General features: G+C 47.9%; 6 protein-coding genes across 15 annotated transcripts; 3 read left to right on the top strand and 3 right to left on the bottom strand.

Annotated features, from left to right (window-relative positions):
- Window positions 1-6,875: 6,875 nt before the first annotated feature.
- On the top strand, window positions 6,876-57,272 carry Nktr (natural killer cell triggering receptor). Of its 6 annotated transcripts, none has more exons than XM_045136545.1 (17): window positions 6,876-6,976; window positions 7,164-7,244; window positions 25,096-25,170; window positions 26,603-26,710; window positions 27,628-27,672; window positions 29,227-29,314; window positions 37,675-37,704; window positions 38,193-38,338; window positions 39,671-39,818; window positions 40,240-40,395; window positions 42,960-43,047; window positions 43,587-43,732; window positions 44,769-47,642; window positions 50,846-50,941; window positions 51,928-52,017; window positions 52,671-52,778; window positions 54,671-57,272. In XM_045136545.1, the coding sequence occupies exons 2-17, from the start codon at window positions 7,187-7,189 to the stop codon at window positions 54,756-54,758; spliced, it is 4,344 nt and encodes a 1,447-aa protein (XP_044992480.1). In that variant the 5' UTR covers window positions 6,876-6,976; window positions 7,164-7,186; the 3' UTR covers window positions 54,759-57,272. The 6 variants fall into 6 exon arrangements, with proteins under 6 accessions (XP_044992480.1, XP_044992478.1, XP_044992477.1 ...); XM_045136543.1 differs by having other exon boundaries at window positions 39,596-39,818; window positions 51,928-51,984; XM_045136542.1 differs by having other exon boundaries at window positions 39,596-39,818.
- A 3,397-nt stretch (window positions 57,273-60,669) lies between these two features.
- Window positions 60,670-70,062, top strand: Zbtb47 (zinc finger and BTB domain containing 47). 3 transcript variants are annotated; one of them, XM_004662011.3, is made up of 6 exons: window positions 60,670-60,832; window positions 64,057-65,508; window positions 66,695-66,842; window positions 67,460-67,575; window positions 68,246-68,390; window positions 68,475-70,062. In XM_004662011.3, exons 2-6 carry the CDS (start codon window positions 64,138-64,140, stop codon window positions 68,777-68,779), a joined length of 2,085 nt encoding a protein of 694 aa, XP_004662068.1. In that variant the 5' UTR covers window positions 60,670-60,832; window positions 64,057-64,137; the 3' UTR covers window positions 68,780-70,062. The 3 variants fall into 3 exon arrangements, with proteins under 3 accessions (XP_004662068.1, XP_044992485.1, XP_044992484.1); XM_045136550.1 differs by lacking the exon at window positions 60,670-60,832 and adding an exon at window positions 61,502-61,572; XM_045136549.1 differs by lacking the exon at window positions 60,670-60,832 and adding an exon at window positions 61,976-62,122.
- Window positions 70,063-87,656: 17,594 nt separating this feature from the next.
- On the top strand, window positions 87,657-95,387 carry Klhl40 (kelch like family member 40). Its single transcript, XM_004662120.2, has 6 exons — window positions 87,657-88,841; window positions 89,907-90,067; window positions 90,521-90,628; window positions 90,752-90,937; window positions 94,061-94,207; window positions 94,878-95,387. Exons 1-6 carry the CDS (start codon window positions 87,675-87,677, stop codon window positions 94,987-94,989), a joined length of 1,881 nt encoding a protein of 626 aa, XP_004662177.1. The 5' UTR covers window positions 87,657-87,674; the 3' UTR covers window positions 94,990-95,387.
- Window positions 95,388-95,791: 404 nt separating this feature from the next.
- Hhatl (hedgehog acyltransferase like) lies at window positions 95,792-108,006 on the bottom strand. Its single transcript, XM_045137084.1, has 14 exons — window positions 107,986-108,006; window positions 104,179-104,268; window positions 103,807-103,863; window positions 102,520-102,638; window positions 102,131-102,198; window positions 101,570-101,683; window positions 101,249-101,443; window positions 100,740-100,949; window positions 99,898-100,069; window positions 99,360-99,504; window positions 99,219-99,254; window positions 96,623-96,824; window positions 96,114-96,255; window positions 95,792-95,950 (listed from the first exon to the last, which is right to left on the bottom strand). Exons 4-14 carry the CDS (start codon window positions 102,623-102,625, stop codon window positions 95,826-95,828), a joined length of 1,515 nt encoding a protein of 504 aa, XP_044993019.1. The 5' UTR covers window positions 102,626-102,638; window positions 103,807-103,863; window positions 104,179-104,268; window positions 107,986-108,006; the 3' UTR covers window positions 95,792-95,825.
- Window positions 108,007-108,068: 62 nt separating this feature from the next.
- Window positions 108,069-158,817, bottom strand: Ccdc13 (coiled-coil domain containing 13). 2 transcript variants are annotated; one of them, XM_004662012.2, is made up of 16 exons: window positions 158,748-158,817; window positions 143,944-144,170; window positions 143,091-143,239; window positions 139,261-139,403; window positions 137,695-137,784; window positions 133,768-133,884; window positions 132,487-132,591; window positions 127,781-127,936; window positions 125,668-125,844; window positions 124,650-124,856; window positions 121,879-122,021; window positions 121,064-121,147; window positions 120,039-120,161; window positions 110,600-110,751; window positions 109,351-109,465; window positions 108,069-108,692 (listed from the first exon to the last, which is right to left on the bottom strand). In XM_004662012.2, the coding sequence occupies exons 2-16, from the start codon at window positions 144,162-144,164 to the stop codon at window positions 108,533-108,535; spliced, it is 2,142 nt and encodes a 713-aa protein (XP_004662069.2). In that variant the 5' UTR covers window positions 144,165-144,170; window positions 158,748-158,817; the 3' UTR covers window positions 108,069-108,532. The 2 variants fall into 2 exon arrangements, with proteins under 2 accessions (XP_004662069.2, XP_044993018.1); XM_045137083.1 differs by lacking the exon at window positions 137,695-137,784.
- Window positions 158,818-165,385: 6,568 nt separating this feature from the next.
- Window positions 165,386-181,240, bottom strand: Higd1a (HIG1 hypoxia inducible domain family member 1A). 2 transcript variants are annotated; one of them, XM_045136611.1, is made up of 4 exons: window positions 181,222-181,240; window positions 173,298-173,416; window positions 169,924-170,058; window positions 165,386-166,456 (listed from the first exon to the last, which is right to left on the bottom strand). In XM_045136611.1, exons 1-4 carry the CDS (start codon window positions 181,227-181,229, stop codon window positions 166,407-166,409), a joined length of 312 nt encoding a protein of 103 aa, XP_044992546.1. In that variant the 5' UTR covers window positions 181,230-181,240; the 3' UTR covers window positions 165,386-166,406. The 2 variants fall into 2 exon arrangements, with proteins under 2 accessions (XP_044992546.1, XP_004662179.1); XM_004662122.3 differs by lacking the exon at window positions 181,222-181,240 and adding an exon at window positions 180,144-180,224.
- Window positions 181,241-205,464: the final 24,224 nt, after the last annotated feature.

Here is a 205,464-nt window from a genome sequence, read left to right as displayed (position 1 = left end):
GGTGTCCTTTAGCTGTTATGTGATTGTTAGTCACCCTGATTGGGTGCCTAGATTAGGGGCTGCGGAGATGGCTCACTACATAAACACGAGTCTGAGTGACCAGCCTGGATCCTCAGACCTCACACAAGAAGCCAGAATCTTGTGGCTTCTGTAAAGCTAGTGCTCTTGCCGGCGATATGGGAGGCAGAGACAGGAGTGTTTCCCAGAAGTTCCCAACAAGCGCTGTGAGGACAAGAGCAGTTGAGCAAGGTCAAGAGAAGCCTCCAGCAGTGAAGGTGGAATGGGGGACAGCCGGAAACCTGCCCTCTGAGCTCCATGCACATGCAGTGCACACACACATTTACCAAAGTGATACACTAAAAAATGTAAATGCCTGTATTGAATCATACCTCTGGGTATGTTGGTGATAGCATTTCCAGAGACTTGTTGGGTCATGATGGCAGTGACAAGTCCCCCTCTTAGGTTGTTAATGTCAGGCATTTGGTCATAGCAGTGAGAAGAGCCCCTGACACATCTCTGATGTGGTTCCTGAGAGTTCTGTGCCATCATCTCAATTTGGGGAGTCTTTTCCTTTGCTGCTCCTCCCAGCCTGCCATCCTTCTGGGGTTTGCCTGTTTGTAGTCTTTCTCCTCCATTCACTGTTCACAGGGTTGGTGTCGATACTGTATACCACCTAGCACAACTGGACCAGTCACTCATGGCCCTAATCTGGTCAGCATATGGGTTGGGGTGGACATTTTTGTTTTGAAATATGTTGCTAGCATTTAAAGATAAGACTAGTGCCTGGTGTGCTAGTGCCCACTTTTAATCCCAGCACTCAGGAGGCAGAAATAAGATCACTATGGGTTTGAGGCCACCCTGAGACTACATAGTGAATTCCAAGTCAGCCTGAGCTAGAGTGAGACCCTATCTCAAAAAGCCAAAAAGAAGAAAGAAAAAAAAAACCCTAGCCCCTGAAAGCCTGGGTTTTAGCGATGCTGGGCCTGCAGATCTGTGTGGGAGCCACCAGCTGGAGTGGCATGGTAGCCTGGTTTGTTTATTCAAGACAGAGCACCGTGGGTGGGGCTGTCAGACCAGTGAGAGCACAGATTGACACTGCAACTTGAACTCTGCTCTAGGGTAAAGTCTCAAATGGCAGCAGATAGGTTACCTGGGAGGTGATCTCAGAGGTGGGAGGAAGGTCATGGGGAGAGAGGTAGGGAAGGAGCTACTAGAACATTCCTGTAAGCAACAGGGACTTGATTCTGTGGGATCCTCTTTGAATATCCCAGAACTGACTGGCTTTGGAGGTTGACTCCAGGGGTGTTAGTTCCCTTAACTAACAAGCAGCCTTCAAGTGGGTCCCTTGTGTCTAAGGAGACACAAGGACATCACAGAGGAGATGAGTCTCACCTTGTAGGATGTAGCAGGCCCTGCAGACCCACAGTAGAGGGCTGGGGGCACCTGAGGCTCCTTTGCAGGGGAGTATGGACTCTGAGCAGGCCAGTGTTGCCCACATGGTTCCTGCAACTTTTGGAATAAGGTAAAAAGCAGTCTTGGAACCAGCCCACCTCTACTGAAGGAAGGAGGCTGTGCCAGCTGTGTCTCCCTTTGTCTTCTGGATGGATGTTTTAGCCTGCAGGCCTAGGATCTTGTCTGCAAATCCAAAGTCTGAGAACACCCTAGCCCAGAACCCAGATGTCCCCTTCCTAGAGAGAGACCCAAGAAAAGCTGACACAGGCCAACTACCTGTCTTCAGTCCAGCCCATCTGTACCTGTTCAGAAACAACCTGAAATATGAGCAACTGTCTTTATCCCTTCCCCAAGGGACTTAGGATCAATGTGGTTATGAAAGGTGACCTAAACACAAAATCATGAACAGCCAAAGATAGAACCATAACCCTGTCCTGAGTGAATCAACTCTTCTCAGAAGATATTCTGCTTCAAGCCAAAGATAGAACCATAACCCTGTCCTGAGTGAATCAACTCTCTTTTCTCAGAAGATATTCTTCAAGAGTTGGGCCTCTGCTCAGCCTATCTGCACCCTTCAACTGGTGGATCAAGCTATCTTTCCACAGAGACCTGAGCTGTTCTCTTGGGTTTCCAAGTTGGCTTGTGGCTGGTAACAATGGTCACTTCTATCATCGCATTCCAGGGATGAAATGAGGATATGCCAGCTAGAACAACAGGTGATTTGAAATCAGGCTACAACCTGCAGTTTTAAGCTACTTTTCTATTTCCTGAAGTCTCTTGACACCCCATTTTAACATAAGTAGAGTCTTAGAAACCTAACTAGTGAGGAAACTGTGTTCAGGGCTGTCTTGTGAACCTTTGAACCTTTGTAATAATCCATGACTGAAAAGGATCTGAGTATATTTCTGTTGTAGACAGCTTCAGTGCTTGCTGGAATGAACATCCAAACTAGGCAGTTCAGATGAGGAAGGAATTTAATTCAAGTTTACAGATCCAGGAGAAGTTCCATAGATAGCAGAAGAAGCTGGCTCGCTCTTTCAGAGATCCAAGCAGAGAGAAGAACTGCAGGAAGAAAAACACCAACACCAGCACACACACCAAAGAGCAACAAGCAGGGACCCTGGCCAGAGCTCAGACTTCTGCAAACCTTTGTGTTAGACCTCAGGATCCACCCCTGTCAGGCAGCTGGAGACTCGTGTTCCAAGCTTTAATAAAACGCCTGAACTACAGGGGACATCCATTCAAACCACCACATTTTCTTAGGCTGGATACATGTTCTTTTCATTGTATGTTACTCTACTTGTTTATGGTTTGAATAAGAAATGTTTCCTAGGGCTGGAGGGATTGCTTAGTGGTTAAGGCACTTGCCTGCAAAGCCAAAAGATCCTGGTTCGATTCTCCAAGACCCACATAAGCCAAATGCACAAGGGGGTGCATGTGTCTGGAGTTCGTTTGCAGTGGTTGAATGCCCTGGCACGCTCTCACGCTCTAAGTAAATACTTTTTTTTTTTTTTTGCTGAGTTTTTTTGGTCTTTTTTTCCCCCCAGGCTGCTTTGGCTAAGTCTAAATACATTTAAATATATACATAAAAGAAGAAGAAAGAAAGGAATGTCTCCTGTAGGCTCATGTGTTGAGTGCTTCTTCCCCAGCAGGTGGCACTATTTTGGGAAGTTCTGGAAACTTTAGGAGATGAGACCTAATTGGATGAAGGAGGTCACTGGAGGTGTGGTTTTGGGGCTATATCTGGTACCAAGTTTCTTCCTCCCTCAACTTCCTATCATCCAAGATGTGATCATCCTCTTCCTTCACATGTCCCTGCCACCACGATGTTCTGCCTCACCAGATTCAAAGGAACCAAGGATTATAGACTGAAACTGTGGGCCCGAATGAATCCTCCCTCTCTCAGATTGTTTCTGTCAGGTATTTTGTCCCAGCAATAAGAAGCTAAACCAAGAAGTACCTCACATTGTCTTAAATGTATTCCATTTCAGTAAAAGCAATCTTCATAAGGTAATCCGTCACGTGTGTTGTCACAGACCCCTCTGGATTTAAATCATTAGAGCCTTCGTCCTTTTATCTCTGTAGTATTTAATTCAAGAAGTATTTATGGATCAGTTATATGCTGAAGACACTGCAGAGAGGAAGTCAGTGTTCCTGCACTAAGGGAGCCTGTTAGGTTTGACTGGAGACTGTCCCTCACCCCCATTCATTCATGTCTTGAGCACTTGGCTCCCAGCTTGTAGAGCTATTTTGGGAGGCCATGGAGCATTTAAGAGGTGGAGCCTCACTGGTATTAAACAGGTCACCGGCACTGAGCACTCTACTTTGTCCCTCTCACCATGGTGGATCATAAGCCTCTTAAATCATGAGACACACATTGTTCCTCCCTTAATTTGCTTCTGCCAGGTATTTTGTCCCAGTGACAAGAAAAGTAATTAACACAGAACCTCTATTTTTTTTCTTTTTGCTGTGGGACAGGCGGTCACTCATTAATACGTTCCAAGCTGGGTGTGGTGGAGCACACCTTTAATCCCAGCACTGGGGAGGCAAAGGTAGGAGGATCTCTGTGAGTTTAAGGTCACCTGGAAATTACATAATGAATTCCAGGCCAGTCTGAATTAGAGCTAGACCCTACCTTGAAAAAACAAACAAAAAAGCAAGTTGCATATGGTAATAAGTGCTGGGCAGAGGACTGCAACAAGGCTGTGTGCTTGAGAAGGGTTCTGGTAGCATGACTCAAGAAGTAGCATTGCAGCATTGTGAACAGCAAAGAACTTGACACATGACCGTCTGAGGAATAAATGCTACAGGCAGATGCAAGGGCTAACCAAGGCTAGTTCAAGCCAAGTGTTCCCCCACTTCCCAGTCCATTTAAAGTCCCATTTATAGAGCAGTATGTGCCTATGAGGTCACTGATTCAATTATAACATAAGTCATTTGACCAGGCCCTGAGCTGGGCTCTGCAGTGAGGAAAACAGGTAGAAGGACTGTGGGACTTGCCTTTCAGGAATTCCTAAGTCTGGCAAGATGGACCCACACCCTGTCATAAAACAGGACACCATGCAGGTTGAGATGTTTGAGAAATTGCCCAGATATTGAGCTGATGAGTACCCTGAAAGGGGGGCAGCAATCAATCTGGGCATTACAACTGGGTTTGTGCTTCCCAGCTCCTGAGCACTCCTTGTCTGCACATAAACCTGCCATCAGATGGAGCTTAAGCAAACAACATCCGCTCTCTTTCCTTGAACTTAACTCCACCAAGCAGTACTCCTTCACCTGTCCTCTGGCTGATTCCCTAACTGTTGTGTCTGTCTGTGTTCATGGGGACTGTTTTCCCGAACTGGAAATCTGTTTTGGCCCCAAGCACAGTAGGCCAGAAAACCTGGGGACTCTTGGGAGCAGCCCTCAGGTGAGCACTCAGGAGTGGTGTATGAAAATCCAGCTCCATCACCCTTCCTGCAAAATTCTGCAGTTTCCTCCACGCTGGTTCCCAGGCTTTCCCAGCAGGATCAAGCTCTGGCTGTAAGGTTTGAGAATGACCAAAACCACACAAACCACTCTGAGGCAAAGATGAAAGCTTTTATTGGGGAAAAACAGAGCTGCCAGGGCTGACTCATAGGAGAGGAGCACAGCCAACCTGAGTTTCCAGATAGTGGGCTTCATAGGGCTTTTCAGTTGGGAGAAGGTGAGGAAGGGAAAAGTTGAATAAAAAGGTTTATTTAGGGGAGATTTAAGATATCCAGGGTGTGAGACAAGAACAGTGACCAGGCAACTTACAAGATAAGAGGGCAGGAAACCATGACCTGGGGGCATTGTTAGGCAAGAAAGGGATAATGGCTGGGCAGTTTCTTGAGAACATGGACAACCCTCTTCCTTATGTCTGTTGCCATCTTGCTGTCCTTTGGTGACTCCATTTTGGAAGCCTGTCCCGACCTAACACTGGCCACACACAGTCCACTCTCTGCACCAGTTCCTTGATACCACATACACTACTGGTTACCACATTTGTTACTTATCCTGTTGCTATGACCAAGTATCTGACAATCACCATAAGGGAGGATTTATTGAGGGCTGGAGAGATAGCTTGGAGATTAAGGCATTTGCCTGCAAAGCCAAAGGGTCCCGGTTTGATTCTCCAGGACCCGTGTAAGCCAGATGCCCAAGGGGGCGCATGCGTCTGGAGTTCACTTGCAGTGGCTAGAGGCCCTGGTGTGCCCATTCTCTCTCTCTCTCAACTAAATAAAATATACTTTTAAACAAACTTGAAAAAAAAAAAGGATTTATTGAGTCCTTCATGGGGGTGAAGGCATGGCAGCAGCAGTATGCTGCTGCTTGCTCACATCTGGAAGCAGAAGGATGAATGCTGATGCTCAGCTGTCCTTCTTCTCCCCCAGGACCCCTCCATTCAGTCTGGAGCCCAAACCATACAATGGTGTTACATTTGGGGTTTCTCCTCCCCCACCTCAGTTTTCCTCTCTGGAAACACCTTCACAGACACACGCAAAAGTGTTCCTCATTGAGGCTGAAGCTTTTTTTTTGTTTGTTTGTTTTTTGAGGTAGGGTTTTCCTCTAATCCAGGCTGACCTGGAACTATGTAGTCTCAGGGTGGCCTCGAACTCACAATCCTCTTACCTCTGCCTCCCAAGAGCTAGGATTAAAGGCATGCGCCACCATGCCCAGTTCCCCCAGACATTTCTTAATTCATTCAAGTTCACAGGTGAAATTAAGCAACAGAGGTCCCCTTCTTGTTTACTTCCCTGTTTTGTGTCTTTTCCTAAAACCACTTCCTGTCTTGGTCCTTTAGGGCTGCTATAACAAACTACCCAAAGCCTAGAGGAAATTAGACACGAACTCCTAAGCCGATCTGACAGTGGAGTCACTGGACATGCTTACGTCCTCCAGTGATGAGTCGTGATAACACGGGGAAGTGGATTAGCGACGCAGGGCCAGTTTTACTGGGGCTTGTTTCCGAAAGAATCCCTGCGCAGCACATGGCTAAATTCCACACTATCCAGAGGGAAAGCAGGTACGAGCCACCCCGACCGGCTCCCTGACAGGTTTACAGAGTCCACATCACTCAGGCCAAAGAAAGAAAGCGGGCCAACAAGCCTCTTTGCCTTCCGGAACGACAAAGTAACCCACAGGCCTCGTCTCAAACCAGGCGACTAGGAAATATCGCGATACCTGAAACAACGCGCACTCCCCGCCTCGGAGAAAGGTGAGAGGCGACGGAGAGCCCGCACACGCCCCAGCCAATGAGATTGGAAGGCTGGCCTAACGGGCGTGGCGAACTGGATCCGCCCCCCGTTCACAGCCCTGCCACGCCCCCCGAGGTTCCCGCCCACCGGGCGACTGAACTCTCGCGGTACTCGAGTGCAACCTCGCGGGCTTTGCCGTGGCGCTGCGAGGCTGCCCCGACGGGGTGGGGGGAGGAGGCGGCGGCGGCGGCGTTCCGTTAGTGACGTTGGGCTCCGGCGGCCGTGGCAGCGCTTTCTCTTCTGCTGACCCGGAGCTGGGAGGCCAGGTGACGAGCTCGCCCACGTGTGTGCGCTCCCCGAGGCCGGCAGGGTGGGCGGGCGGCCCGCGCTCTCGCGTCACCCCGGCGGGCGGGCTAGCGGGCTAGCGGGCGGATGGACGGCGGCCGGGCCTCAGCCCCGCCCCGGCGGGCCGGCCCGGCCCCCGCCCTGACCGTTCTCCTCTCCCTCCCCCAGCTCTCGCCGCCACCTCGCTCGCGATGGGAGCGCAGGACCGGCCGCAGTGTCACTTCGACATCGAGATCAACCGCGAGCCGGGTGAGCGGCGGTCCCCGGCGTGTCTCCGCGCACCCCGCCCACAGCCTGGCGCGGGCGAGGGACTCGGTTCCATCCCGCGGGGGTCTCTTCTCCCTCCCTCTCTTGGGGCCGACGCTCCCGCCGCGCGCGGGGGAGGGGCGCGGGGAAGTTGGCACCGGCGTCGGCAGCATTTCCGAATCCCGGCGCATCCCCTAGGCTGACTCCGCTGGCCGGTGCCCCTGAAGAGTCTTGACGTGGAATTGTCTTGGTTTCCTCGGAAAATGGCTTGTAAACGTCCGTGAGAGCATTGCAGAATGCATGTGCTGAGGCAGTAGTGGTTTGAGCTTTAGGAATACATGGGGGAGAGAGAGTGTGTGTGTGTGTGTAGATTTTCTGTTTCGTACGTCTTCCTAGGCGTTTTCTTGCCCTGCGCTTTCTCAGGAGCGCCTTTTCTAGGATTTGAACGTAAAACACCGAATAAAACAAAGGCCTCCTCTTTCTGCTTATTTTATGTTCACAGAAGACAGGCAGTAAACTTACTAGGTGGAAAACCCAGTAGCTTGTCTAGAGGTGCTGTTTAATAAGGAGGTGAGAAAAGGCCATCTTGAGAGCATACATTCCAGTGGATGTAGTATTGCTGATAGAGGGAAACTCTTAACACGGGTCCTGGGGAAGAATCTGCTTGTGTTTTTTGTTTGTTTGTTTTTTTGTTTTTTCGAGGTAGGGTCTCACTTTGGTCCAGGCTGACCTGGAATTAACTATGTACTCTCAGGGTGGCCTCGAACTCTCAATGATCCTCCCACCTCTGCCTCCCAAGTGCTGGGATTAAAGGCATGCGCCACCACGCCCGGCTGCTTGTGTTTTTTTGAGAAATACCATGGAGCCAGTGTGCTGGATTAAAGGGAAGAGCCCAAGGAAGAAGAGGCCTCTGAAACTCTGAACTCAATTCTTAGGAAGATGTTAGACTTTGAACAAAGGAAGGAAGGATCTTGGAAATTGCTTCTCCTCTGCCCTTTTTCTTTTTAATATTGTGAACCTTGCTAAGTCCTTGTTCAGTAGTGAATGCATGTTTAGAATAACCGGGTTCACTTTAAAAAAAATTGTTTATTTGAAAGAGAGGGAAAAAAATGAGTGCACCAGGGCCTCCAGCCACTGCAGATGAACTCCAGACGGACGCACCACCAAGTATCTGGCTTACTTGGGTACTGGGGAATCAAACCTCAGACCTTAGGCTTCGCAGGCAGGCACCTTAACCACTAAGCCATCTCTCCAGCCCTGGGTTTACTTTTTAAAGTTAAAAATATCAAACCCCTAATAATTAGACATAAAATAAAGGTTCTATAGCCATATTAAGTACTTTTTTTTTTTCTTTTCAAGACTTACATTTGTTTTATTTTCTTTGGTGCTGGGAATCAAAGCCAGGTCCTTGTATGTTCTGGCTGAGTGCTGCACCTCTGAACTTTATCCCCCAAGTAACTGAGTATTCCTTCCTTAGAGAATGTTCATGTCCATACCTACCTACCTGTAAATCCCTGTTCATGAAAGATTTCCAGAATAAGGTTGGTAAAGGCTGAGTGAACAGTTTTGGCTCCCAGCACCCACAGTAGTTCTGATAGAAGTGATGAGCACTCCTGGAATACTGAATAATATATGTATATATATTAAACAAGCAATGCTTTTATTATTCTAAGTTGAACCAGTTGATAATCACCAGTCTTATGGTTTAAACTTGTGTCTAGCATTTTTCACTATATCGTCTTAAGTAGTAGATTCTTGAGTTTCTTTGATTTGTTTTAGTGACAGGGTCTCAAGTAAGCCAGAATGTCCTAGAACTCACAGTGAAGGCAAAAATGATCATGAACTTTTTCTTCTTTTTTTAATCTTTTATTTTATATTTATGAGAGAGAGAGAATTGGCACTACAGGGCCTCAGCCACTGAAAATGAACTTCAGATACTGTGCCACCTGTGTGCATGCATTATCTTGTGCATCTGGCTTAGGTGGGTCCTGGGGAGTCAAACTTGGGTCCTTAGGCTTCAACTGCTAAGCCATCTCTCCATCCCAATCATGAATGTGTAAAACAAACAAACAAAACCTTATTTATTTGCAAACTGAGAGAGAGAAAGCATGGGAATGCCAGGGTTTCCTGATGCTGCAAATGAACTACAGATTCATGTGACACTATGTGCATCTGGCTTTATGTGTGTACTGGGCAATAGGACCTGAGATGATAAGCTTTAATAGCAAGCCCCTTTAACCACTGAGTTGTCTCCCCAGCCCCACCCACCTCTCCCTTTTTTGAGGCTGGAACTCACTGTATAGCTCAGGCTGGCCTTTGGCTCATGTCCTACATTGGCCTCTCTCGTGTTGGGATTAAAGGCATGAGCCCAGCTTGATCATGGACTTCTGATACTGCCTCCACCACCCCCTCCTGAGTGTTAGGATTGCAGGCATACACTATCACACCTAGTTAAATGATACTGGGGATTGAACCAAGAGCTTCATGAGTGTTAGGTGGGTACTTTACCCACCGAGCTATATCCTCTGTCTTTATACTTGGATTTTCTGCAACATTTAAAGATTATCTCAGTTGTATGAAGTATCCTGTTTTGTAAGATGTAACCATTTTTCACATATGGAGGTTAGAAGAGAACTTTGGGTGTTAGTCCTTGTCTTCCACCTTGCTTGTTCACTACGTGGGCTAGCAGTCCCATGAACTCTCCAGCATATTCTCATGTCTCCACCCTCCTTCTCACAGTAGGGGCACTGGGATTATAGGCACTGGTGCTGTAGTGCTGCAGTTTTTGGCTTGGGTGAGTTAGTTCTGAGGATCTGAACTCAGGTACTCAGGCTTGCATGGAAAGTGCTTTATCATTGATCCATCTCCTCAGACCCTTGTATGGTTAGTAATCAACCTCTTGTATGTTAATAATTCACATGATCAGGCTGGAGAGAGAGCTCAGTGGTTAAAGATGCTTGCTTTTGAAAGCCTCATTGCCTGGGTTGAATTACCCAGTAGCCAGGTAAAAAGCCAGATGCAAAAGGTGGTACATGCATCTGGAGTTCATTTGCATTGCAAGACACCCTGGCACACACACACACACACACACACACACATACATAAACATAAAAATAAGTACTAGGTGGTCAGCTTGGGAGGCAGAGATAAGAGAATCAATGTGAGTTGAAGGTCACCTGGGCTAGAGCTAGAGTGAGACTCTACCTCAAAAACAACAGGCCTGGAAAGATGGCTTAGCAGTTAAGGCACTTGCCTGCAAAGCTTAAGGACCCATGTTTGACTCTAGATCCCACACGTAAGCCAGATCCAAAGGTGAGGCAAGCGTGAAGTTGCACATGCCCAGTAGGTGGAAGCATCTGGAGTTCCATTTCAGTGGCTGAGGCCCTGGTGCACTAATTCTCTCTTTTATCTCTCTCCCTTTGTCTGTCTCTATTTCTCTCTAAAATAAAAAGAAAATAGTACTGATGAAAATTGAATATAACATGGTACACATTGTTTTAAAAATATTTTTATTGTTTTAAGGAGAGAAAATGGATGTGCCAGGGCCTTCTGCTGCTGCAGATGAACTCGACACATGCAACTCTTTGTGCATCAGTGCTTTACATGGGTACTGGGGAATCAACCCAGCGCCTTAACCACTGAGCCTCCTTTTTTTTTTTTTTTTTTTGATTTTCGAGGTAGGGTCTGTAGCAGACAGCTTCAGGCACAGTTATGGAGGGAGGGATATTTATTGAAGCTTACAGATCCAGGGGAAGTTCCATTATGGCAGAAGAAGCTGGCCTGCTTTCACAGGAGCAAACACACAGAGAGAAGCACAAGCCTGAAAGTCAGAAGCCACATAGCACAGCACACTTCAGGAACTCCAGTTAGGCACACTGCATATCTTTATATTGAAATCTCAAACCCACCACCACACCTTACTGCACAGTGACATTGCCTCCAGCCAGGAGGCTGCAGATGCAAACTACAAATTAATAAAACACGGAATATATTGGGGGTCATCTATCCAAACTATCACAGGGTCTCCCTCTAGCTCAGGCTGACTTGGAATTCATTATGTAGTCTCAGGGTGCCTTTGAACTCATGGTGATCCTCCCACCTCTGCCTCCTGAGTGCTGGGATTAAAGTGCATGTGCCACCCCGCCTGGCTCACTAAGTCGTCTTTCACAGCCCAGTATGTATGATTTTTTTCTTTCCAATTTTTTTTTGATTAACAACATCCATGATTATAAACAATGTCCCATGATAATGCCTTCCCTCACCCTACTTTCCCCTTTGAAACTTCATTCTCAGTCATATCCCCTCCCCCTCTCAATCAGTCTCTTTTTTATTTTGATATTATGATCTTTTCCTCCTATTATGATGGTCTTGTGTAGGTAGTATCAGGCACTGTGAGGTCATGGATATCCGGGCCGTTTTGTGTCTGGAGGAGCACGTTGTAAGGAGTCCTACCCTTCCCTTGGCTCTTACATTCTTTCTGCTATCTCTTCTGCAATAGACCCTGAGCCTTGGAAGGTGTGATAGAGATATTGCAGTGCTGAGCACTCCTGTCACTTCTTTCCAGCACCACGATGCCTTCTGAGTCATCCCAAGATCACTGCCATCTGAAAAGAGAAGATTCTCTACCAAAAGTGATAGTAGCATTAATATAAGGGTATGAACATTAAGAGAAATGCTTACTGGGCAGTTTGATAAGCATAGTATGTACATTTAGCCAGACAGCAGCAAATGTTACACCCCTAGGGCTCATGACTACCCCTGTTGTAGGTTTTCAGTATCAAGGATATAGTCCCTCCCATGGAGTGGGCCTCCAGTCCAACTAGAGGGCAGTTGGTCTTTACCATGACGGATGTGCCACTATTGCACCCATTCGCTCATTTGGCCTGGCTGGCCAATTATAAGGCTTGCAGTGTCCACTGTGGAGTATCTTCACTGGTGATTTCTCTCTCCCATTGAACTGCATGCAGAATGGCTGCTTATAGTTTTCTGTCAGCTGGTTACATGGAGGAGGTTTTCGGTTCAGTTCCATCAGGATTTCTCAGTGGCCTTGCAGCCCAAGTATGTGGAGTCTTCAGCAATAGGGTCTTATTCTATTCCTGGTGGGAAACCAAGGGCCTTGACCATGGCCTATCCAGTATGTATTGTTTTTGAGCCCCATCAATACAAAAGTATTTATAGCAATCAGCTTTTCAATTACAAAATTACTGAATGGATGCAAGTATGTGCTAAGAGAGGAAAAGCCTTTAAATTGTATATCCGTATTTTTCTTTACCAATCTTTATTAATTGACTTTATTAATCCAATCAATAGCCTGGGGTTATAGAGTGAATTACAGGTCAGCCTGGGCTAAAATGAGACCCTTCTTTAAAAAAAAGGTGGGGGGGCTGGAAGATGGCTTAGCAGTTATGGTGCTTGCCTATGAAGCATAAGGACTCTTGTTCAGCTCTCCAGGTCCCACCTAAGCCAGACACACAAGGGTGATGAAAGTGTGTAAGATCACACGTGCACAAAATGGCGCACAGAGTTCAATTGCAGTGACTGAAAGCCGTGGTGTGCCAATTCTCTTACTCTCTTTCACTGTCTCTGATTAAAAAAAAAAAGAATATATATTTTAAAGAATAAAACCAAAAAAAACCCCCAGAAATTTATGAATTTTCCTAAGTTGTATTTATGTGCACAGAGTTGTTTGCCAGTCTATAGTCGTTTCTCATCTTTCACTCCTAATATTGATAATATGTGTATTTTATCTTTTTCCTTCTTGGTCAGTCTGTCTGAAGGTTTATTTATAGCTTTGGTCTCATTGTATTTTTTTCCTATTTTATTCTTACTTTCATCAGCTTCTGTTCTGACCACTTCTACTCTAACACTTGCTTCACTTGCTTTGGTCTTATTTTGCTCCTTTTCTACATTTTATTTATTTATTTATTTTGAAGTAGGGACTCACCCTAGCCCAGGCTGACCTGGAATTCATTATGTGGTCTCAGGCTGACCTTGACCTCACAGTTCCTATTCAGCCTCCCAAGTGCTGGAATTAATGGTGTGCATAACCAGGCCTCTGGCAGAAAAGAGAAAGAATGGGCCCGCCAGAGCCTCTAGCCACTACAAAAATAAACTCCAGACACATGTGCCACTTTGTGCATCTGGCTTTGCTTGTGTACTGGGGAATCAAACTCCAGTACTTAGGCTTTGCAGGCAAATGCCTTAGCCACTGAGTCATCTCTCCAGCCCTATCCTTCTCTAGTTTCTTAAAGTGGAAGCTTAAACCAATGATCTCATGCTTTTTCTTTCTTTTTTAATTTTATTTGTCTGAGAGAGCGAGAGTGGGAAAGAGGCAGAGAGAGAGAGAGATTAGGCTCGCCAGGGCCTCCAGCCACTGTAAACGAACTCCAGATATATGTGTCCCTTGTGCTTCTGGCTTACGTTGGTCCTGGGGAATCGAACCAAGGTCTTTAGGTTTTGCAGGCAGATGCCTTAGCCACTAACCCATCTCTCCAGCCCCTCATGCCTTTTCTAATTAAGTCATTAACTAGGTGAAGGGAGAAGGAAATTTAGATGGATGCCACAAGGTTTGATATGTTCTTTAAAATTTTCTTTCAGCTCAAAATACTTCTACTTTCTCCCAAGAGTGTCTTGAACTCATGGATTATTTTACAGTGTTTTAATTTCTTTTTCTTTTGTTTTCAAGGTAGGGTTTCACTCTGACTCCAGCTGACCTGGAATTAACTGTATAGTCTCAGGGTGGCCTCAAACTCCCAGCAATCCTCCTACCTCTGCCTCCCAAGCCTGGGATTAAAGGTGGACACCACTACATCTGGCTAAAGTGTTTTGATTTCTATTTATTTATTTATTTAAGAGAGGAAGACAGAACGGGCATGCCAGGACCTCCCTCCAGTCACTGCAAATGAACTCCAAATGCATGCCCCATCTTGAACATCTGGCTTACATGGGTTCTTGGGAATAGAACTCAGGTCCTTAGGCTTTGCAGGCAAGAGCCTTAACTGGTAATCTCCAGCCCCTCAAGTGTTTTGGACCAGAAATGTTTCAGACTTCAGATTTTACTCCTATCTGTTAAGTCCCAAGTCTAGTCATGAAATTTGTTTTTGTTTCATATACATGCTGTCTGTAATGTGGCCTGAAGGTAACTTTATGTGGTATTTTTTAGTCTTTCTGTGTTCTGACTGCTAACCTACCACAATAGTCAGGTGGGACTTTTCCACGTGCAGCATCATGGGGCAATTGAAAATCTTTAGAATGGACCTTTTTAGAGTTTTGGATAGGTATGTGGAACCTTTTCTTAAATATTTCCTAGTTTTGGGCTGGAGAGATGGCTTAGCAGTTAAGCACTTGCCTGTGAAGCCTAAGGACCCCGGTTCAAGGCTCGATTCCCCAGGACCCACATTAGCCAGATGCACAAGGGGGCACACGCATCTAGAGTTGGTTTGCAGTGGCTGGAGGCCCTGGCGCGCCCATTCTCTCTCTCTCTCTCTCTCTGTCGCTCTCAATATAATAATAAAAATAAACAAAAAATATTTCCTAGTTTTGGTGTTAATGATTTCTAGTTTAATTCCATTATGAGTAAAGGGCATACTTTAAATTGCATTACTTTAAAATTTATAATGGTTTAATATGTCGATTTTGGACTAATTCTCATTTCTACTTGAAAAGAATGTCAATTAGATCAAGTTGCCTAATAGTGTTCTTCATTTCTTTAAAAATTTATTTATTTAAGAGAGAAAGACAGATTAGAGAGAGAATGGGCATGCCAGCACCTCTAGCCACTGCAGACAAACCTCAGATGCATGCACCACCTTGTGCTTCTGGCTTATGTGGGTCCTGGGGAATTGAACCTGGGTCTTAAGGCTTTGCAGGCAAGTGCCTTAACCACTAAGCTATCTATCTCTCCAGTCCAAGCCATCTCTCCAGCCCATTCTATATCTTTTTGCTGATTTTCTACTTGTTTTATTGCTTAACAAGAAAGGAGCATTGCAGTCCTGATTATAGTTGTGGATTTCTCCTTCCAGTTATGTTAATTTTGCTTTGTGTATTTTGAGGCACTTACTCCTCTTTGGGTGTATGCACATTTAGAATTAGTGAATTGGCCCTCATCATTATGTAAAAATTTCTTATTTCAGGTAATTTTCCTTGCTGGGAAATGTATTTGTCTGCTATAAATAAACTACTCTAGCTTTCTTTTTTTTTTTTTTTAATTTTTTATTTATTTATTTGAGAGCGACAGACACAGAGAGAAAGACAGATAGAGAGGGAGAGAGAGAATGGGCGCGCCAGGGCTTCCAGCCTCTGCAAATGAACTCCAGACGCGTGCGCCCCCTTGTGCATCTGGCTAACGTGGGACCTGGGGAACCAAGCCTCGAACCGGGGTCCTTAGGCTTCACAGGCAAGTGCTTAACCACTAAGCCATCTCTCCAGTCCTACTCTAGCTTTCTATTCATGCTAACATGTATATAATATTCAGCCTACTTAAATCATTATATTTATCGCGGGTTTCTTAGAGATAATAAATCTAGTTCTGTTGTTGTTTTTGAAGTAGGGTCTCTGAAGTCCAAGGTGACTTCAAATTCACTATGTAGTCTTAGTCTGGCATCGAACTCACAGTGATCCTACTGCCTTGGCTATAGTGCTGGGATTAAAGGTTTGTACCTGATAACACTTTTTTCTTGTTTTGTTTTTGTTTGTTTTATTTGAAAGAGAGAAAGAGGCAAATAGAATGAGGGAGAATGGGCATGCCAGAGCCTTTAACCACTGTAAAATAAACTCCAGATGCATTGGCCACTTTATGTATCTGGCTTTATGTGAGTACTAGAGATTTGAACCTGGACCACCAGGCTTTGCAAGCACGTGCTGTTAACCAGTGAGCCATCTCTCCAGTCCTAAACTTAATTATTTTTTAGTTTTTATTTATTTATTTATTTTGAGAGAAAAAGAGGCAGAGAGTGGCTGTGTCACGGCCTTTAGCCACTGTGAGTGAACTCCAGATGCATGTGCCCACGTGTGGCACCTATGCAATGTTGTGCACTTGAGTCACTGTGCATCTAGCTATGTGAGACCTGGAGATTTGAACATGAGTTCTTAGGCTTCACAGGCAAGCACCTTAACCACTAAGCCATCTCTCCAGCCCCCTAAGTTTATTTTTAATTTATTTGTGTGCATTCACGAGTCATGCACACACACCCATGTATGTATGTAGGGTCATGCCAAGCTCTCTTGCCCCTCCAAATTAATGCAACATACTTGTGCTGCTTCTGTTTGTTTATTTATTTATTTATATATTTTTAGGTTTTTTTTGCTGTTGTTTTTTTGAGGTAGGGTCTCACTCTGGCCCAGGCTGACTTGGAATTAATTTTGTATTCTTAGAGTGGCCTTGAACTCATGGCAGTTCTCCTACCTCTGCCTCCATATGCTGGGATTAAAGGCGTGAGCCACCATGCCCAGCTTCCATATTAATTTATTTGCTTGTGAGGGGGACACAGATAGAATGGGTGTGCCAGGGCCTCTAGCTACTGCTAACGAACTCTAGGCACATGTGCCACCTTGTACATCTGGCTTACATTGATATTAGGGAATCAAACCTTGGTCCTTAGGTTTTGTAGGCAAGTGCCTTAACCACTGAGCCATCTCCCCAGCCCTTGTGCCACTTTTTGTGTCTGCTTTACGTGGATGGCTAGAGAATCAGACCAAGGCCATCAGGCTTTGCAGCAAGCACCTTTGACTACCTCCCTATCCCCCAGTGTTTACTTCCTATCCTTCTTGTATCTACTGTGCCTCTTCTGAGTCAGGAATTGAAGCTAGGATCTTGTGTATGCTGAGCAAGCACTACTACTGGACTATATCCCAAGCCCTTTGCTTCTCAAGATTCCATATGAAATGAAATAAATTGTCAAAACACTTTTTCTTCTTTTTTCCTTTTTGTATAAGATGGCTAGTGGTTCTTTGTTTGCTTCCCTGTGCTTTTCTGGTATTTTTCCATCTTTGTTGGTGTCCATCTGTCAGGGTTGCTATTGAAGGGAATTACGACACTGGTGATGTAAGCTGTCTGGTGTGCTTCCCTATAGGATTTGCACATAATTTGCTTAAGACTTTTGAGAAGAATGGAAACAAGGCTGTCTTTTAGCTCTGCAGTCTGAAAGCTTTCCAGAGTACATGTGCCGCTGCCTGAATTGTTGGTGGTACACAGTAGTTACACTGAAAGCCCAGTATTTAGCAAACACCTGTGCTTGCAGTGAGTAAAATAGATTGGAACTAGCATCTGTAATTAGGGAGAAGATTGGGCTAGAGGGAGAGGGCAAGACTTATCTTACAGATTGTTGTGTAGCTTTCTCTGGGGAAAAGAACAAATGTCTATCTTCTTCCCAGATAAGGTACCAAGGACAGACCAAAGAAACAGTCCCACCAAATCTAGCTTAGTGAAGCAGGGAGCTCACTGGGGTTGTCACAGGATCATCAGTGACTCAAAGGCAACTGCTTCAGTGAAGAGCTTGCCCCAGTATGGGAATCAGCTCAGAAAAGCTGCATCCCTGAAGTATGGTGCCCAACTTGCAGGCAGTTTGGCAGAGGGGCCTCCTTCCTCCCTCCAGGGGGAAATGTTTCAGTTCAGAGGAAATAGCTGACAACGTTATCTAGATCTGAAGAAAGCTTTCATAGTGACCTCAAAATTACATTCAAAAGCTTAATTGTGGGTCTGGCATGGTGGCTTACTCCTGTAATCCCAGGATTTGAGAAGCTGAGTCAGCAGAATTGCTGTGAGTTCCAGGCCTTACTGGCTGTGTATGGAGTTCAAGTCTTGCTTGAAGTACATAGCAAAATCCTGTCTCAGTAAAATAAAATAAATGACAACAGCTCCCAAACAAAACCTTATTGTGTGACCCTTATCTTTAGTATTTCCTACTTGTGGTCCAAGAAACTGTCTTGTCTAGAAACATAATTCCCTAAAGTGAAGTCCTGCATTTCCACCTCTATTCCTTCTGTCTGCTTGTTCAACAGTGCAAGTATGACTGAGAATTAAGTGGCTGCGGAAGTTTACCATCCTAAGTTGGTGCTGAGTGGTAGGCCAATTAGTGATATGAGGTCCAAAACAGTGACTTAGCTCTGCAGCATTCACTCATCAGGTCAGGCTCTAGATGTCAGGGACTCAGATTCTTTGTTTAGTTTCTCTTAGTCTTGACACAGGCACTGTTGGTAGATGTCTTAACAGAAATTCAAGGTAGATAAATCTAGAACACAGGGTTTTGCAGCCCCCCTCTTAAGAAAAGGATCACTGGGGGGTTAAAAAAGTTCATAGTTTCGTCTCACAGATTATTAATTAATTAATTTTTACGTATTTATTTTGAGACAGAGAGAAAGAGAATGGACACACCAGGGCCTTCAGCCTGTGCAAAGAAACTCCAGATGTTTGTGCACATGTACAACATTGTACACTTGCATCGCTGTGCATCTGGCTTATGGGGGACCTGGAGATTAGAACAGGAGTTCTTAGGCCTTACAGGCAAGTGCCTTAACTGCTAAGCCATCTACAGCTCCCACAATGTATTAACTTAAAAAGAGGAAAGTCTCTTTACAGCTGAGACCTGGTTGGTACTTTGACCTCAACAATAATGGCTCAGACTCATACATACTTTCTGATGGGGTATAAAAAGCATAGGTGGATATGGGACTGTTGAGTCCAAAGCATGAAAACTAAGTTAATTTAGGATGTCTGATGAGATTTCTGCACTTATAAAATAGGTAATTAAAATAAAGTTAACCCAAAATGGGCTGATGGTATGCTTAATGGTAGAAGACCTTGGGTTAGGTCTCCAAAACCTCAAAATAAATAATGAAGGGCTGGGGAGATAGCTTAGTGGTTAAGGCATTTGCCTTTAAAGCCAAAGGATCTCCGTTCAATTTCCCCAGGACCCATGAAAGCCAGATGCACAAGGTGGCGAAGGATCTGTTCGTTTGCAGTGGCTGGAGGCCCTGGCACACCCATCCGCCCTCCCTCCCTCCCTCCCTCCGTTTCTCTCTCGGTATGTGTGTGTGTCTTTCCCTGTCTCACTCTCTCAAATAAATAAAATTTAAAGTTTTATTTATTTATTTATTTATTTATTTATTTATTTGAGAGCAAGAGAGAGACAGAATGAGCATGCCAAGTCCTCCGACCACTGCAAATGAACTCCAGATGCGTGTGCCCCCTTGTGCATCTGACTGATGTGGGCCCTGGGGAATTGAACCTGCACCCTAAGGAATTGAACCGAGGTCCTTTGATTTTTGCAGACAAGCACCTTAACTGCTAAGCCATCTCTCCAGCCCATAAATTTAAAAAAAAAAAAAAAAAAAAACTTTTTTAAAATGAAGAAAGTTAAAGCATCAAAAGAACTGAAATGGTAGCCAATTGAGAATTGGCCAAACAATTCATTTTGTTTGTTTGTTTGCTTGCTTGTTTGTTTGTTTTTGAGGTAGAGACTCACTCTAGCCCAGGCTGACCTGAAATTCACTATGGAGTCTCAGGGTGGCCTCGAACTCACAGAGATCCTCCTACCTCTGCCTCCCAGTGCTGGGATAAAAAGCATGTGCCCCACTCCTGGCCAAACAATTCTTGAATGTTACAACCAAACAATAAACTTTCATTTAGCCATTTTTAAGAAGTTAAAAAATGATGTAAAGGGCATTGTGGAGATAGCTGGGTCATTTTAACTACTGGCTGCAGTGAGGAGAGTAGCCAGTTAACTAACATCGGCATTTCAATTCAGGTCTAACAAAATGTGCCTGGGCTGGGTTCCACAAGATTTTTTTGTTTTGCTCTCTAGCTCAGGCGGACATGGAATTCACTATGTAGTTTTCATGGTGGCCTCTCAACAGTGGTCCTCCCCCCTCTGCCTCCCAAGTGCTGGGATTAAAGGCGTGTGCCACCATGCCCAGTGTCCACAAGAGTTTGTTTTTGTTTTCTAAGGTAGGGTCTCACTCTAGCTCAGGCTGACCTCAAATTCACTATGTAGTCTCAGGGTGGCCTCAAACTCACAGCGCTCCTCCTATCTCTGCCTCCGGAGTGCTGGGATTAAAGGTGTGCACCACCACGCCCGGTGTCCACAAGACTTTTGTCACTTCAGATGTCAGCTGTAAATTCTGAGTCACTCTGACTGTGTGATCAAACCAGCCTTGAGTCAGTTCTCACAACCCTCTCTTCAGGTTTGGTAAGTTGCTACAGCAGCTTGTAAACTCAGAAAGTCACTTTGTCACTTTCATGGTTTTACTGAGAAGGACACTAAGAGCTGTATACATGAGGCAAGACCTGGGAGCAGGTGTAACTGCCCTGCCTACTCAACCACACTGGTGTGTTCACCAGTCTGAATGCTCTATGAGCCAAGTTGGAATTTGCTTTTTTTTTTCATTTCTGTTTTAAAACCTGGGGTCTCTTGTGTAGCCAGGATGTCCTTCTTGCTCTACCCCCCAAGTATTGGCATTACAGGTGTATAGCACCACCTATCTATTTTGGAGGGTTTATGGTTCATTATTTAGGTATGATCAGTCACTTATTAGATAACCCATGAACCCCTTGATCCTCTCTGGAAGTTGGGGACTGGGACTGAAAGCTCTAGGCCTTTGTGTTTGGTCTTTGTGATGACCAGTCCTTGTTCTGAAACTAAAGATGATCCCCTCACAGACCTGCACAGAGGCTAACCTAATCTGCATAACCCCTCACAGGTGATTCTAGAGCTTGTCAAGTTGGCAAGTCGGGATTAACCATCACCAGAGCTCTGGTCCTGTTTTGAGTTCAGTAGGCAACTATCGGGAGAGATCCAGGCAAGAAGCCCAGAGGTTGCCATACATAAATAATATGAATAAGATGTCCAAAATTCAGCTACCCAAATAATGCTTGTGTGGTTTCTGTTTGCCTAAAAATAAGTTTACGGTACACTAAAGAATCAACACCTCTTTTGAGAACAGATTGGCTGTAGTGTCCCTAATGGTGAGCTGTTACAGAATACACCAATATTCTTGTCAGATAAAGATAATAGATAAAATCTTGGTTTTTTTTTTTTTTTCAAGGTAGGGTCTCACTCTGGTCCAGGCTGACCTGGAATTAACTCTGTCATCTCAGGGTGGCCTTGAACTCATGGCAATCCTCCTACCTCTGCCTCCCGAGTGCTGGAATTAAAGGCATGCGCCACCACGCCTGGCTTGGTTTGTTTTTTGTTTTTTTTTAATGGGTTCCTGCTCTACCACAGAATGGAAAGATTTGTAATGTGTTTTCAATTCACTGGGTAATTATATGTTTAAATATACGTAAGCCAACAAAAAAAAAATTTTTTTTTAAAGGGCTGGAGAGATGGCTTAGCAGTTAAGTGCTTGCCTGTGACGCCTAAGGACCCCGGTTCGAGGCTTGATTCCCCAGGACCCACATTAGCCAGATGCACAAGGGGGTGCACGCATCTGGAGTTCGTTTGCAGTGGCTGGAGGCCCTGGCATGCCCATTCTCTCTCTCTTTCTCTCTGCCTCTTTCTCTCTGTCATTCTCAAATAAATAAGTTAGAATAAACCAAAAAGAATTTTAAAAATATACATAAGCTATATATTTTTTGTACTTCAGCAGAGACTACCTGTTGATTTGCATTATGACATACAAGGATAGGTATTTTCTCTTTAGCTCAACCCCTCACCTTTTATACAGTGATTCTTTGCTGCCTCTTTCCAACTTAGATTGTTTAATATTGCAGCTATGACAAGTCCTCCATAGTCTCTATGTGACTAAGGTTTAGTATGGTGTGCACAGTGATTTCTTGTGTAAGAGAGCAAATGGGAGAAATACAGGAAGTCAGTGAAGGAGAGTACCTGTTGACAGGAATAGGAACAAGACTTTTCATTCCATACTTCTTTCCATTGTTTGATTTTTTTTTTTAATATGAAGAGAGAATTGGTGCACGAGGGCCTCCAACCACTGCAGTTGAACTCCATACACGTGCTCCACCTTGTGCACTTGCGTCACCTTGTGCGTCTGGTTTCTGTGGGGCCTGGAGAGTCAAACATAGGCTCTTAGGCTTCGCAGGCAAACACCTTAATGCTACGCCATCTCTCCAGCCCTCCACTGTTTGAGTTTCATTTATTTATTTATTTATTTGACAGAGAAAGAGGGGGCAGAGAGAGAGAGAATGGGCACGCCAGTGCCTCCAGCCACTGCAAACGAACTCTAGATACGTGTGCCCCCTTGTACATCTGGCTAACATGGGTTCTGGGGAATAGAACCTGGGTCCTTTGGCTTTTCAGGCAAGCACCTAATCACTAAGCCATCCCTCCAGTCCCACTGTTTGATTTTTGAATCATAAGAACATTATTTTTCCAAAAGAACATTTCACAGAGTACATATTATATAACTTTACTTCTTCTATTATCTTTTGATTTTGGTTTTTTGAGATAGGGTCTCACTCTAACCCACGCTGACCTGAATTTCACTAGGTAGTCTCAGGGTGGCCTCGAACTCATAGCCATCCCCCTACCTCTGCCTCCCAAGTGCTGGGATTAAAGGCATGTACCACCACTTCCAGCTATCTTTTTTTTTATTTTTATATTTATTTTAAGAGAGACAGAATAGACACTCCAGGGCCTCTAGCCACTGTAAATGAATTCTAAACACATATGCTACTTTGTGCATCTGGCTTTATGTGGGTACTGAGGAATTGAACCTGGGTTGTTAGGCTTTGCAGGCAGACACCTTAATCACTAAGCCATCTCTCCAGCCCTAGCTTTATTTCTTTCATTCTTTGTTGTTTTTCAAGGGTCTCACTCTAGCTCTGGCTGACCTGGAATTCACTGTGTCGTCTCAGAGTGGCCTTGTACTCATGAGGATTCTATTTCTGCCTCCATAGTGCTGGGATTAAAGGCGTTCACCACCACACCCAGCTATCTTTATTTCTTTTTTTTAAATATTTTATATTTATTTACTTATTTATTTGAGAAAGAGAGAGAGAAAGAGAGAGAATGGGCGTGCCAGGGCCTCCAGCCACTGCAGACGAACTCCAGATGCATGCACCCCCTTGTGCACCTGGCTAAAATGGGTCCTGGGGAATTGAACCTGGGTCCTTTGACTTTGTAGGCAAATGCCTTAACTGCTAAGCCATCCCTCTAGCCCTATCTTTATTTCTTAATAAGTCACCTTTTATTTTATAGTCATAATTACCCCAGTTATTTAAGTTTAATTTGGTATTGCTGTGGATTCAGTACTCAGTGCTACTCTTTCCTGTTTGCGTTTCCTCATTCTTACTTCTCTGACTCATCTCAAAGTGACATATGCAAATAGCTGTTACTGATGTTTTGTAGGCTTATGATACTTCTGTCTTGCTTTCTAATAAAAGGTACCTGAAGCTCTTCATCTTTTTAATTGCCAATGTATAGATTCTGGAAAGGTTCTTTTCCTTTATATTATGAAAAATAAACAGCTTTATTAAGCTATAGGTCTTGATATTGCTTTACTTGTAGTAAATTATCCTGATAGAATAATTTTGATGTAGAATAATTTTGATGGCAGCATTTAGATAATCCTTCCTTTATGAACTTCTTATATTTTGTACTACTCCGCCTTTGAATGATTTTAAGTGTTCTTGTTCTCTGGCTCTGAGGGGGATGAGGAAACACACCTGTTCTGTGGCTCTGAGGGAGATGAGGAATCACACCTGTTCTGTGGCTCTGAGGGAGATGAGGAATCACACTTGTTCTTTGGCTTTTTGGGAAATGAAGAATCACACCTGTTCTCTAGGCTGTGAGGGAGATGAGGATTTAGGTGTGAGTGATATACTTCAGGAAGTGGGCTCCAGAGAGCCCTTGAGGTGAAGCTTGAGCACAGAAAAACTTCCTTCTAACTGTGGTATAGGGTGCTGTGTGCTCCCATCACTGTAGGGCCACACCACGGATCACACAGCTTTGAGGTGTGTCACTCAATAATAGAGTGCTGCATAGATACAGAGGTCCTCTGCTCTATCTTTAGTCCAACAAACAACACACACACACACACACACACACACACACACACTTCTGCCCGGCATGGTGGCACATGCTTCAATTCCAGCATTCAGGAGGCAGAGGAAGGAGGATTGCTGTGAATTCAAGAACAGCCTGGGACTACAGAGTTAGTTCCAGGTCAGCTTGGTCTAGAGCAAGACCCTACCTTGAAAAACACAAACAAAAACAAGAAAATTATGTATTTCACATCCCATAGCTTTAGGGCTGGAATCCTGTTGTCTGCAGATGAGCTAATGCTTAACAGTGACTGGGTTTTATCCCCAGTACTGGAAAATAAAAACTTCATTTAACAAAATGTTATTTATATTTGTGTGTGTGTCTGTTCATGGGCATGGACATGCTAGGGCCTCTTGTTGCTGCAAATGAATTAGAGACACTTGTGCCTTCTTTTGTGTGTGTGGTTTTTCAAGGTAGGGTCTCACTGTAGTGCAGGATGACCTGGAATTCACTATGTAGTCTCAGGGAGGCCTTGAACTCAGGGCGATCCTCCTACCTCTGCCTCCTAAGTGCTGGGATTAAAGGCGTGCGCCACCACGTCCGGCTTGTGCCACTTTTTTTTTTTTTTAAAGCATCCAGCTTATGTGGGTGGTTTAGGACTTAAACACAGGCTTGCAGGCTCTGCAAGCAAGTGCCTTTAACCTCTGAGCCATCTCCTTAGCCCCCTAAAATAACTTGTTACTAGGTTTATCCCTATTTTTATATTAAGTGCTTAAAACTTAACATGAACTATGAAAAGGGATCTTCCAGTTTGTTCTGTTTATCTATTTATTTTTTCCTTACAAAGTATGATATGTTGAATCAGTAAATATGACATATTTGCTGACCTTTTCCCCCCACGTATTTTGTTTCAGTTGGCCGCATTATGTTTCAGCTCTTCTCAGACATATGTCCAAAAACATGCAAAAACTTCCTTTGCCTGTGCTCAGGTGAGTGAACTTTTAAGTTTCCAATGAGAAGGGATGGCTTACCATTTTACTTTGCTGTAGCACAATATGATACTTTCATAAAAATAAGATTTGTAAAATGAGTTTTGTGACAGAAATATCGATGTTCATTTACATGAAACTGAGAAAGCAATTCTTAAGAAAGAAAGAAAAAAAATGACAAAAGTAGGAATCTACTCCATGTACTAAAATCTGCTCTATACATTACCAAATAATAGACATTCAGGGCTGGAGAAATGGCTTAGTGTTTAAGACACTTGCCTGCGAAGCCAAAGGACCCAGGTTCAATTCCCCAGGACCACATAAGCAGATGCACAAGGGGACACATGCATCTGGAGCTCATTTACAGTAGCTAGAGGCCCTGGCATGCCCATTCTCTCTCCCTCCCCCCCCTTTCTCTCCCTGTTTCTCTGAAATAAAGAAAAATAAAATATTTCTTTAAATAATAGGCATTCAGAATTGATTCACAAAGCCACCCCATAAGTTCAAGGCCTCCCTGAAACTACATAGTGAATTCCAGGTCAGGCTCGGCTACAGCAAGACCCTACCTCAAAAAAAAAAAAAAAAGAAACAGGGCTGGAGAGATGGCTTAGCGGTTAAGCGCGTGCCTGTGAAGCCTAAGGACCCCGGTTCGAGGCTCGGTTCCCCAGGTCCCACGTTAGCCAGATGCATAGGGGGCGCACGCATCTGGAGTTCGTTTGCAGAGGCTGGAAGCTCTGGCGTGCCCATTCTCTCTCTCTCTCCCTCTGTCTTTCTCTCTGTGTCTGTCGCTCTCAAGTAAATTAAAAAAAAAAAAAAAGAAAGAAACAAAAGAGTTGGTTTATAGCTACGTGTAGCGAGCAGTACATGCCTTTAGTCACAGTACTAGAGAAGCTGAGGTAAGAGGATGGCCACAAGTACAAGGCCAACTTGGACTATAGAGTCAGCTTCAGGTCTGTCTGGGCTACAGCAAGATCTTGCCTCAAAAAAAACAAGTTACTTGCAGATTTTCATTCTTTTAATAAATTTAGCACCACCAATTTTAAAACAAATTTAGGGCTGGAAAGTAGAAAGACAAAACATAATGGATCATGTTTTGTTATATATCATTAAACTTACATTCTAACCAAGAATGAACATAAAATTATAGATAGCAAACTAAACTTTTAAGATCTATGCTTGGACACAAAGACACAATGTTCGTGCTAGTTTTCTTGCCTTCATTCTCTTAGACAAGTAGCCATCTCCCCGCAAGCTGCATTTCTGTACCGATTTTACACCCAGGCTGCTTTGTGCATTAACCTGTCATGCAGCTGGCTGTGTCTTCCATCTCTACAGTACCTAGCACAAGGAGGGATTTGACCGTAGGTTAGTTGGTTGGTTCTTCCATAAAAGGATGCTTTTGTAGTTAAACTGCTTCTTTTTTTTCCCCCAGGGGAGAAAGGCCTTGGGAAAACAACTGGGAAGAAGTTGTGTTACAAAGGTTCTACATTCCACCGTGTGGTTAAAAACTTTATGATTCAGGGTGGGGACTTCAGTGAAGGTAGAGCTAAACATTATATTCCTAGTAACCCCACCCATCGGTTTTTAAAGTTTAAGTTATGAGGGTATGAAATGATGGAAGTATGTGGTCATTGCACAGTTGGATGAGTGAATGCTGTAGATATAAAATGTATGAAAATGTAAAACACTGTAATACTTTATTTTGCTTTTATTGTGCAATTTAGTAATACTTTAATTATTTGGTAGATTTCCTTCCAGTGAACACCACAATACTGTCTAATTGCATTTATTCTATAATTTGTTGTGATGACTGCTTAAAATAAATAGACCATGATCCTTTTTCAAAGAGTTTTTATTGTAATATTTTAAAGATGAAATTAGTTGAAGGTTTTTAGAAATATGTTTATTTGTAGCAATTACAAGGTTCAAGGTTTCCTTCAGCAAATTGAAACCATCAAAAGTAATTTATAAGGGTATAGCTCAATAATAAAGTACTTGCCTAGTATGTACAAATCCTATGGTCAATCCTAAGTACTACAATAATAATAATATAATTTATAGCCCGGTTTCTGGGTGCACACCTGTAGTCCTAACACTTGAGAGGTCGAGGAGAAAGGATCCTGAACTTAAAGCCAGCCTGAGCTACAATAATGAGATCCTGTCTCAAAAAGATATGTTTAGGGCTGAGAGATGGCTTAGTGGTTAAGCATTTGCCTGTGGAGCCTAAGGACCCCGGTTTGAGGTTCGATTCCCCAGGACCCACATTAGCCAGATGCACAAGGAGACACTCGTGTCTAGAGTTTATTTGCAGTGACTGGAGGCCCAGGTGTGCCCATTCTCTCTATATATATGCCTCTTTTTCTGTCACTCTCAAATAAAAATAAAAAAAATTATATGTCAAAAAAGATAAGTTTATTTTAAATTTCATTATGGTTTACTATAACTCATTATTTCTAGGTAATGGAAAAGGTGGAGAGTCAATTTATGGTGGATATTTTAAAGGTAAGGCTTAATTTATGATCTTTTGTTTCAATTTCTGATATTAAAGCAATTTGGTCATATATATAATGAGAAGAGGCTTATTTGTAGTTCACTTTTTGCATGAAACTAATGCTGCATGAAAATACTTTATTTGCATGAATTTGGGGATAAATTATATTGTAATCTATAATTTAATTGACAAGATTAATTAAGGCTAACTTTATGGTTAAACATGACTTTCAGCATGGAGGTTAGGCAACTTTATACATGAAAACTCCTATCTTCCTGCCTAAAACTGTCAACATATTCTTTTGTTTATAGAGAATGTGGTCTTTTGCAAAATGAAAAGGTAAGAGAACGAAGCTCAGTAACACAAACTCCAACTCTGCTCCCTTGTACCCTTCCTCATGAGTATGGACAGTCTGGGTCAGGTTGTGGCTGGATTTCTGTATTGTTACTTCATACATGCACCTGTATTGTTCCTTTTCCAATGAGTGATATTTTAGCTCTGTATTAGGGAAAAGAACCTAGTTGTGGGTTTTTCCCCTAAATCAAGCAGTTTCTTTGAATCAAAGTTGGTATTTTCTCCTTTCTCAAAGGTTTGTATGTTTTCTTTTGTATATTAGAACTATGTGGTTCATAAGTCTAACTATTGCACTTGCCCAAAAAAGCCTTAGAAAAGTCAGTTGCAGAGCTGGATAGTGGGAGCCAGTGTTGCTCTCATGACCTGAAAGCCTCAGTGCCAGGGTAGTGTTGTGTGCTTTTCCCAGAAGCCTGGCCAAGGTCATCAGCTTTTCAGCTTTCTACATTTGTATTTGTTCTGAAGAAAGATTTATGTGTATGAATGATAAAAGAAAATTTAAGGTATCTTTGAGGATATTTCTGTTGAAATGAAAGTCACCTCAGTTACCTTGATGTAGTAGAAAGCAGCTGTCTCACACTTTGTGCTGCAGGCCACTGGGGTGTCGCTGTTCTGTGGTGCACATTTTTGCACTTTAAAATTGTATCTTGCCATTTAAATTTTGCTTTTATAAAATTTCCTTCTTGGGTAATTTTGATCCTATTGATGATCCACATTTAATTTAGATACTTCCCTAAAACTATATATATCATAGAATAGTTTGGCTTCAATTGAGTAATGAATTTGCTATATGAAAATTAAACATATAAAGTTAGGTCTATTAAACCACCCTTATAGCTCATGTGGCAGGCTAATTGGAAATTAGAAGGAAATAAACTTCTTTAGAGATTTTTCTAAAAATTCTTGTTTTCCTTGAAAGTGAGTTTGTATTATATCATCATTTAGCCAAAGTGCATTACTACTAAAAGTGACTATTCTAAGGCTGTTTGTATAAAGTATTAAATACATGTTCTTTTCCTCAAGGCTTTAATTAGTATCTTCTGGCCTTATTAATGCTTTTGTGATTTGATTAGTTAATTTTTTTCTAAATATTGTCACGTGTCTGTACTGACCAGAAGAGGAATTTCATCCTTTGCTTTCTATTTATTACTTGAACATTACCTGAAAAGTGGCTTATAACTAGAAAACTAACAAATTGTGTTTTCTTCAAACAGATGAAAACTTTATTCTCAAACATGACAGAGCGTTCCTTTTGTCAATGGCAAATCGAGGGAAACATACCAATGGTTCCCAGTTTTTCATGTGAGTAGGCATAATTCAGAGATGAGCTTTCCTAAACAGAGAAGTGCTGTTCCTTAGAAAGATGGGGAGCTAGCGGACCTTTCCTGCTCAAATTTTGATTGCTGGATTGTACTGTGTGTCTGATGTCACACAGTTGTCACACAGTAACTGGTGTCTAGTGACTGCCCAGCCTCCAGCAGATATACTAGATTTGAAGAATGTAACTGGAGGGTGTATATTATTTTCAGAATATGCTATCATCATGAGAAAAGAAATTGGCTTTAGCCCCTACCAAATTTGAAGATACAACTTAGAAAACTAGTTTGAAATGATGAATGTGTAAATTTGGTCTATAGTACAGGAACAGATGGACCCTGAGCATGGAAAGCAGTTGGTTTGGGTAAACCTTGTATGTTTGTTTGTTTTTTTCATTTTGAGCCAATTTTGAGAAGTACCATTATTTTATGATGAGGCACAGGAAAGTTGATTAACTGTTAAGGCAGCATTTTTTAAAGCTGAAATTTTAAGGACAGGCGTGGTGGCACACACCTTTAATCCCAGCATTCGGGATAGGAGGATCACTGTGAGTTTAAGGCCACCCTGAGACCACATAATGAATTCAGGTCAGCCTGAACTAGAGTAAGACTCTACCTCAAAAAACCAAATCAAACAACAAAAAAATGAAATTTTGTTACATCTCTGTAAAGAGTTGAATTAACCTAACATTGCTATCATTTTTGCCAAGATTTATAGATATCACTGAGCAAAATTTAGAGTGCTAAATTTACTTTTTGAAAAACAAATATCTTTTCATAGGTGTATATGTATACACAACCAAAATAACTACTTGTGAAAACTCTGAATAAAAACTTTGTCAGAATTGTGGTTAAATTCTTACCCCATTATATAAAATGTGAAATATACTTGCCCAGCATGAGGCTCAGTGCTTTTTGTTAGACATAAATTTGTTTGACTCTGTTGGAGAAATAACTCATGTTTTATTAGAAAAGCGTTCTTTTTTTTTTTGGTTTTTCGAGATAGGGTCTTATTCTAGCTCAGGCTGACCTGGAATTCATTATATAGTCTCAGGGTGGCCTTGAACTCATGGCAATCAGTTCTTCTACCTCTGCCTCCCAAGTGCTGGGATTAAAGGCGTGAACCACCACATCCAGTGAGAAAAGTGTTTCTTGATGTCTTTCTGAATGGGAAAATATGAATGGTGCTTCCCTGTCTTTAAAGAAGTAAATTATTCATATAATAAACTCACATTTTAAGTTTGTCTGGAAGTAGATTTCCTACATGATTTGATAAAGTTCAGATAAGGAACATTCTGTTCCTAAGAATGTCCTAAAAATTGAAAGCTAATAAAAGATGATTGTACTTAGAGGTACACCTAAGGCAGTTCCTTTATCCTGTTTTGATCCCATAAATTATTGGTTATTATACCTTTTCACTAGAGCAGTTTTCTATTCTTTACCTGGAGGGCCAATAAAAATCAGAAAGGTATACTTTCAAAACCTTTTTGTAGTAATTTAATATAAAATGTTTATTCTGAGATCTACTGTTTTCCATCTTAAGCTTATCTGAACTGTGAATGTGAAAAAAACTAATTCATTGGTCAAGGTGGTACTACTGAGGGCTTTAAAGTGTCTTTTAAATTTTCTCTTTTTAAAAAATTATCATTACATTTACAATTTGATTTATTGTAAAGGTAGAAGCAACTTTCTGGCATATTACATACAGATTAGCTTCTTTATAAAATGTTACAAGGTAACATTAATGAAAATCCAGGATGTGAAGTCCTCTATCCAGAAATTTAGAGTCTTGTTTTATAAGTCTCTTCTTAGGAACATTTAGTGAAGGCTGTTTCTGTTTTCTACATGGCCTGACTTTATACTGGACTGAAGAGGAATATCAAATGAAAAGTTTGAATCAATATGTCAGGATGAAAAAGTTGTAAGCTTGTTTCATAATTAACTGTAGATGGCACTAAAATCACAACAAATGTATGATAAAAGAAAATACTGTACTTTTAGTTGATAAATTTATTTGACACTTCCTTCTGGAAAAGAGTGTGCTAACAAGCCATCTTGGAAATAATTGAGCATTTTTGCACATAAAGTACCCTGCCTTCTTTTTCCTTTCTTTTTTTAAAAATTCATTTTTTTTTTATTTGAGAGACAGAAAGCAGCAGAGAGAGAGAGAGAGAGAGAGACAGACACAGACAGAATGCGTGTACCAGAGCCTTCAGCTACTGTAAATGAATTCCAGATGTATGTGCTACCTTGTGTATCTGGCTTATGTGGATCCTGGGGAATTGACCTAGGTCCTTTGGCTTCATAGGCAAACATCCAGCCCTCCTTTCCTTTCCTTTCCCATTTTTTTTCTTTAAGGTAACTGTACCTATGGGCTTCTTTATCCTGGGTGAAAATGCCAGTTCCCACAAGTTACAGGATAAAATTGAACTATGTTTCTGATAACATGTACCCTGATTTTTAAGGAAAGGATAAGTAAAATGGAGACAGTGGCCCATAAAATAAAAATCTTTGAAACTGCATCTTGCAAACCCAACCGTTTTGGAGGTAGAAGTGTAGTACAAAGTAAAATGTACTGTCTGACTTCCACTTGTCTATATAATCGCAGATTAGAGCTAACCATTGGCTTCCCAGGACTGCTGCTGCTATTGTCACCACGCTCCTTAGGTGGCACCTTGAGCAGCAGTTGTGATATGAAAAGAAAGAATGTTATAAGAACAGATGTTTAAATCAAAGAGCTGCTTTATACTCTGTTTTATAGGTCTTACAAGGACTTGTAATAACATTTTTCAAAAGTATTCTTAGTTTATGTTATATAAATCTGTTTTCAATTCCTAAGGAGTAATTTTGGTGCTGTCAGTGTGGGTGTTTGCAAGTTCCTCAGGATTGTTGTGCTCTGTGCATTAACTGTTGTCTTTTTTCTGACACATTTTATCATGCATCTTCTATGAAATATAATTCTGCACATATTGCTTTCTTAAGCTTGAAGAGTGGTTAATATATATATTAGCAGAGATCAGATTTTCTTCTATAAAGGTATTTTTGTAATTTTGATCATAACTGCTTATACCTAGTGCTGTATTAACTGTAATGCTTCTGGGAGCTTATATAGAAGTAAACATTCTTTTGGAATATTGATGCTCAAGAAACGTGTAAGAAGTGGATGGCACCACCCCCAGAAATCTATAAAGAAACTATGGTTATTCACTATAAAGAAACTATGGTTATTCACACTGAAACATTTTTGAAAGAAGATTTAGGACAAAAGTTACCAAGTTAATCCATATTTGTCAACTATTTACTCAGTTTTGTCTATTAATATTTAAATCAAGTAGGAAGAAACCACAATAAAAGCTATAGGGCTGGGAGTTTATGTAGCTCAATGATGGAGAACTTGCCTTGTTTATGCAAGGCCCAGGATTCAGTCCCTGGCACTACAAAACTAAGGTATAAAAACTGTAGACTTGCTGGTCGTGGTGGCGCACGCCTTTAATCCCAGCACTTGGGAGGCAGAGGTAGGAGGATCTCCATGAGTTTGAGGCCACCCTGAGACTATATAGTTAATTCCAGGTCAGCCTGGACCAGAGTGAGACCCTACCTCCAAAAACAAAAACAACAACAACAACAAAAAAAACTGTAGACTTATGGGTAGAGTGGAAAGGGACTAAGACATCATGCAGAGTAAGTTTCTATTTTGTGATAATGAATGCTAAATAAGGAAGAAAAGTCCTGTGAAATCTAGGTCAGTTATAAAAACTACTCATTATCTGTAAGAAGTAGCTAGGAAAGCATGTTGTGACATAATTTTATCACACACACTGCCATCTCTCCAGTCCACAGTCTTACTTTTATCATTCCTTTTTAAATTTATATATAAAATTATCCTTGCTTTTAAAAATAAAGCAAATATTTTGGTTCAGAAATGCCTTCAGAAAAGGAAGACTCTTCTGCAAGGGATCCCAGGTTTTTGAATATGTGGGATGGTTTAGGTGCAGACATTGTCTTGTCTGAAATAAAGGCATATACTTGCCTAGAAAGGCATCTCAGAAGCTGGGGCTCTTCTGAGTCAGGAGCAGCAGTAGTCTCCGTCAGTGCTGGGCTGCTGGAAACATTAGTCAGCACAGGCTTTCATCATCCCAGAGCTCCGAAAAAAGGTCTTTTCCACCCACATATTCACAAGTTTGTGTGAGAAGAAATGTTACTTAGTATTAGTTACCTAAGAAATTCTAGTGTTTGCCCTCATTTTTATGGGGGAGGGTAATACCATAATGTGCTAGTTTCAGAAATTTTCATGACCAAAGATGCTTGGGAATTTAATTCAAATCCAAGACTCTGAATACCAAGTGTCATTCCTAACATCCAGGCTTAACATTTCTTTTTGCTTATGTAACATACATGTTAGCAACCTGAAATTTTGTTTCTAGCTAAATTTTATAAAGCTTTTCTATCTTTGTGACTTTGGGGACATATGCATTGTGAAATGGCCTTTGCCCTAACACAAGCTATATTGTTGTGTTCAGTGAGAAGGAAAGTTGTATATGAAAGGCTAGTTAGCATCAAGTGACCTTTACTGCCCTCTTGTACTGTTTCACACCTAGAATTTTTTTTTATAACATTCACTGAAAATTACACGTTTTTAAACATTTTTGAAAGGTGTATATGTGTTTGTATATATAATATATGATATTACATACCCTTTATGGGAAATTGAAGCTTATTTTAACATAGTTCAAGACTTAATATAACCTAAATCCTATCTAACATTTTACTTCTTGTATAATAATGTTTTTGGTCTGAGTCATCATAGATATGTTTAAGGTTTAATCAGTTAAATTGTCAGTGTGTGTTCTTTGAAACAAAAATTCTCGTAAGAGGAAAATCAGATTAGACATGAAACTACTGTGGCCAGGACTTGACATTATGCTAAGACTTCATTTCTGTTGTCTTTTTAGCCTCTGAGGACAAGCTGTAAATTTCTAGTTATGCTGCTCAGTTACTGTATTATTAATACGTTCAGTGACTTAACCTCAAAGGGTGTGATGGCAGTGACCAGCTCTGACTTAGTTACTCCCAATCTTGCTTGGTGGTGTGTGGCTAAAAACTACAAAGTGAATTATTACAGAGTTCCTTGAAATTTTGTTTTGAATTATGTTAACTCTTTTTTCCAGTAAAAATTTTGCTATTAGAAGTTACTGCTATGGGGTTCCGATTTTTGTATCTATGTTTATATTTGTGATACATTGTTCTCTTTTGAGAAAGATATTCATCCTTTTGGTTGCCTTCTGGGGTTTGTGAAAGAAAATGTAATATTTTGTTAGAGCTATTATCGGTACCCTTGTATTAGACAAAATAAATGTCATAAATCTGAGCAGATTCCAACATCAGCCACAAGGCTTTTCTTAAGTATAACTCATCTTTATATAATGATCCTATGTGAAAGAAAATTTAGAGCCCTCCATTTAAAAAGCTTCTTTGCTTTTTTACATAAAACTCTAAAATTTTAATTTCAAAGTTATATTGATATTAAAACATAGATTCAGTCTTGTCTTAAAAGTGTATTACAATTTATTTCTTGCCATTTTTGTGTAAAATTTACAGAAAGAGTGTTACACCGTGCGCTCCAAAGGTAATGTCTTATTACTCTAAGGCTTTCTTTCTTTGCCATTGTTTCTTTAATCCTGTTGTTATGTTATGCACTGAAACCTGTTAAGAAAAAAGCTCTCTGCTTTCTCTGTGTAGCAGCAGTCCATGTAAAACAAGAGTGTTTATTGCTTATGGTTGGTCCTGGGAAGTGTGGGTTAATGTCAGTGGCTTGTTCCCACATCTGAGGAAGAGTGGGTTCTGTCTTTACACTGTGGTTTCAGGGCTCATGTTAGTGTGGAGCCCATGAGGCCAAATATTTCTCTGATAAAATGAAGATTATTCTTTGGAACAGCAGTGACACTTCAGTTCTGAATTGATGAAATCAAAGTTAGCCCTTGCGGACACTGTTTCAGGGAGACCCAAGGGCTAGAGAAGCTGTAATAGTGTCTCCAGGTGAAAGGGGGAAATGGAAATGTGCAATAGTGAAACGTTATGACTTAAAATGTTCTTTATGTTTCTCCCTTAGGTAAGTTTCAATAAGCATGTAAAAACTTACACATTATGATCATTTCTGGCCTTATTCAAGTCTTAGTATATGTCATTGTTGCATGGTTCTGGAAAGAGTTGTATAGTTTGGGGAGGTGAAACAGTTTGTGGGTAAGATTTCTGTACCTGTTTTAGTCTAACACATAACGCTAATGGTCTTTGTTTATCATGTACCTGTCAGCCCAGAACCCGGAAGCCAGCTTTACATTGAGAGTCTTCCTGCTGGAGGCTCAGAGCACCGCTCTTTTGTTGTTTTCAGGGTACTTAAGTATGTAGCCCAGTTACATACAGTACAACTTTATATTTCTGTATCCTGAATTGCAGAAAGAGTCGGTCCTCTCTTCAGTGGGGTTTGTCTTCCAGTGTGGTGAGGACTGAGTGTTTATTCTCTTCAGTTTTCATTTGAATTGAAAGCAGAGCTGCGAGCTAACAGTATGGCTGAGTGGTACAGCCTTTGCCTGGCGCACCTGAAAGTTCAATCTCCAACACAAAGCACATCCCTCAGACTTAATGTCATAGAGTTCCTTGTGGATTCTTAGTTATCTCAAGTACGTGCTGCTGCAGCAGCTAGAATGCAATACCTCACCATGCGCTGTACTCAATATGCCTTTTGTAGTTGTACTGTTTACCAAGGTGGCAGTTGAATTAGGGTTGTTTGATCTAGAAGAATCTGTAGGCTTTTCCCAATTGTAGAATATCTTTGGGAGTATTAAGGAAGGAGGGAGTGTATTTTATTAGTAAACTATTCATTATATTAGTTTCTTATTTTCCATGAGCTTGGGCAAAGGGTTTTTTTTTGTTGTTGTTTTGCTTTGTTTGGTAAACACGTTTCTGTTCTGTTCAGAAGTTGTTGCCCAAGGTGGTTTACTGGATACTAGTTGAATGGTGCCATATTGTGGCTTACCAGTTTGCTAGATTTTTTTTTTTTTGTATTCTTTCTTTTTGTTGCCTTGTTTTTATAATGATTCTGGCTTGAATTTTCACTTCTGTCTCCCAAAGAATATATGAGACTTATGTTCCTAAAACTCAAGGCTTCCTTTAAAGTTCTGAGACTTTGGAAGTTGATGTCTAGTTTTCTAAGTTAAATATTATAGTCCTCTTACAAGACTGAATACTTGTTATGTAGGGCTAAGAGTTACATTTTCTAGTAGTGAAGTTCTTGGCATTGTTGTGAAGGTTAAGTTGTTTTGTTGGTGTGTGTTTCTTAGAATTGCCTTAAAATATACATAAAACATTTATGTGGAGGCTTCTAGTACAATTGACTGCTTTAATATATATGGCCTGATATTTAGTGATCTTGTTACTTCATTTATCTATTTTTCATTTTTTACAAATGGTGTTTAATTCCGGGCTATTTACCTACTTTTGAATGTTTTTATTTCAGTTCACATATATAAAGATCTGTGAAAATGCTATGGAAAAACTAGCTTGGGTTCAAGATACCTTAACTAGATGTTACCCCACAGACTTCCCAGTAATGCTTTCCTGACCATTTGCGAACTAGAGAAGTCACTGATTGGGTGTTTTCTGGGCCCTGGAAATTCAAGGTGGCTACAACACTACCTTGCTGTGCTGCCAGAAGTGTTGGCAGATGAATAGGTTTCTCCCTGTTGTGTGCAGTGTTGCTGTGAGTAGCAGAGCTTCACCTCAAGTGAGGGGAGAGGAAGGAACAGGGCATTCTGCAAACAACACTCTTGAGGCCTTCTTCCATCTGCCTACCTTAAACATGCAGACTGACTCAGTCTGAAAAATAACCAGAAGAGCCCAGTTATGTGGGCATTGCCATGTTCATTACACTTCCTTTCCATGGCCTAGAAGATAGGTGCCTCTTCCTGTAGAATTCTACTGACAAATTTGGAGGGGGTTTTGATGTGTTTTATTTGTTTTTTATTTTTTGATTTAGGAGTCATTTTAATCTCTGTACATGGTATATGTTTATGTATAAAACTCAAAGGAAACCTATTTTTTGTATATTCTAATTTGCATATTATAGAGATGATTTTGTAATTCACTGTAATCTTGATTTTTTTAATCAGTAAAATGGCCACTGTGCTATTTTGGGGTCTTTAAGATTAAATGTACATTATGTTTAACGTTTTTCCCTGTGTTTTTATCTTTACTTCTTTGTTCACTACATGCTGTGTTTAAACCCTTCTGCTCTGTTCATCTGAACATGTCATTTCTGACGTCATCTTTATGTTGATGCTTCTTACACAGAACTACAAAGCCTGCTCCACACCTAGATGGGTAAGCATTACCTTCTTTTCATTAATGGGGAGTTGTGTGGGTGACTAGCCATACCATAAAAACACATGAACCATGCAGTAACCTTAACATGGTACTCTCTTGGGTCTGGGTTAGTCTCATTGCCAGATTCTTCCTAAAAGAGCATAGGACTCAGTACTTTTGAGAATCTATAGCTTCCTGTATTATGAAGGGGCTATTTACCTGTGCCCATGGATGGGCTCAACCGTGCCACTGTGCATGTCCTCATACAGTGCATTCTGAATGTTATCAGGCTTTCTTACCCAAACATGGCTAGGAGCCATTGTTGAAAAAAAACTGAGGCCCAGTTTTATATGATAGATTTCAAGTTCTTATTCGGTATTAGTTGCTTCATATATTATCAAATACTGCTTTTATTTCCAGGACTGAGAACTTATTTGCAACACTTGTCTCAATTCATACTTTTATCATTGTCAAACTAATTATTTCTTGAATTTATATTGCGACAGAGTACATGTTGTGTTTGGACTGGTTATTTCTGGTTTTGAAGTAATTGAACAAATTGAAAATCTGAAAACGGATGCTGCAAGTAGACCTTATGCAGACGTGAGAGTTATTGACTGTGGGGTGCTTGCCACCAAGTCAACAAAAGATGGTAAGAACTTTTGGAGGTTGTTGGGTAGAGAAGGCTGGGATTCAACAAAAGCGTTATTAAAGATACCTCTAGATTTAATAGCACACAAACACAGACAAGCTGTGAATCACATATTATCCATCAGCATATCTTGTCTAGCCATACTGGTCGTTTTTTTGTGCCTGGTTCCACATAGGTACTGGGGAATCAAACCCTACTCATCAGACTTCATAAGCAAGTACCTTTAACCACTGAGCCATCTCCCCAACCTCATACTGCTTCTTATTACTTCTTGGCCTCTGGTTTGATTCAGACCATCTCATGCCCCATTATCGCAGTGTCTCTGCCTCCTTGCTCCCTGTAGTCTTTTTCTCAGCAGCAATATCCCACCTAGTCTCCTTGCTATGTTCTTTCTTCTCCTTGGTTTGCCCTAAGCAGCCACCAAAGTCATTCTTTTGAAGTATATTTTACATCCATACCCCTCCTGCTCAGATGCCTGCAGTGGCTCCCTCCTCAGTCCCCACAGCTAAAGTCTGTGCTGTAGTCTACATGGCCTGCAGTGGAGTGGCTCCCTGCTGTCTGTTGTTCTGCCTAGTGTTTTGTTTGTTTTTGAGATAGGCTCTTAGCCCAGGCTGGTCTCAAACTCCTTTTGTAGCTGAGAATGAACTTGAACTTCCCAGTCCTCCTGCCTTTGCATCCTGGATGTTGACCCAGATTATAGGTGTACACCACCATTCCTAGTTTATGCAGTGCTGGGGATGGAACCCAGAGCTTTGTTCATACTATGCAAGCATTGTACCAGCTGAGCTACATCCCAAGTCCTCTCTGCTGTCTCTCTGACCTCTTTCCCTTACTCGTTGCCCTCTAGCCACAATGACCTTTACGCAGGCATGCCAATCACCATGTTACATTTTGGTGCTGTTCTTGTCTAGAACACTACTATTAAGGTGTCCTTATGATCCTACTCCTTTCTTTTGGTCTCTGCTCAAATGTTATCTTAAGCTATCCCTACCTTGTCTGTGCTTTTTATACTGCTGATTTTCTGTCTTAGCATTTATCACTTGTCACACTTACTATCTGACCCAAGTGTAATATAGGCTGAAGCTTCATTGTGGATTTTGCAAGCACTTGTATGATATATTGGGAAAAAAGTATTTTAATTTCATTTTTAGTTTGCTTTACATAAATCTTATTATGATACTCATTAATCATATTTATGATTCTGAAAGATCTGTGCTGGTCTTTAGTACTAATATTTTTGTTAATATTTATTAAAAGTTTTTGAGAAAAAAAGGAAGAAACCAACACAGTCAGAAGACTCGGAGTCTTCTTCCAATTCCTCTTCCTCTTCAGAATCATCTTCAGAAAGTGAAATTGAACGTGAGAGAAGCAAAAGAAGGAAACACAAGAGGAGGCCAAAAGTGAAACATTCTAAAAAGAGACGGAAGGAAGTGAGCAGTTCAGAAGAACCCAGGAATAAGCATACACTGAGCCCTAAAGGGTAAGTGTGAACCAGGATAGTCTCCCCTAAAACACACCCGCCCTGGAATAGGAGAGACAACATACACTTCTATGCCTCCTTTTCTCGCCTGTAACTGACAAAGGGTAGAATTTTGGACTTTAAACTGAAATCTGAGACGTCTGGGAGTAGTATCGATGTTGCCTAGTAAATATTTGTGTGTGTTTTCAGTTGAAATAATTCCTGAAATTCTTGAGGAAAACTTCAGGATAATTTGACAATTTTTATATCAAAATTTAGTGCTCTGGGTTTTTTACTGGGTTGATGTTGAAAATTAGCACTTCTGGGTGAGAATGTAGTTATCAGTGATTTTGCTATTATTTTGGTGCCTAAATTTGGTGTGCTTTTTTAATGAGACACAAGAATTACACACCTTCATTTGGTTGCTTGATTGTTATTTCAGTCACTCTGAGAGGAATGATGCTAATGAGAAAAGGTCCAGTGATTCAAATGCTAAAAGGGAAAAGCCTGTTGTCCGCCCAGAAGAGATCCCTCCAGTGCCTGAGAACCGTTTTCTCCTTAGAAGAGACATGCCTGCTGTCACTGTGGAGCCTGAACCGTAAGTAGGATGATAACTCCATGTATGTTCCTTTACCTTTCTGGTCCCTGTGACCAGATGACTGATCAAAGCAGTTTGCTCCTGTTTCCCTAGGGTTCATTCTGTTATGTGGAACAGTTCACATCAGCAGACAGTAAGCCAAGGGAAAGGATGCTGTCATTCAGTGAGCTTTCTCCTTTCTCCCTTCTAGGGTGGTTCTTTCCTCCTCAAGTTAACCCTCTGGAAACTTTCACAGACACATGCAGAATGTTCCTCACCTGTCTCATAGGTGATTTTTTTTTTTTCTTTTTGATTTTTTGAGGTAGGGTCTCACTCTGGTCCAGGCTGACCTGGATTTAACTATGTAGTCTCAAGGTGGTCTCGAACTCTCGGCAATCCTCCTACCTCTGCCTTCCAAGTGCTGGGATTAAAGGTATGCACCACCATGCCCAGCTTTCATAGGTGATTCTAAGTCCAGTCAAGTTGGCAGTGAAGATTAACAATCACACTGTATATTTTTATGTCACTGATGGGCAAATCCATCAGCTCATTGTGTTTTTACATTCACTTACTGAATGTGACTCATACTCAGAGCATATTGGAAGATACTGGAGGAGTTACCAGATTGATGCATTACATACACCTCACCTTTTAGAGTTTACATTCTACTCCAGTAGTAGGTAAAGGTGGTTGGGCAAGTTGGCCAGTGAAGGGATGGTTCTTTTATTTTTTTATTTAATTTTACTTAAATTTTTAAAATTTTTTAATTAATTTATTTGCATGCCAGGGTCTCTTGCTGCTGCAAACACCCATCTAGCTTTACATGGGTGCCTGGGGAATTGAACCTGAGCTGACAGGCTTTACATGCAAGTGCTTTTGACCACTTAAGTCATCTCCCCAGCCCTATTTAAAAAAAAAATTTTGGTTTTGCAGGCAAATGCCTCAAGCACTAAGCCATCCCTCCAGCCCCTTTTGTTTTATTTTTAAGGTCTTGTTATGCTGCCCAAGCTGGCATAAAACTTTGAATCCTCCTACCTTATTCTCCCAAGTGCTGGAGTTACAGAGGTGTGTCACCATGCCTAGGATTCTTGTCTGAAAAGATTTGTTACTTACTGATCTTGCTACCTTGGCCTTTTATTAAAAGGGTAAAGTTGTGTTGTCAAAATAGGTTACTGGAATAACTGAGTTCTCTGGATCCAGTTTAACAGTGAAGCAGTGTTACTTTCCCTCCCACCTTCTTCCTCCCTTCCTCCCTCCCTCCCTTTCTATGTGTTTGTGTTTTACTTTTGTTCTGTTTTGGAGATAGTCTTTTGCTATATATTTACACTGGTGCCCATCTTGGTTCTCTGGCCTAAGTCCCTCAAATGCTTGGATAATTTATTTTTTATTTTTTATTTGAGAGAGAGAGTGAGAAAGAGGCAGAGAGGGAGAGAATGGGTGTGCCAGGGCCTCCAGCCATTGCAAACGAACTCCAGATGCATGTACCACCTTGTGCATCTGGCTTACATGGGTCCTGGGGAATCGAACCAAGGTCCTTTGTCTCTGCAGGCAAACACCTTAACCGCTAAGCCATCTCTCCAGTCCTGGTTTTGTTTGTTGAGGTAGGGTTCCGCTCTAGCTCAGGGCAGCCTCGAACTTGCAGCAATCCTCCTACCTCTGCTTCTCAAGTGCAGGAATTAAAGATATGTGCCACCATGCCTGGCATTTTTTCTTTTTCTTTTTCTTTCTTTTTTTCTAGGCTGGTCTCAAAATCACCACATAGAATAATCTGGCCTTGAGTCTATGATCTTCCTATATCATGAGAAGAGTGGAATTCTTTTGGCAGGGGATAACCTTACTTGGGTTTCAAGTTACTATTCTGTATTAAAACAGATAATATTAACACTATGTATTTGGTAAGGTGGACAGCAGTGAATTTTTTTTCATCATGGCAGATGGGTGATATATATATATATGTATATATATACACACAAACATATACAGATATATTCTCATGCATACTTATATATATCTATATATGGAACTAGAAATAATGTCATATTATAAGTAGTATATCTGGTGACTGTGGCACATCTCAGCTGTGTCTAATAATGCATGCGCCATATACAGACAGCCAAAGGAAACATGTAAATGAATGTAGGTATGCATCAGTAAAACTTCTTAGATATTAAGGTATGAATTTCATGTTACAATATACCGTGAAATTTTTTATTATCATGGCATAAGTTGTATATTTGAACATTGGTGAAGGGTCATAGCATTTGCTAATATAGATATATACATACTTTTATTTTCAAGGTATGGTCTCTCTCTCACCCAGGCTGTCCTGGAACTTGTTCTGTAGCCTCGAACTCTTGGTGATCTTCCTTTTTTCTTTTTTTTTTTCTGGTTTGTTTGTTTGTTTTTCCTAGGTAGGGTCTCATTGTAGTCCAGGCTGACTTGGAACTTACTGTTTAGTTCCAGGCTGGCCTCGAACTCAGAACAGTCCCTCTACCTCTGCCTCCTGAGTGCTGGAATTAAAGGTATGTGCCACCGTACCCAGCTCTCATTTGCTAATTTTTAATTTTTATCACAACCTCATCTAGGAAGATTCCAGATGTTGTACCTGTTGCAAATGACCAGAAACCATCAGTATCAAAGTCTGGTCGGAAGATTAAAGGAAGAGGCACAATTGTACGTATGTCAAGGTTTTCATTATTTCAAATTATATAACCAGACAGTAACTTTTTGTTTACCCTATCAGCAAAATATGAGATTCAGTTTTAGGTATAACACAAAATCTATCCAAGGAGTTATGTATTTTCCATAATTTGAGGACCATTAGATAGAAAATTTGTAGTTATATTTGTATTGATTTGGTAGGTATCAAATGATACTGAAACAAACAACAAGTGTGTTAAGAAGTTTTAGTATCCTGAATAATGTAGACTAACGAGTCTTAAGTTTTAAGACTCTGGAAAGGGAGATTTTGTGTGGGATCCAGGTGAATCTCTGCCCTTTTCACCCCTCTTAATGCCATTATTTGGAGTAATTTCTAAGGCTAGGGAGATGGCTCAGCAGTTAAAGCGCTTGCTTAAAGTAATTTCATACCTTTTTTGCTTAAATCAGTGTCTTTGAAGGGGTCTGAGAGTAGATTTTTCCTGACTCTGTCCTCCAGCAGACTGTAATTGAGAAGCATTTTAACAACATTTACGTCCTTCTTTGTGTTTAAGCGCTATCACACACCTCCAAGGTCACGGTCTCGTTCTGAGTCAGAAGATGATGGTAGCAGTGAGACTCCTCCTCACTGGAAAGAGGAAATGCAGAGATTAAGAGCATACAGACCTCCCAGTGGAGAGAAATGGAGTAAAGGAGATAAGTAAGCACTTTGAGTTCAAACCTGTAGTTATAGTATTGTAAATGTTAAGGGACTAAGACCTTACCTTGGATTTTTCATTAAAGATTCACAGTCAGAATTCCACTATGACCAAAGAGAACACACTTGAAATACGCAGTGAGAACAGCAGTGTTAACTAGCTGAGATAAATGCTAGGGGAAGGGGCGTTTAAATCAAATTCTGTTCTCCTTCTTCTGAATGTTTGCTTGAACTTTTACTTAATTTTAAAGTTAGTCAGAACTTAAAAATTATATAGCTGTTTTTTTGCTTGCCAAGTATGTTAGTCATGGATGAAATTAATTGGTACATAGGAAAGCCTGTATCTAGGATATCCATGAACGTCTGAGCTGTAGAACTGTTGTTTTCAGAAAAGCACCTGTATCTTACAGTGTGATGTGTATTTTTGAAAAGAGACTGGCCCAGAATTGCTAGTGAGAAATACCCAGAAGGGACCCTGTATAGTTCTTCACAGAAGAAATGTCTTTTTCTCTGCAGACATCTTGAAGAATGGTCATGGGAGAAAGGCCGAGGCAGACATCTTCTGGGAAGGGTAGTGTAGAAAGAATGGTGCTGAGGACACCATCTATGCTTATAGAAGGCCCATCAGCATTCACATGGTTTCTCTTCAATTTCTATTTGTAGTGGTTAAACTGCATACAGCCTTAGAAGGGAGAGTTGATCACCACTGTGAGGTGGAGGAAAGAAGTCATTCAAGTCTCCTTAGCCAGGCTTGGTGGTACAGTGGTTGTGAGGCTGAGGCAGGAGGATCAGGTGGGGGTCAACTTGGACTATATAAGGAGACCTTGTCTTTTTTTTTTTTTTTTTTTTTTGAGATCTTACCTTTTATAAAAAGACATTATAAGCAAGTCAGTCAGTAATTGTGAAAGTAATGAGTGGAGACTGAGCCTGTCACTCTGATTTGTATGTCTTCCACATGTTTGCAGCATTGATAGAGTCAACCAGTTCAGGCATGGGAAACATGTCATAAGTAACTGCATACATGGTTCCCTTCCTATAGGTTGAGTGAGCCCTGTTCAAGCCGATGGGATGAAAGAAGCTTGTCCCAGAGATCCCGGTCACGGTCCCATAGTGGTTATTATTCAGACCTGAGTGCAGCAAGACATTCTGACGGTCGCCGCAGGAAACGTAGGAAGGAGAAAAAGGTTAAGCATAAGAAAAAAGCTAAAAAGCAGAAACACTGCAGAAGACACAAACAGACCAAGAAGAGAAGGGTTGTGCAGTGTGATGTGGAGCCCTCAGCATCTCCCACTTGCCGCATGAAACCCTCCTGTGCTAGAGAAAGGAGGTCCCCATCCTCCTCCTCATCTCACCACTCATCTCAGAGGGACTGGTCGAAATCAGACGAGGATGACCAGAGCTCTTCAGCCCACTCCAGCAGAGACTCCTACAGATCCAAGGCTCATTCACGGTCGGGTTCTAGAGGAAGCACCAGATCAAGGACTTCATCAAAATCCTCATCATGCCGTCACAGTAGATCAAAGTCCAGATCTAGTTCCAAGTCAGGGCACCGAAGACCAGCATCAAAGTCACCAAGAACAGCTCATCAGGTAAGTGAAGATAAACCAGTTAAGACAGAACCTTTGAGAGCAACAGTACCACACAACGGAAATGCAGTGCAACCGGTGGTAGCAGAAAATATTCCTGTCATACCCTTGAGTGACAGCCCTCCCCCTTCAAGGTGGAAGCCTGGACAGAAGCCCTGGAAGCCTTCTTATGAACGAATTCAGGAAATGAAAGCTAAAACAACTCATTTGCTGCCCATCCAGAGCACATACAGCTTAGCAAATTCAAAGGACACTGGTAGTTCCTCCTCCTACCATAAACGACAGAGAAACTCAGAAAGTGATCGGAGTGCTTATTCAAAGTGCAGTGATGGAAGTTCTGAAAGTTCACGCAGGTCAGGGAGCAGGTCCTCCAGGAGCAGGTCCTACTCTAGGTCACACACAAGGTCTCGGTCACAGAGTTCGGCTAGTTCACAGTCAAGGTCTAGGTCCCCGTCATCTAGATCTCGCTCACGGAGTAAGTACAGTGACCATTGCCGGCGCAGCAGGTCGTCTTCGTACACTTCTGTGAGCAGTGATGCCGGAAGACAAACCACAAGGAAGTTCCGATCCCATGGGAAGAAAAAGCACACTTTAAATAAAAGGTACAGCCGCAGCTCTGAACAGGCTCTTCACAATAAATATGGCAGAAGTAGAAAGCAGCCTTCCTGTCAGAGGAGGTCCAGTGAAAGCAGGTCATCACTGGATTCATCAGACAGTCAGCAGTCCAGTGTTGAGATTATGCAGTCAGCCCCAGAGAAGGAGAGGCAGGAGAAAATGGAAATCGCAAATGACAAGCAGGACAGAGGCAGACATGAAGGGAAATCCAAGCCTGAATGGGAAGGCCCCCATTCAAAAAAAAGAACTTTAAAAGAGAACCTATCTGATCACTCTAAGAATGACACTAAGGTCAGAAGGAAGAGCTGTGCTGGGAGTAGATGGGACTCTGAGTCAAATTCAGAGCGAGATGTAGCTGAGGGCAGTAAAAGTGACTCTCAGCAGTCTTCTGGTAAGGAAGAGGGTGAGGCCACATCGGAGTCTGGGTCAGAGGTCAGCGAGGCTCATACCAAAGCTAAGCCTCCAGCAAAGGCTTCCATAAGCACGCCACTACCTGACAGCAACGGAGTGTGGAAAGCCAGGAGACCGTTGTCCTCGACTTCTGATTCAGAGGACGCCTGGTCCAGCTCTGAAAGAAGCAGAGTCCAGCCACGGAGGCGCAAACACGGGTCAAAGGAAAGTCTTAGAAAAGAGTACATGAGAAAAGAGAAATTAAAAGCTAAAAAGGACAAAAAACACAAGGCTCCTAAACGAAAGCAAGCTTTCCACTGGCAGCCTCCCCTGGAGTTTGGTGAAGAGGAGGAGGAGGAGATGAACGAAAAGCAAGTTACTCAGGAGTTGAAAGATAAAGAAGAAAGTTTGGAAAACTGTGAAACCATAAAAGATAATCTCCCCAAAGCAGAGAGCTTTTGTGATGAGGGCAGCTTCTCAGGTAAATATAAAAACATGACTGTTTCAGATCATGGCCTGCTTGCCAAGGAGGATAGTAAGCCCAGCACGAGTCCTGCAGCCTTAGACATGGAGATGGAGGAGAAAGTCACAAGTTCTCCCCTTTGCCCCCAGCACATTGAGGACGGTATCTTGGAGGATGTTCTTCAAGCAGATGACAGCATGGAGATTTGCACTCCTGATAGGAGCTCCCCAGCAAAGGCAGAGGGGGCTTCCCCGACAGCAAATCCTGGGTCCAGCACCCTGGCGATGAGCACTATTTCAGAGCAGGGTGTGCAGCCGGCACAGCTTGAAGCAGAGGGACCAAGGCAGGAAAATAGCATGTCTGAAAGCAAAACCCTGGGTGAGGGGAGAAAGCTTAGCAGCAGCTCTGTTAGCTTGGCCAGTGCTCCAGAAAGTCCTGGGAAGAAGGAGGAGGCTGACAAGAGCCAGGTTAGCCGAACAGATAATAAGTGGAAGCCCCTGCAAGGAGTGGGGAACCTGGCAGTACCTCCTACCACCACACCCAGTGCCCTTGACTTAAAGACGCTGGCTGCTGTGCCTGAGGGGAAGCCCCAAGGTTTGAGAATAGAAATCAAAAGCAAAAATAAGGTTCGGCCTGGGTCTCTCTTTGATGAAGTAAGAAAGACAGCACGCCTAAATCGGAGACCAAGAAACCAAGAGAGTTCAAGTGACGAGCAGACACCTAGTCGGGATGGCAATAGCCAGTCAAGGAGTCCACATCGATCTCGAAGTAAATCTGGAACCAAGTCACGACACAGAACAAGGTCTGTCTCCTACAGCCACTCAAGAAGTCGATCGAGAAGCTCCACATCCTCTTACCGGTACATAGTATCTCCTTTCTCTTCTCACGGGGGAACCTGCTATTGTCTTAGCTTGGAAAAGCATCAGCATTAGGGACAAGATCACTCTGTCCATAGATCTGAAAGGGAATAAAGTCTTGTTCTGTAGGACCCAGACTACACATGAGCACAAAGATGTGGAGTGGGCATTTCAGGAGAAGAAATTGGGGCTCAGTTTAAAAGATGTGTTATGAGTAGTCTGACCTCTCAGTCAGTGAAAGCTTTCTAGTATAAATCACTGTGATGGGCATTAGCTTGCCACCTTCTAAGGTGTGATGGGGCTTTCTTGCCCATTCAGCAATGTCTTTGAACAGAATCTGCAAGATGACAGATCACTGGTCTAACTTCCCCTGTACACATTTGAATGTCAGTGGCAGAGGCAAAGTTGCTGCCCCAAACATGCCTCCAAGTCAGTCTATCACTATCTTCAGACTTTTGTTCAAGTCCCATCTAACTTTTGTTAGATAGGATAGACTAAAGAGTGTACAGAATGAGAATTGAAAACTAAAAACACAGTGAGCTGGGGATATGGCTCAGATGGCTTAGAGGTTAAGGCACTTGCCTGTGAAGCCTAAGGACCCAGGTTTGCTTCCACACACATACACTAGATGCACAAAGTCTGAAATTCATTTGCTGTGGTTAGAGGCCCCAGCATCCCCATTCATTTTTTCTCTCTCTCATAAGTAAGAAAGAAGCACTGGATTACAAAGCCTACAGGCCTAGATTCGATTATCCAGTACCCGTATAAAGCCAGATGCACAATGTAGAACATATGTGCTTGCAGTGGCCAGAGGTTCTGATGCACCCATAAATCACATTCATTCATTGTCTCTCAGTCTCTGTCTCAACTAAATAAGTAAAAATATTTCCTTTTAAAAAGAAAAAAAAAAGGTTACCATGACATGAAGCAAATAAGTAATTGTGTTCCACTAATAACTATGTCATGTTTACCTGTTGAATTGCTCATACCTCTCATTGTGCTTGATTTCCATGATTTGAACTAAACAATACAATAAGAATCTCAGCCATTTTTTCTTTTTCTTTTTTTTTTTTAATGAGAGAGAGAGAGAACTGGCACACCAGGGCCTCTAGCCACTGCATTCAAACTGCAGACGGGTGTGACACCTTTTGCACATGCGTGACTGTGTGTCTGGCTTATGGGTTCTAGGGAGTCAAATCTCAGTCCTTAGGCTTTGCAGGCAAGCACTTTAACTGCTAAGCCATCTCTATCCCTTTCCTCTTTCTCATCCACTAAGCTTTTCTTTCTTTACAAACCCAGGCTTCTTTAAAAAAGAACCACCACATGCCACCTGTAGTAACTGTCTCCCCTTTACACCTCAGCTGCTTGTTGGCCATTGTTTGTACCTTCTGTCCCATCTCTGACTTTTCAGGCCTTTTTTCATGGCCATTACAGAGCTGAGCCTCTCTCCTCATCTCTTTTAGGCCATTTATTTCACCTTTGTCATGTAGGTTGTCCTGAATTCCAGCAGGTCCTGAGAGCTAGTGGATCTTGGCATCTTGGCTTTCACTCTCTTGAGTTCCTGTTGCTACTCCAGAGTCCTGTCTGCTCCAGTCAGCCTTGCCTTTTAGACACAGGCAGCTCTGCTGCTGGTGATGTTGGCACTCTCTGCCTTCCTATTCCAGCCTTTGGACTTGGTGGCTGTGTGTTTCATAAAGGGAGACAGTAAGGCTTAGAAAGGCTACATAAGGAATGCTCTCTAGGCCAGGGCTGCTAGTGGGTTTTTGTTGTTGTTTTTGGCATGTGTATATAGTATACATGCATATGTATATGTGTATGATCATATGTGAGTGGGCAAGTATATGTGCATGTGGAGGCCAGAGGTCAACATCAGGTGTCTTCCTCGATTGCTCTCTACCTTATTTGTGTGCACATAGAGGTCAGAGGACAACCACAGGGTGTCTGTCCTCGCCTTCTGCCTTGTATGAAACTGAGTCTCTCTGTAGTTCGCCACTGCATATTCCTGTCTAACTAGCCCATAAGCTAATGAGATTCTCTTGGGTCCACTTCCCATTATGCCTGTAGGTGAGCAGAGGTTACAAACACATGTGCTGAGTGTGTTTGGCTTTACATGGGTTCTGAGGATCCAAACTTGGGTTGTCAGGCTCACACAGCAGTGATTTTAACCATTAAGCCATCTTCCCAGCCTAGGCTAGGGTTTCTTAAGAAACCTTTTTTATTTATAGCCCTTTTCACTCAAAAAATTTTTACAGACCTCAGTGTAAGGTATGTAAGATAGATACAAGGTAGCTGGGGAGATGGCTTGGTGGTATAAGGCACTTGCTTGCAAAGCCTGACAGCCTGGGTTTTATTCCTCAGTACTCAGGTAAAGCCAGACATATAAAGGGTTGCTGTGGTGTGCTCAAACTTACTCATTCCCTCTCAAATAAACAATTTTAATAATAAAAATAGACCAAAATTTAATGATAAATCATAAGGAAATATACTTTAAAACAACTCTTTGGTATACATATATTTTACCATTTATTAAAGATGAAGGCAGATTTGCACAGTAATGAGATTCCTTGCTTTTTAATTCAGTCGTGGCTGACACACTTAAGAGCATAGAGGGACTTGTCTTCAGAGCTGATGGGCACTTTAATCCTACAGACGTCACTACTGAGAATGCTGCTTTACATAAGCATATAGCACAAAGTGGCAAAAGGATGTTTAGGGCTGTTTCAGAAATTTGCAAATTCTCTCATAATCCCAAGTCAAAATGCTTTTAAATCATTTTTTATGGAACTCAAGTCAGCAACTCAAACAGTGAGCCATCCTCCAATTCTGGAAGTTTTTATATAAAATCCTCCCCACATGTAGGTATCCCCTGATCCTTTTTCTCCTTGTGTTCAGGAACTGAGTCTGTTGATAGATCGAGCTGTGTTTCCGTCACTAAGTGAGATTTGGATTACTTCCTCTTCTGATAGTACAGCTCGGGTGCCTGTTGAGATTACCAGCCTCACAGGGGCTTGTTTCATTCTGTTTGATTTCAACTGTGCTTGTTTGTCTTTTGCGTCATTAATAGTGCCATGATCATGTCCACTGTGCAGAGTGCATGACAGACTACCTCTGATTGGTTTCCCTTTCCTGTCTTGCATGTGAGCAGTTCTGACAGTGTGGAGGGTTCATGCACATGTATGTTTCTTCTCTCATTTTAAAATTGTAGATCAAGAAGCTACTCAAGAAGTCGGAGCAGGGGCTGGTACAGCAGAGGCCGGAGCCGGAGCCGGAGCAGCTCCTACCGCAGTTACAAAAGCCACAGGTGAGCTTGTGTCTGCCGGGAGGGCTAAGAGACCAGCCTGTCAGTGTGGACCACTGTCCAGCCTGCTGCTCACCCAGCCCTGCATCACAGAAGGGTGTAACTCTTCCTGGCTTTCTCAGTTGGATCTTACCAGAATGAGACCAGGGAAACTGTAGGGTTAAGAAAATGCTGTTACTCCTCCATCTCCTTCACGTACATCTGCAGGTCCTGAGTACAGTTACCTCTTGACTTGGGTTAGGGATTGTGACAAGAGGAACACAGAGAAGAAACCAAGTTGAGTGCCTTGCTAGGTGGCCCTTCTTCCTAACGTGTGCAGAGCCTCCTCAGTGACTTTCTTTCTGCACATCTCATAGAAGAGCTGGCTTTTAGCCAGATGTGGTGGTGCACACCTTAAATTCCAGCACTAGGGAGGCAGAGGTAGGAGGATCACTGTGAGTTCGATGCTAGCCGGAAACTACATAGTGAATTCCAGGTCATCCTGGCCTAGAGCGAGACTGTACCTCATTTAGGGGGAAAAAACAAAACAACAACAACAAAAAAACCTTTTTTGTGTATTTTTGATATAAAAACAGAATAAGTATAGTTAAGAGATTTCACTGTATTTTCACTCTGATGGGCAAAAATCTGTCTAGATTTTAATTCTTTTAAATAATTAGAGAGAGCATTCCAGATACACGTGCCACCTTGTGCATCTGGTTTTACCTAGGTACTGGGGAATTGGACCTGTGTCCTTAGTCCTTGCTTGCATGCACTAACCGCTGAGCTATCTCTCCATGCTGTAGTTTTTTTTCTTTTTTAGTTTTTCAAGGTAGGGTCTCACTAGCCCAGGCTGACTTGGAATTCACTATGTAGTCTCAGGGTGGCCTCAAACTCATGGCCTCCCAAGTGCTGGGATTAAAGGGGTGCACCACCACACTTGCCCCCCCCCACCCCTGAAGATTTTTAATATGGCACAAGATAATGGTCCTTCCTGTGGTTCATCCTAGGACATCCAGCCGGAGCAGGTCCAGGAGCAGCTCTTATGACCCTTACAGTCGCTCCAGGTACGGGGCAGGTGGAGCAACCCTCAGAGTCTTGTGAGTTGGTGGTTGGTTTTGGTGCTGGGGATTCACATCTAGGCCTCAGGCTTGCTAAGCATGTATTAACCACTAACCTGTACTCTAGTCTTAACTGAGACGTTTTTGACAATTTTCATTGTTGACCCATTGTACTCCCAACTGTCAAAGGTGACAATGTCAGGTTGTAATGTCAGATGCTTTTTAAAAAATATATTTTATTTATTTATTTGAGAGAGAGAATGGGAATGCCAGGGCCTCCAGCCACTGCAAACAGACTTCAGATGCATGCACCCCCTTGTGCATCTGGCTTATGTTGGTCCTGGATAATTGAACAAGGATCCTTTGGCTTTGCAGGCAAATGTCTTAACCACTAAGCCATCTCTCCAGTTCAGCAGGTGCTTTTTGAGTATAATTGCCTTATAGGAGCCACCAGATTCAGTGAGACTCACTCAATGTTTAGTTTTATATTTTCAATTTAGAAAAGAAATTAACATTATTCTCTTTAATATAGTAAGTCCAGTTGAGGGCAGTTACTGAATGTTTCTAGTATTTGTTATGCAACTGCATCACACTTTCATGGAGTGCCCACACAAGCTAGAACCCTCACAAGGAAAAGAGGGGTCAGAGCATTTGAATAGGGAAGTTGAAAGAGTGGTGTTGCTGCTCAATAGGTCCTACACGTATGATAGCTACTACAGCAGGAGTCGGAGTCGCAGCCGGAGTCATAGCCAGAGGAGCGACAGCTACCGCCGAGGCAGCAGACACAGCCGGCGATCCAGGTGGGTCTACAGGTGACTGGGTGTTTGGTGTGAGGTGAGGGACACTAGTGGAAGAGAATGCATACCTTCCTGATGACAGTATTCTTTCCTCCTCCTCCTCCTCCTCTTCTTCTTCTTTTTGAATTAATTTATTTGACAGAGAAAGAGGGAGAGAGAGAGAGAATGAATATGTGCCTGCCAGGGCCTCCAGCCACTGCAGACGAACTCCAGATGCATGCACCCCCTTTTGCATCTGGCTAACGTGGGTCCTGGGGAATGGAACCTGGGTCCTTTGGCTTTGCAAACAAATACCTTAACCACTAAGCCATCCTTCCAGCCCTCTTGACTCTTCTTGAATCTCACTGATGCCTAGGTAGCTGCTAACCTTGGCCTTGGTATTAAGATCTGCCAAGTAGTACTTACTGTTGGCTGTTGTATGTTTGACTTTAACAGAGGTTTTCAAATACTCCCATGTCACTAGTCAAACATTTCTCTTGCAAAGAGCAAAGAGAAGGCTACTCAAACTGTGGCTCACCTTCTTAAATCAGGCTACCTACTGGAATCGCCAGTTTTTGTTTGTTTGTTTGTTTTTATTTGAGAGCGACAGAAAGAGGCAGAGAGCGAGAGAAAGAATGGGCGCACCAGGGCTTCCAGCCACTGCAAATGAACTCCAGATGTGTGCGCCCACTTGTGCATCTGGCTAACGTGGGCCCTGGGGAATCAAGCCTTGAACCGGGGTTCTTAGGCTTCACAGGCAAGCGATCAATCGCTAAGCCATCTCTCCAGCCCACCAGTTTTTTATTAAATAAGAAATATAATTATTTGATTCCACAACAGGCTTGAGGTTTCTATCTTGTCATTTGTTTAGTAAGATGCTCTTTTGGTTGTTGTTGTTTTTGTTTTTTTCAAGGTAGGGTCTCACTCTAGCCCAGCCTGACCTGGAATTCACTAGAGTCTCAGGATGGCCTCAAACTCATGGCGATCCTTGTACCTCTGCCTCCTGAGTGCTGGGATTAAAGGTGTGTGCCACTACACCCGTCATAAGATGCATTTTTATGTTGAGTTTCATACAGTGTTTTGGCTACTACAAAAGTCTTTATATGACTGTTCATATTTATGACTGTATGTCCCTTACTTATGACCTCTGTTCATACCTGCCCCACCCATTGAAACTGCAGTGATCATTGTACAGTATCATTGTTGCTTCCAATGGTCCTCCATTCAGATCCAGTGCCACTTTTTCTGGTTTCCCTCCTTCAGTGTTCTGGAACCTTTCCTTCTATGCTAGCTCTGTCATCCCTACTTTTGTCTCTTGAAATGACCCTGTAGGTCTCCACTATAACCCATAGCCCTCAGAAGCCCCCTGACTGCTAACTTTGAAGCCCAGACCATCCTGTGTGCCTCTGAAGAACCTTTACTCATAACCTTGGGTTCTCAGTGCACCTAACTAACTCACCATGTCACTATCCAGTATTATTCCTGAGCCCCAGAGAAGTATACTTGGCAGGAGATAGGGGTTCCTACCTTGTCAGGTCTAACTGAGTACCATAACTAAATGGTGACCAGATCAAGCTCCTCTTAACTCATTATCCCAATGGTCTGTTCACATGTATACACTTCCACACCTCTTTGGGTCCTCATTTCACTTTCTTACTTTAATGAAAGTATTGGTGTACCTTTCTCTCTTTGTTCTTCAGATAATCTAATCAAATACCAGTATTCCTTTTGGGTAATATTCATGTTCATGAATGGATTTCAAGTAAACTTCAGATTCTGAAGTTTCTTTTATGTTATTCTAACTGATAATGCTACCATTTATTGTTTACAATAACTTTGAACAGTCCATAGTGTTGCTGTAGTCAGAAACTCTGAAGTATGAGAGTGAAAGTCTTCTGTTTTGTTCTGCTCTGCAGGAGTGGTAGATCTTACGGCTCTGACAGCGAAAGTGACCGAAGTTATTCTCATCACCGAAGCCCCAGTGAAAGCAGCAGATATAGTTGAAGACATCTTTTTAAATTTTTTTTTATAAAGACTGTATCTTAACTGTAAATATCTGATAACTTAAAAGTTTAAGAAACGTATTGACAGTCTGTTGTGTTTCAGTATTAGAGGTCATATTCAAAGTTAGCTGTGTCTTAATTGTCACTTGTTTACCTATGTGCAAAATTTAAAATACACATCTGTCTCCTAGAAATATTTTTATGACACATTTTACAATAGCCAACTATGGACTTTGCATTTTCATGAATCAAGAAATTATGGAATTTATATTAAGTATAATTTGCAATATTACTTCAGATAGACTTTCTCTCCAGCTCATGTATTCCTCAGAATAGATTCTTTTTGCCCGTTTTTCAGGTCTTAGAATCCATGCTGCCAAATAGAACTGTGAAGGAGCTGTCCCAGATGGCCACGATCTCCTATATTGGTGACAGTCTTGTCCATGTGTGCTCTGAAATCAGGCCACCCAGACTCCATCCGATAGTGACCAAGAGTGGAGGGCAGAGACTTTGGGGTGGCTTGTTCCTGCCTACCTGCCATCTAGGAGAGCCAGAAAATGCCCCATGCTGTGTGGCCTCTGATGTGCACACTGTGGGCTGGCCTTAGCTGTAAGCATGAGCCTGTCTCTAAGGAGGGAATCTGCTCTGGCCACTCCCCAGGCTCCGGTGGCAAAGAGCTTATGCTAGCTCTTGACTTGGTGCTCGGGGCCTTTTGGTGCCTCTCGCTCATGACTCCATTACCTAGTTAGAACGTCAGAAGAGAAGTCTTTTTTATTATTTATTAGCACCACAAATGGTAACTTCTGAGCTATGTTTACTTTGACTGTTGTGGGACTTCTTCCAAGCACTGACGTGTGTTGGGGGTCCCCTGGAGCAGCAGGGTTAGCAGTGGGGCATGTCACCACATGTATACTTCTGGTGACATGTGTTGAAGAACCGACTTGTAACTACAGGGTCATTTGGAGACTCTGGCATAGCTTCAGCTGACATGCGCATCTCTCAGGTAGGGGAGTGTTTTCACCTGACTGAGTACAGCCTGGCCTCACCTAAGTAACAAGGCAGTACTAGGTCCTAGACACTGGGCAGAACACGTTTTCTCATGGCTTTGGGTGGTTCCTCTAAAATTTGACCTGTGAAAACTAGCGTGGTTTTTGTGTGTGTTTGTTTCATTCTTTACTTTGCATTCTTTCTCCAAGTGTACTTAATCACCTTAGTGCCGGTTTAATCCACTCACGCAGAAGGAATTCCTGGTGGATGCTTGGGGTGGAAATCTGCACCACCCCAACCCCGGCCTTTGCTGGTGTGCTTGAGAGGTAAGAGGGCCCCAGGCTGGAGTAGCTAATGAATGTGTGTGGTCTTCAGAGGCTGGGTGTGGCTCAGTGGTGGTGCCCAGGGGTCAGTGTGCAGCAACACCTCAGAAATGATAGTCCTTCTTAGGAGGTATGCAGATTGGGTTAACGGTTAACAGGTTAACACCGGTTGTCAGGTAGAATTACATTAGAAAGCAGGACTGTGTCAGAAGTACTTGGTGGTGAGTCCACACACGTGATTTGTAGTTTTCAAAGCAGCCTAAGACAAGGTTGTTTCAGCCTACTAACTCGTTAGTGGGAAGGCATGAATTCAGAACCTGAACAGAAACTGCCAAATCTAATAGTTAAGAAAAGTTACTCTTGGGCAGTGGATTTGTGTTTTGTTGCTGTGTGAAAAATTGCGCCAAATTTCACAGCTTTAAACAACAACGCCCATGTGTTGTCGGTTGGCAGTTCCACAACCCATGAGCCCAGCAGGGTGTGTCTGGCTTCTCTGCTCAGGGTCTCAGAAGGCTAGTGAGCAGGGTGACATTCCTTAATGAAGGCTTCAGGGATGAGTTGCCTTCTAGGCTAGCTAGCTCCTCTGTCCTGTCAGCTCCCTCAGCTTCTCTGGGCTCCTGTAAGGCTCCTCACATGCCCTGTGCTGTGGCGCCTCCAGCTGCCAGCCAGCGGTGGCCTGTTGAGTCCTCTCATGCTTCAATTCTCTGCCTTCTTCCTGCAGTAAGGGTTGCACGTGACTAGCTCAAACCCCAGAGATCACATTTTAAGACCTGTTGTGCCGTTGAACACTGACCACAGGAGTGATACAGCTCATCGAATTGGCAGGTTCTGGGGGTTGGTAAGATAGGGACATTGGTATTCTGCCTACTGTGGCTGTGGATGGGACTTTATCCAGACAGCTCAGCCCTCTTCTGCAGTATTGGACTTGCCTGTTTACTCAATTGAACTACAGAAATGGCTTTTCTCCCTAATGGGATCATTCTATATTTTGAAATTATTTTTTAATAAAATTGAATTATGTTGTGTACTGTGTTTAGTAAAAAAAATGTATTACTGGACAGTTTTGTAACATCCTGTTTACTGCAAATTAAATAGCTGATATTGTTTAAAATGTAGAAAATCCTTTTTGTACATACTAGCCATGTCTAGTTTGTATATACTTCATTAAATTTCCCTACAGCCTGGGAAGGGTAGAAATGAAAATACGTGCTGAGTCCCAGTCTGAGCCTATGTGCTTGGTGTTTCTTCACTCAAGACTTCTAGGAGTCTTTCTGACACTGGCAAAATGAACAGAACATGAACCTTTATGCTTGACCTGTGAAGAGAGCACTGCAAGTTGGTGTTGTGTAAGTACAGAGCAGGGAGAGTGCCAGGCAGAGCTGTCACCCTCTACAGATGGGCCCAGCAGTGGCACCTCTGCATTAGGGATGTTTGCTGAGGAAGCAGTAGGTCCATTCCCTGGTGAGCTGCTGCCCAGGGATAGGACATTGACCCCCAGTCCACATCTGCTCACCAAACAGTGTGGCCATCTGCCACTCATCTCCTGAGGTGGAAACACAATGACAGTTTGAACATTCATGTGAGAATTTGCCAGGAAGGGACAATTTATTTTTGTCTCCTTGAGCTCAGAGAAATGTTTATTTCCTTAGAAATACACTTCTCAGTTGCATAAATGATGGGTTGACAAGTTGGACAATTGAAAATCATCAAATTTGGTTGCTTTGCTTTAAAAGTTAAAGAAAATTTAGCTGGACATGGCAGTGCAGTCCTGCAATCCCAGAACTTGGAAAGTGGAGGCAGGAGGATCACAAATTTGAGGCCAGTGTAGGCTACACAAGAAAGAGCTTGTCTCAGGCCCCTTCTCCAAAGATGAAAGAAGCTAGACAATGAAGGTGGGAAGTCCCCTTGGGAAAGCCTTGTGTGGTCATTTTAGAGAGTTTGAGGGGCTTAATTCACATTTTCAGAGCCCAAGACTGATGGGCTGGGCAGTAGTGGGGATGGGAGGTTGTCAGGGACTTGGGTCTTGCTTTCTGAACTATAACAGGGAGAGATGAGGTACCTTGGTGTGACAAGAGCTGAGAAGAACAAACCATGGAAGGACTCAGACTGTGGTGGAATTTCATCTTTGCTGTGAAGATCGCAGCATCCCATGATCCCTTAGGTGTCAAGGGCAGACTCAGAACTACCACCTGTCCTTCTGGGAACTTTCTGTGACTCAAAACACCTCTCTCATGAGGCTGCGCCAAGTTTGGAGCCATGGACATACGCTTCTGCCTCAAGCCTGAGCAGAGGCAGGACAGCAGGGTGAAGAACAGGCCCTGGGGTGTCAGGGGACACTCCTGCCTTCCATGCCTGGAGCCCTGACCCTCGGGCATTTGGCTGCCCACCCTGCAAAAGGTCCTGAGACCTCCACGCATCTCTCAGCCCATGGGACCAGGTTATGGTACCAGCCTGGAGGTGAGTCTGCCTCCCAATGGGCCACTACAGAGGGTGTCCCCAGGCCAAACTCCTGGGGAAGGTCCCTAACTGCCTCCACTGCCCCTGGCCGCGTTGGATTTTACCCTGAAGGGAAAGGAAGACTTCTGTGAGCATCTGCAAAATAGCACAGTCCTTGACGCTGGTTCAAGTCCTGCTCTACTACTGCTGGGTAACTCGCATGCAACACCTAAAATTCAGCAAAATGCCTGAAAAGCTGGGGTTCGAGGGCTTCCTCCCTCCTAGGCATGTAACAGTGGCTCACCCCCAAAAATGGACGAGGTAGGTGATGGGTCTCTGAAGGCATTCCAGAAGCCACCAGGAGGTTTGCATACCAAAGCCTTTTGGTGGAGGGTGCGGTGAGTAGCTGGTTTGCATTATGCCCCTACCAGGGCCAGCTGGGGCCTGTTAGTGCTGGGCTCAGCAGAGCCAGAACCCCATTTCCAGCAGATCCACATGTCCGCATCCTGCAGAGCCCTGGGTCAGCTCCAGGGGGCAGCTTGGACCCCTACCACAGGCTTTGCTGTGTGAGCCAGTCCGCTTATGTGCTGCCAGCTGTCCCGTCTCTGCTTTGCTTTCCGCTCCAGCCAGGCCCTCCCACGCACAGGCGGGCCGTGCTCTCCAGGTTCTTGGGTGAGGGACCACACCAAGTACAGTTGGAAGCCATCTCCTTACTCTGGGAAGGGAGCATTGAACTTATGAACCCTGGGGGTCAGGGTCAGCCTCACATCTGAAGATGTGAAGCCCAGGCACGTCTTTCTCAAGCCTCGCTCCACCAGTGGCTCCCATCAGCCACACAGTCCCACTCCGTGGGAATTTTTTTTAAACATTTTATTAGAGAAATAGGCAGGTAGAGAGAGAAAAGAAAGGGCACTCCAGCTGCTGCAAATGGTGTGCCCCCTTGTGCATCTGACTTATGTGGGTACTGGGGACTCAAACCTGGGTCCTTTGACTTTGCAAGCAAGCGCTTTAACCGCTAAGCCATCTCTGCAGCCCTCCACAAGAATCTTGGTGCACCCATCCATCAGGCATTATGGTAAGCAACCTCCCCTGCACCAACCAGCGTTCAAACCTCAGCTGCCAGCATCCCCTTGGACCCATCAGGCCAGTCTGACCCACTCTTGGCTGACAAGTCCAGTATAACAAGGCACCTGGGTCAATGAATACAGGCTCTGCTCTGGGCTCCAGAGCCTGAGCACAGCTACTTAGGCCTTAGACACTCCTCACCGTCCTCCATCCTTCTCCCCTCACTTGCCCCATCTAAAGTCATCTCCCAAAGGACCAGTATCCTACCTTGGGTCACACTGGCCACTCTGTCCAGTATCCTACAGCCCCCAGAAAGGTCCCTTTCTCCCAGCTTCCTGGCACAGGTTCTACATGGCTTGACTTCCACTGGGCCTCAAGTGTCCCAGTCCTCCCAAATCACCCTTGCCACCTCTAATGTCAATGCAAGGGTCCCCTTTGAGTGCAAAGAGGAAGTCCAATGTGCAGCCCCAAGGTGACTGGCAGGTCTGAAGCCTTAACCTGGGGCCTTTGTGGCCCCATGATACTACAACTTCAGGGCATGCCCTCACTGGGTTCCTCACCTCTTCCTACCAGTATCTCTTACCCTACTCCTTCCCTATCACTGTCAACCTGAGATATCTTGGCTCTGGGATAGCCCTGTATCCTCCTGGGAGATGGTGGCACTCACCCAGAGACAGACCATCAGCCATTTGGTGGCACTTACTTGGGACCCTGACTTCTGCTCCTATTCCTCCCCTGGCCCCCAAGGAAGGGCTACTTACTGCCCCTGCCAACCATGAGTAAAGTGTGTTCCCAGGGAGAGACTATGCAGATGGTCACCTAAGCCCGGGCAGGATTGGTGAGGTAGGAAGGGCAGTGTGATGAGAGTGACCAGGTTGGGCAGTAGCCACTGGGTAGGGGTGAGATGGTCACAGGGGGCATCTGAAGAAGGACAGGGATCACAGGAGAAGCCGCGATGGCAGCCCAGCCACCACCTGGACCCTGTCAGCCCCCAGGGCCCGTGGTCCCGCCCTGCCTGCTCGGCCTGGCAGCGATCCTTCGGAGCCTTCTGCCAGCCCCCTGCCCCCACGGTGCGGGTGCCAGAGCAGCATTCCGCAAGCCTGGCAGCATCTCCCCAGCCTAGGCTGAGCGGCAGTCAGATCTCACGGCCGGAGGCTGGGGGGATGGACATTGATGGGGCCTCGGGCCCCAACCCCGCTGGTCCCGAAAGGCTTCTCTCCTGGCCGTGGTGGCTCCGGGGCCCTATGCAGCCGAAGGCCACCAGGTAAGTTCCAGGAGGCGCAATGCAAAAATGACCGGGAGTCCGGAACGGCTGCGGGGACCACCCCCCGCACGACTCACCCTCGTGTTAGCACAGCCCAGGCCACCGGATGGGGCTGGGATGCGGGCCTCGGTGCCTCCGCGTCGGATTACTGGGGGAGGGGATAGCAGGTGGGTTAGGGGCCCGGGCTCCCGAGGTCCCCGCGGCCACCGGCCTGGCCCCGCCTCCGCGCTGCGGCGGGAGGGCCCCGGGCTTACACTCCCCGGTACGAACTTCCCAAGCAGAACCGACGGGGACCGGGGGCGGGGGCGGGGGCGGTCGTCGCAATCCACCCACCGTCAAGTGAGCCGTGGGGGACCCGGCCGGGACGGGGGAGTGGGTTGAACCCCGGGCGACCCCGGGACGGGCACGCGGCGCCGGCGTCCGCGCCCCCCGCCGGCACGCAGGGCGGCCTGGCCCTTTAAGCGTCCGGACGGCGGCCCCAGCTGACGCGCGGGCTCCAATCGGCGCCCCGCGCCCCCCGCCCCCCGCCCGCCCGCCCGAGGCTCCCGGGCCGCAGCTGCTCGGCCGGGACTCGCCGCGGCCCTGCGCCTCCGCCCGCCGCGCCCCCCGGGGCCATGGTCGCCGGGCCCTGCGCGGGGGCGGCCCCCAGCGCGGCGCTGCATGGAGCGGCCCCGGTCCGGCCGCCGGGGGCAGCGCGATCCCGCGGGGCCCTGTGAGCCCCCCAGCGCCGCGGCACCATGGTACGCAGGGCCCTGCCTGTCCCCCCGCTTATCCGCCCACCTGCCGGCCCGGGAGAGACCCTGCCCTTCCCCCGGGGTCCCCGGCGGGTAGGGAGGGCGGCGCTGTGGCGCGGCTCCGGTGGTGAGATTCCTGGGGTGGGGGCGCGGGCGCGGGAGGCCGCGGTCAGGCCGGGCGCGGGCGGAGGGGGCGCTTCTGGGCTCCGGGATGGCGCCGCCCTCGGGTTGGGTGATGGAAGGGGGAAGGGGGACTCGGATTCCCGCCCCGGGCCTTGGTCCACGTGGGCGCCGGAGCCGCCCTGCCTGTGGACTGGGGTGGTTCGGACCAAGGGCCGGGAGTGGGGGGGGGGCGCTCCCATAGCTGGAGTGCAGACTCTTGTGTGACCTTGGGCCAGTCCCCTGCCCTCTCTGGAGGTCTATGAAGAGGAGGCTTGGGCAGACGTAGCCCTCCCCAAAACGGAGTTGTCCAGAGGTCAGGAGCCTGGCCCCGGCGTTGCCAGGGAGGGCTGGTCGGCTTGGGATAGAGATGCAGGTGACTTCCCGGTTTCATCAGGTAACCCGCACCCTGTGGCCACAGCGGGTGTCTGTAAAGGTGCTCTGTTGGGAGGCCTGGGGTGGGAGTGGGGCTGTGGCTGTCACATCTGGCCAGTAGGCCACACAGCTGACAGGCACTGTGTGGGAGGGTCAGAGGCACAGCTGGGCGCGATGGATGGTATATGGGTTGGAGATGCATGCTAAGAACAGACAGGCTGCTGTGAGGTTGAGGGGACCTTCCTAAGCAAGTCAGCTCCCGCCCCCGTCCCAGCCACAGAAGGAAAAGAGCAGGGAGCTAGGCTCTGTGGTCTAGGGTGGGCTCCCCCAACAGACTTGGTTTTGTCAAGCCCTTCCTCTGGCCACCATCCCTGTCTGTTCAGTCCCTGGATTGTCCCCTGACCCTCACTGACCTGCAGATGCAGGAGTCACAGAGATTATGGTGGCCAGGTCTGGCAACATGTAACCAGGCCCTCTACTCTAGAAGTCGTTAAGCTATCCAGCTACGTGGAGGAATGTTCTGGCAAGAAGGAAGGAGGGGTGACCACTTGGTAGGGAGGGTGTGGCTCCATGCTGTGGGACACTCCTCCTCCACCTCAGTTTCCCCATTAGTACAGCAGGACTTGGACCCAGAGGGTGAGTCAGTGAGTCAGAGGAGGGAAATGAGTGGGTTTCACTGCCATGTCCCAGTTAGATGGGCCAGCAGCTACAGGATGGAGGCAGGAACAACGGGCTGCTCTTTGCTAACTGGAAGATGGTGTTTGCCAGCTGGGCCTTGGGAGCAGGTGGCTCCCTGGGACTCATTTGTACCACTTCTCCTTCAGGTGGTTGAGGACCAAGCTCAGACCCCAGAAGCCAATCTGAGCAGGCCCCTGCTGTAGAAGGACTGGCACAGTGCTCCTCCCCAGGCCTCTGAGGGGCCACTGGGCTTGTGGCCACTGCACAAGTCAGCACTTTGCTGTGGGGGCTCTGACCCTGTAGGGCAGTGAGTGCCTGAGGAAAGCGTGAAGCTGGGCTGCATGGGATTGGTTCATTTGCTCTGCCCCTGGTCCCTGCTCAAGGGACCTGCCAGGCCTGTGTCCAGGCTCCTATAGTTCTCTATGGTAGGTTCAGCCAGTTGAGTCTGACCCGTTCTGGGCCCTTCATAGGTTCTAAGAAGACCCAAGGGCCTCCCTTCTAACCTGATGGTATCTGAGGTCCCCCAGGGTACCCACGATGGAGCCGCCCTCAAGTCTTTGGGCGTGGGGCCTGGTCGTTGTGAGGCCAGGCCAGGCCTCCTGCTGCACACGCAGTGAACAGGGAACACGGTTCATCCTCCCCACAGAACCCTGGGTGCGGGGAGCTGCTGACGCTAGGCCTGAGGCCCAGGTCACGGGACCTCGAGCAGGGCAACAAGATCAGGGTGTTAGGAGCCCAGTGCTGGGCCAGGGTTTCCCTTCTCCAGGCCTGGAGATCTAGGGTACCTTTGCTGGCTGGCTGGCCCCAAATGCAGCTCCTGACAGTATAGCAGAGGTGGGCTCTGCTCCTGAGGTGCTCACACTTGGACTGGCTCATTTCCAGCTGTGGTGGGAGTGTTCCCCAGGGCTCAGGACACGTTTAGGAACAGGGACAAGGCCAAGAGTGGACGTCATGATCAGGGGCATCTTGTGCAGGGGACTCAGCTTCCATCCCCATCCCAGGAAGCCCCAGCTAATGAGGATGGTGCTCCACACAGCACTCTGCCTTCCTTCCCTTTCCTGGCACGACTTGTGGGTATATGGAAGGGCTGAAGAACCAAGGCAGGTCCAGAAGGGCCACCTGGCCCTGGGTCTGGCCTTTAGCAGCATGCCGCAGGAAAGTTTGGCATGGTGGATCTAGGAGTGACTTCTGACAGGACAGTGGACGCTGGAGAGGAGGGTGGGCAGCGAGGGGGTGCCAGAAAGCCACCCTGATTCCCCCTATGTCCCGGCCCCACAGTTGCTGGTTGAGAAGACGACGGATTCACCGGCGGCCGAGTTCTCGCTGGTGGAGGACGTGGCCCTGCACTTCGCCTGCTTGATGGGCCGCCTGAATGAGCAGCGCCTTTTCCAGCCGGACCTGTGCGACGTGGACCTGGTGCTGGTGCCGCAGCGCAGCGTCTTCCCGGCGCACAAGGGCGTGCTGGCCGCCTACAGCCAGTTCTTCCACTCGCTCTTCACGCAGAACAAGCAGCTGCAGCGCGTCGAGCTGTCCCTGGAGGCGCTGGCGCCCGGCGGCCTCCAGCAGATCCTCAACTTCATCTACACGTCCAAGCTTCTGGTGAACGCGGCCAACGTGCACGAGGTGCTGAGCGCAGCCTCCCTGCTCCAGATGGCCGACATCGCCGCCTCCTGCCAGGAGCTGCTGGACGCCCGCTCCCTGGGGACCCCGGGGCCCGTGGCCCTGGCCCAGCCGACCGCCAGCTGTGCTCCAGCGCCGCCACCCTATTACTGCGACATCAAGCAGGAGGCCGACGCGCCGCCACCGCCCAAGATCTACGCCCGCGAGGGCCCCGATCCCTACTCGGTGCGCGTGGAGGACGGGGACGGGGCCACGGCGGACCCGGTGCCTGCCGCCCCCGGCCCAGCCCAGCCGCTCTTCAAGGAGGAGAAGGAAGGGGCGCTGGAGGAGGCTGGGGCCCCCGAAGGCCTGTGCAAGCTGGAAGGTGGGGAGGGGCTGGAGCCAGAGCTGAGCGCCTCAGCCACCTATGGGCGCCAGGAGCAGTCGCAGATCATCGTGGAGGTGAACCTCAACAACCAGACTCTGCACGTGTCTACTGGACCCGAGGGCAAGCCGGCCACCATGGTGCTGGGCCGGGAGGACAGGCTGCAGGGGCGCTCTGAGGAGGACGAGGAGGATGAAGAGGAGGGAGGAGGGAGTGGAGTGGGGGAGGAGGAAGAGGAGGAGGAGGAGGAAGAGGGGGGCAGCCAGGGAGAGGAGGAGGATGAGGAGGAGGAAGGGCCCAGCGAGCAGGAGGAGGAGGAAGGGCCCAGCGAGCAGGACGCAGAGAGCTCTGAAGAGGAGGTGGAAGGCACGCAGGGGGCCGGTGCGCACCAGGGCGGTGGGGCCGAGCCCCCTGCACACAACCGCATGGCCACCCGGTCCCGGCGCCGGGCCACCCTAGAGCCCGAAGAGGTCACCGCGCGGCGAGGCGGGAAGAGACCCAAGGTCCCCGGAGGGGCCCCCTCAACCCCGGCCTCGGATGGGTTGGGGGCCAAGGTGAAGCTGGAAGAGAAGCAACAGCACCCTTGCCAGAAGTGTCCGCGGGTTTTCAACAACCGCTGGTACCTGGAGAAGCACATGAACGTGACCCACAGCCGCATGCAGATCTGTGACCAGTGCGGCAAGCGCTTCCTCCTGGAGAGTGAACTGCTGCTGCACCGCCAGACGGACTGCGAACGCAACATCCAGGTGGGCCTGCAGGCCCAGGCTGGGCCTGGGCCCGGGAAAACAAGCAGCCCCCCAGGGTTAGGCCCCAAGGACGCAGGCTTTCCAGGATAACCTGCGCCCCAGACCAGGGATGTCAACTAGAGCTTCCTGGGAGAGCCAGAGCTGTGCTTTGGCTCCTGGGGAACTATGCCCAGATGATTGCTTGGGAACATATCCTTGGTAGAGGTGGAGGGCCCCACGAACATTAGACATGGAAGTGGGGAGTTGTCTGGAGTTGGGGACAGCCCACACTGGGGAAGAATGCGACAAGCAGGTTATATGTACTCTACATGTAAGGAGAAGGACTTTGCCCAGAGGGGTGCTACCCTCCCCTTCCTACAAAGGTACCATGTATACTAGGAGACAGTCTGGCAGGAGGAAGCCCTGCACTCCGTGCTGGAGTTGCCAATTACAGTGGGCCTGGGGCAAAGGGCCAAGATGAGAAATCTAGGGTGCTGGGCTGGCTGCCAGGCCCTGGGCCAGTGTAGCCTCTCAGGGTGGGGGCGGTACCTTTTCTGGCCCAAGAGAAGAGGGGAAAGGTGGCAGGTAGGCGGGTGCTAATTGCCTGAACTAATTGCTAATTGCAGCACTTACGGAGAACGTGTTACCTAGTGACCTTCCCACCTTTGCACCTGTTTCCTTTTGCCTGCCCCTGGGCTGCCCTTCATGCCACACCTGGATAAAGTGTGTGCCCCTCCCTCCTCGGCATCCTGAGGCACTCTGTCCAAACCTCCATCTAGGGGGGGATTGTCCTGTAGAAATGAGCAGGGCAACTTTCCAAGGAGTAGGAAGAGGGGCGCACCTCCCCGGGTCCCTGTCACCCTCCACTGTCTGGGAGAACCCGGTTTTCCTGCAGCCTGACTGGCCCGGCAGGAAGGTAGCAGGTTGTGGGGACAGAGGGCTCCTCCATGCACACGTGCTGCCACACCTGACCCGGCCCTACCGCTCCTGTAACAAAGTCTGCAAGAGTGACCTCAGGGAGGAAGGGCCCCACCAAAATGTGAGCGAGCCCATAGGAAGTCACACTCCCAGCTCTAGGAACAGCAGCTCTGGCCCTCTGTCCAGCACAGTTCAGGTGGGGAAAGTGAGGCCAGAGAGAGGCCCAACTAGTTCAAGGTCCCATGGTCCTGCTGCAGGACCCGGCGCCTAAGGTCTTCTCACCCCACAGTGTGTGACATGTGGCAAGGCCTTCAAGAAGCTCTGGTCCCTCCATGAGCACAACAAGATCGTGCATGGCTATGCGGAGAAGAAGTTTTCATGCGAGATCTGTGAGAAGAAGTTCTACACCATGGCCCACGTGCGCAAACACATGGTTGGTGAGTCTGGGTCAGGGAGGGCTCACGATGGGTTGGCTGCTGGCTGTGCCCGGGATGGACACATCCGGGTGACTGGGAAACCACATACAAGGGTTATGTAAGAGCTGGGAGGTCTGGGGACACCACTGTGACCTGGTTGGGCTCTGGGGTCAGACTGCCATGTACCGTTGGGCAGGTTCAGGATGCCTGTAAGGAGGCCCCCAAAATCAATGTGCTGGCTACTCCACTGTCTCAGAAAAGACTGTCCACCCTGTAGCTGGGCCTAGCTGAGGGTCTGAGGTCTCCCTTCCGGGTTCAGTCTGGGCCTGGAGCTCCAAGAAAGGATGACCAAGGCAGACGCTGGATTCCTAGCCATATCCTCCTCACTGGTTGGGAGTGGGACCCTGGACTCCAGCCCTTGGCCAGGAGTATGCTGGACAACAGAACTGGTGACCTCGTGGCTGGGGCTGTCGTCAGTGGCCTTCTCCCAGACTTGAGGTCCTGTTGATCCTCAGTGAGGCTGAGACTTGAGCCTTCTACACCACATCAAGGGAGGGTGGGGCACAGGGCTGCCAGGGAGAAGGGTCTAGAGCCCTTCCCCCTCTGCCAGAGAAGTGATGGCCGGTGCCCACCCACAGCCCACACCAAGGACATGCCCTTCACCTGTGAGACCTGCGGGAAGTCCTTCAAGCGCAGCATGTCGCTCAAGGTGCACTCACTGCAGCACTCAGGGGAGAAGCCTTTCCACTGCGAGGTGAGCCCTGCCTCCCACCTGGCCTGCTGCGCAGCCACACGTGCGGCAGGGAAGCGGGGTGTGCAGCCTAGACCAAGGCCAGTCTCACCCTTAACCCCGTGCTCACCCCCACCTTCAGGGTAGGAGACCTGGTGGCAAGGAGAGGGTGTCTCGGAGGCACTGGCTGGGTATAGTCCCTGGCACACCTGTAATCTTAAGCACTTGGGAGGTGGAGGCAGGAGGATTAGGAGTTCAAAGCAAGCCTCAGCTACATAGTGAGTTCGAGGCCAACGGGCAACAAGAGACCTTGTTTCAGAGAGAGAGAGAGAGAGAAAATAACCAACCAGAGGATGGGCCGGGGAGATGATGTCTCCGCAGGCAAAGGGCTTGCTGCACAAGCCAGAGAACCTGAGTTAGGTCCCCAGGACCCGTGGGGAGACCAAGAAAAGGCCGCCCCTGGGAGTCTCACTATCAGCGTGAGACTCTTACCTCAAAAGATAAGGTGGAGAGCCAGTGAGGAAGACACCCAGTGTCAACCTCTGGCTTCTAGATGCATGTACGTGCAGGAGCACACACACCCCAAAACCAGAGGAAGCTGCTGGTGGGGTGAGGAAGGCGGGAGGGGGGGGACCCCTGCCCGGGGCCTGCACCTGGGTGCACGTGTGACCTGCCTCCTCCCCCGCACATGCAGAACTGCAACGAGCGCTTTCAGTACAAGTACCAGCTGCGGTCCCACATGAGCGTCCACATCGGCCACAAGCAGTTCATGTGCCAGTGGTGCGGCAAGGACTTCAACATGAAGCAGTACTTCGACGAGCACATGAAGACGCACACAGGTGCGGCCCGGCCTCCCGGGGGCGGGCGGGGTGGGCTGGGGGGTGGGCGCCCCTGACCCCTCCCCGCCGGCCCCTCCACCGCAGGGGAGAAGCCGTACATCTGCGAGATATGCGGCAAGAGCTTCACCAGCCGGCCCAACATGAAGCGTCACCGGCGCACGCACACCGGCGAGAAGCCGTACCCGTGCGACGTGTGCGGCCAGCGCTTCCGCTTCTCCAACATGCTCAAGGCGCACAAGGAGAAGTGTTTCCGAGTCAGCCACCCGCTGCCCGGCGACCCCGCAGCCGTGCCCAGCCTGCCCACCGCGCACCTGCCACCACCGCCCCCGCTCTTCCCCACTGCAGCCCCCGGCGGCGGCGGCGGCGGCCCCAGGCTGGACGCCAACTGACCCTGGCACCTCCTCCGGCGACCCTGACTCTGGGGGTGCAGGCTGGCAGACTCCCTTCTGCAACTCCTTGAAGCCTTTACTCCTAACTTTTAGTGTTTTTTTTTTTTTTCTTTTTGGAAGTAAAGGAAAAGACAGGGACTGTTTGGGGGCACCCCCTCCAGGTGAGGGGTGCTGGAGGCAGAAGACACAGGACAGGAGGGAGCCCGGGCAGCAGGCATGGGCTGTGAACCAGGCAGGGCCTGGGTTGGCCTTAGCCACTAGTTAGCCCCACCCCTTGTGCCCCTAACATGCTCCCTCATCTGTGAGGGTTTGAGGAGAAGTTGGGGTGCAGTCCTTCTGCAGGAGTTACAGACCCACGAGAGGGCTGTGGACACTGAGGCATGGCTGGCCAAGGCTACCATGAGTGGGGGGATGGCCAGGTTTGAAGACTGTGGACCCCTCCTCTGCACAGTGTGGAGGAGTCCTGGTAGGTGGGGGCTGGTCCCCAAGGATTTGCTTTTCCTATTTACAGCCCTGCGGGGCAGGCCTTGGAGCCCCCAGCCCGTACCAGGCTTCAGAAGGGGCTCCAGATTCTGGAGAGGGTGTCCCCAGAAGCAGCTGGGACTTAGGCTACAGCTCCCAGGGGCTGCAGGAGGATGAGACCCCAGGTACAGCCCCCCAGGAGTCTGCGGCAAGTGGTTCAGGGTTACACGGTGCTATATCTGTGGGGCAGGGGACAGGGTACTGTACCCCAGAGCCTCCCTGGCTGCATCTCCCCCACCAGGAGATATGTATGTCTATGTCCGTCTGTTCCATAAAAAGGCCAGCACGAGGCCTCATTTCCCCAGGCCCCGCCTCAGCCTGCCCCTGGCTGTGTCCTGGTCCTTCTGGGTATCTGCATGGGGCCAGGGTGGCACTCCTTTGCCAGTGAGAGGAGCCTTGCCTATTCAGGCCCTGATAGAGGTGGGGAGCCCAGTTAGTGCCCAATGCAGGCCCCCAGGAGTCAGACACTACTAATAGGGTCACCCTTTTCTGTTGTCATTTAACGTCCTTATTCCTGCCTTTAAAATGGGGCAGGAGGGTTCATAAGCTACGTTTCCCAAAACCCCTCCTGTTTATAGCTTCTGTTACACTCTGCACCTTATCTCCCCTCCCCCCACACCACCTTCCCAGCATGGCCAGACTGGGAAGAGGCCTGTGCCAGAGGGACATTGGACCCCTCTGACCTCCTTGGAGGCCCATGGCCCTGGGACAGAGGGCTGGGGACATTTTAATCATCAATAAACGAAGCACTTTATTCTGTACAGATGTGGGCAGGCCCAAGGTGCCCACCTGACTGGAGGATTGATAATCCACGCTGCGCCGCGCTGGCTGTCCTCTGGGCTTGGAGGGCTGAGTCAGCTGCTCCCTCCAGTGGGGGGCCCTCCCCGGCTTTGTGGAATCAACCTGAATGCACATCCTTCCATCACTCACCCCCACCCCGTCCGTGCCCCCTGGGCAGACAAGTGGGCTGATCCCTGAAAAAGAAAGATTTCCTATTTGAGTCTAGGCTCCAACTCTGCCATCCTGAGGCCGGGCCACCAGCTTCTTACAGGTCAGAGCTTGGCCTGCCAGGCGCCTGCTTCACTACAGTTCTTCCTTCCCCAGATCCCTTGATCTCTGGGCTTCCATGATGTCCTCAGGGTACCTTCCCCTCCCCCTAACGGTTTCTAAGCTCTGGCCCCAGTGCCTGGGAGCTCATAAGAACTTGCTTACACACACACACCCCCCGCCTCAAAAAAAAAAAAAACAGACAACAAAGCTCACCTCTCCAAGGGGTGCTGTAAGTGGAACTCTGTAGGTTCTCCCACCCTTCCCCACACCAGGACTGCCCACCAGCTCCAGCTGGGGTGCCTTGTCAGGTGCTGGCCCTTACAACCAGAGCAGATTCTGGTCTGTCAGGCCACTCTTCAACAAGCAGGGGTCAAAGATGGAGGGTGGGAAGTGAGGGTGAAACTGTGCCCCTGGAGTTGGCTTTCCCATTCTACAGGTCACTCCTAGGGTCAGACAAGAGGGGTGGGACGGCTGGCTGGTGTGGCCCTCTTCCAGCAGCTACCGTGTGCCTGGTCCGTGTGGACTGAGCTCCTTTCCAGCTGGATGCAGTAACAGAACCTCCCCAGGGCCAGGTGGGATCAAGAGTCTTGTCTTGCCAGCTTTTACACTTTCTATTTTTCAAAGCAAAGTAGCCCCCCCCCCCCCGATATCGGTGTGAGGTAATGGTGGGGGTGGATCATGGCAGGTTCTCAGGCCTGGAGGAGAGAGGTCTGGGGGAGACCTGCCAGCAAGGTCCTCAGGGCCACTGCACTGCACAGGTCTGCCCCAGACCACGATGGTCTTAAGCCAGTTGTCAGTCTCCAGGAAGAGGAGCTGGGCCTTGAGCCAGTGGATTACAGCTCCACAACCCCTCACCGGAGCCTGGGTGGTAAGAGGAGGGCCAGGCCCAGTATGTGGAGCCTTGGTGTATGATTGGGCAGCACCCCATGGCTCTAAAGTGTGAGGGGATTCGCAGGCAGACGATGGGGAATAAAGGTGGTACCACCCCCATCCCTTGGCCCTGCCTCTTCTTTATGTGTTGCCAGGGCAACAAGTGGTCCAAAAGCTCACCATGCCATGCAAATCCCATGGGCATCTGTGGCCTTGAGGGTAGAGTCCATCTCCCTTCCTCAATGGCTGGGAGCTGAAGCAAGGGCAGAAGTGGGCACCCCAACTGCAACTGGGCTGTCTTAAGAGGGGCCTGAAAAGACCAGAGGTCTTACAGCTGCTGAGGTCAAAACTCCAAATGCAGTGCCCACCGGAAGTCAGGGCCTCTGCAGGTGTGACGTGAAGCCACGGGAGCTCCTGTGCAGCAAGGACTGAATTCTCCCCCTGCTCGGCTCTGGAGAGCTGATGAATGGAAGGGACCCACCCTCCTCTAGGCCCATCAGTCCCTGGGACTTTAAGGACTGACCAGTGGCTGGTAGGGTATGTAACACACATTCTGCCAAATGGCATTCCACACCCTGGGCATATGGGGGTAATAAGGTCTTGGCTTTGCTGACACCACCCCTGAATGCACACAGTAGCTCAGGACTGGAGGGGCTGAGGTAGAAGGCGCGTGGGTGGGCCCACTGGCCAGAGAGGGGCACAAATTCTTGGAGTGTTTATGCTGCCACTTTGCCCTGCCACAAAAGCTGAGCATGGTGGCATACACCTGTAATCCCAGCGCTTGAGAGATGAAGGCAGGAGAGCCAGGAGTTCAAGGCCAGTCTCAGGTACACAGGAAGTTCTAGGTCAGCCTAGGCTATGGTGTGAGAACTAGTCTCAAAATGCAAGACAGAGACACCCTTGGGGCTGGGGAGATAGCTCAGTTGGTAAACTTTGCTGTGCAAGCACCAGGACTTAAGTCTGCACCCCAGCACCCACCTACAATGCTGGGCACCATGCGTGTGCCTGGAATCCCAGCCTGGGAGGGTAGAGACCGGAGGATCCTTGGGACTTGCTGGCTCATGTGTTCAGCCAAATCAGTGAGTACCAGGTTCTGAGAGACCCTGTCTCAGCAACTGATGACACCCAATGTTGGGCTAGAGAGATAGCTTAATGGTTACGGCACTTGCCTGTGAAGCCTAAGGACCCATGTTTGACTCCTCAGATCCCACATAAGCCAGGTGCACAAAAGTGAGGCAAGCACAAGGGCACACATGCCCAGTAGGTGGCGCAAGTGCCTGGAGTTCGATTTCAAGGGCAGAGGCCCTGGCATGCCAATTTTCTCTCTCTCAAAAATTTTTTTTTAACAAAAGGAGACACCCAATGTTGATCTATGGCCTCCACATGCATGCATCCACATAAACACAGGCACGCACACCCACACTCACATGCACATGCATACACACAACACACACAAACACACGGACAAAATGAAAGTGGACAGTGCCCAGGGAACGACATCTGTGTTGTCCTCTGGCCCACACGGCAGGCCCAGGGCGTCTTGGGAGGAGCCTGCATGTCTGCATCCTTTGCTCTTCAACCCTCCGTGTTTTCATCCTAGCGGCTACTGGTGGCTTCAGCCTCAGGTGGTGGGCACCGGGTGAGCATGGTGTGAAGCACTCATTTTCTCCAGGTTTTGCTGTTTGGTCCTCAGTAACTCATGTTCACCAAGCGTTCTGGAGTGTGAGTGGGCCCCAGTGGGCTTCAAGCAGGAGGCATGCGGAGGAGGAGCTGCACCCTCATTTAGCAGTGCCCTGGGGAGGAGGCTCCCTCTTCTCCCATGATATGTCTTTCTAGCCATAGCTGGTGAATAAGTCAGGTGAGGCTGGGTCCTATCGCAGGGACCAACCACCCTGACCTCAGTGACAGAACACTGCAGCTGTGGGTGGCCTCCAGGACAGGCATTCGCCCTGTGGCTCAGAATGACAGACTGCTTGTATGTCCGGTTTTCTGGGTCGAGTTTGATCACGAAGAATGATGAACAAGAACGGAAGGTCAGGCAAGCAAAGCTCCAAAAGTTGTCACGTTGCTGAGAAGAGACAAGAAGCAAGAGAAAAAGCCACCTTCTGAAAGAGGGCACGGAAAGTGCGCTGCCTCGGGAGGACGCTTGTCCAGAGGATTGCAAAGCTTTCTGGCTGGTGAAATAAGTTGACTTTTTTGGGGGGGGGTGTTCGAGGTAGGGTCTTGCTCTATCCCAGGCTGACCTAGAATTCACTATGGAGTCTCAGGCTGGCCTCAAACTCACTGCAATCCTCCTACATCAGCCTCTTGAGTGCTGCAATTAAAGGTGTGCGCAGAAAGAGAAAGAGAAGGAGAGAATGGGTGCACCAGGGCCTCTTGCTAGTGCAAATGAGCTCCAGATTGATGCGCCACTTTGTGCATCTGGCTCTATATGGGTACTGGAGAATGGAACTTGGGTATTAGGTTTTACAGGCAAGTGCCTTAACTGCTGAGCTATCTTTCCAACCCTCTTTATTTTTTATTTATTTTGGTTTTTGAGGTAGAGTCTCACTCTAGTCCAGGCTGACCTAGAATTCACTAAGTAGTCTCAGGGTGGCCTTGAGCTCATGGCAATCCTTCTACCTCTGCCTCCCTAGTGCTGGAATTAAAGGCATATGCCACCACACCCAGCTTCCTTATTTTTTAAATTTTACTTATTATTTATTTATTTTCTGTGAAAGGGAGAAAGAATATGGGAATATGAGCACCCAGGACCTCCTGCTGCTACAAATGAACTCCAAACACATGCATCACTCTGTGCATCTGGCCCTACATGGGCACTGGGGAATCAAACCCCACACTGTCAGGCTTTGCAAGCAAGAACCTGTGGCCACTGAGTCACCTCTCTAGCCCATAAACTGAACTTTGAAATGACTGGACTAGGATACGGAGAAGTGTAGTTCTGGCTGCACCATCAGTCTCCATGTGTCTCCTACCCAATAATAGAACTGGATACATTCCTCTCGGTCACAGTGACCAGGCCAGGAAGGGGATTGGTTAGCACACACCTGTAAACACTCCTTGGCAACTTGACGTCAGTCTGGTCACCAAGAAGCTTTGCAAGGGAGAAGCAGAGCAGAATCAATGAGAGAAGAAAACCAGCCCTGCTGACAGGGCCACTGTGCCTGGCATGTGTCTCTCAAGGAGCTCTGTCAGAGACCCGACTTCATCTGATCTCACACCCAGCTGTAAGGGTTCACAGCCTCACTGTTTTTTTTTTTAATATTTTATTTTTATTTATTTGACAGAGAAAGAGGGAGAGAGAGAAAGAGAGAGAATGGGTGTGCTAGGGCCTCAACCCACTGCAAATGAACTCCAGACACATGTGCCCCTTGTGCATATGGCTAACGTGGATCCTGGGGAATCAAACCTGGATCCTTTGGCTTTGCAGGCATATGCCTTAACCGCTAAGCCATCCCTCCAGCCCTACTTCACTGTTTTAACCCTAACATCCATGTTAACCATTACATTCCTTTTGCAGTCAGTTCCTCGTTGCTGGACACAAACCTGAGCAAAAGCAGCTTATAGGAGGACAGGGCTTATTTGAGACTAACCGATCCCAGAGGGAAACCATCAATGGTGGAAGAAGCTGGCTCACTTCCAGAGGCCAAGCAGAGAGACACCATCAAATGGTCAGCGCATACCAACAAGCAGGAAACACCAGAGCTCCGGCTGTTCTCCATACGCCTTAGGGCTGGACTCAAGACCCACCCCCTTCCCCGTGACAAGCCCTATAGAGTAGGGAAGTTTAATCAAAAATGCCTGAGTCTGTGGGGCCGTACATTCAAATGACGGCAATACCTACGGCAAGGACAACAAGCAAAATGCAGCCAAGGTCACAGAGCATGATTGCTGACTCTCAAGGTCATCCCTCTTTGTACTGAGCAAGTTTCTTCACCCCTCGATCACCTTGACCTTGAAGGACCCAGAAACTAAACGATGCCATGACAGGCTTCAGTAGAGCGCTGCCCTGGTTAGGCCTAAGTTACAATTTTCAGCTTAAACAGAAACAAAGGGGTAGTTGCACTGCCCCCTGCCCAGGACACCTGAGACTGGCCAAAGACTTGTCCCTCCTATCTCCCTGTCTCGGCCATTCAAAGTACATACAAATGTTATTTACTGCTTGTTGCTTAGTTACCTAGCTCCCGCCCGCCAACCTTGCCACCATCAACCAATCATGTGCCCATTCCCTACTTCTTTGTTCAAATCCCTGTAAAAATCCTGCCCCCCTGCTGCTCTGGGCGCTTGTATGGACCCACTAAGCCCGAAAATAAAGCTCCTTGCCCTTGCATACGTGTTTGGTTCTCCTTGGTGGTCACTGGGGGTGCCGAGAACTGGGCATAACAATCTGTGGCACAGCCATATGGGCACAGGCTTCCAGACTGAGGAGCCAAGGAGGGAGAGGGTGCTGCCATTCAGAGGTGACGTGTCACTTCTGTTTCTCTTCATGCTCCAAGGTCCCGAGGTGGTGTGGAAGAGCAAGCAGCCTTAGTGAGCAGTTGGGAGGTGAATTCCAGAAAAACCATGGGAAGCCAAAACCTCTCCACCATCAGGGCTTTCGATCTCCAGAGGGCCAGGCTGCTAGATATTCTGCTGATCTAGGGGCAGCAGATGCCTGCAATCCCAGATACCTGAGTGGCTGAGGCAAGAGGATTGCTTGAGCCAGGGAGTTTGACGCTAGCCTGTAACATAGTGAGATCTCATCTCAAGATGAGTTCAGTTGTGTGTGTGGACATCAGGGCCTTGTTAGAAATGAGTCTGGGGTCTGAGAATGACCACACAATCCAAACTACATCAGCAAGACATGTACTGTTGCAGAAGGTGCACAGCCATCAAGAGTCTGATGGCCAGTCCAACATCAGGAAGGCTGTGTCTCATTCTGATTAGACAGAGCTCGACCTCACAATCTCATGTGATTGGCTAACATATAAAAATGACAGTTTCTAGGGGAAACAAAGAAATTGAAGGTTTAGGGACCTTTTACCTGATGAAGAAATAGCAGCTTTGGTTTCAAGAACTGGTGACTCTTTTGGTCTCAAGGACAATGGACCCAAGAAGGGGGCTTCTCATAGAATAGCTCTCTACCTTTTTAACCCTGTGACAGAAAAGACAGCATCCAGCTCTGTCTCTTCTCTCTCTGTCTCATGTAACCCAGGCTGGCCTAGCCAAGGATGACCTTGAACTTCTGGTCCTCCTGCCTCCACCCCGTGGGTGTTGAGCTCACAGACATGCATCATCATGTCCACTTTCTATGGTGCTGGGGGTCAAACCCAGAGTGCTGTGCATGCCAAACAAGCACTCTGCCAACTGAGCCTGAATACAATTGTTAATGTAAAAAATAGGGATGGGGAGATGGTTTAGCAGTTAAAGATGCTTGCTTGCAAAGCCTGATGGCCTGAGTTCAATTCCCCAGTACCCATGTAAAGCTAGATGCACCAGATGCACAAAGTGACACATGCATCTGGAGTTCATTTGTGATTGCAAGAAGCCCTGGTGCAACAATTCATTTTTTCTCTCTCCCTCTCCTCACAAACAAATAAAAAGTATTTTTAAGAATACATATATGTGTAAAAAGTAAAAGTGTCTGAAGCTGGGTGTGGTAGTGAACACCTTTAATCCCAGAACTCGGGAGGCAGAGGTAGGATGATCACAATGAGTTCAAGGCTAGCCTGAGACTACATAGTGAATTCCATGTCAGCCTGGGCCAGAGTGAGACCCTACCTCGAAAAGCAAAACAAAACAAACAAAAAAAAGTAAAGTGTCTGGAGGATTGGCAAGAAAAACAGAAGAGCAACTTCCGCTAAGGCTCAAGTTGGAGGTGAAAAGAGACTTCTCACTCCCAGACAATCTTGGAATCTTGTGGAGAGTGGGAAAGAAAACAGGGCCTATGCTCCTACATCCTTCCAGGAGAAGAAAGAGGCTCAGCAGGACTCCATCTTGAACTTCTCACCCTTGCCTCAGTCAAGCAGGAAATGGGGGCTCTCTGGCCAAACTTATCCAGTAGTCCCTTGGGGGCCTCCATTTAAGACCACAACTCTCACATGTTGGGAGTAGTCGCTTCTCAACCTGGAGCTTTCTGAAGGGGCTGAGGACCTGCGGGAACAGGTTCAGAGAGACGAAGCCATTTGTATGGCCAGAAACTAGTAGAAGCAGGATTCGAACCCGGGCTTGCCTGAGCCCATGACCGTGTTCTGTAAGAGCTGGAAATAAGCAGTTGGGGCAGGGGCCTTGAAAACCAACAATGCTGCTTCTAAAACTTCAACCACAGTTAACATATAATGAAGTCTGGTTCCCTGCGTTCCTTCTCTTCTGCCCTTTCTTGTCCCTGGGACAGTCAGCTCCCCAAGGTCATGGGTCTCTGCCAGCTCCTGCTGGAATGTAACACTGAGATTTGTGAGGCAATATATATTGCTATATGTAGATAGAGATATGTAAAAGGGGCTCAGTGGATAAAGTGCTTGCCACATAAGCAGGAGTACCTGCATTCAGAATCCCAGCACCCACGTTAAAAAAGAAAAGGTGGAAGCCTGGCATGGTGGCACTTGCCTTTAATTCCAGCTCTGCAGTAGGAGGATCACCATGAGTTTGAGGCCAACCTGGGACTACAGAGTGAGTTCCAGGTTAGCTAGAGTGAGACCGTATCTTGAAAAAAAAAAAAAAGCAGACAAAAAAAATAAGGTTAATAACAAAGGTGATGCAGGTCATGGTGGCACACGCCTTGAGGCCAGCCTGAGACTGCAGAGTGAGTTCCAGGTCCACCTGGGCTACAGTGAGACCCTGCCTCAAAAACAACAAAAGGTGAAAGCTGTGGCAGGAATTTGTAATTCCAGCCAGGGGAGGCGGAGACAAGAGAATCTGCCCAAAGCTCAGGGGACAACAAGCCTGGCAAAAGTGAGGGTGAGCAGCCCAAGACTCTGCCTCAAAGGAAGTGGAAAGGCAAGGATGGAGGCCTGAAGTGTCCTCTGATCGCCACATATGCACCAGGCTATGCAAACACACACACACACATAACAAAAAAAAAAAAAAGTATAAAAGAACTCATTAAGCACAAGCGGCAACAAAGTCTGCCTGGGACTTGCAACAGACAACAAAAGCTTTATAGTTTAAACAACGTCAGGCGAGTAATCTAAAGTAGGAGTTCTGTCTGTCCTCCTTGGTTTCCTAGAAACCAGCAGCCCTGCCCTTCAGCCTCCATTCTGTTTGGTTCCTGCACAGCAATTTAGCGACCAAACAGCTTGTGTCCAGCTACTCCACTGGTCCTTGGAAGTGTGTGCCAGACCCCTGGACCCGTCACCAAGACAGGGAGGTGAGACAGAGCGGCCTGTGATCAGTTCCCTGACTGGAAAGGAGACACATGGACACCACATGGGGCTTGATGGCTGGGCCAGAACTACGCTTCCCCATATTTCAGTCCAATCATTTTGAAGACCAACTCACTTTTCTGACTAGAAAGCCTAAAAACGCCTAGACAACAGCCATCTGGTGGCAACTCTTCCTCCTCTCGGGTGAGGAGGGGGACCCTTCCCTTTCCTGGGAGTTCAAATTGTTCCTGCCTCTTTAATGAACACACTTCCTTTTCTTTGCAAATGAAGTGTCTCTTTTCTCACCCTTCATTGTCTATGAATTTCATTCTTCTAGTTCCTGAGACAAAGGACCTGGAGCCTCTGGCTCAGGGTGGCTTTGGTGACCAGTGAGTGTGGCACCTTAACCCCTGAGCTACGCCCACCCAGAGCCTAGTTAGGATTACACCCATCTCAAGAGCACCCATCTCCCAAGCACCACACAATGCCACTTCCCTTCTCTGCACAGAGCACAGCCCACGGTGACGTTCAAGAGTATCAGTGCTGTGAGCTGCAAATGATAGCGCCTGTCTAAAGCGAAAGGGTGACTCTGGGCCTGGACTGCATCTTCAGGAGAACCAAGGAACCATGTTTTGGGCATGCCCAGTCAGAAACCAGCCCAGCTTGCCACAGGGAATGGATCTGTGGCTGCTTCCTGGGAACATCAGGTAGCAGTCTCAACCATAGCTGATGCTCTGAGCAGTTCATCACCACGAGTTTCCCTTTATAACTAGACATAGTCCCTTCCTGTCACCACCCACTCCATCCTCACCACTGCCAACACCAATCTGTTCTCCATTTAAACATTTGTGTCATTTCAAAATGTTATGGTAACGAAACCATACCATACATACATAACCTTTAGGGCCAACTTCCTTTAACTCAATGTAATTCCCTGAAAACTGACCCAAGTTCTTGTGTGTACAAATAGTTCCTTCTTTGTCATTGCTGAGTACTAGTCCGTAGTTTGTATGTACCACAGGTTGTTTCTACCTGTTGGAGGATAATAATTACGAGCTGCGTCTAATGTTCTGTGGTTACGATAGCAGCCGCGATGAGCGCTCACGGGCGGGTAGCATGCAGTTCTCTCCTGTGAGTCTCAAGAGAACAGCTGCTAGGCCGACGGCAAGCTGCACGCTGGCTCCCTCAGAAACTGCAAGCAGCGCTGGAGAAGTGGCTCAGTGGGTAACGGTGCTTGCTGCACAAGCATGAGCGCCTCACTCGCCCCGAGTTCCGTGTGGGAAGCAGAGACCAGAGAGTCACTGGGGCTCATGGGCCAATCTGACCAAAAACAGCAGTCACAGTCACTGGGAGACTCCATCCCATCTCAAGGAAACACAATAGATGATCCAAAAGGGAGAATACCCGACATTCTTCCCTGGCCTCCATATGTGTGCATGAGGTACGCATTTCTACACACACTGCGCATACATAATGCACAAAACCCACATGCTACAAATGCAAAATAAATGAATGAGTAGAAAATTGTTGAGATATTTTCGTGAGGACATTTTCATCCCTGTTAGTGGCCTATGAGTGACTCACTGTCTCTGTGACCTCACCTACATTTGTGTCATTATTTTTCATTTTAGAGGCAGTGTGTATTTCAACATCTCTTTGTGGCTTTAGTTAGTATTTCCATGATGCTAAGGACACTGAATATTTTTAAAATATTTTTATTTTTGAGAGAGAGTATGAGTACACCAGAGCCTCTAGCTGCTGCAAACACACTCCAGATGATGCACCACTTTGTGCATCTGGCTTTACGTGGGTCCTGGGGACTAAAACCTTGGTTGTTAGGCTTCACAGGCAAGTGCCTTAACCACTAAGCTCTCTCTCCACATATTGCGGAATATTTTTAATTAGACTATTTGCCATATGTGTGTTCTCTGGTGAAACGCTGGTTCAAATCTTCACCCTACTTTCTGAGCGGTTTGTACATTTTACTGTGGTGTTTTGTGCTGTTGACGAGTAGTGCAACTATTTACTCCCACTCCATAGCATGCCATGCATCACGTTTGCAGAACAAGGTGGGTTTTTTTTTGTTTGTTTGTTTTGTTTTTCAAGGTAAGGTCTCACTCTAGCTCAGGCTGACCTGGAATTCACTATGTAGTCTCAGGGTGGCCTCAAACTCACAGAGATCCTTCTACCTCTGCCTCCCAAGTGCTGGGATTAAAGATGTGCTCCACCAAGCCCAGCTGGGTGTTTTTTTTTTTTATGAAAATTAGATTATCAATCTGCCCTTTCATATGTCATGCCTGAGTCTAGGAACTCACTCTCTGGCCCTACATACTAAAGGTATTCGCTTACACTTATCCAAAAGCATTAATAACTAAGACATGTGCTCATTTATTTAATCCTCTGAGTGCAATCCAGTCCCAGGATTGCCAAGGCTCAGTGTGTGTTGTGTGTGCACAAGCACACATATGTGTTTAGCTTTGGTGAAATTGAAACACACGTAAGATGTGTCATTTTAGGGCTGGGAAGACGCTCAGTGCATAAGGTGTCTGTTGTACAAGCATGAGGGTCTGAGCTCAGGTCCTCAGAACCCACACTGGGTGTTATCAGCGAATGCCTGTAACCCCACTGCCAGGGGGTGTAGACAGCAGGACACATACGGCTCACTGTCTGCCTAGTGTAGCCAAACTGGTGAGGAATGGGTTCAGTGAGAGACCCTGTCTCAAAGAAGATGGCAGAGAACAATTGAGGAAGGCACTTAACGTCGACCTCTGGCCTCCATACATGCACACACATATGCCCATACACATATGAATATGCATGCACACACACCACATGCAAAAATAAATAAAGATTTGCCATTTTACCCATCACGAACTGCACAGCTGTTATTTAACCCATTTACACGGTTATTCTCCCATTACTGCCATTCTTCTCCAAAACTTTACATTCTTCCCAAACTGAAATTAACATGAACCCATTAACCATGATCTCTTCATTTCTTTGCAACCACTATAATACTTTCTTTTGTCTCCAAAAATTTACTACTTTAGGCACCTAGTTGAACTGGAATCATATAATCCTTGTTACTTTGTGGTTGGCTAATCCATGTTACAGTAGATAGAAGAGGTTTCTTCCTTTTTTTATATGTGGTATGTGCAGTGTGAGGCGTGGGGAGATATATGCATATATATGTCCAGATGCGCATACATGGGCATTCTTGGATCTCTGCTTCACACAGGACTGGGGTTACAGATGTGCATAGCCACACCTACATGTTTACATGGGTCATGGGGAATCAAACTCAGTTATCAAGACCTTTCAGGCCTTCATGTTTGCAGCAAGCACATTTACCTGATAAGCCGTCTTCTCAGCCTCTTTACTGTTTTTTTTTTCCCCAACATACACACACACACACACACACAGAGAGAGAGAGAGAGAGAGAGAGAGAGAGAGAGAGAGAGAGAGAGAGAGAGAGAGAGAGAGAGAGAGAAAATGGGTATGCCAGGGCCTCTAGTCACTGCAAACAAACTCCAGATGCATATACCACTGAGTATCTGGCTTTATGTGGGGTACTCAGGAATCAAACCTGGGTCATCAGGCTTTGCAAATGCCTTTAACCACTGAACAATCTCTCTAGTCCATGTTTGTTTGTTTTGAGGCAGGGTTTCACTGTACCCCATCCTGACCTGGAACTCAGTGATCCTTTTACCTTAGCCTCCCAAGTGCTGGAATAATGGGTGTGACACACCACACCTGCTCAGAATTTCCTTTCTCTCAAAGGCTGAGTAATATTCCATGATACATTCCTTAAGAGTCTTTTCTTAAAAATTGATTTTATGGGATTATTTTATCTTTGTTCTTGAGAGTTTCACTGTATATAGAATATGAAAAAAAGTACCATTTCCTCATTGTTTCCATAGTTTCTGATGAGAAATAAGCTGTCATTTGAATGTTCTTTCCTACCCCAGAGGTAACATACGGTTTCTCACAGTTTTCAAATTTTTTAAAAATTTGTCTTTAGTTCTTACAAGTTTAATCGTGACGTGTTATTGGCATAGAATTTGCTCAGTTTCTTAAATTGGTTGGTGTGGTGGTTTGAATAGATGGCCCCCAATATATTCAGTTGTTTATAGCCACCTGGCTGGAGGCAATGTCACTGGGTGATCTTAAGGTGTAATGGTGGGTTTCAGATTTCAATCTAAAGATATGCAAAGTGTGCCTAACAGGAGTTCCTGAAGTGTGCTGTGGCTTTTGGCTTTTTGGCTTGTACTTGTCTATCACTGCTTGGTCCTGTGAAAGCAGGCCAGTTTATTCTGCCATTATGGAACTTCCCCTGGATCTGTAAGCTTCAATAAATATCCCTTCCTCATTAACTGTGCCTGGTCTGGAAGGTCATCTCAGCAAATCTGAAGCTGTCTGCTACAGTTGGTGTGCATCTTCACCAAATTTTAGAAGTCTTCAGCTGTATTGAGTGACATTCTGTGAGAATGAGTAAGACATGAGGTCCATGGATGGAGGGGTTAGAGGAAATGTGGTGAACAAGATGAGCTTCGATCCAGAATGCACAGCAGTGGGATGCTGGTAGGTGCTCATCCACTTCACTTCCAAGAAACACATGGTCAATTATCTGCCCCATGGATCTTGTTAAAGTTACCTTCTGTGGTGGTTTGATTCAGGTGTCCCCCATAAACTTAGGTGTTCTGAATGCTAGGTTCCCAGCTGATGGATATTTGGGAATTAATGCCTCCTGGAGGGAGTGTATTGTTGGGGGTGGGCTTATGGGCTTTATAGCCAGTTTCCCTGTGCCAGTGTTTGGCACACCCTCCTGTTGCTGTGTCCCACCTTCTGTTGGCCTGGGGGTGATGTCCACCCTCTGCTCATGCCATCGTTTTCCCCTGCCATCGTGAAGCTTCCCCTCGAGCCTGCAAGCCAAAATAAACCTCTTTTTCCCAGAAGCTACTCTTGGTTGGGTGATTTCTACCAGCAATGTGAACCGGACTGCAACACCTTCTCACTGCTTGTACAAAACAACCCACCAAAAGCAGTTGACAGGAAGAAATGGTTTATTCAAGTTACTCTCGAAAGGAAGCTTTATCATGGCTGCAAAAGCAGAGGCTGGGCATCATGTTTTACCATAGCAAGTGGGAGATAGCAGCAAGAATGAGCTAGCTAGCACTGGCAACCTGGGTTACTAAACCTCAACGTTCACCCCCAGCAACACACCTCCTTCATCAAAGCTCCACCTCCCAAATTGCCATCAGCTTGAGGCCAAGCATTCAAAACACACGGGGTTTGGAGGGGGTGCTTTACATTCAAACTACCATAGACCCCTAAAGTCAGACCCAACTACCATCCACACCAGCCCCACTGCCCAGTGCAGGACCTTATCCATATTGCCTTTAGTGCATAGGAGCCCCTGCTTGGCTTCTGCTGCTGTGAAGATCTCAGTACGCTCCCTAAAATCCAGAAGACATTTCAAAGGCAGAGGCTCCCACTCACATCCTTGGCTGTCATGGTATGCGTCTCTCAACATTCCTCAAGAACATATTCCTCATTGTCTGCCAGTGTCTTCCAAAGCCCTTCAGCAAATGTGTGGGGCTGAATGTGTGACACATATAACAGAGCCTCTCTGCTGTTCCTGCCTCCCAGGTCTGTCTTTGGATTCCTTTGTACATGTCTTCTGAAAGTGGTCCTCCTGGACATCTGGTCACCTTTAGTGACCAGGAGAAATGAGCCCAGGAGTCAGTAGTGGGTCAGGAATGCTGACAGCTGATCAAGGTCACCTCAAGTGCTTGAACATTGAAAGGACTCCCTCTGTCTCTGTCGAGCAGCCTTCTCCACAGCAGACCACTGGCAGGTTTGGGAATGCACAAGTTATAGAATCTTCAGGAAAGTCCAGGAGTCAGGATCACAGGCCACACACAGCTTGACAATGGCTGGGCTCAGGCAGTGTGGCGCAGCACATGGCTAACACAGTGGACAGTGGAGAGCAGAGTCCTGCGGTTCCCATGGTGCTGCCCTTCAGCCGTCTTTGCTAATACATGCACTCTGTGTGCTCTGGCTTCCGCTTCTGACTTGAAGTTTAGAAAGTTTGGGTTCAAAGCTTAGCCACATGTGTGTTCTTGAGGAAGCTGGGAACACGTTCTAGCTTCTACCCCAGGGAAGAAAGACTGCTGATGTGGAAACTCTCAAAAACACAGGATGGCAGGAGGCCACCAAATGTGACAAATGTCTGCCACATGACATATGGCTAGATTACTCAAGCAAATCCTCAACCTTATGTACTTTTGAATCTTCTATAATTATAACTTAAAAAATAGTGTCTCTTGTCTTACTGAGGAAAAGATCCCAAGTCCTTACAGTGGTTCATATGGACCCGAGATGCCCGCGTCCTTACCACTCCCCTTATCTCTCCCTCACACCTCCATGTGTACTGCTTCAGGTCCACTGGCCTCCTCGCTTTTCTTGGGACATGCTAGGTACTCCCCTGACTCGGGTCTTTGCTCAAACTGTTTCCCTCCCTGGAATGGTTTACATCTGTCCCAACACAATCCTCTCGGTGAGTCCGTCCTGACCATGCTATTTAAAATTGCCATGGCCTCCACCTTTCACTTCATCTGCGCAGCTTCTCATCTTCGCGGCACTCACCTCCACCTGATGCCTTTGTAAATATGGATTTGCTCTCTCCCGCCATGACACCCACCCTGCTGTGCAGCAGATTCCTGGGAACTGAAATACTCCCTCCAGAAGAGAGGGAGGCAACTGCGGGGATTCAGGAGGTCGAGTCTGGAAGACCTGAAACTTCAAAGGTCACAGGAGCACTCCTCAAGGTTATAGGATGGTTAAGGGCCAACTCTGACCAATGTTAATTAGAAATTGAAACATTCCTTCCTGGTTGGGGTAGGGGAGGATGCTCAGGAGACTCAAGAAGTCACCAAGTCTGGGAAAAGCTTTCGAGACCCATGCTGGGGTGGGCTTTTTGGTGATGTAGGTGCCTTTGAGTTGAAGCATCTGTGGGTAATTCTGACATAGGGTGCTCCACTTAAGCGGCTGTGGGGAAGCTGTCATCCAGGATGAGATGAGCCTTCTCAGTGGTCTCTGTTTCTCCTGTAAGCAACCTCTCACCCTGCTCCGTAAGTAACCCCAGTAAACACACTGGTTCCCTCAAACCGGTTCTGGTGTAATTGTACTTTGGTCTGTTTTCTGTGCCCTATCAATGGTGAAGATGTGTTCATGTACACCTCCCCCCCCTCCACCCAGGGAAAAAAGTTGCCTGCGACATACTTCCAGATATAAGCTCTGTAGAGACAGAAATTCCTGTCTGATTTGTTCGCCATGGAATTGCCTGCAATTACTGCAAAGCACATATAAATATTCTAGTGGGAGGGAGTGTGCATTGTGGAACCCATCATAACCCCAAAATACGTCCTTAAGTCATCTGGTAAATATAAACTAATTTTTTTTGTCAGTACCTTCCGTACTGGTCTTTGAAATATGAGACCATGATTAGCAGACATCTTTGTTCCACTTAGGAAGGGGTTCCCATAGTCTTCAGAAGTGCATGTCTGTTCTGGCAGCTGTGTGACCTGACAAGTCACTCACTGACCTCTCAGAGTCTAGACTCCTCACTGATGCTACTTGTTAGAAGTCCTTCCTGCCTACCCTAAGTGGACTCTTGCAGGTATAGCAAGGTGGGCGGGACCACTTCCTGGGTTTATTTAGGCATGAGCATCTCTAGGATGTGCTGGTAGGTGAGAGGCCATCAGCTGCACTGAGCATGAGGGACAGGCAGTGGTGACATTTCTGGGATCACAAAAGGGGAGGTGATGCAGTCCCTATCTGCCTGAGGTCTTCTATCCCCCACCCCACACCCTACAAGTGCAAGGTTATAAACAAGTGACTCAGAGGCATAATGCGGGGAGCACTCCCTAACAGCTCATACCAGGGGCTAAATTTAACCCGCAGCTGCAGCCTTTGGCACTTGGGGAATAAGTTAATCTTGGTGGCTGAGGCTGATGTGTGTGTGATGGGGGTGAGGTGGGGAGGGTGGGAGCGCAGAGCAAGGTGGGCTTTGGGACTGGCTCTTCTGAACATGGACACAGCCAGGTCACACAGACTGGCTCCTCATCACATACCGGGTACAGAGACAGACATCAAGGCCAGGCAGAAAGAGGGCACACCTAATATGGACCGAGGACAATGGGTACAGACAGATAAGAGTCCTGGAATATTAATTCAACTCAGAATGTCACTTTTTGGGCACTATAATTCAAAACGTGCCTCCCTTAAGATAGTAAAACCCTGAAGACAAAACACCTAGAACAGTACAGACCCAGGTGACTAATTTTCAACCCTGACAACTCTGACTGTGTCCTCCCCAAAACAGAGTACCTCAGTGCTCCTGACTCTGTAGAGCTGAGCTGCCGCCCTCAGTCTAACTCCTCTACCTCGTCACTGAATGGGAGGGGAAACTGAGGCTCAACAGAGACCTGTCCTTGTTGATTTACAACAAGGATAGGCTGTAAGGGCGGGTCTCAGAGCTAGGACAGACATGTAATGGCTTTCCCATTCTAAATGTGGCGCAACAAGATCCCTAGAGAGTGAATGTTAGGCCCATTCAAGTTCATTGGGCAGGAAACCAGAATGCACTGTATCCGGGTGAGCTAAGCCCCCAGGGAGGCAGGCGATGAATACATGGGCCCCGACTCAAGGAGAAGGACCCTAGAAGAGGGGCTCCAAAGTTTTCCCCCCTCTGGACTGCAAGTCACAGACTGAGTCTTCCTCTGGGGCAGGGACATCACAAACCAAGGAACCCAGCAACACCTTGCTGGGCTCTGCTGCGAAATAAGGCAAGGAGGCTTTCCTCTTTTCTGGAAGGACCCAGACACTCCACCCTCGCCCCATGAGCCCCCCAGCGCTGAGTCAAGCCTGCCCCGGGGAGTGGGCCTCTGCTCAGCTGTCCCCTGTGCGTCATGGGCAGTAGGTCAGGCGGCTCTTCTTACAGAGTTGGGCCACCTCTATATATAGCGTCGTGCGCGCAGACAGCTGCGCCGCACCAAGTGAGATCCAGCAGCAAAGCAAGGGGGCGCGCAGAGCAGCCTTTGGTAGCCACCATGACGCTGGGCCTGGAGCAGGCGGAGGAGCAGCGCCTGTACCAGCAGACGCTCCTGCAGGACGGCCTCAAGGACATGCTGGACCACGGCAAGTTCCTGGACTGCGTGGTGCGCGCGGGCGAGCGCGAGTTCCCGTGCCACCGGCTGGTGCTGGCCGCCTGCAGCCCATACTTCCGGGCGCGCTTCCTGGCGGAGCCCGAGGGCTCGGGAGAGCTGCGCCTGGAGGAGGTGTCTCCCGACGTGGTGGCTCAGGTGCTGCATTACCTGTACACGTCGGAGATCTCTTTGGACGAGGGGAGCGTGCAGGAGCTGTTCTCGGCGGCGCACCGCTTCCAGATCCCGTCCATCTTCACCATCTGCGTGTCCTTCCTGCAGAAGCGCCTGTGCCTGGCTAACTGCCTGGCCGTCTTCCGCCTCGGCCTCCTGCTCGACTGCGCGCGCCTGGCGGTGGCCGCGCGCGACTTTATCTGCGCGCGCTTCCCGCTAGTGGCGCGCGACGCCGACTTCCTGGGGCTGTCGGCCGACGAGCTCATCGCCATCATCTCTAGCGACGGCCTCAACGTGGAGAAGGAGGAGGCGGTGTTCGAGGCGGTGATGCGCTGGGCCGGAGGCCGCGGGGACGGCGAGGACGGCGAGGCGCGCGCCGAGCGCCAGCGCGCGCTGCCCACCGTGTTCGAGAGCGTGCGCTGCCGCCTGCTGCCGCGCGCCTTCCTGGAGAGCCGCGTGGAGCGGCACCCGCTGGTGCGCGCGCAGCCCGAGCTGCTGCGCAAGCTGCAGATGGTGAAGGATGCCCACGAAGGCCGGATCACGACGCTGCGCAAGAAGAAGAAGAAGGAGAGACCCAAGGAAGAGAAAGGGACAGCGGACGACGCGACCGACCGGGGCCAAGACGAGGCCGAGGAAGACGAGGAGCGCGTGCTGCCCGGCATCCTGAACGACACCCTGCGCTTCGGCATGTTCCTCCACGACCTCATCTTCATGATTAGCGAGGAGGGCGCCGTGGCCTACGATCCAGCCGCCAACGAGTGCTACTGCGCCTCCTTGTCCACCCAGATCCCCAAGAACCACGTCAGCCTGGTCACCAAGGAAAACCAGGTCTTCGTGGCTGGAGGCCTTTTCTACAACGAGGACAACAAAGAGGACCCCATGAGCGCTTACTTCCTGCAGGTGCCTGGCCAGGCTTGGAGGAGGGAGGGAGAGGTGGCATGGAATCAGCTCCTTGGGGAATACTTGTCACTGGGTCTAAGAGTGTTCGAAGATTGGACATGTATGGGAAGTTGACAAAGAACTCGTGTTAGTTTGGCGTTTCCGTTCTGGAAGAAGTAAGGCCGTTGTGGAGAGAGTTGAGGGCCCTGAAGTCGGGCACAGGGAGAAGGAGCAGGGCCTGTAGGATCATGGGCAGGGGCTTGGCAAGGTCAGGACTGGCCTGTGGTCCACATAGAGAACACCCTGCCTTCTCTCACGGCACAGACCGAGAAACTGAGGGGGCTAGGAGAGTGGGTTTCTGATCCAGGTTGGGTGTGTGACCTCACATGCGATCTCAGAGACCATTTTCTGGGGCCTGGCACTGTCAGTTTGAACCTTGCCATTTGGGTGCAATGTGGCCACCTGAAGTGTGACTATGTTGCTTGCCTGGGATGTTGAGCGAGGGACGAAGACGGGAAGGAGCCCGATGAGCAATGGGTGCAGCGAGGGGACGCAGGGAGCTGGGTGGCTGGGTGCCAAAGTTAACTCACAGGTCTTACAGTTGGGCTGGGCTGTGCTGGGGTGGCACTACCAGCCAAGCCAGCCCTGTGGGCAGTTGTCCCCTGTCTGGGCCTCTGTAAATGGGATCCTCTTCTGCTCGGTGAGGTTGTGTGGGAGTCAAATCGTGCTTATCAAGTGACATTCCCACGGGATCCGGGTCTCAGCAGACTTTCCAAGGGTTAGGCCCAGTATCTAGAAATTGCAGGACTAGACAGATGCAGCATGTGGACGGCCCTAGATTTTAAGAAGAGGCAGGGCTGCACACGCAGTGGGCTGGGAGAGCGGGCGCGGGAAGGTACTAGACTGCTGGGGGACTCTTCTTTCTCAGAGGCCCTCTCGGTTCCCGTTGTGCCCTGCCACTGCGTCCGCTCAGCGGACCCTTGAGTGGGGGACGGCAGGCGGGAGCACCCGTGTCCGACCCGGGGTGAGATGGGGAAGTGGGGGTGTGCGGGAGGCCGGGCGGAAGCTGACGGGTCCCGCCTGCAGTTTGACCACCTGGACTCAGAGTGGCTGGGAATGCCGCCGCTGCCGTCGCCGCGATGCCTCTTCGGCCTGGGCGAAGCTCTCAACGCCATCTACGTGGTCGGCGGCCGGGAGCTCAAGGACGGCGAAAGCAGCTTGGACTCGGTGCTGTGCTACGACCGGACGTGAGCGCGGGCGGGCGGGGACCCAGGGGTGGGGCAGCCCTAGGGGAGGGTCCTGGGGTGGGAGAAGAGACCTAGGGGTGGGGCAATTTTGGAGGTGGGTCCCATCTAGGACCTAGGGGCGGGGCCCTGGGAGGATGGGTTGGGCTTGGGGCGGGGTCTCGGCCTCTAGTCCTGGACCTGGGGGCAGAAACCTAGGGTCCGGCCATTCCTAAGGTTGGTGGGTCGGGGCGTGGCTCTGGGAGGAACGGGTGGTGGCTGTGTGCAGGCCTGCGCAGGATCGGTACCGCGGGCAGGGGAAATGGATATTGGGCAGTGGCGCAGGCGGGATGGGTGTAAGGACCCGAGAGTTCAGGGGACTCCTGGCTACTCCCTACGTTAGGTGTGGGGGCGAATGCAGAGAACCGAACCGGCGCAGGCCTGAGTGGGCCTCCGGGGTCCCTCTTGTCTTTCTAGGTCGTTCAAATGGGGTGAGTCGGACCCACTGCCCTACGCCGTGTACGGCCACGCGGTGCTGTCCCACATGGACCTCGTCTATGTCATCGGCGGGAAAGGCAGCGACAGGTGAGGCTCAAGGGGAGAGGGTTGCAGGTTGGGTGGGGTAGACGCCGGATCCCCCGAGACTGTGGGGTTCGTGGGCTGCCCAGGGAGGCTCTGTCCAGTCTCTCAGCACCATCTACCCCACAGGAAATGTCTAAAGAAGATGTGCGTCTACGACCCCAAGAAGTTCGAATGGAAGGAGCTGGCGCCCATGCAGACGGCCCGCTCACTCTTCGGGGCCACGGTCCACGACGGCCGCATCTTTGTGGCAGCGGGGGTGACAGACACAGGGCTTACCAGCTCCGCGGAGGTGTACAGCATTGCAGACAACAAGTAGGTGACTTGTCGCATCCCGCCCCTCCCACAGCTGCTGACTGTGCGATTGTGGGAGGGTCACAGGCCCAAGATCCGGTACTGGGTCTTCCCGTGGTTTTGGGACGTTAGACCTGAAGTAGTCACTTTCCTGAGGACAGACTTTCCCACTGGTGGGCCTGCAGGAAGGCTCCCAATTATAGGCCAGGTTCCTCATTTGGGGACTGCTACTAGCAGTCAGGAGAGTCAAGAAAGAGAAGCCAGCTGGACCAGCCAGGAATGGGAAGGAGGGGATAGATGGGACATGTTCAGGCAGAGGAGAGATGATGCCAAGGTGGCAGGGCCGAGCTCCCTGGAGGAAAGGCCACAGCGCGGGTGAATGGAGGGTGGCAGGTAAAGGGAGATGTGCTGGGGCTAAGGGCTGGGGAAGTAAGCCTAAGGGACCTTGTCTCAAGGACAGTGAAATGCCTCTGACAGGTGGCATGTTGCTTAATGTGTGTGTGGAGGCCAGAGGACAAGCTCTGGTGTCATTCGTAGGGCACCATGCACCTCTTTTATAATTTATGTGTGTGTGTATGGATGTGGGAGGGGTGCACATGCTACTACATGTGTGTGGTGAACATCAGATTAACTGACCTAAAAATTCCAGGGTCCTCCCAAGTGTCTTTCATTGCTGTGACCATGTGGGGATCATAGGTGCACCACTGTGTGTCTAGCTTCACATGGCTGGTGGGGAGGCTCAAACTCGGGTTTGCAGGCTTGCAAGCAAGTGCCTTTTACTGCTGAGCCATCTCCTACCTTTTTTATTTTTATGTATATATTTGAAAGAGATAGAGAGATAATGGATGTGCCAGGGCCTCCAACTGCTGCAAACGAACTCCAGGTGCATGTGCCACCTAGTGCATCTGGTTTATGTGGGTCCCAGAGAATCGAACCTGGGTCCTTTGGCTTTGCAGGCAGCCTTAACCACTAAGCAATCTCTCCAGCTCAGTGTCTGCCTTTTTTGAGGGAAAGGGTCTCTCATTGGCCTGGAACTTCCCAATTACGTCAGAGTGGCTGGCCAGCAAGACCCAGGAATCCATTCCCTGTCTCTACCTGCCTGGGGCTGGGATTACAAATGCCCACCATCCCACCTGGCATTCGTATGTAGGCATTCTTACATGGGTTCAGGAGATTGAACTCAAGTCCTCATGCTTGCAAGGTACACACTTTGCCTACAACTGAGCTATCGCCCCAGCCCATAGGATGGGTCGAAGCTCCCTTCCAGGTTCTGAAATCCCTCATGCTGGCATCAAGACCACAGATTATTCTAGGATGTAGGGGACAGGGGTGTACATGGCAAGAGGTGATGGAGGCTGCACATGGGGAGTGGTGGAGAGAGGTCAAGGGAAAGCTCTGGAGGACAGCTTAGGCCAGGACTTCTCAGGAATGGAGAGTCTGCACTTTAAAAATATATATATATATGTATTTTAAAGATAATAAAAATTTTTTCTCTCAATTTTTATTAACATTTTCCATGATGATAAAAAATCCCATGGTGATCCCCCCACTTTCCCCTTTGAAATTCCATTCTCCATTATATCCTCTCCCCATCTCAATCATTCTACTTACATATATATAGTACCAACCTATTAAGTACCCTCCTCCCTTCCTTCCTCTTCCCTTTATATCTCCTTTTTAACTTACTGGCCTCTGCTACTGAGTTTTTTCCTTCTCACGCAGAAGCCCAATCATCTGTAGCTAGGATACACATATGAAGAACATGTGGCACTTGGCTTTCTGGGCCTGGGTTACCTCACTTAGCATAATCCTTCCCAGATCCATCCATTTTTCTGCAAATTTCATAACTTAATTTTTCTTTACCGCTGAGTAGAACTCCTTTGTATAAATGTGCCATATCTTCATTATCCACTCATCAGTTGAGGGACATTTAGGCTGGTTCCATTTCCCAGCTATTATAAATTGAGCAGCAATAAACATGGTTGAGCACATACTTCTAAGGAAATGAGATGGGTCCTTAGGATATATGCTTCAGAGTGCTATAGCTGGGTCATATGGTAGATCAATCTTTAGCTGTTTTAGGAACTTCCACACTGATTTCCACAAGGCTGGACCAGATTTCATTCCCACCAACAGTGTAGAAGGGTTCCTCTTTTTAAAAATACATTTTCTTTATTTGAGAGAGAGAGATAGAGAGGCAGAGAGAGAAGTGGGGGGGAGAATGGGTACGCCAGGGCCTCCAGCCACTGTAAATGAACTCCAGATGCGTGCATCTCCTTGTGCATCTGGCTTACTGGGTCCTGGAGAGTCAAAACAGTATCCTTTGGCTTTGCAGGCAAGTGCCTTAACTGCTAAGCCATTTCTCCAGCCTGAGAGTCTGTACTGTTAAAAACCCCTCACACCATGCCGATGCTATTGGCCCACGGACCACCCTTTGAGTTGCACGTGGTGAGAACACATGATGAGTAGGGGTTGGGTGGGAGACAGGGAGAGAAGGAGGGCTAGGTGGGAGACGTGTTCACTGCATAGGTTGGATGGAATGACAAGGTAATAAGGAAGGGAAAGGAGGAAGGAAGAGGATGGGGAAGGAAGGAAAGGCAGAGAGAAAGGGAACGAGCAGGGTTGGGGTGGTCAGAGCCCCCACGCCGGCACTCAAGAGGGTCCAGGCGTGAGTGCATCAGTTTTCTTCGTGTTGGGACAAATACCCTACCAGACAACTTCAGGTGGGAAGGGGTTATTTTCAGCTTAGTTTCAAGGGGAGGTCTCATGTGGAGGGAAAAGCCTGGCAGGAGCAGACAGCCAGCGTCACTGTCACATCAGCAGGGAGGAAGCAAGCTTGACCCTGGCAAGTGGGGCCAGGCTGTAAGGCCTCGAGGCTGCCCCCATGACACACCTCCTACAGCAAGCCTCCACCTCCTAAAGGTTCCACAGCCTTCCCAAAGCAGAGCAAGTGACTGGGATTATGTATTCGAACACGAGAGCCTATGGGAGGCATCTCACATTGAAACCACCACAGTGGGAAAACAGGAGGTTGCCCTGGGAACATCAGAACCTGGGGTCTGGACTGTGGGCACTGGCACAGTGAGGACAGTGGCTGGGTTTGTTGAAAATACCAATGTGACATACCTCCTGCCCCACCTCCAGGTGGTCCCCCTTTGAAGCCTTCCCACAGGAGCGCAGCTCCCTCAGCCTAGTCAGCCTGGCAGGTGTCCTCTATGCCATCGGTGGCTTTGCCACTCTGGAGACAGAGTCTGGAGAGCTGGTGCCTACAGAACTCAACGATATCTGGAGGTGAGTCCTGTCCTCAGGAGGCAAGGGGGGATTCCAAGCAATGCTGGTGCCCTTGGCATTGTGGCGAGGCACCCAGGCCCCTGGCAAACTCAAGTGAGCACAGGTGGGCTTTTCCTGGAAGAGATCAGGGGACAGACAAGGAATGTGCCTGTGCCACCCGAGCTTTTCACCAATCTGTGGGGGAAAGTGGCACCTTGGTAACATGCCCCTTGGTGGAGAATCTGCAGCCAGCTTGGCAGGTGGAAGCTGAGTGCAGGCTCAAGGCACAGACTCAGGGTTTCCCCCAGCCCCCCACTCTTCTGGGTGCTTGGTCTGAAAGGCGAGTGAGGACATGGTTTTCCAGACTGCTCCCGGTGGGTGGGGGGGGGGGGAGAGTTCAGGCCCCTCAGGGGGCTTCTTGGATGCCGAGAATGGGCATTTTCAGGAGGTGGGAAGTAGTGTGGGGGAGAGAAGGAGTGGAGATCTTCCCTGAGGAAAGTGGATTTTGAGAAATACAGGGACCATTGGGAGGGGGATCTTTTGGACTGTGGGGTGGCTTTTGTTGTGGGGCGCCCTTTCTAAGCACATGGAGGTCCTCCAGGACCAGATCCACTTGGAGATGGGTGTGTGCACGAGCCACCCCTTCCTGTGGAGTCCCAGCTCACCATCCTTGATCCCCCCCCCACCCCAGATACAACGAGGATGAGAAGAAGTGGGAGGGTGTCCTCAGGGAGATTGCCTACGCAGCGGGGGCCACCTTCCTCCCCGTGCGGCTCAATGTGCTGCGTCTGACCAAGATGTGACCAGCCCAGAGTCCTGATGAGCTCCGCTCCTGTTGCCACGTGGCCGCACAGAGGCCTTGTATATTCCCTGGGAGGAAGTCAGGAGAGCGACTTGACCCCAGTATACAGTGAAAGAGGCTTCTTCAGCCTGAGAAGGGACATCACTGCCCAGTCTTCAAGGTCCCTCTGGGGTCACCATGTTTCTCCAGGGCCTCAAGCCACAAAGGGGCAATCCCAGACTGTGTCCTGGCCCTGCCCAGGCTGCTGTGCATGTTGGTACAGTTTACCACAGGAGTCAATATCCTCGCCCATCCGATGAAAGTGTCCCCATCAAGCACACCTCCCAGGGGACCCATCGCCTTCTTCAGGAAGAATAAAGTGGCTTAAGCCGGGCGTGGTGGCACACGCCTTTAATCCTAGCACTTGGGATGCAGAGGTAGGAGGATCACCGTGAGTTTGAGGCCACCCTGAGACTACATAGTGAATTCCAGGCCAGCCAGGGCTAGAGTGAGACCCTAACTTGGAAAACCAAAAAAAAAAAAAAAAAAAGAATAAAGTGGCTTCTGGGCAGCTTGTTCAGGGTCTGGAACCAGGTGTTCTGAGACCAGTACCCAGGTGGCTTAAAGGTTCCTGAGCTTGAATACAGTGGGTGTTCCAGACTTCACAGGGAGTCCCCTTCACACCCTGTGTGTGGCTCTTCCTTGAGACCTGGAAACTCCAGCTTCCCGCCCCATGTGGGCAAGGAGGCAAGAGACCACTATGGTAGAAAAGTCTTTTATTGTGTGTGTCAGGTCCCCCACAGGCCCCCTCGGGAGCCCTAACGCTGTTGCTGAGGAGAACCTGCCCTGCCCCACCCCCTACTCTGGCTTCTCCTTGTCCGATCCCTCTTCCTCCTCCAGCGCCAGGGTTCGCTCGCGCTCCTTCACGAGCTGGACACCGCAGTAGGTGACAAACAGGACGGCCAGTGTGGTCTGGGGGAATCCTGGTTGGAAACAGAGCCATCAATACTACACCTCTTAGTAACTGCACCCCAACCCTCACCACTGTAGATTCTGCAAGTGCCCGGGTGGGAGGAGGGGCTGTTCAGAAGCTCAGTCTTCAAGGTGATACCTGGCACATTCTGGGTCCCCTCACCCATTCCTCACCTGTCAGTATCAGGCGTTGGGCGACCAGCTCTGTGAACTCGAGGCTGTTCAGGCTTACAAGGTTGTACATGATGATGGCCCAAAAGTTTACAGCCCCAAAGAGGGCCCGGACCCTTCGAGACATCTGCTCTGACATCCAGGCCTGCTGATCCAGGAATGTGTTGGCAGCAAGACAAGAACCCAGAGGAAAAGAAACATGGTTAGTTAGTGGCCCAGCCTACTGGGGTCCCTTGGAGATGCCTGGGTCTCTGGTAACCCTGGGCTTCCTGGCCTTCATTGTTAAGCAAGGGGAAACTGAGGCTGAAAGAGAGGATATGAGCTGACCACCCAGCCAGGACCTGACCTATGGAAAGTAGGGAACCCTGGTTGCCACTGGGTGCAGGCATTGCTCTGATGAATAACAGAATGGGGGTGGGAGAAAGTTCTGGACCAGGGACCAAGTATGGCTGGAAAACTCCAGAAAGCCATGCCTTCCCTGTGGCCTGACCAGCCCCACACTTCCTGCTTACCTCCACTTGTGCCAGAGGCTCACATTCTGCCAGCTTCTGTACCCAGAGCTCAAAGTTGAGGCCAAAGCAGTTGAGGACTGACCACAGGTAGACAATGTCACAAGGCCCAAGCCACAGAGTGGTGACAACAAATGTAGCCACTGAGGCCCCCAGCTCTGGGATCACTGCAGTGTGATCCCCACCAATGTGGTCGTACACGTATCTGTAGGAAAGACGGAAGGGGCGCCAATGGGAGTGTGGGGCTGGGCAGGGCCACGCAGAAGCAGGCCACACTGTTGCCCTGTGGCTGCTTCTCCACCACCCAACTCCAGATCGTAGAAGGCTCAGCCTGGCACTTCACATCTCTAGGGTTTGTCCAGTCCCCGCTCTCTGTCGTCCAGACCCAACGCACTGAGTACTGTGCCTGTGTCTCTCCTCATCCATGTACCCAAACGCTACTAAATGCCTAGCTTTTATGGCTGACTGGTTCCACAACCCCATCCAAGCCACCTCAGCTAACCCACTGCCAGACAGCAGTTGCTCAGGCTATAATGGGAGCCATTATTTCCATCATCAAATCAAGCCACAAATTCTATAGCACTGCTTGGTCCTAATCCCTGCTCACCCAGCCCAGGGATCACCTCATCATTGCAGGAGCCTCCAGTACCTGCTTCTGCTGTCTGTTCTCCACACAGGCTATGACACATGCTTTCAAGAGTACAGCCTGGATCACAGCACTTTCATGGCCCCCTCTCCCATAGTGAATTAACCTCCCTCTATGGCCAGAAGAGCCCATGCAGCCCGGTGTATGCCTCCCTCCCTAGACCTCGTAACCCACCATCCTCCCTTTGGGCGCTGTGCGGGCTGTACTGGTCCTTTGGGTCTTCTTCACACACACACACACACACACACACAGAGTTGGTTTACACCTTAAGTGGTTGTATTGTTTCTCTGTACCAGGAATTCCTTCCTCCAGACCTCCTTGTCCTATAAGCCCGAGGTCAAATGCGTCTGAGAGGCCTGCTCAGACCCTGGCTAAGGAAGCCTCCGCCTCGTGGCAGACTTCGCATTACAGTCTGTTATCCTTTTCTAACACCACTTCCTGTAGTCAGCGTGTGTATTTTCCTCTTTGTGGTCTGTCTCTCCCTGCTGTACTGTAAGGTCCGTGAGTTCAGGGCTGGCTTGCTCTTGGCTGTCTCTACGGTGCCTAGAACAATCCCTGGCGCACAGCGCTCACTAAGCACTCATTAAATAAATTGGTGGAAGACCTGTGGCGTGACCAGCCTCCCCGCCATTTGAAGTCCTCATTTCCACAGCCGTCTTCTCTGCCTCACCACAGCCACGCCCCAACTTTGTCACCACGAGATTTCGTCCCTTCCTAATTCCCGCTGTGCCCGCACAGCTTCGGTTCTCTAAGCCCACTGGGCCTGTCACCCAGCTTTCCTGTCCTCTGTATCGAGCTACAGCCACGGTCATCTTCATTGTCCCTCATGTCTTCCCACTCGCCCACCTTGGAAAGTCTAGTCACCTTTCCCATCTCCTCATACTGGAGTCCTCAACCCATGCCCTCCATCCACCTGCACTCTGGTCAGCTTCATCTTCCTCCTGGCCATGGCGACTGCCTCCCGACCTTTCCACAAGCAGGATGGGGAGCAGGGCGTGAATGCTGCCTCCCTCAGCCCCCTGACCCTCAGCCTGTCCCCTCATCCCTCTTCCCTGTCCTCCTCCTCCTATTCAGAGCAAGCCTCTGTCTGGAGTGAATGCCGTCACCTCACTCCTTCCTTGAGGACCTAGGCCCATCAGTCCCCTCTCTGTCCTGCTCCCCTCAGCACAGGTGTGTCCCTGTACCCACGTCCGCTCTGGCTCAGAGGCCACTCCTCCGGCTTGCCCCGCTGAGGCCCCGGCTGCCTCTGCCTTGCACACCCTTCCCCTGCAACTCAGCAGTTCTGTCTTGCCTTTCCAGGGCACGTGCAAGCCTCACGCTACCAGCACTCACCTCCTTGTAGTATTTTCCTAGGGCAGCACCAGCCTGGGTGTCCCTGTGCCCAGCCGGTCTCCCTTGGTTGCCAGGTGACATTCTTTCCAGTCCCCACTCCCTACCAGAGTACGTGTAGGCCCAACCTTGCTGTCCCCATCTTCCTTAGGCCTTGTTTGCTAAGGCCTAGTCCAGATGAACCTCCCTGGAAGATGCTCACAATTTCATCAGCACCCCCCCCCCATGCTTCTTAGGACTGCAGGTCCTCAGGAACCAAAACCTCAGTCTCTACAGGGACAGATGTACCCTGAGTCTCCGGAAGTATGTTTCCCAGTGCCAACTAGACATTTCCATCGGGAAACCAGTGCATCCCCCTAGGTTCCCACAGGAATCTAGGAGCCACTCCTGTTTCCTGCATACCCTCACCCCAATCCATGCCATGTCCTGCAGGCTGCCTGCTGGCTCTCTACTCCCATCACTGCCCTCCACTTCTGGGACCCTTACCAACTCCCAAGCCTCCTTGTTCTTCACCTAGACCTCTCCCACTCACTACCCCCTGCTTCCAGTGCCCACAGCCCATCGCTTCCAACGGTTGCCTGTTCAGATGCCTGGCAGGGCGGCCAGTACTCTTCTCCAACTCACTTGCAAAGCCAGTCATTGATGCCGCGGTCAAAGTGCCTGTGCAGGAGAGTGGACGGGTGTGAATCCACCACCTGCTCAGCTCCTGGTGCATGGGGAAGAGGCCAAGGTGGTGTGGGGGCTTAGAGGCGGGCCTCGACTCACGTTTCTCCAAAGACATAGAGCGCAGTGATACACTTGGGAGGCTGAGGTGGGTCCAGGTGGTCCAGACGAGCCACGGTGTTGACAACTCCAAAGAGGACAGCCGCCTTCACCCAGTCATACACAAGGTTTGAATAGGCCAGACCAGCTGGAGACAGGTGACATCACTGCCTGGGGTTCATCACACTGACCTCCTCACTGGACACCCAATTGTGGGGAAGGCCCCAAGGTCCACGTCCCCAAGGTGAAAGTCTTTTTTCTGCCCTATCCCCTTGAAGGCCTTGCTCCACCCTGTGGGTATGGACCAACCCTGCACACTATGGAGACCCTCCCCTGTGCTGAAAATCAGCTGCAGTCCTGGGGAGGTGGGTGGGCAGTTTGGGAAACTGCTGTCCTCGGGGACAGTCTGATGGCAGTCCCACACATTTCCAAGACTCCATCCCCAGATCATGTGCCCATGGGTGCCTCGGGCATGGTGTGCATGGGAATGTTTCTGGGGTGGGGTGGTGGTCCCAACCCTGTCCCTATTGTGCGGACTCACCAAGGGCGCTGTCGGGGAGGCGGCTGGCAAACTTGAGGTCATTGGGGATGGTGAGGATGTAGAAGAAGTGGAAGAAGATGTCCACAGCCACGATGGCCACCACACTGAGGCCTGCCTGGACCCGGATGTGCCACAGCTCGCCCTCTTGCCTCACTGGCTCCACTTGGCTCACCTTAGGGGAATGCCATATGTCTCTAGAAGGCCACTAGTGGCCTGAGAACGAGTACATCCACAAGGAAATGCTTGACTACTGTTTTGTGTATGTATGGGGTATGCGTGTGTGTGTGTGTATGTGTGTGTGTGTGTGTGTGTGTGTGTATGTGTGTGTTTATGGACATTGGATATCTTCCTCAATCACTCTTCTGCCTTATTCCTTGAGACAGAGTATTAAGTCAAACCTGAAGTTCACTGATTGAGCTAGGCTGGTGAGCCAGCAATTCCCTGTCTCTGCCTCCCCATCTCTGGGATTACAGGCACACACCACCATGCCTAGATTTAAAAAAAAAAAGTTTAATTTTTATTTATTTATTTGAGAGTGGGGAAAGAGAGAATGGGAACACCAGAACCTCTAGCCACTGCAAAGGAACTCTGGATGCATGCTACCATGTGCATCTGGTTTACATGGGTACTGTGGAATCGAAGTTGGGTCCTTAGGCTTGGCAGGCAACGCCTAGCTTTTATGTGAGTACTGGGGATTTGAACTCAGTCCTCATACTTGCACAGTGAGCACTTTACCCACTGAGCCATTTTCCTAGGCCCCCCCTTGGGGAGGTTCTGTTTGAGATGGGAACTGTCTGGAAATGGAGACCTGGTCACAGGGTGTTCACAGGATGCCTCCTCACCTGAGCATGGAAGCGATCGAAGGTCATAATGGGCCCGAAGAAGAAGAAGGGCAGGTAGAAGTTGTACTTGAGCAGGTCTGTCAGGGAGTAGCGGCGGTCAGGGTGGGCGCATCTCTCCAGTGCAAAGCTGGTGCACCGAAGCACCGTGAAGCTGCAGCCCCCGTGAAACAGCACGTCTTGAAGATCAAAAGTGCCGGTTACAAACCCGCTCTGGAGGGAGGGAGACAGCAGGCCGCCAGCTCAGCAGTGGGCCTCGTGGCACTGGGGGAGCCCCCTCTCCAGCTTTCCACGGGGCTCAGCCTGCTCCTTGCAGGTAACATTGACTGCTTAAACCAGCAACATGACAGAAAAGGAACAGCCAGGAGTGCAAACCACCACCTCAAAGGCTCAAAGGTGGGTGGAAAAATTAAGAGGACGTTTAAGGTACGTGAGATAAGGCCTTTAGATGAAGTGAGATGTTTGGGGTCCTATCCCTGTGCCCTCCACCTCTGTACCACCTCAGTGCATACCTGCCAAGATATTAGGGGGTCCATCTTGAAAGAGGCCAGGCTGGCCAGACCAAGGCTGAGACAGAGCCAGGGCTGGCCCAAGAGTGAAGCCACATAAAGACCCACACAGTGGCCGAGCAGCAGCAGCAGGTACCATGGGCCCATTGTGCCCACCACGGCCAGGGCTCCATACACGGTATACATCCAGGAGCGGAGCTATAGACACGGAGAAGCTCCAGTTTACCTTTGTACAAATGGTGAGACCCCAGGATGGATTTCCCACAGTCTCTGGGGCTAAGGAGGAGTAGGCAGGGGAGGCCGGGTGGTCCAGGGTCAGCTTACCTGAGGGGCCACCATTGTGCAGAGCTTAGCAAACAGCACATGCCCTGAGAGGGCAAAGATAATGATGTTGCGGAAGCTGGTGAACCACATCACCCATTCGAAGTCAGCCACATCCTGTGGTAGTCGAGGCGGGAGAGAGCAAGGCAGGTTAGGGTAGTGGAAGGAACAGGATAGGCTGGTCCCTGAGCTGGTAACAGCCCCCGCTCCTTCCCAGAGAGCAGTGGCTACAGGTGCCTGCACTCCCCCTGAAGGTGCCCAGGGACACAGGAAGGAAGGGACAGGTGATGGCCATGTGGACAACTTAAGCCTCCAAGCTCTGTTCCCTGCACCAGGGACCTTGCTAGACATTCTGCAACCACTGCCTTGCTCTGTTGGCTGCTGGGGAAGGCGCTTGTTGAAACACGTCTCCACCCAGGGGACCCACTTTCTAAGTGAGCAAGGGCCCCAAAGGTGCTGATCCTAAGACCCCTTGTGGTGAGGTATGAGAACAGTCGAGAATGGGGAAGGGCTCAGGCTGGGAGATCACCAGGGGTCAGAGACCCTGGGGTGTGGGAGACCTACCATCTTCCTGCCCAGGTAATCCCAGCCGGGTCGCACAGACTCCCGAAAGGTCTTCCTGCGGGCCCCATCTGAGAACAGAGTGTGGTCTCAGAGTTGGGGCCTTTCACGTGACTCCCCTGGCCTGTCCCCACCCTGTGCACAGGACCAAGGGTCTCTTGGGGAAGGAGGCAGAGGCTGAGAGGTGGGGCTCATCCTGGGTCTCACGGTGTGTTGGTCCAGTTCTCTCGGCATCCCTGCCTGTCAGAATCTCTACACTTCCTGTTTCTGGGCTTGTGCCTGATGTTAAGCCTAGGGAGCACTCTGGGTCCTGGGTTTCTGTCCCTGTTGGTTTGAGCCCCGAGCCATCCAGAAAGAATCCTCCATCCCCCTGCCCCAGGGCCAGCTGTTACCTTGTGATGCCTCCAAGAGTCCTTGGCCAGCGTAGGCCAGGGCCCCACTCAGCACCAGGGAGTACAGGCCCAGCTCAGGCACAGGCAATGCAGTCTTGACACCCATAGCTTGGACCGAGCTGGGGGAGAAGCTGGGGTGAGACCTCTGCATTCCCCAGCCCTACCTACCCTCCACCTCATGGATCCCCACTGGAATGATGAGGCTCCCAAGATAAACTGCTCTATTTACCTCCTGAGGACTCTGTGCCATCACTCTCCCCACCTATGTGTCCCGTCCCTCCCACCGAAGGGTCCTGGAAGTCTAGACTTCATGCAGCCTACCTTCCTCTCCTTCATTTACTCCTCGGTAGCTTTCAGAGGACTGGTCCCACCCTTTGCTCATATTACACCAGCGAGGCCTCCTCCCACGACCCTGTCTCTAGAATCTGTTAGGTTTATGATCCCTCACTTCCTTCAAAGCCCCAAACTCCCAACAATATCCCATCTCTGAATCCCCTGCCCACACTCAAGCAGCTTTCCCTTCCCCCAAGAGCCTCACTCACACAGCCTCCACCTGACCCCATTCCCCTACCAAGCTCCTGAGCTGCCCAGCCTGCCTCTTCCTGAATCCCCTACTGTGTCCACACACTGTCCCCCTTGCTGTGCTCCGTGTGCTCAGGCCCCGGCTGCTGGCTGGAGACTGAGCTATTTGAGGAGGTGCCCTGGAGAAGCCCGTGTAGGGCCAGGCAGGGCCAGGCGGGCACTGGAAGGGTGCTGGCTGCTGTCCAAGGTGCTGACGGTACTGGGGCCCCAGCGTAAGTATAGCCACTCCCCTTCTTGCAGCGGGCTAGCTAGTCCCCAGCAACTCTGCGGGACCATCCCTGGACCTGGGGCCAATACAGGCCCTTCCCACCCTGTTTCAGCCCGGCCTCGGGTCTTCCCCAGGGCTGCATAGGTACAGTCTCTGGGCCCAAATGAAAGAAAGGAGCATGGCTGACCTCTGGAGGTGAGTCACCAAGAGATGGCTGGTCTGGCCCTGCCCTCTCTCCCACACATCGCAGATGGACCCCCATCAGCTCTGCAGCCAAGTCTCCTAGACCTGGACAGCTGACATTCTCCCCATTACAAAGATGGAGGGGTGTGGGTTAGAAATGGCAAGGACCTGTCAAGTCACCTGGTGAGCCTGCTCTAAAGGCTAGGTGCTCTGGGTGAGCACAGAAATCTCAGGCTAGACCAGAACGTCGCCAACCCTGCCCAGATCAGTGGCCTGCTGGCCGGCGCCTGCACTACAGTCTGAGGGCGACTCACCTCCTCACCAGCAGCGTGGGGGAGGGAAGCTGGGGATCAGGTTAGTGGAGCAGGAGTCTGAAACCGGAGCGAAATAGCTTTGTCAGCTGCCTCCCACTTGCCACTTTCCAATTTTAGCTCCCCATGGCCGGTGTGGAGTGTCCCCAGTGCAGCCGCAGCAGGGAGCTGGCCCCCAGCCTGGGGCCCTTCTGTCAAGACCCCTGGACTTGAGCAGACTGTGGACCCAAGGTGACCTTTCTCCGGTGCTACCTGCCTCAGGTACGCCTGGGGGGAAGCCCACCTTTGAGACTAGTGGTCTGGGATGAGGGGGTTTGAGTGGGAGTCATGGGCCTCACGGGCCCCAGAATGGTTGCACACCCAGCTGGCACTGACCTTGAAGAGGCTGTGAGGGGCCCTGGCACACCGCCCACCTCAGGACTCTGGGGTCCTGCGTCCGACTGCACGTCTGTCCGATCAGCTGAGCTGTGGGGCCACAGTGAAGTGAGTCCAGCCCTGGGGTCCCACCCCCTGGAGGCTGGAGCGGTGAGTGGCGACAGCAGGAGGAAGGGGAGGAGGAGGGCGAGGAGGAGGAGGCCGTCCTGGAGCGCGGCAGAGCCGAGTGGAGCAGAGCCCAGGGCTGCAGTGCTGCTGGCCGCAGGGAGCCGCAGGGAGGGTGGGGGTGGGGGTGAGGAAGGGGTGACTGGAAGCATAGGCTTTTGGGCACCTGATCCTCCCTTCAGCCTGCATACGCTCAGCCTCCCTCAGGGAAGGCCAGGACCCCTGTCTTCCAGGAAGCCTTTCAGACAGTCCTGCCCCCCGCCACAGCCCCCCACGTACACACAACTTACACGTGTACACTCCATGGTCTTCAACCGCCACCTTTACCTGTGACCTTCCAAGGCTGCCCAGGGCAGGCATATCTAGCCCCACCCTTGTTCACCATGCAAGAGGCCAGCTTAATCAAGCATTAGTGTGCCTAGGGGATCACTGGCCTCCCTCATGGGACTGGAGCTGGCATGGGCCATGTTACTCAGGCGCTCCTGTAACCTGGCCCTGTCCCACAGGGAGTTGTCTGAGTGGAGAGGGTGATAGCAGGGTCACTTGGAATGGCCAGCACCCTCTTGATGACAGAGGCTCTGTCTAGGGGTAAGTAAGCCAGGAATGTCCCTAACCAACTTGCAGTTCCTGGTGGAAAAGAGGTCAGGATCTCGTGAGTCCCCAGTTGTGACGGGTCCCCCATAGTCTGTAGCAGCTGCATGTGTGTGCCTTACCTGTGGAGTCTGCTCAGGTGTGAGCGCTGGGGGGAGGGTGTTGGGAGCTTTGTGACATGGGACACAGGACTGCCTTGGAGCCCATGCCCTAGCTTCTGCAAAGAATGGATGGGGAGGAAGGCACGTTCCCCACCTAGCAGGACCCTGTGCAAGTACTGGGAAGTGGCTGGAGAGGGGTAGGAGAGGTGGCACTTCTGCCACGGGCTTCCGCCCAGGCATGCAGAGGCGCCCAGGGGGACCCACACCCTACCCAGAACACAACACAGAGGCCATGTCACTGCCCCCAACCCTGAGTAGCACGGCTGGGACCTGCACAGTGATGGCCTGGGCGGCAGCTGTGGTTGGGATTATGGATGCAAGAGGTGACTTGCGTCATGGAGGAAGGGCGCTGAGCCGGGCTCCAGGCTCCATAGGCAGCAGTGAGGCTCCTGAACAGCCAGTCATAGTAGCCAGGCTGCCATGGGGCAACTCTGTTCAATGCCCTATAACCCAAGGGCATTCTCCTAGCTGTGGAAGAGGCAACTGAGGCACGAGGTGGCTGAGAAGTTGGGTCAGTGCCAGCACAGGGTGAGTCCAGCTGCCCCACCCTTACCCACAGCTAGGGGTAGCTGTCCACCAGATGCCCTCAGGTGGTGTCAAGGGGAAGGCTCAGGCAGGCAGGTGGACTGCCCAGAGTCAAGGAACAGTGTAGCCTACAAGGATACTGGTATGTGGGGTGACAGAAGGGTGGAGAGGCTCAGGAGGACCCATGAACCAGGAGCTAGATAACCAAGGCCAGCCCCATCTGCGTGAGGAGGCGTGGGATGGGGGAGCCAGCATGGCCAGCCTACCAAGTGGGGGCAGGGAGCTGCCTGGGCACTGAGACCACCACAAGACTAGGACCCTTTTCCAGATGCAGTGGGAGGGGCGGTCCCCAATTCTTTTGGTCCCCTGGAGCCCTTTCCAACTTAACTTTTTGTTGGTAGCTTCTCAGAGTAAAGCTGTGGTGAGTTCCTGTGCGCACATGCATGTGTGCGCTGTCTGAGCCTGATGTGTGTTGTGTCTTGTGGACGCTCTTCCCCATCACATCCAATTTCCTACACCCTGTGACTGGGCCTGGACAAGCCACTTCACCTCAGGTCCCTCCTTTACCTGGGGAGGCTGGCATGCAGTTGACACTCATTGACTGCCTGGTGGCCAGCCAGCTGAGTGGATGATCACCTGTGAGAAGCATGTCTCCCCACTGGCCTGTGAGCTCCTGACACTCAGAGACCATGTCTGACTTGCCCCACACCTTGGTACCTAGGAATTTGGCTCAACAGTGCTTGTTGAACTAATAGGGAAATGTTAGGAGCTAGAATTTATTGAGCATGTACTGTGTGCCAGCAGCTGCTGTAAGCACTTGACTTTAACTGTAAGTGCCAAGCGGGTACTAGTGACTTCTGGAGTGCTGGGGGCAGTGCCAGTAGAGGTAGCACATGGACCTTGGTGCACAGCTCCACACCAAACATGAGGTTGCCTCTTGGACCTGTAAGCTGTACAAGATAGCCTTTAGATGCAGTGTCGCAGGAAGTGGTCTGCGCCAGGACTGCCTGCTCAGACCAACCTCGGCAGTAGGCCAGCAGGCCAGTACACCCCGCACAGTGCAGAGAGAAGTCTCCGCGTCCTCCTGGCAGCCATCCTTGCCCTCTCTTGTGGTGGGGTGAAACCCATCTGTGCACGTGCTCCTTGCACAGAAGTAAAGAGCAAGGTCATTATAAACATCTTGGGGTTATTCTTCGACATCGACGGGGCCTCAGTGGGGTGTCTAGTACTGTCTCTCTTTCACAGGACAAGGACGTGAAGGCTGGGGAGAATAGATAGCTTGCCCACGGCCACACAGCTCTCAGGTGAGGATGGAGATGTTCCTGGCTCCAAGATGGGGTTCCGACTGCTGGTCTGGGGTCAGGCAGCTTGGCAGAGGCCAGGACAGAGTCCTGCCTGCCTGCACTTCCCTGCATGGCCCCAAGGGAGGCTGGGGGGTCCTCACCTCACCCCCAGGGGCTCTGCCAAGGCCTGGCTCCTGCATCCTCAAACACTCAGAGTACTTGAGGCCCACTGGCACCTGCAGGAGAAAGCGCACATCCTGGGCCTGGTTCTCATGCTGTGTTGGCCCTCCTCGCTGTGACACCCGGATCCCTCAGCACAAGCCCTTCTCTCCTCTTCCCGGCATTGCCCGCCACAAGGAACCAGAGTCCCTCAGGACCCCATCAGAACCGTCACTTTACCCCGGTGGCCTTTGTCGCACTTTGCAAAGGGATCTCCAGACCGATGTGGCCCTGAAGGAGCCAGGCTCCTGAGCAGCACAGAGCCCCCCATGCCACTCGCAGATGGGCTGAGCAACGGGGCCCCTGGGACCCCGAGACCCCAGGCTTCACAGGGGAGGGAATTGCCCCAGCATGTGTAACTGCTCTGTGTTTCATGTGCAAGCTCCATACATGTGCCTGTGTCTCATGGGAGGGGATGTGTCCATCCACAGACGTGTGTCTGCACCTGCGTACATGTGCTTGTGTGTACACACAGTCACACGTTTCTGACTCTGTATGCCTGTGTGCCTGGCCGTGGCCAGTGTGTCTGGGGCTGCGGATGTGCCGCTGGCCGACCCTCTCTATGGGTATATCTGCAGCCCAGGGGGTGATTCTGTCAGTCACTGGGGGGGGCGTATTCCTGAGCAAACCCTGCAGCAACCCCCACCCAGCAGCTTACCCTCATGCCTGCACTACTCACCAGCCGGCCCAGAGCTCTAGCTGGCCCCAACTGCCCCCTGCCCCTAGTTCCTGTTGCCCATGCAGCAGATGCCTCTGGGAGCAGCAGCTCCAAGTCATTGTTCAGCTGAGGACCCTGGCTTTGGATTCAGACCCACCAGAGTGACATATTAGGTCAGCTTCTATGTGGAGGCCCATGACCTCACCTGTGAAACAAGATGGTAGTCTCCTGGGCAACTAGGGCACTAGAGGGTCAGGTTTCCATGGCAGACACACACTACCTGGGAGCTGTGGTGGTTACGAAAGTATTGTAATTTCAAGTCTGAGGCATGCCTCTGAGTCACAGGCCACAGAGAGGCTGGGCACAGGATGCCACATCTGTGGAGGGGATGGCCAACAGAAGCCTGGGTCCAGGTGGAGGAGGCTGGTGGAAACTGGGTGGCTGGGGATGGATGTTCCCAGCCCAAAGTACCAAGGACTCCTCTGAGTGTGGAGAACTCATGCCAGGGCATCAGCGGGCCACTAGGACACAGACAACTAGTCTGCTCAAAGGACTGCCTCTGAGCTGTGTCCCAGAACCCTGAATGGGGCTGGGGTGGGGGGAGGCTCCTCCCCTGCCCAGGTCCTCCTGTGCCTCCCAGTCTGTCTGCTCTGCAGGCCTGGGCTCTGCCAGTGTACAGAGCTGTTTCTGGGAAGAGATGCACTGGCTCCTGTGGCTTCCAGAGGCAGGCAGTCCTGGTTGGCCCCGAGGGTCTAGTGCTTGTCGACTTTCTGTTGCCGTAGTGCCTGCAGGAAGACCCCCTTCACCTGGCTCAAGGTCTCGTGGTACATGCGGAAGTCCTCCTCCTTCCCCTGCAGGGCACTGCCCAGGGCGGCTCTCAACATTTCATTCTCTTCTACCTGGATGGCCAGCCTGGACCACAGGGAGAGAAGGCTAAGTGTGCCAAGCTGGCTTGTGTGGGCGTCCTAGGGACGTGACTCTGGAAAGAGTCTGCTGTGACACACCCTGTCTTCCCTCCACCCCTGTGGGACAAATGCCATTTGCATTCCTCTCTGGGCCCACCACCCTTAGTGGGCCTGGCACTCAGTAGTGGCTCCCAGCAATTTTCCTAAGAGGAGCCTGGATATGTATAAGCCCTCTTGCTTCCTTTCTCAAGTAGGTAGCCTAAGCGGGTCTCAAACTCACAATGCAGCCAAGAATGATTTTGAAATGTTAATCCTCCAGTAATGGGATTACAGGTATGCACTACCACACCTAGTCTTAGGCAGTGCTGGGAATAAGGCCTTCACGCATGCTAGGCAAGCACTCTAGTAGCTGGTCTGCATGCCCAGCCCCATGACTGCTCTTATAAGGCTCAAATGGGTGAGAAAGTGGGAGCAGTAGCCCCATGATTAAGATTCTCGGGTCACAGTGGCGCCCTCTGTAGGCCAGTCCTTGAACTGCAGGCATGGAGCCCAGGACCCCAGAGGATCAGCCTGCTGAGTTCAAAGAGGAATGAACAGTCTCTCTGCCCACCAAAGCCCTCATGCAGACACTGCTACCATTCATGGCAAGCAGGGGCAGGGAGCACCTGGCAGTCAGTTCCTGCATCCGTGATTCCATGGGCACGTCCGAGAGCTGGGTGGAAGATGAGTCCTTTTTTGTACTCCCAGTGGAGCTGTGCTTGGGGCTGGAGGCAGATGGACCTGTGGATGGCAGCAGCCACTTTATGAAGAAATGCAGGCGGCTGCCAGTACTCCTTTTCCTCCCATGCCCATTTCCTGTGAATTTCGCTTGGCAAGACATCCCACTCCTACCAGGTACAACACAGGTTACCTCCCTCTAAAAGCGCCCCCATTCCTGCTCCAAGTCCCACCCATATCTTTGGTCTCTGCTGCAGCCCTGGCTCTGCCTGCTGGTTCCATGGTGGGTCCCCACCTCACCATCTGCCGTTCCATGTGTCTGATAACTTATTTGCAACAAGAGAAGCCAGCAGAGCCTGAGTCTAGACGGCCACTGCTCCCAATGCCTGGCTCGGCCAGCCCCTCCCCCACCAGTCCCCATTCAGGCCGGCAGTCTCACACTGAGCAGCAGGGGGTGGCTGGCTCAGTGGCCATGAGATGCTCAGAGAAAGAAGACAAGACTGATAGTGAACGTGGGTGACATCACAGCAATAAAAGCCTCTGTGCTGAGAGGCTCTTGGGAATCACCAGGCTTGCGCACACTTGGCCTTCACTGTGCTGTGTGGACTCAAGTAAGCCATCAGCCTCCCTGCGCTGCCTTTCTCATCACCGCTGTGGGCTTTGTGAGGATTAATTCATATTTGTCCTCAGGGCCCCGTCTGGTTGACCACTCCTGTCACTCCCCAGGTCTGCTCTGCTCGGCCTCACTGCCTCCTCGCTGTTCCTCCGGGCTCCAGCTAAGCTTCCACAGGCCTGTGCACTTGTTCATCCTCCCACACGAACATCCCCCCACCCCCCGTGCCCCAGCGCAAGCTGCCAACCCAGCTGGTCTGGAGATGCCAGCAGGAGAAGCACCCTCTTAGAGCAGTGGGTCCTTCATTAAGGACGGCATTCCAGCTGCAATATCAGACAGTAGGGTGTGCTTCTGTCTCCAGGGCCTAGCAGCAGGTGATGGCACAAGTGACCCCTGCAGCCTTAGTGACAGAGGCTGACGCTGTCCATCGCCCCCTTCAAGCATCTTGGACCATCAGATAGAAGCCGCCCGCGCAGGAGGATGAAGCCTAACAGAGAAGACCAGTGACACCCTGAGCAGACGAGCAAACGGCAGCTTTCTGCTTCTTCGACAGTGAGGTTAGGCCATCCCGGCCTGGCTCCTACCTGGCTTGTTCCTGGGGCCTTTCTGTGAGGTCGACATCCTGGGGGGCTCCAGGCGCACCTTCTCCAGGTGCTGCTCCAGCAGCACAGCGCGGTGGCGCTCGTCCTGCAGCCGCCGCTCCGCCTCCAGAAGCTTGCCGTTGCTCTCCTCCACCCTGGTCAGTAGAGAAGCGCTGCACACCCAGCAGGCAGGGGTGGCCCCACCCCCGTGGGCTCCCACAGCCGTGGGCACCCTGCAGTGGTGGAGACGGGACTTGCTCTTCTTCACATTCATGGAGGGGACATGGGGCATGATTGAAAAGCACAGTTCTTGGGGGCTGGGCTGACTCGGCCAGTAAAGTGCTTGCCTCACAAGCGTGAGGATGCGACTTCGATCCTCAGAACCCGTATAACAATGCCAGGCACAGCGGTGCCCATAAGCCCAGTGATGGGGGGCAGGAGGATCCCCGGGGCTTGCTGGTTAGTCAGTCCAGCCTAATTAAAGAGCTCCAGACCAGTAAGAGGACTCTCTCAAAGGAGATGGACAGCGTTCCTGAGGAACGACACCTGAGGTCGTCCTCTGGCCTCCATATGCACATACTGTAGCACACACTTGCACACACACACTAAGAAAGACAGAGGAAAACTCCTCTCCCAGGTCCTGCTCCCTGAAGCAGGCACCTTTAGCACGTTTTGCTGCTTTTTCCAGTACTTTCTAATGAACTGCTGCAGATGGAGGTGCTGTTTGTTTTTTTTTTTAAGTTTAAACATAAGCTTTGGCTTCCTGTCATGCAGAATGAATGTTTAGATTTATTTTACTGCTCTTCTATCAACTATCACTTTTCCATTTTCCAGCTGTTGCTGCTAGATAGTGTATTCATTTGCTATTGCTGCTATATATAACAAGTTACCACAAAATCAGCAGATATTAATAGTAAAATTAGCACAAAATTAGCTTAGGATGGCACAAATTTATTATCTCAGTTCTGTATACAGGTCCTGGGCTCCCATCCAAGTGCTAAAGAGACCTGGGCTCTCTCCAAGTACTAACCAAGCCCAACCTGCTTAGCTTCCAGGATCAGACAAGATCGGGAATGTTCGGGGTGGTATGTCCATGGACTCCACATGGGCTCCTATCTGTGCTTCCAAGCCTATCGGAGTGTTGGCAGAACCCAGGCCTGGGAATCTGAGGGACCATGTCCCTATTTTCTGCTGGTTGCTGGCTTGTCATTTCCAGCTTCCAGAGGGCACACCATCTCATACATCCTCAAAGCCAGCTCTGAATCCCTCTGACCTGATTCCTTCCCTGGGATCTCTCCTGATATCCCCGGACAGAAAAATGTCTGCTTTTATGGGCTCAAGTGATTTGATGTGAGTATTCAACAATCCGGGATAATCTTCCTATTTTAGGACCCATAATGCATTGAAAAGTCTCAGGCACATACCAGCAGGGAGCAAGGATGGGGACACCAAAACCCTGTCACCCACAGGAGTACATGCAGTCACTTGTTCAGAGGTGAGACACATGGTCCAGTAAGACTACATCTCCTCCCTCATTTGCTTGTTTTTCCTGGAGTTAGTGATGGCCCTGTGTTTCCCATTTTGCTTTCTGCCTGCCTGTCACAGATTCATGGGCCTTGAAGACACTGTTATGTGGTTATTTCCCATGAAAAATTTGTTCAGTCCTGCTGGGACTTGGGCTGAGGTTCCTGCTGCAGCTCAACATGGTGTTCAGACCTCTGGGACACTGCGCAATCAAATGGAAGGCCGGGAACCCCACGGAGAGCTGCTGCACAGCAGTATGCCAGAGCCACAGCCTCCACGTACAGTGCGGGAATCATGGGCCTTCTGTGTCCGTGAAAGAAATGTCTGCAAGGGCGGCACTTTTGAAGAGAATACATTAGGTATTCCAAAACTATCCTGGGTTTCTGAAAACCATATATGAACACAGTTTACCACAGTAGATGGCTGTGGGTGGTGCTGCTTGAAGTTTTGTTTGCAACAGCAAGAAGCGAGATGACCCAGCACCAGGGAACAAAGAACTGCACTGTGCTTGAACTCCGGAGCACGGCTGGCCATGCTGTCCAGTGCAGTGGCAGCAGCCTCATGCTGACATGTGGCTAATAAAGTTTGTGAAAATGTCAAGCCTGGTGCCCAGGCATGATGCAAAGGCACATGTGGCTGGTGGTGGCTGCACTGGTCAGCAGAGACATGGCACCTCATCTGTCCATAGCAGTGGACAAACGGGGGTGGGCATGTGCACAAGCTCAGTTGCTCTGCAGGTCACAGTGTCACTGGATGCCATGAGAACACATATGTCATAGTGTCATGTGGAAAAAGTTCACCAAGCCTGGTGTGGTAGCACATTCCTTTAATCCCACACTTGAGAGGCTGAGGTAGAAGCTCAAATTCAAGGCCAGCCTGAGACTACATAGTGAATTTCAGGTTAGCCTGGATTAGAGTGAGCCTCTACCTGGGGAAAAACCAAACAAAACAAAAAGCAAAAAGAAAGCAAGATAGAGAGACAGAAAAAGAGAAAGAAAGAAAGAAAGAAAGAAAGAAAGAAAGAAAGAAAGAAAGAAAGAAAGAAAAAAAGTTTACCAAATAATGACATTAGTAAGCCTGACTATTTGTGTCTGTAAGTGCCTGACCACAGGTTGTGGCTAACAGGTAAGGGGTGGGGAGTGACAAACAGGTAGACTTGGAGGTGACATGTAGCTTAGCCTGGCATGTTGTTACAGTGGTAGTGAGGTGACTAGTTTCTACCTGTGTCAGAGGAGGTTTGCAAGAAGATCGAGAGCCTGCCCTGTGAGCAGCCATGCTGGCTGGTCTGATGGAAGGTACTTACCAAGCACAGTGAGAAGTGACCGAGCTTGGCTCCTGTACATTTGGACCCAGTGTCAGCCTGCCTGAAAGCCTGCCAATGGGAGCATGTGACTGGCTGGTCCCTGGCGGCACATATGTCCTGCCCACCCACAGCACTCCTGAGTTCTAATGATGTCATCTCGATGACATTCACTTCATCTTGGCTGTGACCCTTCCTGAGAGATGGTCCCCCAGCCCACCCTTCACTCTTCTCCACTCATTCAAGAAGCATGCGCTGCTTGCCCACTGGTGCCAGGCTGCTCTCGGCGCCCATCCTCATGGAACTTGCCGCCTCACAGCAGCAAGACCAGGAAGAAACAAACATGTTTGTACTATGTGAGGCTGAGTGAGTGAGGGGGAGAAAACAGACCGGTAAGGAAGGGTGAGCACCAGGGCAGGCACTGTGTTGGATGGAGGTTGTCAGTCACTGCTACGAATGTCCCCTGAAAGGCGTCCCTGCATGAGCCCGCCCTGTGGCGGGACTGGCAGGTCCAGCAGGTGAGAGCACGGCTCTGGGCACTTGGGGACAATGGGTAGCTTAGGAGGTGTGCGGGCTGACCATCAGCGCAGACGCTCCTTCCCTTTGACTGGCTTCAGTGAGTCCTTCTGAGATTTGGGAGATGCTGTTGGAATAAAAGCTCTTAGAAATAATTTAAAAGGGCTGGGAAGACGTCTCAGTCAGCAAAGTGCTTGCCTTGTAATCACGAGGGCCCGAGTTCAATCTTGGAACCCACATACAATGCCAAGCATTGTTGCCCAGGCCTTAACCCCAGCCCTGAGGAGGTGGAGACAGGAGAATCCCTGGGGCTCGCTGGCCAGCCTGCCCAGCCTACTAAGTGAGCTAGTGACTGAGATGGCTGCCAGCTCCTACAGCCACGGGATTCAGAGGGACAGTGTCTCAGCACATCCACTCTGGCGCCCTCTGCCTCTGACCACTAGACTGCTTTCAATGCCTCAGATGGTTAGATCAGCCCGGGTGTGGGGGTTCACTTCCAGTGAACTCTCAGCACTGGATCAGCAGCTTTTCCCTCATGCACTGTGCAGGCCAGAGGACAAGCCTGGCATCATTCCTTAGGTGCTGGCCACTATTTTTTTTTGAGGCAGGGTCTCATTGGCTGGAGCTCACCAATTAGGCTAGAATCTCTCGTCAGGACCCCGCCCCCACCACACTCCCAAGGATTATCCTGTTTCTGCTTCCCCGGTGCTGGAATTATAAACTCTATTTTTTTGTTATGGGTTCTTTGGGTCAAACCCAGGTCCACTTGATTGCAGTTACTCACTGAGCTATCTCCCCACTCCCAAAGTCTCCTTTTCCATATGAGTGAACATGTTCATGTAAGAAAAAAAAATTATTAAATCAGGCTGGGGAGATGGCCTACCCAATAAGGTCCTTGCCTACAAAGCCAAAGGACTTAGGTTTGATTCCCCAGGATCAACATAAGCCAGATACACAAGGTGGCGCATGTGTCTGGAGTTAGTTTGCAGAAGCTAGAGGCCCTGGCACACCCATTCTCTCTCTCTCTCTTCTTCTTCTCTCTCTCAAATAAATAATTAATAAATAAAATATAAAAAGAATAAAATTTACTGGTCCTATAAAGAATAACAACATATTTCTAGAACATGGGAGCTACAGATGCACATGTGAGCTGGGATTAAAGGTGACACTGTGCCATCCTTTCACAGAGGCTGACAAAGCACGGGTAGCTGGGTTTGGTGGTACACACGCTTGACCCCAGTACCCCAAAGGATGAGCTAGAAGGATCGGTGTGAGTTCAAGGCCAGCCTGGACTACGGAGTGAGTTCCAGGTCAGCCTGGGCTACAGTAAGACTCTGCTTCAAAAAAACAAACAAAAAAAAGAGGAAGCATTGTTGTTTCTGATTTTCAAAACTCGAGGAGGCTGGAGATGTGGTGGGGGTGGTGGGCATGCAGCTGGGTGGCAAGGATGCAGCTGGGTGGCGGGGATGCAGTGGGGTGGCGGGGATGCAGCGGGGTGGCGGGATGCAGCTGGGTGGCGGGGATGCAGCTGGGTGGCGGGGATGCAGCTGGGTGGCGGGGATGCAGCTGGGTGGCGGGGATGCAGCGGGGTGGCGGGGATGCAGCGGGCTGGCGGGGATGCAGCGGGGTGGCGGGGATGCAGCTGGGTGGCGGGGATGCAGCGGGGTGGCGGGATGCAGCTGGGTGGCGGGGATGCAGCTGGGTGGCGGGGATGCAGCAGTCTGGCGGGGATGCAGCGGGGTGGCGGGGATGCAGCGGGGTGGCGGGGATGCAGCTGGGTGGCGGGGATGCAGCGGGGTGGCGGGATGCAGCTGGGTGGCGGGGATGCAGCGGCTGGCGGGGATGCAGTGGGGTGATAGAGCTCTTGCCTAATACATGCAGACCCTGGGGTCTATCCCAGCAGCAAAAAACTAAAGATAAATCAAAGTACAATGAAAATTGAAGGAAACATCTTAATATACAAAACAATTTAAAAATTACAAACCAGTAACTCAACAATAGAGGAATGGTAAATAAACTAGGGGACACACATGATAAAATACATTATAGCCATAAAAAGACTACATCAAGATGTGGAGCTGCCTTCCAGACATAAAATGGCCTGGATATCCATAACCTCATAATGCCTGACACTACCTACACAAGACCATCATAATTGGAGGAAAAGATCATGATGTCAAAATAAAAGAGAAACTGATTGAGAGGGGGAGGGGATATGATGGACAATGGAATTTCAAAGGGGGAAGTTGGGGGAGGGAGGGTATTACCATGGGATACTTTTTATAATCATGGAAAATGTTAATAAAAATTGAGAAAAAAAAGATGTGGAGCTGATCCATGGTATACCAGGAGGTGAAATTAGTGGAAGATTATGCATAACATACAATTTAATTTAAATAATTATAACAACTTAAAAAATTTGAAAACATCCAGGCCTGGTGATGCACACCTTTGATCTTAGCATTTGGAAGGCAGAGGTAGGACGATCACCATGAGTTCAAGGCCACCCTGAGATTACATAGTGAATTCCAGGTCAGCCTGGACTAGAGTAAAACCCTGCCTCAAAAAAAAAAAAAAAAAGAAAACAAATAAGGGGCCAGGGACATGGCTCAGTGGGTAAGAGCATTTGCTGTGCAAGCACAAGGACCTGGGTTCAATATTTGGCACCCATGTTAAAAAAAAAAGCTTGGGGGTTGGAGAAATAGCTTAATAGTTAAAGCACTTGCCTGCAAAGCCAAAGGACCCAGGTTTGATTCCCCATTACCCACGTAAGCCAGATGCACAAAGTAGCACATGCATCTGGTGTTTGTTAGCAGTGGCTGAAGGCCCAGTGCACCCATTCTTTCTCCCTCTCTCTTTCCCTCCCTCCCTCTCTTCTACCCTTGCTCACTCTTTTTCTCTTAAATAAATAAATAAATAAATAAATAAAGCTGGGGGCTGGAGAGTTGACTGAGCAGTTAAGCAAGCATGAGGGCTTGAGGGGAGCCTGAGGCCGCTCAGTTTGATTGTGGTTTGAATCGGGTGTCCCCCATAAACTCATGTATTTTAAATGCTTGGTTCCCAGCTGATGGAAATTTGGGAGGTGAATCCCTGCTGGAGGAGGTGTGTTGTTGGGGACAGGCTTGGGGTGTCATAGCAGCTCCCTCTTGCCAGAGCTTGGCTCACTCTCCTGCTGCTTTTGCCACCTGTTGTGACCAACGTGGTGTCCAGCCTCTGCTCCACCATCTTACCTCTGCCAGCACAGTGCTTCCTCTCGAGACTGTGAGCCAAAATAAGCAGCTTTCCTTCCATCAGCTACTTTTGGTCAGGTGCTTTGTGCCAGCAACTGCAGCACCACATAAAACAGCTGGGCATGGCCACTTGCATCTGGGGGAGCAGAGACTGGAGAACTGCTGTGCCTCGAGAAACCTCCAAAGCTCTGTGATCAGTGACGAGACTCCATGTCAAGAATGTAAGCAGATGAGCAATGGAGAGGGACACCCAGCCTGCTCCTCTAGACTATGCACACTCACGGAGACCTGCACACACACGCACGCACACGCACGCACACACACGCACACACACCACACACACCTGGGACTCTGCCCATGGTGGGGGCAGACTGGAGTCTTGCTGGTCAACCAGTGTAGCTGAAAAACAGTGAGTTTCAGCTCCATGAGAGACTCTGGCAATAGAGGGGGATACTACAAACAGGCAAAGCCAAGGCTAGGGTCATTCAGCTGAGGACAGTGCAGAGAGGAGCATGCATCTCTTACTGACTGCTGCTGACCGCTTCTGCAGCACCCCAGGGAGGGGGCTTTCCTCTTCTTTGAGCATTTCAGGAATGTTGTATTCCATTAACACTCAGTAAATTAACAGCCCAACAGCAAATGCCAGGCCAATGGTAAAGCACACTGAATTTCCACAAACTTTAGGCACAACTAAGCTCTTCATTTCCACCCTCTACTGCATCTTCCCCATTTCCACAGACATCATCACTCACGCCGGGGCTCAGTCCCCAGACCTGGGAGTCACCTCACCTTCTGCTTCCCTGGCAGCTCCTCTGGCCTCTCACTGCATGTGGCCAAAGCGGCCCTTCCTGCCTGGGCTCCACACCTCTGTCCCCCCCACCCCCACAGCATACCTGGTGTCCCTCTGGTCCTCTTGTGTCAAGTCTTTACCAGTAGCCCCCACCTGGTTTTGTGTGGATGCTGGGGACTGAATTCATGTCCTCACAACTGCACGGCAAGTGCTTTATCTACTGAGCCAGCTTCTCAAACTTGTTTATATTTTTCCTTTGTTGGGCAGGAGAGGGTGTTCATTTGTTTGCTTGTTCTGAGACAGGGTCTCACTATGTGGCCTATGCTGTACTTGAACTTGCAGCTGTCCTCCTGCCTCTGCCTACAAAGACCGGGATACAGCATGTGCCACTATGCCAAGTTATATATTATCTTATTTTTTATAAGGCAGCAAATTAATGCTATGTGCCCTGTTCGTGCATAATTAATCAGGCATATGTGGGTCTGTCTGTACCACACTGTGTGTTACACTGATTCTCAAAGGAAGGCACCTCCTCTCCAAATACTGTCAGCACGCTCATGACAGCCAAGTGCTGCCATCAAGACTTTTGCTAACAACTTGAGTTCTTCATACTCTCCATATCACTTGATCAGACTCTTAAATACAGTCAGTACTATGAAAGGTGAGTCTTTCAAAATATTTGGGCTGCCATGAGTTGGATGCTGTTGCCACTGGATTCATGCTCCAAGCCAGGGTGCCTTCTCATGGGGGACACCAGACCTCCCAGAATCCATGGCTCTAGAGCAGAAGTCCTGTCCCTGTGGCCCAAGGGACATCATCCAGGGGCCCACTCTTCTTATCCTTTTCTCCTGCCCTGGCCCTGGGTGTGTTCTAGTATGGTCACTAGGTTCAAGAAGAACCAGTTCCTATCATCTGTCATCAAAGAACCCAACTGGCACATGATGGCTGTGAGGACAGGAGCTTGGTGACGTTCTCTATGTTTTCCAGAAAGAAGGTCACAGCTAGGCATGGTGGTGCACGCCTTTAATCCCAGTACTCGGGAGGCAGAAGTAGGAGGATTGCAGTGAGTTAGAAACCACCCTGAGACTACATAGTGAATTCCAAGTCAGCCTGGGCTAGAGTGAGACCCTACCTCGAAAAACCAAAAAAAAAAAAAAGGAAAGAGAGGAAGGAAGGAAGGAAGGGAGGGAGGGAGGGAGGGAGGGAGGGAGGAAGGAAGGAAGGAAGGAAGGAAGGAAGGAAGGAAGAAAGAAAGAAGGAAGGAAGGAAAGAAAGAAGGAAAGAAAGGCCCATGCTGGCCTGGACACCTGTGGCTCTTACCAGAAGGGCCACTTGAGCTAGGAGCACTGACTGAACTGCAGACATCAGTCTAGCCAAGTTATCTTCCCATCAGACCCTGCACAGCTCCAGGTGGAGCCCAGCCCAGCCCAGCAGAGTTTAAGTGCCGCTGGAATGGGTCACTACTCCCCAGCAGACCTGCCTCGCCAGTCGCCCACCTCCAGTATGCATACCATGAGCAAACCCGCTGGGTACACACAGGACAGGGCTGTCCCTGAGAGCAAGCTCCATGATGACAGGGGCCTGGGGCCATAGGCCTTTGGTGGGTGTGGTGGTTTGAATTAGGTATCACCCATAAACTCATGTGTTTTGAATACTTGGTTTCCCAGTTGATGGCAATTTGGGAGGCAGAGCCTTACTGGAGGGGATGTATTGTTGGTGGTGCGGGGGGGGGCTCACGCGTGTTGTAGCCAGCTCCCCTTTGTTAAGAGTTCACCTCACTCTCCTGCTGCTGTTCCATCTGCTGTAGGTACAGAGGTCATGTCCAGTCTCTGCTCATGCCATACTTTCCACTGCCATCATGGAGCTTCCCCTTGAGACTAAGCCAAATAAAAACTTTCTCCCCATCAGCTGCTTTGGGTTGGGTGGTTTGTCCTAGCAATAAGAAGGTAACTACAATGGTAGGCATAATTCTGGCTGGGAGTAGCCTGACCTGACACTATGGGTGAAGGTCTCAGGTGAGAAAGACGCCTGTCCCCACCCCACGCAGGCCCATGGAAGAGCTCACTGGGTGCCGTGAGTTACCGCTTCTGCAGGACAGTGACAAACTCGTTGAGCCGGTCACGCTCCACCTCAGCGGCCTGCCAGAGGGCCTTCATTTCTGCTGCTTGTGCCTGCCAGCCTTTTTGTTCCGGAGAGTTGGATGACCTGGGATAGGGGTGGAGAGGAGAGGGCAGAGGTCACCTGAAACCTGAAGACACACTTTGCTGCTGTGATGGGCGAGGCTGAGACACTCAGGGGTCCTCAGAGATGGGTGGAGAGGAGGCAAAATAACTCCTGGACCACCAGCCTGGCCCTGCTAGGTCCTCAAGCCTCACTCCATCGCTAGTGGCATTGGTATCTCTATCCTTCCAACTCCTGTGGGGCCTGGGGTACCCAGGACAGCTGTGTGGCTCTGGGGCCACCCTTCTCTTCCAGTGCTGGGGAGCTGACCCATGGTCCTTGTACTACCAAGTGTCTGGCCAGAAGTGTCACCAGGGCTTTCTGGGAGTCCAGAGAGAGGACCACTTTGCCTAGAGTCACAGAGTGAGTCACGAGTGGCCAGCTCTGGGCCTTGCTTGGATCCTGAGCTGACCTGCACGAGGGGTGGGGTGTGCTGACAGCAGAAGTGGAGCCCCAGCGGATGGCGGGTGGCTGGGAGGCAGGACAAGCCTCCTTTGTCTATAAACTGGCACTAGGAACAAAGGGCACATTTAAGCCCCAGGACTGATTCTATCAACAAAGAGGGGACTGTGGAGCTGAGGGGGTATCAGTGACTTAAAGTGAAGACCAGATGATGTGAGAAGCTCCCTCTAGAGACAGATTCTCAATGGGTCAGAGAAGGCCATGGAAGGTGCTGGAAGGATTCCTCAAGACAACTGGTAGCAGGAAGGAGCCCCAGCCTGGCAGTCAAGGCGAAGGTGATGCTCTGAAGTTGCTTACTCCATCATTTGGCCCTGATTATGACCTTCTGGGACCTGATATAACCTTGGCAGAACCCCTGGACTTCTTCCCACTTTTTAATGGACTGCAGGAGGAACTGTGAAGGTTTAAGGACCTTGGTTTCGTACCTGGGTGAGGTCCCATGAGGACTGGGCAGGGAAGGCCTCGTGAGGGAAGATTCCACCAGGGTATGGCCCAGGCTGGTCACAGAGCTATATGAAGGCAGAAAGGGCCATTAGCATAGGGAACATAATCGGCTTCACCTCGGCATGTGAGGCACAGTGGGGGTGGGAAGGGGCCGAGAAAGGGCCCACGGGGATCCGGGAAGTCCATGGAGATGGCCACATGTATCTGGTGACCACCCTAACCAGGCAGTTCTGCAGCTCTTCAGAATCCTTGCTTGTTCACAATGAAACAGAGCCCTGAGCAATCCAACACAGTCTCTCTGAGAGACAAGAGCATGGGTTCAAGGGCTGGCTCAGAGATGCCATGACAAGGGGCTGCAACTGGACAGAAAGCTCCTGAGATGAAAGGACATGGGCCTAACCAGCTCATTCTTGCAGATGCAGAGCACCTTAAAATTGTAGCCTGGAAATATACAGCTCAGTGGTAAAGTGCTTATGTATATGCAGAAAGCCCTGGCTTCTGCTCCCAGCACCTTATAAAACCTTAAAAACATGGTGGTGCATGCCTGTAATCCCTGCACTCAGGTGGTGCAGACAAGAGGAGCAGAAGTTCAAGGTCATCCTTGCCTACATAGCGAGTTTAAGGCCAGCCTGGGCTACATGAGACTCTGTCAAATAAATAAATAAATAAATAAATAAATAAATAAATAAATAAAACTGCACCCAGAGGCTTTCCATCCAAGGCAACAGAAAGCTATCTTCCTTCCTTTTGAATAAAACAGGAGTTCCTCTCAATCCCCGCCCCAAGTCTTCCTTACCGAGCCGATCCAAGCCTGCCCATGTGATCGCCTGCTGACGCTGGAGACTTGGTCATGGGGCTCTGGTCCTCGGGGAACGTGGTGTAGGCAGGGCTAACTTCGGGCCCACCAGGCCCTTCGCCCCCTCCTTTGCTGTGAAGATACTGCAGGGAACAGATGTGGGGTTGGCTCAGGGCTCTGGTGCCCAGGCCTGGAGAAGGCAGGAGGGGGTCTTGGCTTGATGTCCTGGCTTTCAGGGGACATGAAAGAGGCTTCTCTTCAGCAGTGAAAAGCCAGCCCTGTTTGGTGACGGCACTGCTTGCATGACAATGACCTCTCACAATGCCTCTGCTCAGAAAGAGGTGCCTGGAGAGAGGACAGGGCCAGCAGGACCATGAGGAGGTGTATGGCCTTGGGCTCAGGCACATCAGAGATAGATGTCTACAGGACCCACTTCTCTACGTGTGACTTAGCCCAGCACCATCTCAGCTGTAACACCTGGACTCACAGAAGCCAGAGCCTGACAGGCTGGCAGGGTCTCAGCAAAGGCGGGGGCAGGGTGCAGGTGGGACTTCCTGGGCCCCTTCCTGTTCTGGCTGCCAGCAGTCCATCTCAGGTCAGCCCACCACAAAGGAGTGCTAGTAGGTGTGACCTTTAATAACCTGGCACGATATGTCCCCTGCCATCCTGAAAGAACACATGTGCCAATATGTCCCGTGTGCTATACTTGGCCCCCACCTGGCTAGTGACCTCTGAGGTAGAATGGTGCCTAGACAGAAATGAGGTGGAGATATTAGAATGTTCCCCACCCTGCTTTAGACATCCCTCCCCAAGAGCACAGTCTGGAAGTAGGGCAAAGACTGCAAAGTAGCAGAGTCCTGTCATGGCCACAGATGGTGCCGAGGCTTGCCTCTTTCTGGGGTCTCCCTAGTGAGTCCTGCAGGCCCAAGCTGCCTGGGCTCTGGGGATGCCTGGCTTTGGGACACAGCCAATGATAGCCTGGGACTGGGGGAGGGCCTCTGGAGCTATGGCACCACCGATTTGATGAGAGCTATTCTTCAACATGCCTTAGCTGTTCAGAGTTCCACAGCAGGCATCAAGGCCCTGTGGCCTGTGCCACTCAAGGGAACTCAGGAAAACAATGAGCCGGGCAGAGTGAGGAGAAGTTAGCTTAGGGAGGCCTGGGGAGCAAGGAGAGTGTTGGAATGCACACAGCACAGAAGAGCCCGTGGGACATAAAAGGCCAACAGGCAGCTGGCCACACAGAGGCCATGGGGGAACAAGTAGGAAGGCATGTACATTAGGCACAGCTCAGCCCTGGAGTGGAGAAGGCAGGGCTGTGTGAGGAGCTAACTGCTGTCTGGAATGGAGGAGGCAGGGCTGTGTGAGGAGCTAACTGCTGTCTGGAGTGGAGAAGGCAGGGCTGTGTGAGGAGCTAACTGCTGTCTGGAGTGGAGAAGGCAGGGCTGTGTGAGGAGCTAACTGCTGTCTGGAATGGAGGAGGCAGGGCTGTGTGAGGAGCTAACTGCTGTCTGGAGTGGAGGAGGCAGGGCTGTGTGAGGAGCTAACTGCTGTCTGGAGTGGAGAAGGCAGGGCTGTGTGAGGAGCTAACTGCTGTCTGGAATGGAGGAGGCAGGGCTGTGTGAGGAGCTAACTGCTGTCTGGAGTGGAGAAGGCAGGGCTGTGTGAGGAGCTAACTGCTGTCTGGAGTGGAGGAGGCAGGGCTGTGTGAGGAGCTAACTGCTGTCTGGAGTGGAGGAGGCAGGGCTGTGTGAGGAGCTAACTGCTGTCTGGAATGGAGGAGGCAGGGCTGTGTGAGGAGCTAACTGCTGTCTGGAGTGGAGAAGGCAGGGCTGTGTGAGGAGCTAACTGCTGTCTGGAATGGAGGAGGCAGGGCTGTGTGAGGAGCTAACTGCTGTCTGGAGTGGAGGAGGCAGGCCTGTGTGAGGAGCTAACTGCTGTCTGGAATGGAGGAGGCAGGGCTGTGTGAGGAGCTAACTGCTGTCTGGAGTGGAGGAGGCAGGGCTGTGTGAGGAGCTAACTGCTGTCTGGAGTGGAGAAGGCAGGGCTGTGTGAGGAGCTAACTGCTGTCTGGAGTGGAGGAGGCAGGGCTGTGTGAGGAGCTAACTGCTGTCTGGAGTGGAGGAGGCAGGGCTGTGTGAGGAGCTAACTGCTGTCTGGAATGGAGGAGGCAGGGCTGTGTGAGGAGCTAACTGCTGTCTGGAGTGGAGGAGGCAGGGCTGTGTGAGGAGCTAACTGCTGTCTGGAATGGAGGAGGCAGGGCTGTGTGAGGAGCTAACTGCTGTCTGGAATGGAGGAGGCAGGGCTGTGTGAGGAGTTAACTGCTGTCCATGGGGCAGTGTCGAGAGAGGGGGATGAGAAGATGCAGAAGGGGTGGCAGCAAGAGTTGGCACATGGAGCTCTCGCATCTGGATCCTGCTGACTGGAATGAACATGTTGGCTGGAGTGAGCCACCATACTGGACATGAGGATGAGGGCCACAGTGGCAAATGGGAAAGCATGAGCTGGTAGAAGCCTGGATCCTTGAGGCCTCAGAAAAGCTAACAGTGAGAGTGAGAGGAAGCCATGGGCAGGTTCTGAGCAGAGTCAAAACTTGATCAGGCTGTGTTTTTGAGAAGAAAAACCATGTGTGGAATTGGACGGTGGCCCACCTGGAGCCAGGAAGGATGTGGTGAGACAAAGGAGTGGAAGGAAGTGGAAAGCACTGGGACTGTCCAGATGCTGAGGGGCTGTTCGGCTGGGAAATGGGGGCTGGATGGTACCCCGCTCACCTGCACGCTGAGCTGCCCGATCTCTAGCTCTAGCTGCCGCACCTTGGCCTCCCGCTCAGCCACCATGGCCCGCAGCTGGGCCACCAGGCTACTGCTCTGCTGGGCCTCGCTGTTGACCTTCTGGTCCTGGTGGTGCTGGGATGCACGCCTTGTGTCCTCCTGCAGGCTCAGGTTGCCCAGAACCTCCTGTAGCTGCTTCAGCTGGTCCTGGGGCCAAGCCAGAGCATAGGCGGGGGTCAGCTGGGGCTGCTCTGCTGCACGGGGAGGGACAAGAGCAGCAGCCTCTCTCCTCATAGCCTCCCACCCTTTTCCTGGGTCAGGAGGTGCCTAACAGTGGAATGCTAACTGCCACCCACAAGCAGGGACTCAAGCCCTGGTGCCCTTCTCTTGTCCTCCAGGTCCTTCTTTTGAGGGTGGAGCCAAGAAAGGCATCACAGGCATCTTGGGGTAAGAGGAAGCCACTCAGACAGTGGCTCCCCATCAAGGATTCCTGCTCCAGTACCTTGACCCTTCACCAGAGATCCTTTAGCCCTTGACTGAAGTCCTGTCCCCTATACATGACCCAAAGGAGGCCATCTGCAGACAGCAACTTTCTGCCTTGAAAGCAATAGGGATAGTGTGACATGGAAAGGGGGACCTGCTCTCTTCACCTCAGAGTCCCAGGGCACCCCAGTGGACAGCAGGGAGGGCTGACTTGCAGCCCTTGCTTTCTGTCTCTGGATGGTGGCATACAAGGACCTCAGAGGACATCTGGCTCTGCACTATCTACTGAGGCTTGGAGAAGGGACTGAGCTGCGTAGGTCCTCCAGCAAAGTGCTGACAGGGGCAGGCCTACTCTGCTGTGCCCAGAGATGGTGTCACCCCATCTCTTCTCCCTTGTATAGTCCTTTCTCCTTTGGGGTCCTAGGCCCAGGGACATGCTGGCACCAGAGACATCTGCTCCCTCAGGCTTTTGCTGAGCTGCCGTGTCTCGGGGTGCTGTGGTGCATGTGAGGGCAGGTTTCTGGGGGCCATGTACCATGAGGGCGTCGATTAGCTCGTCGTCATGTCTGCCCTTCTCCACCAAGGTCCCCATCTGGCTCCTGAGGGTCTTCACCTCACTCGATAGAACCTTGTTGCGGGACCTCATGCCCTCAAACTTCTTTCTCAGTTCTTCAAGCTCCCCCTGGAGGGTGTCCCGCTCACTGGCCAGCTTCTGCAAGGAGACAGAGAGGAGGTCTGAGACTAGCCAGGGCCACCGCTGAGCCAGGGAGCGGGAGCCCCACCCTAGGTGGCTGCCTAGGCCTCCCACTCCCTGGAGAGACGCAGGCTGGGGCAGAGGCGGTTGGTGAAGACCACAGAATGAGTCAGAGCCAGGCCTCTCAGATGTCAGGCAGGTGCAGCTCCCCCTTCCCGGCCCAGGCACCGACAGATAGCACGTCCTTGGGGAGAATGTGAGTGCAGGCTGGGAGCCTTTCAAACCCAGCACTGATATTCCCAGGTCCCCTCCCCCCAGGATAACCACTGCAAGCCTTCTGTATTTCCCCTGCTGCCCTCGCTTCCCATCTAGCTGGTCACAGGGTCCCACGGGTATTCAGCCTGTCACTGCAATCCTTGTGTCTTGATGCAGGTCTTCAGTCATGTCTTGGGCAGGTTATCACTCGGTCTCCCACACTTCCTCTTCCACCTCCCCTTCCGTGACCATGTCCCTTCAGGAGTTGAAGCCCTGTGATGGTCCCGCCGGCATGGGAGGTGCAGCACATCCCCTCCAATCACCCTCCCCTCCGGCTGTTTGATGGTGGAGCGTGCCGGGAGGCATGCTGTTGTGATGGTCCCGACATCCCATAGCCTGACGCTGGCAAAAGTCTCCCAGTGGAAAGGTACAGAGGCTTTATTGTTAGGAAGCAGCTGTCAGAGACCTGAGGTGGGCCCGAGTTAGGCTTGCCAGACCTTCTCCTGTTTCTTTGTGACTTCCTCTGAGGTAACTACTCCCTACTCTTGGACCAAGTTTGGGCGATAGATAAGTTTGGTGACTGGGGACATGTCTCCATGGAGAAAGCATCTGCTATGCAAGCTTGACAACCTGAGTTCATATCCCCAGAACCCATATAAAGGTGGGCATGCCTATGGCACATAGGGAGGCAGAGACAGCGTGCAGCTGGTGGGCCAGCTAGCCCAGCTAATACAGCAGCCAACAAGAGACCCTGTCTCAAAGCAGAGCAAGGTGGAAGGTGCAATTGACACTTGAGGATGTCCTTTGACCACCACATGCAGCCATGGTGAGGGCTAGAGCAGAGGCCATGAGTCAAACTTCCAGTACTCCCAGGCCAATACTCCAGGGCCAGTGAGGTGGTACTGGCCAGTCTGCCCACTCTGATTAGATCCTGGAGCAAGCCTCCTTAGGCCAGGCCTTGTCTCACCTTCGAAGCCATGACCCTAAGTGATGGTTGATCTTCACTGCAACAGGACTGGATTTTAAATCACCTAGGAGACGGGCTTCTGGGCGTGTCTGTGAGGGGTTTCCAGAGAGGGTTAGCTGAGGTGAGAAGACCCACCCCGGGCATGTCTGTGAGGGGTTTCCAGGGAGGGTTAGCTGAGGTGAGAAGACCCACCCTGGGTGTAGGCAGCACTATTCCATGGGCTGGGGTCTCAGGCCGAATGAAGAGGAGGAAAGCTAGGCAGCAGCATTCATCACTCCGCTTTCTGACAATGAACTGAACGTGACCAGCTGCCTCAAGCTCCTGCTGCCATGCCTTTCCCACCAGGAAGGACAGAGCCTCAAACTGTGATCCAAAATAGACCCTCCCTTCCTGAAGGTTTTTTTTTTTTTTTTTTTTTTTTGTCTTCAGCTATTTTATCACAGCAAAGAGAAAAGTGACTAATACACCCGGCATCCACCCATACACCTTACAGTAACTTTCAGGTGCATTTCCCTCCAAACAGCAAGGACAGGACCACCCAGAACTCACTGAGCGAGTGCAGGGTGAGGGCCTAGTCAGGCAGCTTGAGCTGATTGACAGAAGTGAGCACCATGTACAGAGGTGCCCCAGACCCTTGGTGTCCACAGCCTGTTATGGATGGTTCAGGGCCCTGTGGATGTGACTGGTCTCCCAGCCCATGTGGTGGCAGACACCCTTGTTGGTAGGCCTCACCTCCCAGCCTTCCTGCTTGTCCTTCTCCAGGCTGCGGATCCTCAGCAGGTTTCTCTCCTGTGCTGACAGCTTCCTTGGGTCTGAGTGGACAGAGAGCTCGGTGCTGGCTGTTCCCGCGGACTGGCGCTGTCCCAGCTGCTTCTCAAGCTCTCGGACCTGGGGACAGCGAACTGGGTTGTTCTACTCGTCTTCAGCCACTCAGGGAGCCATGAGAGACACCCCTCTAGACTGAAGATGGAGCCACCATTCCAGGTGGTATGATGCATGACGGGCTGTGGGCAGGAAGGTCTTGAGCCAAACAGGACGGTGTCACTGTGGTTCAGCTTGGAAAACGGACAGTTCTAGGTCATTCGGAAGAGTCCTCCCATCTTTGAGGGGCTGTTAGAGGCTGAGAGGGTGGTCTCGGGAAGCTGTGTGGGGATAGGATACAGGCCTCAGCCCACGAAAGAACTCTGGCAGACAGACCAAAGTCTGGGTGGGGCCCTTAAGAGATGATAGGCCACTTGTAGGAGAAGCTACTGTGGGAGAGCAGGGTCTGGAAGCAGAGAGCCTGGCTCAGTGCTGGGTGATGGATGCAGGTTTCTTAGTGTCTCTGAATCCAGGTGCCCTCAAGGTGAAATGGGCCTGAGCAGACATTCTGCACATTCTTCTTTAAGGGCACAGTATCTCAAACTAGCGTGAGTCAGAAAGTCCCCCAGATTCTTTCTGGAATGACAAGTATTGGGGTTTACTTAGGAGCAAAAAAAAACCAGCTTTGGGGAAAGAGCAGACTGGGAAATTTTGTTTTAATAAATACTACAGGGTATGATTTTCTTTTTCAAATTCATTTTAAAAATATTTGTGTGTGTGTGTGTGTGTGTGCGTGCGTGTGTGTGTGGGGCTTAAAAAACAACTTTTGTGTGTCCTTCCTTGCCTTTCTACGTCTTTTGAAGCAAGGTTCTCTCAATCTCACGGTTGTTCTTTGCTGGGCTTCACACTAGTTTCTGAACTTTCAATAATTTCTCTTATCTCCACTTCCCATCTCACTGCAAGTATGCCAAGACTACAAAAGCCCACCACAGCTTCCAGCTTTTTACACAGAGCCTGGGGATTGAAGCAAGTGTTTTATCCACTGAGCCATCTCCTTAGTTCTTTTAAAATTAATTTTTGGCATTTTTTTACATATCTACAGTGTATTTTTTCTTTTCTTTTTTTGAGGTAGGGTCTCATGCTAGCTAAGGCTGACCTGGAATTCACTATGCAGTCTCAGGGTGGCTTCAAACTCATGGTCATCCTCCTACCTCTGCCTCCCGAGTGCTGGGATTAAAGGTGTGCACCACCACACCTAGCTTATGTGTTTTTAAAATATTGTTTTTGTATTTTTTAAAATATATTTTATGTATTTGAGAAAGAGAGAAATAGAGAGAGAATGGGCACACCAGGCCAGCCACTGCAAACAAACTCCAGATGCATGTCCCACCTTGTGCATCTGGCTTATGTGGGTCCTGGAAAATTGAACCGGGATCCTTTGGCTTTGCAGGCAAATGCCTTAACCACTAAGTCATCTCTCCAGCCCTATAATGTATTTTGATCAATTTGCTCCTCTTGCTTCTCTTGTTTCCCTCTTATCCTGCTGAACCCCTTCTTTCTTTCTGAACTAGTTCTCCTACTTTGCTGTCTAAATGCAATCCATGGAATTTTCTTAGTGACACTCCCATGAGTGTGAGCTGCATTATTTACTATAGCATGGGCAACCAACCAGTGACTGCACCACTGAAGAAAATGTCTGCCCCTTCCCTAGCAATATAAATACATATACATACATACATACATACATACATACATACATACATATACATATACATATACATATATCATGTATATATATTTACATGGAGAGAGAGAGAATGAGTGTGCCAGGGCCTCCAGCCACTGCAAACAAGCTCCATATTCATGTATCACCTTGTGCATCTGCCTTAGGAATACTGGGGAATTGAACCTGTGTCCTTAGACTTCACAGGCAAGCACCTTAACTGCTGAACCCTCTCTCCAGCCCCCCTCTCCACTTCTTGAAGGAATGTTGGTTGGCCCAATCTTATGCAGGTGACCATAGCTGCTGTACATTCATGAGTGCAATGGCCAGGTCATGTCCAGAAGAGAGCATTCCACAGCAGTCCTCTCTTACATTCTTCCCACCCCTTTAAGCAATGCTCCCTGGTCAGGGGCAAATTAGGTGTCCCATTTATATAGCTGAGCACTCATCAGTCACTTATTCTCAGTACTTTGACCAGCTATCAATCTGCAATAACCCCTGTCCCTGAAAAGAACTCCTCTGATCAAAAGTGAGAGCAGGGCTGGAGAGATGGCTTAGCAGTTAAGGCACTTGCCTACAAAGCTAAAGGACCCAGGTTAAATTCCCCAGTATCTATATAAGGTTGATGCACAATGTGGCACATGCTTCTGGAGTATGTTTGCAGTGGCTAATAGCCTTGGTGTGCCCATTCTCTCTCTCTCTCTATCCATCTCTCTCTCTCTCTTTGCCTCTTTTTCTCTTAAATATAAATAAAAATAAAATGTAAGCAAAATTTGAAAAAGTGAGAGCAGGGCAGGAGAGATGGTTTAGCAGTTAAGGTGCTTGGCTGTGAAGTCTAAGGACCCAGGTTCGATTCCCCAGTATCCACACAAGGCAGATGCACAAGGTGGTGCATGCATCTGAAGTTCGTTTCCAGTGGCTAGAGGCCCTGGCATGCCAATTCTCTTTCTCTCTGTCTCTCTTCTCTCTATCTCTCTCAGCTTACAGCTTATAAATAAGTAAATATAAAATTAAAAAAAAAAAGTGAGAACAGCACTAATCTATGGGCACAAACAAATATCTAGAAGGCAGTCTGATGAACACAACATATTCAGTTACTAAAACAGCAGTGGAGTAACTTCCCCCACTAGGGCCTCTGACCATACTAGCCACAGGCTTTTGGCCAAGTTTAGAGTACCAGGCATTAATTCCCTCCTGTGAAGTGAGCCTCAGATTCAATCAGACAGTGCTGGGTTACCCTCATTACTGAAGCCACTACTGCAACAATGGGCACATTTTGCCTAATGGCCAGCTGTGTAGCATGCAGGTCCCACTGCTCGATATAACTGCAGATGACTCTTCTGCATAGCTCTTTCCAGCACTACAAAAGCCAGCCTGCAGGGAGGAAGATTCCAGGTCAGCTCAAGCTTGACTTCCTGTGACTGAAGCATGTGAGCATCAGAGCAGGGTCTCACCATCTAGCTGTGGTGGGCAAGTAAGGGCATGGCAGTGCCTTGGCCTGGGAGCCTCAAAACCTCCCTGACCAGCAAACTCCTGGGAAGCTGTGCCACCCCGGCACTGGGATTTTCATTTAATACTCTATAGTTTCTGAGATCAGCCTTCTTCACCCATGCAGGTACCTCAGTTCAAACTTAAAAAATATATATATACATATATTTTTAAATTATATTTTGAATTAGCTTACAAAGTAGGAGGTTTCCATATGGCTTCTTCATATATCCTTAGCTTTATTAGCTCCTTCCCTCATCCCTTCCTTTCCCCACCCCGGACACCCTCAGCCCTTCACAACCTTCCCACTGCCAGTGTCCGCCCTCTGCTGTCGCAGTTACTTGCTGTGGTTGTGCTGTGTACTGCGTGACTTAAGGTAACAGTGCTCTGTGATGCGCTGGGAATGGCTCTGGCTTGTCAGCTTTGACCCACGGTCTAGTTGTATCGACATGGAAGCCAGCACCCTGGGAATTACCTGCTTACACTCCACTGTTCAGGGAAGGAGACTGAGGCACAGAGATGAGAGGATTTGCCCAAGGTCACAGAGCTAGTAGAGCAGTGACAAAGGCCAGACTCTGTAAGGCCACACACCAATGGTAAGTTTCAGTTTCTTGGAGTTTGTTGCTTTTCTTGAGGGATTCAAGTATCCTATAGGAGACCTTGAGGCCCCAGGGAGCAAACCCTGATGGCCGTGAGTGCAAACGGCGAGCTTCATGAACTGTGGGGATGGCGCACCTCCTGAGTACTTCTCAGTATGAAGGCACAATGGGGAAATAACCCTAGCTAATCGCCTCCTAATGCTCCCTCCAGGCCAGTACCATTCAGACTCCTTCATACATGCTGGCTGGGGGAGGGGCAGGTATTGCTATTACTTATGTTGCATGGATGGGGAAACTGAGGCACAAAGAGCAGTGATTTGCATACCAGCACACAGCTGGTGAGGGGATTGCTGGCTTTGAACTCACAGGCGAGCTATGGTGTCCCTGCTCTTAGCCTCTTGGTGTGCAGTATGATATTTAGAAAACAAAGAGGGAGACAAAGTTACTTTGCTGGGTAATGAGAACATTCAGACGACTACATCTGGACACAAGTGGAACAAGCTTAGAATTACAACAGTCACGCAAATTTACATGAACTGGGGGTGGGGTGGGGTATGCCTGCAGAAAAGGAAATCAAACCCAAGGTCCTGGCGTCTGTTAAGCCCAGGGCCTGGCATGTGGAACATGTTATGTAAGTTCTTGCTCATCCAGTAACAAATGAAAACCAGGCTGCTTAGGAGAATGTAAACCAACCGCCCGGCACGGGGCAAGGGCTCTGCTGGACCTGCAGTCCTCCGGGGCTGGGTGTGCTGGCGACTAAAGAGGGTCGGGGTGGGTCTTTCGGGGCGTTTCAAGCCCTCTGCTGAGGAACCTAGTTACTTACTCACCTTGCTCTGCAAAACAAGAATTTGCTGAGCCCTTCCCCTCCAGGTCCCAGGAGAGGCCAGGAGCTGCTGGACGTTCACATCTTCCCCGACCTCATTGGCCAGAACCTGAAAGAAGGGAAGGCTGTTAGTGGATACAGGGGAGAGGCTCCAGCACCCCTTCTGCTGCTGAGAGGGGCTCAGAGACGTTGCTTGGGGTGGAGCTCCTGCAAGGCCTGGCTGCCCTACACAGCCTTCCCCAGTATCAGAGCACAACGCTCAAAGCTTCAGGTCAGCTCTGCCTGCAAAGGTAGTAAGCCCACAACCTCGGGATGTTCTGGCACTGTCCCACAGAGGTCCTCTTGCTTTTGACACATTCTGTCACAAGTGGACCAACACCCACTTCTTCATACCTTGAAAAGAGAGCTCGGATAGCTTCAGGAAGAACATATCCACAGGGCCTTGCCCTCCGTGACCAACACTACTAAGTGAAGTGACCCTCTGGGTGTGACATGGAGGAGGGCTACAGGTGGTCTCTGGGGGATACTCTGCTTGAAGAAGGGCCCAGGGCTGTGGCCACTGACAGTGCGGGCCTCAGGCCCTACCTCGGCTTTGAGGTGGAAACAATATACTTGGGCTTGTTGCCAAGCCTCTCTGAAGCCTGTCACAGATCCTCATCCAGCAGGCCAAATCTTGGGTCCTTGTTTCCACAATAGAACAGTGTTTTGGAAATCTTGGTCAGCCTGAGTGGTTCCAGCAGGGGAGACACACGCCAGAGAAGTCACGATGTAAATACAAATAAATAATGAACCAGCTGGCCTGCCAGGCCTGTGCTCCACATTGGAACATTTTCCCTTGAAAGGGGTCTTGAATGCACAACTACCTACTCATTCTTTATTCTGAAGATAGTAGAAGGCAGGTAACAGGCCTGTGCGGCCTACAGTTAAAGGCAGGGCAGTTTACAGAGCGGAGGCTGGGGATCTACTAGGGCATGAGTGTGCAGAGAAGGCTCACAGGCCTCTTCCTGGTGGGCAGAGCTGACCTCAGTCTAGAGCCAGGAAGGCAAGCCAGGGTGGTGTGAAGCCCCTCAGGTGGCAGGCCAGTTCCCTTGCCAGATCAGACTGTACAGGGGAGGATGACAGAAGGAAGTTACAGATCTGGAAATGGACCAGTGCATACAGATGCTCATGGTGTAAGTCCCTCCCCTCTGCCCCTCCTTCCAGACCAGAAGCCACCAGGTCACTGTACTCTTCTCCAGGCCTGCTCCCACCACATAAGAAGTCCCTTGCTCTGGCTCCAAAAGACCTTCTGGGCCATGCGGAGCTCCTGCTTCGTGGACTGCATCTGGTTACGCAGGTCGCTCATCTTCTGCTGGGTGGCCGCCAGTCTGTCCTGCAGGGCCTTCACCTCTGGGCTCTCCAGCTGGTGAGAAGGACAAGAAGAGAGTGGTCCCTTGTCACCTAAACAATAACAGTTATCAGAGCCTCTGTCTGCCTAAGAGCACACCAGGCACTGAGCTAGGGTCTTGAATCTTCATGAAGCCCTGAGAGGCAGGTGCTATCCCCAGCCCCTTTGGATGCAGAGGCAGGTGGGCATAGATGCCTGGTCAATGTGGATGGGGCATGGGTTAGATCCTGTAACCTCATTTTAGGACTAAGCTCTTTCACTCAGCATGTCATGCACACGTGTATGACGGCCATGTATGTGTGACAGAGCTGGAGCATCTGGGGGGCTGCAGCCCCCAGTTCCAGGTTCGTGCTGCACACATGTTCCGCTGTGCTGGGGCTGGAATCACAGCTAGGAGCATCGTGGAATCGTGAGCTCGGGCCTTGTCGGCTGGCGGGGTCCTGTGCAGTGTGCTTGCTGGACAGAAACAGGGACCAGGCTCAGATTCCAAATGTTCTACGTCTGTGGCCTGAAGGACTGCACAGACTCTGAAGACAGTCGGCCTCCCCTGTCTCTTCTGTTTAACCAGGAATGCTTGCTGCAAGTGCCTCAGCGTTTGGATGTGCTCTTCCTCCCCCTCTTCTTCAATTTGTTTGACATAGAAAGAGGGAGAGAGAGAGAGAATGGGGTTGCCAGGGTTTCCAGACACTGCAAATGAAATCCAGATGCTTGCGCCCCCTTGTGCATCTGGTTCATGTGGGTCCTGGGGAATGGAACCTGGGTCCTTCGGCTTTGCAGGCAAACATCTTAACTGCTAAGTAACCCCTCCAGCCCTGAATGTTATTTTTTATGTGCTGAAGGCCTCTCTGTCTCCACAGGCATTTTTGACACCTCCAAGATGAGCCTATTCAAACTCCATAAGTGATAACAATCAAGTCCACACAGGGGAAGAACTTGCCCTGGTGCCCACAGCTGGTTGTGGGCGCCTTCCACTGCCCTGGCAGGGTCTCCCAGTGTAAGCTGCTGGTGGTGGCATCACAACAGTGGTCATGTTGGTAAGTGCCTGAGCATCTATCAGGCTAGTGCTGACCCTCTGCTCCTGCCCAGTGCACCACAGGCCTGGATTCTGGGAAGCAGGGTGGGAGATATTGTGGCTTTAATCTGTCTTCAGCAGGCACAAACATGCTGTCATGAAAGACAGAGCCAATAGAAGGAGTTTGGGGAGAGCCATGGACCCAAGGCTCTGAACAGACAGGCTGCTGAAAGCCAGTGGTCATACAAAAGCTAGGCCTTGGCTGGAGGCTGCCACTCCCTCCACTGCTGCTGGGCACTCCTGCCGTCTTCTCTCTGTTAAGCATGTGGTCTTAACTCTGCTCTGGACCAGCACCCCTTCCCTAGTTAGTACTTCCTGCTATGAGCTGGGGCCATGACAGTCCTCTACCAAGTGCTATGGAAGCTATGTGGTTGCTGGGACCAAGCAGCATCTCTGAGGGGCACTCAGAGTGGGCACGACAAAGACTGCATCTGGATGGGGAGCCCAGGCCATGGTGCCTGCTCCCAGCCCCAGTTCCTCATCCATAAAGCAGAGGTACCCGGGTATATGGGATGCTTGATGGCAACTCTTGTCAGGGCTACTGTGTTGAGCCTGTTCTGAGGGGAAAGTGAGGCCAGGGCCTGTGCCTGGCTTGGGCAGGCAGCTGGCAGAGGAGACAGGCCAGACAGTACTCTGGAAAGGCCTGGCCATGGCCCACCCTTCTCTCCCTCCCAGGTGCTATGGGGTTTTCTGCCCAGAGTAACATTCCATAGGCTTCATGGGAGACCTGGCGCAGGCATGCCTTGCCCTATCTTGGGCTGTTTCTCCAGGGAGCAGGCATTGCCAACTGCTCACAGAACAACCCCATCAAGCCCCTCGCCAAGTGGGTGTGGAGGGCCTTCTGCTGCTCTCGGGAATGTGGAGTGAGGCTGGGCCAGGCAGCGGCCCCAGCAGGCCAGTGAGGGGGACATGCTTTTGTTCTGGCTCTGGTCAGAAGCTAGGGAAAGCAGGCAGTGGGGACAAAAAAGACCATGCATGCACTGTTCAGAAACCTCACAGGCTAGTGAGAACCTGTCAAGATTCCTCCTGCTCCAGAGGGAGCTCCAACCTCCACTCTTGTGGGCTCATGTCCCTTTCCCCCTGGTGGACCCTGGGCTGCAACCAGCTTTTGTCCAGCTGCCACCCAGGTGAATGGCTGGAGTGGGAACGCTCTGTGCTTCCAGGCCTCCAGGGCCTTGCAGGCCCCACTCCTCCTGGAAGGTGGGCCCAGCTCGAGCAAGCCTCCTTTGCCCCACTAGCCCTTTGATGGAGGGTGCACTCCTGTCCTGGCCTGCCTCAGAGGCCCCGCCACATCCTCCTGCAATAGCTTCTGCTTCCCTCATGCCTTCCCCTGTGGACACAAGCCAGTGGAATTCCTTGTCCCAGGGCTTGAACAATCTCATCAGTTCAACAAGGGACCAAACAAGGTGGCTTCCAATCCAGGGACATGGAGGATTCAATGCTCTGGATAAAGCAGGGGCAGCTTAGCAGCATCCTTCAGAGCAGGAAAGGACCAAGGGATACTCAGACCACCCTGGGCAAGGGTAGCACACCTCGGCTGCTTCCCCAGAGTGAAATGGTTCTCATCAGCCTAGCCTTGAGATGCATTCACTCCTGTTCCGAGGACCCACTACCATATGCCCAGGACTGCATTCCCCGCGTGGCCAGCAGGAGGCGCTCCGATCCTGAGGCGGAGGCAATAGGGACATGGGGCAGGAGGAGCACCGAGCTGGGAGTCATGGGTTCTGGTTCCCTCTGTCACCAGGTGCCTGGCTTCCTAAGAAAACCCGGGCCAGGATTTTTAGGACTTTTTTTTTTTTTTTTTTTTTTTTTGCTTGTGTGTGTGTAAGAGAGCTGTATGCATGTGTATGTCTGCCCATGTGGTGCCCATGCTCTGGCCTGTGGTGGTCAGAGTGGCAGGTCCAGTGTTCCACTGCATCACGCTTCTTTCTGCCTGTTCTTTCTGGAGTTGGAGTCTCTTGCTAATCTGGGAGCTTGTCCTTTTTTCATGAGCTCTGGTGATTTCTCAAGTCATCTTCTCTACAGAACTGAGGTTTCAGATGCCCGTGAACACAACCAGCTATTTATTAGTGTCCTGGGGATCCAACTCTAGCAGTCTCTTGGGCCTCCTTAGACCCTCATGCTTGCACAGCAAGTGCTCTTAACTGCTGAGCCATCCTCCAGCCCATCTTTGGACATTCTGGAGACTGATAGAGTTCCATTTGCCTTGGGCTCCACACCCCTGCCACCATCACAAGCAGCCTGCCTTCCTTTCATGGATCCCCCAGTTCCCATCTCTTGGGGACCTCTGTAGATTTGCAGTGCTGCCAAAGGAGCCTCCTCAGAGGGTGCAGTGCCTGGAAAAGACCATGGCTCCCTTAGGCAGCAGGGAGCAGCCTGTCCCTGCTGGAAGGCCCACTGGGGTGGTCCTAGGAAGGAAACTTTGGAGAAAATGGCTCTGTTGTAAACAGACATCTAGATATCCCAGCCTTCCCTCTTGGCACTGCGATGATAGGGCTCTGGGAACCCAGCTCTCCCACTCCTCTCTCTGTCTGGAAAGTGACTCAGATCTGGTGGGCCCTCCTTGGCCCATGCCCACAGGATACAGACTGGAGAGACTGTTCCCTGGTGGCTGCTCTGAAGAGGACTCTGTGGAAAACAAGAGTCCCAGTCTTAACAATGGGAGGAAGGACCCCAACAGAGCCAGAAGAGGCACCCATACACCCACAGGTGATGGTGACTTCACAGACTCCCAGCCTGAAGAGAAATCTTACCAAGGCTTTGTTTCCTGTCTGGGCCCTCTGTGGCTTGGTTCCTGTGTCACTAGCACCCATGGCAGGCAGCTTGGCTGGTGTCATCTGCAGCTAAAAAACAAACCTGGTGTTGAATATTTCGCTCAACCCAGCTAGGTGCTTGGGAGTCACTGGGTGATTGGCCTCTGTCTTGGGTTTGATCTGTCAACTCGTGTTAGGATCCCTAAGGGAAGGCAGGCTTCTTTACAAATTGTTCTGCAGTGATGGGCAGGGGTTGATGGATGGCCTGCCCCACTCCCCAATCACTGTAAGAGCAGCCCAAGGACTCAGACTTGCCTGGAGTTCTAGTGACAGCCCAAGAGGTGAGTCATAAAGGAATCATGGGTTACAGGTGAGACTAAGGGGCACCTGCCACACTGGTCATGACCTTGTCATCAAGCCTGTTGTAGACATGCACATCCAGGCAGACAACTGACCCTTTAGCAATTTCATGATTGCTCTTCACACACAGGGACCTTACCTTGTTTGGCAAAGTGGCACTGGCCTGTCTTCCCAGCTCTGCTCTCACCTTGGTTAGCCCCTAACCACATGGTTCTCCTGCCTGCCCCCTCTGGGTTGTGAGCTGCTAGGTCTCTGCTTGAAGCCTGCTGCCCGACCCCGCTCTCCTCTCCTCGGAGCCCATGTCCTGCTCTCTGAAGGGCATGCCCTTTCTTTGATCACCCTAAGCAACACTGCTAACCCTCATCACCTCCTGGCCCCTAGCCACCACTCCTTGTCAATGCTACTCTCCATTTCCTGTTTCTGTGCCATAGGCCCACATGGGTCTGTGTTCCAGGAGGCCAGGAACTATCCACTCCTCTTCTGCTCCCCAGGACACAGCCTGGATGTGAGATGCTTCTCACAAACCACACACCAGAATGAAGATGCTCTTCTCTTCCTCACTGTCAGGTGTGAGGGCTGAGTCTGCAGGACCATAGGCCAGCAACACATCCACTGTGTGACCGGAAGCCTCCCCACTTCTGACAGCCTTGGCTTCACCTGCTACATCCCCTTGAGCTGAAGAGTTCATTGTAGGGGACCACAACCCCACTGGGCTGTGACACTGCGGGGGTTGGAGAGCAGAAAGAGGAAGATGGACACAGTGGGGATGCTGGGTCAGGGCTCCTGGCTCTAGCTTCGAATGAGAGGGGTCTCTGGGAACTCATTCAGCAAATGTGTATCTAGGGCTTTCTGTGTGCCAGGCACCATTCTAAGCACTCTGAAGCTGCTATGTCCTCCAATGCTCACGGAACCTGACAGTGGGCGCAATCGTGGCTTCCATGTGATGGATGGGGAAAACCAAAACAGCTTACAACATGCTTACAGTCACAGACCTCTCATGCTGGAGCTGAGATTCACACCCAGACGGCGAGGCTCTGAGGTGCCTTAGCCACCTTGCAGGCTGCTGTACCCTGGCTGCTGGTCCTTCCCGTCTCAGTATTTGACAAAGACCCAGGAAGTCATTGTAAACACTGAACCCCAAGCCCTCAGAAGGACCCAAAGCATGTGAGCATGGTCTCCTCTCTGGAGGACCCACGAGGCCCTCACTTCTTGCTCCAGCTCCTGAATGCGGTTGGTCAGCTGCTTCATCCTGGCTTTTGTGCCCTCGGACTCTGCCATCAGTGCCCGGTTCTTTTTGGACAGCTCCACAATTTTGGTGGCCACTAGGTCGCCAGCTGTCCCGGCAGTCCCTAAGATGAAAGAAATGGTCAAATCAATTAAAGACACCTTAGGGGTTGGGGGAGGCTCAGCAGTTAAAGGTGCTTGCTTGCAAAACTTTCAGGCCAGGGCTCAATTCTCCAGTACTCATATAAAGCCAGATGCACAAGGTGGCCCATGCATCTGGAGTTTGTTTGCAATGACCAAAGGCCCTGGAGCACCTATGTCCCTGCCTGACCACCCCCCGCTCATGTTCTTCCCCCTGCATATATGTGTGTGTGCGCGCGTGTGTGTGTGCGCATGTTTAGTTTTTCAAGGTAGGGTTTCACTCTAGCTCAGGCTGACCTGGAATTCACTATGTAGTCTCAGGGTGGCCTCAAACTCATAGTGATCCTCCTACCTCTGCCTCCCAAGTGCTGGGATTAAAGGTGTGCACCACTATGGCTGGCATATATATATATATGTATATATATATGTATATATATAAAATGTAAGCATCACCTATGCCTCAAACCCATGCCCAAGGTCTTAAAATTAAAGTCCCTGGGATGAGTGCTCTCAAAGGGCATCAAGATCTGTCATCCATCCAAGAGCCTGGACCCAGCCTGTGAGTGGAAATGCAGCTGCTGGGAGAGCCAGCATGTTCTGGAAAAAGCTATAAAATCAGAGACCATCTGGGCGTGGTGGTGTACCCCTGTAGCCCCAGTACTTGAGAAGAAGAGGCAGGAGGACCAGAAGTTCAAAGCCAGTCTCAGCTACTAGTGATTTTTGTTAGAGGCCAGCTAGGTGACATGAGGCCCTACCTAAAAAAATAAATATAAAGTCAGATAATATCAGAAGGCGGAGTGTTTGTTCTGTGGGGACAGGCTGATTTTCCCGCTCTTCCCATCACCTGCACTAGGCTACACAGCCTCACCTGTGCCCCCCCCTCCCCCGGATACTGGCTGCACATCTCATGAGCAGGGCATAGTCCCCTGACCCTTCTGCACCTGCCTGACCTGGACTTGGCCAATGTGAGGCCAGAAGAGCAGGTGCAAGTAGAGGCTTGGAAAGCGCTCACACTGCCAGGCTTGCTTCTGCTCTATGTCTCTCACAAGAAGCACAGATCCAAGTGGGGGGCTGTTCCCAGAAGCTGAGCCACCCTCACAAAGCCCTGGCTGAGCCGCAGACATTTGAACAAAATAAAGTCTTGTGTCCCAGTGTTGCTTCAGATGCTGTGGTTGTTTCCTACATAGAATTCATGATGATCCCTGGCCAATGCAAACACGCTCATTTAGCAAGCACTCACTGAGCCACCCAGTGTTAGACCTGCTCAGTGTTGGTGACTGGATGATAAATAAAAAAGATGCTTGGCCTGTCATCCTAGCCACTTGAGAGGCTGAGACAGAAGGATCGCAAGTTCAGAGCCTGCCTGGACTGAAGAGTGAGCTCAAGGCCAACCTAGGCAACTTAGTGAGACTTATCTCAAAATAAAAATTAAAAAGTGGGCCCAGGATATATCCAAGTGGTTAGAGCACTTGTTTAGCATGTGCAAGGGCTGGATCCCCAGTGGCAGAAGAATTCATAGAGTTTACATTCTAGTGGGGGAGAGGGATGATTTAAAAAGACTATTTGGGAAGAACAAGTGTTATGAACATATCCATAGCACTGGAACATCTAGGGAGACACGCAAGTCTTAACCCTTACAGGGAACCCTAAGCTCCTGGCTCCTTTAACAGACTGTGGGCTTAGGAGGCTCACTGGGGAAATCACAGACTCAAGCAGAGATTGGAGTTATAGTGGAGTAGGCACCCACTACTTCTACAGTCTATACTGTCTCCAGGGGCATAGCCAGACTATGTGAGAAAAGACAGGGCAGTGTGCCTGTTGCTTGTGGCCTGATTTAAAAATACAAACTGGAGCCAGGCCTGGTAGTGCATACCCGTTAATCTAGATATTCTAACCTGTGGCCCATGTGCTTCATATGTCCCAGGATAGCTGTGACCATGGCTCAACATAACTGTAGATGACAACGTCATATCACAGTATGGAGAGTGAGGGCATCCCCTGTGTTAATCACAGCACTCTAGAAGCTGAGGCAGGAAGATTGCAACTTCCAGGTCAGCCTGGGCTCACAGTGAGTCCCTGTCAGAGAGAAAAAGAGGGAGGGAGGACATGGGAAGGAAAGAAAGAAAGGAGTAGAGAAGAAGAAAAAAAAAGGAAAGAAAAAGGGGCTAGCCAGCCTTCTGTGTTCGAAACATGAGGCTGGGTACAGGAGTTAATTGGTCTTCAGGATCGTACTTAGGCCAGCCAGTGAGGCGAGGCTGTGGGCGGATGCAGAGCCAGAGCAATGGGACGGGCGGGCGCCAGGTCCTGCCTCCGTAACTTCCTCTCGGGGTAGAGATGGATCTGCTGCTCCCCCTGCAGCCCACGGGCTTCTCTGCAGCCTTGTGAGAGTGCTGGCTGCCCCTAAGGACCCTACCCTGAGCCAGGTGGAGTGTCTATTGTCAAAGTCCGAAGCCTTGTCTTCCTGATTTTGGAGGGGGAGGGTGCAGAAAAGGCTAAAGGATAGTTTTGGGGTAGTGTGCATCAGAACACCTAGGGTCTTTAGAACATCAAACTTCCTGCCGTGTATGGTGTGTGTGTGTGTGTGTGTGCGTGCGCGTGTGCACATGTGCTCAGGTAACTGGTCGGTTTGGGTGTTTCCCTCAATCATTCACCTTATTTATTGAGGCGGGCTCTCTCGCTGAACCCAGAGCTTACCGATTAGGCTAGTCTTGCTAGGGATCCACTTGTCTCTGACACTTGAGCCCTGGGATTACACGTTGAATGCCGCCACACATTTACTTTGGTACTAGGAGTGCAAACTCCAGCCCTCACATTTGCACACCAAGCACCTTAATAACTGAGTTCTCTCCCTAGCCCTCTTCCCACTTTTTAATTCAGCAATGACAGTGGGGTCGTTTTCAGAGCGTTTGTTCTGAAACTCTGGCATATGCTGGGTCAGCAGTGCTGCTATGACTAGCGACAACTCCTGTCTGCTTACAGTAACCTGGGAAATGTCCAGTGGCTGTGCAGGTAGTAGAGCACCCTCAGGACCAGAGTCTCTAGCAGGTGTGCAGAACTAAGGCCAAATCCATCACCATGGAGCCAGTGCCCGTGTTTACACCCACAGGGCCAAGGCCACTCCCAGACCTGCAGGACCGAGGTCTTCACTAGACCCCTGAAACTCCTCCCAGAACAGCTGGTGCCTGGAGCATACCAGCAGGTGCTGCAGAGTTAGTGCCCCCTCCCAATGGGCCTTCCTTTTTTTTTGGTTTTCCAAGGTAGGGTCTCACTGTAGCTCAGGTTGACCTGGAATTCACTGTTCACTATGGAGTCTCAGGGTAGCCTCAGAATCCCCGCGATCCTCCTACCTCTGCCTCCCAAGTGCTGGGATTAAAGGCATGTGCCACCATTCCCAGCCTATTAGGCTTTCTTTATGTCTGTGACAATGTTCCAGCCACATCACCATGGAGAAATGGGCTCTGCCAGTCTATGGCCAAGCTGTGAGAGGATCCTCACCATTGGCTCAGCTGGTTCACCCATGCTGCCTAGGTGCGGCTATCCCAGGCTCTCTGTCCTCATGTGGACCGATGTGGCCCATGCACTGCTTCATGAGCACCTGCCCTCTGGAGCCCACATGGCACCTGGGCCAACCCACCTGACTTCCAGCAGGACCCTCACAATGGCGGAGCTACCTGTGAAGGCCAGTCTGTCGTCTTCCATTTTCTTTTTGAGGTGCTTGATCTCAAAATCCCTTTCCTTCAGCAGTTTATACAGTCGTCCCTTCTCGTCCACTGCCTCCCTGAGCTCTTCCCGGAGCTGCTGGATCTCATCTTCAAGCACCCTGCAAGGGGAAAGTGGGCTGGCTGCTCCTCCATGGATATGAGGGGTGGGGCCAGCTACTTGAGCCCTGTGAGTTGTAGCTGGCTCACTGCCAAGTCTGTGGAGCCAGGGTTGGGCACTAGATGGTGGTAAGAACTCGTTTGTACAAAATAGGAAAGCCACGCAGGGAAGAGATGAGCAGATTTGAAAGTGCTGCTCCCAGAACTGCAGGACTCTGCACACGCACCCCATAAGTGGAAGAAGAAAGCTACGTGACCCTGACTCATTTGAAGCACCCATCCAGGCATAAAAGCTAGCCACAAGCCACAAAAGCAAAACTCGAATCAAGTCAAACAGACCATTTTAAGCCAGGGATGGTCCCTGGTGGAATGTGAAACAGTGATCTATGAACTATCAATTAGCCAACCAGTTCTTTAGAGGCACAAACGGCTTTCATGAAAGGCTGCAAAATAAAATTCAAACAAATAAACTATCCTTTGAGGGGCTGGAGATCTATTTGACTTTAAATGCTCCTGAAATACACTTCTTATCAAATTATGTCCAAGCAGCATAGCTCAGTCAGCTGTAAGAGGCGTCAGCAACAACCGAGACAAATGCCAACTTCCAAGTACATATCAGTCCCGCTGGTTGCCTATGTTTCCAGCTGCTTCCTTAGCATGTTCCTCACCTTCCTGCAATGTTCCCAGAGATCACACTTGGCCTTACCTCTGCTCAAAGATGTGTTTCAGCTTTGGGTCCCCTGCATCAAAAAGGCTGAGGTCATGGGAGATCTCCACGAGCTCCTCCTGGTCGTTGGCTCCATCTTGGAGGCTCCGTTCCTTGTCCCTCTTTTTCTCCATCTGTCTCTGCAGCCGCCTGAACTGCAGCTCCTGCATCTTCTGGAACTGCAGCCGCAGAGTGTCCTGGGGGCCTTTATCTGCCGCCATCTTGCCCTGGGGGTCAGAGCAGGACCTGAGGCTGACTGTTCAGCAAGCAGTCAGCCCTGAGGTTTCCTGCCGTGTCTGGCATGTGTGTCCACGTAGACCCTCAGCTGCTCACCTCAAGTCACCTAAACCCTGAAGTTGGGTAGAGACTCCCTCCCCAGCCCTGAGCAGGCCTGAAGGACACATACTCACCAGCAGACTCATTGTTCAGGCACACCACCATGGCCCAAATAACCCCAGGTCTTCAGTGACTTTATGCACAGCACAGAGCAGATGCCAGAGCTCTAAGGATCGCTGGGCCACTGCCTATTCCAGAGGCTCCACTGGGCCAAGGATGACCCTTTTCATACCGGAATGGACATTGCAGTTTCTGTGCATTCTCTCAACCCTAACCTCCCTGGGAAAGTCATAATGATCACCGGCACATTATGCAGTGAGGAAACTGAGGCAGAGATGAGGAAACTTGTTGAAGACACATCTGGCTAAAAGTTAGAATTGCCTTGAGGTTGACCAACAAAGCAGTGTTGCTTTCTGGTGCATGTGTTGCCTCACTGAATAAACCCCATCTGCCCCTCAGGGTCACTCCTCCAATCTACAGTGAATGAACCTCCATCTGCTTCTCAGAGTCACTCCTCTAAAATGTACTAAATGAACCCCCATTTGCCCCTCAGGGTCACTCATTTGCCTCTCAGGGTCTGTGGTGGTTTGATTCAGGTGTCCCCATAAATTTAGGTGTTCTAAATGCTAGGTTCCCAGCTGACGGAGATTTGGGAATTAATGCCTTCTGGAGGCAGTGTATTATTGGGGGCAGGCTTATGGATATTACAGCCAGTTTCCCCATGCCAGTGTTTTGCAGACTCTCCTGTTGCTATTGTCCACCTTATGTTGGGCAGGGGGTGATGTCCACCCCCTGCTCATGCTATCGTTCTCCCTGCCACCATGGAGCTTCCCCCTCAAGCCTGTAAGCCAAAATAAACCTGTTTTTCCCACAAGCTGCTCTTAGTTGGGTGATTTCTACCAGCAATGAGAACCTGACTGCAACAGTAAAGTGGCACCAGGAGTGGGGTGCTGCTGGACACCTGACTGTGTGGCTTTGGCCTTTTGGAGCTGATTTTCAAGAGGAAAGTGGAAGGTTTTGAATGCCTTGAAGTGCTGTAAGTACAGCTTGATAGACTATTCTGGTCAGAGGTGAAAGACTTGGATGCAATAAGAACTATGGACTGTGAGGTTTGATTTATGAGGATGAGAAAGAGCTTTGCCTCAACTGGGCTAGCAGTTTGTGTGAAAAGCTTTCTGTTAATCCCATGTCCTGAGAAGTTGCACAGGGTTACTTTGCATATAAATGGACTGGTGTGAGCAGAGGCATATGCCACGGAAAGAAAAATATTTGGGCCTAAACTGCTGCCTGTTCACCTGCGAATTGTCCATTGAGATTGGGCTAGCTGACCTGCACTGGGCTACAGAAAGAATGTAGATTCTTTTGAATCACACTGAGTGCTCAAGGAATATCCTGTTCTTTAGTGTCTGCCTTATTCCCCTAGATTAACAAATTGGCACCCTACCTGGTATTGTGGAGTTTAAGAAATGCAGGAAAGACAGGGTCATTGAGTTTGCAACATGGTCTTCTGTTTAGGAAATGGCCATGGGCAGTGTGAAGCATGTTTGCTGGTTGCCTGAATGGAGACCACATGGGGCCATGAGGATGAGCCTTGGATTGCAGTGGAGACCCAGTGGAGATGCCAGGACCATGAGATGGCTGCTAAGGAAAGCTGCTGGCCTTGATGAAGCCTAGCTGGAGGGGCAGAATTGGAATACCAGAGACTTGTTGCTGGCTAGAATTAGCAGACTTGGAGATTTGTCACTGACCAGAGTTGTTGGACTTGAAGCTACAGAGTTTGATGTTTTCCCTGGTTGTTTTAAATCTTGTATTGACTGAATATTCTTTGTTAGGCCTAATGCCATCTTTTGCAGTGTGAATGTTTATTTATTCTGTGCCATTATTTTGAGTATTTTGAGGTTTTTTTTTTATTTTATTTTCGAGGTAGTCTCTCACTCTGGCCCAGGCTGACCTGGAATAAACTATGTAGTCTCAGGGTGGCCTTGAACTCACGAGGATCTACCTACCTCTGCCTCTCAAGTGCTGGAATTAAAGGCGTGAGTCACCATGCTTGGCTTGAGGGTTTTTTTTTGTTTTTTTTGTATTTTTGTTTTTTTTGGTATTATGGCTCAGTTAAAAGATCTTGGACTATGGGGATGCATGAACATCATTGGAATTGATAAAAACTATGGGGAATTTTAAGGCTGGATGAATGCATTGCATTCATATGCATATACCATATATGGTTATCCGTTTATTGGGGCCAGGGACAGAATGTGGTGGTTTGATTCAGGTGTACCCCATAAACATAGGTGCTCTGAATGCTAGGTTCCCAGCTGATGAAGATTTGGGAATTAATGCCTTCCGGAGGCAATGTATTATTGGGGGAAGGCTTATGGGTGTTACATCCAGTTTCCCCATGCAAGTGTTTGACACACTCTTTTGTTGCTGTTATCCAATTTATGTTGGCCAGTGAGTGATGTTTACCTTCTGCTCATGTTATTGTTCTCCCTGCCATCATGGAGCTTCCCCTCTCGAACCTATAAGCCAGAATAAACCTCTTTTTCCCACAAGCTGCTCTTGGTTGGGTGATTTCTACCAGCAATGTGAACCTGACTGCAACAGGGTCAATCCTCTAATTAGCACTGAATGAACCCCATCTGCTCTCAGGGTCACTCTTCTAATCTGTAGTGAATGAACCCCCATCTGTATTTTACGGGCACTCCTCTAATCTGTAGTGAATGAACCTCCATCTGTATCTTAGGGGCACTCCTCTAATCTGTAGTGAATGAACCCCCATCTGCATTTTAGGCGCACTCCTCTAATCTGTAGTGAATGAACCCCCATCTGTATCTTAGGCGCACTCCTCTAATCTGTAGTGAATGAACCCCATCTTCATCTTAAGGGCACTCCTCTGTGTTGAATGAACTCCCATCTACTTTCAGGGTCACTCATCTAATCTGTGTTGAATGAACCCCATCTTCTCTTAGGATCACTCCTCTAATCTTCTGGTTTTTTTTTGAGGTAGGGTCTCGCTCTAGTCAAAGCTGACCTGGAATTCACTATGTGGTCTCAGGGTGGCCTTGAACTCATGCCTACCTCTGCCTCCTGAGTGCTAGGGTTAAAGGCGTGCGCCACCACACCCGGCTAACTCCTCTAGTCTGTATTGAATGACCCCTCATCTGCCTCTTAGGGTCACTCCTCTAATCTGTATTGAATGAACCCCATCTACTCTCAGCCCTCTAATCTGTATTGAATGAACCCCATCTGCTCTCAGAGTCACTCCTCTAATCTGTATATACCGTGACAGGGTGGCTGACTCCAGGGCTTTTGTTCTAAAGTCCTCCACATTTCCACCCCAGCCCCCTTGGTCTTGTCTTTGTCCTTCTAGTCCATCCTCTGCAGGAGCATTTGGGACCTTCCTGCAGCCACACCTGAGAGGGTCCTGCCCCTGAGACCCTGCTGGACTCACATGTCTCCTGCTGCTGAAGGCTGTATCCATCCAACAAACATGTTTGTTGAACTCTTTTTTTTTTTTTTGCCTCTCTCTGTGTATATGTGTGTGAAGCAGCATATGTGGTGTATGTCCATGTGTATGCTCCTGCAAGCAACCCCACACCTTCACACGTGCTGGTTGGGTCTCAGGTCTCAGCACTGGGTGTCTTCCACCTGTTCTTATTTGAGCTGGAGTCTCCCACTGAGACCAGAGCTTGCTGTTTTTCGGGAGCCCAGGCAATTCCATGATCTGGTCTCTTTAGTGAGACTAGAGTCACAGGCATGAGTGGCGACATCTGGCTATTTATGTGGGTCCTGGAGACTTGAACATGGCCTCATGACTGCACTTAACTGCACAGTCCTCTCCAGCTCTGGTTCAGCCCTTACAAACCCTATGTTAGACTCAAATTGTTTCTCAGATTCAAAGATCTGTACATTTCAATGACAACCGTATTTTTGGCTTCGTCTAGGAAGCCTTACAGATCTGATGATGTTGGCCACAGTTCCCATGGATAAAAGCTGCTGGGCAGAGGCACATCCCTCTCAGATGCCACAGCTGGTAGGTCAGTGTTCCATGATCACTGAACACAAACGTTCTTTCTCTACACCTGCTGGCTTTGTACACATCCATTTCCCATCAGTGCCTGCAGATGCTTCTATCTGCCTGCGCTACCATCCTCAGCCCAGTGGAGCCTCTGGAAGAGACAGCTGCCCAGTGGCCCCCGAGAGCTCTGGCATCTGCTCTTTGCTGTGCAAAAAATCACTGGAGACCTGGAGTTCATTTTGTTTTTGCTGGCATTAGGGCATCTGTCTGTTTTTTTTAATATTTATTTATTTATTTATGTGAGGGGGGGGGGGGCACACCAGGGCCTCTAGCTACTAGAAAGGAATTCCAGACACAAGCAGAACCTTGTGGTTTTTGTTTTTTTATGTGGGAATCAAACCTGGATCCTTAGGCTTTGCATACAAGTGCCTTAACTGCTAAGCCATTTCTCCAGCCCCCACCTGTCTGTTTTTAAAGCTTCCTGTAAGTCTCTGTTGATGGAAATGGAATGGTGGCTGTAATTTCAGAGGCTAAATGGGAAAAGATGCTGCCAGGGAAGGGAGAGGTCGTGGTCATGCCTCTGCATCTGCTCTTGCCTTCACCCACAGTTGATTCTCAACACATTAGCCAGGGTGATCCTGCTAATACCCCTGTAAGACCATTATACCTCAGTGCAAAAGCAGGGTCCAGTATAATCTGCATTCCTTCCACAGCACATCATTATCCCAGGCTGGCCTCGAACTCCTGATCCTCCTTCCTCTGCCTTTTCAGCAATATCCTACTGGCGTGCACCACCACATCCGGCACAGCACATCATTATCAAGAGTTCCCTCTGCATTTTTTCTCCCAGGAATTCACATGGCTCCTTCCTTGCCCATGGACAACAGACTATTCAAAGGTCATCTTCTCAGGGATACTTTCCCTGACCACCCCATTAAATGCTCCTATCATGTTCCCCTGCATAGTAGTTACTTTTCCTTGTTGTTTTATTTTAGCTCATATTTGAGGGGGGTACAGTCCATCATGGTGGAGAAAGCATGATGGTGGGGACATGAAGTGGCTGGTCACATCGTGCCACTATTAAGAGGCAGAGAGTGTCACTCCCAGATCCTTAACTCAGACTTTAAGGCCTCTAAACTTAAAAGATTAAGAGAGGGCTGGAGAGATGGCTTAGCGGTTAAGCGCTCGCCTGTGAGGCCTAAGGACCCCCGTTTGAGGCTCGGTTCCCCAGGTCCCACGTTAGCCAGATGCACAAGGGGGCGCACGCATCTGGAGTTTGTTTGCAGTGGCTGGAAGCCCTGGCGCGCCCATTCTCTCTCTCTCCCTCTGTCTCTCTCCCTCTGTCTGTCGCTCTCAAATAAATAAATAAATAAATAATGAACAAAAAATATTTTAAAAAAAGATTAAGAGAAATGATAAGATCTTGCTGGGTGTGTTGTCTTATATCTCTAATCCCAGCACTTGTTATTTTCGAAGGCATGTAAGCTATCACGATGGGAGTAAGGGCAGAAATCTTCACATTTGGGCTTAAAATGGCTAGTGGCAGTCCTTATATGCTGTGATGTAAGGCACGTGCAAGGGCTGGGAGGAAGGTCTGGAGAAACCCGAGCTTGGAAGCTGGCCTTGTAGGCTGAGCACAGGTGTCTTGTCTTGGACCTCTCTTGCTCCAGGAGGCACGCATTCTGTGCTAAATGTCCCCTTTGGACTGGGGATAGAAGCAGAAAAGGTGGGTTAGGACTCCTGTAGGATGGAGATTAAAAACAAACACCCCAATTTCTTCTTCTAAATTCAGCTGGAGGGATGTCCCCTCCAACAAGAAGATGCGGGATAGGAGGGGCATAACCTGACTCTAGATTCTTCTATTTCTTTCCTTCTTTTCGTTTCAGATGGGACAATTGGCTTCCAAGATACTGCAAAAGTCTCCTCTAGACTGTCTCCTTGTCAACTGGGCTGATTTAGGTCCACTAAGTTTCAGAAAAAAAAGCTTTAATCTTTTATTGCCAAAAGGTATGGCCCAAATGCCCCATAGGAAAGGGAGAGAAATGGCCACCACAGGGCAGTTTTAAGTTCATTACAATATTCCAACTTGATTGTTTTTGTAGGAAAAAGGGGCAAATGGACAGAGGTGTCATACATACAATTATTCTCTCACTTCTGTGACCATCCTGAGTGGGCCATGACCACTAGCTGGACCTAGTCACCTCAGCTGCTGTTGGTGGCCCAAGTGCCCCTGCCCCTGCAGTACTAGAGTGGATTCGCAGAGCTGAAATGCAGCTCTGAACTATGCCTTACTACCAACTACGACACAGGGAGAACAGGAGTCGCCCATTGCTTTTCTCCAGAGCTTCAGGAGACAATTAGAAACATACTAATGTCACTCCAAATACCGTGGAGGAGGTAATTCTTAAAGATAAATTTTCAACTCAGTTAAAACCTGATATTTGTAAAAAATTACAAAAATTGAAGCCGGGCGTGATTTTGATCCCAGCACTCAGGGGGCAGAGGTATGAGGACTGCCATGAGTTCAAGGCCACCCTGAGACTACATAGTAAATTCCAGGTCAGCCTAGGCTCGAGTGAGACCCTGCCTCGAAAAAAAAATATTGGTAGCTGAACCAGATAAGAGCTTAGATCAGTTGCTTTAGGCTGCAACTTCTGTTTATTACAATTTGGGAAGCGAAGGGGGAAAGAAGACAAGCAGAGAAAGAAAAAAGGGGGATGGAAAGTGCAGAAAGGGAACTTGAAAAAGGGAAAAATAAAGAGAACTGTCCCCAGGAGCTCACTGCAGTAATGAAGGTGGCTCAGAGAAAGTCCCCTTCAAAAGGCACAGTAGGGCCTGCTTTCTCTGTGGACAGATTGGACAGTTTTGGAAGCACTGTCGCAAGAGAGGCTCTGCCAGGTCCCCACAGGGACACTGTCCTAAATGCCAAGAGAACCACTGGAAAAGCCAATGCCCTCTGAGTCAAAGAGACTTGAGGTTGTTGCCCTCAACAGATTGCTGACGGGCCCCAGGGCTTCTCGTACAGGCTCCTGTAATTCCAGTCCACCTTGAGGAGCCCTGGGGTAACTATACAGGTGGCACAATATACTATAACCCTCCTCACTGACTCAGGTGCTCACTTTTCAGTGCTTGATTTCTGCCCTGGGGCTAGGTCTAACCAGACAGCTGCCTTTAAGGGCATCTCAGGCCAGGTTCAGAAAAGGTTACTTACAGAGCCTTTGCTTTGTTCTTGGGGAGGCTATCTTTTCTCCCATTCCTTCCTTATAGTCCCAGAGACACCAGCCCCTTTGCCAGGCAGAGATATCCTTTCTCAATGTCAGGTAAAAATGATTGTACCTCCAGGGAACAGCCCATGTCTTCCTTGATAGAGGAAAATGTAGATACATCAGTTTGGACAGATAGTGAAACTATAGGTTGAGCTGTCATTGCCACTCCTGTCCAAATACATCTCAGGGGACCCACTTACTTTCCTCACCGAAAACAGTATCCATTGAAGCCAGAAACAATTGAGGGACTTAAACCCATAACTGTAGCTTTACAAAAAACAGAGACTCCTAAAAAATGTTCTAGTCCATATAATCCTACTATTCTTGGGGTACAAAAGGGCCCTAATCAATGGAGGCCAGTGCAGGACCTCTGCTTAATGAATGACACAGTGGATGCCCCTCATCCTGTGGCACCCAATCCCTGTAGGCTCTTAGCCCAGATTCCTCTGGAACTACTCGTTATTCAGTCTTGGACCTAAATGATGCTTTATCCTGCATCCCTCCACACCCAGATGGCCAGCCTCTATTTGCCTTTGAAGATCCAACTCGTGGAACAGGACAAGTTACTTGGACTCTACATGCGTACTGGGGAACCAAAAGACTGTCAGGCTTTGCAGGCAAGTGACTTGAAGTGCTGAGCCATCTCTAGCCCTATCTCCTTTTTATTGATTATGGGCTCCCAGCCCATGAGGATGATGGCACCATATTCAGAGTGGTTCTTCCCTAAGTTAAACTCCCCTGGGAGTCCCCCCCCCCCACAGGAGCCCCCAGGGCTGTGTCTCCCATCTGATTCTAAGTCCAGTCAAGCAGACAGTGACCATTAATCATCACACCTGTGTCTGCTCTGTAACCTGTCTCAACTACCCAGGCATACTTTCCTTCATCATGTGTTTCACCGTCTGACATAGAGCATATTGTCTGTGTGGTTCTCCTAGTAGGATGTCAGCTACTGGAGGATGCACATTTTGTTTTTTCATTCATTCTGTTTTTTTGAGATGTGGTCTTGCTATGTAGTCCTGGCTAGCAGAGCACTTGCTATGTAGACCAGGCTGGCCTCAAACTCATGCCAGTCTTGCCTGAGCCTCCCAGGTGCTGACATGCATCAGTATGCCTGGCAGGGCTCACATTTTTATCAACTTTTTTCCTGGCTGTATTATAATACCTGTAGCAGTACTTCGCATACTGTGGGCACTCAATATATACAGAACTAGTTTATGGTTGGCCTTTTTGAGACATCATATTTAGTAACCAACTACTACTACCTAGAAACAGGCTAAATGTAAGTGATTGTAACAAGTGCTTAGATAACCATAATTTCTTAAAATAATTTTTCAAAATACATCATGTACATGTATGAAAATTATCAATAAACAGTTTAAAAGGGATGGGGGCTGGAGAGATGGCTTAGCAGTTAAGGCCCTTGCCTGTGAAGCCAGAGGATCCATGTTTGACTATCTAGGTCCCACATAAGCCAGATGCACAAGGTGATGCAAGGTCGCATATGTGCACAAAGTGGTATATGCGTCTGGAGTTCAATTACAGTGGCTGGAGGTCCTGGTGTACCAATTCTCTTTCTCTCTCTTTTGCTCTCACATTAAAAAAAAAAAAAAAAAAGGCCAATCTGTTTGGCTTGGCTCAAAAAAAAAAAAAAAAGTTTATCTGGGTGTGGTAGCATATGCTTTTAATCCCAGCACTTGGGCAGCCAAGATAGGAGGATTACCATGAGTTCAAGGCCAGCCTGAGACCACACAATGAATTCCAGGTCAGCCTGGACTAGAGACCCTACCTTGAAAAGAAAAAGAAGGTTTAAAAAAATTTTTTTTGAGGTAGGGTCTCACTGTAGCCCAGGCTGACCTGGAATTCACTGTGGTCTCAGGCTGGCCTTGAACTCATGGTAATCCTCCTACCTTGGCCACCCAAGTGCTGGGATTAAAGGCGTGTGCCAGCACACATGGTGAAAAAAAATTTTTTTTTGAGACAGGATCTTTTTATACATTCCATGTTAGCCTTTGACTCACTATGTGGCTAAGGTTGGCCTCAAACTCCTGATTCCCTGAAGAACTGGGATTGCAGGCAGGTAGGATGTCATCTGGGAAAACATCCTTGCACCAGTGCCTTCCGCGTGTGATATGGGATGCATCCACACTTGGTACTTAGTACTAGTCGATGGTGCAGAGAGGTTGAGAAGCTGAGCTGAGCTGAACTCCTAGTCTTCATCTTACATGTTAAAACTTAGAAGTTGCCTGGAGAGATGGCTTAGAAGTTAAGGCATTTACCTGCAAAGCCAAAGGATCCTGGTTCGACTCTCCAGGACCCATGAAAGCCAGATGCACAAGGGAGAACATGCGTAGGGAGTTCGTTTGCAGTGGCTGGAGGCCCTGGCACGCCCATTCTCTCTCTCTTTCTCTACCTCTTTCTCTCTTAAATAAATAAGTAAATAAATAAATAAATAAAATATCTTTATAAAAAAAAACTTAGAAGTTGATGCTTCCATCCTCACTACAAGAAATAAAGCCAGGCAAACTGAAAATCAATCTTACTTAGGCCTACTGGAGGATTGAAAACTAGAGAGACATGAAAACTGAGAATCACAGATCACAGGGAGTCAGAGACCACACTAGATACAACACCATTTGGTTTACCTTAAACTGCAAGAGGCTCCCTGGAGACTAACTTGAGCCACTAAAGCTGGAATGGCTCCAGTCTCAGGAGACCTAAAACCTTCACCCTTCAAGGTTTTTCCCTCTAAGAGCTTTACCATGTCCTTACTATAAAGATCAAAGAAATCTCACTGTCCCTTTGGCAGGGGGAAAGGGAAAAGTAACCACTCTGAATTGCTCTCTGTTCTCCTAAATAAGTTGTGATTTCAAGGGAAACAATTTTGCCAGAGCCCAGCTGACTGGGGTTCATCAATGCCTCACTGGTTTGGGGAAGGGAACTCAGGCTCACTGAAAGGCAGGGATCGTCCTTAGAACTGCAGACTACCTCCCTGCCCTCCTCTCCTCACCCTCACATCCTTAGGACTCCCGTGTAAGGGAGTGTAAAGAACCACAGACTCTTGATGCTATTCAAGAAGTTTCTATCCACGAAAACCCAGAGAGGGGAGGCAAAAACAGAGACTCTAAAGAAATCTTAGACCCTGCCACCAAAGTGACAGGAAACAGTAAATACTGCCTAACCCTTGTCTGGATAAACAGAGGATCACACCATCAAGGCCTTTCTACCTCAGTTCCTTTTTTTTTTTTTTTTTTTTTTGGTTTTTCGAAGTAGGGTCTCACTCTAGTTCAGGCTGACCTGTGGCCTGGAATGAATGGGGATCCTCCCACCTCTGCCTCCTGAGTGCTTTGATGAAAGGCATGCACCACCCCGCCCGGCCTTCAGTTCCTTTTAACTGACATATCATGTCTGGACTTCAGAAAAGAATTCATGATGCCAGCTGAGTGGCAAAGCAACCAAACCCAACAACGTGAAAAGACAAAGCACCAGGAAGATTCTGGAGTGATCAGGCAGGAATATAAAAAAACCTTGATGGACATGCTAAATGCTACCGGAAAAGTGTTGGAAACAGATGGGTAATACAAGCAGAGAGACTGAAACTACAAGAGCAAGCCAAAGGGAAATGCTAGAAGTCAAATGCACCTCAACAAAAATTAAGGGCCCTGTGGTGCAGCACAGGGAGAACAGAATCAATGAGCTGGACCAGGTGTTAAAAGAAACTTCCTCCAAATAAAGAATTTTCAAACTTGAAAAAAAAAAAAAAACTTCCTGAGCACACACATGATGAGCTACACAGAAAGAGAAAAGTCCTGGGCGGGGACCAGCTCAGTGAATAAAGTATCTGCAGCACAAGTGTGAGGACCTAGTGGGGATCACCAGCACCCACGTAAAAGGGCGTGGTGGCCCACCTGTGAGCCCAGCGCTCGGGACGCAGAGACACAGGTTCCCCAGCACAAGTTGGGTGGCTAGACTAGCCACATCATGTGTTCTCAGTCTCTGAGAGACCTGGCCTCAGTAAATAAGGTGTAGAGTAATTGAGGAACACACCTGACATCAAGCTCTGACCTCTCTGCACCCACACACATGCACCCCCACATGTCCTCCACACATGCAACAACAATGAAAGTGCTGAATTAATAACTAAGGTTCAGAACTGGAGAGATGACTCAGTGGTTGGAGGCACTTGCTTACAAAGCTTGATGGTCTGGGTTCAATTCCTAGGTACCCACATAATGCCCGATGCCCAAAGTGGTGCATGTGTCTGGAGTTCCGCAGCAGAAAGGCCCTGGTATGCCCACACACACTCACTATCTCTGTCTCAAATAATATTAAAAAAAATACAAGCTTCTATCATAGAAACCCAGAAAAATAAGAACCGATTACATCCAAAAGAAGCAGAAAAAATTAACAACAAAAATCAGATCAGGAGATGGGGAGATGGCTTAGCAGTTAAAGGTACTTGCTTGCAAAGCCTGTCATCCTGAGTTCAACTCCCAAGTGCCCATAGAAAGCCAGACACACACAAAAAAGTGGCATATGCATCTGGAGTTTGTCTGCAGTAACAGGAGGCCTTGGCACACCCATGCACACACAGAGCAAATAAATAAAAATATTCTAACATATCAGACCAGGAATTAATGAAGTTGAAGATAATAAAGAATGTCAACAAAACCAAAAGTGGCTCTTGACAAGATCAATAAAATTGATAAGCCCTTAGCGAGGCTAGTCAAGGAAGCAAAAATTACTAGTACAAGAATTGAAAGATGGACCATCACTAATTCCCCATGTGTAGTAGGCTGAACAAGAAGCTCTGGAAATTACAATAACAGTAAAACCAACCCGATGTCCACAGATTTGATGCCCTGGAAGAAATGAATCAATTCCTTGAAAAACAAAATTGATGAAAGGAAACACAAGTCAAATCTAAACATAAGCTTGTGTCTACAAAATAAATGGAACTAACAATTAATGACCTTTCAAAACAGAATACATCAGGCCTAGACAGTCTCACTGGCAAATTACACCAAACATTCCACTAAATGCTTTCTTACATATCAGCAACATCAAACTGGGAAAATAAAATTTAAAAATACACCACCATTCTATACTTACACTAGAACCCTTGAAATAGGCATACATTCACAAAATGCATTCCAGATTTCTATGTGGGAAACTGAAGTTCTGAGGAAAGAACTCAAATAACTAAACACATCCTCATACCTATGGGTAGGAAGAGTCCATACTGGTCAAATGTCAGTTCTTCCCAAGTGGGGGCTGAAGAGATGGCTTAGTGGTTAAGGCATTTACCTATGAAGCCTAAGGACTCAGGTTTGATTCCCCAGTACCCAAGTAAGCCAGATGCACAAGGTGGCGCATGTGTCTAGAGTTTGTGTACAGTGGCTGAAGGCCCTGGTGAACTCATTGTCTCCCTCCCCCCTCTTTCTACCTCTCAAATAAAAAAGAAAAAAAAAACCCTCAGCAAGTGATTTTGTGGATGTTGACAAATGGATTGTTAACATGTATATGGAGACAGAGGAATCCCACAAGAGCCAATATAATATTCAAGAAGAATGTTACCAGGCTTGGAGACTTCCTCCAAGGTGTATAATCAAGACAGGGATGTGTTGGTGAAGGAATGGACACTGTGTCTATGAAACCAACCAGAGTCCAGAAACAGCCACATAACAAGTCACTGGCCTTGAAGAAAGGAAAGAGGAAGGTAACCAAGAATAGATCTTGTTTTCTACGGTGTGAGAACAAAGGGACATCCACATGCAAAAAATTGAATCTAGGGCTAGGGAGATTGCTCAGTGGTTAAAGGTGCTTGCTTGCAAAGCCTGATGGCCTGGGTTCAATTCCCTAGGACCCATGTAAAACCAGGTGCACAAAGAGGTGCACACATCTTGAGTTGTTTGCAGTGGCTGGAGGCCCTGGAGCACCCATACCCTCTCTTCCTCTCAGTCTATCGTATACAAACAAACAATTTTTTTAAAATGCACCTAGAAGCAGATCACACACCTGTCACAACATTAACTCAAAATGAGTTATGCGCCTAAATGTAAACTGAAAACTCAAAAGTTCTAGAAGATAATACAGGAGAAAATCTAGGTGACCTTGGGTTTGGTCATGCAGATATAACACTAAAAGCACGATTCTTGAAAAAAAATGTGGTAAGTTGTGCTTCATTTATACTAAAATCTTCTGTTGTGCAAAGACACTGCTAGGAGAATGCAGAGAAACCACAGACTGAAGAAAACATATAACACATATATATCTAAAAAGAGACCAAATCCAAAATATGCAATGAACTCTTAAGATAAAATAAGAAAACAATAAATTTTGTTTAAAAATGTGTAATGGTTAAGCTGTTTGCCTACAAAACCTAAGGACCCAGATTGAATTTCCCAGTACCCACGTAAAGCCAAGTGCACAAGATGGCACATGTGTCTGGATTTTCTTTGAAGTGGTTAGAGGCCCTGGCTTGGGTATTCTCTCAAAAACAAATAAGTAAATAAAATGAAATGATTGTTTAAAAAGTGGTAATGGCCAGGCATGGTGCCACACATCTTCAGTCCCAGTACTGAGGAGGCAGAGATAGGATTGCCCTGGCTGGCTCTGGAACCACAGCTAGAAGGATGCCACCAGGTTGCTGTTCCTCCACAAGGTGACACTGCTGAGTGACAGTTCTCAGAAGAGAATGCTGCAAGGAGGCCCTGAGTTCGAGTCCTAGCCAGGTCACCTACCACATGACTCCAGGCAGGCAGCCCATCCCATGACATCATTAATCTTTTCACTGGTGGAAACAGGTGTATTGCCGGGGGCGGGGGGGGGGGGCATGGTGCTGCAGGGTCACCCACTGATCCTCCCACCTGGTCCTCCTCAGGGTGGCTGCAGGCTCGTCCTCCAGTCTTCCCTCCAGATTCTTCCCAGTGTGTTGCAGGCTCATTTTCCTGCCCAATCCTTCCCAACACACCTGCAGGCTCATCCTGTCCTCCCCGCAGTCCTCCCCAGTGCACCTGCAAGCTCGTCCTCCTGTCCTCCCCCAGTCCTCAATGCACCTGCAGGTTTGTCCACCGATCCTCCCCCTCAACCCTCCCCAGGGCACCTGCAGGCTCGTCCTCCCGCCCTCTCCCTTAGTCCTCCCGTCCTGGCCGCAGGTTCGTCTGTTCATCCTCCCAGGTACTTACAACTGCCTCTACGCCTAGCTTCTAGGACCGCCGCAGCTGTCACCACTTCCGGACGCCTGCACGCGCTGTCCCGGCAACCGTCACCCGGGAAACCAGCATCATCGCGCGAATGACGTGCTTCTACGGCGGCCGAGAGAGGCCTGAAAGTTGTCAGCGAGACTGCTGCGCCCTGGGCCCGGGCGGAAAGGTGGACGCCAGAGCTGGAGGCACTTTCAGGGTGCCTGAGTAGGTTTTATTTCGGAGTTTGAGTCCTCGGGACCCGGTCTAGTAATGTAGCCCAGGCTGGCACAGCGGGGTTCAGAAAGCTCAGGCCTGCGCCCCGAGAAGCGCGCTCGGCCAAGGGCAGGAGTAAAGTTAACGTGAAGATGTAAGAGGGAAGGGAAAAAGAAACAGGACGTGAAATGGTAATACTAAATAAAGCTTTTATTTCTCCCAAACGAAACGTAAAGCAAGCCTGAAATTATAAAACAAAAAACAAAAAAACAAAATAAAACCCAAAGGAGAGAGGGAATGGACACACCGGATGTCTCTAGTTGCTGAAAACGAACTCCATCCAGATGCATGCGCCACGTTGTTGGCTTTACATGGGCACTAGGGAATTGACTCGGGTATTTAGGCTTTGCAGGCAAATGCCTTAACCGTGGAACGGTCTCTATTGCCCCCCCCCCCCCCCCGGTCATATTTTGATCCTAGCACTCTGAAGAAGGAGGATTACAATGAGTTCAAGGCCAGCCTGGGCAATAGTAAGACCCTGTTTCAGAAACCCAAAAAGAGGCTCGAGAGAGGGCCTTCTGCCACTGCAAAGGAATTCTAAATGCATGCCTCACTTTGCATCTGGCTTTACGTGAGTACTGGGAAATTGAACCTGGGCTGTCAGGCTTTGCGAACAAGCACCTTTAACCACCGAGCTATCTCGCCAGCCCCACACCACAATAGTTTTTAAAAAATACAAGCTTATTTGTGTGCGTCTTTATTTTCTAATTCCTAAAATAGATTCCTCTTACAGTTCCTTGTGCTTCTACAGTGGAACCCATACTTACTATCTTTTTGACAGTAACAGACTCATATTGCAGCGTTCCCTGCACTGTGATTATGTCGTTTCCAGTACACATAAGCACGAGCAGTGATTCGACTAAGAGAAACAAAGGCAAGTGAGAACACCTGGGTGTTAGCGCTGACGAAGTCAGACCACAGATCTCTTACTTCTTAATGTAGCAATCGTACTCGTGTGACGACAGCCGGGCAGGTTGTGGAAGTGCTTTGTAGCCTGTCAACTGCTTTTCAGTTACTTTAGCAGTATTCTCTATCCTAACTAATGCACATTAACCATTTTGCTTCTTAATGGAAGTAAGCTTTGCTGCAAATTAAAGCCAAGGACCTGTTTCGCTCCCTTCCAGGGCTCTTCATTTATCACTCAGCTTTTTAGTTCCAAAATGAGTCTACTCATGTTTTCTCTTGGGGGTAGACTTCCATGAGTCATGGTATTGACTGACATGTAAACAGGACTAATATCCAAAACCTGTCCCTTCCCAGAATCTATCACTCAGGCACAAAGCCAAGAGTCATTGCAAAGGTATTGTGGCCTGGATTCAGGGTCAACAGAAGCAAACAGTTTTGAGATATTTTTGGCCCAGGGATAAGTCTTATTGAATCATTGCATTCTATAATTTGGAGCCCTAAATGGATACAAGAGGCTTACTGCCTCTTGGCCCAAGGGCCTTTTTTGATGGAACTTGTTTCTTTAACTTGTGATGGACTTGGGCTTTGTTGGTCACTAGTGTCTCAAAGCCTGGAATTTCCCCAACCAGGAACATTTTGTATTTTAGCCCCACATTGCTTTGACCAGTCAGGGCTGATTTTACCCATGGAGTTTGCTTGTCTGAGATACATTTGTATGTGGTGATCTCAGTCATATGTTGACTTTATCAGGAAACTCAGTGTTCTGCCAATATGCAATGATCCTTTGTTCTAAGCAGTCTGTCCAAAGGATGAGGTCTCCCCCTGCTCTCCTTCTAGCCTCCAGCACAGTGGAGTGGGAGTAATTTTGATTTTCCTCCCAGATTTCTTAATTCCATTATTGGTTTATATTCATGGTCTTTAAAAAAATGTTTTCATCTATTATCATCTTTTGTAGTGGTGGCAACTGAATCCAGGGTCTCACATGTGCTAGGCAAATGCTATACCACTGAGCCACATACCCAGCCACACATATGAGGGCCTTTCAGACACAGGGCTGAATACCACTTGATTCCAGTAACTAAACAGTTTCTTCTGTTGCCTGGGTCTCCAATGCATTATGCACCGACTAGCATTTAACTTACCACATCCACAGTAAAGGCCATTTGCATGTGAGGGTCCTTTCAGCTTCCTTTTAAAAAAGACTTTATTTATTTGAGAGAAAGAGGCAGATAAATGGGTACGCCAGGGCTTCCAGCCACTGCAAACGAACTCCAGACACATGTGTCACCTTGTGCATCTGGCTTATATGTCCTGGAGAAGTGAACCTGGGTCCTTTGGCTTTGCAGGCAAGTGCCTTAACAGCTAAGCCATCTCTCCAGCCCCAGCTTCCTTTGCATAAAGGCTGAAACAAATATTGACTAGTTAAAGATGAGGTAAGATTATCACTTTTGAAATGTTTTGTTATTTGTATACAGGGGTGACTGGGTGACCCAGAGCCTTTGCCACTGCAAATGAACTCCAGATTCATGCATTATTTTGTGCATCTGGCTTTATATTGGTACTGGAGAATTCTGGGGGGATTGGATGCAGGTTGGCAGGCATTGCTATAAAGTGCCTTTAACTGCCAAGCCATCTCCCTAGCCTGAGGTGAGATTAAGGACCATAGTAGGAGGTGTGATGGCAAACTTGTAGTCACGCAGGTACTCTGCACACAGGAGCTTAATTACAAAAAGCCTGGAGTACCACAGGCCCTGTTCCTGGGGGACCAAGTGCAACTGGCCTCCACTCTGGGCTCACTTATCATTACCGAATTTAGGGATAACTTTCCTTTCATCTTGCTGAAGCAATTGCTTTGTCTTATTTCAGGGGAAGGGAGCTCTGTAGATGAAACTAGGTGGCACGTGTAGTTCTGGTTCTTCAATGAGCTTGTACCAGGCAAATCATTCACTGGGCACATGCCATACTGTCAAGGCTGGCATACATTCTCTCTCAAACTGGGCCAAGCATATAATCACTGGTACCAGTTTGATGTGATCACCTTACAATCCTGCCCATTCGACTTTGTTCAGGCCTTGTGGCAATACTGTGATGGGCTGTAGATCCATGCAGAGGTAGACCATTCTAAATCCCTGGAGCTCTGAGCAGCAGCCCATCTGTGGGCCCAGCTTCTCAGGAACAGCCTAGGCCTCACAGAACGGCATTCAGGGGGCTTGCACGTGCTTACATCCCATCTCACCACCAGATGTCACTGTTGACCATTAATGATCAGCCCCAGGTAACTACAGATTGGTTCCAAGATCCCCAGCTGTACCAAAACCTGCAGTCTCTCACCTCAGATGGTGAATTGTTTGTCTGTAATTTATGCATTTGTCTCCACAGTCTTTGTTACCTCCAGATCATTTATAATACCTACGACCACACAAGTGTTACACAAATAGCTGTTCTATGGTACTGTTGGGAATCATGACTGGAAAACAGTAAACATGTTCAGTATTCATACAAACATCTTAATATTTCTTGACCTGTGGTTGGTTGAGTTTGTGAATGTGGAACCCACAGACATGGAATATCAACTATAACTTTATCTAGAAATAGTAGGTTTCTGGATGTAAAAACCAGACTTACTCTAATGAATTCAACAAACCTTTACTGAACACTTATATGAGCCAGGCTAATGTTAGGTGCTATGAGTGAAAACAAGACCATAATGACCTCAAACAAGCAAGGGGACCAAGGCAGGGAATTATCACACATCAACACTCCAATAACATCCAACATTAAGATATGTAACTTCAGTGAAACGATCACAAGCTAGGCTATACCCTTTACACTATTTTCTTTAATCCCAATAACCCTACACCATTGTCCCCATTTTAGATGAAGAAAACAATTTGGCTTGGAGTGGGAAAACCAGGAATTCTAGTCTCAGTCAGCAAAAAAAAAAAAAAAAAAAGCCTCAAAAGATAGAACATGGGCTAAAGAGATGGCTTAGTGGTTAAGGCCGCTTGCCTGAGAAGTCTAAGGTCCCACGTTTAATATCTCTCCATATCCCACGTAAGCCAGACATACAAAGGTAAGGATAACACAAGGTTGCACATGCCCACTAGGTGGTGCATGGATCCTGTTTGATTGCAGTGGCTGGGGCCCTGGTGCATCAATTCTAAAGGAGGGACCCAAAAAACAAGAGATGGTCTTTAATCCCAGCACTTGGGAGGCAGAGGTAGGAGGATTACTGTAAATTCAAGGCCACACTGAGACTACATAGTGAATTCCAGGTCAGCCTGGGCTAGAGCAAGACCTTAGCTCGAAAAACAAAAACAAAAAAACAAACAATAAAAGTATTTTCTGATACTCCCAGATATAGTTTTCTTTCTTCTTTCTTTCTAAAATACTTTAATTTATATATTTGCAAGGAGAGAGAATAAGCACACCAGGCCTCTGGCCACTGCAAATGAACTCCAGAGGCATATACCACTTTGTACATCTGGCTTCACATGGGTACTGGGGAATTGAACTCTGGCCATTATGTTTTGCAGGCAAGCACCTTAACTGCTGAGCCATCGCTCCAGCCCTATTTCTTTTTTTTTTTATTTCTTCAAGGTAGGGTCTTACCAGGCTAACCTGTAACTCACTCCATAGTTCAGACTTGCCTCAAACTCACCACAACCCTCTCAAATGCTAGACTTACTATGCCTGATTCCACATTTGTTTTCTATATAAAGCTTATCTTCCAGGAAGCTGCTGGGGTTGCCTATACACATCTTATGTCCATTTATTCAATGTGGAGAAAACAATTCTTAATAATACCCCTACTTTTTATTTTTTATAATATATGAGAGAGAGAATATAGACACACCAGGTCCTCTTACTATTGCAAACAAACTGCAGATGCACAAACCACGTTGTACATCTGACTTTGAGTCCTGGGGAACTGAACCCAGGCGAACAGGCTTTAACAAGCAAGTGCCTTTAACCACTGAGCCTTCTGAGCCATAGAAGTTATTGAATCTAATTTTTCATTTCAGGGATGGGAAAAGATAGAAACCTAATTTGATGTAAGTCAGTGGTAATTTAAAACCATGCACCTGCAACCTCTTGTCTAGCTTTATTAATATGCTACCTGGGGTGGAGAAATGGTTTAGCAGGGAAGGCGCTTGCCTGAGAAGCCTAAGGACCCAGGTCTGGCTCCCCAGAAGCCACATAAGGCAGATGCATGCGCACAAGGTGGCTTACACATCTGGAGTTGGATTGCAGTGGCTAGAGGCCCTGGTACGCCAGTTCTCTCCCTCTCAGAATTACCTGCTGCTGCTTCTCATTACTTTCATACAGACCAACATTTCATTTCCCAAGCATCTGTTGGCATCTGCTATGTTATTAACATACTTGAAATTTTTCTAAAGAAAATGCTTCAAAAGAGCAGACTTAATGGTTTAAAAGAAAAGACAATTCCATCTGATCTAAAACAAAAATCAAAACCACTTGATCAGTTCTTTAGGCAGTATAGTTCAATAAAATACAGGTTGTTAAGCTACACTGCCCCCAGTTCTAGTCCCAAACCTACAGCCGCCTTTAGCTGTGACCCAGGTGTCAGTTTAATAGGAAGTGAGTCCCTTCCCTCTTCCTGCTATGAGGAAGATTAGATGCCAGTATATTAAACGTTCTTAGAAGCTGGGTGTGATGACACACACCTTTATCCCAACACTGGGGAGGCAGAGGTAGGAGGATCACCATGATTTGAGTCCACCCTGAATTCAGATCCGGCTCGTTTAAGAGTGAGACTTTACCTTGAAAAACAAAAAATTCTTAGACCAGTGTGTGGCACACAATAAATAATAAATGTTAGTCATTATTTCCATTTGGTAGATATTCCTTAACCATGGTCCCTACCTGTTGCAGTCAGCTTCTTGTTGTTGGAGCAAAACACCTGACCATGCCTGGCGTGGTGGCACACACCTTTAATCCCAGCACTCAGGAAGCAGAGGTAGGAGGATCACTAGGAGTTCAAGGCCACCCTGAGACTACATAGTTAATTCCAGGCAGCTTGGGCCAGAGTGAGATCCTACCTCAAACAAACAAACAAAAAACATCTGACCAAAACCAGCTTGTGGGAGAAAAGGGTTTATTTCGGCTAATAGATTTGAGAGGAAGCTCCATGATGGCAGGGGAAAATGATGATAGGAGCAAAGGGTGAACTTTACTGGGCAACATCAGCAGGAGAGCATGCCAAACACTGGCAAGGGGAAGCTGGCTATAATACCCATAAGCCCAGCCCCAACAATATACTCCCTACAGGAGGCTTCAATTCCCAAATTGCCACCAGCTAGGGACCTAGCATTCAGAACACATAAGTTTGTGGGGGAAATCTGAATATAACCACCAAACTACCTAAGGTACAAGATAACTTTTTTTCTTGCAACCTCATATTTTTTTCTGGACTGAAATAAATACAAGACATCTGATGTGTTCACTTCCTTTAATAACATATGTCATGTCACTCTGGAATGTATGTTCACGTTAGACAAGAGAACAAGTGCACTAGAGCATTCTATAGTATATCAAAGTCTGCTTAAGGCTTCACAAGTCAGCTTGTTCAAAAACCATTAATCACGCCCACCTCTGAGTACTTTACCATTTATGGTCCTTACAGAGAAGTAGACATATTCTATATTTAAACATGTTATTTCACCTTTGCATTAGCACTTGAGGTGGCAGGGCACTTGCCTAGCATGTGAGACCCTGGGCTCAGTGCCCAGCATCCAAAAAATGAACAATAATAACAACAAAATCTCTATTTCAAGATGACCTTTAAAAATTATTTTACTAAAACAGAAGCAAAAATACCATTCTGCAGTTATAAAAGAGCTGAACCAGAATCCACAACTAAGTCATTCTCAGGTATATAAGTGTGATTCTAAAATAAACACTGCTTCTATGCAGCTGTATTCCAGGTTTGGTTTAAGCACATGTACTCTCTCTCTCATGGAAAACTGTACATTAGTTATATTTCATGCATTTTCTCGAGTTTTTCAGAAGCCAGTAAATCTCAGGCTGAAGTTCTCAAATCAGTTCACAGACAGGAGAAAAGGTTAAATTAACATTACGGGCAAATAGGAATCCTACCTCATTTCTTCCAAAGCATGGAGTATCATGCAGCAAACTGGGGTTACTTCAGGACTGGCTTGTTGTTTTTGTTAAACTAATCTCATCAGAACGATTTAGGGAGGAGGACATCCTAACATAATCAAGTGTATTCAGTGACAAGTTTCTTCACTGGTAACTTGACTCCTGAGTGACCTCCTTAGTGAACTAGTCACTAATAATTTGGTCACTAGGTAAATCAAACCAGCAAGAAAAGAAGCCATTATTCAAATTGTGTTATCGTCTGAACCCAGTCACTCTTTATTTCTGACATAAACGTATAACCTCAATATGAGATGTCTATAGAGCAAGCACTTCCAAGCAGACAAGGCAGCAGCTCTTCTAAGGCTTGGGTTTGGCCCAATATTCCTTATACATAGAGTAGCCCATACCTAGAGAAAAAGAAAACCAGTTAGCCTTGACAGCTTGCTTCAGTATCAGTAAAAGACAAAACAGTCCATAAAACAGTGACAAGCAGCACAGTGGTCACACACCTATTCATTCAGGAACAAGTCCACCAGCTCCAGACCAGTACAACTAGTTTACAATGTCACAGCATTTGTCTTAATGAACAACCAGCATTTACTTGTAACTCTGAAGTCATTCTGGGGGCTGCAGAGATGGCTAAGTGGTTAAGGTGCTTGCCCAAAAGGCCTAAGGATCCCAGTACCCATGTAAAGCCAGATGCACAAAGTGATATATGTATCTGGAGTCTGCTGCAGTGCCTAGAGGCCCTGGTGTGCTCATTCTTTCTCTTATCTGCCTCTTTCCCTTTCACTCCCTCTCAAATAAATTATTAAAAAAGACTCTCAAAGCCATACATGATGGTGCACACCTTTAATCCCAGCACTCAGGAGGCAGAGGTAGGAGGATCACCATGAGTTCAAGGCCACCCTGGATAAAACCACCACCACCACCACCACCAACAAAAGGTTTTGAATGTGGCTAGTACATGACTTTATTGCCATCATCATTTATGGTTATCTGGTATTATATAGTGAGAGTGATTTTTTTTTTTTCCCTTGAGGTAGGGTCTCACTCTAGCTCAGGTTGACCTGGAATTCACTCTGTAGTAGTCTCAGGGTGGCCTCGAACTCATGGCAATCCTCCTACCTCTGCCTCCTGAGTGCTGGGATTAAAGGTGTGCACCACCAAAACTGGCTTCAAAACCCTTTTTCTACCTTCACAAACTCCAAGATGGCAACTGTGGTACTTTAAAATAGATGGCCCCCCCAATATATTCACTGTTTTATTAGTTTGCAATTTGCTTCAGTAGCCACCTGGCTAGAGGCATTATCACTGGGCGGATCTTAAGGTGTGGTGGTGGGTTGGAGATTTCAATCTAAAGATATGCAAAGTGTGCCTAGTTCTATCTGGATTAATGTGCTGTGTTGTGTGGCTTTTGGCTTGTGCTTCTCTCTCTCCTTGGATCTGTGAAAGCAGGACAGCTTCTTCTGCCATTATGGAACTTCCCCTGGATCTGTAAGCTTCAATAACTCCGTAACTGTGCCTGGTCTGGAAGTTCATCTCAGCGAACCTGAAGCTGTCTGCTACAGAAGTTGGTACCAGCAGTGGAATGTGATGAACCTGACCATGCGGATTTTGGTCTTTTGGAACTTTTGTTTTGGGGCAATGGACATGAACTTGGTGCTTGCAACTGAAGATACCTTCTGGAGCGGTAAGCCAAGTATTATGGGCTATTCTTGTGAGAGTTTGAAAATACTACATACAGAGAGTACTGAACTTCGAGGCTTGGCTTTATAAAGTTTATACGGGGAAGAAAAGACGAGAGAGGATTTTGTTGGAACTGGGCTACTGACATAAGGGCTGGCTGCATCCTGCTGCCCAGGCCCAGAGAGTTTAATCAAGGTTAAATTTGTAATGGACTGATGTGCCTGGGTAAAGATAATTGGACTGAAAGATTTAAGTTTTTTTTTTTACTTTTTTTATTATTTTTTTTATTTGAGAGCGACAGACAGAGAGAGAAAGACAGATAGAGGGAGAGAGAGAGAATGGGCACGCCAGGGCTTTCAGCCTCTGCAAACGAACTCCAGACGCGTGCACCCCCTTGTGCATCTGGCTAACGTGGGACCTGGGGAACCGAGCCTCGAACCGGGGTCCTTAGGCTTCACAGGCAAGCGCTTAACCGCTAGGCCATCTCTCCAGCCCAGATTTAAGTTTTTTAAGTTGGAAAGCCTCAAACAAGTTAAAATTACTGAGACTGGTCTTAGGTTACTGAACCTATTATCAAACACATTAGCAATCTTAGGGAAGATGGCCCAACTACTTTACATTAAAACAATGGAAAGGATGCTTGAGGAAAGAAGCATAGAAATGCAAACTATTTTGGAAAGAGTTAAATGGAAAAGGAACCTGCTTTTCAAGGTTATGATTTACTTAGTCCCCGAGTTAAGAATATGGCCGTGAAGCCGGGTGTGGTGGCGCACGCCTTTAATCCCAGCACTCGGGAAGCAGAGGTAGGAGGATCGCCATGAGTTCAAGGCCACCCTGAGACTACAGAGTTAATTCCAGGTCAGCCTGGACCAGAGTGAGACCCTACCTCGAAAAATCAAAAAAAAAAAAAAAAAAAAGAATATGGCCGTGTCTTGCACATCTGGTATTGGTTTTGGAAGCATGAAAAATGCAAGCAGTGGTTGGTTCTAAGAGCTGATGCTGAGATGCGGCATGAGTCAGGGTCTGATGCCCTGGTAGGCTGAAAGAGCCTTTGGAGGATGGACCATGGTTTGCATGAAGACGTTTTGGATATATAAGGACTATTCAGGACTACCACAGAGTACACTGTTGGCCTAGGATGGAAGTGTTCCCTGGCTACTCTGCCCAGCTGGAGGGGTGGAATTGGAAAATCTGGAGACTGTCAGTCTCTGGTTAAACTGAACTTGAACTGCAGAAGTTTGATATCCGTTTGATGATGGTTGAGTTTCAGTCTCTCCTTGCTATGTGTTATACCAGTTGAAAAAGCTTACTCTGTGCCTTTATATGTTGGACGTATTTAACTTGTTTGATTATACAGGACTATCTTCAATTGGTCAAGACTGTGGGGGCCTCTGAAATTGGACTGAGTACAATTTACAATGTGTGATGGTTATGAATCTACTGGGGTGCCAAGGGCAGAATGTGGTAGTTGAATAGATGGTACCCATTATACTCACTGTTTTATTAGTTTGTAGTTTGCATCTGCAGCCACCTGGCTGGAGGCAGTGTCCTGGGCGGATCTTAAGATGTGGTGGTGGGTTTCAGATTTCAATCTTAAGATAGGAAAAGTGTGCTGTGCTGTGCAGCTTTTGGCTTGAGCTTCTCTCTCTCTGTTTGGATCTGTGAAAGCAGGCCAACTTCTTCTGCCCTTATGGGACTTCCCCTGGATCTGGAAGCTTCAATAAATCCCTTCCTACATAACTGCTTGGTCTGGAAGTTCATCTCAGAGAACATAAAGCTGTCTGCTACACCTCATTAGTGGGATTTCTTTTTTCATTTATTTAGAAGTATCCAAGGCAGCAGAACCATGTTATTATTTTATGAATTATTGGGTTTTTTTTTCTTCCCTTTTTGTCTTTTGTGGTAGGGTCTCACTCTAGCCCAGGCTGACCTGGATTCACTATGTGCTATCAGGGTGACCTCAAACTCATGGCAATTCTCTTACCTCTGCCTCCCAGGTGCTGGGATTAAAGGCATGTGCCACCATACCTGGTTTTATCTTTATTAATTAATCTTTCACACGAAAACAAGTGGTATTATTCAAATTGCATACAGGTCAACAAAAAGCACTCTACTTAATTTGTAACAAAAAACACCAATGGGGAGCCCAAAATTTCTTTTTTGAAATTTTCTTGTTGGAACCTACCAAGAGTCATTGCTCCTACAACAAAGCCTTGGGCTGCTACTCGCATGTGGATCAGGTGAAGGGACATTTTTGTATTTCCCCGGCTCTTCAATTTATATAATCCATATGCAACAATTGCTGCAAAACCTGCCATTCCTATAAAACAAATTGTCACAAATATGTTAAATGACCAGGAGAAGGGGGCCACAATGACTTTACCAAAAATCAGTGTGCTTCCCAGTATTTTTAAAGATATTTTATTAAATAATAAAATCTAGAATGGTTCCTTGAAAATGACTGGGCATAAAACAGAAAACATTAAAAAAGTTAATCTAGAATTAAGATGACTATAACAAAACTATGAGCCAAGTTTTGAGTTAATGAGTTTATATTCATTTTACTACTTAATGTAAAACCAACCCTTAACTAATGTGAGACTAACTACAAATAGCACAGGACTAGCTGAAGAACTTCCAAACCACTAGAAAGAAAAGGGGAAGCAACAAAGTACAACAAGCAGAAGACATAACGTGGACAGCAGAAATAAGACTAACAGAGCTCACTACAGGAAATATGAGTACAGCTTAGTTTCTTCCACCAGGTTTTCATAAAAAGTCTTAAAATATGCTTTATACAGTACTTAAAACTAAAATGACACTAAAAATTTAAGGATGGGAAAAAGACAAGGCAAAACCAAAAAGTAGCAAGAGTGGCAATACTAACTGGTATCAAAGCACATTTAGAACCGGGCGTGGTGGCTCACGCCTTTAATCCCAGCACTTGGGAGGCAGAGGTAGGAAGATCACCATGAGTTCGAGGCCATCCTGAGACTACATAGTGAATTCCAGGTCAGCCTAAGCTACAGTGAGACCCTACCTCAAAAAAAACCAATAAACAAAAACAAAAACAAAAAGCAAAACAGCACATTTAGGTGTGGCTGGTGGTGCATGCCAGTAAGCTCAGCATTGAAGAGGTGGAGATATAATGATTTGGCCATTCTTGGTTTCACAGGAAGTTTGAAACCAGCCTGGACTCCACAAGACCATGTGTCAGAAAAACAAACCCAGCTATGTATGTATGTATGTATGTATGTATGTATGTATGTATGTATCTATCTATCTATCTATCTATTGAGATCAAACATGCATACATCTTAAAATAATAAAAAGGACACAGCATAAAAAGTTCTAAACTGTATCAGTATAGCAATTAAATACAAAATGAAGTAAGAACTATCATCAGGGCTGGAGAGATAGATGTCTTAGCGGTTAAAGCATTTGTGTGCAAAACCAAAGGACCTTGGTTTGATTCCTCAGGACCCATGTAAGCCAGATGCACAAGGTGGTACATGCATCTGGAGTTCATTTGCAGTGGCTGGAAGCCCTGGTGTGCCCATTCTTTCTTTATCTCTGCCTTTTTCTCTCTCACTCTCTCAAATAAATAAATAAAGTAATCTAAAAAAAAGCTCTGACCAAATACAACCATGTTTTAGGCCACCAAAAAATTTTTGATTTGAGTCTAGAGAGACAGATGGCTTAACGATCAAGGCACTTGCCTACAAAGCCAAAGGACCAAAGTTTGATTACCCAAGACCCATGTAAGCCAGCTGCACAAGGTGGCACATGCTCCATCTGGAGTCCATTTGCCCTGGCACAGCCATTCTTTTAAAAAAAAAAAAAAAATTAGCAGGGTGTGGTGGTGCATGCCTTTAATCTCAGCACTTGGGAGGCAGAGGTAGGAGGATCGCCGTGAGTTCAAGGCCACCCTGAGACTCCATAGTGAATAGGTCAACCTGGGCTAGAGTGAGTGCCCTACCTCGAAAAACAACAACAAAAAACCAAAAAAAAATTTTTTTAATAAAAAATAATTTAAAAAAATTCTGAACTTCAGAACGGCCAAATTCTTAAGAGTATATACCATAAAACCAAAAACCTAACAGTCAAATTATAAAATAGCCACACATATCCTCTCTAACTATTGAGAAGCTAAGCATTTCCAATTGGGTTTGGATGTTAAAATAAAAACAGAGAGATTAGGAAACAGAAGAAAATAAAACCCGATGATTATCCTAGAATCAACACTTGTCAAACCCCTAGAAAGTAAATGAGAAACAGAAGACAAAGATTTGACAAGAGTGGAAATAAGGAATATGACACATCTGTGAATATCCATTCATATGGCTATTGTTCTGAAATAGAATTTTGTAGTTTTAATTCTCTAGGTCTCCTTCAGATAGTCCTAGTTGTTTTTCCCAATGTTTTCTGATGTATTCATGAAAGGACCTTTTCTCTTACTGGTTCTACTTCTCATTTGATTTCTCTAGATTTCCTGTGCAAAAATTTATAATAACCTGTACACTAAAGAGGCTTCTTCCTGAAGTACGTGCATAAAGCTTCTTTCATGACTTATGCAAATGGTTATGATTTCCAAGCAACATCAGCAGATCTCATATGCATCCCTCATGTCTTACTCCCAACTTTTTTATGGGGAGGGAGAGGGAGAGAGAGGGAGAATATTGACACAGCAGGGCCTCCAGCCATTGCAATTGAACTCCAGATGCATGTACCACCTTGTGCGTCTGGCTTTTGGGGGACGTGGAGAGTTGAACATGGGTCCTTAGGCTTTGCAGGCAAGTGCCTTAACCACTAAGCCAACTTTCCAGCCCTTACTCCCAAGTTTAGAAGAAAAATTGTTAGGGCTGGAGAGATGGCTTAACCAGATGCACAAAGGCAAGGCAAGCACAAGGTGGCACATGCCTACTAGGTGGTGCAAGTGTCTGGAGTTCGACTGTAGTGGCGGAGACCCTGGCACATTTCTCTCTCTCACTGTAAAAAAAAAAATACCTCTAGTGCTTCAATACTAAATATAATCTCTACCTGCTTTCAATGAATAAAGGATTCTAATTTGCTAAGTTAGAAATTTCTATTGAGGTGATCAGACAGTTTACATGTGTTGCAAAACCTCCATGGACATTACATGCCCATGTGATTAAATGTGTCCTTATGAAACTCCACTAGAAGGGACACAGATAAGCATGTGGTTGGTTTCTCCTGAACTCATTTCTTGTTTCTGTAGACTTTGTCCTACATTACTTTACTTCAAAAGACCACAGCTACCACTGTGAAGCTCTTTTTCTAAGGGTTGTGAGTCTTAGCAAATTGACAAGCAGAAGGTGGTCTTAAGATCTCCTACCACAATGTTGTTCACTGAAAATAAGTCAATAATACAAGGAGTCTGACTACACATGGATGGGATTCATATCATACCAATGCTTGCACATTTAAACAAAATAAGAAAAAAATTGAAAATACGTAATTTCAGGACATGTAAGTTTACCATGCTACTATTGTCTCAAGTTCATAGTGGGCAGATTATTAGAATGTCAATCAACTTACCAATAGGAACAAATGGAGTCTCTTTAGCTTTTCGGATAAATTTAGATCCCTGGCCTTCATCATATGAAGAAAGGGAAATATCTGGATTGGTTGACATCGTGACTGCTTGAAGAATTTTCCTGAAAGAGAATTTTTAAGTTCTCTAATTAAAACCACCTAGAATATTATTAAATACTGTAATGAACTTCTAATATTCCTAGTTTCTATGAAGCCTACTATATTAGCCATGAACTTGAAACAATATTTTTAGAAGTTTATTTTTAAATCTATAGTCACCATTGAAGTGAACTCACATCATTTTGCTTTTTCCTCTCAATTCCTTAACATTATATTGTCAAAATTATCAAAAATTTTAAATAACTTGAAATTGCCTTTTATCAATTACAATAGCAGTTATTAATTCTGTGGCATTCTTTATCCTTAATCAACTGCAACCTGAAGATTTTCAGTTAATTCAGACTGATCATGCTTATTGCCTCTTCAGTATTATATTGGAAATCTTAGTAAATAGTTGTGTGGAGTGTGTATGCATGCATGCATGCATGCATGTGCACATAGAGGACAGAGGCTGATATTAAGTGTCTTTCTCAATTGTCTTTATTTTACCAAGGCAGGATCTTTCTTTTCCTTGAGCTCAGAGCTTGCTGATTCAGCCAGTCGAGCTAACCAGCTTGCCCAGGGGATTCTGACTCCACCTCCCATGTCCACCTAGCATTTACTTGGGTGTGGGGATCTGAATTCCAGTCCTCACGTCAGAGGCAAGCACCTTATCAACTCAAGTACTTGATCAACTGAACATCTCCCCAGACCCCTACGCACTTTCAAGTATAGTTAGGAGCGGTGTTTGTTACTTTCAGCTACTAATTCCCCAAGCGACCTGGCTTCAGTCTTACCTATGAATAGTTTCCAGTCCATTACATTTATCTCATTAACGGCTGTTGTCTTTTGGGAAAAGGTAATAGTTATGAACTCCAGACACATGTGCCACCTTGTGTGTCTGGCTTACATGGGTTCTGGGTCCTTTAGTTTTGCTGGCAAGCTCCTTATCCACTAAGCCATCTCCCCAGTTCTCCTTTTAAATTTACTTTATGCACACCGGGACAAAGTAGAGGCTTTGTTTTTTTTATTCATCTGAGGATATCATTTTTAACACTGCTGTCATATGAAACAGATACTTGCAAAGCCTTTCTTATGATTTATTTATTTGGGGAAGGGAAGGAGGGCAGGGTTTTCTTAATGAATATCATTTAGGCTGTCAGCTCTGCCTTCCTTTAGCCACCTTCCTTACACTCCTCAAAATTCTCTACCTTCTTTTTACATTATTCCTTTAACTGGTACTCCCAGATGGCAGATACAAGCTCTATCAGAACAGGGAATATGGGGAAAGTTCATTTCTGTTATCATAGGGAACTATGTATACTTTACCACTGAATAGTTTGAAAGTGCTTATAAATTTTATCCACAGACAGTAAGGGAGGCAAATATGCAGTGCATGTGTGTCTGACATCCACCAGCATGTATGGAGCCTTGCTGCCACTTCCGGACCCTTCTTGTCTTTCCTCAGCAGGACAAGCCCTGAGGTCAACAGCTTCCTGTTCAACAGGCATACATGGCAGGTGTATTAGTCAGGATTCTCAAAGAAAATGCAAGTTTGGGGCTGGAGAGATAGCTGTTAAGGCACTTGCCTGCAAAGCCAAAGGACCCAGGTTCAATTCCCCAGGACCCATGCAAGCCAGATGCATAAGGGGACACACGCATCTGGAATTCATTTGCAGTGACTAGAGGCCCTGGTGTGCCCATTTTCTCTCTCTCTGCCTATTTTTCTCTCTCTCTCAAATAAATAAATAAAAATAAAATATTGAAAAAAGAAAATGCAAGTTTGATGGGAGATGTTTAAACTGAAAAGTGAACTCATTCTCCAAGCCCTATCAACACTGAGAAGAGTCAATTCTGTCATCTAGCAGAGAAGGAAACCTTAGGAAAAATTCAGATTAGAATTACATCTTTTCTTTTTTTGTACTTTTACTTTCTATTCAATAAACATTGAGCCTTTTAATATACAAGTTTCAATAAGCTCAAGGTTCATTCAGGATGCTTGCTATATTTGCAGAGATAAAACAGATCCAAGACGCCAGGTGTGGTGGCATATGGTTGTAATGCCAACACTGAGGAAATTGAGGGAGACAGAAAGAAGTGAATTTTGAATTGCAGACCAGCCTGGTGTACATAGGGAGATCCTTTCTCAAAGAACAATAAAATAAGCAAAATTCCACAAACAAAATACTGACATAACTAGTGATTCAATAACTACATTTTTAAAAAAGATGAGACGATTGAATATGACTAAGCAATTGCCAATAACATAACACACACAACTGGAAATGAACTAGAGAGATCTTAGCTATAGGTGGTTAGAGCTGTTTTACAGAAAGACTTGATCCAAAGAACTATATAAGTGGACTACAAGAAAGGATGAGATCTGCATTAATTTTAGGCTGGTGTTTCTTAGCTATCTTCATACCTAATCACAAACCTCTCAAAAACAGGGCTGTTGATCACAAGCCCCCCCCCCACCCCCTTGACTCTTTCCCCAGCTCTACACTCTAGCCAGTCGCTGCCTGTTCTCTACACTCCAAACCCTTGAACAAATGGATTCCTCTGTCCATGGCAGTTTTCCTCCCTTTGGCCTCTTTCCATCTCCTTCACCATCTTTCCCAGGTAACTCCTGTTTTGTCGGTTCCCATCTTCATTGCCATCCTCTGGGACGCCTTACTGGATTTCCTAAGTTTATGACAAGGACTCTGGTTATGCACTCCTACAGGACCCCATGCCTCTTTGCAATAACTCCTGTTTGTTTTTTTGAAGCCAGGGTCCTATACCTGCCCTTATCTCTATGGCTGTATACAATTAATACAAGATGTCTGTTAAGTAAACTCAGTTATGTTCTTCAGCATTAAAATTATTTTCAGATAATTTATAGTAAAAAATTATATACACTTGGAATTTAATCAGTACGAATACATCAAGCTGTATATATCTAAATGCCAATTTCTTCTTTTTTTTTCTCAAGGTAGTGTCTTACTCTAGCCCAGGCTGAACTGGAATTCACTATGTAGTGTCAGGGTGGTCTTGAACTCACAGTAATCCTCCTACCTCTGCCTCCCAAGTGCTGGGATTAAAGGCATGTACCACCTTGTCTGGCTCTTATTTGTATTTTTAAAAGAATGTTCATTTTCTGAGGCAGGGTCTCCCTTTAGCCCAAGCTAACCTGAAACTCACTAGCCCTGGGCCGGCCTCAGGATAGTGGTGACTCTTCTACCTCAGTCTCTCAAGGGCTGGAGTTTAAGTTGTGTGGCCACGCCAAGCACTCAGTTCCTATTCATATGTTGTATCTATGTAATAAAAGATAACCTGAGTAGGTCTTGGTTCCTTGTAGACACAGGTGAAAAAATTATTAGACTACAGTCTACTTCTAAAAAAGTCCCTTTGAGTGACAAGTGTTTGCTGCTCAAGTGTGAGTACCCAAGTTTGGATCCCCAGAACCCTCATAAAAGCCATGAACTATAGCAGGCTTCTGTCTATGGCGAGATGGGAGGTAGAGACAGAAGACTTTTCCAGAAGCTTGCAGACCAGCTAACCTGGCAAATGGAGCAGTCAACAAAAGACTGTTCTCGAGGCGGAAGGCAAGTATTGAAAAAGTTGTCCTCTGACCTCTGCGTGCAAATTGTAGCACACATGCCTGCATTCATATACATGAAAACACATACACACTAGCTTGCAGCGATGCTCTACAATTAAAGGCACTTGGTTAGAAAGCCTACTGGTCCAGGTTTGATTCCCTACTATCCACATAAAGCCAGATGCACAAAGTAGCACATGCATCATCTGGAGTTTGCAGCAGCAAGAGGCCCTGGCTCACCCGTGTGTACACACACACACACACATACACACACACACACACACACACACACACACACTCTCTCTCTTTCTTGCTCTCTGCTTGCATCTAGATAAAATATTAACACACACACACACACAACACTCCCCCAAATATCCTGTTTTAATAACTACTGAACTCAAACATCATTTTAGAACTGTCTCTAAAAGCAAGTAAGTTGGACTGGAGGGATGCTCATTGATAAAGCATTTGCCTAGCTTGCACAAGGCCATTTAAAAAAAGAAAAAGAAGAAAGTTATCTTTTCAACCAAAAAAATAAGGCTCAGCAGGTCCACAAAGCAAAAGGTTTCTTCTTTCAGGAATCAGAACTCAGAAAAGCAGGAAGACTGAGTAGCAAGGTTCTGTGAGCAAGTCTCTTTACTATATATTAAAGAAAAGAAAAAAAAAATCACTTGCTCCCATTTCTGACCTATGACACAGATTCTGAGGCTAGTATAGGCATGACATCTGACCTCTTACTCAGAAAGCAGCCTCTGTAGTCAAGTATCAGGGTGTAGAGAACCATGAAGTCATTATTATTTGCTTTTAGAGAACTAATGATAGCCAGAATGGAGGTGCATGCCTATAATCCCAGCTCTAGAAAGGTGGAGGCAGAAGCACAGTGAATTCAAGGCCAGCGTAGGGTATATAGCAACACCCTGTCTCAAACAAAAATAATGAAAAAATTATAAAAGGTAAACCATTCAGGCATGAACGGGCAGATATCTGGCAGGGAGCTGGAGATGAGTCTGGAGCTCAAGACATTCTGTGCTAATGGAGATAGAATTACATGACCTGGTCAACAGAGGCATTTACTCCAATGCATTAAGACTCATTTGTGGGGATGGGGAGATGGCTCACTAGTCAAAGGCACTTGCTTGCAAAGCCAGCCACCCATGTAAAACCAGATAAATGTACATTCATTTGTAGTAGAGACCCTGGCACACACATGCCCATAAATCCGTGCAGAAATAAAAAAAAATTAAGATTAATTTGCACATTCCATATGCACTTGTCTATTTGGGGAAATACAAAGAAAAGATGACCTAGAGAGAGCTGAGTGTGGCAGCACTGCCTGTAACCTCAGCATTGGAGAGGGTAAGGCGGGAGATCTTGAGTCTGAGCCTAGTCTGTGCTATATAGGAAGACCCTGCCTGGAAAAAAAAAAAAACAAAACACCAGGTAAAGTATGCGTATCTGAAATTCAACACATATCTGAGTTGTTAAACTAATTTCATATTACACCACTATATCATCTTAGAAGTGGTGTAACTTTAATGTCGTATAAATCTAAAACATTTTGTGAATTAGAAATTTTGACAATTATCTTTATCACTTAAGATGTTTCCCAAGATATTGAAATATAGCTACTTGAATTGAAAAGGGTACTGAAATTCAAGGTCAATAATCTCTTCTTAATTTGAGAGTAAGAAATGAACCAGATGATGATCAATATCCTCACTTTTACAAATGGAGAAGTGAGTTGCATCTCTTTGGCATAGCAAGATTGGAATCTAGCTCTCCCAATACACATTCCAAAGGGGTTTTTTTTGTTGTTGTTGTTGGATTGACAATATAGTACCAAATACACTTTTAGGACTGGTACAAATTAACTTTGAACATACAAAGACTTATTCCTGCTGGGTGTGGTGGTGCACACCTTTAATCCCAGCACTCAGGAGGCAGAGGTCGGAGGATTGCTGTGAGTTCAATCAAGGTCAGTGTGAGACTATATAGTGAATTCCAAGTCAGCCTGGGCTAGAGTGAGACCATACCTCAAAAAACAAAAATATCAACAACATATATTCCTTAACAGATGCCAACATTCTCTCTGAACTGTTTACAAAAAAGAGGGGTAAGTTATGCCAAAAGTTGAATGGAATCTTCTTTCCCCAGTAACTGAAATCATCTACTAATTTCAATTTGAAAGTTTTTTTTTCCCCCACTGCTAGATTTTTCCTTTGTTATTTCATCCACTCGGTGATCGACCCAGACCTGTTGGAAAGTTGAACAGATTAAAAAAGGGGGGGGGAGGTGTAGGGAGTGGAGATAGCATAGCGGTTAAGGCACTTGCCTGCGAAACCTAAGGACCCAGGATCAATTCTCCAGTACCCACGTAAGCCAGATGCACAAGGTGGCACATGAGTCTGGAATTTGTTTGTAGTGGTTAGAGTCCCTGGAGCGCCTGTTCTCTCTACCACTCTCTCAAATAAGTAAATAAATAAGAGACTATTTGGGTCACCGGAACTACTATCTAGAATAATGATTTCAAAATTTGATTTTTGCACCTGTGCAAAATGGCTGCCAAAGCTTCAGCCTGGAGATTCTGATCTGGATGATGGTGGGTGGGGGGACAGGACCCAAGGAATCGGTAATTTGGACAAGTTCCTTCAACTAATCCTGGTGCACAGGTCAGTAACGAGCAGCACACGCAACCACTGGGACCTCCTGGCACACTGTAGCATCCCGAGGCGCTCGGAGCGAGCCTCGGTTACTACTGGGAAGCAAAGGGGAGGATGGACGACGCCGCCGATCCACCTCGCCGCCGCCCGGCGGCCGCGATCTCTAACAAGCAGTTTGACTTTGACGGGAGAACGTGACGTTCCGCCGCAGACACCGGGCCTTCCTCCCGCACCCGGGCCGCTCGGGACCACCGCGAACCCCGATGACGCTGGGGGGAACGTGGGGTCCGGAAGGCCGCGGGTTCTTGCCCTCCCGCGCGGCCTTCGGTGACCTTGCGGACACCTCCAGGCCAGCTCGCTCTCCCTCCCGCCGCCGCGCCCCGTCGACCACAGGCTAGTCCTCCGCTTCCAGTCCCCCCGGCCCTTCCGGGATGCCGGCGCTTGCCCGCCCGCCCGCGAGCGAGGCACAGCCCCGCGCAGCGACCCGCACCAGCGCCCCTCACCTACCGCGTCCACGATCCCTCCACCAAACCGCGGGCTCCGGCCTCCGGCTCGCGTGCCTGACCCGGCAAGCTCGGCTGCGCCACGCCCACCGCCAGGCCTCGGCCAATCAGAAGCCGGAGGCCGGCGCGCCGGGATCCCGTGCGGCCGTGCGCTACGTGCGAGTCGGCGACGCGCAAGGGAGACGTGGAGCGAGGCTCTGATTGGCCGGCGCGCTGGCGCGGGGACGGGCAGGCGCCGCGCCCCGGCTGGCGCGTCTGGAGCGTGTCAGACGTGAGGAGGAGGCTGCTGGGGTCAGCGCAGGTCGCGTGACTGCTGCTGGAGCGCGTCCTGCAAAATCTCGTCTGACTTTAGACCTTCTCCCCCCAGGCTCGTGAATGCCTCATTCCGAGCCCCTGTCCTGCGACACCTCACATGTCCTCCGACCTTCTGCCACCCAGAACACATCTAAATTGTGTGTGTGTTCTCCCCAGGAAGTCCAAAATATAACTATTCATTTATTTATGTTTATATGAGAGAGAGAAAGAGGCAGATAGAATGGGCATGTCAGGGCCTGTAGTCACTCTAAACGAACTCCAAACACATGTGCTTCCTTGTGCATCTGGCTTATGTGGGTCCTGGGGAATCAAACCTGGGTCCTTAGGCTTCTCAGGCAAGCACCTTAACCTCTAAGCCATCTCTCCAGGATATATCTAAACACACACACACACACACACACACACACACACACACACACACTCCCTCCCTCCCTCCCTCCCTCTCTCTCTCTCTCTCTCTCCTCCTTTCTCTCTTTCTCTATGTGTGTTTTTCTCCCCAGGTAGTCACACCCAGCAGCCAATAAGTCTTGGACTACACATAACCCTTCACACATGGTTGTAGCACTGCTGAGAAAGGGGTCAATGCAAGCAGCCACAGGATTCAGAGGGACTTTACTGAAGTCAAAGGCAGAAAGCTGGTGTCGACCCAATGTCCCAGCAGGTGGTTAGCTATCAGGGAACCCAGTCTGTTCACCTCAGCTGGGGCACCAGGGGAAGAGCAAAGAAAGGAGTCCACCCAAATCAATGAATTTATTGGGGTCACTTACAGGAGCATGGTGACTCAACGGCAGCTGCATCTCTGGAAAGCCCACCCCCCGGGTCAGGAAAGCTGCCTGCCTGGAGCTGTGGGCTCAACTTGCAGGTAGCTTCCACTGAAGAGGCCCCTCTCCCCCCAGTTGTACTGCTCTATAAACTCCAGTAATGCGAAGCTTGAACTTTGAGTTTCACGGGTCTCAGTAAGTTTCCATAGTTTCCTGAACCTTATGAGCCTCCCAGCTCCTCTGTGAGGGAGTGCTTCAGTTAAATAATTATACAACAAAATGCCTTGGCTATAGATTTTGAAAATTACTTAAGACAAACACATGTAGGAAACATTTCATGCTCAGACACATTTAAAAATGTTTTTATGCAAGGAGAAAGTGGGAGAGGCTGGGCATGCCAGGGCCTCTTGCCAGCATAAAAGAACTTGAGAAGCATGCAGCATTTTGTGCGTCTGGCTTTACATGGGAACTGGGAATTGAACCCAGGCCTTTAGGTTTTGCAAGCAAGCACCTTTAACTGTTGGGCCATCTCTCCAGCTTCTGTAGAACACTTTTTTGTGTGTGACAAGCTCTTACTCTAGCCCAGGCTGACCCGGAACTCACTCTGTAGTCCCAGGCTGGCCTAGAACTCACAGCAGTCCTTCTATTGCTGCTTCCCAAGTGCTGAGATTAAAACTGTGCACCACCATGTCTGGCTTCATTTCTCTCTCTCTCCTTTTCTTTCTTTCCTTCCTTCTTTTTTTCTTTCTTTCTTTTTTTTTTTTTTTTTTTTTGGTAGTGTCTCGGGCTGACCTGACCTGGAATTCACTGTGTAGTCTCAGGCTGGCCTTGAACTCACAGCGATCCTTCTACTTTACATCCCGAGTGCTCAGATCAAAGGCATGTACTACCATGCCCGGCTTGACTCCATTTCTTTTAAAAATATTTTTATTTGTTTATTTTAGAGAGACAGAGACATAGGTGCATCAAGGTGTCTTGGCACTGCAAACATGCCAGACACATGTGTCACTTGTGCATCTGGCTCTATGTGGGTACGGGGGAATTGAACCCAAGCCAGCAGGCTTGGCAGGCAAGCACCACCTCCCCAGACCAGGATAATCATTTCTGAAGAAGATATGCACACTTCAAAATGATGTTAGCTAAGTTGATTAATTCCAGAGAATGGAATATTGGCTCACCCAAACTTGAGTGGAGGTTGCAGGTTAGCAATATACTAGCCATAACTTTACAATGTCATTAAAAAAATAGGATCTCACTATGCAGCCTAGGGTGGCCTTAAACTCCTGCCTCAGTCTCTTACTTTTTGGTGTTACAGGTGAGTGCCACCATGCTTGATATGCCATTTGTTTTCTTTTCTTTTCTTTTTTCCATTTATAAAAGTGGTAACAGTAGTGGTAATGAAAAGAAAAGTCTGTAGAGTGCCTGGCATGAAAAGCATAGCTATTTTCACACAGTAAAGGTGGGCCTCATCCACCCTGGTGCTCATGCAGTCAGTACATGCACCTACTTAAATTTTTTATATTTCTTTATTTATGAGAGAGGGGGTGGAGAGAAAGAGAGGCAGACCGAGATAGAGAGAATGGGAGCGATAAGGCCTCCAGCCACTGCAAACAAACTCCAGATGTAGGCACCACCTTGTGTATCTGGCTAACGTGGATCTTGTGGAATTGAACCTGGTTGCTTTGGCTTTGCAGGCAAAAACTGCTCAGCCTCCAGCCCACGTATAACTATTTAACCCATTCTTTATCGACATGATGACTGGTATAAAGGTTAAAGCAATCCAGGATGTAAACTAGAGGTTTTGTTTGCACTACCTAATTAGAATGTATGCTGTGCTAGCAGGTAACTCTGGACACAGAAAAGGAATTGCATTTCTTTTTTTCTTTCTTTTTTTTTTTTTTAATGGAGGAAGGGATTTATTGAAGCTTACAGATCCAGGGGAAGTTCCTTAATGGCAGAAGAAGCTGACCTGCCTTCACAGACCCAAGCAGAGAGAGAAAAGTACAAGCCTAAAGGTCAAAAGGAATTGCATTTCTTATATACACTGAATTCATTACTCTTTATTTAAATACATATTAAGGGTTTAGATATGTTTCAGGATGTCAGGTCCACATAGTAATGTAGGGAAAGTGAGATATGCACTCTCCCTCAGCTATGACTATGGAAGATGAATTTTTGTCCCTCAAAATCTTTCTTTCAAGGCCATTGCTAGGCACTGGCAGGATTGCCATTGATCTGACCCAGTTTGAAGTGACTTAAATTTTGAAGGTGAACAAAGTCTCATTTTTTTGCTTCCTTTCCCCTACCTGGTGTTGGAGATGGAACCCAGAGCCTTCTTCATGCTGGGCAGGCTCTCTACTTCTGAGCTCCAGCTCCAGCTCTTGGCCGTGTGTGTGTGTGTGTGTGTGTGTGTGTGTGTGTGTGTGTGTATGTGTGTGTGTGTGTGTGTGTGAGAGAGAGAGAGAGAGAGAGAGAGAGAGGGAGAGAGGGAGAGAGGGAGAGAGGGAGAGAGAGAGAGAGAGAGAGAAAGAGAGAGAGAGAGAGAGAGAGAAAGGGACTTGGGATTGACCCTAGGATCTTGCACATGTAGTCAAGCACTCTACTACTGATCCCATTTTTTCACTTTTTACTATTAAGACAAGTTCTCAATGAACTGTGCAGGCTGGTCTTGAACTCTCTCTGTAACCCAGGCAGGCCTGCTTTAGGCTAACAGGCCTGCATCACCAGATCTGGCTATTCTTCTGTTTTGGACAAGATCTTACTGTATTTTTCAAGCTTTCCTTCACTCCTGTGTCACCCATGTTGTCCTTGAACTCACAATTCTTCTGCCTCCTAGAGCTGAGATTACAGGTGTGCACCTCCAGTCTGGGCTAAGGCTTGTTCTTGGACAAAAGTGTGACAACTTTGTCAGTTTAGGTTGAGGGAAAAACATGAACATGGGTTGGAAAGTGTACAAGAGGGCTGGGGATATAGTTCAGTTGGTAAGAGTGCTTGCCTAGCATGTGTAAAGGCCCTGTATTCCATTCCCAGTACTATGTGAGCGGTACCATCTATAACCCTAGCACTCGGGAGGCAGAGACAGGAGAATCCCTGGGGATTTCTGTCCAGATTGTTTAGCTGAATGGGTGAGTTCTGGGTTCAGAGACCCTGTCTCAATAATAAAATAAATAAAATAAGTGAAATAAAATGGTGTCAACCTCAAGCCCCAGATGTATGCACACTTGGACACCTGCACACATACACATGCATGTATAACACACATGTAAAAGAAAAAAAAATATCATAACAGCTGCGTGTGGTAGTGCAAGCCTGAAATCCCTGAACTCAGGAGACAGATGTTCAAGACTCATGAGCCTGAGACTAGCCTGGGCTACACAGACTGTCTCAAAAACAACAACAGCAACAACAAAAGAAAACAAAAAAACAAGGACTAGAAACATAGCTTAGTGGGAGAGCACTTTCCTAGCATGTGTAGGCCACTGGGTTCCAGCCGCAGCATTGCAAAAAAGAAAAAGTCACAGGAAATTAGACAACAATGCTGACAAATATTTCCTCAATTCCAAGCATCATCTAGAAAAATAACACCTTGGTTACATAATAGATACAACTTTCAGACAAGTTATTTGATGAAGGGGCTGAGCTAAGAATCAGTTTGAAAGAAATCAACTTCTTGTTGAAATTGTTTAAAAAGAACCAGTTGGTAAACGGGTCTTATTTCTTCCTTACTCTTTTGAAAGACAGCACACAGATGGGTCACTGTCCCTTTCCCTCAGGGTTGTGTAGCCCACAGCAGCCTTTGTCTGGTCCAGAGTATTGTCTTGAATGATTTGGTGTGGCAGTCGCTTAAGAAAATCAATGGATACCGGTTTTTTCCTCATATATTCACAGTACAAGAAACGAGCGCAGGCTCCGAAAATGACACCCAATCTGAAACATGTTGGCATGGCACTATCTATTTTGCAGAGTTCAGGTAAGCAAGTCCGCCAGTAGGCGGTCAGCTGGACTTTTGTTTCCTAAGGCAAAGCGAGGGTCCTGGATGTCCCTCTGATTGGTCGGAGCTCGGCCTCACACTCTTATGTGATTGGCTAAAATATGAAACGGCGCTGGCCAGGGAAATGTAAAGGAAAGGTACATGGAAGGGCGTCGCTCACTCAGTTCTGAAATAACGCTTTAGTCTCAGGGATTGATTTACCATTTTGCTTTCAGAGACTGCTGACTCGCTGGATTTCACGCTTAGGAGGGGCTTCCGGTAAGCGGTTTCTTTTCAAAGTCAAGTATGTCCTTAACCCTACGGTAGAAAAGGCAGCTATTTTTTTTTTTTTTTTTTACTATTCCTCAAAACGCTTTTAGCGAATACATCACCAGAGAGAGTGCAAATGTTTAGAAGCACATTTTACATTTTATTAAAAGAGCTTTAAATGGGTTGGAGAGATGGCTTAGCGGTTAAACGCTTGCTTGTGAAGCCTAAGGACTCTGGTTCGAGGCTCGATGCCCCAGGACCCCTGTAAGCCAGTTGCACAAGGTGGCACATGCATCCGGAATTCGTTTGCAGTGGCTGGAGCTCTCTCTCTGTCTGTGGCTCTCAAATAAATAAACAAAAGTTAAAGGGGGGGGGGCTTTAAAGACAGGCGCGGTGGCGCGCCTTTAAAGAGGATCATTGTGAGTTCCAGGCCAAACTGAGACTACAGAGTGAATTCCAGGCTAGAGTGTGTCCTTACCTCGGAAAAAAAAAAATCTCCATGCAAACAAAAGAGGGGTGCTAAATGTCATCTAGCCCACGTCCTTACCGGTGTTGAGTCCTCCCTGATCAGAACCTGAGTGAGTGAGTCCTCCCTGGAACCAGCTCCAGGTCACAGAATCAAATGTGTATGGCAGATCAGCTTAGAACTAGAAAACTTTGATAGAAAGGAGTGGGCAGTTCCCAGCCTACTTCCTAGTCAAATCCTAGTTGCTTTAAACACTTGTGTAATGTGAACAGTGCTGTTGGATTTGACTGAAATAACTGTTTTGCTTAGCATCAGAGCCATTGGAACAAAACATAAACAATGAAAGCAAATTTAAAAACAGATCTGTCCCAAGAGCGATTGTAGGCCCCAAGGTTTTGTTCTGATGTTTAAAAAAAATTTTTTTTTGAGACAGTTTCACTGTAGCCCAGGCTGGCCTGGAAAGTCACTCTGTAGCTCAGAGTGACCTTGGCCTTGACTTGACCTCTCTGATTTTGCCTCAGCCTCCCACATCATGTGCTGGGATTACAGGCATGTATCACCAAACTTGGCTTTGATCTGTTTTTACTTAAAAAAATTTTTTTTTCCAAAGGGAGAGAGACAGAGACAGAGAAGAGAAGACAGACAGAGAAGGAGAGAGAGGGAGAATAAGTACTCCAGGGTCTCTTGATGCTGCAGACAAACTTCAAATGCATGTACCACTTTGTGTATTTAGTTTTACGTGGATATTGGAGAATTGAACTCAAGCTGTCAGGCTTTGCAAGCAAGTACCTTTAACCACTGAGCCACCTCCCCAACCCTTGATCTGTTTGTAAATAAGTCTGTCACAGTGGGCAATATTGAACTGCTAAAGTTTGCCCTGTATCATCTATTTTAGAAAGATAAATTCAAGAATTTGAAACTGGTTCAACATCTTTTACTCTTTGGGGCATCATTTAAATAAGTAGGTCATGTTACCTACTCATGTAAGAAATTATTCTTCTGATAAGTAGGCAATAAACCAAAACCTTAGCACATGTTGACTGTAAGAAACATAATTATATGATTCACTTTTTAAAATTTTCATTTATTTGAGAGAAAAAGAGAGAAATACCAGGGCCTCTTGCTGCTACAAATCAACTCCAAACATGTGCCACTTTGTGCATCTGGCCTTATATGGGTACTGAGGGATTGAACCTAGGCCGTCTGACTTTGCAAGCAACCACCTTCAACCTTGAGCTGTCTCCACAGCCCCATAATTAGATGATTCTGAGGAGGTTTTTTGTTTTTTTTCCTACAGCACTGGGAAGGAATCTAACTCTGTGCATGCTGGGAAAGTGAAGACATTTTCTTTTTTTCTTTTTTTTTTTTGGTTTTTTGAGGTAGGGTCTTACTCTAGCCCAGGCTGACCTGTAATTCACTATGTAGTCTCAGGGTGGCCTTGAACTCATGATGATCCTCGACATCTGCCTCCTGTGCTGGTATTAAAGACATGCACCACCACACCTGGCGCAAATAAATAAAATTAATTAATTAATTAAAATAAATAAAAATACTATCAAATCATCTTTTAAAATGTGTTATTTGGAGGGCTGGGGAGATAGCTCTGTGGGTAAGAGTGCTTGCTATGCAAGCATAAGGACCTGAGTTTGATACTAGCATTCATTTAAAAAGCCATACATGCTTGCACCTCAGTGTTGTGGGGGAGTGGATGGAGACAGAAGGAACAGTGTACACACATACACGTGGTACACATACTACACCCACACACAAAACATGTTATTTTTGTTTCAAATATATGTCAGTCCTTTTGAGAAAATTGGTAATATGTATGAGTATGTTAAATAAATATATTTGTTTTTTTAAATTTTATTTATATATTTGCAAGCGGAGAGAAAGAGAAGAAAGACAGAGAGTATGGCCATGCTAGGGTTTCTAGCCACTGCAAACTAACTCCAGATGCATGTGCCCCTTGGGCATCTGGCCTACGTGGGTCCTGGGGAATCGAACTTGGGTCCTTTGGCTTTGCAGGCAAATGCCTTAACCGCTAAGCCATATCTCCAGCCCCCATATATATATATATATATATATATTTTTTTTTTTTTTTTGAGGTAGGGTCTTGCTCTAGCCCAGGCTGACCTGAAATTCACTATGTAATCTCAGGGTGGCCTTGAACTCACAGTGATTCTCCTACATCTGCTTTCCAAGTGCTGGGATTAAAGGTGTGCACCACCATGCCCAGTCCCAAAATATTTATTTATTTATTTGTGAGGGAAGAGAGAGAGAGAAAAGAAACAAATAAAATGGGTGTGCCAGGGTCTCTAGCCCCTGCAAATGAATTCCAGATTCATACTATCCTTTGTGCATCTGGCTTTACTTGGGTATTGGGAAGTCAAACCCGAGTCCTTAGGCTTTGTAGGCAAGTGCCTTAATTGCTGAGCCATCTCTCTAGCCAGAGTATCTTTTAAACTTGTGTTGGAAATGACAATCAGAAGTTACTGAACATGTATGCTATGCAGGGTAACTATACTGGACCCGGAAAATAAGGACTCAGTCCCTGCTTGTAAAGAGTCTATAGACTGAGTTGGCAGAAGAATGGGTATAGGGGCTGGGGATATGGCTTGGTGGTTAAAGGTGCTTATTTGCAAAACCCTCCTGCTTGGGTTCAATTCCCCAGTACTCATGTAAAGCCAGACAGGCAAAGTGAATGGGTTTAGAGAAGCAGCAAGGAGAGCCGAGCATGGTGGCTCTCACCTTTAATCCCAGCACTCTGAAGGTGAGGTAAGAGGATCGTCATGACTTTGAGGTCAGCCTGGGCTACAGAGTAAATTCAAGTTAGCCTGAGATAGAGTTAGACCCTGCAACAAACAAACAAACAAATGAAAAGTTGGGTGTAGTGGCACAAGCCTTTAACCCTAGCATTCATAGGGCAGAGGTAGGAGGATCACTGTAAGTTCAAGGTCACCGTGAGACTACAGAGTGAATTCCAGTTCACCCTGAGTCAGAGTGAGATTCTGCCTCAAAAAACCAAAACACCAAACAACAGAGAAGCAGCAAAGACAGTCTGCAGGTGCCTGCATGGGATTTCAGGGATGGCGCAATTTCAAGGTCTCCTTAGGACTGGTGTGGAAAAGGCTTGGATGACTGGAACACCCAGAAGTTGGGAGGGTATTCCAGAAAGATCAAACTGGACAAAAGAACAGAAAGAAGTGACAGTGCTGTTGCTGTCTTGGAGGTCAGTGAGTGGGGAAAGGAAAAACTTTGACAAAGGCAGATTCAGATGGAAGGTAGGTGTGGTATGAGTCATAGTTGGGAGTACTTTGCCAAGGAAAGAAATTGCACAGAGCTGGGTGTGGTGGCACAGGCCTGTAATCCCAGCACTTGAGAGGAGAGTCTGGAAGATCAGGACTTTAAAAGCTATCCTAGGCTGTTTGAGTCCACTTGGGCTGTATGAGACCATGTATCAAAAAATACAAAATATTAAAATGGGCTGGGGAGATGGCTCAGTGGTTAAAGGTGCTTGGTTACAAAGCCTGCTGGCCCAGGTTCCATTTCCCAAGTAGCCATGTAAATCCAGACGCACAAAGTGGTGCATGCATCTGGAGTTCATCTGCAGTGGCAAGAGGCCCTGGCATGTCCAATCTTATTCTCTCTCTCTCCTCACACATAAAAATTTGTTTTTTTTAGAAAATCCCACAAAATATGAAATCCAAACAGCAACAGAAGAATGTGGATAGCACTCTCTGAGGTATCCCTTGAAGGTGTAACAGCCTCATGTTGATGAGAGCAGAGTGCATGTGTGGTTGGCACTTGGCAGTGGAGTAAGACGGAAAGGAAATGTCAGCCTGGGTCTGTCGGGTCTCCTGTGCAAGGTCCACAGACTCTGAAGTTTGCTCTTCTGTTCCCAAGCTAAGTGTTATGGAGTGAGTTGAGTCACCACTCTGTCCTCTTGAGTCTTCATTTGTGACAGACCCCTCCCTGATGGGACTCTTGAGAATGTCAAATGACACATAAAATCAAAATGTGACTTGGTGCAGGGCAAGTGTGGTCAGCATTTGTATTCCTGATGTTTTTGGTGTGATCCTTCAGGTCTGTTAACTCACCTAAAATCACAATGGATAGTTTAATTTGTGTGTGTTTTACATGTTTAAATTTTAGTGAATGACTGAGGACCTGCACAAAAAACATAAACCCAAGATGTTTACAGTTGGTTTGGTACATTTTAGCCGAAAAGAGGGCAGGAAAGGCACTCTTTAACTCAAATTTCCACAGTCTCTTGTTTTTATATCACTGCTTTCTGTCAACCATGTAAAAATTTTCCCATTTGTTGCCAAAAAGGCAGTAGGACTTGTGTGTTTATGTACAGTGAACTTTAAAAAATATTACACTTTACATATTTTAATTTTGAATTGATTTTTCGACTGATGCATTTAAAGCGCTTTGTTATTGTTCAGGGCAGCAGAACACTTAGCAAGTTCCAATGAGAAAAAACCATGGAGTTGGGACTGGCCAGGCCCCCAGCTTCTGCTGTGTATGACGCTAAAAGATGTGGGCTCAAATGTCAACTTGAATGCTTACTAGCACTGCAACATGGCAAAAATTACTTATGTTCTTGGAACTTGGAAGATTTCATCAACAAAATGAGTGCCTGGGCTGGGAAGATGACTCAGCACTTAAAGACACTTGCTTTCAAAGGACACCAGCCCTGGTTTGATTCCCCAATACCTGCATCAATCCAGAGACACAAAGTGGCCTGTGTATCTGGAGTTCATTTGCAGATGCAGGAGGCCCTGGTCTCTCTCTCTCTCTCCCTCTCCCTCTCATCTTGCAAATAAGTAAAAATGAAAAAAAAAGCCGAGTACCTCAAGGCTCTGTCTTATATAATATATATGCATATACATACATACATACATACATACATATATATTATATATATATATATATACATATATATATATATATATATATATATATATATATATATATATATATATATATATATATAGTGTGCTGAGATAAGTATCCATTACATTTATATCACTGTGACAATATCTCTGACAACTTCAGGGAGGAAGGTTTTAGTTGGGCTCACAGTTTCTGAGGATGTGGTCTATTATGGTGGGAGGACGTGGCAGAGTTCACAAGTAGTCACAGGGTATGGGTTTGAGCTTCTTAACATCATGGAGGCTCAGGAAGCAAATAAAGATGAACGCCCACATCCTGCTGGCTCTCTCCTCTCTGCACCTTGTATCACTCCATCCAGCCCCCCCCCCCCCAGACTGTGTGGGATGGTATCAGTCACATTCAGTATGATTCTCCCCCACTTCAGTTTACCCTCTCTGGAAACACTTTCATGTACACACCCAGATGTGTGCCTCCCAAGTCCCCTAGGTCATTGTAAATCCAGTCAGGTTGAATATTAACATTAACCAGCACAAGATGGAATTGTTTTTATATTAATCACTACTGTTGTTATTATTATTTTGAGATTTTTTTTTTTTGGTTTTTCAAGGTAGGGTCTCACTGTAGCTCAGGCTGACCTGGAATTCACTATGTAGTCTCAGGGTGGCCTCGAACTCACAGCGATCCTCCTACCACTGCCTCCCAAGTGCTGGGGATTAAAGGTGTGCGCCACCACACCCGGCTGTTATTATTATTTTGAGACATGATCTTGTTGTGCTTATGTAGCCCCTATTGGGTTCAAACTTGCTTTGCAGTTGAGGCTTGAACCCCTGATCCTCCTGCCTCCACCACCCAAGTGCTGGGATTACAGGTGTGCACCATCATGCACTGCTAGCACAGGATGCGTTTTCTCATCACAGGATGTAACAGACATTTGGTACACATTGGTGTCTGAACTAGTCCCTGGATCTTGCTGCCTGAAGGCCACTCTTGTTCTTCAAGTTTAGACCTTCATGTTTCCCAAGCCCTGCTCTGGGTCATTCCTCTCCTTCCTCTCTGCTCAGCTTCATCTCCTGTTCCCTCATTGCCACTCGCCCTTGCAGTTGAGGCTTGAACCCCTGATCCTCCTGCCTCCACCACCCAAGTGCTGGGATTACAGGTGTGCACCATCATGCACTGCTAGCACAGGATGCGTTTTCTCATCACAGGATGTAACAGACATTTGGTACACATTGGTGTCTGAACTAGTCCCTGGATCTTGCTGCCTGAAGGCCACTCTTGTTCTTCAAGTTTAGACCTTCATGTTTCCCAAGCCCTGCTCTGGGTCATTCCTCTCCTTCCTCTCTGCTCAGCTTCATCTCCTGTTCCCTCATTGCCACTCGCCCTTGTCACTCAGAGCATTGGGTAATTCTCTCAACTTCCAGTTTTCCTCCATCCTTGGACTCACCTTACTTCCATATCAGTCGTCTTGAATGGACTTGGCTTTCCTCCTCCCACTGAGCTCTGACAAAACCCTGTGCTCTGGATTCCATCATTTATCATGCCAAATCAGCTTTCTGCTTGTCTGTAATGTCAGTTTCTCTGTACATATCTTTATCTCAACTTCTCAAGCAGGGTTCTTAAACTTCTGTTTAAAATAGTTACCTAGGTCCTCTTTCTTTAAAATTATTTTTTACAAGATTTAAAACTTTATTTATTTATTTAGTTTTTTTTTTTTTTTTTTAACAAGGTCTTGGTGTATAACCCAGGCTGGCCTCAGACTGTTGACAATTCTTCTGCCTCAACCTCCCAAGTGCTGGCATGGCACCACTACACCTGGCTTTCTTTCCCCTCCCTCCCTCCCTCCCTCCCTCCCTCCCTCCCTCCCTTACTTCCTCCCTCCCTTCCTTCCTTTTCTTGAAGCAAGGTCTCACTCTAATAGCCCAGTCTGACCTGGAACTCACTCTGTAGCTGGACTGTACTTGAGCTCAGCCTCCCTAGTGCTGCAATTATAGGTGTGCACCACCACACCTGGCTGATTCTCCTTTCTTTTCTAGCTTTGCCTATTTCCCTTCTATCTCCTGTTGGAGACAAAAAAGTATACACATTATCTCCACCTCTCAGCCACCCACTTTTATTCTCACCACTCTGTCCAACCTACAGCAGTGAAAGACACCATTCAGCAGCCATTCCTCTGTCTCTCAGCCCGTGTCCTCAGCTCTGCAACCATCCCGACCCCATCGATGCTTTCTGTGACACCTTTCCCCATTCCCTTCCAGTCTGCCGGTTCTGGATCCACTTCCTCTATCCCTTACATATGGCTGTGTTCCAGGATACCCCATGCCCTCTCTCCTTATTCTTCCTCCCCTCTCTCACGTATGCATGTGAGGTTTATTCTCATCTGCAGCTCGCATCAGGGCTGTCTATTCAGCTCTGTGTTTAAATCTCCATCTTGATAATCAACAGACTCAACACTGAACTGAATGAATTATCTCCTCCTCGTCCCCTGCTCAGCACTTTTTCCCCGACTCCCCAAACTGGGTTGGCAGAACTGCTGTCTGTCCTTGATCTCTGCTCAACCTGAAGCCAGAGTAAATCCCTGACACCACTCCCTCCTTTCTCCCCATCCAGCTGGCCACATCTGATCAGAGAACCAAATGAGGGGCCAGCCTGTAAGACTTAGGGAGTCTTTGTGGCAGAAATGAGACTGCCTCCACGTTCACAGTGCCGTGTTCTGCTAGACTGGTCCAGACTTGCGCTGTGTAGCAATCGTGCTGGTGGCATCATCTGCATAGGAAAGGACTAAGCCAGAATTAATGAGGAAAGATATTGCTTCACTTTAGGACTTCCATAGCCTTTTTTTAAAACATGTGCCTATGTGTACGTGCATGTATGCATGTTCATATAGCTACGTATGTATGAGGGTGTGTGTGTGTGTGTGTGTGTGTGTGTGTGTGTGTGTGTGTGTGTGTGTGTAGGCCAGAGAGCAACACTGGGCACCTTCCTTAATTGCTCTCCACTCTTTTTTTCTTCTTGGTGTATGCATAGTATTGTGGAATAGCACATGTGGGATGCACATGTATGTACTGATGGGGTGCCCCATGCACTGGCCTATGTTGCCCTGTGGGCTCACCCATGGAGGCCAGAGAACAGTGGGTGTTCCCCTCCATCACTCACCCACCTGTTTTTCCTTGGGACACTCTCTTACTGATTTCAGAGCTTGCCTCCTGTGAGCCCCAGTGATCCTCTGGTCTATATTCCCCATAGGACTGAGGTTACAGACATGTGGGGCCATGCCCAACTGTTAATATGGGCTCTGGAGATTTGACCTCAGTGGTTTCAGGCCCTCATGGTTGTGGAAGAAGTGCACTTAGCCATTGAGACATGTCTCTTGACTCATCTTTATTTCTTGCAGCAGGGTTCTCTCATTGAAACTGCAGCTCACTAATTGGGCTGGAATAGCTACAAGCCATATTTGTGCCTCTGCCTCCCCAACACTGGGATTATAAGTGCATGCTTTTGCACCTGGATTTTTTTTATGGATGCTGGGAATCTAAACTCAGGTCCCTGTGCTTTAAAGCAGACATTTTGCTGGCTGAGGCATCGCCCCAGCTCCACAGGTGGTTCTCATGATCATATTTTTAAATTTGGGACATTGTCACCAACAGAATGGACCCTTGGGTTCACTGCAAATCCTCAGATGATTTTTCTTCTCCTCCTCCTCTTCCTCTTCTTCTTCCTCCTCTCTTCTTTCTTTTTTTTATTTTTATTTTTTATTTATTTATTTGAGAGTGACAGACACAGAGAGAAAGACAGATAGAGGGAGAGAGAGAGAATGGGTGGGCCAGGGCTTCCAGCCTCTGCAAACGAACTCCAGAGCATGCGCCCCCTTGTGCATCTGGCTAACGTGGGACCTGGGGAACCGAGCCTCGAACCGGGGTCCTTAGGCTTCACAGGCAAGTGCTTAACCACTAAGCCATCTCTCCAGCCCCTCTCTTCTTTCTTTATCCTCTTTCTTCTTCTCTTACTCTCCCTCTTCCTTCTTCCCACTCTTCCCTTCCTTCTCCTCCCCCTTTTCCTCTCCTCCTCCTCTTTCCTTCTTCTTCAAAAATCTTTCTAAGTAGCCCAATCTGACCTCAAATCACTATATAGTCACAGTGGGCCTTGAACTCATGATCCTCCTGCTTTAGCCTCATGAGTCTGGGATTGTAGGCTTGTACCACCATTCCTGGCTTCCTTTTAGTTTTGGGGGTGGCTGGAGATGGGTGAGATGTGCAGGTGGGGTGGGGGTGATAGGTGGAGTGGGGAGGTTGACAGGGTGGGGGGTGAACTCGGTTTTGCTGGCTGAGCTGAAGCTCTTCTGCTCTTTTACTTGTTTTGCAGACATTTAGATTTGGAATTAACAGTATAACCACATTTCTTTAAAAATTCTATCATTTTATACTGAGTTTGGTGTCACGATTCTGTAATCCTGGCTACTCGGAGGCAGGGAGATAACAAGTTTAAGGCCTGCCTGGGCAACTGAGTGAGACCCTAATTACTCCCATACTGTAAGGGAGTAGAGACCCAAGAATTGCTTGAACTCATGAAAGAAAAAGAAAAAGAAAGAAACCCACCACATGTCAAGATTAGTAAGAGTCTCAGGCTCAAGCAAGAATGGGCCAAACAATGATGGAGCAGGACTCCCAATGTTCCCACTGGCCACTGCAGGCGAGGACACCCACCAGAGGTGAGTGAGTGCCCAGAATGCTTCATTGGCACATACACATGCATACACACGCACACACACACATACAGTTTTAAAAAGAAGGACTTGGAATGTACCTCAGTTGTAAGGCACTTGCCTAGCAATGCACGAGGCTCTAGGGTTAATTCTTAATACCATGTGTATATATAATTTTATATCACATACATTTTGTCATTAAGTATGCATTCCAGTAGACACTGAGTAAGCAGAATTGGGTTATATATTCATTCTTTAATTAGAAAGCTTGTAATTTAATATCCATAACTTCACAGAGTAATTTATTTTTATAAGCTGCATTTGCACAGGTCTGAGAATGTACCAGGCACACAGCCCTGAACCCTGGAAGCAGAGGCCATGTCCTATAGGCAGACAGCCCTGCTAAGAGGAACAAACCGCTTTGTTTCCTGGCTGGCTCCTGGCCTAAGGACACATGCGTGGTGTGGCTATGAGAGCAGTCTCTTAAGACCACCCTGACTGAATCTATGTTTGTGTCATAGCGCCTGCTGTGTCCTACACACCGTCCACCACCCCAGGCTGTCTCTGCAAAGATGACATGGATTGTGTTGTTAGCTATTAGCATTGCAAAGGGACTTTCTTTTTGTCCTTTTTGAAACAGGGCCTTATGATGTACCCCAGGCTGGCTTTAAACTATAATAATCTGCCTTGGCCTCCTGAATGCCGGAATTATAGTTGTGTGCCACTACACCCAGCCTGCAGTGGGCTTTTTAATTAATTCATTTATTTTACATATATTATAACAGGTTATACTTGGTTATTATCCCCTCACAGAGAAGCCCGCACTGTTCTCTGGAGAAGAACCACCTCCTCTTCTGCAATGTTCTCTGAGCCATTGCAGGCCTGTTGACAGTCTGATTTGGTGTTGAGTTCTCTGTAGCCTCTGGATTTCTGTTTTGATGGGTTTTGATTGATCACTGTGTCTGCCACCATCGCCCTGGAGCTAGTTGTCAGGCTAGCAGTAAGAGCAGTGTTCATGTTAGCGCTTCCTCTGCAATTTCTGCTGGGCCCCGACAGGATGTGGTAGAAGTGGCATGTCTCAGGATGGGCTATCTTTTTGTCTTATCAATAGATCTCAGTTATCCTCCATTTTCTCTACCTTCTGTAAAACAAAACAGATTCTCCAACCAAGAGTGAGAGCAGCTTGGGTTAAAGGGGGTATGCAAAGTTATTTGAGAGACTTTTTGGTGTGCAAGCCCACTCTTCTCCAGAGAACAGTGGGGGCTTCTCTTTGACATCTGAGTTTCCTGAGCATGTTGTTCTAACTTGGTTTCCAGTACCAGATGTGAGTTCTCTCCCACTGAATGGGCCTCATGTCCAATCAGAGAACAGTTGATTACCCACAGAGGTTATGTGCCACTGTTGAACAAGTGTGCACTTTTTGTCCAGCTGGTTGATTTCATAGTCCTGCAGAGGGCTTCTGAATGCTCCTGATCACCCACTGTTCAGAGTCTGCCTTCCCGAACCCCTGTCTGCTGACTTCGCCCACTCTGTCTCCCAACAGTGATTTCAGGCCATGCCTATGCTCTGTAATTCTCTGGGTGACGTGCCTCTTTTAGGAGGTACTGCCACACTTGATGGCAGTGCAAATAGGTTTTTATTGACTGATCTCCGCTCTCCAGGCCATTTTGTCCACACACTGATAAGAGACACCATCTGTTTGTCTTGACAGCTTAATGAATTGAGGGCTCATAAATGGGGCTCATATTAAAATCAGATCCCAATCACACTAATGGCCTCTTCTTCCAGAGATGGATGAGCAATTATCTTTATGGCTCTAGGAGAAAAGTGAATTATGCAAAAGGATTCTTCAGTGAAATTGTGGCCCCAAGTGACTCTCCCGGTGCTGCTGCCTGCGCTCAGGGACAGCAGCAGCCCGCTGCCCGGAGAAGGAAGAAGGAGGCCTTCTGCTGACTGCCATGCACTGTGAGGCTCCAAAGAGACTTTTAGGGATTATGAACATAGCAATAACAGTAAATTACAACAATCCAGCACCCTTGGCTGGCTGCCTACAGCAGTGTGTGGATGAAAAGGGGAATCCCAATCGAGGAACCCGCCCACTGTACTGTGCAGCTGTTGCATACATATAGATCGCCGGCAGTTCTAAGAAGTCCATTACCATGTCTGATCGACTTTCTCTTATAGTTAATGTGGTAGTTTATAAATTTTTAATTTTATTTATGGGAGGAAGAGAGAAAGAGAATGGACACTCCAGGGCCTATAGCCATTGCAAATGAACTCCAGACGCATGAGCCACTTTGTTCATCTGGCTTACATGGGTACTGGGAAATTGAACCTGTGTCCGTAACTTTGTAGGCAAACATCTTAACCACTAAGCTATCTCTCCAGCCCATAAAGTGTTAGTTTGAATGTGAAAATGTCCCCTATAGCCTCAAGTGTTTGTAATTAAGCCTCATACTTAATCCCCAGTTGGTGGGGTCTGTGGGAGACGGTGGAGGTATGTCACTGGGGGTGATCTTGAGGTTTATCATTCCAGTCCTGTTGGGTATTCACTAGCTAGATACCTCTTGCTGATACCTCCCAGCTACTGTGGCAAGATGCGATGCCTAGTCTCTGCTCTGCCACACCGTGATGAAACTTCCCTCTGAGACTAAAAGCCAAATAACCCCTTTCCTCCCATGGCTTGCTTCTGGTCAGGTGTTTTGTCCTAGCAACAAAATAAATAAATAAAAATCAAGTAAAAAAAATCTTTCACATGCTTCTTTCAAGTTCATATGCCACTACCTGAATAAAAAGACGCCTTTTGGGCTGGAGGGGTGGCTTAGCGGTTCAAGGCGTTTGCCTGCAAAGCCAAAGGACCCAGATTCAATTCCCCAGGACCCACATTAGCCAGATGCACAAGGGGGAGCACGCATCTGGAGTTCATTTGTGCCCATTCTCTCCTCTCTTTCTCTATCAAATAAATAAATGAAAAATAAAATAAAAAAGACTCCTTTTCTGACCTCCAACTCTCTTCCTATTTAGAAGCACTCCTTTCCCTAGCATGTCCTTTTGTCTTGGATTATCTCTAGCATTTTGCTTGGTACTCCATTTAGCCTTCATTTCTAAGTGCACGCTGCTTGGAGGGGAAGAGCCAGAGAGGTTCGGCTAACAGACTGAAGAATCAGTGTTCATGGGGTTGAGCTATGGTCCAAGTACCATGGACACTGGAGCAGGGGAAAGACACTTGTAGGTATTGGGGAACCTAAAGTTTAGTTAAGAAGATGAAACATCTATACAGGAAACCTTCAAGGCAGGACTTGGTCATGTGCCAAGGTGCAGGCTCTGGGAGTAATGGTTGTCTACTTTGTCTCCTCTATGCATAGGAAAGGAATTCATGGAGTTGTGAAGTTGGACCCAATCTCAGGGCTCCTGATTTCCAGCCATCAGTCAGTGTGAAGTCTTCCATCTTCTCCTTACTGAAACTTGACAATGGTGTTTGCTGGCCCTGGGCAGTGAGGGAAAGGTGAATTGCCTTTTAGCTCCCACACACCCATCAATCCTTCTCATAAAAGAAACCATGAGCCTGAGAGCACACAGAGAAGGAAAGCACTCTAGTCATAAATGGTAATCCCAATGAGGTAGGCCAGAGGGTGTTTGTCTTCAGATAAGGCCGGTCAGGCCAGGTTCACCGTGAGACGCCTCATCCAAGGAACCAAAATGGATTTTCTTCTCCTCCTCCTGTATTCTTTTTTATTTTCATTTTTATTTATTTGCACGTGTGTGTGTGTGTGTGTGTGTGTGTGCATGTGTGTGCATATGTGCACATGCCAGGGCTTGTTTCCACTACAAATGAACACCAGATGCATATGCCACTTTCTGGGTCTGATTTAGGTGGCTTAGGAATTGAATTTCACTGGTGGGCATAGCAAGCAAGTGCCTTTAACTGCTGAGCCATCTTCCCGGCCCCTTTCCTATTTTTTTTTTCCTCCTCTAGACCTGCTCCTTTCATTGCCTCAGACCACATTTGGTTTTTTCTTTCTTTGTTTTTATGAGGGGTGAGGGGAGAGGGAGAATTGGTGTGCCAGGGCCTCTAGCCATGCAATTGAACTCCAGATCCGTGCACGAGCTTGTGCATGTGCCACCTTGTGTGTCTGGCCTATGTGGGATCTGGGGAGTTGAACATGGGTGGTTAGGATTTATAGACAAGTGCGTTAACCGCTAAGCCATCTCTCCAGTCCCCTTTCTATGCTTTTTGAGATAGTGTCTTACTCCATAGCCCAGGCAGGCCTCAAACTTGAGACTCTTCTGCTTCAGCCTCCTGAATGCTGGAATTACAGAGGAGCACCACCACACTGATCAAAGGAGATATTTCTGACACTTATTGTTCTCCCAGAGCCCACTGGGTATGTGACTATTTGGAGTCTTGGAGGATGTGAGATTTGAGAGGCCAGTTAATCCCACTTAGTAGCTAGACACTGTTCTATCTAATTCAGGATAATGACTGATTATTTCTGGGCTAAATGTGGGATCCTTGGAGGTTTTTTAATCAGGAAGTCAGTGTGATTAAAAAGGCTGTCAAGCCAGAACTACAAACTGTTCTCTCTAGTAACCACTTCAAGTGGACTACTTTGATTATAAAGCATACTCCCTGCACTGTTTCTGGTTCACATGAAACAAGGTCAATTGTCCCTAGTGTCTATAGAAGAAAACTTATGGGTGATAGCTTTATTATGATCATCATGTCACACTGACAGCCAGTCCCCAACAGGGCACTCTGGGGACAGGGGAGCATCAAGCCACCCTAGGCTGAAAAGAGGCAGAGCTCAGAGCGCTAGAGAAGTCTCAGAGGAGATCACTAGGTGCAGAGTGGGCTTAAGCGGGGTGGGGGAGGGGACAGGCTTTGGATGGAGAGAAGGGGAGACCACGAAGGTCAGTAAGAAGGCCCACCCAGAAGTTGGGATGTGTAAGATCAACATTTTGTCCTTGCAAAGTCCCCATGGGATGGCAGAGTTGGAGTTTGCTGTCCATGTGTCCCTGTAGAGGTGTGTCCACTTTCAAACCAAACAAGCTTGCCAGGTGCAAATAAATCATCCATGTAATTTCTGTACTCCAAGCAGCATACCCTATTGAGCCGATGACTCAGGCAGTCTGTCTATGATGTCTCAGAAATTCTCTTCCCAAGGAGATCAGGGGAGCAAAGGGGAGAGGTGGGCCAGGAACAGGGAGCAGTCCTGGGTGGGCCCGGGTGAGTCACACTCACCTATGCTGATTCCTAGGGAGCCACTTGTTTGCACTGTAGTCTGATTGAGTAACACATTCTTTCCTTCTGCACTGCAACTCTTAAAAATGGCAAAATCTCATTAAAAAAATTTTTTTTTGTTCATTTATTTATTTATTTATTTGAGAGTGACAGACACAGAGAGAAAGACAGATAGAGGGAGAGAGAGAGAATGGGCATGCCAGGGTTTTCCAGCCTCTGCAAACGAACTCCAGATGCGTGTGCCCCCTTGTGCATCTGGCTAACGTCGGACCTGGGGAACCGAGCCTCGAACCAGGGTCCTTAGGCTTCACAGGCAAGCGCTTAACCGCTAAGCCATCTCTCCAGCCCAAAATCTCATTTTTATTTATTTATTTGAGAGAGAGAGAGACAGAGAGAGAAAGAGGCAGATAGAAAGAGAGAGAGGATGGGCACACCAGAGCCTCCAGCCCTTGTAAACGAACTCCAGACGCATGTGCCACCATGTGCATCTAACTTATGTGGGTTCTGGGGAATCTAACCTGGGTCCTTAGGCTTCAGAGGCCAGCACCTTAACCACTAAACCATCTCTCCAGTCCAAAATCTCTCTCTCTTTTTTTTTTTTCTGAGGCGGGGTTTCTCTCTAGCCCAGGATGGCCTGTAATCCATTTTGTAGCTCCAGATTGGCCTCAAATTTACCACAATCCTCATAGTCATATTAAAGAGTAAAGAGAAATGAAATTAATGATATATTACATTCAGTCTAAAATAGTGTCATATCAAGACATAATTAATGAAAAATTAGTATTTTTATTTTTTTCCAAAGTAAGGTCTCATTCTAGCCCAGGCTGATCGGGAACTCACTTCTGTAGTTCTAAACTGGCTTTGAACTCACAGCAATCCTCCAACCTCTGCCTCCTGAATACTGGGATTAAAGGTGTATACCACCAAGCTGAGCAGTAATTTACATTTTTAAATTCATACTAAGTCTCAGAAATTTGACCTGTACTTGTATTAATCAGCTTCACATTACTACAATGAAATGCAGAGATTATTACCTTTATTCAGAGAAAAGGCTTATTGTGGCTTGCAGTTCTAGAGGTTCAAGTGCAAGATCACACTTGATCTTAGCCAAAAGGCCAAGAAGTGATCAAGTGTAAGATCAGATGGTCCCGTTCTCTGGGCCTCTGGCGAGAGAGCGCAGCAGAGCAGGGGCCCATGTGGAGGGACCCAGGAAGCAGAAAGTCGGAGAGAAGGAAGGGTGGTCCCACAGTGCCCTTTTTTTTTGGTAAGCCCCCATCTAGTTAGTGACTTCCCACTAGATCACAAATATTTTAAAAAAAAAAAAAACTCTTTTAACAGGGCTGCAGAAGTGGCTCAGTGGTTAAAGGTGAGGTGCTTGCTGGCAAAGCCTGCTGGCGTAGGTTCGATTCCTTGGTACCCATGTAAGTCCAGATGCACAAGTGGCCCATGCATCTGGAGTGTTTCTGCAATGGCAAGAGGCCCTGGTGCGCTCATACTCCTCTCTCTCTCTCTTCCTCCCCTTCCATCTCTGCTAGCAAATAACTAAAAATATTTTGAAAAGAACCCCCCCTCCTTTTTCGTTTTTTTTTGTTTTGAGGTAGGATCTCACTCTAGCCCAGGCTGACTGGAATTAGTCTCAGGCTGGCCTTGAACTCACAGTCATCCTCCTACCTGAGCCTCCCGAGTGCTGGAATAAAGGTGTGTGCCACCGGGCTCTGCTCAAAAACCTTTTTTTCTTTTTTAAATGAGAGAGAGAGAATTGTCATGCCAGGGCCTCTAGCCACTGTAATTGAACTCCAGTTGCATGTACCACCTTGTGCACATGTGCAATCTTGTGCATGTGTCACTTTGTGCATCTGGCTTATGTGGGATCTGGGGAGTCAAACATGGGTCCTTAGGTTTGCAGACAAGCACCTTTCAGGCAAGTTCCTTAACTGCTAAGCTATCTCTCCAACCCTCAAAACCCTTTTTTATTCATAATGTTTATACATGTACATAATGTGTTTTGGTCATAATCCCCTCCCAGCACTTTTGTTTCCCCTCACACATGTCCCTTCCATTGAACTTCATCTTCTTTCTAACCAGTCCCTTCCCTATTTTGATGTCTTTCCTTCCTTTCTTCTTTCCTTCCTCCCCCTCTCTCCCTCCCCTTTCTTTCTCCTTTCCTCCCCCTCTCTCTTTCCTTTCCTCCCTCCCTTCTTTCCTTCCATACACCCTTTCTTCCTTCCTTCTCCTCACCTCTGCTGTCTCTCCTCTGCCTTCTTCCATCATCCATGACCACATGTTGATGGGTCCAGGACTGTGTAGGCAATAACAGGTGCTGTGAGGTCATGGATGTGGCAGCCACTTCAGGTCCAGAAGACAGCATTCTACAGCACTTCTCCCCATCTCCGCCTCTTACACTCTTTCCACCCCCCTTCTGAGATTTTTGCTGAGCCCTGAAGAGGGTGATAGGGATGCCTCACTTAGTGCTGAGTAATCAATACTCACTTCTTCTCATCATTTTGATAAGTTTTGAGTTTCCTCAGTAGTCACCACCATCTATTTAAAAATAAAAAGGTTCTGTGACCAAAAATAAGAGCATCACTAATCTATGGGCATAAACATGTGTATAAAAAGTAATTTGGCCAGCCATGGTGGTGCACACCTTTAATCTCAGCCCTCAGGAGGCAGAGGTAGAAGGATTACTGTGAGTTCGAGGTTACCCTGAGACTACAGAGTGAATTCCAGGTTAGCCTGGGCTAGAGTGAGACTCTACCTTGAAAAACCAGAAAGAAAAAAAAAAGTAATTTGGGACTGAGAAGATGGCTTAGCAGTTAAAGGTGCTTTACTGGCAAAGCCTATTGACCTGGGTTCGGTTCCCAGTACCCATGTAAAGTCAGATACATGATGCGTCCATCTGGAGTTCATTTGCAGTGGCTCTTTAGAGGCCCTGACCCACCCATTCTGTCTCTCTCTCTCTCAACTCTTGCAAATAAATAAATAAAATATTAAAAAATTGACCTCCATTTGATGGGCATCACATGCAGGACCCGTCTCCTGAATGCTCACAGCAGTTTGCAACACTGTCACTCTGGGGACCAAGCCTTGGGGGACAGGAACCCTTGGGGAACAGGACCCACATTGCAGTCAGCGGTATGCAGTACTTGGAACCTCTCCACTTCAAGTACTCAGTGTCCACACATAGGAATGGCTCCTGCGTGCAATATTGTAGTTCTAGAGCATGAGTGAACCGTGCATGACCATGTGGGAGATGGTTTAAAACAGAAATAGCAGTTAAAAATCAGATGTATGCAGTTGGGCATGGTGGTGCCCGTCTTTAATCCCAGCACTCGGGAGGCAGAGGTAGGAAGATCGCTGTGAGTTCGAGGCCACCCTGAGACTCCATAGTGAATTCCAGGTCAGCCTGGGCTAGAGTGAGACCCTACCTTAAAAAACCAAAAAAAAAAAAAAAATCAGATGTATCATATTAATATTATATGTGGAAAGCTTCTCCTTTTTGCATGTTTATGCATGGTTTGTATGCATATGTTTGTATGCATGTGGGTGCATGTGAGCGTGTGTGTGTGTGAAGGCTCAGAGGCCAATGTTAGGTGTCTTTGTCAGTCACTGCTCACCTTAGTTTTCAGGTTGGCCTATATATTTTTTTCAAGATTTAAACATATATATTTATTTATGTGAGAGAGAGAAAGAGGTAGAGAGAGAGAGAATGAGAGAGAGATTGGGCATGCCAGGGCCTCCAGCCATTATAAACAAACCACGGATGCATGCATCCCCTTGTGCATCTGGCTTATGTGGGTGTTGGGGAATTGAACTAGGGTCCTTTGGTTTTGCAGGCAAATGCCTTAACCGCTAAGCCATCTTCTCCAGCCCATGGCCTTTATATTTTTATGAGAGAAGGAGAGAGAGAGAGAGAGAGAGAATTGGCATGCCAGGTACTCCACTCACTGCAATTGAACTCCAAACGTGTGTGTGCCCCCTTGTGTGCATGTGTGACCTTGCGTGCTTGCTTCACTTTGTGCGTCTGGCTTATGTGGGACCTGGAGAGTTGACCATGGGTCATCTCTCCAGCCCTCAGCTTAGTCTTATTTGAAAATATTTTTCAAATTTATTTTCAAGCAGAGAGAGAGAGAGAGAGAGACAGAGACAGAGAGAATGGGTGTGGCACAGCCTTCAGTCATTGCAAACAGACTCCAGATGCAAGTGCCACTTTTCATATCTGGCTTTACTGGGGTGCCGGGGAATTGAAACTGGGTCCTTAGGCTTTGTAGGCAAGTGCTTTAACCACGAGACATCCCCCGTCCCTGTCCCCTCACCTAAGTTTTTGAGACAGGGTGTTTCATTTACTCTGGGGCTCACCAATTCAGCTAAACTAGTTACCCAGCCCACCCTGGGGACCTTTTGTCTCCATCTCCCCAGCACTGGGATGACAAGTGCATATTACTACACCCAGCTTTTACACGGGCAACGGAAGCTGAGCTCAGGTCCATGCACTTGCATGGAGAGCTCTTCACCCCAGCTCAACCAGCTTCTTTAAATTTTTTTTTCTTAGTGTGTGTGTATGAAAATGGCCTAATGTATTCTCAGTACTGAAACAACCAGAGACCTTTATAACTTACTCTATTGTAGCTGTAACTATAAATTACCATCAGGAAAGTTTTGCTTTTTAAGGTAAAGTGGCTGAAGATGAGGAAAAATGC

The sequence above is a fragment of the Jaculus jaculus genome, chromosome 17 (genome assembly GCF_020740685.1).
Source record: "Jaculus jaculus isolate mJacJac1 chromosome 17, mJacJac1.mat.Y.cur, whole genome shotgun sequence".
NCBI lineage: Eukaryota > Metazoa > Chordata > Mammalia > Rodentia > Dipodidae > Jaculus > Jaculus jaculus.
This window is presented reverse-complemented; position numbering and strand designations above follow the sequence as displayed.

Bases quoted from the DNA above. Each gene is read 5' to 3' on its own strand.
- Nktr (XM_045136542.1), top strand. From the start codon at position 7,187: ATGGGAGCGCAGGACCGGCCGCAGTGTCACTTCGACATCGAGATCAAC. The intron at 29,315-37,674 runs GTGAGTAGGCAT...CTTCTTACACAG, and splicing joins AATGGTTCCCAGTTTTTCAT to AACTACAAAGCCTGCTCCAC. The intron at 38,339-39,595 runs GTAAGAACTTTT...ATTTATTAAAAG, and splicing joins CACCAAGTCAACAAAAGATG to TTTTTGAGAAAAAAAGGAAG.
- Zbtb47 (XM_045136549.1), top strand. From the start codon at position 62,096: ATGCAGGTGACTTCCCGGTTTCATCAG. The intron at 62,123-64,056 runs GTAACCCGCACC...CCGGCCCCACAG, and splicing joins TGACTTCCCGGTTTCATCAG to TTGCTGGTTGAGAAGACGAC. The intron at 66,843-67,459 runs GTGAGTCTGGGT...GCCCACCCACAG, and splicing joins CGTGCGCAAACACATGGTTG to CCCACACCAAGGACATGCCC.
- Klhl40 (XM_004662120.2), top strand. From the start codon at position 87,675: ATGACGCTGGGCCTGGAGCAGGCGGAGGAGCAGCGCCTGTACCAGCAG. The intron at 90,938-94,060 runs GTAGGTGACTTG...CCCCACCTCCAG, and splicing joins TACAGCATTGCAGACAACAA to GTGGTCCCCCTTTGAAGCCT. The intron at 94,208-94,877 runs GTGAGTCCTGTC...CCCCCACCCCAG, and splicing joins GAACTCAACGATATCTGGAG to ATACAACGAGGATGAGAAGA.
- Hhatl (XM_045137084.1), bottom strand. From the start codon at position 102,625: ATGGGTGTCAAGACTGCATTGCCTGTGCCTGAGCTGGGCCTGTACTCC. The intron at 101,684-102,130 runs GTAGGTCTCCCA...CGACTACCACAG, and splicing joins ATTACCTGGGCAGGAAGATG to GATGTGGCTGACTTCGAATG. The intron at 100,950-101,248 runs GTATGCACTGAG...CCCTCCCTCCAG, and splicing joins ACCCCCTAATATCTTGGCAG to AGCGGGTTTGTAACCGGCAC.
- Ccdc13 (XM_004662012.2), bottom strand. From the start codon at position 144,164: ATGGCGGCAGATAAAGGCCCCCAGGACACTCTGCGGCTGCAGTTCCAG. The intron at 137,785-139,260 runs GTGAGGGCCTCG...TTTGTTTTTTAG, and splicing joins TTCAGGAGCTGGAGCAAGAA to CTGCAGATGACACCAGCCAA. The intron at 124,857-125,667 runs GTACATGGCCCC...GCTTGGCCCCAG, and splicing joins AGCTAATCGACGCCCTCATG to GACCAGCTGAAGCAGCTACA.
- Higd1a (XM_045136611.1), bottom strand. The intron at 170,059-173,297 runs GTAAGTTGATTG...TTTGTTTTATAG, and splicing joins GACTCCATTTGTTCCTATTG to GAATGGCAGGTTTTGCAGCA. The intron at 166,457-169,923 runs GTAGGTTCCAAC...CTTTTTCTCTAG, and splicing joins TGTAGGAGCAATGACTCTTG to GTATGGGCTACTCTATGTAT.